Source organism: Aythya fuligula, chromosome 2, assembly GCF_009819795.1.
Source record: "Aythya fuligula isolate bAytFul2 chromosome 2, bAytFul2.pri, whole genome shotgun sequence".
Lineage (NCBI taxonomy): Eukaryota > Metazoa > Chordata > Aves > Anseriformes > Anatidae > Aythya > Aythya fuligula.
The window spans coordinates 122,962,015-123,250,372 of NC_045560.1; the positions used below are offsets into that span (position 1 = coordinate 122,962,015).

General features: G+C 39.5%; 2 protein-coding genes across 3 annotated transcripts; one reads left to right on the forward strand and one right to left on the reverse strand.

The window, feature by feature from the left end:
- Window positions 1–30,320: 30,320 nt before the first annotated feature.
- Window positions 30,321–31,274, forward strand: BHLHE22 (basic helix-loop-helix family member e22). The gene has a single exon (XM_032183325.1). The coding sequence runs from the start codon at window positions 30,321–30,323 to the stop codon at window positions 31,272–31,274; it is 954 nt and encodes a 317-aa protein (XP_032039216.1).
- Window positions 31,275–40,941: 9,667 nt separating this feature from the next.
- Window positions 40,942–161,189, reverse strand: LOC116486476 (cytochrome P450 7B1). 2 transcript variants are annotated; one of them, XM_032182744.1, is made up of 6 exons: window positions 161,048–161,189; window positions 61,260–61,396; window positions 54,287–54,883; window positions 53,630–53,836; window positions 47,401–47,579; window positions 40,942–43,046 (listed from the first exon to the last, which is right to left on the reverse strand). In XM_032182744.1, the coding sequence occupies exons 1-6, from the start codon at window positions 161,143–161,145 to the stop codon at window positions 42,750–42,752; spliced, it is 1,515 nt and encodes a 504-aa protein (XP_032038635.1). In that variant the 5' UTR covers window positions 161,146–161,189; the 3' UTR covers window positions 40,942–42,749. The 2 variants fall into 2 exon arrangements, with proteins under 2 accessions (XP_032038635.1, XP_032038636.1); XM_032182745.1 differs by lacking the exon at window positions 161,048–161,189 and having other exon boundaries at window positions 54,287–54,879; window positions 61,260–61,316.
- Between the last annotated feature and the right edge of the window lie 127,169 nt (window positions 161,190–288,358).

Here is a 288,358-nt window from a genome sequence, read left to right on the forward strand (position 1 = left end):
GTGACTTGTATCAGGAAGAGGAATTTATCAGGAATGAAAGAAGAGAACATTTGGGTGACAACCAAAGCAGGGTGTTGTTGTAGCTGGAGTTTTGCAGGGGAGCAGTCATGGAAAAAACAAGGGAAGATTTACATTAAATGAAGATGGAAAACAAAAATGAAGAAAAAAGGGTCAGCATCTTAAATGCTGAAACCAAGGTAAAAGAGTGATATTCCAGACTGGGCTTTAAAAAGTATTCATTTTGAGCATAGGAAGCCATATCCCAGAAACCTCCCACAGAGCAGAGCACAAGCCTGCAGCTGCTATGAGGATGATAAGGCAGACCAGTTCAAACAGGATGTTTTACCTATTTTCCAGGATCTCTTTTTCAAAAGAACAGTGTGGGGGATGATTTTTTGTTTGTTTGTTTGTTTGTTTGCTTATCCTGAATTATAGTCTCTGCAGCAGATACTGCTGTCCACTCCTCTTCACTCTCTTTGGGAAGTTCATAATGTCTCCAAACAGATAAACCTTACAGAGTGACAAATGATAAACAAATCCAAAGAACAGGTACAGTTTGGCAACAACAAGCTTTCCCTTCACGTCTTAACCCAGTTTTAGGAAAGAAAAGTGTCGTGGCAGCCAAGAGGTCAAACTGCATTTTTAGGTGCATTAAATACAGCACAGCCAGCTGCTCAAAAGAGGTGATTCTCCTGCTATATCTAACATTGGTGTGGTCTCACCTTGAGTATTGCACACAGTTCTGGTTTCCCAAGTATTAAAAGGATATCAACATACTTGACAGCATCCAGAGTAGGACAACAAAGCTGGTGAAAGGGCTGGGAGGCATGTCCTGTGAGGAGGGGCTGAGGACACTTGGGTTGTCAGGGCTGGAGAAAAAGAGGAAGAGGTGACCTCGCTGCTCCCTGCTCCTTCCTGAGGAGGGGAGGTGGGCAGGGAGGTGCCAGCCTCTGCTCCCTGGTAGGCAGTGACAGGATACATGGGAACTACACAAAGCTGCATTAGAAGTGGTTCAGATTGGACCACTGACATCAAAAGCTTGTTTTTTTCTATGAAATGCCTCGTGGAGTTGGAATTTTCCAACAAAATCTTGTTCTAGCTGGAAATCTGCAGCCAGCTCTGCAATGGAGCTGTACAAAAGAGTAGGGCTTGTGCAATACACACATGCTGATCTCACTAGAAGTTTGTCACAGTCAAAACAATGCATATGCAAAGAGGTAAATTGTATTACCCTTACTCCTAGTGGTTACAGCTCAGCTTTTGTGAAGAGTTCACATATTAGTCTCATGCACCTCCAAAGTCCCACTTAGGACACTTTGTCAGACATAAGCGACATGTGAGTCCTCTGCTGGCAGCACTCTGCGCAAAGGTCAGTTCATCTCATGTAATGCTGATGAAGTGTGGTCCTTTATCCCTAACTTTAACCTAGAACTGCAGATCCAGCTATCTCAGCAGATTCCTGAGATGCTGCCTCTGCAGCATGTTAAGAGTTTCCCACCAGTATTAAAACCATTGACCCAGCCCAGCTTGTTTTATTTCCTCATTTACCCAGGGAGAAAGACTCTGATTTTTTTTTTATTATTTTTTTGTGAAGGACAATGTATGACAATTTTGTGAAGGACAATGTATTACAGGGTCTTCTTCGAGGTAAACAGACAGAAATTCTTAAGGTCAAACAAGAACAGATTCTCAGGAATGAATAATTAATATGGATATACAAAATGTCAGAACTCAAGTTTCTAGGATTTGCTAAAACACAGACAAATTGGAATCTGACAAAAGCAAATTGTGTTTAATAACCCTTAAAGATGTGATCCCTGAAGCATCCTGCAGTACCCAAGTCTCTCCTTGTCCAACTTCTTTCATCTTCATTTGTGCCAGACAAAGACTAGTGAAAATAATGTTTGAACTTTAAGTAATAAAATCAGTTATAAAATCACTTACTTTATCACACATTAAATTTTTTTTTTTTTTTTTTTTTTTTTTTTTTTTCCCACTATTGCTTTTTTTAACCTTCCCGACTATTTTTAGTGACTGCAGTATTCAGCTGCACGGAACCACAGCTCCTGAAGCAGCCCAGTGCCACGGGGAGGGGTGCCTGACAGGCACAAAAAGCTGCATTGCCTTTTGCAGTCCAAAGTGATGCCAAACCTTGGGACTGCAGATGTTGCAACACTGAGACCCAGCTACCAAGACAGAAACACGAGATAATATATGGGCTTTAGCTAGGGGCTTTTTAGTCAGGTGGATTATAACTGACATGGAACAAGGGCAGGATAGGGTCACATGTAGGTAGAACTTATGTTGGAAATCACAACATAGCATGTAACTGTTCATTTATGCCTCCTATGGAAGTCTTTAAACCTGTGATGTGTTTCTGATATTGGCATCAGTTCAACTTTATCATCAATCCGTGCAACTGAGCTACTTCTGATTTATGCCAATGCCAAATTAGTTTCACTCAAAGTGCAGAATCAGGCTATCTAGCAATAATGAAAAAAAAAGGAGAATATTAAGTTGTAGCTATGTATTCCACACTGGCCCTCTGGACCCTTCTTGGTCAGATTCATAGATTAACCCTTCAACTAAGCGCTCTGAAACCAGGAGATCCCATTGAGTTATGCAGTTGCAAGCAGTGGGCAGTGAGTCTGGATATGTCAAAAGTGAAACTGAGAAACGAGAGGCGGAACTGTTCAGAAGAGGAACCATACCAGTGAAGTTGTCTGCTGTCAGAAGAAAAGTTTCAAACCACAAAGCTGTTAAGTGCTGAAAGGAAATTTATGAGCTTTGATTTACTTCTCAATGTGTAGAATTTACCCTGGCATTTGGGCACCTCTTTTGTCCATACTGCATTCAAGGAAAAGACCTTTTTTCCATGAATATCATTTAGCATGGGAAATATTTGCAATACACATCAGTGTTAACAAAAAGCATTAATAATTGCCTGAAATAACCCAGAATCACTGTGAATATATAAAAATGCAGAATATTGAGAATAACTGAATCTAAGATGTTTCTCAGCATACAACACTGTTAATGGACTGGCTGGACAAATCCTACAGAATTTATCCAAATTATTGAAGTGGCATGAGTGGGAGAAACAACTCAAGCAGCACTCTGGACACCACATCTCCTCTTGTTGTGAGCAGACACAGTTGACCAGCCAGCCAGCCAGTCACATATATAACCTAGAGAGAGAGAGGGAGACAGGAGCAGCCTCACATATTGAACTGCAAAATTGGAGGCTCACAGGCAGAAAGATCAATGAAATCCTTGAAGACTGAACAAGGGATAGAGCACTAGTGGTTGGTACTCTCTGTCCACTGCCACAATACTGCAATGCAAACTGTAATTACTCACAAAAATGATACCTCTGGCACAATTTATTTCAGTTCAAAGTCTAGCTAAAAGTTGGGGAGAAACGTAAAGAAGACATGAGTGGTGAGCTCAGTGGGCAGAGAGCATCAACATCAGAGAGCACACTCAAAAGGCACAGTCCTTCTCAGTCATGCTCTCTCAGACCTCTCTCAGAGGTCTGTGAGTCACCACTGCCAGAAAACTGTCCTGGGCTATTTTAATTCAGCAGCATACATGTAGCAGCATCGCTTAGCTGGGCTGCCACCAAAAGATACATTCTTTTCCACATCCTTCTGTTCACCTTTGCATGTCAAATTGGCATGAGCTCTCATGCTCTGCAGTGACTGTCCATGCACTGAAGTCAGCTGTACTCCTCAAAGATCTCTCCGTACCTAATGTGGAGTCCTGGTACAATGTTTATCCTTAGTTTGCAATAGACAGTTCTAGCAGTTTCTCATTATCTCCTCTCAGAAAGGTGAGATTGAGACTCATATACCATGTCTGTTCTCTTTACATTTCTGAAGCAAGAAACGATTCTTTTCTTGGTAAAGTGTGGTTTCATAACTACTACGCTCCTTCTGACAGAAACAATGAATGCAGGACTACTTCTTTTTCTGGTCATTCAAATTTGTACAGAAATTTGTGCTCCAAAATGTAAAGTATCCAAATTTGACATAAGCCAGACTTTGTATCATACTTTACATTATTTTATTTTTTTTTACTTAAATCAGGTAACCTTTATGTTGCATACCCAATTCACTGTCTTGGCATCCTGATAAAGAAAACAAGTAGGTTGGAATAACACAACAACAAGCTTTTTCCATGCTGAGTCCAGTCAATGTTCTTTGATGCAATTACACTGCTCAGAGATCTTGCAAGGCTGCTAAATTTCAGATATAGATAAAACTTTGTTTCCAGATGGGTATGCAATATAAAGAAACAGACTAAGTATAACTTTACTGAGTGACAAAAAGTCTCAAGAAAAATAATTGTCTCTTTCCATTTCATATATTTAACTATTTATAAGTCTGGATATTTTTACCTCTATAAGCATCAAGTCCTATTTAGGTTCCTAGTCTCAACAACATCCCATTACAAGGAATTCTGCCATCTGTTACCTTTTATTATTACTGAACATTTCACCTCTCAAATCCACAGAATGGACCCTGATTTCTAAATCCATCTTTACCTTTCTAAATTGATTGTCACCACATTTATCACAGAAACTGTCAAAACCAAGGTTAGCGGCAGTCACATTATCACCCCAAAGACAGTTGTGTTTTATGTGCACTCTCTCAAACTATGTAGGCTTTTAAAGAATGCTTAGCGATGCAGAATATGAACCTTGCTCAACCCCAGCCATGGGCTAACAATCTGTTTAGGGATTAGCCAATTTCCAGTTGGACTAGCCCTAATCACCTCCAGTCATGCCCAGGGGACATTAGCATTTCCAAAGCAAAGGCAGCCCTGGCCTTCTGGGAGGAAGCTCAGCACTCCTCCCTAGTAGAGCTAAGGATTAGGAAACCCCAGAGAAGAGAGAGGGGGAAGATTTGAATCTGAATGGACCCCATGGAAGCCCCAAGGAGGGGTTAGCATCTGAAAGCAGGTTTCCTTTCCCAAGTCAGGGCTATTCTCTATGCTACCTGGAGGCAGAGGTATGCACTGTACCACAGGGCTGAGGAAGGCATCCACAACCTGAATGTTTAATAAAGAGATGGAGAAAGATCTTTTGTATATGACCCTGCAGACTAAACATGGCTTGTTTTGCTTCCTCTTGATTGTGACTTTATAATGCTCTGTAACATCATTTTATTTCAGTTTTTGCAAACCTTTTACGCTCACTTGATTTTCAGCATAGCTAGTAAAGCACCAAGGCCTAGAAATCCTCCAGGAGTAGCAAACCTTAAAAACAAACTAAAATCCTAAATACAGTTTATTTAGATTAACTCATTGTTATAACAGAACACACCTCTGTTTAGTTGTGTAAAGTCCTCTGAGAGCTGGAAATGCCTAGGTCTTTATGGAAGAATTGTCTTCTGATCACCAGCAGCAGCCTGGAAAGCTTCCAGACAATAGCAAGAATTAGTGAGGAGGAAACATGTTAATAAGAATGGGCCACAGATGTGAGCGCTCACTCCCCCAGTTCAGTGTGCTCATGAATTAAGGGTAGTTAGCAGCTTCTTGACTGGTGTTGTCTTGAACATCTGCAGACCACAAACGTAGCTGCTTCCCATCTTCTTCCCTTAGAATCTCCGAGCTGCTGCTCCTGTCTCACACAAAAATCAGTCATCAAAACGGGTGTAGCATCATCTTATTCGGAACTGAGTTTTTAAGAATCTATAACCTGCGTGTTGGAAAGATAAATGCCAATAAGCAGCTTTTACAATTAATGTTTTAACATTTACTTTCTATATTGAAGTCACTCCTGCACCGTTGATACACTAAAGCAGAAGGTACAGCATCACCTGTAATGGCACAGGCAGACAGGTGACCCAGGAGCACTTTGCTTTTGGGAAGCTGATGAACTGCCTTTTAAGACACTACCAGAACTAAATTATCAGTAAGTAGAAAAGCATCTGAATCATGCAGACAGTTTCACAGTTGCTGGAAGGCATTATTATTACTGCCACTTGTCTTTGTAGTAATGTCAGCTCTAAGTGTAAAGAGGGTAGCGAGAGATCTGTTCTCTGGCTCAAAGCGCATACAGTGCAGTACCATATGCTCCCATCAGAAGGAACTGTGGGTGCTCACAACCAGTCAGGATCAATCTCTCAATTAGGCAGATCAGAGGGTTCAAACACAAAGGAGAGGTGGTAACTCTCCGTGATGTGCTTATTCTCTTAGCCATGATATTTGGGTGTTGGGTCATTGCTGGAAGGCTTTGGTGGGATAAAAATGTGTTTTAAGGAGGAGGTGTCACCTTATGTCATTTATAAACAGTGAATGATATTGCATCATACACATTTATAATACATCCACGTGGACAGGTGCAGATACATGCAGGCTGCTTGGTCGGTGCTCTCAGATGGCTGGATATGAGCCAGCTCTAGTCTAGAAGCTGTTTAGACACAAACCGGTAATATACACAGCCTGTCATCAGGCCTTATTGACTTGAGCACAGTGCAATGTTAACACAGTTCTATAGACCAGAAATGGCTTATGGTTGGCCAGCTCGGAGGGTGGGGAGACAAATCTCTCAGCTATGTCCACCCTCAGGAGGATGCACCCAAAGATCCCCTTGAATTCCCTAGACTTGCTAAGGAAGATGCCAGCATCCGAGATGGAGCCAGTGAGAGGGGGCATTTTCAAGCTCAGTCAGAATCTAAAACAAAGTCTTTGCTATGGAAATAAATATCTGTATGGGTCTTATCTCCCTTTGAGATTTGTCTTCTATTTTTACAATGTTCATAGATATGCTGATAGAAAAAAAAAAATATCAGTGTTGCATGTCTTTCAAGCATATGGCTCTCCTTAGAGCCAACAAGGCTTTTGTATGAAAAATGAATATGAAATCAGGGCAAGATTTGAGTATAATCAACTAAATTTCCTCTAACACTATGCACAACAAACACAAAGAGGGAAGAAAAGGTGGGAAACCTTTTCTTAGGTGGGTTAGGTGATTGAGCTACCTGTAAGCTTAACTCAGGTCTGCAGGCTACCTCAAAGAAAAGATACAAAACAAGCAGACAAACAAAAATCCTCCTTAGAGATCACACCAGTCAGCTGGCCAGAAAAAAATGCCAAAGCAACAGTGTATTGGTGCCATCTGGCTACTTTTCCTCCCTCAGATGGCTCCCTGCCATATTCCTGACCAGGATATTGGAAGAACCAGATACATACAGGCCACATCCAAAAAATCCTCACAGGTTTTATACTGGGCCCAGTGGATGCTGGAACAGGTTTCTGGGAGTCAATGTTATATAAATGTCATGCAGCATGAACATGCCTGAAAAGACTAATAGCTGAATACCAAATCTTTCTATGTTAGAGGCACATCGGGACTTTAGCAGCCGTAAAAGCAGCCCCATGTTCAAAACACTTCAGGTTAACAGGGAGCAGCACATAGAAATACGCTGGCTTTTCCTCGGAGGCTACTTTTCATTTCAAACTTTGCTTTCAGATCTAAAACGGGAGTTTTGCATTACAGAAGACAAGATCTGGGGTCACTTTGCCAGAAACTGATCCCTACCTAAGTTGAAGAAAGCCAGGTTGTGATTATCAGACAGTTGTATTTATTTTGCTTGATATAAATGTAATCTAGGGATCGAAAGCAAAACACTACATATTCAAAAGATAATTCACAGTTTTAGATATCAACTGAAAATCAAAATATGCACCATTTGCAGTCAGCAACATTCGCGAACCACATGTATGGGGTATGTACAGCTGGTGTAGAATTTAATTTGAATGCTATTTATGTGCTATGCATGCTGCATATAAAGCAGACTGTCAACTGTTCACTTCCAAAAAAGGAAATAAAAGATACAAAAATTAAACAGACAAACCCTAGGAACCTTAAGTTTTCAAAATAAGAACAATGGTCAGAATAACGTTTATATCTGCTTGCAATTTCACACACTTCAGCAGCCTAACAGAACCTTCCATTCATTTTCTGTATTTCTTTAAAACATAGTGCAGTTTGTAATTGTTTATGTGAGGCTATAAAATTCATCTCTCCCTGAGGCACAGGAATGACCCCTGCCTAGTGAATATATATTCCTTAAATTTTTTCAGCTTCTAATATTTTAATACAAATAATTTATATCTGAAACGATTTTACTGCTTTTAAAAAGTGTAAGATTGACAGATTTTTAAGAGAGTGTTGTTTATCCATATAACATATACATGTACAGTACAGGCCTTTGCAGTTCAAGTTTCCTGATGCTGTCCTAATAAATAAGCAAAACACGGGACTTCTGATTGGAGACTTGCAGACTTTACTTCATGTTCATTTGATCTTGATTAACATCACAGACAGCTGCACCCCTCTAATTTGTTATTTTACAAGCTAGATCAGAATCACCTATGAATGACTCATGTAATTCACTTTGACTTTCAAAAAAAAAAAAAAGATAAAAAATAAAACCCAACCCATTTCTTCCTCTAATTTCTTTCCCTTTTATCTTCTCCACAACTGTGAATAAAATTTAGGCCTGTGCAAAGCCAGCACACTGGGGTTGCCACTACTGAAAGCAGTGATAACGATAGTTAAAAAAAAAAAAAAAAAAAAAAAAAAAAAGCATACAGGACTCTTATCAATGACAGCTTTAATAACACAGTCAGATCCAGTTGTGGATGTGAAAGTCAGAGGCACCCTTAGCTGCAGTAATAATAAAATGGTGGAGTCTAGGAACATAAGAAGAAGGAGTAAGGTAAAAGCAGGACCACACCACAAGCCTGGAATTCAGAAGAGTGGAATTCAACCTCTTCAGACATCTTATTGGAAGAATCCCATGCAATACAGCCCTGGAGGGAAAAGGGGTCCAGAAGAGCTGGTTAAAATTCAAAGATCACCTCCTTCAGGATCAAGGAATGTCCATCCTGACAAGTGGAAAATCAAGCAAAGGCAGCAGAAGGCCTGCATGGATAAGCAAGGAGATCCTAACTGAACGTAGACATAAAAAGATATGAGAAGTTAGAAGCAGGGGCAGGTGACACAGAAGAAATATAGAGTTCATGTTTGATCTAGCAGGAACAGGGTTAGGAAAGTCAAGGTCAACCTGGAGTTGAATCTGGTGAGAAATGTGAAGAGCAACAAGAAATGTTTCTACAGGTACTTCAGCAGCAATGGGAAGACTAAGGAAAGAAAGTACAAGAAAGACTAGCCAGTCAACTACAAGCCAGTCAACCTCATCTCAGTCCCTGGGAAGATGATAAAAATCCTTGTGGAAACATTTCCAAATACAAGAAGGACGAAAAAAATTATTGAGAATAGTTAGCATGGATTTGTGAAGGGGAAATCATGCTTAACCAGCCTGATGGCATTCTCACATGAGATGAATAGCTCAGTGAATGAGGGGAAAGCAGTTGATATTGTTTACCTTGGCTGTAGTAAGGCTTTTAACACTGTCTCTCATAACATCATCAGAGACAAGTTAGATAAGTGAACAGTGAGATGGAAAGAAAACTAGCTGAACAACTGGGCCCAGAGAGTTGTGATAAGCAGGACAATGTTCATCTGGAGTTAAAACACCAGTGGTGTACCATAGGGTTCAATACTGGAAACAACACCATTTAACCTCTTTATTAATGACCTGGATGCTGGGAGAGAGTGCACCCTAAGCAAGTTCTCAGATTATGCAAAGCTGGGAGGAGTGTCATATGGTTATGACACCATTCAGAAGGACCTGGGCAGGCTGGAGGATGAGGCAGAGAGAAATCTCACAAAGTTCAACAAGGGGGATTGGAGGAAGAATAACCTCAGGCATCAGTATATGCCGGAGGCTGACCAACAAGAAATCAGATCTGCAGAGAAGGACCTTCAGGTTCTTGTGGAAAACAAACTTATCATGAGACAACAATGCAAGCTTGCTGCAGAAATAAATAGATAGATAGATAGATAGATAGATAGATAGATAGATAGATAAAAGCCAACCCAGGGCTGCACTGGGATAAGTGTTGCCAGCAGTTCAAGGGAGATGATCTTGCCTCTCTGTTCAGTATTGGTGAGGATAATGTGTCCAGTTCTGGGCTTCTAAGTACAAAAGAAAGGTGAACTTATGGCAGAGCCACTGAGATGATTAAATGACTGGAGAATCTTTCATATGAGAGGCTGAAAGGGCGGTGACTGTTTAGCCTAAAGAGAAGGCTCAGAATGAAATCTTGGTAGCTTATTATTTTTAAAATTCTGTGGTATATACTTTTTAAGTAAGGGTTAGCTATACATCATGAAGGAGCAGTTAAAGGTTTATTAATGCTTTATTTTATATGAAGATTGATCGCTGGTGATTTACAATACCTCTAAAAAAGAATCTGCATTCCCCTTAAATGCATAGCTGTAATTGTTGACTGTGTTTTCCTTTTGACTTACTTAAAAATACTCTTCAGGGAACTACTATTACCCAAACAGAATGTTATGATTTGTAATTACTTATCATATATGAAATCAATTAAAACTTCGTCTTTTCCTGTGGTGTTGTTTGGGGTGTCTTTTTGGTTTTATAGAAAACTACACAGAAAATTTGCTACTTTGTAAATCCACCATGCAATTTGCATAAGCCTACTATATTTTGTGTTTGTCAGTATCTATATAGGCTGATGTATTTTCTGTCAATCATTAAATTGTGTAGGTTTATTTAAAACGGGTTACATCATTTATTCATGCTCTGGATCTCTCACATGATTGAAATATTTAATCAGAAAGCATAGCAGGTAATGTGTTCTCCAGTCAAATTTCACTGTAATTGCTTTCCAGGATAGTTTCAGGGCAAAGTATATCGTGCAACGTTGTCTTCTTATTGTGCTTAATAAATTCTGAGCTGAAGAGAGAACACAGTTGTCTTGAACAGGCAGAAGGACTGCTTTGTTCTTTCTGTCAACAGTGTAAAGCACCTCAGGAAGAGTGCAAAATGAACAAGACATGTCTGTAATCCTCTGTGCTGCACTATTTATGTCTGCTCAGCTTCTTAGAGTTCCCCCCTCCATGTTTCAGAAGGTGGGCTCTGGGATGGCTGGTCTCTACAGAAGGCAGATGTTTAACTGCTGTTTTTATTGCAGCCAGCAAAGGGAAACTCTTTTATAGCTTTTTTTATGATAGTCACAACCACTGTCTTCTACCTGTGTATTGTATAGAGAAGCACAAAGTTGATATTAAAAGTTGGAGTTAAGTAAAAAAAGATAAAATTCTGCAGAAACTCCATCTCTGGACTCTGTCACCAAGGTTCATACTCTGCTTCATAACAAGTGGTGGCCTTTCCATTTTAATCACTGAATTGACTAAAGAAAACACTCACTTTGACTCCTTATTGCAGTGGCACAAGGAGACATGCTGAGAGGCTGGGATAGACTGTGCATAGCACAGGTACAAACATAAAGAATCCCAGGAAATCTATGCACCCTTGTTACCAAATATATTGTTTAGGGACCTCATTGCTAATCATTTGGCAAGTTCCATTCATGCTTACCGGAAATCCAGGTTGGTACTTGGGGCTGATGTAGATTCTGCCAGTCATCCCAGGTAATGCTGGCTCTAGGAAGACTGTCCTTCAGAAATCCCAGGCCCCAGAGGCCAAGGGGAAAGAAACTCTAAAACAAAGAAGACAGACCTCTAGTGACAGAGGATCAGGTTAGATCAGGTGAGACAGGATCAGATATGAATACTTCAGCAAACTAGACATCCATAAATTCATGGGCCCTGATGGGATACACCCACAAGTGCTGAGGGAGCTGGCAGATGTCATTGCAAGCCTGGGCCTGGGGTGTTGGTGCTGGACACATCCACGTCTATGCCAAGGACAGGCATATTGTATAGGGGAGCAGTGGGGTAGCAGCAGCCAGCATGTGCCCCAGGACAGGGCTGGAGTTCATGGCTGCCATCCGTGGCTGGACCTCTATTGCTGGGGAGAAGGAGGGGAACAGCAAGGGCAGTGCTTCCCTCATCCTTGCCTTGCCCACTGGCTCCTGTGTGGCCACTTTCTGGTGGGTCTGGGTGCCACATCCCCCCAAGCTGGGGTGGTGCAGTTCAGAGCCTGGAGATGTTTCTCCTTTCTGGCTGAGTGGTGAAGGATCTGTAATGAATGCAATCCTTGAGTCATCCCTGCCTGGGAGCTTAGCCAGAGGGGCCAGAGCTGGTCTCAGTGGTGCAGTGGGTTCACGTGGCAAGGTTTTGTTAGCAGGGGGCTGCAGGGGTAGCTTCTGTGAGAAGAGTCCAGCAGTTGCCACATATTAGCTAAGGGCCAGTTTCAGCTGGCTCCAAAGGTACTCGCCGCTGCCCAGAGCCAAGCCAATCAGTGATGTTGTCTGTGCCTCTGTGAGAGCAGATTTAAGAAAGGGGGAAAAAAATGCTGCACAACAGCATCTGGGAGATTGAAGAGTGAGAATCAGCTCTTCAGACCCCCAGGTCAGTGCAACAGGAGGGCAGGAGGTGCTCCAGGCAGGCAGCAGCAGTTCCCCTGTGGCCTGTGGAGAGACCCCTGGAGGAGCAGGCTGTCCCCCTGCAGCCCATGGGTCCCACATGGAGCAGATCTCCACGCTGCAGCCCGTGGAGGAGCACCTGGTGGAGCAGGTGGAGGTGGCCTGGAGGAGGCTGTGGCCCATGGAGAGCCCCTGCAGGAGCAGACCCCAGGCCGGAGCTGCAGCCCGTGGAGAGGAGCCCATGCAGGAGCAGGGGTCTGGGGGGGAGATGCCGCCCACCCATGGGGGATCTGTGCTGGAGCAGTTTGCTCCTGGGGGATGGACAGCAAAGGGGCTGTGAAGAAAAAGCAAGTATGGAAGGAGAAGTAGATATGGACCATCAGGCAGAAGCACTTCTGGATGCACCATCCATGAAGCAGACTCATATGCTTTGAACAACTGACATGCTTGTCAGAGGAAAAAGTGTGTGATGAACAATCCTGCAGACATGAATGTCAGAGAAGAAGGGGGGAGGGAGAGGAAATGTTTCGTGCACAAAAGCAGAGATTGCCCTGTAGTCTACATGTTGGAGTAGCTTGTGAAGGACTGCAACCCATGGGAGGGGGAAAAGACTGAGGACGACAGAGCAGCAGAAGCAAACTGTTAACAAGTGACCACAGCCCCCATTCCCTATCCCACCTGCAAGGGAGGTAGAGGAGTTGGGAATGAAGGAGTGAAGTTGAGCCTGGAAAGAAGGGGAGAAGGGTTGACGGTGTTTTAGCTTTTGTCTTTTTTCTCACCATCAAACTCTGTAATTGTCAATAAATTAAATTAATTTTCCCCACATTGTGTGGTTTTCTGACAGTAATTGTAAAGTGATCTCTCTGTCTTTGTCTTGACCTAAGAGCTCTTCCCCTGCCCTGGTGAGGAGGGGAAGTGAGAGAGCAAGTGGGTGGGTGTCCAGAAGCTAAGTTCATCCCAAAATTATGAAGTGCATTGCCAACACTTTGAGAGAAGTGATCCTTCCTGTCTACACAGTGTTGGTAAGGCCATATCTAGAGTTCTGTGTCCAGTTGTGGGCTCGCCATAACAAGAGAATTGAGAATGTGTAGGACCACGGGAATCAAGACTAGACTAGACTAGACTAGAACACAACACAACACAACAGAAAAGAAAATAGTTCAGTGGGAAGGGACCTGCAAAGCCCATTGAGTCCAACTACCTGTCCACTTCAAGGATAACCAAAAGCTAAAGCATGTTTTTAAAGGCTGTGTCCAAATGCCTCTTGAACACTGACAGACATGGGGCATAAAACACCTCTCTAGGAAGCTTGTTAAGTGTTCAGCCACCCTCATGGTAAAGAATTTTTTCCTATCAACATGTATAAATACCTGATGGGAAAGAAATGAAGAAGAGTGAGTCAGAACTTTCTCAATAATGTCCACAGAAAAAGCTAGAGACGATGGGCATAAATTAAAAACAAGAAATTCCACTTGAACACAAGAAAACACATCTTACTGTGAGGCTGGTGAACATAGGGATAGAATGCCCGGACAGGTTTTGAAGTCTCTATCTGTGGAAGTATTCGAAAGATAACTGGACATGGTCTTGGGCAACATGCTCTAGATGACCCTGTCTGAGCAGGGGGCTTGGACCAGATGACCTTCAGAGATATCTTCCAACCTCAACCATTCTGTGATTCTGTGGCTGACAGTGTATAAGATTTAGAACTCATAAAAAATGTTAACAGTTAATTAGACTTTGATGAAATTCTTCTGTCATCATAATCATTTCTCATCAGCTGAAGCCTCTGAAAAGGCTTCAAGAGAAAATGTCTGCTTGAGATGGCTGCTCCAGCTCACCCAGAAAGTAGAAGCTATTTCTAACAAGCACATTATTATTATTATTATTATTATTATTATTATTATTATTATTATTATTATTATTATTATTATTATTATTATTATTATTATTATTATATTGATTATTATATTGATTATTATATTGATTATTAAAATAATAATTAATAATAATAATAATAATAATAATAATAATAATAATAATAATAATAATAATAATATATGCAGTCTAAGAGTCAGGCAAATCTTAGATCAAAATATACAACTTCATTTATCAATGTCAGGCTGTTCCTCTTTGCTTCTTGCACTGAACCTGCTCCAGAGTCCTCATAGACAGACCTAGATTAAATTATTATAATAGTGGTTTCTGATTTTAAAATCAGTGAGTAGCAGAACACCATTTCCCTGGTCTTCAATGCATATTTAAACATAAGTTTTAGCATATTTGAAGTGTATATGCAAATTCTGTTAGTTATAGCAGGTGCATTTAAATGAATGTGAGTTCCCTTTCAAAACGTAGATGAGGATTACATTGTAGGAAAATTTGTAGACAAGAACTTCAGAAGAGTTGGCAAAGAAACTTACAATTTTATATAATCTGTGAAGTGCTGGAGGAGTTCAAGAGGACTAAAAGTAAGGTAATATAATGCCTACATCATAAAAAAAAAAATAAAAAAATGACTTGATTGCAACTGTCAGTGTGACAAAGAATTACAGCTGATTTTAGTGGTGGAAAAAAATGACCAATGACCTAAGCACCAGTTCCAAGTGCAATTCTGAGGCTACTGAAATCTTCAGATATATAAACAGGCAATATCAAGTAAGGGACAGCTGGATATTCAGTGTTGATGTTCAAGTGGCAATTCAGCCATTGACCCCATGAACCAGTGCAGTGGGAGCACAGTGTCGTTTTGCTGCCCACCTATCTGGAAGGCAGGTAGCAATATGGAAAGGGTTCAGAAATAAAACAGAAAGAATCATTGAGGGGAGTTTTAGCATGATAAACTCAAGGAACCCAAAACACTGACTTCAACAAGTGTGAAATAAATGCTTCAGTTACATGAGTATACATGATCTTCAGCCTAGCTGGGAAAGGTATAATATCACAATGCCAAGGAGCTGAAAGTAGTCAAATTCAAACCAAGAGAAAACTGCATGTTTTAAACCGTGGGAATAGGTGTCATTGGAACACTTTCTCTTAAGGTTATGGTGCATTAACACAGGAAACTGAAACGTTAAGATTCTCTTTTCTAAAGACTTTAGTTTATACTGTTTTTCATTGCAGTCTTCTGCATTGCGCAGGAGGTCAGATCAGATGCTCACAGTGGTTCTTTTGGGCCTTTTAACCGTAATCTGTACTTCATGACTCTTCCTCTCTCCTCTAGAGTGTCACGTGCATGCAGATGCTGCTCATGCAAGTACAATATGCCTGCAGTTACAGGAGGATGAATTACACACTCCCTCCATGGCACTGTAACCTACATGTTTTATGCTGCAGCATTTGACTTTGGCCCAAAGAAAGAGAGAACAGCTGTTGTTTAGACTCATTAAGAGCCAAGGAGCCTGACAGAGATCTGCTCCATGGATTGCTTGTGTGCAAATGGATCGGTACATCGCTGCAGGAGCACAACGCAACAGTAGCTTCCAAAGGGCAAGTGCCAGCACCGCCTCACAACACACTTCCCCACACCTTTCCTTAGCAGGAACACACCATCAACATCTTCATTGCCTCTCTAAAGTAAACACAGCAAAGACCTCCAAGCACTTGTAAATGAGTTATTAACTTAAATAATTGAATTGATGCTGAATTGTATTTGCATATTTGTCATTTGGACCTCCGGGTCTGCCTTGATGCATCCTTTTCCTGACTGTGCCATATTTTGGGACTCAGTCAGCTCTACCTGCTGGTTGTTGCCTGAAAATGTCTTGTGCAAAACAATTGACTTAATACCTCTTGTCTGCTCGCCTCTTGGCAGAGCATGTGTCCATCTGGAGTTACAACCTCCTATGACCACCAGGCTACCTCTCATGACACAACCGATATCCTTACAGATATGCATATTGTTTTTATCAAATGGTAGCAGGTCTTAGGGCATGCTGGTCTTGCCTTATCTCTCTCTTTTATTTTTTTCAAGTACTTAATTTCTTTTTATTTATAACAGATTTTTTTGTATTGTTCTCTCAAGAACTGTTTCATTGGCACTAGTCAGTAATAGCAGTACTAAGCGTAGTCAGAAGCTGACTCCATAGCCCTTTTTTTATCTTCCATTAGGCATTATCTTTTTCTCAGTGACAGTTTCCAACAGGCTGAAGAAAATGGGAACTAAAGGGTGTTTACCTAAGCCTGCACTTTACTGTGAACTGCTAAACTGATGTCCACTTAGCTGAGACTGTGTGACTCTAAACGGTGCCTGCTGTTTCAGCAGATCAGCAAAAATTATCTGAAATACAAAAATGTCCCATTTAGTCACAGCAAGGCTGTCTCAGGGAAGCAAGAACAGAGAGGACAGGGAGGTTTCTCAAACACCTCAGTGAATAATCTGTGTCAAATTTGACCTAAAGGAATAAATCTTCCCTATACCAGCTGTGTCACCTATGGCCATAGCTAGTCTTTATGTCCTTTTGCTTTAATTTATCTGTATGTTTTACATAAATGATAACCCTTAACAGTGTTTGAATACTCACAATTTCTTTCCAGCCACTACAATATTCCTCTAGCATTCCTCTTGCATTTTCTAGTTCCTAGATGATTTCTTTGTGGACTTGTTTATTTTTTTAATTGGTGAAGGGTTTTGTTTTGTTTTGTTTTGTTTTGTTTTGTTTTGTTTCCTGTAACTGCTTAAGAATCACAATACAGGCTGATATAAAGTCCTTTAAAATAAAATATTGTGAGATAAAAACCTTTAAATCTCATCCTTTCCTTAAACTGCCAATAATTTTTGTAAGTAAGCTGTTTTGGCTACCCTATTGTAATATCCTTACATTCTTCTTCCAGGGTTTTATTCCAGCAGTAGGCAGCTGTTGTCCAACTTTCATTTGAAATTGGATGCATTTCTGTTTTCCTCACAACATAGCATAAACATGGTCTAGCACTAGATGTTGTTCCACTGCATTTCTATCAACTACCAAACCTCAGTCAGGTTTGTATTCAAACTGTAGAAACACTGTTTTGGAACTGAAAAAAAGAAAGGAAAAAAAAAAAATCTATAAGCTTGAGGTAGAAGCTGCCACACCTTGCTTAGTGATGGCAATTAATAATGTATGGTCAGTCTCTGAGCATAGACGTCTTTACTACTGATTGTTAAGGTTAAAAAACAAAAGTTTTAATTCAAGGACTGGAACCAGTCATGTTGAGTTTCTGTTGGTTCCTAAAACTTGCTGACCCTCTGTACTGATTAGTTCAACCAGTTCAGTAAGGCAAATTTCCCTTCATCATTTGGCATCCTGGGGAAACTGCATCCTGCACTTGTCAGCTGGAACAGTCCTAGTGGTGAAGGTCCTAGCTTTGAGGCTATCTCTGCACACCTAAGTAAAGAAGGTGAGGAGCAGACCCTAGCTGCCACAGCAGAGCGGCACAGGCTAATGGATACCTACATCACTAGGGCCAGACCCCTCTTCAAGCAGAATGGCTTCACCCATCACCCAGTGCATTTAGCCTGTGTGTCCTCAAGCCCCTGGATATCACTATATAAGCCCCAAGATACCACTGTTGGTTTATGTGTCTTTTATTAATTTGATAGATCTAAAATAAGACAAACAGGTCTTGCTGAGAGTTCAGGCTTCTGGAAGCACAAAGCCTTCCAGGATGGTTTGAGAGGGCTACATAGCATGTAGGTAGCTAAACCTGGTGAAGTCCATATTGCCTTTTGGGAGAAACCACTGGCATGACCTTTTTGCAGACTATTCCCAAACTCTATTTTGGAAGTAGTCAGCTGAAAAGGTTGAAAGCAGAGGCAGGGTGTGTACTAGCAACTAAACAATGTGCACGGCCTGTGTTCATGCTCATTCTCCGCCTTTTATCTTCCTTTACCTGGAATTGTGATCTACCTTCTGGATCTACAGTGAATACATCTTTAACGTCTTACTAGATTAACATCTTTCCCTTACACAAAAAAAAAAAAAAAAAAAGAAGTATTTAACTTTACAGTAGCATTAGATCTGTTATTTGAAAGGTCTTCAGGTCCTGTGATATATCATTTGCAAAATATCTTTGAGCACGATGCAGTAGGTGCCCTCCAGGCTGACTGCAGCCACTAGGACGTTCCCATCTGGCCTACCATCTTGTCCGTAGCAGACGGAGACCAGATGTTCAAGGAATTAATTCACTGGGACAGCTGAACTTCTTCCCATGCCTTCACAGCCCGGCACAGAGAGAAGCACCCCACTACTGTGCCCATCACAGCCAGGGTGAGGACAAGAGGACTAATAACTGTTTCTGCCCATGCCTTGATTTGTTCATTAGCATCCAATTTAAAATCTTTGTCTCCTTCCTTTCTGATTGAGCATCTGGAGACACAAGCAAGATATCACGAGGCAGAGCACAAAGCACAACAACCCCTTGTGTGCCCTCTTGCCCCAGGTTAAAAGTCCTGATCCCACAGTAACTAGGGAGTAATGTAAACCTGCATTTAGCACAGGATGAGAGTGTGTAGCCACAACATGTAAACAGAAAGCTTACAGGATCCAAATCTCTGCATGGTCTTTCCTTACAATTTATTCTTATGTTGCTACTTTTCAAATCCACTTGTCTTCTACTAAGGAGTTGCTCGTTTCCCCTAGGGATTTCCACAGCTGCTACAGCTGTTACCTTTCTCCTTGTTCTTGCCCCAGCTCTTCTCCACTTACAAATGCTGGAAAAGTCATACAAATCTTTTACTTTCTTCTACCACTTGAAGCTTCTAGACATTGTGCTGATCTGCAGAGTTTATCATGTACATAAAGGTCACTCCACTCGTTGTGTATGTCAGCTGTGCTTTTTGTATTTTTTTTTCTGCCTCTGGTCTCTTCTGTCATAGCATTTCAGCTTCTCAGACAGGTCCAGGTGTCAGCCATGTCCAAGTGTCACCCTCCCTCTCCGTGTCCCATTTCAGATCTGGCACTTGTCTTGGCTTGGCAGTTTTCAGTCGCTCCTGTAAGAGTTGGTCCTGGGCACATTCGAGCCGAAGGACCCAACCACCCTGCCAAGGCTATGCCAGGGGGGCATGGTGCTGTGGCCAGGGATGAAGAGGCCAAGCCCATGAGCAGGACACAGTTGTCCCACAGGCTAGAGGCAGCCTCTGAGCCCTTCTGCGGTGTCTGACTGATCTTTTTTCTGAAGCCCCAGCCACGGTTTCAGCTCCCATCAGACTCATGGCTGAGCACCCCAGGCTCAAAGGCTTCAGGAACAAAGGCTGAGGCAGGCTCTGGGGGTGCCTTATAGCCATTTCTATACATGCCCTAATTGGGGTGAGTCTCTTGATGAGTAAATCCAGCAAATGGATTGGAGATAGCAAATAGCTGATTCAGTCCAGCAAATAGCTTGGAGAGCTGTTTCTGATCCACAGGCCCTACAAGCAGGGCAAACTGCAGCCAACCCTCCTTGCTGAAGGCACTCAGAGGAGGAGTGTGAGTGTAGGTACCCACAGGAAAAATATTCCCATGGTCCATCACAGAATCAGTATGATAAAGGACCAGTTGAAAAAGTAAAATAAAATAAAATAAAATAAAATAAAATAAAATAAAATAAAATAAAATAAAATAAAATAAAATAAAATAAAATAAAATAAAATAAAATAAAATAAAATAAAATAAAATAAAATAAAATAAAAATACTTCTTTTTTTTTTCCAAAATAAATGTTGCCAGAATATTAAGTGAGTGACACTGAGACCAGAACAGCTTATTAGAAAGGTTGAAGGAATGTACTACCATAAGGGTTAAAAATGAAGTGGTTTCAGGGAGGACTCCCCCCCATCCCACAGTCTTGTGCTGTGGTTTCACCAGTGCCACCCAGATCAGCCTCTGGCACCAACAGAGCCACCACCATTTGTTCCAGTTTCCTGGTGGGAGTGATTGATTAGAGCTGGTTGAGCCTGCTCTGTCCAGAGCAGGTGTGGAGCAAATTTGCCCTGACTCAGTCAATTAACTTTATCAGAGAATCAGAATCAACAGCATGAATATGATAACAACATGTTACAGGCTCTGTGCTTCTCACTGTGCCTGGTCTCATGCTACCAGTATAATCCTGGAGTTAGCACTAAAAATGGTGCCCAAATCTTCTAATGTGTGGGCACTTAGGTCCAGATTCATCCCATGCATGAGCAGAAGTTTAGTGAGCTTTCTGCAGCTATACTCCTCTGCACCATGGGCTTCATCTGATATGCAGGAGTAATTACCAAAGCCTAAAGCTTTGTGTTTGAATCTGTGTTATCTTTCAGGGGGTTGTGGTTTTTTTTTTTTTTTTTTTTGCTTGTTTGTTTTATTTCAGAAGAACAACACACTGAAACTACCCTAACAAGTGAGAGAATCCTGAATGAAATCATTTGGTATAGTACAAAGAAGGGAGGCCAAATTTAGAAAAAGCAAAACTTGGACCAAGAGACTAGATAACCAGAATCCCAAAGGGCAAACCTGATGTGTGTCCTGTGATGAAGAACATGGGTCCCCAGGATGACTTGAGTTTACCAAAGCTGAGGGTCAGTGCTGCAGCCTCCATCTCCCACACCCCTGCCATTATGCTGAGAAATTCCGGCATAGTTTCCTATGGCCACGATTAGCAACAGGGAAAATCCCATGTCTAAAAAATGTGCCTTAGGGGGCCTCTGGCAGCTCAAATAAGCATTCCTCCAAGTCTGATGGGCAGCCAGACTGGTATAAAGCTGAATTCAGTGAAGTCACCTTGCAGGCCATAACACAATGCGGTTTGTTTGGTTCCTGATCCAGCTACTGATGAAGTCAAAACACATATTGACCAGTACATTAAAGAAGGCTTCTTTCCTGTTTTAACCTAGTCTGACGCTATATGTAGAAGCAAGTATAGAGCCAGCAATGTGAAAAGGCTGCCTATGCCCTTTTCCTGACAACGCCTCCCTAGCTCACAAGTCCCCAGCTGCAATCCTACACATTCTGTAAATCAGGCGCACCTCGCCTTGCCTCAAGCCACATCATTTGTTTTCATGCCCATTTGAACTCAGCTAAATCAAGCTGTTGTCCAAACGGATGGTCAACCAGAGAAGTTGGACCGTAATGAAGTAAATCAGTCTGAAATATGTTCTGATCCTCCTGCAAAGTTGCCTCTTCAAAGATGACTGTCACCTTGGTGGATTCAGCCTGCAGGTCCATGGAGCCCCTTGCCTCCAGCAGTCCTCTCCTGGAATAATCAAATAACTCTGCAAAGGAAACATCGGTAAGTCTCTGTGACAGCCTAAGCAGGGGCTAAGGATGCTAAATGCTTTTGTCAGCCCTCAAGCATTGGCTGGTCACTCGTTCTTACTCTCAGAAAGGAAGCTGTGTGTAAACTTTGTACTACCTGAGCTCTTCTTGGTAGCTGAGGCTGTGTTACAAAATACTCTGAAAGACAAAGTTCCTCAAAATGCTGAACTGTGGTGGGTTTTTATGTGTATGTTGTTGTTTGTTTGTTTGTTTTTCTCTCTTCTCCCCCCCCCCCCCTTTTTTTTTTCCAACCTATAGATATCATTTGGCCTCTGTCCTTACCCCATTAAGGTTTCTGGCTGAGCTGTGGCAGCTGGTGTGCCAGCACTGGGTCTGAACAAAGGACTCACTGAGCTACCAGCACAACGTGGAGCAACACTAAGGCAGATGTAAGTCACCCCCGGCTGCCAGAGCTCAGCAGTTGGTCATCTCAGAAGCATGGCAGGGTCCCTGCCTCACCTGCTCATGCCTCCCTGTTTTTCTTTCCCTTGCTGTTGTGGTTGCAGTGAGGTTGGGTCCTCTAGTTTGCATCAGAAGCCCTCTGCCCACACAGAATCCATGACAGGAGTGGGACTGTAGCTGGCAGCATCCTTATCTCTGGATTGAATTGCAAGTTCAAATCCCATTGCAATGGTTTGGCTCAAAAATATCGTGAGCTTGTGTCACAGTGCTAATCAGAACTAGGCACTGTTACAAGGAGTTTTCCTCCTGGTCATGATCTCTGCTGTTATTAAAGGATCTTGTCACTTTTAAAACAGTGCTGTTCCATCTCATAATGAAGCAAGGCCATATGGTATATGAAGCAAGAACACAAGGAAGCAAGACAGCAAGAAAGCAAAAGCAAGCAAAAAAGAGAAAGAGGGAAAGAGACATGGAAAGAAAATGAGAGGCAGAAAGACAGAGGGAGAGAGAACAGTCAAATACCAATGAGATATGCTGCTTCCTCTTTTTTGTTATGTGCCATTTCCCCAGATCCACCCTGTAGCCATAATCGCTGCATTGTACTACAGTGAAGGCAAATAAAAAGAGTACCTGAGAGAAAAAATGTGATCTAAAAAAGGGAAAAGTTCCCCTGCCTTGTAATATGTGCAATTCTGGGCAGTGTAGGCATGAAACATGAGCTGAGATATCTCTGTTTCAGTGAACATGCTATGTTTTAGATGATGTTACTCTTATAACTTCTAAACTTCATGATATAAACAGCAAACCTAATTCTGGAAAAAGCACCTACCACACCTGATTACCATAACCAGGAGCACACACCTTTAAATCAAAAGTCAGTTGAGTTGGAAAAGGTTTAAGTTTTTTCAATAAATTACTTTTTATAATGACTATAAAAGTTATATAGTACACAGAGACTTGCTAGAGGTAGATACTTTACTGTACCTGAATTGCTGGGAATACTTCCTGAGACATAAAGCTGACAATCAGACAGCTGAGTGTGTTTGAAAAACATCGTCTACCAAGAGATTAAAGTATGAATTTAGTAAAGTAATCCAGGAAGGAAATCCTTTGTTCTCCCTTGTTACTTATCTTGGCAACTGAAGTGGTGTAATGGGAAATGAGCTTACAATTTAATTTAAAAGCAGTTGAAATATAGGAAGTCTGAAAACAAAATAATTTTTCTCTGTTAAATATATGGATTTTTACTCGTACTAAACTATATTTCAACACATTTTTGTATTTTATGCCCCTGATAAGTTATTAAACATATAAAATTGCCTTATTTATAGAGTATAACAAAGTTGCTAGCAATAGTGCCTGTATTTTTCAATATAGCAACTACTTAGATGTGCATAGATTCTAGATGAACTTTTAATTACAAGGGAATGAAGAGAATTGCTAGGAATAAAACAGGTTTGTTAATCTCTGAAGAAGGGAACAAAAGGAATGATGATTCTAAATCAGAAAATGTATCAAACTGTATTTTTTTAAAGAAAAATAAAGCACAGTTGTTAGAAAATAAATCCTTGTACTTAGAGTTGTTGAGAGAAGGTCATAAGGAAGGTTAAGGGGGAGAAAACTAAGTATGTGAAACTGAGCATATCTCTGTGATGTGCAGCATGGGGAGTAAAGGGAATTCACTAATGAACTTATCCAAACTACTAACAATTATTTTAAAGTGTTTCTGGAGAATTAGTGAGCTCTCAGAGGTCTGAAAAGAAAAGGGAACACGTTACTGGTCTTTAAAAGTGGCAGGGGAAGAGGAAGAGAAAGAGTGAACCTGTCATCTACCATCTGCTAAGCCTAACTTCAGACTGCAGTAATATAGTGGAAAAAATATTAAAAGGTAAAAATCCTAAGCACTTAGGGGAGAATGGATCCACAACCAATAAACAGCATGGATTTATAAAGAAGGGAAGAAAGGCACACGCAAGCATTTTTTTTCTTCCTATAATTGCAAAGTGGTGACTGAAGGGAATACAGTAGGTGTAATATACGTGCCTACCAACGTATAGATTTGGATGTATGGGCCTCAGTAAATTAAATAAGATCTAGCACTGTGGAAAAAAAAAAAAAAATAAAAAAAAATCCAATGTAATTTCTGGGCTTCCAGCACAGAGGCATCGTGTCATGTACCTGGGAAGTGATAGATGTCTCTCTCAGTATACAATACTGATGAGATAGCACTCGACTACTGCTTTCAGATTTAAGTACTTTCAGTACCAATAAAGGTGAACTGGAAGGAGTTCAAGAAGCATGGAAGGAAAAGGAAATGCCTATTGGCAATGAAATATTAACTGAAAATAAACATCTATAGCTTGGCCAAATAGTAGTGGGAAGAGTAAGCTCAGTGCCACATTCATTACAGTGGAAAGTTTCTAATATAAAGAAAGTAGAGTTGAGTGTAAGCATGAAAGATAGACAGGGAGTAAATACTAACTGTACATGGCCAGCACTCTGGCCTCTGTTCCTGCTGAGACCCATCCAGACATTTCTTGTGGGTGTTTCAAAGGGACAGAGAGAATAAGGACTTTCTCTGAGAGCTAGAAACAAGAGTGGTGTGATTGGATGGAGCTGTGTAAGGCATAATTCAGGCTGAAGGAGATAAATAAGCATTGTAGGTAGCTCCATTAGTCCAGGGAATTGTTTGCTGAGCAGTGCAGGTAAATCTACTTTGGCCAAAGCATGAGAATTTATAGGAGTTAGGAAGGGAATGCCTTAGAGGTGGTTGTCTGGAGAACAAAAGGAAAGAGAAAAATAGGGTGAGGAAGGAAAGAGAAAGGAAGGAAGGAAGGAAGGAAGGAAGGAAGGAAGGAAGGAAGGAAGGAAGGAAGGAAGGAAGGAAGGAAGGAAGGAAGGAAGGAAGGAAGGAAGGAAGAGAGAGAGAAAGAAAGAGAGAAAGAGAGAAAGAGAGAAGGAGAGAAAGAGAGAAAGAGAGAAAGAGAGAAAGGAAGAGAGAAAGGAAGAGAGAAAGGAAGAGAGAAAGGAAGAGAGATAGAGAGATAGATAGAAAGAGAGAGAGAGAGAGAGAGATAGAGAGATAGAGAGAGAGAGAGAAAGAGAGATAGATAGAAAGAAAGAGAGAAAGAAAGAAAGAGAGAAAGAGAGAAAGAGAGAAAGAGAGAAAGAGAGAAAGAGAGAAAGAGAGAGAGAAAGAGAGAAAGAGAGAAAGAGAGAAAGAGAGAAAGAGAGAAAGAGAGAAAGAGAGAAAGAGAGAAAGAGAAAGAGAGAAAGAGAGAAAGAGAGAAAGAGAGAAAGAGAGAAAGAGAGAAAGAAAGAGAGAAAGAAAGAGAGAAAGAAAGAGAGAAAGAAAGAGAGAAAGAGAGAAAGAGAGAAAGAGAGAAAGAAAGAGAGAAAGAAAGAGAGAAAGAAAGAGAGAAAGAAAGAAAGAAAGAAAAGAAAGAAAGAAAGAAAGAAAGAAAGAAAGAAAGAAAGAAAGAAAGAAAGAAAGAAAGAAAGAAAGAAAGAAAGAAAGAAAGAAAGAAAGAAAGAAAGAAAGAAAGAAAGAAAGAAAGAAAGAAAGAAAGAAAGAAAGAAAGAAAGAAAGAAAGAAAGAAAGAAAGAAAGAAAGAAAGAAATATTGGGGATGGCCAGAGTCTCAAAGTTCCCAAAACCAAAGCAAAACGAGCTGAATAGTGGTCTCTTCTAGTCGTTCTTAAACCTCAGGTAACGCTTCAGTCAGTGCTCATGCACCCTGAGCTGTCCCTGACCCTGGAATGCCATCAGGCTCTTCCAGCCAAAGTCCATTTCAAGTGCATATACTTCCCAAAGTGTGACTATGTAAATGCGTTAATAAAAACCTGTTGAGAGCCTCTCGACTCTTACCCAGGCTCATCCCTTAGTCCCTCGGCTTCAGCTTCAAAAGTAGACCAGTGATCATTCCCTTCCCCATGCTTCTTGCGTGCATTTTCGGCCGGATTCCCCCACCTCCACATTTCCAGGTCACTTTCGGCGTCTCCAGCACCTTCCTTCCCGGATCGAGACGAGCCGTGCCGGGGCTCAGTGCACTTCTCCTGCTGCCCAGGAGATGGTGCTGTGGATTTTGGATCGGGAGAGCCGCGGCGGGGGCCGGGGGCTGGCGGCCAGCAGCCCCGCTCCGTGCGGGGAAGGGGGCGGTGGGAGGCTGTAGGGCTTGCCGGGGACCCCGGGGTGCCACCGGTGCCCCTGCAGCCCTGCAGACTTTTCCCTCTTCCCGCAAGGGACACGGGAGCAGCGTTTCGCAGCCCCTCGCCACCCAAATTTCTCTGCCGGGCCCCCTCTCTGTAGACCGGAAAAAAAGCTGGGACACCGGAGGCAGGTTTGTACGGAGAGCTTCGGCCCCTTCTCCTCCTCCCCTACACGCAGCACCTGTGGGCTGCGTGGTCCCTGGGAATAAACAAGAAATAAAAATAGAAGAAAATAACAATAATAATAAAAACTTCCCAACCTGGGAATTCACCGGGGAGAGATACCTCTGAGGAGGTTTGTACTAGGAGACGATGTGATGGAGGTGGCTTTATTTTTCTATTTTAACCTTTCTCCTCTCCACCCTGAACTTAACTAAAGTTTGCCAACGGGTGGAGAAAACACTCAGGCAGCCGCGGCGAGGGCAGGCTCTCCCCGACCGCCGGCTCGCCTGTGCCCTGCTGTAGAGGGCTCGGCGTGCCGGGGGCAGGACAGGCTGCAGGAAGGAGCTGTCAGACTAAAATCCGTATCCAGGACCCCCCGGACCCTCCGGCCTTCCCCGAGACGGGGTCTCCTGGTGCTAGAGCCACGTTCAAGTTTGCAGCTGCCTGCGGCCACCCCCCGGCCGCCTTTGCCGGGCGCTGGGGGCTGCTCCTTTCCCCAAATAACGCCCGAAGAGGAGCTCAAGGGGCTGCGGTACAATTAAAGCAGGTAACGAGACGCCGGGCAGATGTGTTTTCATTGCGCTGTAAGATAAACGCGGTGTTAAATGCCTGACAACTTCCCAGAAGCAATCAGCAAAAGTTTACGAGTGCATAAACCTCAAAGACCATTCCTCGGTATTTTTATAAGCCCCGCATTTAAAGCTTCTATAAATTCTTCTGCCTGCTTCCAAACTAAAGTTCCCGGAGACTACAAAACAGCCACTTCTCACGGGAGGGTGCCCGGGGGAGCGGGGAGAAGCAGATCGCAGCCAGCGGGGCTCCCATTTTGTCTCCTTTTTCCCCCCTCCAAAGCTAAAGTTTGCCAGAAAGTTGGGATATTAAAGCACGGCAGGGCACAGGCGAGATGACTGGGGTGCAGCAAAGTTTCAAGAGCAGGGGGCAGACCCAGAAAGAAGGGGAGAAGAAAGGCTGAGAATAAATAAAAGGCGAGGCAGACGAGCGGCCGGGCAGAGATCCACGCACAGCTGATGAGTGGACAAGGATGAGCTTAGAGACGAAGAAGGAGAAAAATTGCAGGAGTACAGAGCAAATGTTGGTGAACACAACCGAGGACAAGGGGAGGTGGCCGAGACCCCGGGGAGGTGGCTGAGCCGCCCCTGTCCCCCCGCTCCGACGGCGCGGCCCCCTCGGTGCTTGCGGAGGGGGAGCACTCGAGGTCCCCAAAGTTTAAGGCAAAAGGAGGGAGGGAGGCAGCATTAGTGAAGGAGGGATGGAGCTGGAGACCTCTGTCTCCAAAGGAATAAGCTGCGAGAACCTTCCCCCTAGGCATCATATCAGAATAATGCTATCCGTCATCCTCAAGTGACCACAGGAGTTTCACAAGTTGGACGTTAAACAGATTTTTAAAACTAAAATAAAAATAAAATAAAAGTATTGCGGTTATAAAGCCCTTTGTTTATGATCCCAGGGAAAAATGAAGTCGCTAATTGGCAGACAATAAAGGTAAAATGCCTTCGGATTAATAATGATGGAGGTTAACGGTGTGGCATCCCCCGGAAAGGGGGAGGGGAGCGAGGCGCTTGGACGGCGACCAGGGACAAGTGCGGCAGCCAAAGGGGGCTGGGGGGGGCTGGGGAGGGGGGGACACAGCCCCTCTTCGCAGGGCTCGGCTTGTGTGTTCGTGTCTGATCCCGAGGCACGAGGTGACGGAGGGCCGTATTGTAGTTGTGTCCTTGCTGGATGAAATCTCAGTCAATTACTTTGAAATCCGCAGCTTGGCTTCTTTTCATTCTTTCCAGGTGAAAATTCAAACGTTTGCTGTTGTCGCCTGGTCCTTTCTTTCCCGAAACAAGGCACCCAACTGTTCTGATATTACCATTCAAAAACAGGTTCTGTGGCAAACCTCATTTGTGAATCTATTACAGAGATTAATAGATTATTTCTCCTTTTTCAACTAATTCTCAGTGGGGAAATTTAACCATATGGTAAGGAGAGAATTAGAATTTCATCACATTAGAGCAAAATGTAATGAAAAGAGTCCAACACCTGGGGCCAACTCTGAAAGACACAATTAAAAGGTTTTTAATGAAACCGGAGAAACCCCAAATTTCATAGCCTTCAGTAATTCTGCCACATAAGAATGATTTGCCGCAAGTGTTGGGAAATATTGTTTTTACTGATGTCAGGAGGCTGAAAACCCCGCCGCGAAATGCTAGGTGCTTTCAGAGCGCTGACAATGAAGCGGGGAGGGAGCTGCTGGCGTCTGGCGGTGGAGGAGCAGCGGGACAAAATTCACGCAAGCCCTTTGGGCTGCCGATTAGGAGGGGAGAGCCGGGAGGCTCGGCACAGCCCCGGGGAGCCGGAGCCCCGGGACTCGAGGGGAACCGGACCGGGGCCGCCCCTCGCCCTGGCACCCGCAGCCCCGGGGCTGCCCCGGGGAGGGATGTAGGGATGGATGTAGGGATGGATGTAGGGATGTAGGGATGGATGGAGGGATGGAGGGATGGATGAAGGGATGAGGGATGCTGCCAAGAGTTGGTCCACGGCACCAAAAAGTTGCGCCGGTTTTGCCCTTTTCTCACCCCTCCCTTCCTCCCCAGCTCGGTTCATTTTCAAGGTAACTGATGGGGCTTTATATTTTTATAGGGACACGGGGGATAATCAGTCTAAAGCGGCAATCTGCTACTCGAAAGCGGCTGAGGGGAGGAGGAGGGGAACCTCCTCGCAGTTTGGTCTCCATTTGCTGGGAGGGGGGGGGAGTTGGGGGAAGAGGGCTGGGGACCATTCGCCTCCCACGGAAGCAAGGTGGACTCTGGCGGTGGGCAGGAGCGGGCACCTCGTCTCGGGTTGGTCCGGAGACTTTAAATCCTTTTTTTTTTTTTTTTTTTTTTTTTTTTTAAAGTATTTTTCCCAGGCGATCCTTTTCGAGAAGAGGGGAAGGGGTGGGAGGGGGCTAGAAGTGAATGTAAATGCAGGGGTGGGTGGGCTGGGGTGGGGGGAAAGGGTGTCACTCCTGACTCGGCGGCTAAGTTAGCAGAAGTCTGCTGGCAGCACTCGGGAGGGGAAGTGTTCAAGCGGGCTTTTTTTCTGCAGTGCAGGGCTGTAATTTGCTGAAGGAGGCAAAGAACATCCTTCGATCTAAGTAGGGCTTTTAGTGTGCTCATTGATGAGTGAAAGTCGCCACACATGTCAAGCTAAAGGCAGTTGTTGGGTTACTAACAGGACACAACGTCTTGCAAACATATGCGTTAAGCTGTGTATACAGATGGCAGGGAGAATAATGGAGCAGGCGCCTCTTATAAAGCTCTAGCTGCTGCCTGTCTTCAGACCTGGGAAATGAAACTATTCAGACTCAGGGCCAGATAGCGCCTGGGATTGTTTGTTACCGTTTTAATCCTATTAATTAAAACGTTAACCTGATTGGGTAGAAAGCTCTGTCCCAACAGGCGAGTCTTCTTCATAATAACCTACTCTCAGAGATAATGATGTAAAAGACTCCCCCGTCTGCGGCGGCTGCTGGTTGATGGCTCCGGAAATCTCTTGAAGGTGAATCCAAGCAAGATAAACGGTGGAAGCGGCTCCGCTGGCAGCGCACAATGCCCCAGCGCGGCGCCTGCTGAGGGCGAGCCGGAGCCGGGGACGAAGCCGGGGACGAAGCCGGAGCCGGGGACGAAGCCGGAGCCGGAGCCGGAGCAGCAGCAGCAGCAGCAGCAGCAGCGGCGGCGGCAGCGCCGGGCAGGGCGCAGCCCCGGCGGGAGCCGGGAGCCCGGCAGCGGCAGCAGGACGCCCGCTCGCCGCCCGCCGCGGCGCGGAGGAGCCTTGGAGGAGCGGGCCGGGAGCTGAGGGGGGCGGCGGCGGCGGCGGCGGCGCCGATGGAGCGGGCGCTGGGGCTGCCCGCCGAAGAGGACCTCTTCCACAAGAGCCTGGCCGCCTCGGCCAAGCGCATGGAGTCCGCCTTCCGCTCGCCCCCGGGGCTCGACCTGTCGCACCCCCGCGACCGCCAGCCCTCGCCGCTCGCCTGCTACGAGGCGGCCGAGCCCGAGGCGCTGCTGCAGCCCGGCGGAGGAGGAGGCGGCGGCGGCGGAGGCGGCGGCGGCGGGGGGGACCCGCTGGGGCTGCCGCCGGGCTCCGTGTGCGTCAAGTACGGCGAGAGCGCCAGCCGCAGCTCGGTGGCCGAGAGCAGCGGCGGCGAGCAGAGCCCCGACGACGACAGCGACGGCCGCTGCGAGCTGCTGCTGCGCGGCCCCGGGGGGGACCCCCGCGACGCCTCGCCGGCGGTCGGCGGCGGCGGGGGCAGCGGCGGCGGCGGCGGCGGCGGCGGCGTGGGGCCGAAGGCGGCCGAGGGGGGCTGCTCCAACAGCCACGGGCACGGCGGCAGCAAGAAGTCCAAGGAGCAGAAGGCGCTGCGCCTCAACATCAACGCGCGGGAGCGGCGGCGGATGCACGACCTGAACGACGCGCTGGACGAGCTGCGGGCCGTCATCCCCTACGCGCACAGCCCCTCGGTGCGGAAGCTGTCCAAGATCGCCACGCTGCTCCTGGCCAAGAACTACATCCTCATGCAGGCGCAGGCCCTGGAGGAGATGCGGCGCCTCGTGGCTTATCTCAACCAGGGCCAGGCCATCTCCGCCGCCTCCCTGCCCAGCTCCGCCGCGGCGGCGGCGGCGGCGGCGGCCGCGCTGCACCCCGCCCTCGGCGCCTACGAGCAGGCGGCCGGCTACCCCTTCAGCGCCGGGCTGCCCCCCGCCACCTCCTGCCCGGAGAAATGTGCCATTTTCAACAGCGTCTCCTCCAGCCTCTGCAAACAGTGCACGGAGAAGCCTTAAGCCTCGCCGCCGCCGCCGCCTCCCCGCCTCCGGTAGCCGGGCACCGGCGGTGGCAAGCGGGGGTCTGCGGCCGGGCCGGGGGGCGAGGGGGCAGAGGAGGGACTGCGAGCCGCCAGGGCTCCCCCGTATCCCCGCTGGGAAGGCGGCTTTTTGGGGACGGAGACGGGCCCCGGTGGGAAAGGGGCGCGGGGCCAGGGCGGGCGGAGGGGCGGCGGGGAGGGGGCTTCAGCCTCGGGGGTGCCGGGGGGGTTTCCCTGGAGGTGCGACCCGCACAAAGGAGAGGCTGAGAGGCGGCAGGCCGGGAGGGCTGGAGCCGCGGAGAGGGATGGAGAGAACCCCCCCACACCCCCACCCGGGACCCCGGCCCCGCCGCCCCTCTGCCCGCCCGGGGCGCCGAGGTCCCGGGGCCGGTCCCGGGGCAGGAGCCGGCGGCGGAGGTGGATGGATGGGACAAATCAGAGAGGGCACTCGAGCATAGATTTTTTTTTTTTTTAATTATTATTAGCAGTATTATGATTATTCTGAGCCAGGAAACGAACAAACTTGAAATGTAAACTTATTATTTAAGCGACTCGCAGAAACAAAGAGACTGGACCACTGCTATGGAAGACTTTGTATTTTTTATCGTCTCTAAACTTTGATCCTGTGAAAATGCGCAAAGTTTTGGTGAGAGTGATTTAAAAAAAAAAATTGAGAGAGTTAAAAGAAAAAAAAAACGGCAAAAAAATAACCGATCCGAACCCCTCCTCCGTGTGGCCGAAAGTATCGCATTTTTCAAAGAAATATTTACGTGCACCTTGTTTCTTTCCACTTCGCAATGATGTATAAACAAGACATGATATTTATTTGTTATTCTTTAACTGACCCTCCCACGCCAACAGTATTTCTCATGTGTTAAGGTCACGGGTCTTCTGTGCGGTTACTTTAAAATGCTTCTAAAATTCTGTTTATGGATTAACTTAAACTGTGTGCCAAGTGTTTTAAAACGTTTATTTGCCAACGCCGTATAGCCAGAAATGTTGATGTATCCGAGCTGCTTAGGTTTATGAAAGGTCATCTGGATTTTAAGTTGCATCATCCCTGTATTTCAATTGAGCTTTAATAAATTGCTTCAGTCCAAAAATTACAGGAAAGGTGTATTCTTAATTGCTCAACCCACTGATTTTTGAGAGGGTATCCTTTGCATTATAACAGGCATTATAACAGGTAATAGCTATTTACTTTTACATGGCATCAGAGCAATAGCTGCTACAAGAACATTTGCCAAGCCAATGTTTTCCCAGGCGCTGGGTGGTTTTCAAAGGTATAATTTAAACCGCTTTTAACGTGGATGTAAATTATTCTGACTGTGGATGATTATTTAAGTTGAAATACTTTAAAGTACTTTAGGCTTATTTACAGAACGCGTGGAATTCTTACCTTTTCTTTTTCTTGGGGGCGGGGTGGGAGGGTGGGGTAATTTTTTTCTTTTTTTTTTTTTTTTAATCTTTTTTTTTTTTTTGAAGATAAATGAGAGATGAAGAGCAAGAAGTAGCTATTTACCCAAAGTGAGCCTTCAGTTTGAGTTTGCATGGCTGGGTGGCTGTCTCTCTGCCATTTGTAAATCAAGATTTTTGTTTGCTTTGGTTCGTTTTTTTTTATTCCAAAACGAGTCCTGCTATTTTCCACTACTTGCAGATAATACAAATTCGGACTGTCAGGTTGGATGGCGAAATAGGAGCCATGATGGATCTGTTGGCAGGTCACGGATGTGTAAAGAGTGATATATATTAAATAGGTCAATCAGATTATGACAGCAATGTACGATCGTTTGTATGTGTATTTATGTCGGAAAGAATCTTTATTAAAATATTTTGAACAAACGCTTGTATTATGCTGTGCTCTGTTAAGGATACACCTCCAGATTTAAGGGGGGGGCGGTGGTGTCGCTCCTTTCCTTTGCCTTGCCCCCCCCCATTTTCCCCCCTCCCCTCTCCCAGCCCTTGGGATGGGGCCGAGGAGCTCCCTCTTCTCCCTCACCGGGCCCCTACAGGGGGGTCGGGGGGTGACAGCGCCTTAGTCCCCCCTGATACCCCGAGGTGAGCCGTCCCCCTATCCCTTTCCACCTCCTCCTTGCCCCCCCCCCCCCCCAAATTTTGGGGCCGGCACAGCCGCCTCTCCGTCGGGCCCCCTCCTTCCTTCCCTTCCGGCCGGCGCCCGGTGTCCGCGGTGCCTCCGCTCCCATCGGCAGCCCTGCACGCGGGGGAAGGGGATAAATATTTTCCGCTCCACTTGCCATCAAAAAAGATTAATCAGAACCTGTAACTTTTCAGGAAACATAACTGTAAAGTGCCACGGAGCTGTGGGAAGGCAGCCCAGAGAGGGTGGGCAGATCAGCCCCCAGGCGCAAGGAGAAGCGTCTCTCAGCATTTACTAGACAAAGGCTGGGTGCGTCTAATTATGATTATTAAAACAATTTCCATGACGATGTCTAATATTATGTTAATTTGAAAACAACTGTGTATGAAAACTGTCGACTATAATACCTAAATTCATTTAATGAAACACATCGTTAAGGCAATTAAACCTCCTGGATGTGATTAAGGAACATAATTACGACACTGTTCTGCGCCATAATTGGGTGTCTTTAATCAAGGGGTAAAGTGATCAGCAACACAGCCATTAGTTTGTATTGTTCTGTCTCTGCTGTCCATCATTCTGATTAGGAATTAACCACCGCCACCAGCTTGGCGTGGTGCGTGCCTCTGTGTGTGCGGGTGCGTGTGTGTGTGTGTGTTCGTGCATTTAACATCGCAGGACGCATTTGCTGCAAGATTTACTGCTTAATACCTCTCCTTTCCGAGCAGCCTTCCCGGAGCCGTCCCCTCGAAGGCTCTGGCTCTTGGCTGCCCATGGGACAGGGGTGACACCGGGGGAGGCGAGACAGAGGCCAGCCCTCGCTGAAACTCTTGCAGATGCCGGCACCGGGCTGGGGGGCTCCCGGGGGGGCTGCAGGGACCGTCCCCTTCCTCCCGGCTCTGTCTGGCTTAACCTCGTTGCTCCTTCTTCTCCGGGGCGATGTCGCCCAGGTGTCTTTCTCCCTGTGCCTCCCGTGCGAAGGATGCTCAGGGAGGAAGGAAGCGCCCCGCACTCGCTCTGCACTCCCTGCCATCCCGGCTGCTACTTTAAAGCTCTCGCTTTGCCTCCTGCTCGCTTTCCTGGGAGAGAGCAGGGGGCTCCGTGCGGGCTGGGGGCGCTGCCACTGCCGGCACCTCGCTGCTGTCACCCCTGGGGAGCGAGGAGAGGGCGCGGGGCCAGTCCCGGGGCAGGTCCCGTCGGGCAGGGGGAGGAGAGAGGCTCCCCCGCCCCTCTTCTCCCCCGATCTATCAGTAAGCCTAAGAGGGACGTGTCCCCCCTGGAAAGGGAAGCTTCCTCACCTGCAGCAGCCCCGGCCCTGCTCCAAACGCCCCCTCGGACCCGCTCCCTTCCCCCGGCCCCGAGCCTGAAATCGTCCCAGCATGAGTGACATTGGCTTTCCTAATGTAATGACTTATGAAAGATATAATCATGTGTTAAATTGAATCCTCCGCTTAACTGTTAATGGTGTGCTCTGGGCACATTTACGTATTAGATGCTATGGTAACTAATTACCACTAGAAGAAGGGATAATACACTTTCCAGACTTTGACAAATAATTATGAGTGTTCACATCCCTGCTAGCAGCAGTTGCAGCGGATCTGCTGGAATGAGTAAGTGAATAAATGAATGGGTAAGTGAACTTGTGTGCATGGAGGGGACTAGATAATGAATAGTGGTCAAGTGAGTTTTCTTATTAAAACCTTTAATGAAAATGTGATTTAGGGTAGAAGGGGGGGAAAAAAAGCGCGACGCTGCCTCTAAACGTAATTAAATCGCGTAATATAAACATCAGAAACATAAATAAGTTTGCTTTTAATTAAAACGCAGCAGTCAAAGTAAATTATCCACGTGCTCGGAAACTTTACAGCAATTAACACTCGGGTTTTGGTGGCAGAGGGGGGACGTCGGAGGGGTTTGTGGGGGTGTAAAATAAACGAGCCCGGGCTCGGCGGCTCCCTGCAGCATCCTTTGTCACTTGGGTGCCAACAGGCCGAGGGGAGAGAGAACTTGCCGTCGGACAGGACAAAACTTTGGGCAAGTGACACTCCGGCCCCCCAGGATGTCCCAGCCGTCGGAAGGACCAGCAGCTGTCTGAGCAAAGAGCTACAGCCGGCCCCTGTCCCCTAGGTCCCCCGGCAGCTCCGTGTCACCGAGCCTCCCCCAGCGGGGTTTGCTCCCTTCCCCTGGGCTCTGGAAGGGTTAAATCCTCCCCCCCCCCCCCTCGAGTCCCGAGTCACCCTTCTCCTCTCAAGCCGGTTCCGAGACGTGTAATAAAACACGAAGCGAATTTATGGGCTGTTTCAAGCACTTCAGTGCTGTGTTTTTAAATTCATATATGCGCGTGTAAGAACTATGAGCTGTGAATAATTTGAAATGCTATAGGAAAATGATGCGTTTTAGATCAAACGTAACCGTTTGCTTCCATAATTGTCTCGGATGAAAATAAAGAGAAAGATGCATCTCGAACAGAGACAAAGCTGAAAACCTAATGACAGCCATAAACTGCTAGACAGCCATAAATTAACGTCTTCATCAAACGCTGAAGGGATCAGCGCTTATCTAAATCAACAATTATTTCTTCCGAGAAGTTGCAGAACAGATTGCCCCTCTAATACTAGTTTGAAATCCCTCTAATTGAGGATTAGGGGCAAACAATCGCCTTACCGGAGTAAACCCCCTCTCTCCACCGGCTGAAGCCCTCCAAACTCACCTAACCCCCGGCAGGGCTCACTCCCGGGGGTGGGGGTCCTGTCCCCTCACCCCCTTCCTCGGAGCTTTGGGTTTGCTCCTAGGAGGAGCCCCCCGGCTTCCCACCTGCAGCGATGCTCAGCCGAGGTTCCCCTCGCCGCCGACTTGGGAAAGCGCCGCCGGGGAGATGTCTTTCCTCCTCGGGAGGCGGCTGGAAGAGACGGCGAGGAGCCAGACGAGTCATTGGCTCGCAAGGCGAGGAAAAGGCTTGCTGCCTGCGGGAGGTTGGCGACTTTGGAGGAGAGGGGTGGCTGCTGCAGGAGTTCGCCGGCAAAAGTCATAGCAAAGAGTTCACTTTCTGCCGTTTGCAGCCGCCGTAGCCAGACCCTAGACTTGTGTTCAACTTTGCTGTGCTCAGAGGTGCTGTTTTTTTTTGGGGAAAAATACAAACCAGCACATACATCCGCGTCGAAATCAGTTTAACTGAACATCCTGCAAGGCTCCGAGCAGGAACAGCTGAAGCTTAGACTTCTTTTGACTCCTTATTTTGGTGTAAATAGTTTTGGAGACAAGAGTATTTCTGCAATTACAAATGAGGTATTCAGGCAACCTCATACTTGAGATCCCAGGGAAGCCTGCTGCATAGCAAGGGTTACACAGACACAGTGATGCTTTATACGAGGGTAAAGATCCCACTACATTTTAATCCTTTGCTTTCAAATGAAATGGGTATTTTAGGTATTTTTTACATGGTTCTTTGCATGCAGCAACAATTTCTTCATACTCATTAGCATTTATAAACACAGAATTTAACTTAAAGATCACCATACTTTCACAGGTGTAGTTTGAAACGGTGTTTTTATAATTATATCAGTTTTCTGATATGCTGTGTCTATCAGGACATGACTGGCCATGACACACAGGCACGTTTAAGTAATGGGCAGGAATATAGTTCACTTTCTATGGTCTGACAGTTAAAATAACTTTATTCATATGCATTAAGCATGTGTCTTGCATAAACTGATGTCTCAATTTTAAAATATAATGCAATATAAGTAACATCAAAAAGTATTAAGTGTCAAAACAAAGATTGAATAAAAAACAATATTTGAAGCTATTGTTACTCCTCCACAAAGCTCCCTTTCAGACCATGAAGGAAAGCTCACTCTGAAGGATGCCCTTCAAGAAACCTCAAACAATGCCACTTTTTCTTTACAAATGTCAGTAACTTTTAAAATAATATGGAGTTAATGCAATCACAAAGTTATAAGCACATTTATCAAATACAAAAAAATGCTGCAGGTCTATCTTCTCTACAACGTTTCTTCAACAATCCTCACAGACATTCCCGACTAACATTTCTGCATGAAGGACTGAAGAAAAGTGATCTCTTTAGGATACAAGCTTCATATTAAACAGCTACTGGCAGAATTCGGTAGCTACAGTGATGCTTAGAAAAGCTAAGTTGTACTTTGCTCATGCAGTGCTGGGTTTTGAAGCAATTTTCCATCATTTCCCCTTTTAAAATGAATGATCTAAATTTACACAAGGTAGTACATCTGGTGCTACCCAGAGGTTTGCAAAAGGAAAAACCTAGGAACTGTATTTGGGTACCAATCTTTATACTGGGAATGCAAATCTTTATATTAATTCTGAATAATATCTAAGAATGTCAGAAGTACCACCTTTCTTCCTCACCTGGTAATAACTGGCTTCAGTTTCATGAGGGTAAAGCAGACTTGATCATTTCCTAATCATTTCCTAAATTCCAAGGAGTTGCTCCATGCCAGTGCTGAAGTTCTTTTTTTTTTTTTTTTTCCCTTTTCCTAAAGAAACATATATATTTTTTTCAAGATCAAGCAACAGAAAAATGCTGTATGCTGACTGAATCATTTAAAAAGGAAACCAATAGTTGTGAATCTGTGAGAAAAGTGTAAATGTAAGGTGGAAAAAATTACCACAGACAGTCATTCAATACTAAAATAGATATATTCATTTTTATTGTATCCTTGAAATACAAAATTCACTTAAGGTGTTAGATTACTAAAATAATGAAGTTTCAATTTTCTCGCTCAGAAATTCACAATATTCACCTTATTCGATCTGAGAGCCTTAATGATGGATATTAACTATTAAAATAGAACCTAACCATTGTTCATCTATATACAAAATGTCAGTTTGCACAATTAAGAGCAATTCACAATCTTTTGAATGTCAGAAAGTTCAATAATGATGAAATAAAAGATCATTTATAATTCTACAAGTGAAATTCACAGACCAGCAATTACTCATAAAAATAGCAATGCCAAAACCAGTCACATGCAACGGGCTTAAAACCGTAAGCTGAAGAACAACTCTTAAATGGTTTCATATTAGTACATTAGGACATATTGACAGAGATGTGGAAGTCAAATTTGCAAACAGGTACACATGGACCAGTGTGGCCTTTGGAGAAATATAGCAGTTTAGTAAGTTTATGACAGGTTACAGCAATATTCAGTGGCAACATGAAAATGGCAACAAACTGTAAATTAAAATGACAATAGTAAAAAAAAAATCACATTTTAGTATTCACATTAGGTCATGATAAATTCACTTTTCTTCTCACACACTACACAGGGCCACGCTGACTTAGAAAACCTATTTTATATCAGAAAAAATATATATATCTTTTCTTAACAGCAGAAGATAGTATCAGTATAGCCATAGGAGGTGACAGCTTACAGTAGAGGCCAGTACAGACCAGCTCTATGACTTTTAAAACTGAGCAGTAGGCACACCATTTCACTCCAGGATGAACAGAGGGAAGCCAGGGCCCCCAGTAGCCCTCCCGACTGGTCCTGTGCCTGTGGGGTTACCTGGGGAAGGCGAGCAGGTGCTGCTGGGGCTGTTGGGCAGCCCCCTTCTGCAGTGGAAAGGAGGGATAAGGCAACAAAAGGTCCCACCATCTCCCTCCACCCCCCCCTAACTGAACACTTGCCAACAGCACTATGGTGTCCAAGTGACCAACACTAAGAGCTCCTGGGTCTGTGGCAAAGGACATGATCAAAAACCATTTTGCTCCTCATGTCGTGAAGAAAACGTGCAAAGCTGGCCCTCTACCACAGGCATAATGTTGCGGCCAGCTTGGCTCCAGCTGCGGCCTTGAGGCATGCTGCAGGCTCACCCAGGAATACCATGGGTTTTCACTCCCTGCTCTGTGGAGACCAGGCTGTTCTTGGTCAGACCAGCTGCTGACTCAGTGTCACTAAGTCACCTGCTTAGTTGCAGAGTATTTGGGAGAGAACCAACCAGGCCTAACATTCCTCTTTCCTGCTTTAACACTCATGACTTTGAAGAGGGCGTGAAGCTTACCTCAACTGCAGATGGAGTACACAAATGTATGCAGGCCTTAAAGATGCAGAAGTCACCTACCAGGAGCATGGGTCTACCAGGGACACAGTTCCAGGGCAAGCTGGGCAGGCTTTGCTTTGTCTTAAGGTTGATCCTTTTGGTTCCTGAGCTAAAAGAGCAACTGACCTTATCTCAGCAAAATAGAGGCCTCCTGTGTGGTGCGAGGTGTGGTCTCCAACCCCCATGCAAAGCCTCTGAGCACCTTCATGGAGCCTTCCTTTGGCTCCTGGGAAAGGCTCTTTTTTATTTTTTTGAAGAAGGAAGTAAGGCCTACAGATTTAATTTTCTAGTTTGGAGACAATCTAGATCTTCTTTTAATTTCATAACTGATACTGTACAAACTGATCAGCAATTAATCTGAAATTACTAATGATTTGCATGTACTTTTGGCACAGCGCTATTATGTCCTACTAAATTATGCAGCAGCCTGTGATATTCTCATTCAAAATCCTAAAAATAGAACACAATTATAAAAAAAAATCTTATGTTTAAAACAAATACCTACTGTTATTTTCGCAGTTGCTTCAGGTTTGTTTCAAAGTTGGATGCCAAAGAAAGATTTATCATAACTGTGGCATGAGACATTTTACAGCTTACACTTAAGCAATAATGTAATATAGTCAACAGTATAATGATATCAGCATTTCCTCTCTCAATAAAACAGGCTCTAATGTCCAAACTGGATTGTGAGCTATGGCTGAGTACAGAATAGCTCCTACCAAGTAAGTACAGCAGTAAGTAACTCGAGTACAGGAATCTCTCCATAAAATCAAATTTTATTCTGTGGCACAAAGTAATAATCAGGTTTTGCTGTTGATTAAATGTTGAAGCAAAGTTAAGGCATTTAATCAACCGCAAAGCCCAGTTAATATAAGTGTACTCTAACACTGTAGATGCTATTGATATTATATGTGAAGAGAAAATGTTCATCCAATATATCTCACAAAAACACAATTTTCTCCTCAGAGGATTTGGAATGTGGCTGTGCCAGTTTTTGAAAGACTTTCTCCTAATGCTTATTTAGGGTATGTGCTTTACATGAGTAACTAAACAGTCTCCTACACAAATAACAATAAATAATTCTAAACCTTAGTATGTATGTAGCAGTTTCCATCCATAGGCTATCAAGTGCTTAGGAGACAAGTAAAATTTCTGATTTTGGAAGACACGGAAGATTGAGGAACAGCAGATTGCAGCTTAGTATTCCCAAAATGACCTAGTGGCTCTGATGCTCCACTGGGAAAAGACAAGAGACAAGTCAAGCTGAAGTTTTCAGAGCAATGTGTCTTTTGCACAAAGTAGAGTGTCAGGTGCTTTTTTTTTCAGCATCAAACCTCTGACAGCACCAGAGGAGGACACCCCAAAAACACAGAAATGCAGGCAATGAAATACTGGAAAAAAAAAAAACAAAAAAAAAACAAACAAAAAAAAACATTTTTAGTGATTTGCTTAGCAATCACTGAGAAATTTCTATAATGCTGCTGGGTACTCCAGTTCCAGGTGAGACAGCAGTTCATTCATCATCTGTAGGGCAAATTCGAACTCATGTCCAGACAGGGGTCACACCTCTGTGGTTGGTTAGCTATTTAGAGAAATGCAGATCCTGGCACAGAATAGATTAAGGGTTGGCTGCCCAAAATAACCTCTTGCGGTGATTACTCATCTTTCTTCCACTCTAAGTTCTATGAATGATGACGGGACACTTGAGCGTATCAGGGGAAGTCTTTTTCATGTATAACGTTATTTGTCAGCTGGCAGTGTGGGCAGAACTTATGCTGGCACATCGCAAACTGAGATTTTTTGGGGAACACAAAGCAAGGCCCACAGACATGGCTATTCTCCCATCACAATTACTATCTCGTCAAACTGAGACAGCCATGAGAATCCTCCTCCGTCTCCAAAGTGGTGGCTAGGAAGAGAGACAGGGTCTACAAATCTTAGATCCTGTGCACCATGCACCAGGAATCATGTCACCCAGTGAAGCCCATATGCAGCCAACCTCTGTGGCTGTCTGAGGTCTTCACTTACTCAAGTTTTGGGCCCAAAGAGCCTGTTTTCCATCTTGTAGAGAAGCAGTTCTGTTTCCAAACAGGGGTTGCACTACTCTGCCTGTGTATTTCTTAGGCACATTAAAACACTATTAAAAAGTAGTTTTAGATACCATTCTTCTCCTTGAAGTCCTCTCACTATTTTGCCTTTCTGGAGCAACTAATAAACACAAGAAATGGTGAAAATAAACACAGATACATGCCACTAGTAAAACAGTAAGACAAACAGAAGATAATTTTTGAGATGATAGAATCATTTCAAACAAGCTCATATATTTTCTACCTGAAGAGTATACTGTTTTTGTTTGTTTGTTTGCTTTTGGCTCAAAGGCAAAATAGATAATGTAGGCTTGATCCAAGGCCTACTAAAATCAACAGAACCTCTACTATGATATTAATCATCTGCAGAAAAAATCATAGACTTTAATTTCTTTGTATTGCACAAAAACAGAGCGTTCACCCTTGCTTCGTACCACTCATACCACTCACATTCATACCACTCAAGTCAGAGATGTGTTTCCTATAAGGCATTCTTGTGAATTCTTTCCCCCTACCCCCCATCCAACTCATATAGCTTTCATTACATCTCCCAAGTAAGGACTAAGACACTCAGGATCACAAAGGGAAGAGAGTAAATAAAAAGAACAAATAGAACAATTATCTCTAAACAACCTTTCACCTTCTAGAATTAACTTCCCCATTTGTTGCTACTGTTCTACAAGCAGATGTAGTGATGCCTCCAGATGGTGGGTATGTGGGACCTCCCCATCTAACAAGGGGGAACCTCATGACACAGCTATGGTAGGAGGCCTTTTGGTTCTACCAGCATGCTTGCAGTGTATCTGGATTGCCAGGTTTCCGAGGAGTCTGAGGAATTCCCAATGTATGTCTGTTGAGCCCATTTCCCAAATAATGGCCTGGATTCAACTTGATGTCATCCTCCCTCTAAAACCTACTTGACTTATGGCCAAGAGTATAGGGATCCTTCTCATAGGGACTATTTACCCAGCCAAATGCTTGTCATCTCACCTCACTACTCACAACTTGGGCAGGGTTGCTTGTTCCCATGTCCGACATCTACCTCTAGCCTAAGGGCTTTGCTCCTCAGAAAAAAAAGTAAGGAGGAGGTGAAAGCAGATAGGGTAAAAGCAAACATTCCCAAGAATACAAAGTTGAGTGAGGAAACAGAGCTAACACTGAGATTAGTAGAAGACATATAGGCAGCCGCTCACTTTTTTAGGGACCTTAGCTTGTAACGGAAGGCAATATCAACGTCTGGCAGAAGGATACCAAGGCCCATACGACTGTTATCAAGTCTGACAGCTTTGCTTTCCACTAGTTCTACATCGAAATGAGCCAAAAGTAAGAAAAGAAACATCTTCATCTCATTCATCGCAAGGAACCTCCCTGGACACATGCTGATCCCAGAGCCAAAAGGCATTAGGAAATACTTCAGTTTTCTTCCTGCCTTGAAGAACGTGGTTTTCTTCTTGCCATTCTCTATGTAACGATCAAACTTATACTCCTGAAAATAAAAGAGAAAGAGAGTGAGATATCTAATGAAACAGTTATATGAGGTGCTTTGTTTGCATGTCAGTGGTACTTCTTAAACTCAGAAACCAGGATCAAGAGGAAGACAAGGAGTAGACAGCTTCTCCTTTTTAGTTGGTTGCCCCAAGTTTCATTAGCTCACGTTACCGCCCCTGTAAAGAATACTGATGAAATCCACTTATTTAGCTGCGTTACATCAAGTTCCTTCAACTTCCATGTCTCATCCACTGAGTGTCTGGCCTGTATTGATTGTAATTAGATTTTGACCGCTTTGTAGCAGAGACAATGAACCTTAGTGGAAGGACAATTTTCTTGTAAAGCATCATATGTGCTTGGTGTGGTACATACATCACGAATAAGGATAATCTGTCAAATTGTGCAAATGCCTATGAATAAATCAATGCATTGCACTGATCTTGTTCTTGCAAGATCAGAGCAAAATCCATCCTTCTTTTGCACCCAGTGGTGCAGATTATTCGAAAAGCAGACCTGATACTTTGCAGTCAATTTTCCCTTCAGCTGGAGATGGTTGCTGCTTAATTTCCCACATCTGACCTTCACATGGTTTGCTCCAGAAGCTATGTGCAAAGCAGGACAACTGCCAATGACTGACCATTGTAACGAGTGTACTTTCAGGTAAGGCTTGAGGCTGGGCTTGTAACTTACATTCCATAAACTGAACATCTTTCTGACTACTTCCCAGCAGCAGGATCACTGCTTAGAGATAATTCATGTTTTTGAATGAAGGAGATCTGGCATCCTCACTCAGTCAACGGCAAATTAACCACTTACAAAATCCTCCTGCATGCTTTGAATAAAAATGACAGACACTTCTTGCTTATGGTCACTCATTAGCATTTGTCCTGCTTTGCATACATCTGCTATAGCAGCAGCCATTTGGAGCTGGCTGGGAACAAGTCAGTCAGACAGAAACCACCTCAACTGATTAAAAAAAAAACAACACCACACCACAAAACAACATAATGATAAAACGCACTGATACTGATCTACCCATTAGGTTAAAGGCTCTGGAAACAACACACTGTATGTCTGGTTGTTGAGAAAAACAGTGGCAGGGGATTTGGGGTATGAGAAAGGGGAGAAGGAGAATGTGCACTGGAGGGGATATAACTTGGGGTGCTGAAGACCTGTTTCTCTACATGGCAAGAATGTTAAAAACCATTATATGTTCTTTTTTTTTTTTTTTTTTTTTTTCACTGAGAAATAATTATTTTCAGTCTCATTGAATACCCCAACCAAAAGGAAGTGTTTTGAAGAACAGTAACAAATCAGTCTACAACTTCCTCGTAAGGGGGTGTCAAGAGGCAGGAGACCTTTTCTCCATTAACACCAGTGACAGGACCCGTGGGAACGGGGTTAAGCTGAGGCAAGGGAAATTTAGGCTTGACATCAGGAGGGGGTTCTTCACAGAGAGGGTGGTTGCACACTGGAACAGGCTCCCCAGGGAAGTGGTCACTGCACCGAGCCTGTCTGAATTTAAGAAGAGATTGGACTGTGCACTTAGTCACATGGTCTGAACTTTTGGGTAGACCTGTGCGGTGTCAAGAGTTGGACTTGATGATCCTTAAGGGTCCCTTCCAACTCAGGATATTCTATGATTCTATGAAATGAAAGACCAGAATACCCTCCTCTTCCTTAAAACAGATTCACTTCCTGAAATGTAAAACCTGTTGATCAAAAAAAAGCACTGCCAAATATGAACTGTGACAGTTTAAAAAGCAAAACAAAAGAAAACAAAACAAAAAAACCACTAAACCAAATCACTTAATTGGAATATATCTACAAGGTGAACTCCTCGTGTCTGGAGATGTGAGGAACTATGGTGTTGCATACATATATACATACTGGAACAAACCAAATGCCAAGAGCCATCTGAAAGCTGTAGTTCATTTTACCAAAAATAAATAAATAAATAAATAAATAATTGTTGTCTAGGGAATTGGAAAAATCAGAAAACACATGTGAGACAGCAAACTCATGCTTGTGTTGTTGAATCCCCTAGGTTCGGATAGATTTTTTGAGCCAGCAAACTAGCTTTTAAGGGAAGACTTATTTTTGACAGCGCAGGAGCTTTCAGCCATGCATGAGGCTTGCTTGGATGGGAGAGGCTGGATCATGGTGAGGAAAGGGTGAAGAAACTGGAGATGAAGTTTTGTGTGGATGGCCTGTTCAGAGTATTATGAAAACTGAGGAATCTCCTGTGACTGGTGTAAGTCTCTCTCTGTCACATCTTGTATTTAGCTCTTGTATTTAGCTTTGTTTGGGAAGCCACCATCCATGTTGGGTTTCCTGCAGGATTTCCTCATATTTCATTCTATGGGATTTGCAGAGTTCAATTACTGAGCTCTGTAACTTAGCTGTGTTATGATTCAGAGGTTCACTTACCCACTTCATAAAAATTGACTCATTTATTTAGGCTCTAAGTGAAGAAGGAGGTCAACAATATATGCTCACACTTATACAATATGGTGCCAAAGCAGAAGATAGCTTGAACTTAAATTTATGTATCCAGGAGAAAAGCATTGCTACAAAATTATCTCGTCAAGCTGCCTGTTTTCCCAGGAAAGTTTTCCCTAAATACATGACAAGCTCAAGACTGCACCTTTCAAAAAATTCATTCTCCATCTCTATCTGATCTTCAGTAGTTATTGTTGAAAGCACACTGCATATTTTAAGAACCAAACAGAACAGTGATTTCCCCACTTTTCGAGAGGGCCCATGTGCTGAAATCAATGTACTGCAAAGTGTGGATTGCTCATTCACTATCAAAAAGATGAAATATATGAACTAAAGCTGTACTGTGAAAGCTGAGCAGAGCTGATACCAAGCAGATATATTCAAGCAATAGAAATATGGTAATGTATTCTGACAATTATTGAATAAGGGAGGGGCTCAGCTACCGCTCTGATGCTTTGGTCTAGGACCTAAACAAACAGATGGACTTTTGACAAATCAATAATGTTCTCCAAAATAAAGTGTTAAGAATAAAATGAGAAAAAAGCTTATTTGCTAGTTGTGGCTTATAAGGATAAAAATATTAATTAACTATTTGCCAGTATATGATTTTTTTAAAACACTGATTTTCTTAGCAGCCTTTGTCTTTATTTTTGGGTGGGTACAGACTGCTGGGCTCTACTGGATGTCACTTCCATTTTCGTGGCCTTTGTATTCATACCTGTAACTATACCCTACTTCTGCTAACTCCAACACACTCCACACCTCCTCTCACTGCCTCTGGCGGAGCTCCTGCACAGCGAAAAGCTGTCCTGCACAAACAAGGCACCTGAACATCACCCTTCTTCTGCAACCCCACATGCACATCTTTATCCCCAAGTTCCCAAAAGGAAAAGCTTCAAGGAGCACTGTCTCCAACATGGGGTTTCTACAAACATTTAAAGACATCCTATGTCTCCCAAAGCTGAACTGCGGTCTGAAACGCATCTTTGGCTCAAATATCAAGGCTGGAAATGAGCATGACACGGAGAGAGCTGTTTGCCTAGGAAAAGGGGGATGAGGAATGATTCAGGTGTAACTCCTACCTCTCTGGATAAGGAGGCATTTAATGGCCTCAGCGTATATACAGCTTCACCTCCTATGTGGTACCCTGGACAACAACCTGGTGGAATAACCTACTGGAGACTAGGACTATTCAATTTGCATGCAGGTGGTGAACTTCTGAAGCCGTATTAAGGCTGAGGCAGGGTGGATTAATTTCGAGTCTTTGATATTCATTAACTCGAGCGTCAGAGAAAAATACAAGGAGATGACACAATTACCCTCGGAGCTTCATTGTGGAGCAACAGCTTTGCAGTTTCAAGTTCACAACACTATACTAATTGATCAAGAAGGGGTGAATCCCTATGAAGAGAGGTGAAAAAGCATAAGGCTCAAGTAAGACTGCTATTATAGGGCTTCAGAGAGTCAATGATGCTTTGGGGGCACTTAGCTAAATGGCCCACATTATTTGCTATTTAAACCACCTTCTATTATTCAGCCCTCCTTGGGTATCAAATGATCCACTGCCAAACAAAACCCACATTTAGCCTAAAGTTTATGGTAGTCAATGTGCAATTGTCAATTCCTTTGAAAGCAGTAGCAGTCAGTCTCATCACCATATTTCTCTCTTCAGGCCATGAATCCTTTGACCTATAGGGCCCTCGAAAATACATCTGAAAGTCGGAAGATTTGTTCCACAAGAAGGAACAGCAGGAAAAAAAAGAAAAAGAAAAAGAAAAAAACCTATCACAAAAGGCCAGGCTGCTGCAATGTGCCTGAAGTAGGAAGAGTAACACCAGCGGAGTGTTTACCTTAGGATCTTCATAGACCTCGGGGTCCATGTGCAAAATCTGAGGGTAAAGGGCTATCCAGTCTCCTTTCCTCAGACTGACTTCCTGATCCCCTTCAAGCTTGAGGACAAAATCCTCCTGGCTGATGCGAATGTTCATGGAAGACGAGCACATCCGTAAACTCTCGTTTAAGGCGCTTTCTGCGATTAAACAAAAACAGAGGGGGGGAAGCGTCAGAAATATGGGAGATGACTGCAAGTTATACATGGCTGCAGCTGCTGCATCTCGACAGGTTTAGTAGGGCAGGCTGAAGGAAAAAAAAAGGAAAAAGAAAAAAAAACAACAAACCACAAAGAAAACAAAACATAAACCAGACACCACGAGGAGGTACTAAACAGTCCCGCAGGGCGGGGGGCCGCTGCTCTGAGCACTGCGATGTGATTCTCGCTGATAGTTCTGGGAAATCGTGTCGGCTGGAGGCAGCCCTGGATTTTGGGTGGAAAGTCATTATTCAGGCATCACGTTGAAAACAACGCAATCAGAAAACATGAATGCTTTATGCATTTACATATATTTCGGAGGTTGCAAGTAAATACCAGTGAAAGCATCCACGGAGCTATTCGGCTTGCCTTTCAAAAGCTGGTGGATGTAGCGTCAGGGCTACACGTTAGAAAAAACATTTCACTTGTTAATTCCGCAGTCAGGCTGAGGATTTTTAAATTTATTTTGTTTTCAATGAGCTACGTTGCCAAACGATAATGTCTATTATGGTCCAAGTGAATGAAAACAATTCATTATTTGCCTGGTAGATTTAAGAGAGAAAGACACTTTTAATTGCAAAGAGAAAACAAAATGTAGTCCTTTCAGTACTAGGGGAAGCATGATTTTTTCTCCACCATCACGTCCTGGAAGGCTCCAGAAGCTGAATGTCCTTGCTTTCCCAGTGGCCTTCACCTTTTGCTCCTAGCACGACAGATTTTATGGCTAATTTCCGGCAATTTATCCTGGCAGTTTGAGGAGGAATTCCTTTGGGAATAATATGCATAATTTGCATAAATCATTCTGATAGCATGTATATCAGCATGTAGCTCCTGTCTAGGGCTGCATCTCTCACTTTGTAATCAAAACTGACTATTTTTCCACCAGCGTGTATGGGTGCTGTTATATGTGGCCTGATTCCTTCTAATCGCCAGTGTGAAAAACAGCCTAAAATCAGGTTTCATTTTCACATAATAATCCATTTGTGCCTGTATTTATGTTTTGTGATACCAAATAAGCCTGCTCTAAGTGTTCACCGAAGCACTGTAACTGCTGCACCCAAAAGGTTGGTTTATTAGAGACAGTAGCTACCCAGTGTAGATGCATCTGAAAAAAATAATAACAACCGCTCTTTCACAAAAAATTAAATCTGGTGCAGCATGCATAGCAAATAAAGTGGCCCTGGATGCTTTCTTGCAGGAGGTTTTTCCTTAAGCATGCATTTGTCTAAAGAAATGAGGCTGCGGTCAGCTCTGTGTGGCCAGTGCCGTGATTCAATGTGACGTACAGTGAGTCTGTGCATATTCTTTTGGACTGCCTTCGTTACTATAATCAGGCAGAGTCAAATCGGCTTGTTGGTGACGAAGCCAGAGAAGAACCCCGGTTCCAGAATATGGCCTCTACTGCGGATAGCCACAAGGCACCTGACACGATAGATTTCAACTGGCAGCGCTCTGGCAACAAAACTTTGCGCGGTACAAAGGGAGGGTCCAGCCTCTGCTCCCAGACTGCCCCCAGCCTCCAAAAAAACAAAGCCCCTAACTCCGGCTTGGGAACGGTGGCGATGTACATGCAGCACCGTTCACCCAAGAAATCAAATCGGGTGCGGGCTGGGGAGAGCAAGAAAGGAAAAATAATTACTAAAACGCCGCTGCACAGTAGCGGGTGTGCGTTTAGCTGGACGAGTGACGCGGTCACATCCTATTGGGGGCCATCCTCCCGGGGAGCGCGGCATTCGGTGCCCGCTGCCGGATCGCAGCTGACAATTGGGCAGCGTATCTTATGCAGAAGTTAATCACAATAATGGAGCACAAAGTGTGGCTTAGCGGTCAGATCGTAAATGACAAATCTGCTTTACCTTCCAGTACCAGCTATGTGTGGAAGGCAAGCTTGGCTCTAGCTCTGAGCGATCATGCCGATAATCATTAGATGACAAAAGTAATGAGTCACATTATGATCAACAAAGGAGGATGGAGCTTATATGGGTTTGCAGGCTAACATTAAAAAAATAGACAGTCAGCCTTCCCCAAATGCCCAGGCTATACGTTGGGAGGAATGACAACTGCACAATAACGCCGCAGCCTTTGCTTGCAGTTGTCATAGTTCAGCAGACACCAGCCATTGCTGCTGACAGACCAGCTGGGTAGCTTGGGAGGCCTTCCATTCTGCACCATGAGGTACAGTAAATTATCCAGCACGGTAGAGCAACATCTGTTTCTGTGCTTGTGCCGAACAAACAAGGCAATTTAAAGCATACCAAGGGATAACCAAGCAGCAAATGAACATGACCCTCATTTTTTCCCCCTTCTTACACACACGAGATGCTAAACTTCGCTGTACAAGCGCCACATAAAGAAGCCAGGCTGTTGTTTGATAAGGTGTTGTCAGAGAGATTTTACATATTTTCTAGAGAGAGAGAGAGAGAGAAATATCTCATAGTATTGTTATTCTTAGAATCCTCCCACTTCTCTCTTCATTTCTCTTATACTAAAGCTAGCACTCAGCCTCCAATTCATTCTAGATTTTTTTAAAAAAACTGTTTCAATATACTTATAAATATTCAGTCTTTAAACCCTAATTTGCTATACTTAGTTCACATGCCTTCAAGCATTTGTCTTCCAATTTCCACTGAATAAATGCGTACTAATGAGAAATAGAGCAAGCTGCTGAGGCAAAGCTGGGTGACTTGAGCCTGGCCTGCCACCAGCTTGTGATAGGCAGGCAAATTGAGTTAAAATGAAAAGTCTTGTCAGCTGAAATACAACATGGTAGCCAAACAGCAAGCTGTCAATCATCCAGCCAAAACAAGGGACTGCAGGTAATAAAAGGTCATTGTGAATCATAAGTGCATTTGGCTTTCATAAGCAAGTTAATTTTAATTAAACATGATCTCGATCTGTAAATGTTTTATAAAACTTATTGTGCATAATGGATTGTTAATTTTGCACTAGCAGATAGCAGGTAATAGGGTACCACCATTATTAGAGTGTATTGTAGGAAAATAGCTATCGGTATGCAAATATTTGGAGGGGTCACTTACATGCACCGAGGTGTGCCAACAGAAATGACAATTGGAAACAAGTACATTTGCAACTTAGGAAGAACTACATGGTACTGCCCAGCCCATTCCAGGAAAATATATTCATGTATCTCAATCCAACCAGCAATTTTAACACTTAATGCTTGTGTTACGATTACATACTCTGCATTATCTGTTTTTGGATTCATAACCCTTTCGTATAGACGAAACAAATTTTCAAGCTGTGCTCTTTTTGCAGGAAATATCTGGGATTCAGCAATGACCTGGGGCAAGAATACTTCACCAGATAAATGAATGGACTAATATTAAACAAACGAACTGACTAAACATGCCTAGCATTACACATGCACCAAGTGTATTTCTGCGCTACCCTTTGCATTTCCAGTATAACCATAAAAGCTGACAGACCGTTCTCATGTATCGTTTACCGTATTAGAGCTCCATTGTGACTCATAATGACTAATAATGTATGTTACTCTGTAAGCGCACACAAGTATGCGTGTTTTGGTTGCTGGAAAAGTCTTAACTAAACGATACAAAGTGTGCTGCCCCAGAAATGCCATAAGAAAAAATAATCAGGGCCACAATTTGTGACAAGAGCTGGTTTTGCTGTGGGTTGAAAGACTTTTTTTTTTTTTTTTTTTTTTAATTCACATACCTGTATTTTGAATTTAGAAGTAAATCAGGACATGTCATTCCCTAGACCCAAGGAATATGGCCAGAACAACAACATTGCCTCTGAGACAGGCTTTTTAGCAATTCCTGCTTGCTCTCCATAGCATGATGAATCCAAAAAAAGGCTCTTGTTACAGCAGGCCAAAAAGAGGACGGGGAATCAGAGCACTTAAAACAGGAGAAGGAGATGACAAGGTGATAAATACACAAGAATCCCACCTGTCTGCCTTACTCGGGAGCAGGGACAGGAATTCCTGGCTTTCTGTGCTCTGCGTTGGTATGGGGGAGAAGGAGGAAGGAAGAAAAGCTCCTTCTCAGATGCCGTGGTCAGAAAGCTGTAAGTGCAAAGGCAGGGCTGGCCCACAGCGTGCTTTTCCCCACACAGCTGCCAGAGCAGACAGGGAATTTTTGGTGCACAAGCCATGAAAATTTGGACCTTTGTCCTTCCTATACATTTACTAAGAAAACATCTCCTTTCATTCTCCACTGAAGCATGAATTTAATTCTCTTATAGTACAGTTTTTTTCTTTCTATATTATTATTTTATGGGACAGTATCCAGCCCTTTATGACTTAAGTGCCAGAAGAATTGAAATCCAGCTTCTGTTCATACCACATTACTTTTAACGCGATTATAAAATTTAACAGAAGTGTTACAAGACTACTACAAAGTAGGATGTGGCACTTTCCTCTCAACATGTAAATCAAATGTTACCAAGGTGCTTGACAATTTGTAGGAGCCGTGGGGGGATGACACAGTTGATGTTGTAAAGTGTTCACTCCATTTTGCACCAGCTGGTTTTAGTGAGGTACATGCTTTATTTTCCTTATTCTTGCACTTCTGGGGTGCTTGTATTTTTCCCTTGCCATTCCCATCTCTGTCTCCAAATAGAAAATAAATTCTCTCTTGATCTTGATGCTTGGCAACTTTCCTTTTCTATTATTTGTTGGTGGATGCTAACTCTGATGTGAAGCAATTTTACTTGTGTTCTTTAAAGTATATAAATTGCTTAGAATGTCATGTTATCTTGACATCAAAAGCCTGCTCCATCACTTGGAGATAAATCTGCACCAAAACAGCTGTGCCTCCAGATGAAACCGACTTACTAGACCCATGGTATATATGGTTAACACTAATGCTTTAATACAAAGTAGCTGAATCAAACTCAATTTTATATTTGTGCTGTGAGAGACAACTCAAATTGGACCACAGGTTCTTGAAGCATGCCATACGAGATGGTCCTGGAGAATGGCAGCCCTCACTTAGATGCACCCCAGGAACAGTGACTCTGCTCTGATACAGCTTCCTTTTAGAGCAGACCATCAGGTCAGGCCACCAGCTATCAAACCCCAGAGACATGAGCTCAGCTTTAACAGGGGATTGGAATCAATATCTAAAGTGAAAGTAATATCGATCCTTTATGCTTTTTTTTACAGCTGTTGTCTATTCTGATACTACTATCTACAGAGATTTTCAGATGCTTCAAGGCTAGGTTCCTCCTTGCTCTATGTACCTATGAATGTTTCCCTCTCTCCTCCCTTGGGCTAATTTCAGCAATAATCTTGAAGTGCCTGTGCACTTGCTGTGCTTGTGCACTGGCAAGTGAAATGAAGCCATCAGCTGATGCCCTGAAGGCCCATCCAGCTCCGGAATACAACTTCTAATGGTGGCCTCCCTCTGAACCACTGGTCTCGAACTGGAAGACCTGGATCTCCCTTACAACACTCTGTTTTGAATCAAGGTACTTCTTTCAATATTGGAAACGCCATTTCTCATCTGTAAAGCTCTTATGTTTAGTTCGGAGGCACAGCTATGCTGAAGCCTGCTTCAGAAGTCTTTTTGTTGTGTTAAAAAGAGAAAAAGAAAGAAACCGCTTGTGAAAAAAATTACATTTGCAGTTTAAATACATTATCCTACTTTAATTTCAGGAAAGGGTCTTTCTTGGCAGTACCATACCAAAGTATTTGAAATGCATTAACACTTCGGCAGATGCTCAGAATCAAACAACTTAATAGGCATCAACTTTTTTCAAATAATTGCAAAGCTTCGATTTAGCCTTTTGCATACCTTGCATAGCTAATTACCTAGGCTTTAATGTTTACATGCAATGAGAGTATCTACAGCTATAAACTACATAATTTATAATTGATGTAAATGGGTGTTATTATGTCAATTAGGCAGCTGTGTCCTCCACCTTCTCAGTAAACAGAAATGAGTGATAAACCGAGTTTGCAGGGAGAGACCCTCTTCCGTTTCTAACAGATAAAAATAAATTACCCAGGTAGACCAGGTTGTCCAATTGTTCTCTGGTGAGGTGGATGTTATACGTGGGCCCTCTCTTCTGACCTGTTGACTGCAGCAAATGGTCAATCTCGTCACGCACCGCTGCAAGAGCTTCTGGGTGCCGCAGCAGATAATACATGGCCCAGAATGTAGCTGGAATCGTGTTTCCCACAGAGGCCCACAGGAAGGCAAAATGATGTGCTGGGAGAAAATAAGTGAAAAGGAAGATTAATAGCGTTTATTACACTGATTAGATTTGCAGTGTGCTAATTAAAAGATGTTAGGACACAGACCCAGCCAAGGATCAGTGAATGCTAATGAGGACCAATAGGCTTCTGAAGTCTAATTTTCTGCTTAATGAGAATAGTTTGAAATGTAATGTCGGGGGGGTGGGGGGAATAAGGGGAGTAAATGCAGCTCAGTTATAATCTTTCTCATTATCACCATTAAGTATCTTGTTTTACCACCTCAGCACAAAAAAAAAAAAAAAAATCAATTATCATAGAGGGTTGTTTCAGAGTAAAACATTTTATCATTAGCCAATTAGAAAGAACATAAAAAAATTTCAAGGTCGCCATTTTGCCTTTTTATTTCAAAGGTCTATAGTAAATTATTTTATTTTAGACAAGCAATCATTCATAAGTTTCCTACCTGCTTTGTCATAATCTCCAAGCAGCTCATATTTCTCAAATATATCTTGTCTGGCTTGGACCACTTTTGACCCTCCCAGCCATTTTGTCATGTTCTGAAGTAAAAAATGATGTATAAGCTCCTTTCGAACCTTCTTGGTAGCTCCTAGCAACTCAATTGGTATGTTTGCAGCTAAATAGGGAAAGCTGGCATCAAACTTGATAAATTTGTCTCTGATTTCACTAATAACTTTGTGGCCATCTGCAGCAGGAACTCTTCCATATAGTGTTACAAAACTGGCTTCAAACATTACAGAGCAGCAGAATTTGTACATTTTTTCTGTTTCCCAATCTGTTGCTTGCGAGCATTTCCATTCAAATATATCCTGGAGATTTTTCATCATGTGGTCAGAAATTATGTCCAAAGGCTTGCCTTGTAGATACTGGTAGATTCTGTGCAGGTTTTCCTTGAGATCGGGGAATTTTGCTTTCGACAATGCTGGGTAGTCAAAAGTCTTGGAAGCCATCTTATTAGCAAATTCATGGAACTCAAGTTGCTTGCTATTTCGGATGACGTAAACATATTGAAATGGGTCCATGATAAAGGTAATATATCTGCCTGAATAGAAGAGAAAAAAAAATAGAGACACATGGGGTTTTATAATCTTGTGACGCTTTCAGAAGTAGTAAACGAAAATAAGCACCACCAATGTCTGGAAAAAGAGCACAAAGAAAATTCCCAAACCAAAATCCTGTGAAGAGATCTGCAAAGCAAAAAAGGAAGATAAATTGTATTTTGCTTCAGAAAAAAAAGAATACTTTTTTTTTTTTTTGTCAGGATGAAGATTTCACAAGTGTATACTCTCACAGCACTTCTAAAATCAGCATGAAGCCTTCAATGTAGACTGATGTACTGGTTTTGGCAACAGTAGGGTGTGACCTGTAACTGTGGCACTCTGGAATAAGTAATTTACTACACTGTTATAATTCATGAAATACAAGGAATCATAGCAACATTTTAAAAATGCTTTTTTTTTTTTTTTTTTTAATAGCAGAAAGGGAGAAACACATTTCACCTGAATGGAAGAAGTGGATGAGGGGGGCTGGAGTAGAAAATGTGTTACCTAGGCAGCTTTTCTTCAAGGAGATGACACCAAGACTCAAAATCTGCTGGTTACAGCTTTAATTGCACACTGCCAAACCCCAATATTTAAAGCCCCACCTGTTTCATATTTATTTATTTATTTTCCTCTGAAGTTTTGTCTAATTTTTTGTTAAGAATTTGTTTAGTACCAGTAAAATGACCACAACAGGATCTGATTTTGAAGCCCTAGCTTACAATGAAGGAGGCTCTCATTCTTAAAATGGTTGCCATTTTGGGGCACAAACTGTCCTGGCATTATAAGACATTGTATCAGAGTGCACAGACAACTTTCCATCTTACTGAGGTACTAAGGAGAGACTACAGCTGGACCTCCAGTTGTACTAAGGTACAGAATTGTAGCTTTTGACATCTTTTTGAAGTTGTCTATGCCAGAAAAAAAAATTGGAAAATTTCCCCCAAGCATAAAGTCAACTAATAAAGAAGAATATTTTGGTGAACTGTCATGAATCAAAATGCTAATACTCCCAAAGCCCAATTAAATCTTAACTCTTTATGGATGATTCCCTTGTTAAGTCTAAAGTTAGAGCTCCTGATTCTTAGCTTGTAGGACAGGTGCATTAGGGAAAAAAGTACCCATTAAAATGTACACATTCTCTGTGAAATAGAGATAAACCTCCTAGCCATAAACCCAGAAAATATCAAAGCTTACCACACTTATAGTCTAATTCTGTCTCACTAAAGGGACAGATCTCCTTTGATTTTAATGGGAACACTACATGCTTAACTGAGGACCAAATTTGGCTCGGTGACAGATGTCCTGAGATAAAGTAGTCACTACCACTAAAAATGTCAACAAGTATCCATGGTTACCATATAGTGATATTTGAATTATCATAGTTATTCCGCATCCTGACTTGTATATACACACACGGCTCTGTGGTAAGGACGGGTGTGTTCTGGACTTTCTTTGCATGTAATTTTCATCCTGTTTATGTCCACTGCAATCCCAGTGAAAACAGCAAGGAAAGACAAGGATAAATTGAGAATTTGACCCCCATTTTTGTCAACAGTGTGAGGGTTTTTGAGGCACTTGTAGAGTTTGCCGGCTTGACAAAAGGATCTTAAATTCTCAGTCCTCTTCCCTGATCATTTCTCCCTTCCCAAACTGCACAGGAATTTTTAGCCCCAACCTCTGCGGGATCTCCCCATGTCTTTGTTCAGCTTTAGAGCTGCTCTCTTTGCACTCCTCTTGCTCCAGCTTTCACGCACTTGCATGCTCTTATTGAGGCCACCATCTTTGTGATCAAAGCTTGGAAAGAATGCCCATTGGAGTGATTTTTAATAAATAAACTTGGAGTGTTATTAACCCTAAAGATGAAAGCTGGCTTCCTAACTTTGCATTTACAGGGTAAACAATTTAAGTTAAGATTTTTAATTAATATTAATTTAAACCATCTGTCCACCATCTGCTTATTTCTGATGCAAAATATGAGTTTCTTTGTGATCTTTAATCAGACACTTAGCAAACGCACATCAATTCTTATCATTTTTAAGTAAGAAAAGATTTTCAGCAAATGGGTTTTCAGACAAACAAACTATTTTAGCAGTAATTTTAAATCAAAACTCTCTCAAAAGCAGCACACTTTGGATGAGAAAATCTCTAACAAACAGAACATCACGAATCCTGATTTTTATTATTCTCATCAGGTTCCTGGTAGAAAAAAAAGTAAGTATGTACCAAAATACTCATTTTGTAGAATTCAGTTCAGGCTCCAGACCATTCCCTTGCAAGTCAACAATATGTATAAATACATGAAAAAAAATACTTTTGTTACTGTATTTATTAAATGTCTCTAGCCAGGAAAGTGGAGCCCCTGAATAACAAAGGCAGCTTGTCTATGTACCTCAGAGAGGATCTAATTTTAGATCTCTTCATTAGAAAATGATTAAAATCTAAAGACTAAAATCTGCAGTTAGAAAGTTATTGCTGTAAGATTGGTTACAGGAGCCTTAGCAATTACAGTCATTCTTGCACACGGTTGCAGCCACACAGGTTAACACAGTGCTTGCCTTCCATCCAGCAACAGACTCAAAATTAGAAAGTCATGCCCCAACATCTCCCTTACCCTAAGCACCCTTCAAGATCTGAAGAGCAAACATCCAAACCCTAACAAATGTTCTGACCTCAAGGTATGACTTTAAAGTTTTGAGTGTCAATATTGCAATTCATTTTTCTTTTCAAATAATTTCATTGTCGCTGTTGAAGTCTCTTCCCACTTATTGTCCCTGGTGGTGTTTGATACCAACAAATGGAAACCTTTCCTCAAGTTTCCACTTACTATACAGTATTTTAAAATGCATTCCCTCTCACCCCTCCCATGCCTTTCCATTGCAGCTAATGCCAAGAATTACCTCTTGTAGTAGTCTTTTCTAAAACGGTACCAAAATATTGATTCTTGTGAGTTTCCATCAGAGTATTGGCAAAGGTAAATGTCAGATCAACCAAAAGTGGAGGAATGCCACATGCTTTCCAAATCAGGAAGCTTTAACTATTTGATGCATTTATACAGAAACCACTGAAAGCACAACGCCTTTCCTTGTTAGAATGCAAAAAAATACCTTTAACACACACACACATAAAAACAAAACAAAACAAAAAACCCAGGTCATACAGAAATGTCACACTCCAAATCTCAGTAGTTTGGCTTTTTTATTTAGTACAATAGAAACAAGTCAAAATAATAAACGTATACTTGTTTCTCTAAAAAGCCCTCTAAGCTTTTTTTTTTTTTTAATATGGATTCAGAGAATTTATATTCCTTGTCCAATCCTTCAGTTTGCATTACAACCGTGCTGCAAATAGCTTGGTTATCTCCTTGTAGTTTACACAGTCTCCTAGAAAAATAAGATTGATGTGGAAAATATGAAAATTGTCAACTTTGGTAAATCTAAGCACAGAAGCCAGTATTTGTATGATAGTTAAGAAATTACTCTAATAATGCATTCTGGAGCTTTTTAATGCTAATGATGAAAGACAAGCATTTCATATGACATATAATGATGGATGTTATTTCAGTAATGCTTGCAGCATACTTCAGCTTTGTAAGGGGTTCATGGAAATTACCTTTTGCCTAAGACAGAAAAATGTGGTATTTTACTGTAGGTGTGTCATGATTTAAAAGAAAAGAATGACTTATTAGCAGAATTATAAAAGGCCAAATGTGCTTAGCAAAAACACTGGAAGACAGATTACTTTATCAAAATCTGAATTAGTCTCATTGACAGTGTTGCAATGCTCAGTATCATTCCTAATAATGTATCATCAAACGGAGACAAAGTTTAATCCCAAGAAACTGTGAGAAAACTGCTTCAAGTTCTTTATGTTCTTACCTAGCTGTCTGCCTACCCGGCTGATCCTTAGCAAGCAGAAAGCTTGGGCTGGGACATATTGTCATCTAAAAACAACAGACTCAGTATCTCTCTCTTTCTCTCTTCCCTTCCTTCTTCTTTTCTTTTCTCTCTCTCTCTCTTTCTTTTCTGAAGACTATCGCATTTACGTAATCGTCCTCTTATTAGGAAGATTCTGCTGAACTGCTGACAATGATGTACAGTAGTGCTTCGCCGGTATGACGTTTGGGGAAAACGATTCTGCTGCACCACCACACAAAACCAATTAGAGAACTATTTTCTGCGACAGGTCAGGAATTTACATTGTTTCTCATAGAAAGATGTGCTTTTTAATTTCTTTATTAAGATGACATCCATGTCCCTTGCGACTTTTAGGGATGACAATCATTTGCTCATCACATGGGAAAGTACAATCAGCGAAATCGCATTACCGGTACGGGGCAATGACAGAAACTCCAAGCATCGTTCCACATTTTCCAAATGAACTAGTTTGAGAACCAATAATTAGAACAATACATATTGATAGGATTTGTTGACAGAACCTGTAGTCACTCACCAGGGGGCTAAAGTAATGATAGTACATACACAGCCGGCTACGTTATGTTTGCTGAACATACAAACATCATCTTTGTCAAATCACTGAGACACACAGAAAGCCTGCATGTCTCGGAATCAGGACAGGACATGAGCTACCAACTAGCTTCATCTTCTTTTTCAAGTTGTGGTTGACAAGCTGTTTCTCAGTGAAAACTTGATGGTCAGTATGTTTACACTGAAAAAAGAGAACTTGAGGTAGTATCTCCAACACAACAAATTCACAAAACCAAAGATTTCCTTGTATAAGGCTGAAACAATATCCGTAACTCAGTCTATTTACCTGTACATATGAAAGCTTTTGCAAAATACCCAAAAATAGGGAGATGAATTGAAATGGAATTCTGCTTATTATGCAAACAGAAATTCATTAAACTAAATTACACTCACAGATTGCTTAAAGACACAAATCTCTAAATACAGTCTTATATAAAACAATAAAAAGGGGAAAGAGAAATAACTATTTGGTTAAACAAATTAAGGATTCTGAAGTATGACTGTATCTGCTTTCATGAATGCACTATGGTAAGTCTTTGAATTATTATTAATTTTACTCACAAGAAGCCATTATTGTACTCACTCATTATCATGTGAGTATACATTAACAATAAAAAAGACTATTTCAAATAAAATTAGAGTTGAAGATGTGTTAAACTCACTTGAAGATGAAACACACCAATTTCCAAAGGAATAATAATAAAAAAAGAATGAATAATAGTAAAAAATGCATTTAACAGCAGTAAAATGCTCTTCCAAAGGACAATAGAATATATTTGGTAACAGGAAGAAAAAAAAAAGTTAATTAAACATTCTGCTTGTAATTTAATTAATAGACTTTTGAAGAAAATAAATATTTGTATTGCAAAACATTGTTTATATGGAAAAATAAAGCTAGAATCACTGCCACAAAATTAACAAGCAAACTTTACATTTTACATTTTTTTGAAACTCTCTAAAAATACCGGAATAGCTAAAAATGAGGTAGACTTAACTGTAAAGTAATAATTGATGCAACTATAAAATTCATCATTTGAACAAGGATATCAGCATGTAGAGGGCCCAAAGATCCATAACATCTACCTACTAATAGGAGTTTGCCTTTTTCTGAACAAAGGAAAATACTTGATCTTAAAATGATTTTAGTGAAATGTGTATATATATATATATATATATATATATATGTAAATTTATATATTTGTGTTTCATTCAAGATTCCAGTTTCATTCTGTGCTTTTCTGGTACATTTCAGTGTATATGTGAAATCACTCAAATGTTTGTATTTGAGCTAGCGTAGTAAAACAGCTATAAATACAGAAAGCAGCAAGGTTATATCATACTTTATTATATTGTTATTTTCAGCAAGCATGATCAGAGTAAGAGACTGGCAACAGGAAGTTTCTGTGTTCCAGTCCTGATTGTATCACTGAGTCAATGTGTCATTCATTCCCTTGTGTTCCTGTCAACCAGTTGTAAAATGTGTGAGAACATATTCTGCACTTTTTTTCTTAAGTGTTTTCTAAATTTAATCTGATATTTTTCTGTGCAGTGTCAAGATGATGTTAGTTCTCCTTTCCTTAGGAAAAAAAAAAAAAAAAACCACAAAAAAAACAATACACGTTTATATGTGTTGGGAACATCTATGTTCAGACATTACTTGTCTAAAAATTCTGTCGATATGCATATATACCTATAGCTGTATATAAATACACATAACCATAACTAAATATTGTGGATACTTTTTATGTATATAAAACATTTGAATTTAATGTATTGTATCCTATGGTATGCTGAAATGTTTTTGGTTAAGTAAGATTCTAAATTAAACATCTGAATTAATATTTAACATCACTGATGGAAAAATCAAGAGAAGTACAAAAATACTGCTCACCAGCAATATGTACAGTGAAAATATCTCCAAGTTTCTTTTGCTGATCCAGTAAGAATTTGTAAGCATCTTTTCTAAAAATCAAAGCTTTTCCAAGGTAAGGAATCCAGCCATTTATTAGTGGGGGCTCTCCAGTCTTCCTGTTAAAAACATAAAAAAAAAAAATCAGGAACTAGCTTTGGCATGAGAGCAACTCATCTTTATATCTATTTATATATTACACTTAGACCTACTATCTATGCATATAATTCTTACAATGTATAATATGTTGTACAGAAAGTTCTTCAGATATGACGGCAGGTTAAATCTAATCACACCTCTGAGCACAGAAGGCTCTGTGTGGTGATTATGAAAAATAAGAGGGAGAAATTGAGATGCATTTAACTACAGGTCGTCCAGTTATTACCATAAAGTTATGAACACAGAAAAATTACATTCCACAGAAAATCTCACAGCGAAGAGTCCTCTTGTTTTCAATATTTTGCATGTCAAAGGAAGATGTATCAGAAGGCAATTATGACAGATTTAGGTAAATAGGACGCTGACATACCACACTAAACGATTAGCTTTACAGATAAGGTTTTAAGAATTTCCATTTACCAGCACACAAAAAAGCTACCATTCTAACTAAATAACTTTAACATAAAGAATAATAATAGAGGCCAAACATTAACAGTAATAAATCTTAGACTTTGTATGTTTATAGTCTGCTAAGCCAGAAATAGGTATGAACAGATTAAGATGAAATTCTAGATAACTATATTTGTAACCCAGCCTGAAAAAGCAGCCATGGTGTGTTAGTTATGTTTGTGGAATAGTATAAAATACCTTTCAAAATTCTAGCAAGTTATATTTTTCTTTACAAAGGAAAAAAGGTCCTATTCCTGTCCTTTTCACGCTGTCCTATTCCTAACTGCAAGTAAACGTCTTTCCTTCGTGCTGGTCTTTAGTTGCTTGAATCTGATTTACAACAAAGAAACATAAAGCATGCTTGCTCTGGAAAGGATTAAAACAAATATTCATGAACAACTCTGATGCTACATCCCATCTGTGAAGGTGACTTATACTACATGCAGAACAACTCATTCTGATTAAACACAAGATATTTACTAGCTCGGATCTAATCAAAGATCAAGGGATCACAAGCTTTACTACTATCATACACAGCATGGATTTTTATGTAGCTGGATTAACCCTATCATAGGCACATTCCTCCTTGAACTGCTCAAATAGAAATTAAAAAAAAATAATAAAAAGGTAAACATGTATGCTGAATTTATTTTTTTAATTTTTTTTCTAATTAAAACTTTCTGTGGAGGAAATTATAAGTCAGTGATTTGCTCTCTTACCACAAAAAAAAGTTGGAATAAATTTAGTTTAAAGATGAACAGATGTGGCCAAACCAAGTTGCACATCTTGAGCTCTTTCTGTTTAACTGGCCACTAATTACAAATGTTGGTTTTCAAGAAAATCATTTTGTTAACTGGAAAATAAACATTGCAAACATTCTAGTACAAAGTAGAAAATTTCACAGCTTATGTGTTTGCACTGGCTTTTTTGGTTCTTTGGGTTTTGAGGGTTTGGGGTTTTTGTTTGTTTGTTTTCTGGTGATTTCTTGATTGTGGGGAAGGTGCACATCGCGTAAGCCAACATGCTATATGTCCTCTCACAGGCAAGTAACACCATTATTTACTTGTGTGGTGCAGTGAACTTTGTACTGGTTAATTCTGTGTTAGGTGAAGACAAGACAAGAACTAATCTGAGATTACATCAGAGGGATCACCAGCCCTGGAAGTGTAACAGCCGACTCAATACCCTTAATTATCCCCTCAAAGCTTGTAATGAATCTGGATGATTTACCAATTTCCCCCCCCAGACTACACAGTCCCACCAGCGGCCTCCTTTCACTTCCTGGACTGGACGCGACACCCCGTACGTAGCCCTGTGACAAATATTTAGATAGGCTTTTTGTCATATTCTAATTTAATGCATCTAATTTCACTCTCCGTGTTCTGTCAGTCGGTCAAAAGCTGTATTCTTCACCAGCTTTCCGCCGGGTAAAGAGGACGCAGCTCAGAGATCCAGGGGAAAATTAACTTAATGCTCCGAGTCCGTGGGATCACATCAGGGAGACGTTTTGCTATCGCGAAGACGTGAGGGTCACCATTCGCTGCAGCCGTGTTCAGCTCAGCAGCAATAAGCTTAGTACCGCTGAGCACCGTGGCATGGCTCTGAGCCTTCCAGGGGGAAACGCAGCACCCGTTCGACTTGCGACCCACAGCGGGCTGATAACAGAGACCTGTCTTCATCTCCATCTTTGCTTCTCTTTCGAAGATGGAGGTTGTAATGACTCATAGACGTCTGCCAACACACAGCGAAGAAAAGAGCGCAGATGAGGCTTTCTTGCCCCCTGAAATGTAATGCTTCACTGCACAAAGCTTTAGGCAGTACTGCTCACCTCAGCTGGGCTTCCTGAAAACCTCAACTTCTCACCTGCAGTCTGACGGCACTCCAAAGTTTGTGCTGCTTTTACTACCTGCACCGTGCTGCTTTTACAGCTGTTGGTATGACCTACCAGTGAAGCCCATGCAAACTTTCCCCTTTCAATTAATTTCTTACAATTTTTACCTCAGGGCTCACACTTCAGATAAATGATCGGATAAAATCTGATCATTAGACAAGATAAGACAAATGTTAAACTTAGTGTTTTCTTGTGGTATTGATTTTTGTATCAAATGTAACACTTGCATCAAATGTAAATATCTAAGAAATATTTTTTTTTTTTAAAGCAGTATGAAGTGTTCTGATGGCTATTTAAGTTTGCAACTTTTTATATTCAAGCACTGAGAGCTTCCTACCTGATTATCCCATGTATAATGGTACTCAGTTCTAGTTTAACTGCTTAAAACCTAATTCACTTAACACACTGAGCATCTCGTATTTGCTGCATGTTCCTTAATTTTGTTGTTGTTGTCATTTTTTTCACATATTGGGCTATTTTTACATATATACAGGAATATCTACACTTAACCGAGAAATCTCTTTAAAATGAGTAAGACTTAATATGAGCAAATTTTACAAATAAAGCACCAGCAACATATCCAATGCAATCTATTAGTAGGCAGATCAATTAAAAAGTGGAGGAAACCAATGAATTTGTATCATCCATCCACCACGGGTAAATTGATAATTTCAAATAACATTGTGCAAAAAGTCTTATGGCTACAAAATACAATGAATAGATTATTGATAACTGTAATTTTTCTTTCCCTTTCATGCTGAAAAGATGCTTCCTTGTTAGCATGTAATGAAAAAGAAGCAAAGTTTTGGAGTTTGTTTACAGTTTCTTTAACAGGAATTTCTGAGCTCACCTAAAATATTTTAAGTTACTGACTCAGGTGTGACTATTTAGTTACTAAGGTAAGGCAGTATTAAAAAAATGTGATTGTTGTATCATTTATGCCTCATTTATGGTAAGCAGCAGTGATGTAGTAAACCAAATGAAAAATGTGCTGCAACATAAATTACGTGAAAAAAATAGATTATATATATATATATTAATTTTTATTTTATTTCAAAGTTTTCTAAAGGTTGTTTTCCATTAGTAAAAGGGAATTATTTGGGAAACCCAAATTAGGTCAACATTTGTGAGGCTCTGTGAATGTCAATGTAGATATTTTTTTTTTATTATTGTAAAGTAAAAACCCTAAAGATCCACAAACAAACAGACTTTGCCAACATTTATCTGTAATAGAAATATTATTGCTTTATAAAAGCACACAAGCCTATCCTTTTGCTGGTTACACCACTCCTCTGCAGTACAGGGCATTGGATCAGTGTAAACGAGAGGAGAATCTTCCCCATTTCACTCGTTATTTGTATTCCAAAGGAGCAGATGCCTTCCAAATTATGCAAAAATCCACAGCACATCTAGTACTATAGCAGATGAACAGGTTAATTTTTCTCTTTGCACATAATAAATCATAAGTGCTTTAACACCCATAGTCACATTTCATGAACATAAACCTTCTGTTTAATAATGTCTGTTTACAACTAGAATCAGACATACAGTAATCTCTTGCCTGGGATAAACATTAATCCAGATCTGTCTAGAAAAATTATACAATTCATTACCATAAGTAATCTCTATTGTGCCCTGTGCTTAACCTTCATCTTTTTTCCTGTCCTATAATCTTGCAAATCCACTGGTGGTGTATGATTGGCATCTGGTGTGAGCACAGCCTCCGCTGCACAAAGAACGACCGAAAAAGCCACACAAGAAAATGTCACTCTGCAGGGCACTGCTGGCTCCGCCAGCCGCTTCTGAGCAACTCGCACCAATGGGTGAAAGAAACCCCAAGCTGGGGAGAAAAAGAGCCCAGCAAAGTCTAACTGTGCCACTTGCCACAAAGGAGCCATTTGCACTTTCTAAACCATCATTACCACCCACAAAAATTAAAGGCTTTGGTCTCATTTCTCCATATCACTTTTGGTCAAACTACCACATCCTACGTCGACGTTGGAGCAAACCATGCTGGGGGACTTCAAGGAATGGAAATGTGTGGGCACAGGAGTAGAACAAAAGCTATTATGAACATGTCAGAGCAGTCTGAGATTATTCACAGGCTCGATCACAATATTTAAGCAACAAGACATGACAGACAGTGTCTTTCCAGGGGCTTATAAGCACTCTAACTGTGAGGAAAAGAATGAGGCCAAAGGCTTCAACCCCAACAAAGGTAATCCCCAGAAATGTGGTGTCTGGAGTGTCTCGTTGTATTATGAAAGAGAGACACAGGAAACTTAGGACAGGAGAAAGCCAGCAAGTCCTTCTTTCTTTCTTTTTCTCTTTCTTTCCTTTCTCTCTCTCTCTCTTTTTTTTTTTTTTGTTTTAATTTTGCAGTTAGTTTCTCCCAAACCTTTTCATAGCATTAGGCGCTTGAATCCACGAGGACGAAACAAAACAAAAAATCAGAACTTTCTTTCAGACATTTGTCCACAACAAAAATTTTTGATACTTATAAAATTAAGCAGGCTTTAAACACCCCATTGAAATTATTTGCCTCAGCGATCCCCTGGCACTCAGAGTTTTCCAGGTTGAACACATGTGATATTTAAAAGTATTCCCTGCAGGATTAGACAGAAAAGAGCTTTAGTAATATAGTCTTCTACCTTTGAATTCCCAGCTTGAACACTTCCTGCAGAGGTGAGGACCAGCTGTTGCTCCTATCTGATCACTACCTGGGGGCGTACGTAGAGCAAATGGATTCACCAGCCCATGTCTTGGCAGAGAGATGCACATGAGGACTGACTCAGTGAAGAAGCTAGCTCTTCACACACAGAAAGGAAAACTCACTGCCGCTGCCTATACCTTCATCGAGGTAAACCGACTGCAGCGCTCAATGGTGTGCTCAAAATTTTGGGAAAAAAGAGTTAAAAAGCAATGACTAGACACAGGATATACACCTTTGAGCACACCAAAAAAAAAGAAAAGTGTATTTGTTCTTTCAAAAAGAGCATATGGCAAGAACTGACTACCATGGTGGTGTGAGACAAACTAGTAGAAATGCTGATGAGAACAAACCAACCAACCAGTGAATATTAAGGCTTCCCTCTCCCTCCTGAAAAATGCAATACTTATATTGAAAGTATTTTTGTCAAAAACTTCTGGGATTTTCAATAAAAATTCATTTCTTCTGTAAGAGCATACAAACTTTTTGTTGTTAAGAACTCTAACTTCTGTAGTAAACCGTTCATTACAAGAACCTATTCACCTATTATTTTTTCCCCTCTTCTATTAATTCCATTTGGGTCATCCCTGGATATCCAAAAAATACCGATACTCAAGAACTCATGCAGCAGCTCTGATATATTGCTGTCTAGGATCTTTTTTTTTTTTTTTTTTTTTTTTTTTCAGCTACATTATCTTAGCAGCTGTAGGTTCACACTGCACTTATCACCTCTTCAAACTTGTGTGTTGAAGGGCACATCCAAAAATTCAACCATTACTTGTAGTGACTGGCTGGGGCATTGCCTAAAAAAACAAAAAGCAGGAAAATATCATTTTGAGAAAGCACTCTGAACAGTTTAAAAATGGAAACCCACTGAAAAAGCCCTTTTAGCTTAGGTATACCAGAGGCTTAAAATTCCCAGAAGGTTTCTACACAAAAGGTAATTTGAAGTTTCATAACAGCCAGAATCCGAGTCATGGAAAAGACTCAGTAAATGCAACAATAGTTCAGTGATATTAGAAGTTAATACAAATTCAGTGCTTATGGCCCCTTCTCTGAAATGCTATGTTGTCTTTGCTCTGGGTGAAGTCAATAAAAGCAGCTCATGGTTATTTTACCATATCTTACATTTGGAATCACTTGGCTGGTCTGGGTATTTTCCTTTCTTAGTTCAACTGTGATCAAATAAAAATGGTCTAGGAAGGGATGCTGAGAGGTTACTTATTTTGTGGTTCACATTCCAGGTAGGCTACTTCATGGCTACTTCATGCCAACACCTTCTCTCTTACTCCCCTATGCTGCTCTTGAAGATAGTAATGGAGTCTCCAGTCTCCCCAAGCAATCTGTCCTTATCAGAAAATTTCTCCTCATGTCTAACCTTTATCTTCATGCTGCACTTCAAGCCCTCTACTTCTCATTCTGTCTACAAAGGATAAGAGAATAAATGAACCCCTTTACTTCTGCAGGGGAACTTCAGGTACTTTAGGTATTCAAAGGTACTTATGTTCTCCTTTAGTATTCTTTGGGTTAAACAACCCCAGGTTCTTCTGGTACTTCCTCACAACTGTTTTCTAGAGCTCTGTGTACTCACACCACTCCTTTCTCGACTTCTTGAAGTTAGCCCACATCCCCCCTGGAAGCGCAGCACTGTGCACTGAGCACCACACAGTGATTACCTGGTGCATCTTGTGGGCGATGCGCCCGGCTCTGCACCCCAGCACAACCTCAGCTTTCTGAGCAGTATCACAACAGCGATGAGAAAAAAAAAAAAACAAAAAACAAAAAACAAAAACAAAACAACAACAACAACAAAAAAAACAGCTTCAGAACCATTACAGACCTCAGCCTTTTCCCAGAGAAAAGATCCGTTCAGACGCTGCTGGTTAGTCCTCAATTTTTTCCAGTTTGCCATTGGAGCACTAATCCCTCCTTTGCAGCCCCTTTCTCTTTTAATATTATCCAGAAACAAACATAAAATGCTTTTTTTTCCCCCTATATTCATGTGAGAAGGACTGGACCAGAATATGAACTCCACCAGCATTTCCCTTTACCACTGTCAGGAACATATTTACACTGCACAATGATTGACTTCACCAACAACCCAACAACTCTCGTCTGATATCCATCTCTTCCATAATCCATTTCTGCACTTTAATACATTGCCTTACTGCAACACATGTTAAAACTGTACACAGAAAGTAGCTCATAGTAGGAAATCATATTAACCGTCTGGCCTAGAAATGACAAGTGAAGTGTGGATAAGAATGTCAGCACTCCACACAGAAATATATTCAAACATGCAGAAATCATTCCTTACGTAATAAAGAGCAAACAAATAAATTCAGGCAATCTCAGAAACAGTGGTGGGACATCATCACGTTTAAAAAGCCATGTTAACAAGGAAAGTGAGGAGAATATTATACATCGATGTTGCATCTTCTGTGTGTATCAACTGTATTTTCTTTGAGTAGAGAGTATAGAATTTCAGAAGTAAAAAAAATAAATAATAAAATTCAACTATTATTTTCTCTGAAACTGTAGGAATGTTAAATAATGAAGGATGTTCATTAGAACAAAGCAGGTAATGAAAATATAGACTTTATTTCCTGTAAATGAAAGTGTAAGTCCAAAAGTCTGGTTTCTTGGTTAAGCCAGACATCTTGAAGTTCTCTATAACCAATAGAGAGAAAAGGTGTGAAAAGGCTTTTTTCAAAATATTGCTCTTTACTAACAACAGATAGGTTAGAGATGCTCACTTAGGTGGTAGAGGGAGTGCATCCGTCCTTTTGAACGGAGTACATTATATACCACTCCAGGTCACCAGAGGAACACTGCGGAACGTTGGTCTCTCACTTGCTCTATCTGCCACATACATGATTTGCAAATACCAGCAGCCAACTCCTGATTTATCTACTTAATTACGCAGAGAAACAGGGCCACTTACTCTGTCTTAAAATCTGCATGTGCATAGCTTTATATGAATAAAAAAAAATCATTTAATGTTTAAAAAAGATGCAATTAACAATTTCATGACTTCCACAATTACGATCATGCATTCCCCAACTGGAAGTACACGAGCAATCTAAAAGCAATTTTCTACCACTCCTCCTAGTGTTTCAGATGTCAGACATTTCATGAACCTTATTAAAAAATTAACAGTCAGGACACACACATTTTGCTCAAAAAATGTACTGAAAAATTCCAAAGTCTGAAGAGTTGAATAAATACAAAAATGTCCCAGATACCTTGCTTAGTCTACTTATTTGTAAATACAACTCTAATTTGGGATGAAGCACTGAGAGAAGGTGACTACTGTCACTAATGCATACATCAGATGAGAACAGCAATTGAATACAGTACTCAGTGAATGTTTCAAAAACCTTACTGTTTTTAAGATGAACACAATATCAGAAGCTTATGTCTTCTTCCCTGTTATAGGATTATATATACTTGCTTTCCAGATTGCTGTTTTCGATCTTTTCCTTCTTTTAAAAATCTATTGCATGTTAGGAGAAACAGTCTTGAAACCTAACTCTCCATTACAAATTCATTCTCTCCCGCTTCGTCTCCTTCTGCCACCAGCCTAGATTAACATCTCCATTTCTCCATCTGAACTGATGCTATGCTTGAAATCCCCCCTTTTTTTTTCTCTCCCTGCCCTCCACAACTTTAGCTTTTACTTCTTTCAGCACAGAATGTAGGCAATTTATTTCAGCAGAGAGCATATTGTAATCTGCACTCTTCTTTTGCTCCTCACTAGTTGTAATGTCTCTTTCCCTATTCATAGACATACTTCAATGCTCTTTCCTCGAACCCCTCTTCTGAAAATTCCTTACTCCATTTTCCATTTCCCTTGAATCCTTTCTTTCCATCTTCTCTTTCTCTATACTCTGCTATGGCTCTGCCCCTGCCTACATTAGTCTTTTGCAAGCCACACTTTCTCATAGTTCATAGCCTGATAAAACCCAATCCTGCCTTAACAAGCTGCCACAATTAGGGGGCAACAAACCTGATTATTTCCAAATTTATTTTCCTTGGGTTGGGTAGTGACACCTTTCACACCGCTGTGCATATGAGAAGCACCCTTCTATTATTCATGCTGCACACTCTGTAACAGCAGCCTCATTCAGCATCTAGTCTGATCTGAGTGGATATGAAGCGCAGTCTTTCACTAAATATTCCCGTGTAGGACCAGCCTGAAACTAGACATCTCATCATGGGGGAGATTCTAAAATATCTAAAAACATTTTTATTTTTAAACATTAAAAAAAAAAGAAAAGACTTTAAATATATTTCCCATCAAACAGCTGCTCCTCGATTTTACTTAGCAAGTACCAGAAAGAAGGCAGCTGCAGCCTGCTCAGTGTGCCCACAGACTTTCCCTGCTCCTGGAAGAACTGACGAGAAGGATACTTGTGCCCTCTTCTCCTTGCAGGGATATTCAGGGCAGCCTGTGGACAGCAGCAGCCCGTGCAGACACCCTGCAAGCTGGGCAATGGATTGTGCTGCTCACAGACAGCCTCCCCCCGACCTTCCCCTGGGGTGTCCTCATCTGCTTCTCCCTCTCCTGAGCCTCAAACTCTGCTGAGCCTGTAACAGATTTAATGTGTATTAATTTAGGAGCTTCGGTGTATTGCCTGAAAACAATGGTTTGATGCTTGGGAAATATATTCCTTTAATTGGTCTACGTCTGCCCTTCTTAAATATTTATGTAAACTCTATTGTGTTCAAGGGCATAAGGGTTAAATCTAAATGAAGTTATTGGCTTTGTGTTTGTTAGCGTTCTCTGGAATGTACGACATCTTCGTCAGTTTTAGGTAACCGAGCTAATTCCAATTTTAGGTAAATCAGGAATGCATTTTCATTCTGCAGTCACAGAAAGCTAAAATATTATTAATTGGAGATTGTAAGATGCAACGATAACTGAGACATCATAGGTCTGGACATGTTTTAAATCCCTCTGCTGTGAAACAGGGAGTAGAAAATACAAACACAATTCTCAATTTTTTAAATTAAAATGAGCAAATGTCAACTTGGGTTGGGGACTAAGCAGAGGCATTATAATTGCAAATTAATACTTGTTTCATTATTTTCCTAAGTTCTTTCCTCCAGAAAATAATATTCATTTTACAAAAGCATCATCTTTTTGAGGAGTCCAAGATTTTACTGTCCTTGATTTACTGAAAAATGACTTTTTTTTTTTTTTTTTAAAAAAAAAAAAAATCTACTCAATTGCATCATTTCCTACTCTGGTTCAAGAGTATAGGATAGATCTTCATTTCATTCAGATTTAGATTTGAAATACAAAGAGCCTAATTTTGCAGTCATCTGTACTTGAAGAGATGGAACCAAAACACCACATCTAAACACACTTCTGCACTTTCTAGTCCACTTACCATGAAAATGATTTAAAAGAGCACCATCAAACAACTTCCAACATTGTAAAATTTTCAACTGAAATCTAGTTTTTAATTCAAACACTGCGACTTCAGTTAATTTCTAGTTAAGTTCACCCCCCCCCGCCTCTAAATTCAGTGGCACACCTGGCAGGTAACAGTAATTTCCATTTTCCATCGAGTAAAAGCCTGAATTTGAAAATTACAAATTTCATTTAAGAAACATTCAATGTTTTGTAAACAGCTCTTCCAACTGAACACCATCACACCTGTTTTTAAGCCCCACATTATCCAACTGCTGAATGCCAAGCAGTAGGTGAGGCAGTCTACACACAGAACACAAAATTCTTTAGTCTCAAAGCTTCACGAGTCTTTGGAAATTTAAAACATTTCCACTGGGGAGATGATAGGAGTTTGAGGTTCTAATGAAAAGAAAATGAATGCAGTCAGAGAAAGCAAAAGAGATTCAGGATGTTTTGTCCATGTTTACATAATTGTGCAAAAACAGACGTAAACCTGGGACTCTGACCAGGTTGCTCACCCATTCGTCTTCTCCTTGCTGAACCACCCCCATGACTCGCCCCTCAGCTAGTGCAGAAGGCCATGGCTGTGGGCAATGGCTCAGAGTACACCGAAGGGTCCTCTCCTGTGTAGCCTGCTACTTGACCTGGCAGGTAGCCCATGTGCACCTTGAATTTTGCCGTATGACTGTTGCTGGGTGGACCAAACAGCTCGGATTTCTCCCCAGAAGACAGCTGGGATCTACAGGCAGTCTGAAACTCCACCAGCTCAGGTTGCCAGTAAGGTTTGTATGAGGTGCTGGGTCTTGTGAATGCCCCAGACATCAGACTCTGCTGGGATCAGCACCTCAGATGCAGCATAGATGCTGCTTGCAATCTTATTTCCATCTGCATGCCTATGTCCTGAAGCATGCCCTTCTCACTGTCCCAGGACTTGCATATTTGAAGTCTGGTCAGGTTCTACAATGTTGAATTTCTCCAATTGAAAGCTGTCATGTCTTACAAGTCCAATAGACTTCCACTGTATCATAGGTTGGATATAAACAGCATTGTAAACCGATGGAGAAACGTGCAAAATGTGAACTCACTGAAGTCAGTACTAGCTTCGCTATTCAGACTAACTGGGAAGATTTCATGTCGTGTGTTGCACTGTGAAGTCAGGTATGCAGTCAGTCCCAAATTTTCTATTAAAATGTACACGCTGTCCTGTTGCCCATAAAAAATGGTGACATTAAAGGGATGCTGAAGAGTGCATCCTAAGGCATGGCAAATCCTGAGTAACAGGTTTCCCTAGCTACAGGAAAAAAAAAGTTTAAATACTTTGGTTATAAACTTGAGTCTTTATAGAAGGAACTGATGTTTTTCTTTACCAATAACTATTCCATTTATATGCTGTATCATGCACCTTTGCCTTTATTATTTTTCAATTAGAAAAAAAAATAAGAAAATGAAAATTAGAAATGAAAGGTTATCAGTAACAATTTTTAACATTTCAATTCCAAGCATTTGCACCATTCTGATCCAATGTAGCCTTCTGTTAATGATACATCTGTCATTTCATTGACACCCCTAAACAGCTTTATTCTCTTTTCTAATTAAGAGACAAAGCTGATTATGTCAATCTATGAACTGACATCTGAGTGCTTTTGTTACAATGTAAGAAGCAATGAATATGACTATTGTTATGCTAAAACAAAAAACTTGGGAATTTTAACTGAAAAACCCAAGATGGCAAAATATGTACTGGCTAAATTAAAACAGATTCTTCCTATTCATGCAAAAGGCACATGTGATTGTATTATTTAATTAAATGAAGATACTGTGTGAAAAATGAATTCCCAGCCATAGAAAACATAAAGCAACAATGATACATAATATGCCTGAGTAAAATATGTGAGAAGAAGCCATCAGATCATAAACTATCTCAAACAAATAAATGACAGGCTGAACCATCAATCCTCAAGGAAAAAAACATAAGATGTATAACAATCCAAACTGCTTGTATACAAAGACATGGTTTCAGCCCCATCCTGTTAAATCAGATACCTGCTCAGTGGGGTCTCCTGCACAAAGGAATACTTTCTGGAAGTATTCTTCTGCAGTGACATATGCATTAGCAGGGAACACAGAAAATAAGCAGCTTTCACCACATCCTCCAAGCTACCATAAATGTTCCTCTGTTTTGTGAACCAGAACTAGCTGCAGTGACTGCTCATCGTGGTGAACCAACAGGTGTTTTTGTGACAACACTGTGGATGGGATGAAATGCTTGCTATTGTAGGGATGCCTTTGTGTTTGGATGGAGATGTACTGGACTTGAACAATCTCCCACATGCCCGCACTAATTGCTGTAATCTGTGTCACCTAAAAAGGCCACAGAGCAAACAGAAGCAGGCAAGCTCCACAGATGATCTTCAGTATTTTGGGATACTCGCAGTTTTCAGTCTTGAAGATACCATGAAACAGTTTTCCCCTCAGTTGTGATTAAAGGCAGCGGAGGTTACATGTCTCATCTAACAGCACCAGAGCTTTGGTACCAGTGTCTGTGCTGACGAACTCACAGCTGCAGCTGTTGGCAGGAGAGCACAAAGCCCTTTCCAAGGAGCTCCACTGCCTCTGCGAGGGATTCCCACAGACGGTGCCGGTGTCCTCAGGACAGAGGCTGACACAGCTCTCCTGGCATCCACTAAGAGCTAGTCTTCAGCTGTTGACCATGTCAACTAGTGTTAAACACAGATTTTTCTTTATTCCTTTGAAAACGTTTGTGTTTCTTTTTTTTTTTTTTTTTTTTTTTTCCCCTAACTTGCACACTGCACCAATGGTTACAAATTACCACTCTTTTACCATTTTCTGGTGAAGGAGTCGCATCCTTTTCCCTCAATAATTAGAGACAGTGACTGGTTGAATGTCTGGGACCTCAGACTGGGAAAAAACCCACTGTCTTTGCCTTCACTGAGCCTTAGTCAGCAAGGAATGTACCTCCTTGCACTTTTACTAATATACATCTGAAATTATAAGCTATATCCTTTGCACTAGATATGGAGGCTAGACATATTTCTCTGCATAACTGCAGGATAGGTGGTGTTTACTACTTATAAAATGAAGTGGTCTTGCCTGGTACAAAAAATCACTCGTGTTGTACACCATGGAATACCTAGCTGACTGAAAGCAAAATTTTGGGAAGTGCTTTAAAGGAATTCTTAAAGGGGGTAATAATTTTTCCTCAGCCTCAGGATCTCCTCTAACAGCGTGCTCCATTGCCTACTGTTACTAAAAGCAGTTTGATAGCACCTAGTTCTGATAGCTACCTGCTGATAAGGCTGGGCTGCTCCCTGTTTAGTGGGAGAAAGGGAAGATCTCAGAATGTATGATCTTTTGTTTGGAAAGCTGCAGCATCTTCTTCTCAGCCAGAACCATTTCACTCACATAGAACAGAAATTACAAGAGTGGAAAATTTACAGAAGAATTTGGAAACACATCATGCTCTTAACTGAAGCTTCCATCAGACGTCAGGTCACCTCAGAGGTGACTGAGAACAGTAACACACCATCCTAATCCAAATGTAAATATCTGGAGTTAGGATAACTGAACAAAAAATATTGCTGATATTTGGCATTGCCTTGGGTTTTTCTGTTGATCCGGGTTGCACATCTGGTTTATAAGAGCAGGAAAATAAATAAATAAATAAGCAAATGTGCAGACACAGTGGTATGAATCCACATAGCAGCATTAATTTATACCTTGCTATTGCTAGGCCAAGTAATACTGGTAAGTAGAAGTATCAGATTAGCATTGGTACGCTAACAAAGCAGACTGTGCTGTTTGCAGAATACATGTCCGAGTGCTCGCCAACATGCACAGGAGCAGGACCTATACCACAGTCAGTATCACGATGACATTCCCAGGGAAAGGGGACTGTATGTTGACTGAAGAACTCTCCTCCATAAATTGCCTTTGAACAGCAGATTTGTAAATCTTTGTAACAAAAAACTGCAACCACACCTGGCCTTTGCACAGCCTCAGAGCTGCTCCTGCCCGTGCTGGGATCAGCCCCCTCCGGGACATCAGCTGCCACCACCGTGCACTGGACATCTGCCAGTCACAGCATAAGCAGCATCTTCCAGCAGAAGAGGCATTACAGTCCCTTCTCTTACTCCTCCTACCCCCCCTGGACACGGCCGAGGGCAGAGAAGTGCAGCCAAGACTTTGCTGTGCCCCAGCAGCTCCTTGCTGCTGTGAGAGGGTCACTGGCAGCCAGAATGATTTAGAGCAGCCTTCAGGCTATTCTAAGTTACAGCGAGGGACTTGACTGACTCATTGCCGCTCCAGGACTGTGGGAACATAAAGCTACCTTAAAGCCATTTTCAGACATCCCTGCTTCTGAGCCGTGCTATTTTATCCTTGTCTGCAACTGAAAATAAATGAGACCGCAGCTTGTTGGCGAGTCCTGTGGCTGCAGCAATGGGGTGGCTTCCTTTGCCTTTCTCCTGCCTTTGTCCTTCTGTCTGTTTGGGTTTTGCAGCTAGCTCTGGGAGTGCTTGCAGTCCCATGCTTGAGCAGAAATGGTGATCCATGTCAGCCTGTGCTCTATTGATCAGTCTTACAAAGCTGAGGCTCCCGTTGGCTGTGGGGCTCCGCGAAGTCAAACCGCACACAAATTTGTTGTTCGCAAACAAGGCGTGCAGCATTCTGCTGGTCCACATGTGTGCCCTGCCCACCAGGAATAGTTTGGTAATTTAGCATCTTAATTGAAAAAAAAAAAAAAAAAAGCTGCTTGTGACAGGCTAAACTGAAGGGAGATCAACTGTTTCGTTTCAGTGCTTATCAGCTTGCTTATATTTTTACTCCACAGGGACTTTGATTTCCGTTTCTGCATTAATAATCTATGTTGTTGGCACACAGAAAATACAAAACTACATTTATTCCCCCAATTTCTGTAGTATCCATGCACTTACTATGTACTTTCCGTTTTCTCTTCTTTTTTAGATTTGCCATTTTTAATGTTCTCTCGTGTATTTTTCACACTTACCCTCTTTGTCCTTTTCCTCAGTAATACCTTTATTAAATTCAATCTTTTTAGTAAAAAGTACTTCCATTTTTTAATATTATTGCTTCTTCTCCATAATTATCCGGATTTTACATTTCATTAAGCAGACAGCTTTAATTTTACTTTTTTTTCTGACTGTTCCTTTGATTAGCCTGTTTCTTGTCTTGACCCTTTCATTTTATTTTCTCTTCTGTAATTTGCTTTTACTCTGCCTAACCAACGTGTGTCTCGTTTCAAGTGTGCTTCTATTCCGTATTGCTCTCCTTATCTTTGTTATCAGTGCTTATGTGTGTTGCTCAGTGCTGACAGAGTTCTTCCCCTAACCCTGTGAATGACAATGACAGCGTCTGAGTGGTAGCTGGCAGATTTAGGCACAGGAAGTATCTGTCTGAAAAGATTTTATTTGGTTTTATTTTTGTTTTGTCTGTAAAATCAGACCTCTTGAATCCTAGAGCACCAGGGGGCATTGTTTCATTTAGAAAATAAAAATTGCCATGATAGCTATTAACTCCACAACAAGTCCACTGCAACACCAATCAGATCGAAAAGGGAAAAAAAATGGTGCTACTACGTCAATCGCAGTGACCAAGGTGGGCTACGGGTCAGATGCTTTGATGCTTGAAGATGGGTATTGTTCTAGAAAGCTGTTCTGTGGTAAATAAGAAGAGTCACACCTCTGACCTCCATTCCTGTACACCTCAATGTTCAACTATTGCATCGAAGGGGAAATCAGAGGCCAGACATTACAATGACAGCTCCTGAACAGAAACCAGGATTTAGTCAATGGTGGAAAATATTGAGTGAAGTATCTAGAAGGAACAGGCAGCGATGGTCAAGGGAAATTACACATAAAAGTAAAGAAACAGCCTGAACTGCCATTAAAATGAATGGAAATGTAAAGCAGCAGGGAAAAGTGGATTATCTCCCAGGATTGGGCCAAGTGGCGATATTTTTGTGGTGTCATTAATAGGCTGCATTTTACATAACCAAGTGCACGGTAATAACAAACCTAAGTGCAACTTCACAGCTGACTAAACTTGTAATAGCAACAGGCAACTCTATTAACACTAGTGAAACAATGCTGTTTGCCAAAGAAAAAGAGAAAAACAAGGCAGCAAAACTGTCTACAATTATGAGGGAAATCATCTATGTAACAACTTAACTAATGCCCAGAAGCCGAATGACTCACAGCATTAAGGAAATTGGAAAGGGTGCTCAGTAGTATTATATAATTCGGGACACGTACATTAGAATATTGCAGTCTTACCATGCCAGCAACAAATTTAAGTATTGTGCAATATATGGCTCCAAACCCTGCAGAACATAAGTGAATGCTTAATTTAAACTGCACTGCAGAATTAAGCATGTAGCTATTGACAGATTTTGGATCTAAATGCTCAAATGTGGATTTGTTGTTGTTAAGGGAGATGCTTTTATTTTTGTATGATTCGATGTTTGGGTAGCTTGAAGAGTTTTTGCTCTATGACTTGGGCTCTAAGTGCCTATGTAAGGAAACAAGTGAAATGCAGCTACATCTGGAGTGTTTGATGCTGCTGCTGAACTTCTGATGGAACTGACCACCACTGCGTAATGCATGAAACATTCACTGTTCTCACAATGATGTGCATTGCTACAGCTCTGCTAGTTCAAGTGATAATGACCCACGCCCAGGGCCAGCCCACATACAGATCATAATAAGAAAATTAGAGCAAGCTTTATGTCATACTCCTGATCCATGAATCTGGGGTGGCTTCCATCTAAGTGTAAAAAATGACCTTTTTTGGCTTGAACCCATAACAAGACGGCTCTTGACCTGCTGAAACCCACACGAGCTCCTGTCTGACCTGCAAACTCAGATTTCCTCTAGGTGGAAGTCAGAGCCCCGGAGGTGGTGGTGCATGCCCCACTGGAAAGTCATCTGGAAGGTAGTGGGAATCAGATATCAAGATCAAAACCCATATAGCAAAGTTGTTACAGAAGAACTATTCCATAAATCCTCCATTTCTTTATGTTGCCTTCAGATGCTGAGCCCTGGTCACTCTGCATCCCAACAACTGGGCACTGCTTAGCATATCATATTCTTCCTCTGAACGGCATATTGATTTTCCATAAGAAAGTGAATCATAGAGCAGACACTTCATCGTTTGTTACAAAGACCACTTAAGACCTGAGAAATATATGTCTATGCATATGCACATACAAATAAATCAACAACCAAAATATCAAAGACAAAACCTTCCTTTTACCCCTCCATATTTTTTGCAAACCTTTCCCTATTACTTGCAATAGTTTCTTCAGTTTTATTAATAAAGCTCATATTGATGTTTCTCCTTTATAATGCACAAAAAAGCATACATTCACACTATATATAAAATCATATGCATTATTACACACACCTATGCAGAGCTGAAACAACACCTGCAATTTGCCTTACTGTGTTGTGTTTTACCTCCTTGTATATTTTCAGTTCACCATTACAACTGAAATGATTTCAAATGCTCATCTTCTTGTTATATTATAAGCAACCTGTTGAAGTCTAATTGAATACCAGATAAGTAATTTAATCTTGAGCTTCTACTGCCATCTGTAATATTAGCAAAATGCTGTAGGTAAATTATATCCATATACCCAATTGGTTAAAAGAGTTTACAGTTCTTCAAGAAAATGTTCAGCACAACAGCTTGCAGTAACTCTGTGTATTAATTTCCATTCTATTATCAACCATATCTTTTATTTATTTTCCTGTAAATTTGCATTTTAGAAATTAAGTATTTATGTTTATTGTTTCCTCCATTAAGATTTGTTTTGGAAATAATAAGGCTAAACTTAAAATTTATTGTTTACAATTAAAGAAAATCTGTGATCAATGAATGCTTATTTGTGGAGTAAATAATTTGAAAACATAGGTTGAAGTTTGAAAAGGGGTGGATACAGTGTCATTAACCTATCATCTAGATAAAATTCACCTAGGGAATTTGAAAGCATTGTTGCAATGCAAAGTCTATAAATACACTTCAGGGTAAGTCTTAATATCTTTAGCTGAAATGTCCTTTTAGAAAATATAGAGACATGTCTTCTATTAATATCTAATGATGAATACACGTCCGCATCTTCAAGAGCAGTGCTGAAAGCTAAACCTAAGCAGCTCTGTAGAGCTGCAGCTATATTATATCTGTCATTTCCTAGACTATAATGCTAAAGAGAATGTTATTGTTAATTTCAATTTAATGTGTGGATAATACTGTCCCTAGGCACCAACTTTCTACCAAGAAGGTTAGATTATTGCAATAGCCACATAATTAACGGCATTATCAATTTTCTTACTTTTTAAACATTTGCTTTTTGTGAGAGAAGGTTGTTGCATTTTTTCTAAAAATGACTTTACAACTAATTATCTTTCAGTGCAGCAAGGAAATAGGAAATGGATATTAATTGTACAGGACTCCTTAATATTGCTGGGATTATCTCATTTTTAATTACAGGTGACACAAATGGTTACAAGCCTGGTTGTTTGTGTAAGGAATGTGACAAAATACTTATAGCTGCTGTAGTATACCATCTTGTACGGCGTTTGGCCCAGTTAGGAGCTTACATAAAATACTCCAGTCTGCCTTGGAAAGGCTCTTCAGCCTGCAATATCAGCTATTGAAAGTTCCAACACAGAAAATGAACTGCAGTCATCAGTTCAAGTCTGCCTTGCAGCCAGTGAGTCAGGGACTTCTTCCTTGGTTTAAAGGAGTTGTGCTCACAGACAATATGCAGCAATGTTTTAATGCATCTTGTTTTAAAGAGATCACTGCCATAATAAAGGCCCACATTCTTACTAAATTAGAAGCCCTTTATGACTCAAAACTTGAGCTGATAATCCCACTAAAATGTCAATTTCCTAACAGCCTGATGTGTACAGTCCTGTGCTCATAGGATCCCCATCCTCACTGCCCTTCCTGGCACAGCAAGTGAGCAGAGGAACGTTTGGTTGCAATGTGCCCACAGCATTCAGTCCTCAGCTAGTGGGTCCTGTCTCTAAATTTAGCAGACACCTTTCCAAAGACCCATGCTCAGAAGAGCTGCCCGAGATACATGTAAGTTCCTGGAGAGCGAAGAAAAAAAGGAAGGCAAGAGAGAAAGAACAGGGTCAGGAGCAAAACAATGAAGAACATCGAGATGAAAAAGAAAGAAATAGGTCTAGGAAGGCAGAAAACAGAAGAAAAACGCTGAACTCCAGGGAACAAACTTCTAGTTTCTACAGTATGGTTTCCACAGATACCCTGCCAGGCTGATCTGATGCCCTCTAGTCCTTATGCTAGAAAGGACAGCCCTTTAAAATCTATAGGATCTGGACCATGTTGATTAAGATATTGTCTTTTTGTTCCCTGGAGGTCAACATTTTTCCTTCTTCCAGGTCTTTGTATTCCTTAATAATTTCTGTGTGAAAATTTTCTTGTTTATCTAAAGCTTAAAATTAAGCAACTTGTGGGTTATATTGTTATCCATAGGTACAAGAACATAAGGATCTCCACAACTCACCTGAGAGGGTACAGCAGGTTTTCTGATGTGCAAATCTGCTTTATTTTTCTCAGAAAGCACCTACATTTTTCTGATGCTAGTACCAGCAACAGGATGAAACCTTCTGATTCCTGCAGGTGATATCAACTGCTGTTGTTCTACAAAAATGTGGACAAACTTTCTGCCTCAATATCTCTGCTTCCTTATGCAATGCCCTTCAGCTGAGACATTTCCTGAGTCATGAATTACTATCTGTAAATGAATAAATGGGAATATGGCTTATTCTCACTGATTTGTCCCTTCAGGAGTCAGATTTTCTTAAAGTAGAAGAAGAGAATAGATACTGCTCTGAAGGCCAGGAGACCAAATGGAAGGCAGAAGAGAAGACAGGGGATTAAGCAATGTGCATTTCAAGCACCAAGACACAGGGAAAGAAGTACAGATCATACCTCCATGAGTACTTGAAAGATCACCTAGAAAGAGAAACTCCAAACAAAACATTTTAACACCAGGCAAGAAATGGGAGAAGAGAGATGCAGAATATCAGTGAAGCTGTACTGTGCCATCAATCCCTTTTCACAATGCATTGTTCTATTAAAAAGAAAGACTGGGCAGAATTACCCTGAAGTTATCTATCATAAACAGTTCATACGCTATTAAATGTGCTAGCTGGAATTTAAATTCAAAGCCTACATCTCTTTCACAGTTACTATGGAAGCGCCTACCCTCTGTATATTTCAGATCTACAATCTTAGACTTGGCCTTCTTTGCATACTAGATTATAACAAAATGTTGCCACTTCTTCCTGAAAATATCTCTGAACACTGACCTTTCTCCTCTTCCATACAATGAGAAATCTCATCAAGTGTCCAGATGGGCCCTTCAAAGCTACTGGAAATGGTTCAGTAAGGGCTCTGCTCCTTCTTCTTCATTCTGACCATGTAATAGTTGGGGTGTTTTGGTGGGGGACCAGGAAAAGAGGCTGCCCTGTCCTGTTGCTTCCTTTATTCCTCTTCATCAGGTTCAAACTGTTCTCTGTTGCTAAGACTCTTCATGGCTTCCCTTTGCTCTTGGGGAAAATGGAGTTTCCAACTAAAGTGCCATGCTGCCACCAGTACAACCTCTCAGTGTTCACTTTCCTGTTACACACCAGTGGCTGGGAAGAGCCCAAACACAATGTTCCACATACACAATGCCAAGGATGATGGCATCTGAAACAACAGTGGGGATGTAACCCCCTCATTTCAACTACTTGATATACACATTCCCTTATCATTTTATATGGCTGCACAGTGCTCAGCTAAGATCGGTCTGCTCCTGATTTTCACATATGGCTATTTTCTCACACTCAGCCAATGACAGTCCAAAGCTTTAGCTATCTGTTGGCTGTCAATACGCTGGGTGAGGTGGGTTCACAGCTTGTTTCAATCTAACAGACATATACCTATAAAAACACCCCATTACAGAATTGAGGTGACTGACCTTGGCATATGCACAGGACTAAGGCCTTCGTGTGCACGTTTAATTAAGTTCTCATGCAGACACCTCTCTGTTGAAGGTCGAGAAGCCCAAATGACTGATATCATGACCATACTGTACCAATTCCATGGAGTAACAAAGGACTCTAGAGCTACCTACAGCATTTGCCACAAACTGGAAGTGCATGAACAAAAATTAACTCCACATATAAATATTTTTTTGCATTCATATTACAGGCCGTGTCTATTGCTGGGTTATACATCTTCAAACAAAGTGCCCTCGCTGATGGTGGGACCATAATACTCTATAAGATGAGTCACCTGAGAGCTGTTCCATCATGATACAAGCTACTCGTCATGATTTTTAATACATAAATACAACTACTCTAACACTGTCAAAGACTATGAAATGGTTTTGAAAGCAGAAGACCACTGTGAAGAGAGACTACTCACTCTTGTATAGAATAAAGCAAGAAGTTCCTCATTGTTTTGAAACAATACATCCAAAAGTTAACCATAAGTTACTAAATGGAAAGAGGGAAGTAGCTATCATACTTGCATTTATTTTTTCATGATTACTACAAAAAGAGGTATCTAGACACATAGAAGCAGATACAAACCCTCAAGGAATAGGTACCTCTTTGTAGGACTACATAGGGCAGACATACCAGACACAGATAGCTAAGGTTACTCAAAATAGACAAGAGCTAAATATGCAGGCTCTGCTCACTTTCCAAACTTTTTTTTTTTTTTTTTTTAAATGCTGACCAAGCTCAGCTGGGCAAGACCTGCTTAGTGTAGTCATTTTCACATTCCCACTGAACATATCAGCTCTGACAATATATATTTTTTTAAATCTCAACAGCAGAGCGTACAACATAATTCCCTCTAATGCAGCCAAGGGAAAAATATTTAAACTTGAAAAACCAAAGGTGCGGATCCAGTATGAAATGAAATTGCACCAAATTTTACAATGGTCTGAGGTTCCTGATATTTTTATCTTAACACATCAAGGGTGATAGAAGCTTCTTTTTGCTGTCAAAGTGATCAAAGAGAGGTTGAGAAAGAATCTATAAACAGATGCTGCCCAGTGACAAACCTTAAAGAACAAGACTGTGGGGCCAGATGTTTGAGTGACCTTCGGACTACAGAACATGTTGGCATGGTGTTGATTTAGATAGCTGTTGGCAGGGGCTTTCGATCCAGCAGCTGAAAAAAATCCAAATTATGGAAATATTTTTTCTCATCTTTCCCCTAACTACAAAAACTGAAACTACTGGTCAGTGGGGCTGATGGCTGTCAAAGAAGTTGAATTCACCACACAACCCTGCCAGTAGGTATCACATCAAAAAGGAGTTAGCTGAATGAACAAGAACATCTTCAGGCTGTGCCATTTTGCATCCCCTCAACTTTCAACAGCTGTTTCTTGAGTGAATACAGATGCAAAATAATTATATGAAATGTTTTACATGTTCAATATACTACATAATGTAAATATAGAATCTATGGGTACCTATTGGGCATATAATATAAACCATCATCAGGAAAGGAACATAGAAGTGGCACAGGAAACAGAATGACTAATCAGTATTGGTGACTTTCCTAAATTATATTCCTTATACACTCTATTCATAGAATTAAATGGCATAAAAAAAAAAAAAAAGGAAAAAAAAAAGATATTTGATCATATGCATATTGTTCATGTCAAACACTAGAAAGACACTGGAAATTATTATTGCAAGAAACATTAGCTGTGCTGCACTTTTCTGGATCTCAGACTCAGCACGCCCTTTCATTTTTTATCACAGCGTGTATTAGGAAATACAAAAACAAACAAAAAAAAAGAGTTCTCAATCCAAAATTCCAGCAGATACTCAAGTATGAACCACGACGCATTACTAGAACAAATGGAGAAAGCAGAAAAAGTCTTGCTTTGTAACATTAAATGTGATTGAAGACTGTACAGTTCTTCTTACGCTTTTAGACATTTTGTCACTTTACCTGGAGAAATATACACTGCTTATTCTGAATTGCTGCTGATGTCCAGCACTTGTCAAAACCGCTATCTGTCAAGCACTTCACAAAGTGTTGCAAAATGACAGATCAGGATGTCTGAATAGATGGAGCCCCAGGAAAAACAGAACAGATAGAAAATTCATGACTCTAAACTACATCAAAGCGACTTCTGTCAACATCATGTCAAAAGAAGGAAAAAAAGAACTGTTCATTTCAGAGGGTTTTTTTCATTATATAAACACTTTTTCACGTATGAGCTAAGTGTAAGGAAAAATTAACTTGGTGTACAGTATGATCATTCAAATGTGCCAAAAATACTCTTTAAATAATCCAGGAATAAGGAAAGTTCTAACAGTAGATACTGTCTGGCAGTTAAAACCAATGACATCCAAAAGAAATGCATGAAGATTCTATCAGCTTAAAATAGGACAAACCATCTGGCTACAAAGAAATAAAAGTACTCCTTTCTGCATGTTTGTTGGGTTTGCAGAATCCTACAACTGGATTAATTTTGTATTTCCTCTCCAATCGGTTTTGATCATCTCTGCTTAGTCTGTCAATTGCACAATACTAATTCAATGGTATATTCCAGGCAGCAGATTTAGTAATATCATGCCATTCCTTTAATATATATTAAAAAAAAAAAAAAAGAATCAACATCAATATCCTTGGACCTTCCAACACAGATAAATCTTTTAAATAGTTCTTTCAAAGGAGACAGGAAATAAGTGGGTTATGATACATGACTGTATACATTTAAATTCTAAATAATCAAATTTCAAGCAAGGATCACATTCTCTGAATGCTATGACTGGCACAGATCTAGAAATGCTGGCTGTCTAAGATACTGTAGGCAATTGCCATCAGGACTAAATTCAAAGTTTACTAACACCATGTAGACCTCTAGAAATAAACAGGCTATGTGACCACATACAATGGTTTCCTTGGCTTTTATGACATTGGGAAATACAAAATGCACACAAACTTGGAGAAGGGAAAGCAGTGCTTCATACATAGTCAAGTAAGCATTAGCGAAATATGGTATTTGCATCGAGTTTGGAACTCCAGATTTTGTGCATTTACTGTCTCTTGTGTCGTCTTTGCTTGCTGCTGTTTGGTTCCTGACACTCTTCCACCCACTTTTTAAAAGGGGCTATAAAGCTGCTGCTGCTGTGGGCTGCAGGATGCTGACGGCAGTGACCACTGATCCAGAAACCGGCCCTTGCTCAACTGTGCAAATATGCTCTAATTTTCCTCCAAGAAGCTGCCCGATAACTGCTGGCCAGAAAAGTTTTCTTTAGCTCCAAAACATTTGCAAGACAGAAACAAGCACGAAAAGGAATAATACCTTCTGGTTCAGAGATTAGAAACATGCTTTAGGATGTCCTGTTGAATGTGCAAACATGGCTGGGAATTGCAATCTATTAATGCTGGAGTACAGCGGAAGGCATGCCTGCTTCTTATTGCATGCAGAACTCAATATATCTTGCTTCCTACTTACAAAAAGATGTTTATTACCTGTAACTGTACAGAGGTGTGTGCTTCACAGCAGCCGTGATTGGTAATAAGCCTCCTTTTCTCATTTACATTGATAGCAAGCATTAGTGAAGATATATGCATTTCATTTCATGGTTCAGAAAGAACAAAGTATATGTATATGTGATAGCAGTGGGTGGTTAATGAAATGGTCTGACAAACATAAGCTAATACATAATCATACCAGAATGTGGACTGGAACACCTGTTCCTGCTTCACAGGCTTACAATTCTTAAAGAAAAGTTACTATTTGCAAGAACTGAAATCACTACTATTTAGACATCAATATGCTCCAAGGAAATTTTAGTCATTTTTTGCAAACACTGAAGGGGGGGGGGATTTTAATGATATCAAATCTCTTTTGCTCGTGTCCTAAGAGTAATGAAAACTTCACACATGCATGAAGCTCCAGTAATTATTTTAAACTGCCTTCTGTTGTCCCCCTGAGGAACACGGTGGTATTTGTTTGATGCAGTTTAATTAGTGTCAGGGTAATTAATGCTATGCTATCTACATGAGATCAAAACCCTTTCTTTGTAACACTCTGGTAACTAAGAACTAAGAAAAGGAAGTGGTATGAAAACGTGGAAGCTTGGCAGGCTAGGTTCAGAAACGAACCGAATTGCTCAAATCTGCATTTATGCATCAGAAATATTAAACGCATCCAGCAAAGTCAGCACCTTCAAGTGTGAGATTGGGATCATAATGCATTAGAACTGCACCGTAAGATAGGAGACCCACTGCCTCCCATGTAAGTGAAATTCTTTTTCTATGGATGTAATCAAATTAAGTGAGACATTCATGGACACCATGCACTTTGTAAGGAGTTTAAATCCTTTAATAATGAAATTATATACTTTTGCACAACCAGATCACCACAGTTATTTATAAGCAGCATGTGGTGCTACCATGTGCTGATATATTTTTCTAAATAAAAGCATCATTTGAGTTTAATGAATGAATGTGATTCTGCTTTAATGTCTGAATAAAATTTGCATTTAATTGAATGTTCAGTCTCCACTTCAAAATAGTGCCCTCTGCTAACAGGACCAAGGAGATACCAGAGTACAGAAGTTAGGAATATGTACAAAAATTCCAGACACACACGCTGTATGCACTACATAAATCCTTTTTAACTGTTTCTTTGGTAATAAGTAACTGCCGTATAAATCTCACAACACACAAACTCAGGCTGATTACAGGCTTAAGGAAATAGCTACAGTTATCTTGACTGGATAAATTATTATATCCTAGAGGTTATTCTTTTTTTTTTTTTTTTTCCTAATAAAGCTTGAGTAGCAAAAAAAAAGAAGAAGAGAAGAGAAGAGAAGAGAAGAGAAGAGAAGAGAAGAGAAGAGAAGAGAAGAGAAGAGAAGAGAAGAGAAGAGAAGAGAAGAGAAGAGAAGAGAAGAGAAGAGAAGAGAAGAGAAGAGAAGAGAAGAGAAGAGAAGAGAAGAGAAGAGAAGAGAAGAGAAGAGAAGAGAAGAGAAGGAAAGGAAAGGAAAGGAAAGGAAAGGAAAGGAAAGGAAAGGAAAGGAAAGGAAAGGAAAGGAAAGGAAAGGAAAGGAAAGGAAAGGAAAGGAAAGGAAAGGAAAGGAAAGGAAAGGAAAGGAAAGGAAAGGAAAGGAAAGGAAAGGAAAGGAAAGGAAAGGAAAGGAAAGGAGAGTTGATATTTTTTTTTGCTTTGTAACCGATGAAATTATGGGCTTGCCATAATGCCTTTGACACTATCTGAAGAACAGAAATATTCTCTTTGAAGAACAGAAATATTTTTACAGACACACACATATAGCCTGGAAAACATATTTCATGCAGTACTATAGAATTTCTGTGAGATTTCTTGCAGAAAAGGAAATGCTGATTTGAAGGCAAAGAAAGTAGATTTGTCTATCACATGCATATCCCAAGGGTATGCGCACTAAGAGCCCTGTTCAGGAATGGCAAATATTCTGCCCAAAAGCACTAGCAGCAGCCCTACAGCAGTCTGCAAATTGCACTGGTATTCATCCCCATCAAATTAATGTTTTTCTTTACAACAAGTAATTTCACCAGCTTCTGCTGGTGGCACACCACGGTCCAAGGGTCTCCGCTAAATGCTGCTTTCTAAGGTCATTCATGACCACACACCTCCCGCAATCAGGTGACTAGCAAAATATGCTTTTTGGTATCTCCAGTTCTGCTTCTTGCGACTTGGTTGTTTATCAATTAAAGTGATAAATACAAATGACTTTGATAACGCACGTGGCACGTTATGCAGTAAAGTAAAGCCCCAGAAAGCCCACTGTAAGAACTGCACGCAAAGTTCAACAACTGTGAAAGAACTATTAAAAAGGACACACAAACAAGTGACCTTGACTGACAAGCGCACTTCATTCCAGCAATAAACAGCGGCGGTGCTGATAAGTGTTCATTGGCGCAGAGAGTAATTACCTATCTGTCAGCGTTGCTGGTGTGTGCGAAATAGTATAAATGAAACATACATAATGTACAGCAATAATATCGGGCATGCAGAACCTAATGTATTATCATCATTCTCAGGGCTCAGGTTTATGTGGCTGCCACCACTGAGTAAATGCCTTCTAGCCATGATAATTTCATTCTAATCTCTGTTCCATATTATAATTTTCATAGCTAAAAGATACTGAGGAGCAATACGTTTCAATCAAGGGCTAAATAGAACACAACCTGTAACCGGGTATTTTATACACCTATATATATTTTTTTCTTTCAAAAAAAATTTAGTCAATTTATGAATAGACTGAAATAAGCTGTAAATTTATGGATGACAAACTCTGTCTGTAGCAATGTCACAATGTCTGGAGACAGGCTTTACATATCTTGTAAAAGGGATGCCAGCTTTGTCTATCATATCTCACAAAAGAATTCAACCCTCTGGAAGAATAAAGGTTTCTGTGCCCCTTCCTAGTATATCATCAAACGAGGTTAACTTTTAAATGAACAAAAGAAGGGTCCTACTGGGTTAAAAATAAAACAAGCTTGTAGACAATGTGTGTTCCTATTTTAAGTGCTGTTTAAAATTCTGTTTTATTGCATAACCTTCACAGCTAGACCACCACCGCAGCAAACAAATCTGCATGCTTCTTCATTAATACACACTATAAAATAAAATCCTTGTACATTTTGAAATTATTTTGGAAATCTTTATGAGGAAGAACCACGGTGATTTGCAAGCATGCTATGCCTCCCCTCCCCCCATGCCATGAAAAGGAAGAGGGAACAGCAAGAGTTGCTTTTACCCAAACACCTTTGACTGTGCTTTAGTATTGGTGAAAAGTGAAGTAAAATGTGCGTTGGAGCCTACATGAGACCAGCAGAGGATGCCATGTGGATGACAAACTGTTGCACTGCTGGCACCCACCCAGAAATCATACTGGGATGCAGGCCTCCCTCACCTCTGCTCACGGAGCCTCCCAACGGGGCCTCCAGATCACCCAACATAGAAGGTGCAAGTGCTCCACCTGGCCATGTCCCAGCTGGCAAAATGGTGCCACTGGAAGTCCCTTGGGCTAAGGACTATGGATGGTGTGTGGGGAGCAGCCCCTTGTTTGGGGGAAGGAATGGGCAGGCAGGCGGTGGGAGGCCAGCCTCAGCTGAGGCCGGCCTTTTCTGCCCCCATCATCCCCAGCAGTCCCCACCTGAGCAGGCTCCAACCCTACCTTCCACCTACCTTCTCTCGCCTCAGCCAGCCCCTGCTAGCACTGGGATTCATCACATCAATACTGTCACTTGTTAGACAAGCAATGCACATCCGGAAAGACAGGCAAATTCAAAATCTCGGTGATTGCAATGAACAGGGGTGGGAGGTGTATGCAAACCTTCCTTTCAATTCCCACCAGCAGCCCCTCTTGCAATTTGCTTTCTTGACCTCCCACCTGGCAGAAGCTGAATTCTGCTCCTCCTGGGCCCACCTGGGGGGCACCCTCCCCAAAATCTCCACAGCCACCTGCTTAGCACCATGCCAGGCCTCCTCCTCGGGACGGCAGATTTCACGAACCACCTCTTCAACAAACCCAGATTGAGCTTCAACTGGTACAGAAACCTGAAAGCCAGCATGTTTTGCCTGGCTGGGAGTTTCACTAGAGGAATTTCACATGGCTCCTAAATATAACTCAACAGCAATATTTATTTTATTTAAATGTTTCAGAACATTGCATTTGACAGAAGACAACAGACTGGAAAATTGCTTATACAAAATGCAGGAGGTGGTCGCAGTATTTCCTGGCATGTGGCATTCCTCCACACTCGGCTGACACTCGTGTCACCTGCCAGGCAGCACGGCAGCCTCCCTGTGCCCATCCCCAGCACCCGGCTGCTGGGTGACGGAGCCCAGCACACGGGGACGCGCTGCTCCGCATGCCACCCCTGCTCACTGCGTCCTGACATCGCTCCTCAGGCGATGCTCTTTCAAACATTTGCTGAGAAGTCGGTGTATCAGCAGGCATTTACAATATTTTGATGCTGAAAGTTGGGTTTTGGCAGTATTCTGATGGCTGAAAGTCAGAAAGGTGAAACTTTCGGGCAGTTGGACTAGATGATCTCTGAAGGTCCCCTCCAACTGAACCATCCTACTCTACTCTGCTCTGCTCTGCTCTGCTCTGCTCCGCTCTAATCTGCTCTGCTCTGCTCTATCCTATCCTAATTTTCTACTAAAGTTTTATCCAAAGACAGGCATATCCAAAATAGAAAGTGAATTCAGACCGCAAATGCCATACTAATAATCTGCCTTTTACATTTAAAGACAGATTTCATTTCAGGGAACAAAATGTTACCGATACTGAAATATTCTACATTCTTGTGAGGTGAAAAAGGGAACAACAAAAAAAAATGCACCAGGCAGGTTTCTGTGTCCACCATAAACAATTAAAAGCATAGCCCAAAACACATTAAAACATTTCCTAATTTAGAGCTAAAAAGAGTTTTCAGATGAACAAGAGTTTAGAAACAAACTGCGTTTTGTGTTTGTTTACAACAAAATGAAACAGGCTGTCAGAGAGGGTAGGGGAATTGAATGGCATCCTTTTTACCTGAGAAATTAAGGGAAAATGAAAATGTTTTTTAGCCTGGTTCAAAGCACTGTCATGAGCAAAGTAAACAGAGAGCTCCTCCATAGCTCTGACATCAGTTTGCTAACCCAAACTGGAATTCTAACTAGAACACAAAAAAACTCTTTGAAAGGCTCACTGACATCCAGACGGTATACAAAATTTAGTGCCTTGCTCCAGAGTAACACTTGCAGGTGCAATAAAAAGGAAATACAGCATGCTCCAACACAGCAAGAGGCACATTCCCCATTAACAACAGCCTCAGCAGCCCTCCTCTTTGTAGCATGCGCGTCAGCCCTGTGAACAGCAAAACAATTAAGAAAGCAGAAACTACTGAGGCTCAAGATACCCTGCAGTACAGCTCCAGCTTTCAGTCCATGGCTGTGTCCCCAACTGTCCTCCATTCCTTCTTTGTTTCTTTTTAAATCATGCTAGATAGGGCACCGCTCAAACGTGATGTGCATACCCCCTGCAATAGCTGGTGCCTAAAGGATAAAAGGCTTATTACGCTTTCAGCTAAAGTTGTTAATCCCCTAACAAGCTGAAACAGCATGTGCTGTAGTCTTAGAGGCCCAGGGTTCAATGAGTGATCATCACGTATGTAGGAAGTTGTTGCTACAATGGCAAGTAACATCATTCTTTCTGGCTCTCAAAAAACACAAAGGAAACAAACAACCTCAAGGAATTACATTCTAAATCTCAGTTAAAGGTACATAGCTTTATCAAGCATGAAGTTAGGAAGCACCAGCATTAAAGCTCCCCCATGTTACTGCATTTCATTCCCTTTCTTTTTTATACGTTATGACCCACTCATCAGCTACAGGCCTGTGTATACTCTCTTCTTCCATGGCCTCAGCATATCATAAGGATCGTTTTCAAAGAGCAAATTAAGACTCTGCAGTAAATGAGGCTGTTTTCAGCAAGACTCCTGCCTCTAAATGGCTCTCAGGGTCAGAGATTGTCGAGCAAGAGGTACAGAAATGAAAGTGTTATAGAACTGGAGAAAAACATCAGTATGGTCAAGGAAGATGAATGCCACCAGAACGAATCCTGTGCCTGATGCTCTCACAGATTTGTCATGCTTGGCAAGGCCTTTAAATCACACATTTGACAGATATCTTTTGTATATATCCCATTCTTCAGATGCAGTAAGCAGCGCTGAAGCACTTAAAGCTGGCACAGGTATGTAGGGCCTTGGAGAAGCATGATACAGTTTGAAGAAGAGGCAGAGGGCTGGGAGGCAGGAAGTGTTCCTGCCTCCATCTTTGCTCCACCAGTGCTTCACCATGTAGAAATGAGCCGCCTGAAACTATCTCAGTTTCCCCATCTGCAAAATAGGCCTAACAGCAACCTTTTATGTCCCAAAGGAGCCCTAAGGATGAATTAAACTCACATTTACTGGTCTCTAAAGTACTATACTGAAAAGCATGGAAAAAAAAAAAAAAAAAAAAAAGAAAACAAACGAAAAGAAAAGAAACGAAAAGAAAAGAAAAGAAAAGAAAAGAAAAAAGAACCAACTCTGGGCTGGTTTCAGTTGCTGATGCTGTGAGGCACATTTCCAAGAAGTTCTTACACCATCCTCTCCCACTCTACCAAAAAACAACTTATTACCTGAAGAATCAGAAACCAAGCAGTGATCAGGTGGCAATTAAGAGCTCATTGTTGCTTATCGCATCTGACATAACCTTCAGGCCTACCTGGTTTAGGCTGAGGAGAGCCATGAGGGCCCCCAGCAGCCTAAGGGCTGCCTACCCAGCACATCCTTGGTATGAGGTCACGGGAGGCCCCACGTGCAAGCTGATATCATCTTTTAGAGAGGACAACTTGAAAGCTGAAAAGGTGTTCTGCCCTGTATCCCTCCTGAGAAGGGGCACCAGGAGTTAGGCTATTCTGGTTCTTTATATTGAAGACAGAATATTCAAATTTTTTTTTTTTTTTCTGGTAAAAATAAATATTCTTAGCTGTTTCCCTCCCTTCCCACCTACATGTGAAAATAAAAAAAAAAAAAAAAAAAAAAAAAAAAGAAAATGCAACAGAAAAGGAGTCTGCTGTCCTTTGCTGTTCCTCTTTCCAAAATCAGGCACTTTCCAGCACATGGCCCAAGCAGAAAATATGACTCTTTGTTAAAAGCACTGTGGTATATTATTAGCTCCCCCCAAGCCCAGTCAGCCAGAAGGATTCTACTGTTTTTATTTAATTATTAATAAATTCTCCAACTGTTTGTATGGCAGCAGCAAATAAAAGCCCAATTAAAATTTGGAATCCCTTGTAGTAGGTGCTTCCACACCTACCTCCAGTGTCCTTTCGCATTACTGTCAAACGCAGAATTTCCCCCAGTATAAATTTTCCTGTTGGAAACCACTGGCATCTTCCCTTCTAAACAGCCTTGTCAGAGAGTGGACTAAGGCAAATTACATTGAAGCCAAGAATATGCCTATTCTGGCTATATACTTATTTAAAGTCAAGGACATTTTAAAGAGCAGCTCCGAGCTACTGTAGAGATGCCAGCCTATGATATTTTGTGAAGTATGTCTATGAAGTAAATAACAATAATAATGAAAATCCCAACACATAAATAATCTTTAATCAGAGACATAATGCATTACACAATAACCCCAAAAACCGCTGTACACCCTAGCTGTTGCTCTGCAAGTAAAATACAATCAACTATAATTAAAATGCTCTAATATGCATTATCCATCCCCAGAGATGAATTATTTAAGAAATTACAAATTGGTACTTTTTCACTAGGTGCCTCATACTGACACATGAGTAGTCCTTTTTGCTGAAGTAAACTGAATTACTCAAATGAACAAGAGTGGAACATTTGGGCTTTTATTAACGAACACCTATGCCCCTCTAATTCTCTGAAAGGTCTTTTTCATGTCTAAAAAGGCTGTCTTATGCAGCTTCCAGAACTGTAAGGATTCCCGACTGACTACTGAGATGTTATTTTTCTTCCAGGAAAGAACGATTAATAAAATATTGCCTCAGCAATGAGAGATGATAATACATTTCTAAAATAAAATAAATACATAAAATAATATTTATTTCATGCAGTTAGAGATACCTACTGAAAGTTGTATCTCATCTTGTCTAGGATATAGGTATTCTGTCACCTATACCACGTACCAGATCGTAATCTCAACAATGAAAAATACCAGAGCTTTTCTCCCAATTTTTATGTAACATTATTCAGATCTTTGTAACTTTCTGATAGAAGAAGACCGTATGCCACAACACAACATATACACAAAATGTCTGAGTTATGGAGTGTTAAAGAAACATAAACATGGAGCTGTTTCACTTTTATGAATTTATGACTTGGTATCATTTGAATGTATGTTTTACGGTCTGATTTTTGAAAAAGGCCTCACATGATCTCTCATTTCGCATCCACAGCTTAACAGTGTTAAATTCAAATCTGCACCCATAGTATGCACAGAAGTAGGGTTATCTTATCAATATAGCTGGCTGTGCTTTCATAGCATATGTTGTACTGAACATCCAAATGACATTAGCTACATCCAAGTCTAGCTATTATAAAAAGGAAAGATTAAGGGCTTAAGGTTTTTAAAAACAGACAATTCGCTTTTTTAGTGTTTTTATTATATATAAACAGTATGTGTACACACATATATATGCAAACTCTTCTTAAAGAAGTAAGAGAATAAAGAACTCCCATGCTCCTGTAATGATGCCCATACTAAAACAATTGTAATAGCTCTGTTCTGAAACATTTTAATAAAATTAGGACAAAGTTTGTCTTATAAATATCTAAATAACTTTGAAAAGGTATCAAAAATAATCAAAAAAATGTAAATTTTGTAAATTTACAATGCTATAATCCCACATTCTGGACTAGAATATAATGGAAATCTGCAATCTCTTTCCTACTGAAGAGAGTCACACACAAGAAAACATGGCCATGCCCTAGTAAGGATATAGTTTAAATCACTCAGTTTTTATCAGCCTGCAGCTTTGCATGAGTTTGAACCCAGTGGCTGGAGGTGAAAGATCTGCACTAATTTACTGCACCACTGAAATGATTCCTAATCACAGGAGGGATAACTGTGACTCCAAATGAATTGAAATCTTTGTATAATTTTTCTGTTGTATCCTAATACATTCAACAACTTCTATGAACACTGAAGATTTCTCTTCTCCTCCATAAGCAATGAATGTGAATAGATGTCAAAACCAGTAGCATTCCCTGGCCAGCAACAGATTTAATCCTCTAGACCTGAATCCAGTGCAGCAACCTGCACTCACAGTCACACAGGTTACCAGGAGCACGCTGCCCTTCAAGCCTTTATATAGTTTGCATTTAGCCCCTGTTTTCAAAACCTTTGAGAGGCTTGCACAGCATTCACAGAAGACAGCCTCCTCTTCTTTAAATGTCAACCACTCATGACAGCTTTGCCCCTCAGGAACTATGAATCCTGAAGGATGAATCTGGTGCTCTCACAACAGGGCTCTCTCAGCACCCAGCTTCCTCAAAAACAAGCTGAACATACAACCTGTGAGCATGCACACTAAGGGGAAAAAATAAAGCAGAGACTACGGCTTTAGGGAGAACTACCAGGATCATTTTATTTTATAGATGAAAATCAACTGATATTTTATTTTCTTAAAAAAAGGCACGTATATTCCTATTTACATATATACATATGCAATGAGCTATATATTATACTACATATAATATATATAGTATTATACATATATGTATATTATACTATCATATTATATACTATATAACTATATATATAATTATAACTATATATTATAATATATAACTACATCATACTATAATATAGTTATATATAAAGTATTAATTATAGCATATTTATAATATATATTATATATATTTACATAATATATTTATAATATATACAAAGAGTTTTAATACCGTAGTCTTTGAAATTGCCTGGAAATTTGGAGAAATACTTTGATTTCTGTTTCTACCTGAATTTTATTATAATTTCTGATGACAACCTGCCTTGTGCTCAGTTCTAATAAATAATTTTTGCAGTCAAAAAATTTCCATACTTGATAATTAGAAGCAGTAAAAGAAACATATTGCAGACTGCCATGGATTTGGGACAAATGCTTCATCCAGTCTGCCTTCAGCATACGATTTTCCCTAAATCTCTAACTGTGGTCTGTTTTGATACCCCATTTCACCTTGTTGTGGGGGAAGATGACTGAATTCAACTGGAGATATGTCCATGATGAAGCCAAAAGGAATGCCTTGAAAACATATGCAATTTCTTGACTTCTGACCAATCACTAGAGAAGGTATCACTGGAAACCACCTAAGACATGCTATTGCACAAAGGCCAGAGGCGCCTGAGAGAGTCTGCTGTGTGTTTAATTCAGTGCAGTCGCTACTCTAAGCAAGCAAACTGCTGCAGTGCTAGAGAAGGATAAGTTCACTTCAGAGGGCTGATGTTAAACAGCTGGACTGAGGCAGAAGCTGGTACTCATAGATGCTGCTTGGCACCAACCCCTTCCTGCAAGGGCTACCCTGCAGGTGGCCTTCCTGATCAGCACATGGGGGTGTAGGTGGCTGTATTTGGATTTTTCTAATGGCTTTAGACTGATAACCTGAAGTAAGCACTGAAAGGCAGAGAGAAACCTATGCTTACCTCAGAAGCAATAAAGGCCCAGAAAAATAAAATGTTAGCAGAAATGAAAAGAGCAATATTTGTGAGTTAAGGCAGGATGGGCTGGGTCTCCAGTGATGCTCTGCTGATTTATACTGCCCGAGGTTAAAGGAGCTCTGCTAACTTTCAGCACCAGAGCCCCTGTCCTATTTATCTAAAAGCATTCTGCATCTGACTTTTCTGCACACTTATTTCAACTGCACATCCACAAGACTATGTAAGGGAGTCTAAGGCAGTCTGTTTACAGGTACATCTATCTATTCAATGTGCATGCCTTACACAAAGCACACACACCAGCAGAGGGGTGATAGACATGTTAAAAGCTTCTCCTCTTATTTCATCTCCACAAAAGTAATCAAGCCCTTAATGGCTTCAAAAATGTAGCATGTTAGTCAGATATAGGAAATTTTAAAGCTTTGCAGATAATATGCATCTTCTCTTTTTGCTTACTGTGTCCTGAAACACCCCCAACCCCAATTTCATTATTTTCAGCACAAAGTTATGATGACACAGTGAAGATTTAGGTGAAAAACATAAAAAACGTGTTTTATCGTATCCAACAGCACATTGCTGAGGTCCTTCTGATAAAGAAGGAAATTAGACATCAACATAAGGAATAAAGTGCCTGTTTAATCCTTCTTCCTCCATGGCTGTGTCACAAGGCAGACCTTTCCATCATACAGATCTTCATTGCACTCAAAGCTATTGCAGAAAGCTTTAAAATGAGATATATGGGCCATTCTGCTTAGCTCCTCTGAAGTCTTTAGGGCCCTGTGTGTCTGTCAGATTACAATTTGCCTCTGGCAAAGAGGCCACTATTTTTTTTTGCAGAAAATAAGAGTCAAAACTAAAATCTGTTTTTAAGAAACTAAAAACTCATTCTCTGTGTAACTATTCTGGCTATGCCTACCCAGTCAAGCAAAGTTTGGAGCATCAGTTAGAAGGAAAATTAGGAAAAAAATCAGCTGACTGTTAATGAATTTGGGAATTCTCTCTGGTATCCATGTGAGGTTGTTTAAAGAGAAGTCAACTTTAAATTCAGTCAATTAAGAACGTGATTTAAAAGCAGCTTCAGAGCTTGCCCCCAAGCCAGTTTACCAATTTTGTCATTTTGCAATCAGATTTGTGTATCTTATGTTAAAAAAAAATAAAGAGAAAAAAAGAAAAAAAAAAAAAGAAAAAAAGAAAAAAGCCACCCACACCACACACACACACACAAAACAAACAAACAAACAAACAAAAAAGAACAACCTTCTTTCTGTATCAAAGGAACAAACAAACAAATGGCAAATCTGACTAATGCGCCTTTGGCTTCAACAGGCTTTGGATTCATTCTCACCATTTCCTTCAGTGTAACAGTCTATAAACAAAGTACAATAAAGCATAAGCAATTGGAGAAAATATATTTTCCTTTTTTATTCTTTTTTATCCTTTTTTTTTTTTCAGGACAGTAAACTGACTTGGAATAGTAACAGAAACGCAGTTTAAGTTGCTGGTGGCCTTTATTTTTCTGTTCGATTGTCCTGAATTATGATGGAAGGTTTTAGCTAGCAATACACTTACATTATAGTCTCAAGAATTACTTGTTTTGGCTTTGAAATTCACAGGAAGTTAAAAGTTACTGTTTGCAGGTGAAAAAAAATATAAAAAAGATGAGGCATAACCAATGCTATTATAGCTAATGACAGGAAGAAACTATTTGTACTTTGTTATTTTTGGAACTATGTCTATAATCTAAAGCATGGCTCAGAAACCCATTTTATTAGGCTCTGCACAAAGCCACAGCAAACAAAGAAGGCATTTTCTTCCTCAAAGATCTTACTTTAAACAATAGACAGCTACTGTTTATAGACAGAAGAAAATAGCAAAATGCATAGGAATAACATTCAGTTAGCACTGATTGGTAGTAATCTTGGCAGACAAGAAGATAGGTGATTAATGGCTGCAAGTTTTTGGAAAAGATAAATTCTTTAATGTCAAAAATACACGGGTTGTTCTTTGTAAGAACAATAATAAACACTGAAGCACTAAGTACTTACATAGCATGTAAATTTGCAGCAAAGTTATAAAATTAAATATAAGCTTTCCTCATCAAGGATAGGAACTACCACTCAGAGACAGCAATACTCTCCAGAAGTCAGTGTTATCTAGGAAATAAAAGCAGTACTATTTGAAATGTTCACACAGACAGGCCTGGACTACAAAGGTAAGTGACTTGTGCTCAGGTATTAGCAATAGTTCGCTCCAGATCTGGGGACAAATTCTTATAAACATAGATATAAAACACAGACAAGTTTCTTTCATCCTTTTCAGAGACATGTTCAAGCTGTAACTAAACACCAATGAACATGAGTCGTTCACTCCCAGTCCAAAGAAGAACTCCAAGTTATAACAATTAAAAAAGGTGAAACAGATACTACATTGCTCAAGGGTCAAAAATCTGTGTCCAAGCAGACTGAGCATATGCATGTCTTGACTTCATTAATTTCATGGAAAAAATGTACAAGTCAGTCCACAATGAAAACTCAGCCTTGGGGTATTAACCACTTCATCAGCTGCTCCATCACTTCCTTGCTTACCTTGAGTTATGAGCAACTGCCCAATACCTTGCATGTTTCTAGCTCTTAGTAGATGTAAAAACTCTTTTCCAAGACCTTTTTGACAAACATTAACAGCTTTGCACACAAAATATATACAAGTGATAGCTCTCAAATTTCTGCAAGATGCTCCCTAATGTACATTAATGCCGCATCCATGCTTTTGTCCGAGCGACACTTACGAGTTGCCTCATCCGAGGCAACAGAATTTATCTTAGCAGAGGCTGGCACATCCAGTTTTTGTAATGCCCTTTCTTTACTATCAATAAGTCATGTCAGGGAGTAGAAAAGTCAATACACATCCAACGGGATGCAATGACCGTGTGGGGTGTGTTCTGATTTAGGCTAGGATGGAATATATCAGATAACGATAAATTGTTACTATTATAGCAGCAAAACCAAGATATTCTGAGTAACAGCTTATTTTAATTCTGCTTTCAGTTCTTCCCATTATCATTTTCTTTCTTAAATTTCCCGATCTTGCTTTCTGTCTGAACATACTTTTCTAAGCGAAGTTTGAACATCAGATCAGCCATCCACAAGAAGTGAAATAAAGTCTTGCCATAACGAAAGACATCATTGCATCCTTGCTTTAAATAGCTTTCTAGTCAAGATGGCCACAGTTGGAGAGCCAGCATTTGGCAAGAAACTTCCTCTCAGTGGGAAGATATCTTGGCTTCTTTGAACGAAAACTTGCTTTCATTTGGTACCTTCTTTTCAGTACATTCTTAAAGTTCACAATATAAGGTCTGCTGGAGTGAAATCTTGTCGCTGAATTGTTTGATTTTGTACCAAGCCCCAGCAACTATGGGAGCTATTTGGTACATGAGCCTACTTGGGTACCCTCAAATGTACACTGAAAAACGTAGGGAACCTAGTGCTGTGAAACTGAATGAATACCAAAGCCTGGAGAAAGAGCTCTTACAGATCTCACAAGCTCTTCAGTAGTATTACTGTCACCTTGATTTGAAGGAGCTGTTACAAGCAAAAACAATGGCTCCACAGAACTGCAGTTACTTTGAGTACTTGTATTTTAAGTATCACCTTGAATACAACAAAATAGATTTACTTCAGTATCTCAGGAAACGTCTGCCCAATAATGAATGAAAACCTACCAATCCCCTCCTCCCCCCCCCCCCTTTTTTTTTAGAGGAATGTGTTTGTTGCTGTTGAAACAGAATATCATGTAAGCAATTTCAGCTGAGTTGTGTATCATACTCTAAATTTTGGAAACCAACCACCTTTCAAGTTATAACACCTTGAAAGCCAAGATTTCAAGAGAAAAGCTGATCCATCTTAATAATAGTAGCACTATCACACTTGGAACACGTTGGTACTGTCTTGAGAGTCTGCTAAGCTTCAAACTTCTCTGTTTTTGGGCCTTGTCTTCTTGCAGTGAGGCAACGCTCGCATCTTAATTTATTAGAAATGAAGAATTTATTAGAAATGCAGAATACTTCTACTTACAGATAGACCTTTGTTTAAAACCTCTGACCTCTGTCCATGTGCCTGCAATTCTGCTGTAAAAAACAAACAAACAAACAAAAGCCTTGCACAGTAACTGCAGCTCTGCTGCCTTGTGTCAGGGCACGATTCACAGAGCTGCATCCATGTCAGGAGCCTGCAAACCCTTGCCTTCCTGATGCCAGTCACTCTACCCGTCAGTCTCTGAAATGAGCCACTGCTTGGATGAAAGTAAGGCTTAAAAGGCTGCTAACACTCTTTGTTTCTGGAAGACAAACAAATCAACATTCCTTCTGATGTTGCTTTTTTATTTCTCATCAATGCAGCTCACATAATTTTATAGCAGGTCTACTTTCCAGAAAATTAGAGAAATAAATTTTCCATTTTCATAGAAAAGTAAAACCCTTTCTTTGAGTGAAATATTCTCCCTAAAAAATAAAACATGAGATAAATTGGACTTGCCTTGAACTTTGGGGAATAACTCCATTTTATCACTGGACCACTGGATACTTCTACCTATCACAATCTCATACTCTTTTTCTGTCTTTAGTTTCCTTATAAGCATGTAATATCTCTTCCTGCCGGACTGCCAAAGAATTGCTTTGAGACAAAAATGCATCAAGCTTGTCTTTCATGGAAGTATCTTTCTATTTTTTTTCCCAGTACTTTCATAGAACCAACTTCATTTATCACACATTAACAAGCACACCACATAGAAGGTGCACTTACAAATATTTTATTAGCATAAAAACATTTGGATTCAATGGGGGACAAATCAGCAAGTTTTTGCAATCTGGATCTTAGTACAGAAAGCAAGCTGCTGTGCCCAGGAGCAGTTTCCTTACAATTAACTTAATGCTGGAATGGTGCTGCCATGCTATAACAGCATGATGAATGTAGGGTAATGGTTTTTAAATGTTACAGCATATTAGTATTTGTTTCTGCAATTGCTTGCAATGAGTCCAGACCACAGTAGAAATTATTATTAAAAAAAAAAAAAGAACAGAAAAAAAATCCACCCACCCCCCCAACATTATAAGTGTGTGGAAAGGAGCAGAGGAGAGTACACTGCTTGTCTGTCATCAATATACTAACCCCAGCAATAGTCAGACGCTCCAGTTAAGGAACACCTTAACAGGCTATCCATCAAGCCAGTATCAGTACTTTTAATGGAATACACAAATGCGAGTTTGGGACATTAATACACGTTGGTGTCATAACAGGCACTATACAAATTCAACATAATCATACAAATTAGTAATCACCACTATAAAATGTAAATTTAAACTTACACCATAGACTCCATAGTAGTAAGATGCTCTGAAACAAAGCTGAAAAATGTCACCAGAGAGTAAGACCTACAGCCATCCCATAAAATTCTGGCTGTTTCCTACACAAACTAGCATCTACCTAGGCACAAATGCACCTACATTTTTACACTGAAGAACTCCAAACTGTTGGTGTTGTCTCATGTGTACCTGAGGTTGGCTGTTTCCCTGTTTGTGTTTGCTCTGATGACATCTGACCCATGCAACTGTGCTCAGAATCAAAGGACTCCAAAAGCAAAACTGGAAGGGAAAGGTTATACAAAAAAAGGCAACTATAGGAACAAGTTTTTGAAGAGTCAAAAATGAACAGAGTTGGTTTTCTCCAGGGTAGAAACTTCCCAAGATCAAGCCTGAGATCGATGGCAACCTGAAATCTTCAAAGCCTTGAGAAGAGAGAGGGATTTTTCTGGCCATGCTGCAAAAAGTCAGAGGGTTTGTTAGAGAAATAGTCAACAATTTAGAAAATCTGAAAAACAGAAAGCTGGAGTATGCTGTGGGCTGAAAAGGCTCCTTCTTCCAACTCAAACATGAGGATTACACTTGATGTGTCCAAATTACACTAAATAGATTACAGGTAAAGGATATATTTAGGACTTTTTTTTTTTTTTTTTTTTTTTTTTTTTTTTTTCTGTTGTGAATTTTTTGTCCAGTGTGCCTCATAGTTTTGGAAATAAATGTCTTTTGTTCTGAAGCAGTAGTTTTGAGTAACTTTAACCAGCTGCTTCCAAAGGAAATGCTTGGAGGGTCCCATTGCTCTGGGTCTGCTGATTATGCCTGGTGTCAGCACTAAGAGGAATGCTATATAGGTCCTAATTTCAGAAATGGCATTGCAGCTAGCAATTGCCCCTAACAAATATAAACTACAGAATGCCCTTGCAGAAGAAGAGGCTAAGATACTGACACAGATTTACTTTCATAGATTGAAGTCAAACACACATCATTAATATACATCAAAGCTATTTTGATGGGTAATTCGGGAATCTGTGAAGAATATAACCTGTTAGAGTATGCCACAGATTAAACTACTAAAAGGCTGATGTTTGCTCAAGTAATTTTCTAAGTGGCCAGTTACTCCAGACTGCACTAGGAGAAAGCTACACATTTAAAAGAATGGGTTTCAAATTTTCTGTGACTCCTGCCTGAACAAAATTTTGATTGAAATCAAAGTGGCAGCACTGATAACACAGGGTTGACATAACAAATGCCATAGCCAATTTGAACAATTATGAGCCCAAATCTGCCATCATTTACATATATATGTGATTCCAGCTGGTGAGCACAAATTATGTATGCACAACTAACAGAGAATACTTTTTTATGTAACTCCAAGTTTTGCCACAAAAAATACAATGGAAATTCAAGTCAATAACATTTAGGCAAAACAAGAAATGCTTTAAGAAACATTTTGCAAATTACCTTGATTCAGCTGTGTGTCCTAAACACTGCAAGAATCTGATAATGATGTGTGGTTTTGCATATAAACATAAACCTAAGAGTCTGTTCTTCTCAGAGGCCACCCCTGTAGCCCCCAGCTACCAAAGCCTTGCCAAATAAACACAATACAACTGTACATTCAAAAAGAATGCAAAAGGATAGACTAAGCATGTCAGATACACCAATGAGCCAACATTTTTTTGTATCTCAGCTGATATATTGCTCTCCCCTGTGGGATAGTGAAGATCACCATAGCTCTCTACAGCCACAAAAACATCAACCACACACTGTAGTGGTCACCATGATCAGTTGATAACTTGTCCTCCAAATGCCAGTGGTTTTCACAGTGTAAGCTGCGAATCTCTAAGAATCAATGAATTGCCTCTCAAATGTCTGCAACAGTCAACTGCAAAAAGCAAGTCTTTTGCAAACAAGAGAGGTCTGCATCACCATTGGATAAAAAAAAAAAAAAAAAAAAGAAAAAAAAAAAAGGTGCCCATAGATCAACAACTTTGCAAACATCTCACTGCTTACATTGCACAGAGCCCAGTGATTGGGGTGAAGGTGATGAAATCAAGCAGTGTCTTTCAATGTACATGACAATAAGGTGGGAAAGTTCGTGGCTTTATTTCATACAGCATTTCTTTCACACATTCCCCTTTCTGTTAGGATTTGATAATGCCATCTATGGTTCATCTACAAGTGCATTTCACTAGCTAAACCGAGACATCACAACCTTTTCCAAATGAAATTAAAGACAACATTCATATAACTTGTGGTTTAACATTCAGATATGACTTTAAGATTCCACAATATTTTCCGTATTTATGTCATTTGATTTCTATGCTTCTTCAATACTATGGATATTACTGGTCTTTAAGAAGCCCTGTTCTTAATTAAAACCAACCGACCACAACAAGAACAAAAAAACTTGGGGAAAGGGGAGCTTTCTTTTACTAAGAAAAGCATACAGTTTGAAGCTATACCTATCTGTTTGTTAAAATAATAAATGGTGATTTCAGTATTCCACTTTAAATAGATCAATGCATTTCTATTTTTACTTATGAAAAAGTAAAAATAAACCAAATTACTGTAACACATGTTTATCCGCAAAAGCAAGAGCAAGGTTATCTGATCCTTTCTGAGGTCAGTGTGCAACTTTAGCTAGATAAACCAGGTGCAATACTGTGTTCTTCCATTTATGTTACATCCTTCTTTTATTACTTTTATTGAATGCTGAGTGTTTCAGCAGAGTACCTGTAATACAACTCGCATGTATTTAATAATCTGCTGTTTCTCAAGAAATGGACAAAAGAAGACATGGCCACAAATTACCAATCATCTCGCAGGGAAAGGCTGCAGCAAAATATAGCATGTAAAACTGAAACAAAATGCAACTCTGACTTGCTATGCTACAGCACAACACTTGCTCTTTTGCTAGTATACCTAGAAACATATATTGAGAACAAATGGTGCATTTGACCTTACTGACAGTAGCACCGGAGGGAATCCTGTGTTGTTTCAGAGCTGATAAACCTGCGTATATCATCACTGAAGTGCAATTTGTTCTTATTTTTCTTTAAAAAAGCAACCACTCCCAAAACAGAAAAACCCTCCTTACAACGTTAAAATAAATAAATAAATAAAATATAAATATATAATAAATGTATATATTATTTATATATTTTATATATATATATGATATATATATATATATATATTATTTTTTTTCACCAAGCACTGGTATTTTAAAACACTTTGTGTAAGTAGATATACAATGACACTTTCTGGAAAGGAAGTGAAGACTTGGTTGACAACATGAGGGTAAATTAAGTTTATGTATGTGTAAATACAAACCACAAAATTCTACGTTTATGGTGTGATATGATAAATGAAATCAACCTTGCATGATTCATGTTGAATAAATTTACTGAACTGTATTTCTTACCTCATGGGCACACACATTAACCCATGAAAAGAAATAATTCCTTGGCAGTATGCTTCTTTTAACAGAAAACTCATAAGGACCCACTACAGTAACCAAATAATGTATAAAGCTTGCACACTGAGGCAATGGTGGGGAGGTTACACAACAGTGAGGGGCAGATAGAGGCAAGACTGCAAGATTTTCACCCCTTCGAGTCAACAAGGGAGTGTTCCAGCTGACATATGCAGCCTCTGCTTGCCCTTTGTCATGTATGTGTTTCACCTCAAAAACTGTCAGTGACTTGTCAGAATCAATCAGAAAATCTAATGCAATTCCACAATGATGTACAAGTTTGGACAGCATGACATCAAATTTCTGGTAGTGTGTGTCAAGTACCATATGAAAACAGATGTCCTCATTACTCCACTGCTTTGGTACAAAAGAGTACATCTTACCTTTTTGACCCATATCTGGCAATTGGGAGATTATAATAAAGGACAGCAAGCAATTCAGCCTCTAGCTAGTACTTTTATCATATAAATCGAATTCTAACGCTCCTCATCTTCTGGCAAAAGAAGTTTGCTTTATCAACCACAGTTTTCCTGCTGGATATTGCTTTATGTATGTTCCACAGACTTAAAAGTCACAGTGTCAGTACTTCATGGCCCTGAGATAACCCACAGCCTTGCTTAACACAACAGAGGCTTCCAGAGGTCAAGAAGTTAACTGCTGCAATATGAACAGCAAAGCCAAAGCCTGTTACTGAGTGGTTGTGCAGGTCCTGGATGCAGCCCGTGCCCTGCAATGTAGCCTCACCAGGGCGTTACACACATCCCAGCCCTTTCCTACAGCCAGAACACTCACTCCCAATAAAGTCTAGGGTCTTTGTGTGCCATAGTGCAGGTAATACATGGAAAAGGACCTATGGCTGCAAATTTATCCAAAATAAAAATAAATATATAATATATTTTAACTGCATATTTTATTTCATTTTCTTAAATAACACTATACCAACAACTTTCTGTTTCATTATTAAACCACGGTGTGTATAAAAAAAAAAATAGAGCTTTCTCGAGCAATACTTCCCCTCTTTGATACCATCACCAAAGCTCTGTTGATGTTATGCAACAGAAGAGAGAACATTTTTTTAAAAGGTAGTAAGTTAGGATGCCAGTAGACTCTAGCTGCCCCGGACTCTTTTGCCCAGCCTGTATGGAACTCCTGAAACTGGTGAAATCCCCAGATGACCTAGTCTATCCAAGACATGCATGGATAACCATCCTTCAGGACATCCTTGGGGAAACAGGCAGATTCCCTAATTCCGCTGGTACAGAACCTAAGGGAACCCTATAAGCTGTTATATATTAGCAGGTAGAAGAAGCTTGATACAAAACAGATTTAACTGTAAAAAGAATAAATTCCTACCACATGAAGTAATTAGAAGGAGAGGAATAATTTTATCTCTTGAGGAAAATGCAAGCACGCCTCCCCGTGCCAGATAATACCCAGGAATAGACTCATAATTAGGTGCCTCAAGGAAAGAACACTGCTCTCCCTATTTGGAGAGAAATCTGAAATCTGAATCTTCTTAGAGAATTCTCTTTGTGCTAATGGTGAATGTCTAAGTGAATCTTTGTCTGCTGTTTGTGCCTCCCCCGTGCTCACTGAGCACTCTGGGGAGTGCAACCTGCTGCTGTTGAGGATGTCTGCAAAACCACAAGCCCTCTCTGGGAAACAGCTGGAAATGAAGCTTTTCTGCAAGGATGGGCATCAGCAAGGGAACAAATCTCATATGCAAGAGCTCACATTACCTGTTTTCCAGTGAGAAGGTTTGTTTGCGTGATGCCACTCAGTGTAATATAATACAAAAATATAAAACAGTAATATCCAGACGTCTGTATAGCTATTCCTGTGCAATTTTCTAAGCATGTTACAAACAAGAGGCAGGAACCAGTACCAAGACCTGGTTCATGGAAATGAACTCTGATCTTGGTACTCATGATCATAAGTAGCATGACCTTTAATAACAGGTCATGCTACTGCCATTTCCTACAACACAGTATGGACAGATGACTATAATAAGGACAGAATTACCATCACTTAGAGTAAGATGGAATCAACCTCTGAATCCTTTCAGTTAGTGGCTTATCTACTGACAGAGCCAGAAGAGAACCCACACAGTACAAAAGAGGGTAAAGGTTTGTGATTTGGTTTGAGGCTGCAGTTAGCATGTTCACTCTCACAAGCATCTGAGCAGCTTATCTTAGGTACTTACCAGCTTTGGTCAACACTAAATTAGCCTGACCTTCAATTTTCTGTGGAATTAGCTCCTTCTGTGTCCACTCTTCACAGAGATTTTAGTAACTGGCTTTCCTCCAAGAGTTTCTTGCAGTATTTCAAAGCTTCTTACTCTATGTTCAGCCTTTCCAGCCACCCACATCCAAACAGAGTAGTATATTACTACTAGCTACATTTTAGTCCATTACCACATCCAACATACTTTGAGTTAAAGCATGGTTTACAAGACTATGGAAATATCTGCATATTTAGCACATGAAAGATTTACAAATTATATGAAGACCAAGGTTGACATATTGTATTGCAGGAGAAGCTGTATTGCTATAAATGGCTTGTATACTTCATTTAAAGTCAGTATTAAACATATCCTGGTTCATAGTTTGGAGGCACAACGGCTGCAGCCCAGGATCCTTTGGCACACCCTACATGTACCTACCTGACCTCCCACACCTTGTACGTTATGGCTACTCCTCATATAGAGGCACTTATTGGATGAGGTCTACCTAGACCTTAGTAGAGCTTTTGACACTATTTCCCACAGCATTCTTCAGAAGAAACTGGCTGCTCATGGCTTGGATGGATGCAGGTTTTGCTGGGTAAAAAGATGACTGGGTGGGCCCAAAGAGTTGTGGTGAATGAAGTTAAATCCAGCTGGAGGCTACTCAAAAGTGGTGTCCCCCCAGGGCTCAGTATCGGGGCCAGTTTTCTTCAATATCTTCATCAATGAGCTGAATGAGGGGATCAAGTGCACCCTCATTAAGTTTGCAGATGACACCAAGTTGGGAGGGAGTGTTGATCTGCTCACGGGTAGGAGGGCTCTGCAGAGGGAGCTGGATAGGCTGAAGGGTGGGCTGAGGCCGACTGTATGAAGTTCAATGAGGCCAAATGTCAGGTCCTACACTTGGGGCACAACAACCCCATGTGATGGGAGAAGAGAGATGGGAGAAGGGTGGGAGAAGAGTGCCTGGAAAGCTGCCCAGCAGAAAGGGACCCAGGGGTATTGGTCGATAAAGGCCAAACATGAGCCAGCAGTGTGCTCAGTTGGCCAAGAAAGCCAACAGCATCCTGGCTTGTATCAGAATAGTGCCGCCAGCAGGACCGGGGAAGTGATTGTCCCTTTGTACTCAGCTCTGGTGAGGCCACACCTTGAGTACTGTGTTCAACTTCAGGCCCCTCACTACAAGAAGGACATTGATGTGCTAGAGCATTTCCAGAGAAGGGCAACAAAGCTGATGAAAGGTCTAGAGAACAAGTCTTATGAGGGGTGGCTGAGGGAGCTGGAGTTGTTTAGGCTGGAAGGGGCCTTTTAAGATCATACAGACCAACATCCTTGCTCAAGCAGGCTCATTGACAGCAGGTTGTCCAAAACCGTATGTCAACAGATGGAATACTTCATAACCTGTCTGAGGAACTTGTTCCAGTGATGACCTTCACGTTCAAAAAAAAAAGTGAATGAATGAACCACACGTGAGAAATACCACTTCATGAGCCACCGGAAGATGTTCTGATACGGAGAAGATGAGGAAAAGTAAGAACCTCAGAGAATTAGAAGGGCCAGATCTTAAGTGACCTTCATGCAAGTAGGCAATAGACATTCCCAGAGAAATATCTCTTCTGTTTCCCCACAACCTTACCCTCTCCTCTTTGCCATCCCTCCCAAGGGCTCCCACACCTATACTCCCTGTATTTCTCCAGCTGGTCAGAGTTCTTTACCCACTTCTCATGCCAGGAATCAGGAAACTCCAGGACACACAAGGCATCCCTACAGCCAAGTATCTTCCACTGTATCTGTGTGACACCTCCAAAGTGAGGCAGCTACTAGCTGCCACAGTCTGGGTATTGCCACTCAGAGAAAACCAGTTAATGCAAATATTTAACAGACCTTCTCCTTAAAATTGAAATGACTGACATTTCTTCAGTAAATATATAGAATATTTTAATTTAATTTGTATTTGCTCTTCTGTTCTCTCAGATCTCCTTGGCCCAAGTGACACATAAATCAGCCTATCTTTAGGACTGCTCTATCTGCAAATTAAATTCTATTTGTCATTGAAAAAAATCAAAATCCTATGTTAATATTCTGATTTCTTGCTATGCTGCGCATGATTTTCTATGGTTCTTTTGCACTTGTGACTCATGGTGCTGCCATAAAAATATTTTACTAATTTCCTCAAACATTAGAACAGGCAAACAGTTCTTTCTGATATTTACTTTGCTAAAACATGATCAAGGACAATACTTCTGCAAACATCATATTTTTATGATAAATCAACAGGGCAGCAGATACATGTATTATGAAGTTAATGGTCTGTCAAGATATTAACAATGTTGATTCCTGAAGAGAAGTCTGGAATTTAAAAGACAAAACTGGGTTTATCAGATAGGACAGATTGCTGCTTGTCTGACTGACTTAGTTTGTGTGACAGAGCTATGAGCTGCCTTTGGGTTCACAAGTCCTTCAAAACCGAAGATTCATGGTAATAGAAAGCGTTTCAGCATAAAGCACCCAACAATCAGAGTTAAAGTTTTATTTATTGGCTCTGACCATCTACTTCTGTTATCAACCATAAGGGCCCATACACTTCATCAACTCCCAACAATAGCCGCAAGCTTGGACAATCTGTCTTGTGTCTTCATTGGGTAAAACTTCAATGGAGCAGCATCGATTAAAGAACAGCCCACGCATAAAATGGAAACTCATTAAAATAAACTTTTTCAAAGGGGGAAGAAACTTCAGTTCCAATTGAATTGAACTGTTTTTATTTCAGAGATGAAAGCTCCATTACCCAGCTATACATTCATGTGGTCTTGGCTTAAGTGCTTTTTATTTGACTTAAACTTTTGGTTCCTTCCCATGTCTTTTTGGAGGCTTGAGAAACATAATAGGAATTCAGACCTTATTGAGCTTGATTGGAACACAGTATCTGTGAACTTCATAATAATACCTCCTGGACCTTTATGTTTATCGTCTCACTGTGGCCTCTTTTGTGTGTTTTCCTGGCCTTTCCTCTAAGAACAATTGTGTCCTTTCACACGTATTTGCAGAGACGTTTTTAATGCTTTAAACATTTTTAAATGAGTGGCTACAAAAGAATGAAGAAATAAAAATAACGCAGGTGTAGTCATTTACATTATAGATGGAAGACTGCATAAGCTGCTGATGTCAAGATAGCTTTTCTGAAGTGTTTATATGAAAACTGACTTGCAGCTTACTGCCTGAAAACCTCACCTTGAACTTATTATGAGGGCAATAATAATATGAAAAAATACAGATGGTAACCTGTGCTATATGGAAACTTCAGTTTAAACAGAGCAGGCTTAATACATGGTAGATTACTCATTATATCAAAGCTAAGTAATAATATTCCAAATGCTTTGATTTTAGATGACTGAACACTAAATGAAATGAACTATACTCTCAGTTACTTACATATACTGAATGTCAACATAAATTTGTTTAATGCTGTGAAGCTATACAGAAATATTCACCAACTGCGGCACCAAACACCCTGCACTGTAGAAAATGAATCCACGAATGCTTTAAATTTCATTACGCTATGTGATTTTGTCTTCATATATTTTTATGAAACAAAGTAATCCAAGTCCATCAAAAATATATGTAAATGTTTCTTAAAGCTTTCTTCTTAAATAATAACACACAAATTTACATAAAATTTATCATACAGAAGATGAATATATGTTTGAGCTTCAAGATCACCACAAATATTTTTGTCATCTGAATTCTAAATAAATAAATAATGATGAAAGAATCTAATCACTTTGATTTCAGTTAGACACAGATGCACGCAGGCACAACTCAGTTCCTAAAGTTTACATATGGCCACACAAAAGATGAGAAAACACAAAGGTCTATTAACAATCATCTCCCTAGAACACAAAAAATGTACTTCATGCAGCACATTATTTAAAAACAAACAATGTGTGGGAATCCGACAGATTTAAGACCTGCATTATTCTAAATTTTTGCATAAAGACTCAGTGTTGATTATAAATTAGTTTTTCTTATCAATGTGTTCATTCTCACACATTTAATTCTTCAGGCTGATAGACATTAGTCTAACACTTAGACAAGACAAGGAGAGTCTGAATTTTCAAGAGAGAGCCATGCAAATCTGGGAGTCTGGGACTTCCAAATCTAATCATAATCTTGCAATTTCTAAATTGGGCATGTCCTTAGGATATGTCTACGTACTGAAGGAAGGGACAGTACACAGTCTAGCTAGGAAAATGACAATTAGCTTTCATCTCAGTCCTATAGACAATAATACATGTATTAGTGAAGATACACTGAGGTTGCTCAGCTGTGCTACCACCGCTTCATAACCATTGATTACTCTTTTTCTTGCTGGATGAAAACTGGCACGGTTAGGGCAGCCAGCACTTCATTTGCTGATCCCTTAAGACATGGTATGGGAAAAACTCTAGAGGAAATCCTCAGCACACCAGAAGGTCCATTTGTTCATTCTCTGCCTCAGTTTCACCAGCTGTAAATGCAGCCTACTTCACAGAGATACTGTGCTAAACAGTTAGTACCTGCACCAACCAGTTCCTATCCCAGTCACAGTATTACATGAAGGTCAGTTTTCAAAAACATTTATTTTAATGTATTTTACAGCTTTTTTTTTTTTTTTTTTTCCCCACTCCAAAAGCATTTCCTTAACCCCTGTAGAAAGTCTCAGCATTAGCAAAACTTATTTTCTGTATTTCTTATCTCAATGCAAAAAGTCATTTGAGGTAACAACTTCATGTTGCCCAGTTCAACAGTGTCTGCACATGGCGCTTTTCTGCATAGAAAGTAATCCCAGAGTAGAGTGAGAGTTTGGATACACAAGAAATATGGAATCAAGTATAGATTTGCTAGTTTGCTTTGCTACTTAGCATTTTTCATGCAAAATGTAAAAAGCAATTTAGAAAGAACATAAATGGTTTATGTTAAATAAAGAAATACCTAATTGGTATTAGCAATAATAAAATAGGCAAATGAAACATATGTGAAAAACATACCATTGTTCCTAGTGCGATGAATATTTTCACAACATTTCTTGATGCACTTTGCAGTTCAAACACACTTATGCCCAGAGTTAAACATACAAACCAAGGAAAAGTCTACAAAACTGAGCCATGTTACTACATCTTTCTGTTGCTAGAGTTTATGTTCAGTATGACTCCTGGAGACTGCTACTCCCCACCACTCTCAAGCTAACCAGAGAGCCTTTAAGAAGAAAGTAGAATAAGAAGGAAGCAGAATACAGAATCCTTGATAGCGCTGTCTTCACAGGCCATTTCATTATTTTACAAGTGGTTGCAATCTGCTTAGATTTTAAGAGGACAATGCTATATTCATGTTCAAAATGGTCGTATTCATGTTCAAAATTGTCATTTATAGCCTAATACTCAATTCTGGAGTTTAAAAAAATAAAATGTATACATTCAGTTATTACAAAATCTGCCAGTTTAACTCACGACTATTCTTTTTCTCCTGTTCTTACAAAATATGAACTTGCACTACACAAACACACGCACACACACACACACACACACACACACACAAAAAAGGAAAAAGAGAGAAAAGAAAGAGAAAAGTTTGCTTATAATACTATTGTAACTGCTGGCATGGAGATCTATCCCAGTTAGACCTTAAAGAAATGTAGTGTCCTATTATCTGAGTGCGTTTTTGGAAATGGCAATCAAAGAAATATTCTAACATGAACAAGTGTTTCTAAGTGCTAATTATTCATGGTATCACTTGCTGATTGGTGCCTGCGGCCATGAAAATTTATTTCTAGGCTGTATTTACAGTAAAACCAAAAGTGCTTAGTGGCAAGTAGCTTAATCAAATTTAAGAACAGCAGACAGATAACATAGGAGATTTTTTTTTTTGTTGCTTTAATCCTCTCATTTGGTTTTGAAACATAAGGCCCTGTTCACTTCATTTAAGTCTCACAATGACTGGAAGCCTGATCAATCTGTCTTGTGTCTTCTTAGGGTGAAACTGCAATTGAGTGGAAGCAACAGATGAACAAAGCCCACATTCAAATCTGTAGCTCATTAAAATAACGTTAAAATAGGGTAAAATCGCAATTGTAAGTGAATTGTAGTTGGCTTCTTTCAGCTACATACATTTGATTAATAAACCATACATTCATTAGCCATGAACCGCTGGTCTTTAAAGTAAATTTAAATAAATGACCCTGCTTTTTTGATCTTCAGATAGTTTTGAAAACATTTATGAAATAAAGCTTAAAAAATAGGTCAAGGGCTGTTTCCTACAGGCCAAAGAGCTAATGGGATACGATCTGTCAAATCCCATAATCAATTCACATTCTGATACAGAAACTTAGAAAGCTGCAAGTTTACAAGAGACATATTGTAAAACAGCTTTTACAGAGGGGAAAAAAAAGAAGCATTGTTAATTTGCTTTAAACTCACAAGCAGTCAAACATTTCCAAGAACATAGTCAAAAAATACCGTAATAAGTCAACCTCAATCAAGGTGACAGCAATTCAAAAAAAAAAAAAAAATCACACCAAAAAAAAACACCAACAACCAAAAAACAATGAGAAGAACCTCTCAAACCATGAAGTTTAATAGCTTTCAGGTATTCATAGGCCACCCTGCTCAGAAACTTAAACAAGGATGTAAAAACTGTCCAACTTAGGTGTTTTTACACTGACTTTCCGTCGGGACCCTAACTGGTGTTGGCCAGAAGTACTGAGATTTCCCATTCCACCAGACATGAGGTTGCAGCCTCCTTGCCATCATCCCCAAGGGCTCAGGCCCTGCAGTGACCTCCCATGGGCAGAGGCATGGTAGTACAGGTGGCAGCACCTTGTATTTGAACAATTGACACCCCCCCTATCTTTCAGCTTTGATTCTTACCCTTGTAAAACATTCAGCACTGTTGCAATTACACATGTAGCTCATCATCCCAGGGTTAGAAATACAATGGAAGAAGCTGTCTACAGTCTCAAGCTGACCCTGTGTGAGAGGAAGCACATCCCTGCAGCAGTCAGTCTTTCTAGCGTGCAATGGGACCGTTGGGCTTCTCTCTTTTCAGCCTTGCTGTTTTTCCTACAAGAGCTCTTCTTTGTGCTTTCCAGAGAGAAGATAAGAAAATGAAGAACAGAGCTTTGTCTCACAAACAGAATAATTAGTGGTTTCACCTTCCTTTCCACTGAAATTATTCCCTGTCTGTCATTATTCTTTCACAAATTCACCACAGAAAAGACACAGGCTGGAGGTCCTGGTGGCACTTGGGATAAGTCATCATCAGCCCCTTTCCTGACACAAAATCAGCAGGCTGTGCTTTTAGAGATCTGCAAGAAAGGAATTCCTAGTCCAAATCTGACACTTGGCCCAACACCTGAGTCTGCTGAACACCAAATCTATGCGCTCTTTGTCTGATTCCCCTACAGCCCTACATCCCCCTGCTGGGAATATCACTCCATACTCCTCATGGGCTCTGCTAGTTATACTTGTACATTCTGGGGGCACTCCCTGAAGCTGTAGTGTAAAACTATTCAGGTCCACATTAATGTCCCTTAAATTAAAGCCATCGGTAAGGATCCTAACAGCCCACCTACCCTATACAGCTAGTAGAAAGTATCGTTCTTGGTGCCAATTCAGGTGCTTCAGATCTGAATTCCCCCCTACAGACACCTCCCTTATCTCCCGAGGGTGCAGAGGGACATTTCCACTTAAACAGGCCAGGTGCATGAATTTAGGAAGGGTGAGTATGCATCTTCACATTAGATTTAAAGATGAGTATGCACCACAATGGCTTTAATTTGGTAGAGAATAGCATCCCACATACCAAAAAGAAACTAAGTATTCTGCTTTTGGCTGTGTGCTGGGGATTTGGTTTCAGATTAAACGGACGTACTTTAATGTAGGTACCTAAAAATGTTCTATCTACACCCCCCACACTCCATAACAGCTACCAGTAGAGCCAATGGAGCTTAGACTGATTTATTTCACCCACAACAGACAAACAGGGCTCGGTTCAGCTGTCTCAAGGCAGGGGTCTGTGTAGTGCCATGAGATGCTCTGCAGTATCCCACATTCACGCAGAGCTGGCAGGTCTGACACTGCCACGAAGGGAGAATTACATCCTTCTGGACCCACAGCAGGAGGCCATGCAGGGCAGACACCTCAGTTTAGGAGAACGAATGGTGCCCTTTATGTCTTCATTACAGCACCAGTTTAAACGATTTACACAAAACCATTAGTGGCACCTCAGGATAGCCTCCTTCCAGAGATAGAACACAAACAGAGTACAAAATCATGCTGGAGCAGCTCTGAGGGACCATTTGCACACACCCAAGGCTCAAAGGGGTAAACCCACCAAATTACAAATCCCACCACACTCAGGGAAGGGGTCTGCCTGTGCATTACACTGAAGCTATGGACAATGCTCAATTAAGCATGACTGTACTTTGAAAAGGAGTAATTCTCTGTCTAATCTTCTTAAATACTGGGGTATGGAAGAAAAAAAAAGTAGGAACTAGAAAAGGAACAAGAAAGTAATATAAGCAAAACTCCTGTGCAGCAGGATTTTTGGGAGGCTGAGGTCAATTATCAAACTGCCAATGAAACCAAACCACAGGGAATCATGCTGAAAATCAGACATCACATATAGACTGTCCAAAGCAGAAGAGCATTCCTAGTTCCCCATGGGACAGCAATGAATTTATCCTTTAATAAAAACTAAGCTTTGATTTGTTTTCTGATAATATGTGAATGATGTTAACACCCGTTTTAGCAAAAGTTACTGCCACTGTGACAACCATTTACAACTCTTCCTTAATATCTGCTACAACATGGTGATTTCCCTACAGGTAAATTACCCTGTCTGATCTCATTTCAGCTGGTTATGGGGAGGCTTAAGTTATACTATTCCAACTTTTTTTTCCTGTAGCAGCAAAAGGAGACATAGAAATAGATCAACTAGATTAACCCTTAACAAAATTTCTCATAAACTCAAGAAAAAACAAATGTTACTGCTAAGCATTTTTGAAAACATCTAAACAAAACAGTTTATTTTAAATTATGACAACTATTTCCCTATGTATGCTATTGGTTCCTCATAATGAAACACGAGAAAGCTACTTGAGAGCCACTCTCACTTGAGCAAAACACAACTTCCACTCTGCTGCTGACCAGGTCTGTTTTAAGGGTTGACCCCACTCAGTTTCATGAGAGCTGCTGCAGTGCAGCAACTCAGTAGGTGTTTTCACCATTGGGGGATTAAACTATGCACTGTTTAGGATGTGAAATAAAGACAAACAATATTAAAGGAAAGGTATTTTCCAAAATGACTGAAATATGTGACTTGGTGAGCATCTAAAGCAGAATTTGATGAAAATCTTATGGGATACCTATGGGGTCTCTAATAACCATAAACAGTCTCCTTTTTTTCAAATTCATTTGCAGGACAGTGGGATAATTTTTTTCTCAGTGTGAATGGGTCTATATCTGTTGGCTTATACTTGAAAAGAAGACAGAAAGAAACCTGATGGGGCTAACAAGTTTCTGATTAAAAATAATTCAGAAATGAAAATCCTACATGCTAAATTGCTGTATAAAACTCAATCTTGTGACATACAACATCCACAAAGTGCAACTGAACTTCATTTTCAAAACCCGAGAAAGATTACAACTCAAGAATAGCCTGCTTTGAAAAGATCACTGAGCTAATTTTGCTTGAAATAAATTAAGTCTTCAAACAAGTCAGAAGTTGCACTTTATGATTATGCACATTTCTTTCTAATGGCAATACTGAAGAAGACCAATCCTAGGTTACTAAGATACCTTTAGAGCTACACAAGTTTTGATCCAATTTTTGAAAGAAGACAGACGGAGGTTAAATTAAACCTTTCTGTTATCTTTCTTTCCCTGGAGAATCACTGCTTTAGACTAAAAATAACAAAACAAAACAAAACAACAACAATAGTAATTTTTATCTGTCTGGAATTCAGAATAGCATTCAACAGTCACAGTTCAAATGGAGGACTGAAATTGGCTAGAGTAGACAGTGGTATACATGGAAAAATTAATGATTCATATGGGATGGAGGTTACTGGTAAAGTACTTAAGGGACTGGTTTTAAGACTAGTTGAGCTTAGTACTTTCACCAGCAAAGTATTAAAAAAAAAAAAAAAAAAAAAAAAAAAAAAAAAAAAAAGAAAAAGGATCCTGATGAGAAAATGAAGTTGTTACTACCAGAAATCACAAAGACATCTGGGATGACAGAAATGAAAATGGAAGATCTGTCAGCCCCTACAGAGGACAATGCACTCAGGATCAAAACAAGAATTTCTGCTGGGTGCCTGGGTTCCACCACTGAAAATACAGAGGAGGTGAAGGATCTCCCTATATTCATTTCTTCTATTACAATAATAATATTAATAATAATATTGTATTATGTATCATATAGTGTAATAATACTTATTGTGCAAAAGCACTATCAATCAGAAGGATTTCCAGAAAAATATTTGCATCACCTCCAAAGAGTTTCTAATGAAACCTCATCTTGAACTTCAAGGTAGAACTAGTGGACAATTCTGGATATTGGGTTCAAAAAAAAAAAAAAAAAAAAAAGAGATGAATTTGTATGGTACAGGAGCAAGAGCAGTAAGCAGTACTTTGGGCATCATAATTAAGGAGGCATATTTATTTAGCATAGTAAAATTAAGGCTTCCTAAAAATACACTGGAAGGAAGTAGAAGGTGCAAACAGCAGATTTATTCAAGCTAGAACAAAAATGTTGGCACAGAAGTGTGTTTGCAAATTACCAATGCACTCATTCAGAGTTGAGATGAGAAGTCTAATTTTTTAAAGCTTTTTCCCTCAATCTCTTATTCCTACACAAATAGGAGAATGATGGACCACAAGTCAAGGAACTTGTTTGTGTTCTTAAACAGAAGATGAAATTCCTATTCTCAAGCACTTAACTCCACAAGTTGAATCATTAAAAATAAAAAAAAAAAGACATAAAACAAGATTATCTTCCCCATGTTCTGAGACTCACAATAAAATGACAGGTTGCCACAGTAAGAATGAAAATCAACTCTCTGCAAGAGAAGTCCTTCCACGTCACAAATTAGGGTTGATAAATTAGATGCCTTGTCATAAAAGTTTCGAATTTATGTGCCAAATTGGGGGTAGCAGGCAGGCCTGACTTCCCACAGTGGTGAAAACCTGTCTCTGACTGAAATCCATGGGTGATGTGAGGATTCTTAACAATCTGACAGTTAAAAACGTGACCCACCTTCAAAAAACAAGCATATGGCTTTCAGCACCCAATTCTGACAACATTTTGTCCTTATTCCAATTTTGTGCCAAATTCTCTAACTGCACTACATTTTTGCCTAACATATTATTCACCTTGTGAAAGGATGTTAAATAGTATCATTGTCAAAAGGCTTCTTTGGGAAAAACATTTTTTCCAGGAAAAAGAGATTGCTTTAAAAATCTCTTTAGGGGATTGTAACAACATACATTAAAACAAAATAAATTTCCTTCACTGGGAAGAAAGAAAATAGGCTTATTCAGATGCATACATTTTTATATTGGGAAGTTTAAAATCCTAAAAGAAAGGAGGCAAAACAGGCTCTATTTCCGTGTTTACACTCCAAACAAACATTACTTATATTAGACTATCATAGTCATATAGTCATATTAGACGATCCTTTCTCCATTAGGATTTAAAAATCTGTATCATCCTTCACTCTAAAAAAGGAACTCCCACTTTTTTCCTAATAAAAAGCAGCAAGATAAACATAACAGACACTCAGAGAGTGTCTGGAACTAATAGTTCCAGATCATGGTTTGCATCTACCTTTTTCACAACCCATGCCCAGGCCAAGATATACACAACACTGGACCCAACTGGAGACTAATTCAGTCCAAGTCCATAGGCAAATGATTCCCTCCACATAACTGCAGCTTGGACCAGTAACCCTACATCTGCATCCCATACAGCCCATCTCCAGAATTTTTCTGATGAAACTTGGTAATGGGAAAAGGTTACATTGAAATACAATAGTGATGTAATGTATTTCCAAGGCCCTGTTTTCTGCTTAATATGTATTTATACTGCTCTTCATCAGAAGCACTACAACCAAGCACCGATCTTCAGCAACTCCTGTTTGTGTAATTGTATTTGAAGCAAAGTGGATCTAGGAACTGCACTCAGTAAAATCTCTGGATTTAACTAAATACTCATGTCATGTAGCCAATATTTGATGAAACTCAACAGCTTTGGATGTGGTCACTGGAATCAATCACTGTTGTATTAAAAAAAAAAAAAAAAAAAAAAGGAGCATAATAAAAGACTATGCCCAGGTATGCTCAGGAAGCTGCAGAAGAGCAAACAAAAGATTAAAAGAAGACAGAAGCTGCTAGTGCTTCCAGAATGGGATGGTGCCTTATCAGTACATTGTGCAGTGCACTGCACACAGCGGAAAGCATCCTTCAGCAGTTGACTTCAGCCTCCATCACAAAATGAGATGAGATAGAGTCTGTTGCCAACAAGGGAACTTGGAGCAGATTTTCACAGAGGCTACAGAGAAGTACCAGGTAGTGAACAAAGATTTCCACGACTCCCTCACCCCACCCTTTCCGGGAAGTGAAGACAGCAGGTGCCTTGGCTTCTCATCATCCCTGAACCTCACTGGTGATGAAGTTTCTCCCTCTGTCTCTCTCCTGCTCAGAGGTTTGGTCCTCTGGCAACCAGTGAGTAGGTGTCTGATACATTTTTTTCAAACTTTATGGCAAGGATTTCACTTTGTTAATACTGCCAGACATACATGATAGCTGTCAAGCTGGTGAGTTATTTTAACACTTAGAGAACTGGCTCCAAAACAGTCAGGTAGCAAAGTGCTAATGAAAATGATAAGCAAATGAGACAAATCAAGCATGCTACACTGTCTGTCTTAGCATCACTTGGTGCGTCTGGAAAGAAAAACAAGTATTCCTACTGGTTGCACTTCTCCAAATTCATGTTTATACTGTCCTTGCCTCTTAGTTCCCAAGTGCTCTCCTGCAATTCATCAACTGCTCGGACAGACATCTCCCATGCATGCCTCACTTTCTTCCCCAGCTGCCCCCCAGCAAACCCAGGCTGGGGTAGAATTGTACATACAGTATTTTGGTAGTACTTGGGCTTTTATTCTTCCTATCAACCTCCAGTTTTTCTCTGTGGAGTTTTTCTGCCAGCTTTCTGGAGTTTTTCATATATATGGACCTACATGCACTCAGAATGGTAGAAGTTTCTGAGTAACATTATTATTTATCATTTAGTGGAAAGAAATGATTAAAAGTGCTCTATACACTGCATGTTTTCAAAGACTGCAACCATTTCTTTATGCAGAATTTGCTGTTCACTCAGGGAAGTGACCATTATGTGAACCTAGGTGCTCATCTGCTTTACCACATCTCTAAAACAACTGCAGGATCCAAATGAAAGGATGAAATGAAAATGAAATGAATTTTCATTTCTAAAAATTTTATAAATGAAAGCCAAATCAAAGAGTAACTATTGCCTGAGCACCACCTCATTCAAAGAAATAAAGTAGCATATATTTTACACATGAAAGTGTCATTAGTCAATTTATAATTCATTATTATGTACTGACTAGGCATTTATACATTAAATGGAGAATTTTGAAGACTAAAATAATTCAGACAAGAATGACGCCAAGAAAGGAAGCACTCATATATACTAATAAGAAAATGACCCACAAACAAGTAATAATGGTGGAAGGGCAAAAGGGCTATATCACTATTTTTACTTACATTCTTCACTTTTTACATGGAGGCCATACAGAACTGACACTGGTTAAGTATTAGGTTAATGTAGGGTGGGATGTCCCTTCATAAAATTATGCAAGCAGCCTGGGAAGAGAATAGATTTGAAAAGCTACTCTAAGGCTGTGAAAGGAAACATGTTGCAGCTGGTGCAGGTGATCATGTTTTAATACAGGCTGCCATCCTATTCTTGCTTCCTTCCCTCCTACATGCACGCACACATCATTGTTAATTATAAAAAGACATATCCTTGAGTTTATTCCCTTCTTTACTACCTCATAATTTCCACCTGTGAATCATGAAGAGAGAGAAAAAAGATTCTTACACAAAGAAATAAATATTAAGCTTTATTGGACTATGATGATTTTAAAAGTAGTCCCCTAACCACAGTTGTTGACAATTGTTATATATTTACTAAAGCATAATTACAACTTGATTTTATAATATCAAAAATAAACAAGAAGATGTACCTATGTATTGTAATTGGCTGATCATACAAATACTTATTAAATATAAACACATATGCTTTTGTAGATTTGTTAGAAAGATTCGTTAATTGCTTAATGAAAGATGTCTTTCAGATACTAATTCCTTCATTTAGTTCGACAGATTAAATTTTATATGAGGAGATATTAGCATGCATGCAATGAAGTGACAAGGACAACTAAAAAGCTTAAAATGTTAATGGATGAAGTGTAGCTTTCTCAGTTACTCTAAACTAAAAGCTCTAATCTTCATTACATGCACTAAAGATCATCTTTTCCCCTGCTTTCTGCAGAGATAAGACAGCTATATTTAACGTAGAAACGAACACCACAATATGTTTTGATTCAGCTGCTATATTTTCAACATCATAAATAAATTATGAAAACTTTAAACAGTGCATGAATGATTCTGCATAAGAAAAAAAAAAAAAACAAACAAAAAAAAACAAACAACAACAACAACAAAAATGCAATTAATTTTTATAGAAGAGAAAATTGATAGTTGACAACCAAGCAAATCGTTCCTATATTTCACTGCGGTAGCTTTAGGTAATTATCTTGTTGATAAACTCTCTTCACAATGTGCTTGCAGGAAAAAAAAAAAATTGACTTTAATTACTAAGGCACTAGAGGGTTAATGTCAACAATTGCTGTAAAAAGCAAATTACTAGCAATACCAACAGTCCAGAGCCTTCATTTTTGCTGTAAACTAGAGTTCAATCTGGCAGCATCTTTTCTTTTTCCCCAGTAGGGTGCAGGGAGCCCTCTAGCTTCCATGTGGGTTTCCTACTGTGGTACATATTGGCCAGCATACAGCTGCTCTAAACAACTATTTGCATCTACAATGCGGTCATCCCACCACCTCCTTTTCAGATCAATATGATTGGTACAAACAATAGTTTGATTTTGATTGCTCTATAGTACGCTTGGGTAGAGCCTCTGAATGCGAGCGAATCGCTCAGAAACAATGGGCTGGTTCATCATCCAAAGCGTCCCTTTTCAAACAGCTGCCTCTGCCACACTCACCCTGACAAACGTCCAGAAAAACAGATGGTTTCAGCATTCATGGGCAGTTTAGTGAAAGCCCCAGAGTCAACTATTCAAGACATTTTATCATCTATCTGATAATGGAGCATTGCTGGAAGATAAAAATTAAAAATACGTTTAAAAATTCTATTAATTCACACCCACACACAGCTCCCCTCACACGCACACAAAACAACTTTTTTGTGTCCTATAGCATTTTGAAGTGCAGATGCTAAAAGAAGCTTCGTTCTTAATTCCTGCTATGGGGTATCCACATTACTGTGAGAAATGACAGTCAGCGGGTAATCTCACACACCCCATATACCGCAATACCCACAAACAAAAGCAATAAATTAGTAATTCAATGGCAAGTTTAACTTTGAGCCGCCTGGGTTTTGCTACAGATTAAACCAGGCCCTGCTATTGTGTGTGTGTGTGTGTTTATCTGAGAGAAAGAGATTTTTGTGCTTGCTTCTTCCACAGACGAGCACAAATGTTTTGCGGCAGTGCATTAGGAAAGGCACAGGATGTGCAGTAATACAGATCCTGTAGTACCTATGGACAGATCCTGTAGTACCTATAGACAGTCACACCATTTCCACTCCAGTCACAGACATTAGCACCCCAAAAGCTGCAGTTCTCCACACAACAGGTCAAGGGTCTTCTTGAGTGACTGTCCTGCCCCTCCAAATGCCACTGCTCAGCACCATGGTCTGGATCGGCACCAAGGACAGGATGAAACATAGCCATGACCATGGCTCCTCAGCTCCACAGGCTACACAGCCTGACCCAGGGATTGTTCTGTACCATCTTGGCCCCCTGTTATCATTCACAGGATGCAAGACTGTTTTCACTTGCTCCACAAATCCCTACAACTTTGGGGAAGCTTAACTCCCTCAAGCCACCTTGGAAGGTCTAACTCTTCCTGAGGCAGGATAGGAAGATTTGGCTTCTAGGAAAAAAAAGGAGTTATATTTATCATTCCTTGCTTAGCAGCTTAGGAAGATTCATTACCTACTGATCTATTAATATTTTGTCAGCTGACATATGAACTTTCCACAGCAAAGACAAATGCTCTAAATGGCACTGCATTAGTCCACTGAGCTGAGCCACTCTGCAGTTACAATAGTACTGTAGTATTATTATAGTACTGTAATTCTGCCTTTCAGGGCCAAACCTGGGGCTGCTTCCTGTAAATACCTAATTTTTTTGTGATAGGTATATGTACATATATGCCATACAGTTCAAAGGAAAAGCAGAAAAATAGAGAGCAAGAGCCAGAAACTATTTTTGCCAATGCCTTAATATCTAAGAGCTACAATTCAGAAGATCTATTCGTGGAATTGAAAATAAACATGAAAAGGAAAAAAAGAAAAATATGACCAAATACTATACATGTGGAGTATTTTCCTTCTAAATTTTGTTTTTTACTTTCTCGCTCTACTGCATTTCAGCTCATTAAAATAATATTCTGGGTCAAATCAGAAATCTGCATTGATGAAAACTTTACAGAAGGAGACCTGAGACTGCTGAATGATGGTACCAACCTGTCGAAATGATGATACTAAAATCCATGTTGCCAAACAAAAATCATCATCATATATCGTGTTTTTCCTCCACACTAATGATGTCAGTTTTGAACACTGTTTTCTTTATTTGCCCTATAAAATCACTTTCCTTATTGCAATACTGACACACAGAGATCCTTTTAAGTCACTCTAAGTATCTGCTTGCTCTTTCAAATCTTTTCTGATGCCTCTGCTATGACATCTCTAAAGATGTCTCTGCTATGACATCAACAAATTGTGACTTAGATGAATATAAGCTAGTCAGATAGCCGGTATTACAGGTTGAGCTATGAAAGCACAAGACTAGGAGAGACCTCAGGAGACTGTCTAGGCCCTTCTGCCACACAGAACGGGTAAGGGGAATAAATATTCTAGGCAAATCTAACTCCTTCAACCTTTCCTTTTAAATCATGCTTTTAAAAATCTTCATTTCCTCATGATTTCTTTTGGAAACTCTCCAATTTATCTACATCTTTCTTTCTATGCAGTCCCCAAAACTGGATTCAATACTCCAGCTGAGGCCTCACCAGCACCATATGGTGCAAAATAATTACTTCCCATGTCTTACACATGACACTCCTGTTAAAGAATCCCGAAAAAAGAGGTGCTTTATTTGCAATAGCATGTCCTTTGTGAGTTATATTTCACTTGTGAGCTCCTAAAACCCCAGACACTTTTCTGCTTCCCAATTACTTCTGCATTTTGCCTTTGTGCATTATCATATTTTTTTACATGGGCAGTATTTTGCACTTCTTTACCAAATTTCACCTTCTTGACTTTTATTGTGGCTTCTTAATTTATATAGATCTTTCTGAACTGGTTCTTTCCTCCAAAGTGCTGCAAACCTCCTCTCCCCCTGCAGTTGTCTCTGTAAAAAGAAATAACGTGTATTTTCTCATTAACATTTGAATGATGGCCTAGAGAACAGAACTTCCCCTGGAAAAGACGGATGAGTGTTGCCACATGGGCTGCCCCTGCAGTTGGAAAGAGAACCACTGATAACTTCTCTTGGAGAACATTTTTTTCAGCTGTTTTGCAGCCACTTATGGCGATTTCATCTAGGCCATATTTTTCAAGCTTGCTTATAAGAATGTCATGTTGGACAGTGTCAAAAGCCTCAGTTAAGTCAAGATACATCACATCTCCTACTTCTGTGTTATCCACTAGGCCAGTTACCCTGTCAAAGAAGGAAATGAGATTGGTTTGACACAATTTGTTCATGATAAATTCATTCTGGCTGTTTTTTATCACCTTATTATTGTCTAGGTGCTTATGTGTTATTCTAACATCTCTCTGGAGGATCAAACGAGGGCCAAACTGGATTTGGCAACTGGAAAAAGGAACACCCAGAGAACTGATGACAAGCCCCATGTCTGGCCTTCTTCAGCCCTGCCAGGCTTCTTCTGTTTACATTAAACATACTTTATGCTTTAAGCCCAACAAACAAACCCAGACACTTTCTATGTTAGGACCATTTTGCAGAAAACCACTGTAGCTGCACCACATTGTTACAATGCAGGAACCATTTAGACACACCTGGACCAATTCCTGTTCCTGAAGCTGCAGGGGTAAAACTCTACCCTCATCTTCTACAATGAGTCTGGGACTTCAGTCTTGTGTCCTGCAATGAAGTACTTCAGACTTCTGCTGTTCAGATGTTCAGAGCTGGCTTTGACACGTTACTGCAGTATACGCACATACACTTAGTTTTCTAGTACATTTAAAATGTTATCTACTCATTTACAATAAAAAGAGTCCTCACACTGGTTGTATAATGGGCATTGCATGAGACTTCAGGACACAAAAATTATCATCTTTGTTGTTTTCACAGCCTCTCTCCCAGAAAGGTCTTGAATTTGTTTGAAACTTTGGGTGGTATTGCAACAACAAAAATAAATACTATGGGAAAGTTATAAGTCACACCTCTGTGTGCAGAATGAGAAGCTGGGAAATTGGGAGATTCTTAGAAACAAACAAACAAACAAAACAAAACACCAACAATCTGGGAGCATTCTGTTTTCAAAGAAGAAGACGAAAGAAAATAAAAAGAAGAAGAAAAGGAAGAGAAAGGAAAAGAAAGCTCTTTCCCTCTCTTTCCTTCCAGTTTAATTTTTCCCTGGTCAGCCTTCCTGGTTCTTTTTACTTTGGCACTGTTCAAATGAGCCCTGCCTCAGGCAGCAGTGTTTATGCAAGAGACTTGATTATCAAGAGTGTTTTTGTTTTTTTTTTCTTTTTCTTTTTTTTCTTCCTTCCTTGTATCCCTTTTCTCAGGCTTCCTTTTACTTCTCTTTAATCATCTTGATCTCCAGCAGATTCATCCTCTCCACAGATTCATCTCTCATCCTGTCATGCAATTTTGGGGGGACTTACTACATCTTTCCTATTTCTTAGTTCACTTCCAAATCTTCTTAACCGTAGAGACATTTACACAGGTATTCAACCAGGTGTTGAACATCATCCTGTGGTCACATCTGGGTCACCTCCATTCAGCTTCCCATGATGCAGATTCCATCCAGCACAAACCATCCTTTGCCTCATGGAGGTTTCAAAGAGAAACAGCACAAGAAAAGCCATGGAAGTAGCCATTTCAGCACTTCTAGAGACAAACTTACTTACTAGGGAAAGACATCTCATGCTTGACTGTCGCCAGCTCTTCCTCAGCTTAAGGTAGATGAGATGAGACCCTAGGTGATCCATACACGGTTTCTACAGAGGCTGTGATAGGTGGCTAATGTATGCTGCACTGCAGCCTACCTGCATCAAGGTCTTAAGTCTTACACAAATGGATAAGCTAAAACAGCAGTTCTGATATTTTAGGTGGCATTGAAGACATTCAGGAATATCTTGTTAGAAAACGACCAGACAAAAATCTTTATCATACTACTGCGCATGCCATTCCGGTGCATCTCTGTTTTCTCTATAGCTGTCTGTCTTGTTTTGAAGACTCATGTTCTCAAAGGAGAAATTATTACCAGCTTTTATCATGCTAAGCACAAATATAACAATAAATAGGCCTGCTCCGACAAACAATACTAATACTAATAATGCAGTGAGATTCTCTAATTTCTGTTTGCTTCATGAAAATAGAATTTGTGTAAATAACTCACAAAATAATTTGTGTAAAAAATATTATTTTGTTTAAAGTCTGTTTCATTGTTACTCTGCATAAATGTATTTTCCCCTTCTTTTGTGAGTACCTCGCAGTCCAACACAGGAGAGAGATAGATGTCATTAAAGAGGAAAATATAACTGTGGAATAACAGAAACTGGCAAGATAACATAGAAATAGGAATATTTCCTGAAACCACTAGCTCTTTTTTATGAAATGACTAGGTTTCAAGTTGATGTTGTCAGTGCAAGTAATCTTAAAATTTACACTACAGCAGTTTGACTATCTCAAGTCAAAAGCAGAGATTTTAAATGAGAAAGTCCTTTCTGAATGCTTATGCATTAAAACTTTCAAAGGTATTTTCTGGCTTGATGAGGGTATTAACTACAGAAATATTTTTTACATATTTTTTTCTTAAGATCCTTAAGGCTAAAAACACTTTGCTGCAGTGGCATCATCACAACAGAACAATATAACGTTTTTGATTTTCTATCCGTGTAAGTCCTATGAAATCAAGTCACCTAATTTCCCATTTTTTTTTGCACTGAACACTTCAAAGAAAACTTAACACTAAATCATTCAGGGGTTAAGCACAAAATTAGAATAAGTGTATCCTGTAAATTTTGCCTATGATATAGGCCGCATATGGACAGTTTTTCCATCTGCCTAGATGACTACAACAAAGATACAAGTAGATAAAATTGCAGTTAATTTAGTAACATGTACCCGCATGATAGCAAGTCCAATTTTGATTGAAATCATTTGAAGGTTCTAACATTTGCGTCTCTTCAATCAGCTTTCATTTCTTATAGAGATTCATCCTCTAAGTATCTATCTGGATTGCAGGAAAATATGGACCTCCATTAATTTCTAGAACAAAAACTTGAAACTAATCCCAGAGACCATCTGGAAGGTATGGGTAGCATAAAAATTCATCTCCTTGCTTGCAAGGCCACATCAATTTAAAAAGAATTAAAGTAATCATACAAACTAGTTTTATGTTCACCCACAAGTACCATTCGAGGCCCTCTATACCTCACTCACCTCTAAACCATGAGAGTAATGAAGGGAATGGGGTTCCCAAATCAAGAAGTCTATGATGTTGGAGTTGAGGGCCAACAATTTTCAGAGCATTCACTTCCTCCACTAGCTGAAATTATTGTGAAATGCAACAAAAACATTCTCTTTATACATAAAGTGAAGACGAAGTGAACAAGAACTGCATATTTTCGGAAAAAAACTTCAAAACATTTTTGATCCTAATTAGAGGTGTCTATGTGAACATCTTGCCAGAAAAAAATGAAACTGTCAAGTCACAGAAAGAAACGGTAGCTGACATAACCCTTTCCTCACGTTACTATGATTTACATGTGTAGCTTCACTGTAGTAATTTTGAGCACACATGCAGAGCTTGTATATGTGTACATGCACACAGAAGTTAATCTAAACAAAAATGTCCAGTTTTTATAGGATCAGCATATATGTTTTCATTGCTCATTCTCTTCAAGAACAAATCCCATTACAAGAGTTTAAAAGTTGTGTACCATAACAGTGTTAGAAATGTGTTTATATTGATTGGTTTCTTGCAAAGACACCATCTACATTTTGTTTCAGTACTAAAACACATTTGGGCTCATTCAGAATAAATGCTTCTTTAAATCCACTTTATTTTCTCCTGTTGAGTTAATCAGATATGACACTGATTTTATCCTGTATTCAGAATCTGTTAGGTATTCTGTCTGGCTGAAATACAAACACTGTTTCAATTACAGAGGAAGGCAGGTAGAAATTAAAAGAGGCATTGCTCCTTTAGGTTTAAAGTCGCTTGGATAGTCAGATCTTCAAGAAGAATCTCTGTTACTGAGCTTAAGATTTAAACAATCATGACTTTCAAGAGTGTGTTTCCACCCCATTAGTGATATAGTAGTTCACATCAGAAAGAACTACTGCATTTTACAGAATTCAGCAGAGAAATGATTCTTCTCTAGTACTCAGTACCAGCAATATTTCAGGTTTTTTATGCCATGGTTTTTACAATCCAAACACAGAAATTAAATGCCTGTAGTCATAACTCATATCCTCCAATTGCTTTAAAATGGACATTTAGCTCCTCAAAGGGGTTGACAATGTCTTTTTAAATTATAACCACTGATTTATATCACTGTAATATGACAAAGTAGACTTACACTCCTCAAATCTGAAGATAGAACAAATATTCTTTGCACACAGTAGCGGGCAAAGGTTCTTCAGAAATAAAATATGCCTGCCCTCTACTGACCATCTAAGAAACTCTTTTTTTCTCCAATATTTGCACCAGATTTTTTTTAATCAAATTTTAAATTTAATTATTTTCCTCATTAACTGTCTCACAACTTCATGTCTCCCAAACAGATTTCTAGTCTTCATGTACTTGTTGCATCCCCCCAGAAAGTGTAAAGTTTGTTGGTTTGCATAATGTGTCATATGTATCCAAATCTTTTTTCTTCTTCTTTTTTTATTTGATTTACTGTCTCCTGAGAAAATCAGGGAGAGAAAATGGAGTAGCTCAGAGTTGAAAATATGTCTGCCCACCCACAATTCTTAATATGAAAGATTCCTTTGTGGCAGCTGTTACAAATCAAGAAGTAATTGTACTTTGGATATAAACAGAATAAGTTTAATCCCCAGAAGAGTTTAGAAAAATAAAAAATTGCATTAAAAAATTCCAGAATATTTTTAATCTAGTGTGAAACACTGTGCACGTATGATATCAGAACGACGAGTTTTGAAGAGTGAGAACAGGTTCCTCTTTCATTCCTCTTGTCTTATGGGGTGCTGGTCTCTGGTTTGACATCTGGACTAGCCATCCCCCGATAAGCTCCAATTTGTCTAATCTGTTTTAGATTTACACAAAATGAGATGAATTGTGCTTTAGAATTGCTCCCTGCTCCCAAACGTACATGCAGTCAGATGAACCTGAAGGAATGTGCTCTGCCACTTAGGTGTTAATATTTATGCTAACCACAAGCAAATGTAACCTACATCAAGGAATGACAGGAACAAAGAAACTGTCCCTCTCCTGGCAGATCCAAGGACACATGCTGCTTCAAAGCACAAGCAGGAAGAGTTCAGACCAAGGATGATTTTACCCGTGGACTCTGGGGATGAGTGGCATTCCACATAATGACCTTACCACCATTCCTTTTGGATCAGGTAGGATCAGTACTGCCTCCAGCACAAGCTAGTAGTACTGACTGCTGCTGTTTTCAACAGCTTTCAAAACCGGGCTGGGCACAGTCAATATGAGTAAGTTACACTATAAATTGTGAACAGAACAGTTATTCCCAGTCAGTTTTCCATGTGGGCACTCAAGAATAAGGATTAGGAATATGGAAGGAATAGATTTAGGAATAAGGAACAGATTTAGGAACAATGAACCCAGGGCTTGCTCTGGAACTCCACACAGCACAGGCAGAAATGCCACCAGCACTTGGTCCCTGGAATCCAGTCCCTGTAGAGAGGAAGGTGGAAAGGAGAAGATATACCAACCACACTTACATCACCTGTTTAAAGATGAACTTCCAGTATATAAAAAGATACTGTAATGACAGCAGTGATTTGGTGGAATTATTACATAGGGACAATTCATATTCATTGCCTCCAGTTACTGTAGTGGGACTGACTGAACAGAAGTTTCAAATATCATAAAAGGTTATTTTGACCAAATACTGATCATTAGTAGAGCCCACACAATCCTTCTCACACATAACCAAAGAATTACTTATCCATGTGGAGACAACAGGCAGTAATTAATCCCAGTATTTACAGATAAATTGCTTAGGGAAATTTTCATCATTCTTCCATTACAAATTAGTCACGGGCAAAAAGGGTTACCCTGTTATCTTCCACTAAAGTTAATCACAGCCTTTTGGAAAACCTAACTACAGCAACACTGAAAATCAGAGTCCAGAGACATCTTTGCTATCTCTTTCTTTTCTATAAACTTTGCTATAGATACCATCACAACAGAGACAGATGCACAGTATCAAGAAAAGCAGTTCTAAATGCTGCCTCTGCCAGACTATTGAGCCTCACAATATACATAAAAAAGTGTTACCCCTGAGGCAAATAAACATAGCAAAACACAGTCCTCCAAGAAATACGACACAGTATTGGAAGTGTTATGGTATATTTAAATTCTGTCCTCTCATTTTAATAATGAAATATTGGTACTGCAAGAGGAAATTACTCTTCCTGCTAATTTAAAGCAGGCTGTTGATTTTTGCAGTAGGACAGTTACGCGTCCTTTAGGGTTCCCCTAATCCACAGGCCCTTGGTCAGACAGGATGTATCTTTGGAGGCAGTGGCTGAACAGAATGGGACACAGCTCTCCTGCTGATGCTGGAGAAGTGAACGTTCCCTTGCTTAGCAGATGATGCCTTCTTGAACCTCAGTACTGAGACGAGAGCTCCTTGGGGTCATGCAGAGTGAGGAAGCGTGGGTTTTTACAAGCAGAGAGGAGCGTGGTCTCAGGGAATAGTTAGGTATTGACAACATACACTGTCTCCTAAACAGACAGATATGATTAGAGAAGGAGTGCTAATCTGTGCTCTGCAATTTGTTGTTGAGCACTATCCAGATAAAAAACAAAGTTATCGTTTCAAAAATATCTCGTGCGCTTTTCTTTTTCCTGCATGGCAGGACACAAGGCTAATTGTTGTAATACCCCATCTTTAAAAAGAAAAATCGATCATGGTAACTTTCACTTAATGTTACACGTTTTAGTTCTAATCTTGAATTTCTTCCTTCTCCTTCTTCATTTCAGCTTTCTGAAACCATCTGCTTTCTGTTAAGATGAATTCTTAAAACCCTGTGAGCTGCTCATACGAAGTGAGTAGAGGTTGGATATTCTAAAAGAGGCAGAGATTTGCAATGTAAACAACCTATATGCAGCTTATATCTTCATTCAGGTTTATAGCAAGTGGGTGGATACATTGCATAACTACACTTCAGAAGGGGTAATTAGGTGCTGAAATGTGCTTTTGCTGGTGTAGTGAGCCAACTGCTCTAATCCATACAAGCAGCATATATTTGTGCTTCTAAGTGTTTCTTTACCTTTTGAAAATGTGATCTCCTATCAGAATGAATAATTAAGGTTATAAGAGCCTACAAATTCAGCCTACCCTTTCAACGTTGCTTATAACTTCTAAGCTTTGGCTCCTCTAGTTGTTTGTCATGCTTAGTAGAGTTTACTGAAAACATTTACAATGTGGTCAGATAAGGTTAATACAGTCTATGGACTGCTTAATAAATATTAAAAAATAATAATACAATAACAAACTGTCTGATTTGCTTTCTTTAGATAGGCAACATTTCAAACAAGCAAGCTCCAGCACAAAAGCAGCCTAGCTGAGACTACAGAGCGTTGTGTGTGCTGTAATTCACCTGCTGTGAAGCTTTACATGCAGGTTACTGCCACATAGCTGTGCAGAGCATCACACGGCCTCGTTAGCTCCTCGTTGTTTAGATAGCATTTCTGTTCCCACTGAGTTGTTTCTTCTTGATTGCAAATTAATTGAGATGGTCTGCAGGTTACAATATTAAGACAGCAAATTAATAAATGTTCAGCTGAGGTGTCCAGTGCCCATTATATGATACAATGTACGGGATATGCCCTTGACACAGGATCACAGCTCCTGTGGCATCCAACTCTGGCTGCACAGCCCAGTCCAATGTCAGTGCAGAACCCATGAACTCTGTTCAATGGCATCTTTAAAACCTGTATCCATGCCTCAATTCCCTTATCAGTAAGTTATGGACAGTAACGCTCCAAATTACTGTCATGACAAGATCCTCAGAAAGAGGGTGAAAGATACTGTATAACATTACTAAGTACTGCTCTATTCTTTCTTGAAGTAGATGAGGTACAGGTCTTATCCACAGAGGTCATTTCAGCCTTTAATCACATCCAGGTCTTTTGCACTGACACATTAGCCTAGTTCAGCCTACAGTTAGTGATAAAGAATATCTGTAGGTACCAGAACCTCATTAAGAAATCACTTTGAGGCCTTTTGTGTTGAAATATAGACAGCTACTTTTGCCTTCCTGAAAGGTCTTTGCAACACAATTTTGCAACGATTTTGTCTCTGACCTCTTCACAGCCCTTTGATCACCTTGGCTTAAAACATCTCAGCAATGATACTCAGAAGGTTCAAGTGAAGGACAAGCCCCTAATCCATACTTGAACCATAAGGATAGACAGGACCTGTGGATCTGATCGCTGGGGCTTAGAATCTCAGACAAGATTCAGTGGAAGGAACTCACTACTAAACAGCGTGTGCTACTGGCAGGGCATGGAATCCATCACAAGAGCCTCCAGCACTTCAACAAGAGAAGAAAAAACAGACTATCTATCAATTACATGGTTTTTGGTCTTCCTTTTAGCCTTACTCAGCCATTGCTGACTAAACCTAACACACCAATGGACCAGCCAGAACCAATGTATTTTCTTTAAGCAAAATGCCCTCATCTTCCATTTTTATTATAATTCTCAATTTGTAGGGCAGGTGTCTATAGGTGACAACAGAATCATTTTCAAAATCTGAATCAATATTATATTATCAAACATCTGCATAGAAAAGCACATCCAGTTTCACAAATGACGAGCACAAGCAAGGCTCATTGAGGAGAGATCAGCAGTGACTGACAGTTAAGGGGATAATGCAAGCATGGTGAATACAACACTCCAGAAGAGAACCCAAAATCCTAAAAAGTGATATAACCTAATGGGTTCTTAACCCCATTTAGTGCTGCATTAAACATACAAAACTCAAACAAACATACAGTGCAAGAGTTCTTAAGATGTCTATGGTGCGATGTTCCTCTGGAGACACTCAAGTGGTTAAGAGTTTAATCACTGAGCAAAGCACTTCTCTCCAAACCAGTCACCATAAAAGCAGTAAATGATACACACAGTTGAGTTTCAAAGGAAAAATCAGAGGGGTATGATAACAAATCTGCCCTCTGATGAGGATATTGTATTGCAAAAACATTTGTAAGTGTATTACCTGTAGAAACAAAATACTGATGGGTTCATGGGTTGAAAAAGAGTGTTATGGAGGACCATTAAATATGAAAGAGAATTCTCACAAGTAAAGGGTAAAAAGTATAAATTAGAAGCTAGGACTATTTTTTTTCCATTACATCAACAGCATCCATGCTGGAGTACAGACACCAATATATGACAATATTTACACTTTCTTCACTGTTTTATAATTTTCACTTTGCATCCCTTTTTTCCTCTTCCCACTGTACAAAAACAAACAAACAAAAAAAGATTTTTCATGTTTTTAGTTATAACAACACATCATATCAATTTGGGAACCTAAAGCATGACTGGAGAACTAGCAGGACTGTAACTTCAAAGATTTCAGCCCAAGCAATATGCAAAAATGATTTTTAACTTGCAGTGTTTTTACTCAGCTGGGCAGCTGAACTCCACCACAACCCGTCCTCAAAGGGAAAGGGTGAGAAAATATTGATACAAAGGGATCAAAGTTTGAGATAAGGACGAGGAGATCACTCACCAGTTATCATCACAGGTAAAACAGACTCAGTGTAGGGAAGTTAATCCAATTTATTGCCTATTACTAACAAGCTAGAGAAATGAGAAACTAAAAACAAACCAAAACCACCTCCACCACCCCCATCCACCCTGTTCTACATCCTCCCCCCAAGAGGCACAGGGAATGGTGGCTGCGGTCAGTCCCTGATGCTTCATCTCCACTGCTCCCTCACGGTCACACTCTCTGCCCCTGTTCCACGTGGGGTCCCTCCCACAGGATGCCGTCCTTCCTGAACTGAGCCTGTGGGGGCTGCCCACAGGCAGCAGCTCCTCAAGAACTGCTCCAAATCTGGGTCTGTACTACGGGGTCCATCTTTCAGAAATGGACACAACGGGTCCCTCAAGAGCAGAAGCTCCCACCACATCCACCTGCTCCATCAGGGGCTCCTCCACGGGCTGCAGTGTGGAGATCTGCTCTATGTGGGACCCATGGGCTGCAGGGGGACAGCCTGCTCCACCAGGGGCCTTTCCACAGGCTGCAGGGGAACTGCTGCTGCCTGCCTGGAGCACCTCCTGCCCTCCTTCTGCACTGACTTGGGGGGCTGCAGGGCTGCTTCTCACTCCTCCTTCTCCCAGCTGCTGTTGTGCAGCAGTTTTTTCTCCTTTCTTAAATCTGCCCTCCCAGAGGTGTAAACAACATCACTTACTAGCTCGGTTCTGGCCAGCAGCAGGTCCCTCTGAAGCCAGCTGAAACTGGCCCTTATCTGACATGGGGCAGCTTCTGGATGCTTCTGCAGTCCCCTGCTAACCAAAACCTTGCCATGTAAATCCAATACACAACCACACTTCCAAATGCCACTTTTCATTCAGGCCCACTTAATAAATTTATTCCAATAATCAGTTTATAACAATCAGACTACACACTACCTTTTAAACCATGCTTTATATAACTGAGGTCTCTCTGATGCGCTATTCAAGAATTCCTACAAGGCACTTTTTAAATACAAACAAATAGATCAGATCCCTAATAGTATTTGATAGGAGGGGAAGTGATAATGACTAGGAACTCAAAATCTGTCAACAATAGCTACAGAATGAAAATGCTGCCATATACACTTAAACTTTTAATGAGTGCCTAAAAAAAACATCAGCTCAGGAATGCCAGACCTGATGCTATTGAGGTTATCAGCTAAAAACACAGACATTGTAAGGAAATACACTAAGCAGGAATAGAGTCCAGTGCCATGGAGCTGATCCTGGTAACTTAACTAGCACAATTTTTAGGTCCCAACTCATAGACGGAGTTTTTTTATTTATCCTTAATATGTTTCCTATGACAAAGATAAACGTGAACAAAGAACTAAAATGGCACAGCTAAGGCACTTGCAACATTCAAGTTTGTTATTGCAATGCATATTGCTAACACCCTGCAAAGGCCACTTTTCTTGCAGCATTGCCCCTACAGCTTTTAATGCCTCTCTTCTAGTTGCTTTGTAACATCCTTGTGTTATTTCCAAAAGAAGCACCCCAGTTTGTCCAGTGCAGGCTTCTCAACCACTACTCACTCTGCCAATTACAAAACACGCCAGGATTTTTTGGTGTTTCGTGCAAACAGACTGAAACAAGAAAAAAGCTCGAAATAAAGTACAAAAAAACCAGCATTAACACCACAGATTAATGAAAACTCTGATGGAAATCATAATACTTATTACTGTCATTTTTTTTCTTGAGGTAGAGAGTGAGAGAGAGCGCACACAGTCTTTTCCCCATCATGCACAGATAGCTGTCTGCACTAAATATGAACATCCTCTGACCAAGCATTATATTCCGTCTTCTCCACAAGTGGAAAAGAGAGATGGAGAAATGCCATTCCTCATGGCATAGATCCAACATCAGAGCTGCTATCAGCAATATCTATTGAAAGGAAGAAGGTGAATCATTTTTTTTTTTTTTTTTTTTTTTTTTGCTATGAAAAGAACATGCTACTTTGCCATGAATTCCTTTGTTAAAATTTCTTTCCTTTCAACCTTATTAACAAACAAAATACTCTAAGCATGTATTTTAGAATTTGCATAAAGAGGAGACCTCTTGGACATACTTCATCATTTCAAAATATACAGTTTACACCTATGAAAATGTATCAAAGCCACAAATGCTTTGGTCAAGAAGTTTCACCCCTCTTGAATTGACTGATGATATCATATGTTCTAGGAATATTTTTATCATCTGGCATGTTGCTCGGCACCATATGGCACAGCACACTGACAAGAGAGAAAGGACTAGTTTTAAATATTATATATATAGGTAGATAAAAATAAATGTTACACTTCTATAGAAGTATAAAGACACTATTGCACATTTCTGTAATTTGTATTACAGTATGGGATCATTGTGGAAGGTATGTTTTTTGTCTTCATGCTAGAAAACAGAAGCAAAAACTACGAAAGTAAAGTGTAGAATAGTTTCAAAAAAATAAATGCAACCCCTCAAAGAGAGCTTGAACTGAATACAACACTTATTTTCTCACTTAGTAATGCTTCTTTTTCCAAGACTTGTAATTATTGTAATAATGACATATTAACCCTTTCTCTTGGAATTAATTCCTTGCAGTTATTTCAGATATATAGACATATTCCACAGTCACTTATAATTTTTATATAGAGTAATAGCTCCATTTCTTTCTGTACCAGAGGGGATGAAGGCTGCTGTTTTTTTCCAAGAAAACTTTTTAAAGGGAAGCTTATGTAATTTGGCATTAATATACAAATATATCGTCTCTGTTTTCCATCATTATTTAAGGTAAAATGACATTATGAATTACACGAATACTGTACTGAATATTTGTATATACCTATGTAGAGGTCATAACTGTTTTCTATTTGGCAAAGGAAATGTGATTTTGATTTTGAGGTGAGCTCGCTAACTAGGAAGAAGGAATATTTAGCCCAGGAAAGCCTTCAACATTTTATTGGAAATCTTATTATTTTTTTTCCCCTCTGAAACCTTCTTGATAGTTCTTGGTGAAACCTCAAATACAGCAAGATCTACATGAGCTCTTATTTCCTGACATGATGATAAACCAGAACGTGAAAACGAGTCTAGGGAAACAGAAAGTTTAAATATATTCTATATGAATACAAAAGCAACAAAACCTGCATGACCCCTCTTAGTCATCTGCTACTGCACTTTTTCCCTTCATAATTCACCATTTTATGAACAGGATACTAAACTGAGCACAAATCTTCCGAAGCCCTCGACAACATCTTCCTGTCCATTCTCTATGCCTTCACCACACAAACATTTGTCTGTTTTGTGGCTTTTTCCAATGTAATTTCAGATAACCCCAAGCCTGTAGGAAGCCTGACCCTAAAAACCGAAGCGTCCACTTTTCTCCTACCTGCAGGTCCTCTTCCTTCTCACAGGTTGAGACACAGAAGTCTACTTCACCTCCATGAGATGCTTGTGCATATGACACAGTATTTTTCAACTTTGCTACTGTTCAAATCCTTATTAACCTGTCCATGGCCAAAAGTAATTGGTACTAGCCCACTTCATAGGCTACACTGCTCTCTCCTCCTGCTTGTCCTGGCACTGGCTTTTTCCTCACCCTTCCTTATGGTCTCACCACTCTTGGTGGCAAAACATCAACCAGTTCTGGAGCTCAGGAATAGTCTTTCACTCTCCTCTGCAGCAAATCTCTACATCATTTAAGATCTGAAATTGCCAAGTATGCTTCTGCTTATGGTATTATTCACATTGCAGTGTATCTGGCATTAGTACAGTACAAAGGCAGCAGGGAAAAATAAGCTGTTAGTGATCTGAGTATTCTCACATTACAGTTTAAAGTTCATGAGAACTTGAAATAGATGGTTAAATGACACATCAAAATAAAGCAGGATCCATAGTAAAACTCATTTGAATGAACTGCTGACGCACTTACTCCAGCTGTTTCAGATGAATGAGGCTGCAGGGTAGTGCAAACTAAAGGTATGTGGTGCTCAGAACAGGCTCTGGCAATCAGCCGGGCAGATGTCGAATTATCGGAGATCTCCTGAAGGTTGTGTCTGTGCTTGCTTTGTGCTCGGCAGGGCTCCCCAAGCCTCAGCTCTTTGTGCTGCATTCTGCTTCAGAAGCATGGAGGGGTGAGTGCTTATGGTTTGCAGACCCCATGTTCCAACAAAGCTATACGACTTCTCAGTGTCTCTGTCTTTTCATAACCATAGCTACAATTCTGTACTTGAGGAGTTTGGGGAAAAAGGGGTAATAAGAAGAAAATTGTACTTCATTAATAAAGCTTTTCTCATACTTTAGGGATACACTCATCTTCTTGCATCTATTCAGTATGTGAAATAACATTATTTTGCGATGAGGGGCTTGTCTTTGGGTTTCAGGCAGACAGCCACACAACAGCACTAGAGTTTCCAGCCTTCATGAGCACTGGAGATACCCTGCTGAAGACAGAGTAACTATGCTGAACTCTGGAACACATAGGTGAAATAAAGCTGAAGGCTGAAAAACTAGCAATTATAAATGGGGAGGAAAAAATTACAAAGATAAAATGTGAAATAGATTTAAAACTCTTCAAGAAAACTGATGTGGTCTTGAAGCTGAAGTATCAAAGCTTGGAAAACTATGCAACTTGGGTCAGTAAAGAACCCAAGGCAACATTAACTAATAAAAACTAAGAACAGAAAGGGATAACCTATGGACACAAGAGAAAATACACAGTCTTGCTGTAAAGATGGTATTTCCTACCCTTTACTTCTAACAGCTATTCTATTTTTCATTTGAGAGTATTCTGTAACAAACTCTCTCGTCCCATGAATTTGTAGGCATTTTTTTTTATTGCAAATGCATAAGGACAATTTGAGCCCTCACAAGGAAAAATTCAACACATGGTAATGTGGTTGGTAGGACTCAGGATAATGGCAAAGAACAAGCGTATGAGAAATAGTGGAAAATATGAAAAGAAGGAAGACAGTGAACTTGTAAGAAAGCATATTAGCTTCTAAATACAGATATTAGTAATACATGTAAGTCTTGGCGGGGGGGGGGGGGGGGGGGGCTTGAAGTCCAGCTGTTAGACATCGATATGACTTTAGCTCAGAAGTCTCTTACAAAGGCTAGAGGCAAAGGGTTATTACAGCAAGACGACTGCCAGGTCTGTAAAGTAGAAAAGGTGTTTTCTTCCTGTTGTTCATTGTACAAATTCACCTTATCGCTTTTTTGTGTTTGAAATAAAGTCTCTTTAAGGCAATGCTTTTAAGAGGAAACTACACACTTACAAGTAGTGTGTAGGGCAGGGCCCTTGCACTTTGTCTTCCCTCTTATGCAAGTGTTGGCATGCCAGGAGCACTCTTTTCGCTGCTAACCTTCTGGCAAGTCCTGGCACAGCCCAGAGAACCTGTCCAAGAGATATTATGGATGAGGCCACCATGCTTAGTACATAAGGTTTAGCTGTGTGGTAGCAAATGATAATCTGGAGCAGTCTCTACACACACTACGTACTTCCAAGGCAACACAGCCCGGGCTCTCTTTCTTGCAGACGCAACGTGGGATCCTCACAGCAGCAGCTGCAGCAGTATCCTGGGCAGCCAAAGAGGCAGCGTCTGGGACTGATTAGGAGAGGAAATGTTTTCCAGTCCAGCAATAACAAAACAAGACTCCTGAACAGAATTAACTACCTTGCAGTTTGATGAAAAAGCTTGTAAAAACTCAGTTAAGTCTTAAGTGTTAAAATTGAGCCTTAACACATAGCAGGAACACATAGCAACCACCAAAGACTAGGAAACGATAAACCCAGGTTACAAACATGGTATTTTAAAGGATGAGGAACAAAAAGAGCTGGCTCCCAGGAAAGACAGCGTCCTGGTTTGGAACATGTGTGTTCAAAGACACATTGGTGTGAGCACCACTTTGTGAAATGCTAAAGCTCACCTCAAACAGCAGGACAGTGAATGTGCCCTCACACACCCTTGGATTTATAATGATTTGTCCTGAGACCCTCTCCCAGCTGCTGAGCCCACCATTTGTTCAGTTCCCTCACTGTGACTAGTAAATTCCACTAACTTTCAAGTCTTTGCTCCCTATCACCTTTTAACCATCTCCAAGAACCTTCCAGGCCTAGGCATTTTCATGTGTAGTTAAAACACTGAAGTCTCTGACTTATTAAAGGAATAAAGGATTCTGTATCTAGCAATCACATCTCATCAGGCTTAGGAGGCTTGAAAATCTGGCCTCTAAGGATTATCTTTTCCATATGGGGCATGTAAAAATAAAAATTGGACATCTCTACTGACTGCCTGTTCTTAAATACTTTTATGTAAGTATTAACACCCAGAAATAATACCCAGAATCAAACCTCACCTCCATTACTAGCTTACTTGTAAAGCTATCAATATAATTTTACTATCAATGGGCAATTTTATTCATCTTTGCTTTTTTCAACCTTGGGAAGGCCTCAGTCTAGTAAAGTTTTCAAGGCAGTTAGTGAGTGAAAAGCCTGTTCTCTAATTTTTATAACTTACTTTAGCACAGTTAAGTAATGCTGGCATGCAAACAGCTATATCTTCTAACAGTTTCTGAAATGGTGGGTGAAGGCTAATGAATTGCAGAGTTACATAGAAAAATAAAACGAGATTTACTTATTTCAGTATTATGGGTGCTCAAACTTCAGCTTTGGCTCAGACAAGAAACTTTTGTGCATTCAACATAGACAAATGTCAGTAATACCCAAACTAAATGGGCAGAACCTAGCCTATCAGAAAACCCAGTCCCTTGGGAGGTGGAGTCCCAGCAGCTTCCAGCAGCAACTAGAGACTGTAGACAGTCAGGATTGCAATGACAACATCAGGATTTCTTCTGTCAAAGTCCTTGGTAATAATTCATTTTAACATATAATGGGAAATCCAACAGGCTCAATGAACTTTATTTATAAACACTATTAAAAAATAAATTATGAAAACTATAATACAATTTTTCAGTGGATCTAAGCACTTGTTCTAGTGAGTGGAAAACCCAGACATTCACTGAAGTGAAGGACAGATGCATGATAGCTAAAACTCCACAGAATAATCTGCAAATCTATGGGTATATATTAGCAAGAGAATAAACACTCCCCTCCAACTTCTGACAAAACTGAAAACATGGAAACAAAGATGTTAGTTAAACAACCCCCTTCTGGAAGAATGCTAATTAACTTTTATAGGTTACATTTTCTTGATATACCGAAATCAAAATGACACAGCCATTTGTTTTCCCTGGCAAAGTCATGCACATCACTGATTATTCAGGTTTTGAAAACTGTGTATAATACATACTACCACCTACACAACAGCACAACGCTGACATTTCAGCACAGAACATGTTGAAGCAGTATTTCTGTACTGGAAAAAAGAACAACTAACAAAGACGTTTCCTAGAAGGTATCCATCGAAGAGAAGAGAATAATGTATAAAACATGTGCCTTTTCTTGAGAGCCTGAGGTTACAGATGCCTTTTACACCACATCATGTTCCCAACATAACAAATCTGGCAGAAGTGCCAGGTTGAAAAAAGGGAAAGCAATTTCATTTTGATTTTGTGGAAGAAAAAAGGCTTACCAACATTTTGCAGTATTTTTCACATGGCAGAGTACATTTAGGGGAATTATAAAAAAAAAGTTTATTGAATGCCTTTGTTTCATATTCTTTCTTACTTTAAAAATGTATTAATTATGGCAGTCACCACTTTAAACAAGCCAAGACAAAATGACTGTATTCTTTATACTACATCAACTACCTTCAGTTACTCCTGCTTATGGAGGGCCTTTACTTTTCATATATGAGACAGTCCAAGTGATCTTACCCAATGAGGTCTACTCAGACAGCTCTATAATTACTCAGAAAAAAAAAAAAAAAAATCACAAAGAGTTTCCTTATTTACTAAGAGCAAGGGAGGTGTTTCTTCCTCTACAGGAAACAGACACACTGGTCATCACTCAAATCCCTGCTGTACGTGGGTGACTTGAATGAAGTCAGTGAAGTTCATGAGTCCAGAACTGGTGCAAAGGACATGAAAAGCAGGCAGTACTCTCACAGCACTCCTGGCACTAGCACAAGGGTGGAGGACCAGCTATACTTCCAAGGGAGTGGTGTGTGCCAGCTGATCTCACACACAAAGCAGGGAAACAAGGTAGATGCCTCAGCACAGGAACCCCAAGTCCAGACTAACTCCTCACTGAACTCCTGACTTGCAATGAGAGGTTAAAATTTCTGGTAAAGCTGTATGGCTCTCTCTGGAGCTTAAGTTTTCAATGATTTTTAGCTGTGAACACTCAGCATTTATGTTTCAGTGAGACCTTGTCTAAATAACAGTGATTTGAGCCCAATGTGGCCACATCACTGCAAGCACACAGAGAAAACAACCTACTGGTATAGAGCCCCAGCGTGCTCAACCACAGATTACAGGGTTTAGAAGTACCAATACAGCATACATATAACAACAGGCATCCAATACTGCCATAGCTACAGCAGCCCGGACACACTGGGGCTTCAAATCACAAATTTAAAGAAAGACAAAGACTGATTGCAATTTGATTCCACTAACACTTTTTTATTAAGAGAAAAAATAGGAAAAGGAAAAGAAGCAACCTCAGAAGAAGATTGGACATGAATTCAGTAAGAAGCATACTTTCAACACATCAGTATGAAAAAAAACAGACTTTAAAGAGTTGGGTTTTGCTTCCAGCTTCAGCTTCCAGGTTCAGCCAAAGATCTCCAGGTACCTGAATTGATGACAAATGGTAATTGACACTAAAGGAAACAGCAACCAATATAAATCAGTCTAAAGAAAAACAGAGATCCTTTTCTTTTAAAAGCTAGGGAGGCTGTAGGCTGCTGACAAGAGCTAAGATATTATTTAAAAGATACATATCAAGAAACTTTCATCAAATTAGCTAAGTTTAAATTTTGACATCAAACAGTACACACAGTGAAGTGAATATAAAGTTAACTTGAAAATAAGTGCCTAAAATAGTATCTTCAGTAGAATGAAAGGAAAATTACTTAGCTACGAGCATCCATAACCACTGAACAACTGAGGTTGGAAGGGGCCTTTGGAGGACACCTGCTCTGACCCCCAAAATGCATCACTTGTGGTTAATTTGTATGGTAAGATTGTAGTAATATAACGATTTATTATTGTTATGATAAGATTTGAATCTGGTAGTAATCAAAAGATTCTTGAGGTTTCTACTCCACCTTTCTCTTCTAATGAAGAGAAAAAAAAGCCATCTTTGTTTTTAAAAGTTTTATCAGTTATTATACCCAAATTTAAACTACCTTCCTTACATTTTTACTTTTCCATCATATACAGGCAATTATCTTCCAATTTGGTTATACCCCTCATTAATTTAGAAAAACTGCCTATCCAAAAAATGAATGATTTTAAAGTTGAAGTAGAAGCTAGCAATTCAGAACTGACCCCAGGATTAGGAAAAATGATACTCTGGATGCTACAGAAAATAACAGAGAAGAAGGACTTAGCCTCTTCGTGATCATAACTGAATAAATATGATAGTTGATGAGGCAAATGCCCTAAAACAATTAATTAATTAAATAAATGAGCTCAGTATGGCTACATCTGAGGGGTGGGACAAGGATTGCTTCCTAGGTACTTGGTCCTGTCATACTCAGTATATGGTGGGATTTCCTCTAGCCTCCCTTCCTTCTCCCCTCATATCTGGCTTCTGTAGGAAGGAACTCACACACATTTCACAACAGAAAAAGACCATTATTTTTACTAAACATGATACTTTTTTTATTTTTTTTCATACTAGAAGGAACTATCTTGTACAAAAGCAGCAGGAATAAAATCTTGAAATTTCATTGATAACAAACCGCAGTCAGGTCTCTGCAGCTGAAGGCTACCAAGAAAGCTTTATAAGTAACAACTTCCTCAGAAACTTGGAATGGATTTTGTTAAAGTATTATTACCTCAGCTTCCAGACACACAAAATAAACAAACAAAAATATTAATAATGTTACAAAATCTCTGAGGCTCAAAATTGACTACATCAATTTTAGTGACTATGTGATGAGTTTTATCACCCCAACTGCAGAAAATTCACGTACTATGTGGTCCACTGCCAGAAGACAGACATCCTTGACTGTGTTCTGGATCTTACTGCTTACTAATGAAAAAAGGCTCTGAAGGCTTAAGCTCTTCAGCACTGAAACAGAATACTGTTGCTTTGTATAGATCAATAGAATTATGAAAGGAGATTAAGATTCAGATTGCTTTTAAAACATTAGTATCCCATTGGATAACATTGTATTGGACTTTTCAGCAGATACGGTTAAGCAGAAGCTTGCCAGTTTATGGAAAGAAAAATAAATGGATGGGTTTTGCAGTTGCAAGCGCAAAAGACGAGCATGCAAACTCCAGCTAGCCACACACAACTCCTGGCATTACAGACCCAGCAAGATTTACGAGAGACAAATAGCTCGAGCGTTAGGAATGTGATGAAAAGTTCGCCTCATAATCAGGGCCACGTGGCCAGTCTGGATTCATGGCATCCACACAATTCAAATACATGTAGTATTTTATATGAAAATAAAACTAGAATCAGTCCAAGCCTTTGGAACAGCCAGCCATCACGGACATTCACATGGAAGTGAAAGTTCTATTTTTAAATAACCTCAGTTACCAACCAAAAAGTGGTCTCATTATCCACAGACTTTTGGGAAACTAAATTTGCATTCCAGATTCTGAAATTTAAACCCTTCAGGAACTGATGAATAAAGGCTTTTTTACTGTATCAAAATTGAGCTTTGATATTCTATTTAGAGCATAAAATTCATACCATTTTTTTCCCTGTGAACACTAAGGTGACAAAATACTATCATATATTCTATATTGTACTATCAAACCAGAAATTCCCATTTGTCTTAGTAAGAATGTGCTAATCTGCCAAAAAAAAACAAGCAAACAAACAAACAAACAAAAAAAAAAACAAAAAACAAACAAACAACAACAACAACAACAACAACAAAACACAAACCTTGAGCTTCTGCTCAACTTAGCAGCACAAATCCCACTAAAATCAGAAGCTATTCAAAGGCTTAAAATCAAGCCCTTGCTTCAGCAATTGACTGAATCACATCTTAAGGGAATTCTTAAGAAACCCAACTAAACTTGCAAGCATTATCCCTAACATCTTAGAGATGGTGAAGATGAGCTCCAGCAGAAGCAAAGAGCTTGTGCATGGTCAGGCTGCAAGTCGTTAGCATCAAGCTTTACAATCCTTCTCTATAGTGTGGCCTGCCCTACTCATCAGTAAATACCACATGAGTAAACATGTCTAGAGCAGACCCACTGAAGTGGTTCCTCAAATAGCATCAGCTACCACAGCAATCCCTCCGCCTCCAGGTATTACTGCAACTGGCACAGGGTTTCTGCAAGCCCAGCTGGGTTGGTAAGAAATGGGAGATAAGGGATGAATCACACTCCTTTCTAATACAACCAGGCTGGCAAAACTTGGTGCTTAAAATGGAACTGAGAAATTCAGTGTCTGGCTCTTCCAAAAGGATCCATGTCTATTTTCTTCTTGCAAAACAAAAATGCAAACCTTGTGTTACAAAATCCAAAGCCCTTTCTTGATGGAAACGGGATCGCAGATGAGACCTCTGTTCCCTTTTCAACAGCTAAAAGCATTAGGATCTGCTGTGATTTTGAACAGGCAGATTTTTGCAAAATTACTTCAGTTGATACTGATGTGCTGTGAAGCACAAAAATGGTAGATTTACAAGCATAACCTACAGAAGAGATTACTTCATTTGGCTACATGATAAAGCTGTGGTTATTGTAGAAACTGAATGATGTAAACCCAAATCTAAGTTAAAATCCTGGACTTGCCAAAATTAACAGAAATCCTCAAATGTCTCAAGTAAAGACGAAAAGTCATGTTGAACACTGTCTACAATAACATAAAGTCCTATAACATTTTCACTTGTTAACTGCTTTAAATGAAAAATGAAATTAACACAATTACAGACCTAAAGGTTAGAAAATGTCATGTATAGTAGATACTTCATCGGGTGGAAGATAAGCGCAGGAAAAAAGAAAAACAAACAAAACAAACAAACAAACAAAACAAAACAAAAAACGGAACAAACCAAAAAAAAAAAGAAGAAATAAATTGAACTAAACAAAGAAAATGCTAGATTGAATGACAGAAAAGCTGCCATAAAAATGAAGGAAGACTTAAACACACTAATTTTTACTCTGTCTGAAACTGTTTAAAATCGGTTTGATCAGCCAGTCAAGAAGATTAGGCTGGTGTCATGGCGATGACAGAATTATATAAATGAAGTGAACAGTGACTGCTCTAATCCCTTCCCTGGATGAAAGAAGGAGTCCTACAGAAGACAGGTCTTCTAGAAAAGGCAAGAAGTTTTCAAGCTACTCTTGACGAAGTCAAAGCTAAGAAGGGACTACAGCATAGCTTCAAGGAAAAGTTTCAAGCTAGACAAAAATATATATATATATGTGTATCTTTATTCAGTATAAATGTTAAGAAATTCATAAATATATATAATTAAAAATTCAGTATCTCAATAAACTCCATCAGGATGGAACATCAATTTCTTCAAAAGATGGAACACAGGTCTCTCTGGGACTCAGTGAGGCAGTCCAATCCAGGTATGTTCATGTAACAGCTGCCATCTCATGCTTGGGGATCGAAATTCATTCAATCCTATTTTCTTAGAACATTCATAAAACCTAATACCATCCTCTTGCTGAAAATATCAGTATGGTCCTGGGTGAATGCTTAGGTTGCTAAGTATGTTGAGCAAGGCTTGGGGAAGAAGACAGATACCAATGGATAACTGTGGAGCTAGGACAAAATGTTGAAGTCTCTTCCTCTTAGATCTGCAGAAGCTGCAGGCTCCCGGTAATGAGCTGAGCTACAGGGAAGTGATGACACAAGGATGAAGTAGGATGGAGAGAGTGGCCACAGACATACAACAGGACAGGAAGCAAGTTGAAACTTCACTTCCTGCTTTTCCTTCTCTCTACTTCTGACTGGAGATGCATCATGGCCCTGCTTGTGGGTTTCATCTGGTCAACTGAGAAATAAATCCTAGACAAGAAGATCAGAGGGCAAATAAAGGGCAATTAGAGGCAGTGGACACTAAGGAATACAGCTATGTTGAGGATCCAGGTGGAATTGCCAGGTGACTTACCAACAAAAGGGCTTAATTTTTTTATTGTCATTTTGTCTACGGAAAATCCCCTTACAGGTTCCAGTGTGATAAATGCAATTAGCAAAACCCACTCAAATGAAACAAAGAAGGGTCTCATTAGCCTAGCTTACCCCCTGAGCTGAGCAATGGGAATTGATGAGGACAGTTCCTATTCACTGAAGTGCATTTTGTGAACAGTAAAAAGGAAAAACTGAGAAATCAGGGAAAAAAAATCAACCTAATACCTAGTGGCAAAAGGGATGATATAAAATACAAAGCTTGCTGAAGAAGCACAAAGTGATAAATACAGACATCATCCTTTCCTGACATAAATCCAGCATTACCCACAAGCCAACCTCTGCTGTCAGGTTACAGTGATTATCAGCTGAATTGCAGTAGGGCCCAAGGACCTCATTTATATTACAGAATCCAACTGTACTGGTTGCTTTCTATATACAAAGATGTTTTGAGAAATTTAGCATGCAAAGTCATGTTTATTGTGGCTGCCCTGACCAGTCCAACCTTAGGAAATGCAATAGATGGCCATTTTCTGCACGGGCTTGCAGTACAACTCGTACTTCAGCAGAAAATTAACTGGTCTGACCCTTCAACAGTCCTGAGAAATGAACTGACTGCCAGGAACAGGACAGACTTTCCTTGTTGCCTTTAAGGTGAAAAAAATCCATATTTGCTACAAATAGTAAAAAGAAGTATTCAGCAGGGCTGAATCTCTAGCTATATCTGGTTGGAGTGGCTGGGCCTAAATAGGATACCAGAGGTACACGTGGTTAACAGTGGCAAGAGCAGGGATTTTCTCATCCAGAACCTTTGTTCCTGTCTCCTGAGAAAAGCTCCGGGAGATGGCCTTGTCCTGCACAGGTGGGAATCTCAGGGAAGCCTTTACTTCAAAGTCACCATCATCATAGTGCTTGTGGGGACTTCCATCTTCCTGCTATCTCTAACATAACAGTCCTGCTCTGAAAGCAGAGCCAGTTGTGAAGTCTTTAATTCAATTACTACTGAAGGACCTGTACCTCTACAGGATTTTCTTAATATTGCCAATTCTCGGAAAATATACAGCTATAAGCATACTTTTTTTTTTTTTTTTCACTTGGTCTGATGATAGAAACAATCAGACATTTCAAATCAGCACATTATATTTATGCTGAAAACAGTTAAAGCATGAAAAATCTTCTGGGGCTTTTACTTTGATAAAATGAACCTTACTGGTACAGTTTGAGTTGCATTATCCCTCACATTTCTATTGTATACAGTGCACTGTATACAGTGCATTTCAGTCTCTGGAAATGTTAAAATAGATTTTGAAGGTATGATATTCCACATATTCTTGGCTCCTAAACGATAGTCTCAGAGGCATCATTAATAACAAAATACACTGAAACAGTGCACAAAACAAACAAAATTTTTAATGCTTAAGCAAAAAAATGAAGCATTAGTTCATCTGGTCCCGTCTGAACTGTTTTTTATAGCCCCAGTTAAGAAAACTGACCGTTCTTCTCCCTTTCTCCAAAACAAACAAGCAAGCGCTCAATGCAGAAACCACAGAGCAGCAGCAGGCAGTGTGGGTGCCTTGGTTCATACACATGTTTTGTGGGGTGAGGAGAAAGAATAGCCAGAAATCTTTAATAAGCTGATAATGTGTTGGAGTAGCTTGCCAGCACCTTTAAACAAGAATCACAGTAAAATACCGAATAACTATTTGCAACAACAGTATACAGTACTTTGAACAGGAGATGGCCTTATTAGTTTTGGGTGCCATCTTAGGCTATCTTTCATCATTTTAATTTAAATCCTTTCAGCCTTTTAAAGGACACACCATCCCCTCACGAGACTGAGTTCACCCACTTTTCTTCAAGCAAAGACAGATTAACCAGCAAAGCAAACTACAAGGTTGAGCACTGGCCTGTTGATCGCTCAGAGGTCTTTCAGGAGGATATCTCCGCCTGATATGCAGGACATCTTTCCACGGTTCAGTTTAGCTGTTGCAAGAGACATGGCAGTGGCCTAGGTTATGTAGGGAATGATGCTGGATGGATCCTAATAACTGCGTTTTACTTGAAGTCTCTTTCTGAGGGCAAAACACGAAAGTATGTCCTGCTTCTCCAAGTGAGATCACAAACCCAAACTTTTGTTTGAGCCGAACAGATTCTCAGCATTGTCAGCTTTAAATTCTCAGCAGGGGAGAGACATTCACAGCTTTATTTTGAAGTCTTCATAACAACAGGTTTTTAAGGCTCTAAATGTATTATGTCTGATGTGGTTCTATCCAAGGAAGTCCACAGGTTAAGAAATCATCCTCTCATACGGTGGCAACATCAAGTGGGATCCAGCAGCATTTTCACTACACTGGATACAAGAAACTAAACAGCTTACAGGAAAAAAAAAATTGACTCATTCACATATGCAAGATTTCTTTTCTTGAAGCTTAATTACCATTTTTTCTATCTTGAAGCAGCAATGCCAGAAATTCAGCTGTCTGTTCAACCACAACCCAGACATTGTGGAAGCAGCTGTTTCCCAAGCCACTGAGCACTGACACAGGCAAGCTCTCCAGTCCTGCTGTGAACAACTCTGTGTCGCTCCTTAGTAGTGACAGATAATTTAACCTGGCTTCAAAGAATATTTTGTGCAAGCTGCTAGGAAACAAAATCCAAATCTCCCTCACCCAGTCCTCAGAAGGAGCCCCCGTTCTGAACCCTCCTTGCTGCACCTCAGGGCCTGTAAATTGATCCCCACCAGTCACACACTCCACTGGCAACTGTTACTGAAAAGCCCCAACATCTCCCCATGCAATCGTTTTTCCTCCCTGTTTTACCCAAATATCAGTTCTGCAGGTTCATCATATTTTACAGTTGGTTCTTGGATGACTCCTGAACTGAGAGACACTTTCACTTCTTGTACAGCTAACACAGCTGCTCCTTTTTAAAAGGGGAATGCATACAAGGATTGGAGTGCAGGGCCTGGCAGCGTGCCTCACCCTCCTCAGCTGTACGGCTTGGAAATTTGCTATTTAAGCAAATGCTTATCATGCTGAAAACTAACCTAGATATTTGGAAATATTTACAAAAATTGAAAAAATCCCATCAAAAACAAAACAAAAAACACACACACATGAAGTTTTCAAAAGGGATAAGTAAGAAACACATAGTCCACTGGAGACATTTTACAGATAGTAGTACCTACCAAAACAAAAGAAAACCTTCCAGGCACTTTGCTTGTCTTAATAAAAGTATAAGTCTGAGATAAGTAAGTATCACAGATCAATTCCGGAACAACTGTAGGAAAAAAATTATATCTTGTCATCAGCTCCACTGCTTGAGCTAGCTTCAGAGAAGCTTCCCAAATGCGAATCCCAAAGCTTCTAATTCTGAAAAACCAGCTGGAGAGAATTAGCATGGCTACGATCTACCATACAGTGAAGATGAGCTATTGTAACCTAAGAAACCATGCCAACACTGTAGAAAAAAAAAAAAAGCAGTACTTTCCAGCTACTGAAGCAATGACCAAATGCTACTGTAGCATCAGCTGAGCAGACCAGCAATGGAAGTGGCACAAAATCCCTTGGATGAGATACAAGAGGTTGCCCTTCCTTTGGTAAGCACCTTTCTTTGGTTAACCAGAATAAATAGATATGAGAAAACTGAAAATACTAGCATTTTCCTTGGGGCCCAGTTACAAAGTTAAACACCATCTCATTAAAGTCTTCAGAGAGTACAGTGTTACACCATGACAAAGAGGCAAAACCACCCCTCTTCTGGCACTCACGCAAAGGAAAAAAAAAAAAAAAAAAAAAAGTACAAAAAGACTGAAATACTGACTTCTCAGGAACTTCATTTTAATCACAAGTTCCCTGTAATTTCTGTCTCCTTTGCTTCAACAGCAATAGTTTCTCATGTTAAGGAATATGCAGACTTTTTTTTTTTTAAGCTAATTAATTGCAGAGCTAATAATTGCAGAATTTCTGCATTCTCACACAAAATTGAAATGAGAGCATTTTTCTTAAGCACTTCATTACTTTAAAAAGTGATCAAAATATGGCAATTTTCTATGATCATTTTTTTTTCTATGTATCATTCAAAAATGTCCCCATTTTGTTCAGTCTTGCTAGGTAAGTGATGCAAGAATTTGTAATGACCACTCAGGAAGTATCTGGGGACAGGCCTTTTGAGAAGCAAAGAGATGGGATGAGGAAAGAGCAGGCCGTTAATGAGTTTGCTGGTTTTCTGGGGAGCCACAGGAAACTAGATAGGCAACCACACTCAGCAGTGCTCCCCTCTGTCTTAGCCATCAGTAGCAGATTGACTTGTTCTTCTTAGAACTACATGGGTGCAGAGGGAAGCTGTCACCAAGGAACATAAATAGTTACAATAAGCATGCATTCACTCCCTGGCAGGCCCCTGGGATGCCATGGACCAGGAAGGAGATGCTTTTTCAGCCTCCTGCTATGGCCATGACCCTGCAGAGTGCAGCACTGCAATCCAGGATTTCACCACAGGGCCAGGAAGGGACATTTGTGTTACTGACAGGACACTCTGCTAACATCCCATTTTAACTTTATTGTGCTCATCTGTTCTTCCTTCACCTGTCTGTGAAGGGATAGAGCAGGCCACCCTGCCAGGACCCCACGCAATATTCCCCCAGATCAACAGAGACACGTCCATTGCATTCAGCGAGAACCTCCAACTGCCAGGACTGTAGTATGAGAGAGAATATTCTTTCAGCACATTAGAATATTGCTTAGGAAACTACAAGATTAAATCACTAGAAGCACAACCATAGGGTTTTTTTGCTGATTTGAATTACGAATAGAAAGTACGAGCAGTTAAGAGGAAACAAGATATGTTCTATACGAGAGCCAAGATTTTTTTTCCTGACATGTGCCAAACAAGGAGAAGAAACAGAAGAATCTGGCACCATTAAAAACAGTTTGTGGAGAAAGGAACTGAATATCTACAGCCAAGCTCCATGTGGTTTGTAAAGAGGAAACTTTTGTTTTATGGGACTCTCAGTCAGCCAAAATTCTCCCAGACGGCGTGCAAATGGATATTAGCCTAAAATCCTACACGCATCTTGTAGAAGAATCAGTAAATGGTGGGGAAAGAAAAGGAACACTACTAAAGTTTTAAATCGGAATTCAAAATCTGCCTCATGGTTTAAAAAGTTAGTTTACCAGACAGCTATAATGTCATATATGGTAAGTTTGTTGGAAGGGAAACACAGTAAGTTAAAGCATGAAACTGTAAGTCGGGAAAATGAGTTCCAACTCTGGCTTCACTACCAAGTAGCTCTATAAAACTTGGATAAAAGAGAAAAAGGCTGCCAACTTAAATGTGAGATTTTCTTTAACTTCATATAGTATATTAACATTGCACTTATGCTGTTTCTTTTAGCTTCTATATTTCCCCCACTCCCTGGCATTACTACACACCAAGTTAAGTGACTAGATAGAGCACTGAGAACAGCTAAATTACTTGACCAAAACAAACCCTACCTAGTTTCTTAATCAAAGTACTGACTGGAGTAAAAAGAAAAAAGAAAAATTAATATGGGACGGTAATTCTCATAACTGAGCAAAACACTAAAGCAGCTGAAATGATCCAACAGCTTAGCTGAATATTGTGACAGAATGTGGCATTTTTGGCTTGAAGCAGTAACTAGAAGTTGTATTTCAGCATATAGGAGAACAGAAATGGGCAGGCAACAGCTCTTCGATACATGTTGAGTGCTTATACCCTGGAAGAATGTTTTTCATCAAGAGATTCTTCTCTGGCAACCATCGGAGTCCCGTGTCAAGCATTTGGCTACGTTATCCGTAAATCAAGAGGAAAGCACATTGACCTCCAGCTTACAGCTGGGGAACTAAGGCAGCTCCAGCAGGCAAGACTTCAAGCTCTGGAAGCATCCAAGTCCCTGCAGCCCACTGAAGGCACTTCTCACTGGGGCAGGTAGAGGCCCAGGTAGCTCTGTGGGTCTGGGCTCCAGCCTGTCCTGCAGTAGCCAGAGAATGGGGCTTTCTAGGTGATATTACCAGGGATTATAACACATAAAGTGGAAACTTACGCTATCATGCTTGAGGGAGAATTAGTTAGTATCTCCTGTAAGAGGCCCTCGGCAACCTGCTCTGGGTGGCCCTGGTTCAGTAGGGGAGTTGGACCAGATGACCTCCAGAGGTCCCTGTCAACCTCAACCATTCAGTAACTCAGTGATATGAGGATTAAGATTTGCCCCTTTCTGTCTTCCTTTTAGCTAAGATTTGCGAACTAGTGTGTTTTCCTCCTCTAAATATAGTAGTGAGCCTGAATCAAATTTTTGAAGCAATCCATTCTGCACTCTGTATTTGCTTGGGTGCTCCTTGTATACCTTTAGGACTATCAGCTTGAAGGAGAAGCCCAAAGGTTATTTATTCAGTACTGTCTGTACGCTATGTGCATTTGTGTACAGTGCTCTAGATGGATGCTCCGTGCTTCATGTTGCACTGCAGTAATAAAAGAACTAAAAGCAACTTCTTTTAATTCTCGCACAGTAATATTATTTTCTCCAAACAATAATGAACAGAAGAAAGCAAAACCAAGCACTCAAAATAAATAAATAAATAAATAAATAAATAAATAGAGAGAGACAGAGAAATAAAGATAGTAGGAAAAGATTACTGGCATTTTTCACAAACACTGGAAGGAAAAACCACTGTAAATGTAAAAAAAAAAAATAATAAAAAAAATAAAAATTGTATTTTAAGGAGAAACCTGAAGCTAGCAGTTCTTATAACCACTGAAAATATTTCCACACCAGTCCCTTACAGGATGGCATCTACTGATGAGTTCTGGATGCTAATCAAAACCAGACCAGGTACAAACTAAAGCAAAGAACCCCCCGACAAAGTAGGTCAAGAAAACTGGGAGGGAAGGGAAACTGTTGCTAGGTGGCAGTGTACCTTAAGCAAAGAACACTGTAAATCATAGATTATTGAAAAGTTCATGATCTGCTAAAGGAGGTGTCATCTTCAGTGTCATCTTCAAAGCCCTGGTTGGGAACAGAACCCAAAATGTACACAATATACAGACAATGTTTCAGAAGGCTGAGAAGTAGCACTGAACAAAAATAAGAAAACCTGTCTTGAGACATGCTATTATGCACTGTCTACACTATAATGGCTCTCCAGGTCTATTACTGCTGCAAGAGAGCTCAAAAGCCAGTGAACTGAGCCTTGTACATCTTGAGAAGACTATGGTTTTGCTTACGTCATTTTATTCAGCCTTCACTAAACTCTTAACTGGAGACAAAAGCAGAGAAATAAGCTTGTACTGCAACTTGGCACAACAGTGAGGAGTAGACAGAAAACCTAAGTGTGCTGGTGAGAAATAAAGGTTTTTCAAGGTTATTTAAGAAACAGAACTCTTACTTTTCTGCCTTAAACAGTTTAACTCATCAGTTCTAATCTTTTCAAAATGGAAACAGGTAAAAAATGGTCAATAAAATTTAACAAATGGAGGTCGTAAAAGTGCATTCAGTCTGCATGACACCAACAAAGAGGATGGGGAAAAAGGCCAATCGTAGAAGGCCAAGGTAAGAAAGGAGAGGCTACATTTTTCTGGTATCCTTCTATCTGTCCTTCCTGATGTTCCCTCCAACAGAAAACTACCTTAACATATTGCCTAAATTAGCAGAAGTGGTAAAAAAGACAGGCTGATGACATCTTGTGAACTACAATTCGCTTGGTAAGAGAGCTGTTAGCAAGCTCACAGCTTGTCACAGAAAAGGATAAGATGTTCTTGAAGGCAAAGATAAAATCTATATTCTTTTCAACAATATCTATCTGGGTTCAAGAGAGCAATTTTTTGGAAAAAAAATTTAGGTGACTTACTGTATGGATTTGAGGTAATTTAGAAGATAGAATAAAAGAAATGAAAGGCACTTATCTCTAACAAGGCTTTAAATCCATGACTAAGACCATAACAAAATTATTTCTGAGAAATTTATCAAGTAATTCTTCTTATGTTAACTCCAATCTACTATACTTTTAAAGGTTTTTGTACGCCGTATTCTGATGCATTAAAAACTGGTCAGAAGTAATATAATCGGAAAGCACGTGCCCTGTCTAATACAACATGGTGATTCCTGTATTGCTGTGTCTAATTCCTGTATTGCTGTGTCTGAACTGTTCATAATAATTAAAACACCAACCTTACTAACCTAAAGAGTTGCAGAGGGAATATATTTTACAAAACATTTCCTCAGGGTAGCTCACACGAGACGTGTTAACTTGCAAGCATAAGCCTCACACTACTATTTCCAGGTTGGATCTGTATCTTTTTTATCTGGAAAACCTTGGGATGCAAACCTCACAACTACAGGAACCAATTTCAAAGGATAAATGGGGGTGCAACAGTCTTTGTTCTGCTTTTCTCCACTGTCCCTTTCCCCAAACCTAACGTGGTTTTTGTGGTCAGCCTGAGCTTCTTTTTCCTCCTAGTAATTTGAGGCCTCTGTAATGCAACGAGGGAGTCACAGAGCATCACAGCCTTGTCCCCAAACTGTTGGTTTTCAGTCACGGACATGCAATAAACTCTAGCAGCCAAAAATAAGCATCAACTTGAGCAATAAAAAGTTGAATCCCTATATATGTCAGTAGGAGCCAACCCCTGTTGATCTCATGCACGCTTCCCTGACTTCTACAGCGTTACTGCTGTAAGACGAGCAGGAGTTGGCTTCACCTGCTGTTTCACCTCCCACTCCATGAGACGGTGCACAGCTAGTGGAAAAACAGTTTGAAAACAACAAAAAAAGCAACATAAAGCTGGAGCTTAGTCATTTTATGAAGACAAAAGAGAATAATCTGTAGGCTAGGAAGTCATCAGGTTTTGCCATAGCAGAAATACTTTGGTGGGGGGTACACAGAAAGGAGTCTCTCTCTGGAGAAAGCACATTCCCCAGCAAACAGCCGAAATACGCTTCTTTTCATTAACCAGTAAGAGGGAGATCTTTTTGTAGCGTGCAGAAGGCACTGAGCCTCATTTGACATTGAAGTTTAACTCAAAATAAAATTTTCTGTGATTAAGGAAACTTTTGTTCTACTTCTGTTTCTTCACCATCTGTGATATGAAACCTGGCAAAGACTCCAATTAGTTTCCTTTGTGTTATTACTGCCACTAGCACTCAAACGATAAACATTTATGCAAAAGGAAATTCCTCTGCCTTTCTTTGCTGTCTCTAAATGGTGGATGTAAATACTTTAATAAGAAAACCTGTACTGAACTCACCCTGAAATCTGGTAATGCCAGATTATGCCAACTGCACTACAGAAAAACGCAATAGCAGGTTAAGTCAATACAATACTTCTTCTGACAACATCTTCTGTACGGCAATGAGTGCTCATAGCCTGAGTAAATGAAGCAGAAACATCCTGTGCCAAGAAAGGAGAAATCCTGCAACATCTGCTTAAGGAACATCAGGGGCTGATTTGGGGAGTTTTCTTCATTGGGACATACAAACCCCTGTTCTGCTCCTGGAAGGACAGCTTTAAGAGCTACACAAGTGGTTCTATTTCTCCTGAATTGTGACAGACAGAGACATCGTCCAGCAAAACAAACTTAACCCAACACTTAAGGACAAGGTGACACTTAGCTGTGTATATTTACTTCCTTAACCTCTTCATTTATGTATACATCTATACACACATTTGACTACTGTAGCTATCCTAGCTGAAACCCATGCAATTGTTGTAGTACAGATGTTAAATCTGATTATTCTGCTAAAGTTTATCTTGGCACCTTAAACACAAGACACAATCCAACATACAGTTTGTATGCTGGTACAAGCACACCAGCATTAGGACAAGATATTCATCTTTATAAGAACAGGTGAAGTAGCACCATTTTTTTTTTCTAGTGTAGGCAAGCCCTGCAAAGCCAGAATTGTTCATCTTCTCTGTTCAAATGGGTTTGATCCATGTTCAATCAGGACTATAATCTATGACTTTGGCCCTTATTCATGCAGTAATTTGCCAAGTCTCCTTTCCATATGTCAACAGGTTTCCAATTGTTTTTTTGGATTCCCGAGTGGGAGGGCAGTAGCCCAACCTGCTGCTGAATTTATTAGATTCAAATAGGAGAAAGGGAAAGAAAACTGCCACATGGAGGAAACATGAGGATAGAGAAGCAGGTGTGAGCCAGACAAGCAACAGGAGACCTTAAACTTGCACTAATCTGAGAAGCATGAACTAAAACTTATTCCCATTTTTAATATACTGCACGCTTTAGCATGGCTGCTCTTACTGCAGATCAGAAGCAGACAGGCTGCTGCCAAGCATCTCTCAAGACCATGCACAATTTCTTTTCTTTCCACATGCTTAAACAATAAATAAATAAATAAATAAATAAAACCACCTTCCTGGAGCAGGATGGCACTTTTACATCAGCAGCTTATGCTGAGGCCTGTACTACACAGAGGTCAATGGGTTTTTCCATTTTTTATTTCCAGTTGCTTGCACACTGGTGGTTTGTATACTTGTTAGACAAACAGTTTGGGTTTTGGACAAATACTTTATTAATCAAACGACAGTTTGGTTTTCTGGGCAAAACAGCATGCCTTCTTGCTGTGGCCTCCCATATAATTTCTTTGTGGTGTGGAACAAATGTCCTAACAATTTTGCTATAGGCTCCACAGGGATGACTTCAAAAACTCTGCAGCCACAAGAGTGAAGAAAATATGAAAATAGGCTCCTCAACCCTTTTTGCCCACCATCTACATCTGCCTGAAAACTCCACAGTAAAGGCTCTGCCTACTTCCATTTCCAAAAATGCAACCTATTACAACCCGACTAGAATTTCTACTAATAACAGGCACAGTTTTATAATGCAGCTGAGTCAGTATACCAGCTTCTAACCCCAAAATTACACCTCTTGCAGATTGCCCTGACCACGTCTCACTCCTCCTCTGCTGACCTTGTTTAAGGACCGAAACTTAAAGAAAACTCAAAGTTGTTAAAAAAGATGAAGATTAAATAGCTTGTGTTGGTTTAACTTGCAGAATGAGGTCTCGGGGGCTAAGAGGAGCGGCAGGGAGGAATGACACGGCCCGCAGCAGCCGCCTATGTGGTCAGCTGGGCTGAGACACGGAGCTGCATCCTAAGCAAACCTACCAAGTAGCTTGTGTTACAAGATGACCCCACTCAGCCACTTGCATAGATGTCTTCTCTGCACACTTATGAGATGGATCGGTCCCTCTACCTCAAATTGTTTTAATAAGGGCTCCAAAGCAGATGTCATGGACATAATCCATACCTGTTACATTCAGTGGCCTTCTGAGCCCAAAGCGAGAAATTTCACTCATTGCTACACACAGTCCCAAAGTTACACTTGTTGGTCTAAAAGCTGTCAGACTGACTTTGTGACTGCTTTTAAGGGATTAATAGAGCAATTTCTTTCTTGTACTTGCATGCCTACTACACCCATGCCTTCCAAAACTTTCAGTGATCAGAAAAAACAGCTGTATATAACCTAAGAATTCATTTGTGATGCATTCTATTACGGGATTAAAATAGAGAAGCATAGTGGTCCCTCCCCTTCTCCACTCCTCCTCCACCGAGCCTTTACACCCATTTACACCCCAGCTGCTGGAGATGCTGAGGAGCGTCAACCTGGGGAAAGCTCACAGCGTACAAGGAAAGAGGCACTGCACGGAAAGGGGCATTGTTCAGAAACAGGCAGGCCCGTTTCAAGCACTGCTTCGTCCCCCCCCCCCAAAAAAAAAACAAACAAACATCTTTAGCCTGCCTAGGCTTAAACTTAAAGCCGAAGCCAGCCGCTACCAGCTCTCCGCCCCCCGCCCACCGAGCCGGGCGCCGCCAGCACGGCGCACCTTGGACCCGGGTGCGGAGGTCGGGGAGCGCCGCGCACAGCCCCTCCGCCCGCCCCGCGCCTCCGCTCCCCGCGGGGGGCACGGCAGCGGCCGCCGGCCCCTCCGCCCCCTCCCCGGTACCTTTTCCTCCTGCAGAGCACGCAGACGGCCCAGAGGAGCAGGGCGGCGGCGGCGGCCGCCCCGCCGCAGGCGCCGAGCGGCAGCGCGTCGGGGCCCATCGCCTCCGCTGGGGCCGCGGAGGGAAAGTTTCGCCCGTCCTCCTGCTCCGTGCCGGAGCGGAGCGCGGCCGGCCGGCCCTCCCCGCCCACCAGCGAGCCCGGGGGGCCGGGTTTGGCTGCTCCGAGCTGAACTTGGCGAGCGGGGCCCGCGGCGAGCCGGCCGGCTCCTCCCCGGGGAGCGCCCCGCGGCGGGGGGGGTCGCGCCCGCCCGCCCCGGGCCTCGGGGCTGCCGCCGGCACCGGGCAGCAGCCGGCACGGGGCGACCCCGGAGGGACCCCGGAGGGACCCCGGAGGGGGCTCGGGACCTCCCGAAGCCCGGCCTCGGGTGTCTGTGGCGGGGGCTCAGCGCCCGTCGGGCCCCGTGGGCTCGCAGTGCTGGGCTGGTGCAGGGAGCGGGGCTGGTAGGTGTTTAACTTCTGCTTGTTTTGGGGTAGAAACAACTGATTTGTGTGTAAAAGAACAAAACAACCCGCCTCGCAGGTTCGTGAAACCTAACCCGAGGTGGGATAACCAAAGTGACTCTGATGCTGTGCTGTGTGAGCAGCCACAGCTGATCCCCAGAGTAGCACGGCCAGTTCTCCCAGTCCTTCCAGTCCCACGCTGCCAGCATCTTGTGGAAAGAGACCAGAGGACAGGCCCCAAATGTGAGGCAACTGAGAGATCCCCAGCTTGAGGAAGCATAATGGGGCGAGGTGGAGTGGGGCAGAAGGCCAGAGCGCTGGGTGCTACAGGGCAGGTGAGGAGATGAGCAAAATGGCAGGGTCAGAGCAGCCTGGCAGCCTTCCTGCAGTCTGTCAGAAGGTACGTTCAGAAGCACAGATAGGATATGAGATAGTATTTGCAGTTTGGTCTCCTTTGGAGATACTCAAAACCCGCCCTGATGTGATCCTGTGATCATGCTCCAGGTGAGCGCGCTTGAGCAGTGGGGCCGGACTAGATGATCTCTGGAGGTTCCTCCCAGCCTCAACCATCCTCTGATTCTGTGACTGCTGACAAGACAGAAGTTAGCATACCTTACTCATTCTCAGTTTCACAGAGTATTGCAAATTACAAAGTGTTTCACAATATTTGGTGATTTATTTATTCATCGCTTCTTGGAAGCATCACATACAACTCAGCTTTCTGAATTGCTCTGTTGTAAGTTTTCTGCCAATTGCAGAGACCCAAGTGTATCTCAGTAAATAAAGTGATTTGGCCAAAGAAAGCTTCCTTGACTTTAGCATAGGTCATCAGTTTTGGAGGCCTGGTTCATATGTGACATCTTGTATTGGGAAAACTTTGTGTCTTACTCCTCAAACAATCCTGTTAATTCCAGTGAAATAGTCAAAAATAGTCATTCTGTATTCAGGGCAACTATGATTAATATGCCTTGCATTTGAAGTGTCATAGGGTCTGGACACCGCTGCTTAAAACAATCAACTGTTCTTCCTGTGATCAAAGAACAGACACCCCTGTTGTGCAATACAATGCAGTCAGAGAAACCATAAGAGAAAATAACGTTTTACTACTAGCTTCTTAGGGCTTTTTGCAGGAACTCTGAAATCCCCAGCTTGGGAATCCCAATGGGTTTCTTAGCTACTTATCCTGTTAATTCTTGTGAAACTAGTAATTCAGAACTGAAAGGCCTTGCACAGTGAGAAATTACAGAGTCAGGTTATGCAGGGTGAACTAGTACTCACTTCGCAAGTGACTTATGCTGTGAAAATTCAGTGTTTTACTTCAATATAGTGAGAAATGTGTTCACTTACAAGTAAATAGCTAGGGCAGCTAGAATAATCCTTTATCCAGATTCAAAACAACAAAAAGATTGCTGGGGTTCTGGCTGAGGGCATGAAGAGGTTTGCAACAGCATTTTTTTTTTTTAATTTGCACTATTTATATTTGCCAAAAGTTACTATCTCAGATCAATTGCAGATGAAAAACAAACAAGAAAAAACATGCCACCAGCAAAGCACCACGAGCAAGATTATTTTATTTTAAAATACAGGGAATACAACCTGAAAGCTTTAAAGCACCCTTAAGTGCTGTGTACTCTTCTGTATCAACCTCTTGAAAAACCCAAGAGGACAGATTAATTTCTCCTCTACTAGTACAGGAATCTCAAAGCATTAGAAGCCCAAAACTGTCAGAAGTTTGGTGTCTTACAGTAATGGACTATCTCAACGCAGATCCAGCTGGATGACATTTGCATACAAAATGCACAATTAAAATTGTGATAGACGTGTCTGTACATACTGTCATCTCAGCTAACTGCATAAGGAAGGTTAGGCTGAACAGTCCCCTTTAACGTAGCTATAGCAGAAAAGAGGAAATGTGTTTCATGTTCAAGAGGTACAAGCTCAGTCTTACAGTGATACAGCCTTGGACTGAAAAATTACTCTTAAGAACCAGAAGGATTTTCAGTTTCAGGCGATCGTGAGATCTTTATGGAGCTCTAACTGCAGCATGGTCATAAACAGGGAGAAAGAATGTAAATGCTCTTATATTTGGGGAAGAGTAATGCTACTGTCCATCTGGATACAGCTGTGTCCAGTTGTTATCCTTACTCCTTGAGTGTAATTGCTGTTCCATGACAGTGATATTGGCTCCTTGGCAAGCAGCAAAATTTCTTCAAGAGCAGTCCCCAGGCTTATAAAGCTGCTAGAAACAACTGCAGTCTAGAGAGAGGGGAAGCCATCTGCAAATGTATACTGGGGCGGGGGGAATGGGGGTGGAAGAGGTGGAGAATTCATAAAATAATCCTTGAGGTCTGTTCACTTCAAAGACACCTAAGATTTCAGTAGGTTCTTAATACTCTGGTAGTAAGCCTAGATGGATCATGGATAGATGCTCAGTTACATTTCTCCTGTTTAAATTGTGAACATTCTGTACATATGCTACAGTTCAAAATGCATACTGTGTGTATGTTTCATACTGCCAATGTTGTAAGATGATATAGATCATATTTTTTTGTCTTATGAAAATGCAGAAGACTCAAAATAAACTTAGAACAGTATATACTGCAATCTGTACTGTATGTTACACATCACAGTGTGATTTTGCTATATGCAGCACATGGACAAATGCCTGTTCTACTGGGTAGCTTTTGTGTGCACAGGGATTTAAACTACCAGGCTCAGACAAGAGCAGATTTTGCATCATTGAAGCACCACTGAGATATGTGTTATAAGCAATGGCAGGAACAAGGCTTATTTTTCTGGTTGTTCAGTGCTACTCATTCTGAGGCTATTTTCACCACCTTACAGCTTTGTTCTGCTGTAAGCGTGGCAGTTGCAATATTGCAAGTCCATTCTTGTCTTCAGTATAAATGCATATGAGGTATTTCAGCCAAAACAATCTATGTATTTCTTTGGAAAATGCTAAGGAAAAATGCCTGCGTTAACATTGTTAGTGATTTTGAGAAAATGCAATGGCATCAGACTTTGAAACAGGGTCAACAAATTAACCTCTGTGTCAGAGATAAGCTATCCAAATTTATTTAGGTTGTAAGCCACACAAGAAGAGAGGTTTTGTGTACTCTTCAGCAGCTTGCTGGACTTTTGGTGCATAATTCCGTGAAGATGCCACTGGAACTGGGTCTGCTTCCTGCTCTCAGCTCAGCAGCTGTTTTCTCTGAAAGTGAAGCCCTGAGCTAATAGAGATCAGGCTGAATTCAGGGCAGCAGAACTCAAAGCCTTTTTGTTCACTGCTCTCCGTGTCCCTTCCTGCTGGAAGGCAGGCAAAGGGAAGTGCAGTAATTTAAACGTGGGATAAAAAGGCTACAGACCTGTCAAATCTCACGCACTACATTTAAGACTCATACCTTTGATTCTTGCCTCGTGCTCTCCCTCTAGCCTTGTATTCTCTCCTTAGTGAACAGATCAATCTGCATTTAAAGCTTTTGTAGTGCAGCACCACAGCCTCTCTCCTGTGATCTCCTGTGTCAATCACGGCTGCTTGGCCTAATCTGTGAGCAAGACCCCACACCGAGAGGGATGAGGAGTCTCACTCATCTTCCCCCATGTGCACTTCATATGTTGTAGGTCCACTTCCCTCAGTCATGCAGACTGATATGCCAGACACATGTGGGCTCTCTTACCATCTCAAGGAAAGTACAGAATAACACAGTTACATGTTATTATCTACAAAGATCACCAAGTCCAACTGCCTGAACACTCAGGGCTACCCAAAATTTAAAGCTTATTATTGAGTGCAATACCCAAAAATGCCTCTTGAACACTGGCAGGCCTGGGGCATCAATCACCTCTCTAGGAAGCCTGTTCTGGTGTCTGACCACCCTCACAGTTAAGAAATTGTCTCTAATGTCCGGTCTGAACCTGCCCTGGTGCAGCTTTGTGCTGTTCCCACATGTCCTGTCACTGCCTACCAGGGAGCAGAGGCCAGCACCTCCCTGCCCACCTCGCCTCCTCAGGAAGAAGCAGGGAGCAGCGAGGTCGCCTCTACCTCCTTTTCTCCAGCCCTGACAACCCAAGTGTCCTCAGCCCCTCCTCACAGGACATGCCTCCCAGCCCTTTCACCAGCTTTGTTGCCCTTGGGACACCTTGAAGTACCTTAACATCCTTTTTATACCCTGGAGCCCTGAACTGCACACAGGTGGGATAGGCTGATATAGACGGGAAACTGACTAGGCAAAGAGATTATGAATGGGAGTCAGGGAGGGAAATAGAAGAAAGGATAAGGAACAGATGAGGATGAATGAGCAAGAAGATGGAATCTGGGAATCAAAGTAGAGAAGAAGAGAGTAAGAATAGGAAAGATTTGGAGGAGTGTGAGAGAATTGACACTTCCTCCATATAGAAATTAAGATGTGGAATTGTGATATGACCCAAAGGTCAAATCAAAGAGACGTGAAACTGGGCATGAGTGGGAGTGACAGGGTGGGCATCCTGGCTGCAGTTCCATGGTACCTGAGATGCTACAACTGCACAGAGCCTCCCAAGACACGGTCATATTCCTCCTGCCACCCATGCCACAAATCACGCAATCCTTATAGCTAACAACTATGTGGTCACAGTAAGGACCAGTTGCTTCCCAATCTGGCAGAAAACTCAGTGAGAGAAAGGAATTGGATATGCCAGGCAAGCCATTGACTCAGCTCATCCTGAAGCCATACTGTCATCAGCTCATGCAAGGAAAAGGGGTAGCAGTCCAAGATGTGGACTATGGGAAAAAGAAACATCCTACTATGAGATTTAAACAAAAGGGAGCTGTGCTGCACTGCAGGGGTTTTCACCCTCAGAGAAATGCTAGTATGATGCTACTTGGGGGTATTTTCACATTTTCACCCTGACTTTTTAATGAGGAAATTTTGATATAAATTCTTACCTGTACATAAATCTAGATAATATGGAAAAGGAAGCTATAGAGTTCTACTTTTTTTTTTTTTTTTTTTTCTCTTGTGGTAGCTGGAAACTTAGCGAGGCAAGGAGGGGACTTCAAGAGTGTTGGCTGTCCTGACCAAGTTAACTGAAGTCTCTCCTTGAGAGTAATAGTCCGTTCCTTCCTGTGGTATTTCAAATACCGTCATGCTTTTCATAGGCTAATTATGTGATCTGCATTTCCTGCAGGCTCAGCTTGAGTACTTGGCTCTGATTTGCTATAAATAGATAGATGTAAAAAACAAACAAACAAATAAACAAACAAACAAAAAACAGTCATGTATTCAGAACTTGCCATTTGAACACATAAAGTACTTTGGATACAAAAAAGAACCAGTATTTAACATCCCTACTGATGAGTATCTATGAAAATATTAATGCCGGTGTACCCTAAGCAAAATTTATATTTGCAATATAGTAAGGTATGCAGAGTAATATCACAAAGTTTTGAAGAAAGCCTCATTCCCTGTGTGGGTTTATGTGGACAGAATTTGGCAGAACTCTGTGGAAAAATGCATAGCTACATCATATTTACCTTAATGAAAAGCCTACAGTTCTGGAATCTCCTAACTTTCCTATCGCTGACTTCATGACCTTCAAAATGTACTTATTTTCATTTCTATGATTCAGTTTATTTGCCTTGAGAATAGTGCAGTCTTTGCTAGCAACAAATATTTGGGGCAACTAAACAGTGTTTGTACTACGATAAAAATAAATATCATGTATTAACTCATTAACTGGCAGGTGTATGTATATAAACAACATCTGGACAGTTTCATTTCTCTGGAGTACTGAGCATAGCTATAGCACAAATTGAAGAGAGAGGAGAGGAGAGGAGAGGAGAGGAGAGGAGAGGAGAGGAGAGGAGAGGAGAGGAGAGGAGAGGAGAGGAGAGGAGAGGAGAGGAGAGGAGAGGAGAGGAGAGGAGAGGAGAGGAGAGGAGAGGAGAGGAGAGGAGAGGAGAATATTCCTGCTGGATTCAATACATTTAGGAATCCACCCACAGATATTTCTGAAGCCCTGTGTGTGGCAATGAAGGAAATATATGAGCAGAAGGAAATGACTGGATGGTCTCTCTTCCTAAAAAGATTAGTTGCATGTCAGGAAAGCTAACTGTTGTAAAACAGGACAAATGCACAATGGCAGATACATTTTAAAGAAAAAATAATAATAAAGGAAAAAAAGTGTTTAAAAAAGAGACTCATCAGTAATACACTCAACAACTAGAGAGCTGTCTTGGCAAGAGAAGACAAGATGAAGCAGTGATGAACAGATCTAAAAGCAGAATGCTTTCACAGAGCAATGCTTAGAGTTACTGCATATGTGAAAGTTAAATAGCAACAAAGCACGGGGTAATTATCAACTAGTTAACTGTTATACAGGTGAGGTTTAACTGTTACACAAATGAGGTTTCAAGGGGAGAATGCTCATACAGACCTGCCAATGGGACTTAAACGGACTTAACGTGCCTCAGTCACAGGATTTCTAAGTCCTGATGTCTTAAACTAGGCCTGGCAGTGATTCCCAAGGTGGTAACTATATTCTTGCACAATCAGTTTTTCTATCTTATTAGCCACTTCTGGACCAGTTCTCACAGCTTATCATTATGGATTATGCTACAGATTTTTAAACCATGCCTTTAAATGCAATAAATTTATGTTCTTCAGCTTTTATTAAGTTACTGCATCATTTATTCATCTGATATTACTGATATTAGTGGCCTTGCTGGTCTGTCATGTCATTATTAAAATATTATTTAAAGGATTTGGGTTTATATTTTATTGTTCTTAATTGTTTGTATTAAGCCTAACTGTGAAAAACAACAAGCAAACATCTCAGCACATTAAATTATAACAGCGTGATGCAGAGTCCAAGTATCGGCTTAGCAGCCAGTCATTCAGAGTTAATGTGCAATCAGTTACGTCAAAGGTACTCGAGATCGGTCAGCACTTTATATGATTGACTCTTTAAAAAGATAAATTATTTGTACCTCCAGATGCTTTGCATGCTGCTTCTTTCTTTTCCATTAGCTTCTGGGTTTATTATTGTTGCTGATTCTTCTCTTTGTGAGTCTTTCAATCTGAAGCCAATGCAGAAGTGTTTTGAACCTAAACAAGCAGGGTTTTGACAGCAGCCTACTAGCAGATTAAAATCTGAAGCTGCTCCGTACCACTTACCTGTGAACCACTCAAAATGCAGCTCCCACTCTTAAGACAAAGACATTTGATTTGCCTGTGAATCAGCTTCTGCTCCATCAGTTTTCAATACCCTATATTAAGGTGAACCAAATCTGATTTAGTGGTTTGCCATTTATTGAGCTGACAACTGTAAGTGATGCATCTGTGAATGCACGTCTGTTCTTGCCCCGGTGACACTGCGGTAAGGCTGGGGCAGACACCCACAGCCCTTCATTATTTCAGTCAGCTGCTTTTAATCTTGTGCTGCAAATCTGCCAAAGTCCAACGTTGCCCTGCAAAGCTGCTGTGTTTGCTAAATATGGGCCTGCCTGTACATGGGGCACACCTATGGAGAGTTTTGATTAAAGGAATTGGGCAGAGTGTGGAGGTTGAGTCTGTACTTTGGACTCCATCCTAAATAGGTACGTTTTTCCCATTAAATCTCCTGATAAGGCCTAAGGTCAGTCAGGTCTAACATAACATCAGACTTCAGAGACTGATTTACTTTAATTTCCCCCTAAAGTAAGGAGTGGAGCAAAAACAGATCCTTTGAAAAGGAAACTGAGAAAGATGCATGGGGCCAGCCTATGGCCATCCTTTGCTTCCAGGCTTATCACAGGCTAAATTGAAACTGATGCTGTGTGCACTTTATTATGATATTAGACAGCACTGAAGCTCCCTTCTAAACATGTACTCACACTGGCGTCCAAAGTCCAAAGTGTGTGAGAAGGGAAGTGCTACTTTGCTAGGTACCATTGCAATGGGCAAAACTGATGCTGCTAAGATGTTGGAACTACAGAGCTCTTCCAAACCTTTAGTTTAGATGCAGCCCTACAAATCCAAACACAGAGCTTTCAAAATAGGAAAGAACATGGATTTCAGAAGCAGAAATACTCTGAAAGTTAGAACAGTTGGGATTTGTTCCTTAGCATATGCACACTTGTAGTAGTAAGTGAGATGGTTAAAACAGTATGGCATTTTGTTCACCTACAGGCTGACTACATAAGCTCTTAAAAATAAAACAACCCCACACCAGCATGTAATACAGTCAATGGATCATCAGTAGGTAGCTGATGAAGGAGGCAGTAGCAGGTGGAGGCATTTACACCCTCATGGATATCTAGAGCCAGTCAGAAACACCCTTCAGTTGTTCATTTGTGTATGGGCATCCATGCCATAATGGAAATTAAGCAGTGGATCTTGAGCTGATTATAGTGCTGAAGTGATGGAAGGAACACTTGGAAGTTATTCTGCTTTGTGACTATAGCACAGCCATGGGAATGCTTGATTACTAGGGAAAAAGAGTGTGAAAAATGAAGGAAGGGAATAACTTGAATCCATTCAGTTGTTATTAAGGCTGTGAGCTGTGGCTGTGTGCAGTTCACTGTTTATCACTATGCATCTTTTTCACTGATAGCACAGACTTTCTAAAATCACTTAAAAATGGCTACACTTAGAAAACTTAGCCTTTAAAAAGTGCTTTGGTTTTAAAGATATTCTCTAAAAATACTTCCTGGCCTAATACTCAAGGCCTGGTTAAAAACTCTGAAAAATGTAGTGTTGGGACCATGGGGAATGTATTTAAATTTGTGGACTTGTCCACATTTTAATTCAAATTAAAATGATTGCTTCATAGTTTGAGTTCTACTCTGCAAGTGCTGGAGGAACTAAAATAATGTATTAACAGATAGAGGTGTTAGAGTCCCACCAAAGCAACAGTCTCCTGAGTATATCACACACAAAGTGGGCCAAGGCAGTTCAAAAACACCAATCAAAAATATGGCTACTGCACATGTAAGCATGTGAGAACATATCAAGAAACCCCTAAACCAGAAAGGTAATATAAAAAAAAAAAAAAAGTTTGCCTGGAAATATATATATATATATATATATATTTTTTTTTTTTTTTTTTCAGCCCAAAAAATCAGTGGTTGGTGGAATCAGGCATGTCCTTTATCTACAGAGTGCAAAGGCTGGTTTCCAGGTTGGAATAAATGGGGTGTTTCATTTGGTTGCATTTCCAAGCCTTCTTCTACTCATTACTTTTTTCTTGTCAGGTCCACTGCTCCCTGCTTTTGCTCTCCGTTTGACGTTTCTATCTGTTTCCCTTTGGCAGATCACGAGTGGCTTCTGCTTCCAGAAATGCAAAGATAGTTCCATCTAACTGTACCCTGCCACCCAGCTTCAGTTTCTTGGTGCTCTGTGTTTTGGGCTGTGATTTCATTTCTTTCACCTTACTCCAGACAGAAGCATAACTGCTCCTATGTTTGTAGAAGAACCTGTGAAAGTCAATAACCAGTTGCATGAGCTTCAAAGAAGTTTCATCCCAACATCCATTATTGTTCTGTATTATATTCACAAGCATTAAATGGTGATATATGTATTTAACAGGCCCCTCTAAATTTCAAACTTTTATATACTCAGAATTTATATTATCATATTTCCCTAACTTATTTTGGAATAAGTTCCATTTAATTGAAAAATAAGTCTTTCCTATTGCTTTTTGTGATATCTTATAGAATCCTCTATCTCTCACAATTTTACATTAGGTGGAATAAGCTGGTTGAAATCATAAACATAGCATCATCATTTTTTTAATTCTGTATTCATTTCTGTTAATTTAACTTCTGTAATACTCTAGAGTTATTTTGTGGAAGTCCACGCATTTTTTTTTTTCTAGATAAATTAACATTTTAAAAAGTAAATTAAATACCTAGTTAGTGTTACCAGATTCTTGATACATTTTGTGCTTTTTGAACTTCTTTCAAAATTAAGGTTTACTTCTATTTGCATTTAGATTTCTACCCTGAATGACCCCATGTTTGGACTTTAAAGAAGAATAAAAATTAGTTTGCTTAAAGAAGTTGTTTATATAGGATCGTTTTATTTTGTGCCTAAATATCCCTACCAATCATTTAATTCTATAAAACTTAGGTATGTTTTTCATTATATATATTTCAGAAAAAAAAATGTCTTCATCAATACTAGCCTTAAAATCCTGAATGGTTTCATTGAACTCAAACAGAGACTACTTAAGAAGTTCAATGGCATAGAGAGGAGCATACACTGAAAATGTTGCCCTTACACCAAATACTATATCAGCTTGGAAAACAACACCAAGGACTTTATCTTATAAGTCTTTCACATTTAGAACTCCTGCAAAAGTCAGGGGAAATCTTCATGAAGCAGAAAAGTGTAATAGTGCAATTATTCATCTGCTGGAAAATAGCAAATTATTCTCTCACCTATTACAATAAAATTGATACCTTTACAAGTTTCTATCTCAACAACTTTGAAAGCAGTAAAGTATGTGCAGTAATTGTTAAGTATTTTTTTTTTTCTTTTCTGAATCTTAAAATTTTGTCCTTAGAAGATTACAGAAAGTCAAATATTAGAAGACTATTTTCCCTACTATATTGGTATCCATATTTCCAGAGTATTTTTATAAGCAAAAAATCAGGGAATGACACTAATTACCAATTACTAAATAAATTTGAGTGTCTCAATTCACTTCTGTTTTGAAAGTAATTTGTGAGCTGTCTGTCTTTTTTCATGATTGGAGCAAAATGGCACTGTTAATCCATAGGCCTTGGTTTAGGGCTAACAAGAAGCATTTTCAGGCTGGAAATTAGGAGAAATTTCTTCTCAGAAAGAGTAGTTAGTCATTGGAACAGGTTGCCCAGGGAGGTGGTGGAGTCACCGTTCCTGGGGAATTTTAAGGAAAGGTTGGACGTAGCACTCAGGGACATGATTTAATGGGTGACATTGATTGTTGGGGGATGTTTGGACCAGATGATCTTGGAGGTCTTTTCCAACCTTAATGATTCTATGATCAACAACTTTTTCCTTGTTTCTTTTTGACTAAGATGGCATTCACCTACTTATCATGTAACTGACTCAACAACAGGAAGAACACTCATTTTACTCATTGTCCTACTGCATGGTCCAAAGAGTAGAGAGCCTCAGTTCTTTGTCTTAGACTGAGCAGTCTACTAATTTATTTGACATTATACTGCCCTAGAGCTGCCTAGCCCAGAAAGCACATATTTTGACTAAAAGCAAATACGGGTCCAACAAAACATGGCAGCAGATTCCAGATTGCCTAAACAGTCAAATGGAGTCAAGTTTCTTTCCAAAATGCAGCCCCTACTGCACTTCTCCCTTGCTGAAAGGCTCTTAGTGTTGGAACTTGGCAGCCAGTAGGTTATTTCACTGAGAATCTCAAATTTAAAGACCATCCTGATCTTAAAATGTCAAGAAAACACCTGCTCTTCCATTGTCAGGAGGCCATTGATGAACCACAAATGCCATTTTTAATTAGGTACAGATTACTATATGGGAACTTTAAATCATCTCTGTCAAATTTTTGGTGTAAGCTTAATAAAACAGTGAGTGCTTAGTCTGCCAAAGCATGCAGGAACCCTGCCTATTAAAACACAGTGCTGATGCTATTCAGCAGTAATAGACTCAGCAGTTCCTTGCCATCCTTCCTGTGACGAGTAGGATATTGTTCCCAAACATCTTTTTTGTCTCCATCAGTCTCTCTTTTTCATGTATGGCATTGTGAAAAGTAATAACTAACACCAGCAGATAGTTGGTTGCCACTGATGATTGCTTCTGATATTGCTTATAAGATGGAAATGCTTGTAGACACAAAATTATTAATAAAATGCTACATTCAGAGGGCTTAGTCTTTAGTGCCAATGTACACTCAGAACCTGTGTCTCTTTGGTCCTACCTGATTTCTGCTGATCAAGTTTATGTGATATTTGAATGATTCTTACAGACTTTGTTGCCCTTTGGCATTATATTCCTTTATTAAAAGCAAATGGTAAACACAAGTTGTGGCTTGGGAGGATCAGGCTGGTCATTAGAAAATAACTCTTCATCAGGAGAGCAATGCAGCACTGGAAGAAGTTACCCAGAAAAGGCAGGGTTTAGACCACTGTTGGAGATTTTCAGAAGGTGGCTGGAAAAAGTAACACCTGACTTGAACACACATTGATGATAATCCTTTTTCAAGTGAGAGACTGCACTAGAAAATTTCTGTAATTTCCTTCCAACCAACATGAAATATTTGCCCTTTTTGCTGCATTCTTAGGATTACTGACAATATCATTCTATTTTGAAAAAGTAATTGTTAAACCTGGATCTTTAAGCTAACAAAAACAAAAGCTTTTTTAAAAAGTATGACTAGGGAAAAAAAAAAAAAAAAAAAAAAAAAAAAAAAAAAAAAAAGAGAGAATGAATGTAGATTTTGATATTGGTATATTAAAATGAAAATATACATGGCCTCAGAGAACTACAATGAGAACATCTCCTGCCCCACCACTCCACAAAGGTTTGCACATATGGTAGCCCACTTTGCATTGCTCTGAAACTTTACCACACCATTTGCAAAAAGTGATTTGTGTTTTGGGACAGTAATTCATTTTTCAGAAACTTTCTTTTTATTGACTGCTAGAGATGGGCTGAAGCCAGTTGTATCTGAAATGAAACCAAAAGCCTCATGAGCAGATGGCCTAGCATGTTCAGCAAAAGTGCTATCTGGAAATGTGATGTATTCTTTACTAATGAAGAACCTCGAGGACTATCCTCCCTGTTTATCATCAACCTTTGAATGTGTACCATTCCCTTATTCTCACAGGCACTACTGCAAATGAGAAATAGCAAGTAGGAATAGCAGTAAATTTGAAAGTCACATCATATTTGTATTTTTGTTCCACATTAATAACATTACCCTCTTTTTTTTTTTTTTTCTTTCTTTATTTTTTTTTTTTTTTTTTTTTTTCTCCTGATACAAGTACAAATACTTGGAAGGGTTAACTTACCCATATTTATATAAGAACTGGAATGTATCTGTATCTGTAAATTGAAACCACAATAGAACTATAGATTAGCATTTGATATCACTTTCATTTTCCTTCACTTGGATACCTCATCTGATCCCCCTCCCCCCCCCGCCCCTTATTCATTGCCTTCCCACTTTGGGGGCGGATAGGTAAGGAGGCACATTTTCTACATACTTTCATCCAGTTTGAAGATAATAGCCTTCTTTTCCATCCACCACCTTACTCTACTTAATAAGTTATCATGTTTGCCTGGCTCCAACTGCCAAGAACTAAACTCTCAGCTTGCCTTCTATCACATCATTAACTGTCCTTTCAATGTAGCATATTGTGTTCCAGAGCAGTTGTGTTTTAATGTGCAGATATGAAGATTTAGGCATCTACATATGAGGTAGGCACTTAATGTGAGGTAGGCACTCCATTACAGTCAGTGGAGACCATTACCCTCAAACGGACAGCATTAATAGTATTGCTTTCTCCTCCTGACAGCATGTTTGATATAAATCATCTCATCTCTGTTCCATATTTAACATACAAACATGTTTTGTTTTGTTTTGTTTTACTTTGTTTTGTTTTCTGGGGGAGGAACATTCATCATCAAATTTGGTTTTGTTAGAGAAAAGGGAATTTGTCCTGAGGGAATACAATTTTAGCTATCCATTTCTAAATACTGCCTACAGTCTCATTAACATACCTGTTAACATCTTGGTAACATACTCGGGCATGCTAATTTTTGAAAGCCTTTAAAATCAATGGGAACTATGAAAGCTTAATACATCTCATGATCTCTCTGAAAGTTCTTCTCCACGGTGTTTTGTGACCGTGTCCATATAAACAGCACAGCAACAATAACACAACCAAAGAGTAGAACACATGGGTAATGCACAAATTATGACAATGACATTGAAGAGCCCTCAAATTCTCAAAAATATATGAGCAAATATGAGAAGACTAGCCTGCATGCAACAAGCTATTGGGCTGTATTTTGACCTTTTTAACACTGGTTTAAATGTGGAGTGATTTAATTTACTTTACTCCAGCACAGCTGACATCAGGAACTGTCCGTATAATCAATACAGTAGGCGTATTGACCTAAACCTTCTGGAAATAAATAAATACTGTCATGAACAGTCCTCTCTCAGGGAAACAGAAACACCTGACTTTAAACAGACTTTTAGAAAACACATCTCTTATGAAATCTCTTGGGAGAAGGAGTTCTTTTATCCTCCCAGGGCATAGCAAGCAAAGCAAGGTAAGTTATCTTGACACCAAGTCCTCGAGCAGCAGATCTTTGGGGGAATGAACAAAGTGCTCTGTAGAGTCAGCCTGGTTTATCATCAGAGTCATCTATATCCTTGAAAAGTACAGCTGGGTTTAGGGAAGGTACAGGGAATACTCCTGTTACATTTACATGCTTCTCCAAGCAAAGGAATCTTCATGACTTCAGCTTCTGAATAAATATTTTTAGTGTTTCTTCCTCCTGAGGGAGTTTCTTATTGGGTAAATAATGGGTGAATTCTCATTATTCACCCATTGATTTGCATGAAGCTTATCATGAAACGTATTTTTATTATTATTGTTTTTCTTAAAAAAAATAGTCTTGAAAATAATCCATGCTTCTCAATAATTTCCCTAATACAGAAAGACTCCATGAGTTATTTCCATCAATTCTGAACTTTGTAGTTGGAATCCCTATCATATTAAGTAGTTACTATGTTATACAAATAAATATACACATATGTATGCACTCAAATCTCAGAAATTCTTTATTTCCTCTTTTTTTGAGAATCTCAAGTAATTTGACACTTTGGGAGTCATAATACTCAATGAGAACAATACCCAGTTGACCATTCTGCCAGGAGAAATAAGCCAGTATTGCAAAAGAGGACATATATATGTGTATATATATGTGTATATATATGTGTATATATATATATAGTATTTATTTTTCTTGGAATTCCGGTTCCTCATTAAATAGTAAGATACTTTTGACAGATGTGCTGTAGTTATATTCATTTTTAATCTGGGCCATATGGAGGCATAGTGGAATGATGTTCCAGACATTTTACCAATCCATGGTTACTAAAGATGAGGGCAGAATATGTCAAAACACAGCAATACAGCAATAGATTTTTCCTTTAATATTTTTCCACCAGAGAGGGTCAAAACCAAAAACCAAAAAAAGAAAGAAACAAACACAAACCAAACAAAAACAAACCAAAACAAACAAAAACCAAAAACAAACAAAACAAAACACAACACAACAAACAAACAAACAAAAAACAAACAACAAAAAAAAAGGAATTTCTCGAATATATCAGATGCAGTTCCCAGAAGCCCTAAAGTGACTGTTCTCAGTGGTTGGAAGCAAGAAAAATTTGCAGTCCTGTGATGAGTCAGTAGGATTTAGAGGTGAGTGTTCTTGGTTCAAATGAGGATACTATTACTTGTACTTCCTACCATAATCCATGTTTGAAAGCAGGAATTTTGCACCAAAGCTCCCCAGATTTGACTATTTATTTATGTATTTATTAAATTGAACTTGTATAAGCTAAACCAATGGTGTACAGGCTGGAGATAGCTTATGCTTTTCAAGCACATGCTGGCAACAAGAGAGTTTCTGTGTTTTCCAGAAGAGGAATGTGAATTGCTAAGGACATGGATAGTTGTGTTCCAGCCAGTGTTCTCAGGCTAGTATTTCTGGAAGAAGCAATTCTAAATCTTACATTTCATCTGTTTATTTACTATGTGCAGGAGTCTGGTTTTCTCAGTTGGTTGTTAAATAAAACAGCTGTCTACTACACATCTGTTTACAAAAAATATTAGCAGATTGTGCACTGAAAGATTAGGGAAGCTTATTTTAATTTGAAATGAGATAATGGGACAATCTTAAACACAGGAACTGATCCTGAATTTTTGTTTTACCACAGAAAGCAAAGATGAGCAAGTAACATTTGGTATCTTCCTGTTGTCCTGCCTATCAATCTGGACCACACAGCAGCAGCTTTTGGTCACTTCTATTTGAAACCTGGGAAAACAGTTGTCAGAAGAGTCGTCAAAGGATGCTTTCTCGAGTCAAAGGATGCTTTCTCCCAATTTAGAAAATGATGGACCACGAAAAAATATATTAACACAAATATTATAATTCTATTTATGAATTTTTCAAATTGTGTTAGAGACAATCTGAAGGCCAGGGACAAGAGGAATGTTACTCTGCATGAACTAAGTCACCTTTTCCATGGAGTCAGGATGGTTATCAGTCTTCAGCTGATGTGAGATAAGTAACAAACCTGTAAGGATTTGACTGAATGTTTGCACTCCAAGTTCTAACTCGTGTCTGGCTTATATCTGTGTAGCTTCTCATGTGTTCTTCCAGTTCTTTCAAAGGTTTTCATGAGTGGGAAATAATTTCTTCACTTGTGAAGGATGTTTGAGCTAAAAAATATTTGCAAGGTGTTGTGAACAGGTAATTCATTGTGGCATAAGCTAATGACCCTGACCTAACCCGGTGCTTTCTTTTGGCTGGTTAAGTTACAATAGCTTAAAAAATTATGGTCATGAGAAAGCTCCCAGCAGCTGTTCTCTGAAAATCAGACTCACGTAAGGCAGTTGAAACACCAGTTCTGTTCAAACAGAACAGAATGGGTGTCAAAGCAGATCTGCCAGAGCTTATGCAAGGCAATGAGATGCAGCAACATCCCACCCCACCCCCCGCCAAAAAAAAAAAAAAAGAGAAATCGACATGTTAAACAAAGATTGGTAGATACCTAATCTTCTGTAGGCAAGCATCTCTCTGCCTGCAAGATGAGTTCTGTGAGGTTGCCTAAGATCTGGATTTCTTGCCACATGCAAGGATATGTAAAATCAAACAGGAATGACTCTTGCTGTTACGAAGTTTCCTGTCTCCTGCGGTGTGGAATTTCTGTATGCTAACAATTATTTTTTAAGTACAAGATTCACTCATTTTTTTGTCTTAGAAAATTCCCACAGCTTCTTATTTCTCAGGGGGAATTCCAGGCACACCAAGTGAAGATTGTTTAAAAGAACATCTGTTTTCACTCATAAATTATACGACAACATCTTAATAGAAACACAGCCCGCCTGTATATACTTCTGTGCTTTCACCCATTAATTACAGAGAACATTAAGGTTCCATTTTGCTGTGCTTTAAACATCTGGTGCCAAAAGAAGCATCAAGGAGAATGGAAGCATGATTATGTCATTAGACTCAGCAGTCCCAAAATACTGATCAGCATTCATTATTGTCTGTTGCTTCCATATGAAACTAGTCTTTTATGTGAAAGTAACTGGCTATACCTATATATAGCTTGTCAGATACACTTTTATAATAAACGTACAGTCATAGATACTGTTTTTCCTATTTTACAGTGTTTTTAATAATGTAAATTTATACCAGTTAACAAAAGCATCATGTAATCTAAACTCAGCCAACTCTTATAATCAACTTGGTTTCGCAACCAAATTCAAATCTGGTGTCCCTGAAATACATCAGTGTTAGAATCCAATACAACACCAGGAAGAGATTTGTAGTCAAGCTTCCAGTTCAGCCCTGTGGTTATCATATGCTAAATAAGCAGTGGAAGCAGTACAACCAGCCCTAGCACCGTGGGAATGATCCTTACTTCCCACTTGCAATGCCTATAGCCACAGCATAGTACTGAACACCACGTCACAGCAAGACTTTGAAATGATTTCCTGGTCAAAGCTGGCCACAGCAATGCCAGACAAGTCTACATCCAGGGGAAAAAAAAAAAAAAAAAAGACAGGGCTACCTACAGATTTCTAAGAGAAAGCTTTTTTTTTTTTTTTTTTTTTTTTTTTTTGAATTAAACCAGCTTCAGGTTCCAGCATCTGCTTTTATGTTTTAAATTACCCTGAGTAGTTTCTTCATTTTCCAAAATTGCACTTCCTTAAAATGCTTCCTATTACACTATCACATTTTACTGTGCATTAAACATCTGGTATCAACAGCCTAAACAACAAAAAAGCATGATTATGCTGTCAGACTTAATAATTCAGAAATATTAACCAGCTCCTATACTATCAGGAGTTTTTCATGTGAAATTGGCCCTTGATGTGTATTTTGCACTTATGAGACTCTCCGCATACCGGCATAAGATAACAGTGTTCAATCTTTCATGTAACTAACAGAGTTAATTTGCCTAAATGAAATCACTTTATCAGCAATACACTTGCCCTGAAAAAACAAAAAACACACCATCACCAAAAAAAAAAAAAAAAGAGGGGGAGGGGGGAACAATCACAGTTTATTAAAACATACCAAACTGCTATCTGGAAAATAGTGGTGGGAGGGACATCTCTGCAATAATAGATTAGGAAAACTATTTAGCCTTAAGCAAACTTGAGAGCTATGGAGGCTGAACCATGTGGAAGGAGACCATAAAGCTCCTTGCCTGTTCAGTAACCAAATGACTGCTGCTTAGTTAGCTGTAAGCTTCAGTTTGAGACCTTTTGCTCCCATATTTAATTAAAACATCATTGTCATCTTCTGTGAGTACTGAGCTGTAATACTGCAGGCCTATTCAAGATCTGTTTCTTAATTGGTCTTAAATAGGTTAATTGCAATTCAAAGAACAAGTCATTACCAGTGGGATGCAAGTGTATGATACAATGGGACAGAGCATGAGCTATTGGCTAGAATGACTGATGAACAGCATAGTTATTATTTTAAAGTTATGGTTGGAAACACTTTTACTACATAGATTTCTGGAGTTTCTTTCAGCAGCCACCTCTTCCTTCCTACCTGTGCTCTGTGGGATCTGCCCCCTCAGCTGTTCCAAGCGCCACATAACTGCAGGTGCATCTCTGCACTAAGAAAAAAAGGGTCAGGAACCTTTGGTGAACGGGACAACACCAGTAATGTGTTTTAGAGACTTTTTTTCTTCTCCATAACAAGTTGAACTCTCAAGACAATAAAAATGCTCTAATTGTGACTACCTGTGAAGTCTCACAGTGTACAGCAAACAGCTCTTGAACTCCCACAGTGTTCCCAAGATGTCTGCGTTTTATGACCATGTACCCCAGATTTAACAGCACTGTCATTACATTATAAACATTTTTATAATCAAAGCATTTCAAAACAACACTGCAAGCAGCTTCTAACTTTCCCAGTATCACTGGATTGAATAACTCACTATAGCTTTGTTTCCCGGTTATACAAAGAATGTTATTAATGTATTAATGCTTCTTTGTGGGGTGTCTGGTTAGCCAGCCTTTTCAGCTAATCTCCTTAAAATAGTGTTGTATATGGAAAATGTATAGTTATATAATCTTCAGAAAGTCAAAGTAATTTAGGCATTCAACTAGGTAGATACAGATTTTGCATGAATGTTTTAAAGAAAGCTGCATTTTTAATCATTTTACTGGCTTCTAGTCCTGCCAGGCACACAGTAACATCCCCTGGAAATTGAACAGAGGATAATGTAAATCTCTTCAACAGGCAGTGGGACTTCTGTCTTCCCCAAATAACCTAAAGCACCAGGAGCAGGCATGATCCTTGGCTTGAAGAAGGAAAATAGCTGACCAACTTGCCTACATCTTGCCCCATCTTTGCTTACCCCTAAAGCATAGGCTGCTCCACTTGCACACTCTAGACCTGAGAAGCACAACTATAATTCTTCTGTATATCTCTGGCTTTTATGCTGCTGCCAGGAGTCCTGGCACTATACTAAGGCATTTGCAATAGCAAAGTGCAGAGGGGTATTCAGGGAATCTCCAGTGCATTTAAGGCCAAAACTCTGTTGGGGTATGGCTTTCTCAGATAAGAATTTGAGATGAAGAGAGAAAAAGGTGTTCAATTTTTTTTTTTTTTTTTCTGGGGCTGAAAGGCTTTCTCGTGGCTTTTGCAAAATTTCCTAAAGCTGTTTTTCTCTGGACTGTTGTTCCTTAGCCAGATGCCCTGAACAGAGCGTGCTGTGTCCCCAGCCTTGCTCTCAGCTTTGTGGTCAGAGCAGTCTCCAAAGAGCATAGCTGTCAGCAGGATTCATAGATGCAAATTTGAGGCAACTGGGGGTTAAACCACGAATTATTTTGAAAATAAGGACAAAGGTTTTAGCCGTCATTGAAAAATGGTATCAAGGCAGTAAAGGACTCAACTGCAGATCTGTATGTAAAAAGTCTCTGTCTCCCAAAATGTTGGTTGGTACTTTGCTGGTTGGTACTACCTCTAGACAATAGTTTGCTGTCAAAATCAGGTAAATCTCTATTCCTCCCCTTATTCTTGTGTTTGGCATAACAATTACCAAATGACTTTGTTTTCAAGGAGGCACAAACCAGCACCTTTAACATGCCTGAAGAAACACCCCAAGTGTTCAGGCAGTGGCAACAGAGCAGGTGGATGGCAAAAAGAGGTTTCTTTTTAGGACTTCACAAAATAAGATCTGAAGACTCAAAGCATGCCACATAGGTCACTAAACAGCTGTCAGACCATGAGCACTCCTAGGCTGCATTCAAATCAGTAAACTAGAGGTAAAAGAACAGATTTTCTAGTACGGTATGTTCTCCTTCAACTATTTTTGTTAATAAAATTTTACAGCTAAGAAGAAGTGACAGCACTCTGGGTGGGTTTCATCTGAACAAATAAAGATATCTACAGAGAAAACTGCACATATGAGTTATTTGCCTTGACCACTATGTTAACAGCAGAGATATACGCTTACAGTTCTGATTTATTCCATCATAAAGCAGATATCCAAAACAGGTCAGATACATTCTCCTTCTCTCTGCTGACCACCACAGAAACCTAGGAAGGCAATCTCAGAGGCAGCCATCAGTCACTGCAGACATCCAAAATTTGTGAGATCACATAACCCTTATACATGCACTGAGAAACTCAGAATAAGAGCCCAATTATGAATCCTTATTCAGGGAAACTGGATACAGGGAAACACTAAGCAAGAAAACCCAAAGGGAAAGTTTTCTCCAACTAAATGGTGTCTGTACAAGTCTGTTTAACTGATGCCAGTTACTCCTCTGTGCAGTATCAAGACTGAAGGGAAGACTCAGTCTCAAAGTTTCCAGAGAAGATGTATACAAACAAATGATCATCAGTCTTGAGTTTTTCTGCAGTGGGAGGATCAATAGCCTCTGAAGCTGTCATCAAAACCAGTGAAAGAATTACTGCTAGTGCCTACTCACATTTGTTTAAGGACATGCACAAGTCATGGTTTGCAGACAGAGATAATATCAGTCACTAGAACAGTTGAAATCATTGAGAAAGCTACAAGTTTTAGGCATACAATCCTTTCTCAGCTATAAAAAATCTGGTTTTGTTTGTTTTGTTGTTTTTTATTTTTCAAACAGAGACAACCAACATTAAAGCTAAATACAAATGGAGAACACTTGCCTGGCTGCACATTACCCACTAATAAATGGCCACATTTTAATGTACTTTTAATGGTACCCTCCTCTGTAAATAACCTATCTCGTGTCAGTTGATTATTTGTGGAATATGGTCCTATTAGTCAAGTGTGTGTGCCTATTAGTCTCTTGCTGATAAATAATAACACTGTTTATTCATAAATGAAACTTGAGTCAGATGAAAATAACAAAAGCTTCACATGTGAGAATAGGAGCAAACAAAAATATCATAGTAAGTCAGCTGTTGGACCAAACTGAAGAGCCAAGTAACTTGGACACATCAGTGTGTATATGAAGGTCTTCTCTATATTTTTCCCACACTTCTGTTCATATTTCATCAATTTCCACTATCCTCCACTGACAGAGATGAATGAAACCTATATAGCAGTTTTGAAAAATACCTTGATAAATACCTTCTCTTAAAAGATCCCAAGACAGATGTAGCATGATGGAAAGCAAATCCTTACACTCTTCTTGTCCAATTCTTTAAACTGTCGTGAGCTAACAAAAGAAGGATGAATTTGGGATTTGAAATATTTTCTATTAAGCATGGTATTTCACACTTTCTAGACCAACAAATTATTCCCCCATGATAATATATGAAGTATAGTAAATATTTGAAGAAACAAACAAACAAACAAAGCTTTCCCTGCAGAAATCCAAGGTTTCCTGACCTCATTACTGTTCCTGATATAGCAGGTGTGGACTGTCTGTGTTGTCTGAAAGTAAATACATGACATTTTTATAATTTCATTTGCCCTTTTCAATCCATAGTAATTACTCCAGATGTTGGTAACACTTAAAGGCAAGTTGCCTATTGCAGTAACTTTTTATTCTGTCTTATATTATTTACAGCTATAATTTTGTAATTTTACAAAAAAGCAATTGTTTTCCTATTGCTCTACAGATTCCCTGAATCTCATTATTACTGTATATGTAATTATGACTGTTCATTTAGGATCAAATATATGTGGTCCAAGACATAGATTGTCTTAAAGGACTGGAAAAGAATCAGAGGTGAAGATTCAACAGAACAGGAAAGACAATTAGGACTGAAAGATGTTCTTCAGGTTGCAGGAAAAATATCTTCTGGTCAAGCATCCAAAGAATGAAAATAAAGGAAAACATGAATTCCAGCACTGTAAATGTAAACATTAATAAGGAAAAAAAAAATGAAGATAACTAAAGATAACTTGTTAAAAGAATAACAGTATTAAAAAGCAATAACAAGAATGTTTTACACTGCAAGAAGAAAGCCTGTGAATAAACTTTTAAGGGATAAGAAATTACTTGAGTGTGAAAAGAGCAGATGAGGATCACAAAGCCATAGCAGATGAATTCTTTGTGCTGATAGTTGCTCTAGAGGACAACCTGTGCTGTCCAAACTATAAATAATCTGACAAGAAGAGTGGCAAACTTGCAGATGATTCAAAACCATAATTAGTAGTAAAATGTCTACAAAGACTTACAAAAGGATCTCACAGAACTGAATGATTAAGACCAATATAACAAATTCAATATCCATAGGTGTAAATAATGTACATAGGGGAAAATGTATATCATAAACTATACAAACACAGTGATGAGTTTGAATAGATAAATCAGCTATTACCACCCAGAAAAGAGATCTTGACTCACTGTGGGTATGAAAATCTCAGCTCAACACTTAGAGGCAATTTAAAAATATACATATATATATATATAGGGAAAGAAATTGAAAGCAAAACAGAAATATCATTATGCCATTGTGAATCCCTGGGGAGTCCCATGAGAACTGCATGTTTCTGGTCCTCTCCATATCCAAAGGCTGCAGCAGCAGAAGAGTGTGAAAAGAGCAATTGGAAGAACATATAAAGGCTTCCTTTATGAACAGGGATTAGAGTAAAATTCCTTTCATTTAGAAAAGGAATGATTGAGGACAAGTCTGTAAAGTCATAGATGTCATGAAAATGTCACACTGGGAACAACTGGTAAGTGTTTCTCTAATGCAAAAATTAAGAGGAACCCAAACACGTCACGCAGCAAAGCAAAAGGCATTATTTCATTCACATGGTAATTAGATTGTAGAGCTTGTATCCAAAGAATATCATAGAATGTATATACAGTTGAAAAAAAAAAAAAAAAAGAAAAGATATTTAAATGGAAAAGATGTGGTTGGTATGTCTCCGGCTCATACAGTCCAAAAGACTAAACAAAATGGGAGAACATATTTGAGGCAGTGTTGTGCTTGTACATGCTCTAGTACAGTAGTGTTTATTACTGTAGTTCAAATACTGGATTCAAAGGGACTTGATCCAGTATGAGTATGGCAAACTACATCTCAGAAGCATTTCAGGCTTTCATCAGATAATATCCCTTTATGTCTCTCTGATATAAGTGCTTAGCTCTAATAAGGGATTTCTCTGTTTAAGCAACAACTTATTGTTCACTGCCTTTATGCACCAAATAATGTCACTTTGTAAGAATAGGAGGCCTAAAGAAGAGAAAGAGACTCAGTATGTGTGTTTCTCGCTCATTTTTGGAAAACCTCTGAAATTTCAGAAAATAGTCTTTTCTTTGCTTTCTTCATACATATCCAAATTCTGTGAGACAGAATATATCCCTGCTGTAAGTTGCCTATCTTACCTATCTCTGACAAGAGGCACTAACATCTCTCTTTATGGTTTCTCTTAACGATGACCATTCTTCATCGCAGACAAATATTTTGCTCGTTTCTGTTTGTAGCAACATTTTAAATCTTACTTCATGTCTAGTGCTGTAAAATTGCTTACAACAGGAGTGGTGAAACAGTGGTTACAGAAAACATTATGCTTCAAGAAATTAAACTAATATAGTTCTGAAGCCTTCTGTAACCATAATTTTGTTGTGTCCCAATATTTGGGGTCTTTGTGCCATGTTATATCTCACATCTGGGCCTTGGCAGGTGGAGAGGTGCACTTAACTTCCTTCAGCTCTGTGCCATTACACTGTATTTGTTTTCACTGTTTGCACAGATGTAACTGTAAAAACTTTACTCTAATGAGAGCTGTGAGAGCCTGGGAAAACCCACCTGGAAAACCAGCTTGTTTTTTTATTTATTTTGTTCAGAAAACTCACCAAACTTGTAGGCTTAGGGAGTGCTTAAATAAAGCCAGTGGAGAGCTTTAAATAGGGGAGAGGGGAAAAGGGCCTGAAGCAGACGCACGACATCATAATAGAAAGACTAAATGAGCCGTCAAATAGTTAAAGGGGTGTCAGAAGTGCCAATCATTGATCTGGTGGATGAAATGCATGAAGAATTAAATATATCACAGTGAAACCACCAAAAGGTTGAACAGGCTTCATCTGACTCCCCATTCAGCAAAGGGCACCCATCTGCTGACCTGATGAGGCTGTGGGACACCATGCAGAAGTATGCTTGACTCTGAAAAATGACAGTCTGAGACTTAGTGTTCAGTGCAATTCACAGGTTCACCACTGGCATTTTGTCTGAGAAATGATGAGTGTCTCTTTTTAGCTGATAGCTAAGAAACACAGAAGCTTTGCAGCAGCAGCGTAGACTCTGCAGGCTGAACACAGGATCTCTAAGTACCTTTGTGATTGCACTCAAGTGTATCAAGGTGCATGGTAGAAGTGAAGGGGCTGAAAAGGGATACCAAGAGGTCCTTTGTTCCAGGAAGCAATTCTCAAAGGAGAAAAAACAGAGCTTCAATGTCCAGAATCATTCCAGTGTACTTGCTAACTTCCCTATCTAATCAATGGGAGCAGAAATATGTGTATAGAAGTCCTCTTGCAAGATTAACATGCTTGGTAAGAAATATTGTAAAACATTTTGTTATAAGGCAGTGGGTTGAGGAGGGAACATTTTTGGCATTGTTTGATTTGGAACAACAAGAATTCCCAGTCCCCTTGCCATCTCAATGTTATTTTCATTCCCCCGAACCCTTGTGTTTCCCAAATGAAGCAAGGGCTAACGCTTCAGAAGTGAGCTGGATGCCAAACAACAATGAACAGAAGGTAAGATTTTCCATCAACTTATCATTTTTTTCTGAGGACTGAAAAATAGAAACACTCCTATTACAACCTCCTTTGGAAATAAGGTATATTCAAGGATGAAAGCTATAAGGTGATGGTGTTTTTTCATTTTTTCAACGAGTTATGTGTTTTTAAAATTAAGCTTATTTCAGTTTGTGGAGGGTATGACTATGCAGACAATTGTTGGTGACAAAAATAGGAACCCCAAGCCTTCAGTAATTTTAGCCCTTTCAGGAAGAATAAGCTACACTGATGTTATTTGTTGTACAGAATTAGCCAAACCTAGGGCACAATAAATACATACAGAAAGCCATCGATGTTCTAAGAACTTTATGTCGAGGAAGATAGGAAAAATATTCAAAATATCAGGAGAGCATGTTTCTCTCTCCCCCCCTTCCTCCCCCCGCCCCCTCCCCCCAATTTTTAGATAGAACTGGTAATTTCAAGGATTTATTGTGTTTCGCAATGCATAAAGTGTGCCATACTTTGAGATCTACCCTTTAGGTAGATCATTCCTGGCTGGAGAGTTTCTTAAAGGATTGAAAACAGAAGAAAGTCTTCAAGTGATTTGAGTAAAGCAGAATATTTATTTATTTATTTATTTTGAGGTGGTCAGAGATTTGCCAAATCCCAATCCTAAAAGGCCATCTAATGCTTGGTGTGATTGGTGGATAAACCCTGAAAAATGGGGAAAAAAATACCTTTTCTCCATTTCCACCGAGATCTCCATCTGTGGTTTGAGTAAATGTCGTTACAAGTGTAGCTCATCTGCATATATGAGTAGAGTGAGCACAATCAAACCAAAGAACAGTAAAGTCAGAAGTTACAGGTCAGTAACTTCTGACTTTACTGTTTTAGACCTAGCTATCTGGAAAGATTTTCTATCCATCAAATACCTAACCTGAATTTAAAAACTAAGCAATCCTATTTCTTTTCCATTCTTATTTATCTGAAGCTTCTGCAAAAGGTTACATAAACTAAATCATAAGGTTACATAATCCTTTTTTCAGAAATTAGACACCTCTGGTGGTCTGATCTGCCCCAGAATCCTAGTTCATGTTCATGTGAGCAAGAGGCATGGCCATAGTGCAATTCAAAAAGTGAGTAAAGCCAAAGCCAAAGTCAGATACTAATTGTAATATGCATATACATATGCATATGTGATGCTCACGGAGGAATTACAAAGAATCAAGTGAATTTACTGCTTCCCTGGAATTTTGCAGGACTGAGTCCATACAGTGATATGAACATGTTACTTGGTTATGTCCTGGCTAGGAAATAGATGTAAAGTATTATGTAGTTCAGCTTGACTCATTTAGTTCTTCAGTTTTACAAATTAAAGATGGGGTTTAGGGCAAACTGGTCTATAGTATGATTACTGGCTCTTTTCATTACTTCAACAAAGAATAATTGCAATGCAGCCAGTTAAATTATATATAAATAAAATTTGTTTGTGTTAACTGAATCTAACTTACTCATTCACTTCATTGGTATAATCCACATTTTCAGAGCTACAACTTGGTAGGATCAAGTATAATCAAGTATAGCTTTTCTGTGGTATATACCAAAATTAATCAATTTGCTACTAAAAATATCTTACTTGGCATTAAGGAATGAATTTTGCAACAAAACATTTATGATAAAAATGAATAATTGGCAAAACAACAACAACAGCAACAAAACCAAAAGAAAACTGCAAAACTGTTTTACTGCATCACTAAATACAATATAATACTGTGCAATGTTACATGCAACAACTGCCCTCACATTATTTGTATGAGCAGAATTTTTTTTTATATTCTTCTTAGAGGGGGATTCAGCCATCACAGGCATTTTGTTTGTTCTATTTTATCTGTTGCTGTCAATGATACATATTTTTAAAACTTTATTTCTAGAGACCCATTAACTGATTAAAATCAAATGAGAGGATAGAAGACAGTTGGTAGAACAACATAAATCATAATCGAAAACATCCTGGTAATATAACACCGCCAGACATTTTGAATGTTTTGTGAGACTCTGAAGAGTACCATGATAGTATGGCTTTTTAGCATACTGCTCAGTAGTTAAAGGGTATTCAACCTGATCTGGTTTTGTTGATAGCTGATATTATTTGACATTTTAACAAGGTTCTGTATTTGCAGAAGCATCTTATGGCACCACTTTCAACATCAGAGTCTATCACAAAAAACATTTTAACTGTTTTGCAAACAAACTTTCTTCCAGTTAATAATTAAACAGAGGAACAGCTTGTGGTATATGCTTGGAACTAATTTTACTATATATAGTTGGAAATGACAAGAGCACATGAAGATGTGACTGAAGCCTGGTAGCATTTAAATACTCAGTACTTCCTCTGTTACCTTGACTAGTGTAAAGTTGGTTCCCAAGGTAAAAACTAAGTGGTCTGCTGGCATATGGTATAACCTCCATTTGAGCGCTAAAAGCTGGATACTGTTTTTGTGAAACAGATGTTGTTGAGTGCAGCAATGCACAACTGACTCTATCTAACAGCTGGGAATCCTCCGTGACCCATATAGCTAGAAATAAACATGGTCCTATGCTTGGCAAAAGTGTAAGGAAGCAAATTTTCATTTGTTAAGGGCTTATCAAAATGAAGAATAAATGTTTTTAGCCATAAACTGATTTTATTCACAAGAGTAATCTTTCCAGCAGCTTATGCGATGGCCTCATAATATTACAGGCACCCTTTGCCAGATGAAGGCTGCAGTTGCACTGACATATAGTGCAGATGGAAAATAAACATCTGCCTCAATCAAGAGAGAAGACCAAAGACAAGGTTGACGAATATTATCTGGCATGACTATCTTTGCAGGAAAGCATATAAATGCTACAGGACCAAAACCACTGGCATCGTCTGGTGTTGTCCTTATGTGGTTACTGACCATGAAGAGAGATGATTAGTATGCACTCTCCAAGGAGGAGTAGTGCAGATGCTCAGAATGATATGATTCCAACTCACTAGTATGTGTTTTGCTATAGCAATGCTCTGCTAGTAGCAGAGCAGTTCAATATTTTTTTTTCTCTGAGGTTCAATGACACTTTGTATCCTAATTTTTTTTATTTTTATTTATTTTTTTTTGGTTAGGGGAAGAGGAGGTTTAACAGCAATTACACTGTTAAACATAATTTAAAAAATGGAAATAGTGGCAATTTTCAACTATTTTTTCTTAAACCTCTTTGGGAAAAATATATATGTCAGTCTGTATATATATATACACATATATATATATAGTCAGTCTGTAGTGGAGTTAAGTGTGAAGACCTCTCAATTGATAGCAAACTATTAGATAGATTCCCATTTTACCTTTAGGAGAGAGAGAGTAACATACAATTAAATCTGTTGAAGTAACTCCACACACATGCATGTATGTACATATATCTACTCTGAATTGATGGAGTTCCTTTGATTCTTCCACAAAGGATTGTGTGATGCAGGATGGCTGTAGCTTCACAGATGCTGTTTTTCTTGGAAGATTTTTGTAATCAGGTTAAAATCAGAATCTTACCAGTTTCTGGTAATTTTGATGATGCTTTATTTTGTATTTAATTTTTGATTGCACAAGTTCAAACTGCTTCTCTTTACTCTGGAAGAGTTAGGAGGGGCATAGTAACTATTGCTCAGTAATAATTATTCTCTGGCTTTGATGTGGTGAGAATTAAATTCATGCTATATATTAGCAAAATTAATGGTATAATTATTATAGTTAGAAAACAAAATCAGCATTGGGATGAAAGTATAAACTTGAAAGTGGAAGATCTCAGATTTAAGCAAAACCTGGAGAACTGAATACAATGTTCCCAGCAGAGATAGAAATTAAAAAAAAAAAAAAAAGAAAGAAAAGAAAAGAAAAAAAAAGGTAGGTGGGTGGCTGGGTGGGTGGGTGGGCGATCCTTTAAGATAGATCCTTTTAGCTGCATGCAAGTCCAAAAATCAGAGCTCATGATAGCCTGTTGGACCCAGTTTTGGGGATATGTACATACAAATCTCTTCAGTGTGACCATTCCTATTTGTCCCTAATATTACATTAGGATTCAGACTATGGCTTCTTGGGTGCCTCAGGAGCCAGGTAAGAATATGGAAACATCCACAAAAAAAAACATGAGGAACTGGAATGGGCATCAAATATTGTTTGATGCTCAGTCAATTGCTTCAGACAGATATTTCTATTGAAAGGACCTTGTTCTGAAATATCCCATGCTACTTGCTCTGCTTGTGCCTGGCTAATATGAGGGAGCTCCTCAAAGGAACTTGGGATTTGAGTATAGTCAGAGCTACAGGTTCTGGACAGACTTTTAGACTCAGTTTTGCCATTTGAAGCACATTCAGTTGAAGCACAAGCCTCGTGGTATTAGGTGATATTTCTTTTAAGCTCCAGCTCTTGGAAACAGAGAAGAATCTCATTTTTCTTTAAGAAATAATATTTTGTTTTGGAGAAGTTAATTAAAATTGAGCATTCAAAGTCCAGAAATCAGAAGGACAAGGAGAAAAAAAAAAAAAAACACACACACACACAAAAAAAAATCAAAACATCTTATACAATCTCAGAATACTTATGAAAATCTCTTGATTGCCACACATTTTGTTATACTTTTCTGTCCTACGGATAAAGCTTTTTTATTTCAGAAAATAATTAAATAATTTGGGAATTTTCTGGAAACTCAGAATGTGACAGCAAAGCTTGATAGGTGCACAGATATGCATACAAAATGCCATTTCACTGCCATGTGCCATGGCAGATGTATCATAGAGCGGAGGCAACTACAAAGAGACAACTACAGCATCCTTTGACCCTGTTGATGTATATCTGCCATTGGTCAGTCTCCAAACCATTTGCAGTTGTTTTTGTTTTTTGTTTTTTATCCAGTAATTCTCAAAAATCAGCCTCTGTGCTAAGGAAAATGTGTAGGAAAGGTTAAGGATTGCAAAGCCTCAGTTTGAGTTTGGATATTACAGAAGATATGTACCTGTTTCCCAGTTTTGATTTTTTTTTTTTTTAACAAGGATTATTTCAGCTGGTTGCTTTCTACCTCTCGCCTGCTATTCAAACAGCAGTATGTTCCCTTTAGGCAGTTTTCTTCCCTTATGTGCTGTTTTTATTCCATAGTCTAGCCTGCAGACTTGTCTTTCCAACTGCAGCCCCAGCAGACACGCTCTCTAATGCTCTAGCCTTAAAAAATTAATTTGAAGTAATAGACTAAAACAAGCTTGTCAAGGATGCTGTTAGCTAATCGCTAAAAGCTTTAGTTTTCAAAATCATATACATGTCTATATTTATATGCTCATATATATTTATGGCACAGGAATGATAGGAAAATTACTTCCTCTGACCATTCACAGGCTATGACAGACTTCAAAATAGACAACCATATCACGACAGTGGAATGAATACAATGAAGATTACCTGAAATACCTGCTCAACAAGTTGGCATTTTTTTATGACAGCCATTTCCAGCAATAAAAGTGAGTTCACTGCATATGTACATAAGACAAAGGAAAGCTTGGATCATACTGTAAAGGAAGTTAAACATTGTGGGTGATGTTCTCCTCCTAGTGACATCATTAGTAAGGCAGATTAGCTTCACTGAATTCTCTGTATAAGGAATGACTTCTATCAATCACTATTCAAAATAGTCTTAAACTTGCTCAAAGAACATGAGTCATGTTCTTTGACTATTTTTGTGACGTTGCCATTTGGCAATTTCTCACTGCAGTTAAGGCACATATCACAATATTTGTCTTTTACCTTTTCCAAACTTCTTGAATTTGTTTTGGATTTCAACGGTTTTATCATTTCAGTACCTGCTCACAGACTAGTTTCCCTTTCTGAAAAATGTCTAAGAATCAACAAGCTGAAATGGCAAAGCAAATATACCATATCAATAAGTAAAAATTGTCCCACAACAGGTAACACCAACACATGATCTTTTCTGCTAAACTAGATAAAACTTCGATCAATTTGAATGTTGAGTATGTACTACAGGATTCAATTCATAGTACAGTTAATTTGTGGAAGAATAAGACTCACAATATTTTCATATCTTTTCAGTTCTGTATTGTTTTTTGTTCTTTCTTTTTAGTAGCTCTATCACAACCTGAAAAAACAAGGGGGAATTTCATTGTAACTTTGTCCTGTCCTGATATTTTCTGAATCATTTGTTCTTTCAAGAAGTTAAAAGTTTTCATCCATTTTACTCCTCTGCATTCCATAGGTTTTCAGTTTGATACTAATTAGCAACATTGAAAAACCATGGTGATAGAGGCTGATAAAGCGAGATGACAGGTTTTTGTCATCCCTAGCATGTTAGTCATTTGTTTGGCCTAGTATTTCTGCACAGGATTCCAGACTGTGCAATAATAATGTGTTTCTCACATGATATACCACCAGCCAGACATCTATATGGTTCATGCCCTCACCAATCCTGTCTGCACCTTCTGCTAAGAAACAGGTATTCAAAATGATCCTTAGATATTTCATAACGTTAATTACCTCATTTTTTTGGGCTGAAAATTTTGAATATATTTAAAACCATTTGGCATGTTTACGGTTCTTACATCCTTTTTACTTTTTTAACATTTTATGCAACCTAAAAGTCAGTCTCACTTTACTTGATGTTACTCTAATTTACTCCTTAATTTTAGACTAAGATGGTCATCTGGTCCTCTGTATCAGTGGAAAGAAAAGTGCTTCCAAAGGACAATACACTACATCTTCTTTAAATACTTATTTTCAGACCTGAAGAAGTGCTGTGTTCTGTTTCAGCTGGTTTAAACCAAAAAACTAAGGTTTAGGCAGTCTAAGTTAGCACAGACAGATAAGTCTCTACCTATGTGTAGTTAATTTGTGTAGCTCTACACAGCATAACACAATAAGATAGGTGAAAAACACATTTCTGTGTCTTCATACCCTCAATAATAACACAGCAGGTATTGAGTTTTCTCTAGTCTTTACTTTTAAATATGGAAAGAATATTTTCTTTGTTAGGTATTTCATATTGCTATATGTATACATACATACATATATATATATATATATATATATATATAAAAGTATCCATGCAAGATATTTGTAAAACAAAACAAAACAAAACAAAAACACCCCAGGTTGTTGATTGCTGTCTTCCTAAAACTACATTTTCATTACAGATTGCTTAAACCCATCTTGAGCACAAAGCTGTGCATAGGAGAAACATTGAGCCATTGCAACTGTAAGATGGAGTGTTCCCATGTTGTTCATGCTAGGTGCTGCATTCCCACGGGAAAGTAGAAACTGTCTGTTGTCTAAGCATACTTGTTGAGGCCATTTTCACAAATTTCAAATGAAGAGGATGTAACCTTTGTGTTGGGAATGATACAGACAATGCACTGTAACACTGATCTTAGTTGAACTTTTTCATACAGCTTTTTCAAGCAGCAGAAAAACACTATCTACTCTCAAGCATGAGGTACGAAAAGTATTGTTGCCTTCATTTTGCAGACCCTGAAGCAGCAGTGTGAAAAGCTGCTTAAAACAATGCAACAATCTAGTGTCAAGGCCATATTTAGAAGGCCAGTCCTTCAGTGTCTCAGTCCTGTTTGCATTCATCAGGACTATGTCTCCTCAGAAAACCATGACTTTCCTGGTTCCTATACAGTTAATATGTTATTTTTGCCAAATATTATTTATGGAAGATAAAGTATCTCCAAGTTACTATGATCATCAGAAATATGTAAAAAACTAAAACCAAGGGAGCAAGTTCTACAAGCTACTTTGATTTCAGTGAAATAAAGAAATTGATAAAAGAATTGCAGAACTGTATAAGAAATGCCTTTTATAAGACAAAAAAGGAGAAGCCCAGTAGTAACACATAGAAACATAGTCTTTTATTTTTAGAATGGTAATATTTCTCCACAAGTAACACCTGATTAAGCAAACTTATTGAATAAGGTCCATTATGTCTGCTTGAAAAAGCTATAAGTTGAGACATTTTAAGATAATCAGATTGTAAAAGTGCACTAAATTCTCACCATTAAGCTACTTCACCTTCATTGAATCCTGAATTCTCATTACAACTAATCATATTCCATGCAAAGGAAAAATAATTCAGGTACTTGAAATTGGGGTGTGTTCTGCCCACAGTACCTACATACATCTCCTGCTAGCAGTAATGGCAGTTAGACACAAAGTGGGAAACGTATACATAAATATATCCAAAGGTATTTGCAGGGTGACAGATCCAGCAGCTATTTTGGTGAGCAGAAAAAATCAGGAATGAAGCCCGAGTATTTCAAACACTGCTTTATCTTCACAACTGAGATTTTAGAGCATCTTAGATCCAGTTGCTATCTCAGCTTCATCAAGGATGGGATTCATCTCTTTTAATGTAAGTCACCAAAAGTTACATGCATGAATCTAAACTGGTTATTTCTAAATGCCTCTTTCTTTACACCATCAGTGGAGCAGAGACAGTGATTTTAGAAGGGGCTGAGTGTGTCTGTCCCTTCAAAATAGCTGAAAGTTGAAATCAAAATTAGATGAGATACCAACTGGCCTATGTTCCTTGGAAGAAAATCAGACCATTCTTCTGTTGCTGCATCTTCATGTAAAGCAATGGAAGTAAGAATGGTATCTGTTTCTAATTTCCAAATAAAAATTAAAAGTCTTCATTTTATTCCCATTTCTGAAGACTGACACAAGACCAATCCATTATTTGTCAAAGTCAAAAGAGGATGTGTGTAGAAGTTACACACATTTACAGCTGGGCAACGTCTTTCCCTAGGTCTCCCCTCATCTGGAGACAAACAATTACTTGTAAATATTTTTTATCAATAATCTCCTTTTTGTGATTTCAGTCACCTTTATCTAAAGAAAACCAGATAAAATATTCTCAGCTACCTATGGCTCTTTGATTTCTCTCTTTGTGTCATTTAATTGGTCAGTGGAACTTTTCATAAAGGTCAGATTCTTGAGACTAACCCCAAAATTTGCTGAACTTAAATAAATAATCTCTGCTTAAAAAATAATTCACTTTTCTACTTCATTTAAGATATTTCTATTATTTTTTCCACTGTTTTCCCCATGGAAACTTGAAGCTTAGTTTTTATACAAGATACATAATTTATCTGCTGAACGAATCTCAACATCTGCTTAAGACTTCCCAATGTTTTTATTTGTTTATTTTGAGTGATGAATTCTTGAGTTATATTTTAGTGTAACATTTAGTTGAGCTGTTTATTACAGTTGTCTCTGAAGATTTGATTTTCAAGTGATGTACATGGGTCACTTATGTTTATTGCTTCTGGGAGACTTAGACTTTGTAAATGGAGCTTGAGCACTTTCAAAAAGCATAACACAATAAAAACCACCATGGTCTTACAAGATGATTTCACTGGTGGAACTCAAAAGTGAAGTTGTGGTGATGACTGACTCTCAGTGCTTTGGTTTTAGAGTTCATCCTACTGTAAATAGAGCTACACCGTATGTCCTTTTGACTTCGTGGTGGAGCCAACATGTTCTTTTTTTGGCTAAAAAGAAGCATTTTTACCACTGAAATAGAGCCTTCCTGTCCTCCAGCATGGTTGAAAAGAAAGCCAAGCTGGTTAAAACCAAAACAAAACAATGAAACAAAACAGCGTGCAGCTGCCTCCTCAGGAATATCCCTGCAAGGCAGACAAATGGATATGTTTATTTTCCCAGATTTATTTGCTAATGTAAAGATCCCAGTGCAAGCATTAGCACTTCAAATCATTATATAGTTCTGTGGCAATCTTGGGAGGAGTTGAATTTCATTAAAACAAATTAGTAATTTGAGATTGCAGTAACTCTAGATATAATCTTGCTCCCATGTATTTCATGGTATTCAGTGCAAAAGAAACCATTCCTCAGACAGACACTCAAAGCTAAGCAGCACCTTGCTACATGAATAAACTGAGCAAAATACTCAAAAAATGATCTTTCCTTCCTTTTAATTTTGTACCTCTGTTGACCAAATAAACTAGGTAGCACTTTCATGTTTTCAAATGATTTTGAATTAGTAGATGAAATAATTGCATGCTATTTAGCAGGGGAAAGCACTGTATTTATCAATTCAAAAATAGGAAACATTTTTTTTTTCCATGTTATAAAAAATATCTACCTTGTGTTTATATATCCAGCTGGTGGAAGGTGTTGCATCCCTGATGGAGGCAAAGCACAGGCCCGTATTGCTCAGCAGAGTATAGACCAGGGCACAGCACCCTACCCACTGCCCTGTACCCACGTCCAAGTTGTACCCCTTCCACCCTTACTGTATGAGGTGTTGGCTCTTGCAATACCCCTGGCATGACTTTGCTGCATGAATTCAGCAGGGTGTGATGGCTCTAAGGCATTGTGGGCTGGTGGCTAGGATAACTATGCACAGCCATTTCACACTGCAGGCAGAAGAGGCATGGCTTTGCTGTAGGGGGGAAGGTGGGATCAGAATTTATCTCCTCAAACTCTGGAACTCACTGAATGTCCACGACATAGCCTGGGCTTGTGTCCATATGCTCTGGGCTTAAACACAGACTCATTATAAAATAGCTATAGCCAACGAAACCCAAGTCCCACCAGAAAACATGTTTGAGAGACTCAGGAATCTGCATATAAAACCACCACAGATTTTCAGTTGCACTTTTTTAATGGAGCATCCTTAAGCAACAGGAGGCTGATGGGCAGAACAGTGCTGTCACTGCTGTGTGAGTGGGAAGGACATTTAGGACCTCCAGTGAAATATGGACAGCCCATAACATCCTTCCCAGCAAGGCAGAGGACTTTGGCCAATGTTTCTAAATAGGTTCTGGTGCTTCAGTATGGACAGCCTGTATGGGTAAATAACTCCCACCCTGGGATATCTCTTACTCTAGATTGTATGCTGCACATGAGTTAGACATTGCCTAAGCTATACTTTTTTTTTTTCCTTTTTTTTTTTTTTTTTTTCACATTGCTGTATGACCCTTGATATGGTAACTTCTGAGGTATTGCATGGTACAACCTATACCCCTGCCTTATGTCTTCTATGCTGAAATTTCAAACATACCTCTAAAGAGAGGGCACCATACCCTTTACCTAGAATATAAAACAGGAATCAGGTTCTCATTCCCATTTCCATAGCCATAATATATGCAGAAAATCAGTTACATGTATCTATTATTCTATGATTTTATCTACATAGTGAGAGACAACCCAAATATGTGCAACATTGTTCAGTTTTCTAATCCTGAAGAACTAAAATCATGTTTTCTTGCACAGAGAAATCTCAATAGATGAGAGTCCTCTTTAAAACTAAATGCAACTTTGTTTTGCAGATATTTATCTGTACAGCTTTTTAGCTTTGATTAGAAAACTATCCAGTGAATACCGTAGCCAGGAACCAACAAAGGAACAAGCTGGTTTCACTTTTTGATAGTCTGGGGAAGGCATCATAAACAAATAGCAGGAACACAAATCTAGCCCCATCCACAGACTAATCTGCATTAAATGAAAAATCTGCTTTAAGCTACTTCAAGCATGCAGATAGACAGTCAAGAGAAACAGATTTCTCTGACATAGGAACAAGTAATTTAAACATAAACTATATAGTTCAAAAAAAATACAGCTTCTTTTACAACTTCTTTTCATGAATTAGGCTGTTCCTGTTTTATATTTGTAAAATTGTACAAGGATTTAATAACTTCTGTCAATATGGATAAACCCTTCGACTCAAACCAGGAGTGTCACAGCTCGATCTTCATTCAAGTGTGTTTTGACAACTCTACTATGCAATTTTTGCCCTTAATTTCAAAATCTTGCAGAATGTTTTACTCCACCTAGACTAATAACGCATAAACAGTGTTTAAATAGAAGGGCAAAAATGTGAGTCTGTGACTAAACACCAGGCTCCAGCAGAAGGGTGAGGGAGTACAGCATTTTAACCAGCTGTTTCCATGAAATCTGGGAAGAAGGCAGAATGCCACTCAACAATTTTTAATTCTTCTGGAAGAAACAGTTGGATATCATATGCTTGTTAACAGTTAGAACACTGAAATAAGTACTCCTTTTGCCAACAGCAGTAGAAAAACATTTTTTTTTTTTGTCCCTTCTGTATTTTGTATCATGTTTCCTAAAATCACACACTGATATCAAAGACATGTTCGATGTCTGAGATTTCAACAGTACATATACCCAAAACTTGATGGTTTTGCTGTCTCTTGGGACACAGACTCCTTGCTTTGTTTAAAAAAAAAAAAAAAACAAAAAAATAAAAAACCAAACAAAAACAAACAAACAAACAAACAAACAAACAAAAAAAAAACACAAAAAACAAGCTAACCTCTTTTTGTACATCTGATATTGTTAGGAGAAAACAGTTCTTTGGAAGTTCTTTTATGAGTCCTGAGAGTTAGTCACATCTGACAAGGACAGGGAAGCCAAAGGCAGTGTTTCCATCAATAAAAGGGGAAAAAGACGAGCTCAGGCTCTGGGAAGTTCCCAAGCATTCTCCCGGAAGATGACTGAGCTAGAGAGCCACAGACATCCTCAGTGTGTGCCACTAGAGCTGGAATGCTAGAAAATCTATCACAGCTTCTTCTGTTATACATTAGTCACATAAGAAAAATTACACAGTGGTGGGGATGTACTATTTCTCAGTTGCCCTTCACAAGCTCTCACTTGTGATTAGGACAGAAAACCTAGTCTGGAGAAGTGCTTTTTGGATTATTTTCAGAGACAGTCAACAAGAGTGCTGGGGACCAAATCACTGCCTTGATTCTCTGGAGCCACATGGAAAATCCAGATACTTTTTCATTACTGGCTCCTGGATCTGTGTTATTTCTGTAAACAGGGGCTTGCCATATGAATATGTTCTCAAATTCCTCTACTTTTTCAGACCCGCCTCGTTCTGTTTTGATGAAGACAGTAATCACAGCCTACGTAAAGGAAAAACAAGTGAAATCATATACTCTCTGACTATGGGAACACAAAAATAAGTACATGTTTTTTGACAGAAATAATAAGAGGACTTTGACATCACTTTTTGTTCGCTCAGTGGCTGACTTCACCCTCTGACTCATGCTTTGATTGTTGCTGGTAATTGTTGAAGCCCATTTAACAAGCTATGCATGAACTAAGGTACAGCTCACCACCTGGTGAGCATCATTTCACACCATGCCAAGTAAAGTTTGTCAATAAGGAGGATTTTCTTTCAAAAGAAGCCTGCTACCACATAATGTTTTCTTTAAGCTTCCAAACAGTTGTTTCATCTTGACATTCCTCTTGAGTTACTATGTAAGAGTTAACAATAAAGAACATCTTCTAACTTTAAACATGTCTGGAAATGAGCGCAGCCTGCAAATGCTACATGCTACAGATAGCCAGTTTGCACCACAGAGCTTAAGTAAAAGTTATGGGAAGCCACTTATTTTAGGGACAGATCCATGTTACACATTGTTTTAATTCACTGTCCGGCTAAATTATGCTGTTATTATTATCAAGCAAATATGGCCTATTTGCTATTAGAATGCTTAACTGCAAAGATGGTTCAAAAGTGATTTTTTCTCATTTTGCAATCCATACTCTGTTTCTAGCATTGTAGAAATAGTGAATTAAAGAAAAAGAGCTCCTTTAATGCACTAACCCTCCATCTCTCACATTTGTCCCATTCCTGTCCCTACCTTTTCTTCATTTTCATGCTATAATCCTCAGCCAACTAGCTCAAATGACCACATTATTTCCTTGACTAAGTCTCTCTTTATTAAGTTTTTTTCCAGAAGCTTTTGACAGAATGAAAAAATGCAATATGAAGAATGTCACTGTAACAGTCTAAATTGTATGCCTGCATTTTTTATTAATAAGGCAAGGCTCTCCAAGGGACTAAGTTACATTGTTTTATGAGATTAAATTATTAGACCTGGAACTGAGAAGGGCCTTGTCCTATTGTTGAAGAGGCTGCTGGGGAGCATGGAACTGCAGGGAGCATTGGCGAGTCATGGTGATATCTTATTTCTCCATAGAGAACTAATATCCCAGCTGCTCCAAATGCACCTGAATGGGTACTAGAGAGACGAGGAAGCTAACTTGTGGCAGATGGGACCAGACCAAATGGTCAGTGAAATGAACACATTCAACTAATGCACTAACCATCTCTAAACTGTTCTCCATCAATAATTTAAGGCCTTATGTCATAGTCTGTTAAAAATTATCTTTGATTAGTTATGTTATTAATACAATATGCATATTACAATAGTGTCACATTTTCTATCCATCAAAGTCAGAATAAGTCAATATGAGTACATCAATAATTTATATTGGGTGTGCTAGTCAATTTTCTGCATGCAATAACGTTGACTGCTGGCAATTACTGGATGCAACTGGTGCTTGTACCTCTACATTCACATTTTTAATTGGGTCATATTTATTTTCCAAAATACATGTAGTACTGGATTATTCAGGTTTTGCTGTTGATTTTTAAAAGTTGAACTTTTTTACTTTTTTTTTTTTTTTTTTTTCTTTTTAAACATAAGGTTCCAAGCAGACAGACGGTACCTTTGATATTTCAGAAACAAAAATGGAGTACACATGACTTACTGCATATTGCTCCCATAAGATCTAACAATGAGCAAACCCCTCGGTTTTGTGTTGTTTGTTTTTTTGTTTGTTTGTTTTTGTTTGTTTGTTTTTTTTTCTGGTGTCAATGTAAATAGGAATTTTTATCCTTAATTTAAATGCATTTCCATTATCATAGAAGAGACTCTGAAACATTGATTTGCAATTTGTATACATTTAGCTTCACATAAAATAGTACCCCACTGAAAACTTTATTTGCCTGACAGCTTCGGGGAAAATAAACAAATAAATAAATAGTACATTAGTTACAGCTTCAGTAGAGCTTCTAAATATATATATATATATATATATATATATATATATATATATATATATATATTTTTTTTCTTCAAGGAATTAGGCCCTTAATTTGAAAAGAAAGGCAAGGTCATCAGATGGTCTATATACACAAAGCAAAGCCGTTTATTCTGGTGCAGCCAGAGCTGAGTGTATTAGTGTCCGTGTCAACACCAAGAGAATCTATAAACTACCTGTTTTTTTTGTTTGTTCATTTGTTTGCTTGTTTATTTAAAAGTCTTTTTTTACATTTCAGTGAGCTGTGGGAACTTAGTTTCTGATGGCAAATTGTATGCTTTGATAGCATTTTGTTTTCATGATACTTTCTCCCTAGTTTGAGGTTCTTCTGTAAGACTTGTAATGTAAGACTGCATTATTCCATCCAGTCAGACCTAGACTTTGTGAAACTTGGAGCTTTTTTATGAATTATGATTGGAAGATATGTATGTGGTGTCTTATATTATATAATAATAATTGTTCTCTTCACTAAAATAAAAACCGGTCAGAACCAAATTCTTTTCTCTGCTATTCCTTTTACAACAAAAGGCAAAGGACTGATTTTAGAGGCAAAAGGCATGAGGTGCAGGAGAACATGAAACAGGCTGCTGCAAATCAGCAGATTTTCCAGGTGGCATTGCTTAAGATTTACCTCCTCTTAAGCAATGAAAGAGACTTCAGAAGCAAGCCTATTAGAGATACACAACAGAAACCAGTAATACTAGTATCATCTGATCTAGCTTTATTTTTAAAATAGAAATATAGATTCTGATATGGATGGGTTTTGTTTTTTTTCATTAAAAAATAGATACAGATGAAGAAAAAAATGAACGAACAATATTCTGTTAGATGAGATAAGATGCCTTTACTGAATAACTCTGGAAAGTTAGACACAGAAAGTAGCTTCTGGACCTTTTGGTCTCAATATACCTCTATAGCATGCATTAGAATTTCTGTTTTTTTATATCAGCCCACTCCCTACCCAGTTTGATATTATAGGCAAAATAGAAGAAATAATTTAATCTATTTATTGAAGGAAGAAGAATTTTAAAATGTAACAGAAATGCTCTGGCAACTCCTGCCTCTACCCCAGTGGCAGGGATCTCCATGTCACTGCAGCAGCTCTGAGCTGCATTGGGATTCACTTGGGTTACAGCTGCCTTCTGCTGCTGGAGCAGTAGGCGTGCTTGAAGTGGGGTTAAGGTGCTTGGGCCCTGTTGCTTCCCACCTGCTCCCTGAACAATTTGTTTTCATACCATCAGCTCTACACTTGGTGCTCTTGTCATGCTCTTTTCAGTCTGAATGTTCTTCATGCTTGCAGCCACAAAACATGACAGAGTTCAGGATACCAGCTGACACTTGTACACCATGGAGCCTCAAGAACTCAACTTAAGGAGCTTGTTCTCACTCTCTCTTTTACTGCTGGGATATGCAGCTTCCCAGAAGTCATCTCCTTTGTCTTTCCTTGTGTCAGGTGTGACCTGAATTTTATGCAAGCTTCGGTAACCTGGTTTACTTGCTAAATTCCCCATTTTAGGATGATCACATCAATAGCATATGCTATCATCATCTTGTTCCTCAAGGGCATATATTTCCATACAAAGGTAGACAGGTGTTGTGCAGTAGAGATGTGCTAGCACCTCCCTGAGGGCCAGAGGTCCTTAGTCCCATGCCAATGGCTCTGACTTCTTTTTGCTTTTAACAGAGACAGCCTGTAAGTCAGTTAGAGGCTTTGTAGCTTAAACACCAAGAAAGGAAAAGGAGTCACGACTGTCTATACCAGACTATTAATGCAACCATACCGAACTTTCACTTTTTTCCAGATGTATATATTGCTTAAAAATATCTAAACAGTTTTCCAAATATTTATGATAGTTGATTTTCATTTCAGTGGATTGTGAAAGAAAAAGTGTAAACAAACAAAAATCACTTCTAGAGTAAGTGCTGAAGTTCTTAGGATTTTTACTCTTGATTATAATAAAGTTTATCATTTGGTAAACAAAAAGTGAATTATTTAATATAGCATTACAGATCTAATTTCTGTAGTAAAGTGCTGTAGAAATAGAGATTAATATCTTGTGCTAGTTACCACCATGGAGAGCCACTTAATTTACAGAGAAGTCTCCATGCTAGCGCAAATTTTGGCCAAAAAGCATTGTTGCTGTTCTTCTATTAACATCTCTAGATCATCAACTAGCCTGAAATCATTCTTTCCAAAATACCATGGGAAATTTTGAACTCAGTGCAAATCACCTAAGTCACAAATTCAGCATAGTTGCATCTGCTCTGAAGCCTGCTCTGAAACTTACAGCACAGGAAAGAGACCTATGAGGAAGGCAGACAGATGTAGGGCAGACCTTTGTCCCTCTCCAGCTCTGTATAAAAACAAAAGGCTTTGTTATTTGAAGTAGGTGTCAGCTGAACTAATAATCTCAAAATTAACCAAGTTAATAAATAATTACTGAATCAAGAGTTCTCACAGCAAAGGGTAATTAAGTCTTCACTCAGAAGCAACCATTTTTGTTCTTACTGTTTGCTTGTATCAAGAGCATATAGAGCCAGCTTTATCTTAGACAGCAACTATCAAACACACTGTGATTTCATCAGGACTGTAAATTTAATGGGTTGTACAAAGTTGGACAATTGCAGAGGTAACTGTAATGGAAAATCATTCTTAAATAACTCCTCTGCTTACAAAGAGTATGGAAGATCATAGGGAGTTTCTGAATATTTAAAAATATTTGGTTAATTTATCTCAATTCGTAAGTGTTCTCTTCCACCCTTCCACAAAGGCTTTTCCACTAAACAGCTGCCGGTATGAACCACACTATAAAGAGGAGCTATTAACAGAAGGGAATTTTAATAAACACTGTTCTTTGTTCCTTGTATTTTAATGACTGATATAATTAGAATGAAGGTTAAGGGAATATTTGTTTTCCTTCCCCTCAGGGCTACTTTGAAACAGTTTGACTTGCAAACAGGATTTCAAACTCTTGCAGCTATAATGCTTAAGCATTCTGATGCTGCACAAGGGAAAAATAAAAAAAAAAAAAAAAAAAAAAAGAGAGAGAAAAAAGAGAGAGAGAGAGAAAAAGAAAGAAATGGTTAACTAGAGCAGGAACACCACCCTAAACCTTTTTTTTTTTTTTTTCTTTTTTTTTCTTTTTTTCCTTTTTCTTTTTTTTTTGGCCTAGTGGTTACAGTGAAGGACTACAGGGAAGTTAGCAGTCCCAGGCTCTCCAGCTGATGTAACTTTGTAAATCCCCTTTCCAGAATCCAGAAAATGATGATACACATTTCAGAAACGTCATGATACTTGACAGCTCAGGTTTCTCAGGAATTTCCTAAGGTCTAGATAAAGACAGTCTATCTATCTGTCAATATTGATATTCAGTTATTTGCAACTAAAAGCTGTTTGTTCAGTTAACAGCTGAAACCACAGGTCATCAGAGAATCATAGAAATATAGAATGGCTCCAGTTGGAAGGGACCTTAAAGATCATCAAGTTCAAACCCCTCTGCCATGGGCATGGATGCCACCCACTAGATCAGTTTTGCCAGTGCCTCGTCCAACCTGGCCTTGAACATCTCCAGGGATGGGGCATCCACAGCTTCATTGGGCAGCCTGTTCCAGTGCCTCACCACACTTTGAGTGAAGAATTTCCTTGTATCTTCTAATCTAAATCTCCCCTCTCTTAATTTAAAACAATTCCCCATTGCCCTGTCATTATCTTATGTGGTGGTTTTAGTCAGTTGGGCAGCTGAGCTCCACCACAACCACTCTCTCCCCCTCCTCAAAGGGAAAGGGGGAGAAAATATGATGCTAAGGGCTCAAGGGTTGAGATAAGGACACGGAGATCACTCAACAACTATTGTCACAGGCAAAACAGACTCAGTGTAGGGAGTTTTTTAGAATTTATTGCATATTGTTAACAAGCTAGAGAAGTGAGAAACAAAGGAAAGAAACTAAAGAACATCTTGATCCCATCCACTCTCTTCTACCTCCTCCCCCCGAGCAGCACAGAAAATGGGGGCTGCGGTCAGTCCCTGACGCTTGGTCTCTGCCTCTCCTTCACAGCCACTCTCTGCCCCTGCTCCATGTGGGGTCCCTCCCACGGGATGCCGTCCTTCCCCAACTTCCCTGCTGCCTGCGGGGGCTGCTCCTCAAGAACTGCTCCCACATGGCTCCATCCCACGGGGTCCATCCCCCAGGAGCAAACTGCTCCAGCACGGGTCCCCCACGGGTGGGCGGCAGCTCCCCCCAGACCCCTGCTCCTGCGTGGGCTCTTCTCCACGGGCTGCAGCTCTGGCCCAGGGCCTGCTCCTGCGGGGGCTCTCCATGGGCTGCAGCCTCCTCCAGGCCACATCCCCCTGCTCCACTGGGGGCTGCTCCACGGGCTGCAGCATGGAGATCTGCTCTGTGTGGGACCCATGGGCTGCAGGGGGACAGCCTGCTCCACCAGGGGCCTCTCCACAGGCCACAGGGGAACTGCTGCTGCCTGCCTGGAGCACCTCCTGCCCTCGTGCTGCACTGACCTGGGGTCTGCAGGGCTGCTTCTCACTCCTCTCTCCCAGCTGCTGTTGCACAGCAATTTTTTGTTTCTTTGTTTGTTTTTGTTTTTGCCTTTCTTAAATCTGCTCTCCCAGAGGTACAAACACCATCACTTATTGGCTTGGCTACAGACAGAGGCAGGACCCTATGGAGCTGGCTGAAACTGGCTCTTACCTAACATGGGGCAACTGCTGGGCTTTGTTCACAGAAACCACCCCTGCAGCCCCCCCACTAACCAAAACCTTGCCACGTAAACTCACTACATTTTATTCAGCAAAAAGTTGTTCTCTGTCGTCCTTCACTAATTCAGCAGAAAAAGACAAAATTCCTTTTCTAAACTTGACACAAAAAATCAGACTGTTGCACAATGCATCATATCAGCTCTCTTAATCAGAGAATCAACCACTAATATGCTTGATCCTTATGAGGTGTGGTTTCTCAGTTTTCTGTCAAATTAGTTAGAATGCATATTCATTCTACCCATATATATTTATATAGCTCTGTGTCGGTAGTGGTAGGAGGGGTGATGCCCAAGTAAGCAAGTCATTACAGCTGCATGCATAGACAGTACCTGGTCTGTCATAAAATCCACTGCACAAAGACAACTCTTTAAAAATTTTTTAAAGAATTTGAATGGGTTGAATGAGCTCATGCTGGGTCAGCACTTAAAAAATGACCCCGCCACATGATGCAGTTTACCAATGGGAGCCCTGAGACTGAACTAAAGTCAAACCTCGGCCACAGACTTCAGAGAAAAATTGTCATAGAGTTCCAGGAAGTGGTGGGGAACCAAAAAAATTGGGTTCAGTCAAGAGCCAAGTCCTTAGTCACTCCAAAATTTGTGAAGTATTAGTAATCCATATAAGATCTTGTATTAGGTCCTGCGTCATATATAACTATATCACTCCTAGTTTTTGGTCATCATAATATTCAGTCAATACTATAGTTTATCTACTACCTTAATGACACACAAAAAGAAACAGATTCTGTTGACTTTTTTTTTTTTTTTTTTTCTAAGCAGAAATTCTCTCCTCGGATTTCAGTCTCAAATTCCTGGACTATTGCAAAAGAAAATATATCCTCCAACTTTTGCATGCAACAATCTGATACACATCTCTAAGCCAGATTTTCACTATATAACAAGGAACAAATTGAATCAGATCCTGCCTGTATAGAAATTAGTCTTTTCTTCTAAGGCAGTACTCAGTGTGTTAATGTGTTTGTTTTAATTCTATTTGATACAAAAATGTAGTTTATAAAAAGTCTTGGCATAAACACTCCTAATATGAAGTCATGCCCTTTAGATATAATAAAAAATATATTTGAGATTTGAGGGTACAGCAATGTTTATTACTTTGAAATTTAAAACAGCATATACAAACTGCTTCACAGAGGAGCTCTGAAAGCTGGCTGACATCAAAACCATCGTTACTAGCAGTACAAATCTGTTGGGGTTTTCCTGTTTGTTTTCAATGGAACTACTTCAGTTTCTCACCTCACTACACACTTTTATTTCTTTTTTCTTCCTCTGACTTTAAGTAATCAATAGATTTTGCTTCATGTTTTTAATCAGGTAAAATATATTAGCATAAACAAACAAGCAAAACAAAACAACAACAACAAACAATTGTAAGCTGCTTCCTGACACCAAAAATTAAGTGCATCTAAAGTTAGCAAAATCAGCCCCAAAACATCTTAAGGAAATTGCAACTTTTGTGAACCTTTCACTGCAGCCAAACCTGCCAGAGAGCCCATGAATCTTAGCTTGATGCCACCAACACCCCACCTCTGGTTGCAATCCCTCAGCAAAGCTTCTCTGGTGCACAGCACAGAGCAGTGCTTGCTCGGGGAAAATGGATCGAAAAAATAAAAATGGTAGTGCCAGGAAGAGATGGAAAGAAACAGCATCCTCACGCTCAGCTGCTGGTTGCACAAGGCTCCAGAGCTGTGTGCTTGAGATTCGGTGACAAGAGGGCTTTCCCTCTTAGCAGATGGCTGCTGACCGGGTCGCACCCTGTCACGGTGTCTGTGCTGCAAAAAGTCCCTTCAAATTTACAGCAAATTTAGTAGACCAGACATAAGCGTAAGAGAATTAAATGACTGAGTTTAACTTCATGGTTATAGGCAGTATTAGCCTTACTGGTGGCAGATTTCATTGTCTGCTCTGGGAGCAGAGGCTGCATTTTGCAGGACATTTTCTCATCCTGTCTGCTTGAGCCCTTTGCAGAGACAATACTTCAGAAACACAAAGCTTTCTCTAGCTTTGCCCCTCTCCTGCAGCTCATCACACTTTCATTTATCACGCAAAAATCTGGCTAAAATGCTATGACTGGAATAAGAAAATATACTTTTATTCGCCATTCTATGATACTGAGCATTAACCATTCCTAACTTTTAGGGATTACATTAGATCAGTGAATCCCAACTGAAATATTTATGGTAGTGGTAATTTGCAAATAAATGCTATTAAAAGCATGTGAAGACTGGAAATGCCTTCCAGCAAGATCCAATCAATAACACCAACTGATTATTGCTAACCCCATTGCTTGTACAGACTGTTGGATTTATTGATGTATAATGCTGCCATTCAAATTTAGATTAATATTTTTGCACTTCCATTTTATGGGACACCTTAAATTGGGTGAATGACAGATGTGATTAAAGTTAGAAAGAGCTCAAAGCATGTCTGAGGTAAGGGCAAATGCTAGCCATGGTCTTTAAAAAGGAATTTCAGGAATTTATCCAACATCTGAATTCTGTTACCAAATAAATAAATAAATAAATACAATTTTGCTCCAGGCCAGTCATAGTTTGACCCTACTTGTTAATAATTTTAGACTCTTATCTCACAGTTGTAACAAGAAAAGGTCATTTTGCAAGAACATGAGGATCTGCCTGCTTATCTTCTGAAAAGCGTCTGGTAAACACAGCTGCCTACTTCAGGATTTTTTTCCTCCTCCTACAGAGTATCCTGGAAGGGAAATTCCCAAAGTTACACAAGAAAAATAATCCCTCCCCCCTTTTTTTTTCTTTTTCTTTTTTTTTTTTTTTTTAAATTGGAAGACCCTAATGGGAATGTCCAGATCTCTCATCACTCTCCTAGGATTGATTCAGTGTTCCTGGTTCATAGTGGCTCATGTTTTTTTCCCAGTTTTCCTGTCCTGACTCTCCAAAGCGATATGCAGAGCTGCTCTCTCTGAGGAGCCCAGTGATTCAGGTTGCCCTCTTGTAAGTGCTGCATGGGCGGTGTCCAGCTCAAAGGTTTTCCTCACACTTCCCTGTAAAGCAGCTCCGTTTCTGCTATTATTTACACTGTAACATCTTCCCTGATATACCTCAGGCTACTGGCATGAAGAAGCATCACTTAAAAAGTAATTTAGCAAATAAGTATACTTTCCCTAGGGTGCAAATAAGAAGAAAAGTTGTAGTCAATAGCTAATGTAAGCAAAAGGTGCCTTGGGGGAACCCTAAGAATCACGTCTTTGAAACCAGCAATAACTTCTGGTGCTATTGGTCCTGAGGCAGCAGCAGTCAACATTGTTTAAAAAAGCTCCCTTATGGTGTACTCATTAATTAACTGCACTGTTTGTTGATTCTAGATTGATTCAGTTTGTTCTCTGGAGAGTGTTTTTGGAAACTCAGTAATGCCTTGATGCAGAATTTCATCTTCAGGCCCTAAATTCCCAGGATGCTGCTTTACTGGGACATATAGAAGATAAAGCAAAAAAGGAGAATTTGTTAGACAAAAATGATAATCAAAATATTTTAAATTCAGATGTAATTTTTGAAGATTTTCCCCACAGAGCTAAAAAATTACCTGCAGCAAAGTCTGACTGACAGGCGGGCTTTATCAAACAGAGAACAAGACAAATGGCATGCAAAACAGATAGGAAAGTATTTGCTCCTAATTACTCGAAAAAGCATTTTAATTAAGTTGTTTGCCAATTAATGCCTCTTTTTTTTAGCATTCCATAAATATTTAAACATATTTCATAAACTTTTCTTGAGAAACACTTACAAATATTGTTAAAGAGATTGGTGGGGATCTGGATCTCTTAACAGAACACACTTTAAAGTTTTATTTGCTATCCTTGTGAATAAATAAACGCAGAAATAAGTAATTTCTATTGCAGAAAAGCTAGAATCCAAAGCTTGTACAGAGCCCAAACCTCAAACATTGCAGAAGAGCTAGAATTAGTGCAAGGACACTGTATAGGTGAGAAACTTGGAAATTATTTTGAACATGAACAAGAAATAGATCAGTGCAACACAAAAGCAAATAAGTGCAGAACCTTCTCCTTTTTCATATTCCTTCAGACTGATCACTCAGAGTTTATAACCCACTACTAGCAAGTATTTCAGTTCAAAAAAGCTCACTAAGAAAAAAGTAAGAAGCAAGTGGCAAGAAGGGGAATTAAAATGATCTCAGCAGCACTACGGCTTGATCCTGGCTGCATTCTAGCCCAGGTACAGCTGCAGCCTTCATCCATCAGGGCTTACTGAGCACAGGAGCTCGAGCCCTCTCTCCCCAGGTCCTGTCAAAGCAGAAACCTTCTCCTATGCTGACCTGTGCTGTGAGTGGAAATGAAAAGTACTTGGCCTAAGCACACATCTCTCACCATCTCAGCAAGCCTCTGGTTTTCCAAACACAGAAAACAAATGCCTCTTTCTCCACATATTTTAAAGACTTCCTGTTTTTATGGTGCAGCTGACTCTTTATTTAAAACTCCACACAGGCACTTTATCTGTTTATTTATTCATTCATTTGTTCTCCCCAGAACTTTCCTCTCGAACCCGAGGTCTGTTTGCTCAAATGACCACAACTTCCCCTTATCTCAGCACTTTGCTTTAGATTTTGAAACCCAGATCCTGCCCAACACTCCCTTCACTATCGCTAGTCATTTATGACTGAAAACAGGCTCTGTGTGACAATCCAGGATGTCCTAAAACACTGCTGGACTGGATCAGAGGGGACACAGGTAGAGGGGTATGTGCAGGGGGAGATCAGAGAGAAGAGGATAATGCAGCTGGGACACCCAGCTTGGTGAAGCCTCAGAATCTCAAGGGTTTTCCCAGCCCCCTGTCACTCACTGGATCCCAGACAACACTTGTTGCAGAGTCTGAGTCCCCACTGGACCTTTACCATCCATGGCTGCTGCAAGCCCTATTAGTTTAACTCATAAAATGGCAGCTAGCTCCTCGTGCAGGAGAGGGCTCTTACTGTGGGTTCACTCCCTCAGTGGAGCATCTGCAGCTCCCCAGCTTTCTAATAGACACCACTGATTGTCAGGTATTTCTTCAGTACTACTGATCTTAAAAGTTTCCTTCATAAAGGCCTGTCAGCATATAGCTATCATTGCATTACAGAGCGGTGGAGTTGACCAATTCCTTCACACCCAGGTTTTCCTCAGTCTGTGCATCTGTAACATGGAGGGAAAGCCCAGAAATGAACTGCTTGGATGTCTCAGCCAAGTTTATAACTGTCCCCCTCCTATTCTCTTGCCCATTTCTGTTTCCCCAAGTTCCTCACTTAGACTGAGGGTGATATATGGAGCAGTCCTAGATCCTGAGAGTGATCTATGGAGACAGCTGAGCTGCAAGGTCAGAATGAAGATTTGTTTACGAAACAGAGCAATGAGTTATTAGTTAGGTTAAACAGTAACTTTTGCAATCAGTACTTCCAAAGTTATCTGGGGAACAAGCAAAAAAAATAAAAATCCAACTAAAATTATTTATTCAGAAAATGCCTTTAAAAGGAAACATTAAATGCTGTCTGCTCAAACTGATCCTATTACAGGAAAGAAAGATGCCAAAGGAAATTTTCCCTAGCAGGGGGTTTTCTTTGTAACTTAGTCACAAGATAAAACCTTGATAGCCCACTAAACTAAATACTTTTTCTGCTCTCTCTGCTGGTTTTTAGAAATGAGACAAAGAAGGTGATAAGCCCCCAAGAAAAAAAAAAAAGGGGGGGGGGGGAGGGAAGCAAACAAAGTTTCAAGAAGCTAAAAAGCAGAGAGAAGCTCTATTAGCAGGTAAATAGGATAAAGGACAAAAAACATTTGGATGAAAGTTAGCACATGAGGGAGTCCTGAGTCTGACTGAGGCTCCTGGGTCTTGCCATATTATGAATATTAAGCAAGGGTATGGCTTCTCCTCTGTCTTGCAATGCACAGCTCCTCGCAGAGTTTTGGCTTGTGGAAATGCTAAGACAAGGGTTCTGATTGTGCCAAAAAAGGCACATGTCAAAATAGTATTTCCTTTCCCCTATCCACAGGTGTTGTGGGGTATTACTCCCTTCTCCCCCAGAATCTTCCATCTTCTTTCCAGATTTCCTTCAGAAAGGGGCACAGATGATCTCCAAAAAGGTCTTCAAGCCATGTCAGATAGGATACCCCAGAGCAGCAAAACCTCCATGGCCAGGAACATTCTGCTTCCTAAAGCACTGAAATCAAGAGTTGCAAGACTTCACCTACATTCACTAGCAGGAGCTCACAATACCCCATAAGCTCAGTAACAATTTCTGCAGGCCCAAGTCTGTGCTGGTCATTGGGGATGCTGTTCACCAGCGTGCTAACACCATGCATCTCAGAGAAGCAGCTGTGCCTGAGCCCAAAGCATGCCTCCACTTTGAGGGCAAACACCAGAAATACATAATGGTAACACATTCACCATTTTTCTATTACCAGTGTCACGTGAGGCAGCCAATGGTAAGGGTGTACTGCAGGAGGGGACTGGAGCCCAGTGTTGCTTACGTTTCTTATGTTTGGAACAACCAAGCTCGAGTTTCAGTTACAAGCTACGGGGTAATCTTAAATGAATGGCAAACACGAGGCATCAGTGTCTGTGTATCAAGCACAGATCTTCCACTAGGCAGACAAGCAGGTTTTAATGTCAGGCAATGCCTGTCTGAAGTCTTTCCTTCTTCTGCAGTAGTTGTGTGAAAGAGACAAGTCCTTTGCTTAGGGACTTATTTTCTGAGTCTGGATTTTTCTGATGGCAATAAGCCAAGACTTCAGGTTTTGGAGGAATGACTTTGTATTGTCCTTCCAGCAAAATGAAGACAGTCATACACAGCACAACCAGTTTGCAAGGTTTTGGTTAGACATGTAGGAAGAGAGAAATGCTCTCTTCCATCACATGCTGTGCTCATGGATGTTTTTTTAAAACTTTATTATATTGCTTCCTCAAATTCAACAGATTTGTCAGGATTTAAGGGGAGAAAATAGCTGTGTGTCCATAGCAAAAGTCAGTCTGATGGCTAAAGCAAAAGATGGGGAAAAACAAAGGAAGAAAAAAAAAGATCTTTGGCCCCTCTTACTGAATTTGTTACCTTTGTCTGCCATAAGAAAGTCATCTATGAGAATCTGGAGGAAGTCCAAACATTTGCCAGCTGGTTTTGAATGTTCTCAGCTGTGTGTGCTGTTGGATAATCTTATACTTATTTTGTGCTGTTTGTTACTGCCAGATAGTGTTACTGCTTAATGGCAGTGTTAGAGGAGGCAAAAGTAGGTCCAGCTTCTGAGCTAGAAATAAGCCTGCATAACTCCAGCTGAAAGTCAATCCAGTCTATCCCCTAGTGCATTCATTTGGCTGTTCCTCCTAATACTTGTGGGAAAATAAACAATTTTAAAACCTTTGGTTTTGTTTTTCTTCCCTTCCATTAGTAAGGCCAGTATTTTTATATGAAGACAATAAAAGTACAGACTGAAAACCTGTGAAGAACTTATGTCAGCTCTGTCTGATCACCATAAAATCTTCTCTCTGTTCTCTCCCTTAATCATGCAAGATTTTTTTGTATTATTTTAATGATTTCCTATTCAGGATCATAGGTGTCTTTTTTTTTTTTTTTTTTTTTTTTTTTTTGTTTTTTTTTTTTTTTTCTCTCCTCTCTCCTCTATGATCTACTTCTAGATTGAAACGGAAATTTCATAGGTAGTCAAATACTCCTGTTTTCTAAACATTTACTCAGCAGTTCAATGACACAGTATTATTTTTGTGTTAGAAAAGAAGATGCACTCATAATGCATGTCAAGAAAAGTAAAATAAATAAGATGTTCCATCTTGACCCTTGAAGTCACTGTCAGCTTCTTCCCAGCACAAGGTCTAATTAAAGACACAAGTGATCTGTTAGAAATTTTGCCAAGCTCTGTGAAAACTGTTTTCTAAACAGAATTTGTTTAGAAAAGGCAAAGCTTTCATTCAGTGAATTAATTCAAAACAGTAGAAATTCTTAATAAAAAATAATGTCTGATCAATAACATATCCTTTGTTTTTGATCTACTTTTATCATAAAAAATACTCCTCTCTAAGGTTTTTTATTTCTCCTTCAAATCTCCTCATACTTTTAGCTATTATTTTCCTCCTCCTTTTAGAAATGTTCCTCTCTCATTCTAACTATGAAAACAAATCAATAGGTGCTACACTATTCACCTGTTCACATCTCCTCAGTCACTCTGATACGAGACATTCATGCCACCAAAATCCATAGTTAGCTCTGAATTTGCTTGCATTTCTAGAAATATGACAGAAAGCAGCTGTGTTTTCGCTCTCAGAACCCAGAATTAAAAGTCTGCTGAGAACCCTGTTCTTGCATACTCAGTCCTTCTGAGTTTAGAGCTTTTGGACATCTCTCAACACATAGATTATATTAGAAAACAAAAATGCATCATGCGTAAGTTCTCTTCCCAGCAAATAACTATTTTGTCACAAATCTCAGCTTGTTTTGTATGGCTGGAAATCTTCATTTTGTCTCTTGGGAACAACAACAACAACCAAAAAACAATAACAAAAACAAATAAGTATATACCTACTTCAAAATACTTTTTGATTACAAACTTGAAATAAATAAAGTTCAGACAAATGTTCTAACATTTTGTTCCCCAAATGTTCACTGGGGTGGCTTTTGAATCTACTGCTAACCATTCTCACTGAATCAAAATCCCACTGATTTGTTGGGTTTGGACTGGCTCTATTTGTTGGGTTTGGATTGGGCAATGTAGGCAGAACCCCTGACCTGGTCTGCAATCAGCAAGGCTCTGCTTACACTGTGGTACTTGGGCAGGTTCCAGGAGTGCACTGACTTTCCATAGGTGAGATTGAGGGTTTTTACCTTGCCATCTCAGAATTTACCTGTCCCCTGGTGTGTTTCCAAGTCCCTCCCCTCGTCAGAGACCTGGACCTTGCTGTGGGCATACATCCACATTTCAGTTTAGATGCAGCCTAAGCAGAACTATGCTCATGGCCACATAATTGAGACAGCCACAAGAAGGTCTATAAGCACCCTTACAACTAGCATTTTACCTCCAAGACACTTCCTAAGCAGCAGCTAAGTGTTGCCATAAAGGAGCACAGGGTTTTGCAAGAAGTTGTTTCCCCCAAGACCAGAAGGACTTGAAATTTCACTTCTGTGCTGTCCTCATCTACCTGGTTGTAGGCATAAAAAATGAATAGAAGCCTCATTCAAGTAGGGTAAGAAAACAAAAGCTCCTGTGTACATCTGGTGCTCCAGAGATGTGCAGGTCATGCAGGGGGTAGGATGAGCAGCCAACAGCTGCTCTCTGAGGTACGTTCCCCTTGGGTCTGAGCATATCACCAGCCAGGAATACGTCAGGGAGTTAGCACTAGCTGCACCACACGTTCCACCCAGCTGAAGCAGTCTGGGTGGTCAGTCCCACTAGGGAATCAAGTAAAACCATCCACAGCTGTGGGGGGAAAGAGACGACAGTGAGCAGTGTGGGATGCCTCTGTGCAATACAGCTGTGTGCTTCAGATCTCAGAGCTCAGCCCACGTAGGTGGTGGTCGAACCCCTTTTCACCCTGGCTTTCCCCACTGCCCTGCTGCTGTTTTGAGGAACAAGGGAGCTTCATGCTTTGCAGCTCAGACCACTCAGCACAACCTTCTCCTTTGAAACGCTGCTCTCACCTGCTAAGAAAGAGCCCATGCATCCACAGAGGCCCATGCATCCACAGAGAGAGTTGGAGTCCACAACCAAAAACTTTTGGATTTAGGGACCTGCCAAACAAAGGAGGTGTGGTGAACCTGAGTCCCACATGCCATCTTCAGGTGCTATCATTTAACAAACGTATGCTCTGCTCAGCTGCTTGAAGGGAGACCAAATCCCTGCTTTCATGCAAATTTTCTGTAACCTGATACTTGTTATTCCCAACAATGACATTCAATTATTTCTCTGCTTTTAAACTGTTGCACAATGGCCCTACTGACTTTCAGCAACTTCATCCAGTGTTCTTTTAAAAGCCCCACTCAGGTCACTAACTCACTCCACTTTGTGTATTTGGAGTCCTGTGACTTCTCAGTCTGAAAGCCTGCCACTAAGTTTTAGCCACAATTATTTTAGCTGCAATATTGGGCTTAGCCTGCAGGCCAAAAATATAAACTTGACATAAATTGGCAGCCTGTCCATCTGGATCTCCAATGGAACCAATACATACTTTGGCAATTTTAATTTCTCTTTTAAAGCTACTTACGTTAGTGTAGTAAAAGGTGTTATGACTTAGTAGTACAAAGAAAAAAAAAAAATCCATGTCTAGATTTGCTGTAGCTTGTAGTTTTCAGTCACTAACTCACAGAATTGCAATAAGGTTCCCACATCTTGTGGATTCAGGAGATTCATTAGAAGCAGTCTGCAGTGGTCCCACACATAGTATTGATTAACTTCCCACTTCTTTCTTGATGGACTCTGGTAGACAAGACTATTTAAGGTTGTCCATTTTGAAGAGATATAAAAGACTAAGAAGAAGCAGTGCATATCCTCCATGTCTCTCTGGTCCTTGTTTTAAATTGCCTCACCTGCATCCATTGATATATAGGCAAACGAGTGTCAAGATAAATCCCTCACCTTGTACTCCACAGAGGCATTAGAAAGATAACAGCTTCCACTAGATCTCGTTTAATCTTTTCAGAAGATCTACTAACCTACCCCAACCCAAATCTCATATTGCTGAGTCTAATTTGGTCCCCATCCAGACAGCAAAAATATCTGTGTTTCGGTGAAATGTGTCTAACATGAATTAAGAATTGAGAGTTTTCAGGTTGATTTTTAAGAACTAGGCATTAAAAAAAAAAAAAAAAAAAAAAAAAAAAAGGAAAAAAATAAAGAAAAAGATACTCAAACATCTACAAGTGCAAAGAGATTTACCATCTGCGTCAGGGTCTTTTAAAACCTGTCCCCAAGTCTCCCAGGGGTCTCTAGAAAGAAAATAGCTTATTCCATGTTTGAATACATTCCATCATTGTCTGAATTTTGTTAGTGAATACAGTTTTCAGATAGCAAATGATATTTAAGCTCAGTTGCAAAGACAGACACACAAATCCATTTTTATATATGTCATACACTTCTGCAGGGATAAAGATCAAAATCCTTAATATCCTCCTTCTAGCCCTCTTTAAACAGAGATTTACACACAGATTTATTTCAATTCCAGTTGATAATGACTTATAAGAGTCTTGATGTCTTTGGAAAAATCAGCCTTGGCAGTTCTCCATTGACCCCCATAGTCAAGAGCACCACATCAGCTTGAAAATGGCTTATTTGTGTGGCTGAAAAGAAAATCCAATCTATTTACATATTAGGTCAATTATTTAAACTAAATATTATCATAAGTCTTCCTTTTAAGTGTGCTTGGCGTGATTTCAGTTTGTTACTCTCACAAGATATCAGCTAAATATTTATCATATCAACATTTATATTTAACATAACATGCTTTCAGCACTGGGGGCTAATAGATTTACCTTTTGCACTAGGGGGAATCAGCATTTGGGTTGTATTTTGGTCACAGGAAGTGCTAGTATATTTGTGAAATATCAAAAACTTTTGTGCAGTATCAGTTATTTAGAGGAGAAAAAAAATCAATACAGTGCAGGAAATGACAAGAGTAAACATGGAAATTAACTTTTGTTCTGGGCTGTAATGCTCATATTAAGATTGCCCCTTTTTAATAGCTTTCGAAAGAATTTCTTGCATAATGGCATTTTAGTCATCATGTTAATGTCAACAAACAAGGCAGATTAATGCTTATAATCCTGAGCTGTCTCACACTCTGCTTATTAGAACTGTAGGCAGATCTTCATTAGGATGAATGACATCTGAATCTATAAGCTAGTCACAACAGAGGCACCTTCTTGCTGTGGTGTCACCCTGCAGATGACAATGTCGGCCATTATGAATGACACTCCACAATTCGTTACTTCCTGCCTCAAATTGCAGTTAATCTTTCATCCAAACTGTACACATGTGCAGCTTTAAGTGGGCTATCACAGCAAGTACCCAGTAATGCTGCAAGCACATGGAGAATGACAGAAGGTAAATTGCTTGTCAGGAGGTCTGTATTTCAATTCACAGCATATTCCAAACACGTTGTGGTGAAAGCTCTCCACAACAGCTGCTTTCATTGCTAACTATTTTTGATGTAAATGTCAATAAAGCTCCAGGCCCTTTCATATTTTTGGCCAAGACTGTCCATCTTTCCCTATGCAGGCTGGCAGGTTGAGCTCCATTTATCTACTCTTAGGAACATGTCCTATAATAATGATTGTCTCTGGAGACCGTTTAGAGTGATTGAAAGCAGTGATTGGGACAATAGGCTGCTGAATTTCATTGCTGGATTGGGTTGACAGGTGACTGCTTTTATATCCTCTAATCTGGAAGAGGCAGAAATAAAAACACAGTTATATCTAATCAACAGACAGGCATCTACAGATTGCAAACCTATACCTGCAGTTTACCCTTCTCACCGGAATGCCTCAACCACAAATTATTACAGAACCCTCGTATTTCTCAAGTGGTCAGAGGGTTTTCAAAAGACGGGAAGATGGAGTAGATGTGTTGCCTCACTAGAAATGAGAAGTAGGGAAAGAACTAGTTACAGGTCTTATAGCTCTACCAATAGAAACACCAGCTGCTGTTTTTAGGAGCTGTAGTTAAAATCTTCATTTTGCTTAATGAAAATCCCTGGGTGTTACAGAAAGAAGGAACTTCATTTTTAATCAAAGAGACCATGAATGTTATATGTCGTCTATGAATTTTAACATACTGAATGTAACAATGTACTCTCTTTTATTGTTATAATTATTATTTTTTTTCTGACTGGTATGTTTTGTTTTGCATCTTAGTAAAAGTTCTGTAAACTCATTAAGCTTACTGTGGACTTTCTACTTTTTTTTTTTAATGAAGTTGGTAATTAACGCACCACTGGGTTTTCCAAAGAAGATGGGAAGATGATCAGGTAGAATTCTGAAAACAGTGTGGCAAACAGTCTAAAATATTCACTCAGCACCAGCATCTGGCTCCTTGGCAGACCCCAAAGACAGTTGTGCTGGCACCTTTGAAATTCCCTGTGAGTCTGCGTAGTTGCCCATGGTAACACGGCAGCTGGGTTCTGGCTTCCCAGTCCTCCCCACTACCGTGTCCCCTCACCCTCCATTCACCGTCACTTCTGTAAATCACACACACTTTTGCCTATTTGTGATGCCCATGTTCCCACTCTTGATTTGCAGATTAGAGGGCAGAGGGTAAGAGATTTTATCCTTGCCCGTCTCCCTGTGTATAAATCCACATTTGTTTAGATTTTAAACTTACTTCTGTTTATTTGAGTATTAATTTCCACAATACGGAGCAGCTTTCTGTGGCTCTAGGCAATGCTGACAAAAGTCATGAGAATAGTATGATTAAAAGCAGTTAACTGGCCAGCCCCTAGCTGTCAGAGTCATGTCTCTGACAAAAAGTTAATTCAAAAAACTCCTCACCCTATTGTCTGAATTCTAGCTTTCATTAAAAAACAACCCACCCCCAACCCAACAACAACAACAAAATCTGAATGTATTACTTCAGCAAGCCTGTATTAATAGCAGTTTTGTTCAGGAATTTTGAGGGGAAAACAGTTGTTTTGTGAGAAAAATTCATAGGAATTATATTTCTCCAAGGAAGTAAAATTTGCTCGTTTGAATAACATTCATACTAGATATTTAATGCAAAAGTTACTCAGAAAAGAAAGCAATTCTTTCCAGTTCTTGCATAACAGCTTTGTATATATCCTGTATATACTCTGTATATATATATACTGTAAGTATGGCTGACAGACCACCAAAGCAATCCTTTATGGTATAAGACCCTAGAGTTGGTGTGGAACAGAAGTATGTATCACAGAAATGGTCTTCTATTTCTGTTGGTTTTGTTGTTGTTATTTGTTTCTTTGTTTTTAAGACATTTATTTTTATTAAAAATGTCCAGGTTCCCAGGTTCCCAGCAAGGTAACAGAACCAGCTCCATGAGACAAACACAATTCCCACCAACTTGTCACTTGTACTTCATACAATGAGGTAGTTTCTAATAAAGAAAAAAATACTTGAATTCTTGTTAAATTGTGCAAAGAGACTATTACAAATCTCTTTTAAAGTATTGGTTAAACTAAAAGACTTTCCTTTTGTTCATTACACAAAAGGAAATCAAAAAATAAACAACAACAACAAAGTCAACAACAAAGAAATACGGAGGGTCCACAAAGAAAAGACACATGGGTTAAAAAAAAAAAAAAAAAAAAAAAGCTTTGTTTGCATACAAACAGTCAATTTCCATACTATGGGAGGTTAAGACTAAGGGTGGCTATTAAAGAGTTGAATTGGAAGGGTCTAGCAAAAATATTGCACTCCCCAGTTCTAATGACACAGATGTCACTGACTCTATGTACTTCCACAACCTTACATCAAAGAAAATGGTGCTTGAATCCACACTTTAAATCAGCTTTTTTAGATTCTTTTTTCTTTTTCTTTAAACTGGCTCCATTTCTTACCTAAAAGAAAACTGGATGAAAAATTGTTTTTCTTGTGAAGAAATGCACAAAAAAGCCATCAAGTGCATAATATTTGGTAGTTAGAAAGTTTGTTGCATGCAAGAATATCCATGGAGGCATAAATCCAGAAAGTAACTGAATTTCACTACAGAGCCAGCAATACTATAATAAAAATGAAGAATCCTGTTCTCAATTTACATAATATCAGAAAAAGACATATATTTTTCATTATTCAGTTTATTCACAGAAGTACTAAAATACATTAGCTTTCCATCAGTAGAGCAGGGAATGCCATGGGACAATGTTCAGGAGGAAGAAAAATAAGGAAATGGATTGTTTAAACAGATTGTTGTCAGATGTGTTTTGCTTTCACCTTCCTTCTGCTTATCCAGAGATAATATTTGACATAGAGTCTCATGTGCATTGGTCAACTTATGTTTGCAAAGATTTTTTGTGAAAATGTAAGATAAAGCTTGATGTTGTGCTCTGAAGTGACACTGGAAAAGGCAGGTAATGGTCTTTATTGTCCATATTTGGATCTTTATGATGGTAGAGTAAATGTTTTTTGCCAGTCTAAAAACTCAGTGACTGAATCAGCCATAAATTATATACAGTTCCTCAAAATGGACATCCATATCCTGTATTTCACTCTGGCTTACACATGAGCAAATAAAAGCATAGAATCACAGAATATTCTAAGTTGGAAGGTACCCACAAGGATTATTGAGTCCATCTCCTGGCTTCACACAGGACCACCCAAAAATCAGACCACTTCACTAAGAGTGTTGTTCAAATACTTCTTGAACTGCAGTAGGCAAAGTACTTTGAGTTTTGTGGGTTTGCCCCCAGAGTGTTTTACAGGTACAACTCATTGCTTCAGAAGGAATCCTGCAGAAAATAAGAACACAAAATACTTTTTCTCACTAACAGTGTCATTCTAGGTTACTTTTGTCCTGGCTCTGTCAGACTCTGGAAGTCCTTGCTGGAAGGTCTAGGTGTAAAAAGGTCCTAGATGTGTAGATATAAAGTGGAGATTAAAGCCTGCTGTGCAAAGGCTCTAAACTGGAGAGACATGTTGGCTAGATGCTTTCCTCTTTGATGAGGAATATCCTCATTTCATACATTTTCAGCTTCTGAGGGTGCCCAGGACTGCCTCACCAGCTGGTGCCCGCTGAAGCCCATTTAGGCAGTGCTGAGCAAAAGCCCTTGTAGGGCCAGGTCCAGAAGCTGTGTTTAGAGCGATTCAGACATGCCAACCCAATCATGCATGACAAAATGGTCAAACAAACAAAAAAATAATCCAGTAGCTTTGAATGAATTCTGTGCAATGGGCAACTTGAGTTCCCCAAACTGATGGGAATCAAGCGTCATCAACCTGATGGTGCTATAACAACAATTTGCAGCAAAGTTTGTTAAGACAAGGTATATTGCACTGGTTATTTTACATGTGGAGTACAAGGGGAAGCCCCAGAGACAGAAATGGGATGTGGCTTGACCACCTTGCCTCCTAAGCACAAGTGTACCATTGATGGATGTGTTCCCAGAACCTCCTCTGTGCCCTACATATCTATTAGGGTTGCTGTGCACGTCCACAGCAGACACACCGTGTATTTCTGAATGTCCAATGTCCCAGGCAGAGCTGTTGCCCCAGCCTGGCTGCCAAACATCTGGAATTTCTAGGCAGATTTTCAATATCCTTAAACTCTATCTGGACAACATTTCTGGCAGCAAAAGGGAATGTATCAAAGGAAAAGTTCAATATATGGTAGCCTTTCATACAGTTCCAGTTAAGAACGGCATGACTTTCTGTGTGGAGATTTAGATCACATGGGCCGCAGCTAAACTGCATGCTAAGTGCATACAAAGTATAACTGGACAGAAGGGAAACATATTGCACAGCTGGAAACTTTGCAGTGGAAGGGAAAATAAACTCAATTGGAATCCATATCCTGAATACAATTTGCAATATTGTTTTTTGGGGTAAATTTTGCCTTTTCTGTCATTAAATTAGTTTTTCTATAAAAGAAGGAAGAAACCTTTATATGCATCCTCTTCTGTGACCTGAAGTTGTTTCCATCATCTTCATCTCTTCCTTAATTGGATGTTATGTTATGTAGGTTGATTTTCTTTTCTTCAGCATTTTCTTAGCTTAGACAAACCCTCTCTTGAACAAACTTTATGCAGAACCCATTCAGTAAAGATTTACACTAAAATCGTAATCACAGAACAAATATATCCAACAACTACATATATCATATCCTTGATTTTCATTGAGGTATCAGCAGGGTAGAATATGTTAGGAAATATGTACATGCACCCCTCTCCTCTGTTAAAAAGAACATGGTATCTATTGAAGGTTTGAAATAACAACACTAGTTAAAGTCTAGTCAACTGTCCTCAACAGAGGAGATAAGATCTGATATTTTAGCTATATAGAATATATTTTGATATATAGCTATATAGAGTATATTCTGATATGTTGTTAACAGAGATTCCCCTTTAAAGGTTGTGGGTCTTACAATTCTTTAAAATGTCATTCAATTTTACTTTAATTTAACTCATAATGCTTTTCACACCTCGCTGAGGCTAACTAGGCTCAGTGGAAAGAGAGAGACAGCTGAGGAGGTTGAATCTTAATGTACCAGCATAAAACAACATAAATTGTAGGGCACCTAGATTGCTAATGTAGTCACTTCAGTTACATGTTTCAAGTTAAATGGAATGAATGTCTCTCAGTTAGGTAAAAGCCAATGTAGATATAAACCCAATTCACCATTCTGGCATACTGGGGAGTCATGCACGAAGCTGATGTGAAATGTTATCAGCCATGCAGATTAGGTGGTTTAGAGATATTCCTTGCTCAGTGAAACTTTTGTGAAAGAGCAGTCTGTTGCAGCATGCCAGATCTACAGCCAAAGTGCAGATTGAAACGGTTTCCTGATGAAGGCCAACACTCAAGCCTTATCTGAGCCTTGAAATGCACTCAAATAACAACAACCTGATTATTAAAACATTGTTTTTAAATTGCTTCTGTTTAATTTTGTTCTTCAGTAGAGTCCACAATGAAGACCTTCAGTAAGATATTCCTTCTGTTAAAATGAACTCTGTCTTCTTCAAATATTTGGTAATCTACATTTAGTAAACAATGCTCTAGAAGACTGATTTGAATGTCTGACAATAGTCTGCATCACATCAGCAATGCTGTATCAGTACTTTGATATGGGAAAAGCATGGAACTTTCAATAAGCATATTTAGCATGCAATATTAGATGAATAATTGATCTAAACCTCTCTTAAAGAGAGGTGCAAGGCATAGCCTGAAAAATGTCACAAGCAGTAAAGCAAATCTTTGATATATGAGGATATGAAAAAGTCTGTTAGGCAAAGTGTGTAATAAGGTTCTTTTATTTACAGTAAAGTGACTTTTTATTGTCTATAATTTTCCCCTTTAATTGCTCACAATGGAGGAGTTAATGTTCAAGAGAGGAGTTCCAATTAGCTCACATCAAAAAGTCAGAAAGAGAGCTTGTCTCCAGAAAGGTGTATCAGTATCCTGTAGTTCTTGCAATTCGGTGTACTGTCAGACATGTGTCTCTGGAAATCTTGAATCAGCTTACTGAAAACACATCTACCACCGTCTTACAACAAATCATTGAGGAAGAAAATTTATGCGATAGTGATTGACTGTTACACAATTAAATGTGATGGCATGAGGTATCAGAGTAACATGGAAAAATTGTCCATTGCTATATGTTATGTAAGGGATGATTCATCCCTGAAAATATCTCAGAGAAGAGGTGCAACTCAATCATCTTCATGCCAACTGCACCTCTGACATGATTATTGCTCCTTTGAAAGCAGCTGAGTTCTTTTCTAGTGGCATCATTAATTTGTGCTATTATAAGGCCAGTATGAAATTTATGAAGACGAGTTGGCATATAAATACATGTCCAGAAGGATTGTGAAAGGGAAATACATTGAAATATGCATGATTTCAGGCATCTATTTCATTGAGTAGGGCACGTCTCAAAAAGAACATTTATGAAAATGTTCCAAATGGTGATTCTTGGGGCAATGGAACTTGTTTTGTTGTTGTTGTTGTTGTTTCTGTGGTTGTTTTTTTTTTTTTTCTTTTCAGTTTTTACATGTTTTATTGGTTGCTGTCACTGGCATGGTGACAAAGAAGAAAAAGAAGAAATATGAAGAGAAGCACAAAACTTGCAACAGATCTTTTCTAACATTGATAAATATATTTACTACTTTAATGTTCTGTAATATATTGCTACAAGGGGAATTTCAATTGGTTCATCCTTTCATATATGTGGAGAAGGTGAATTTGAAGAGTACAGAACTAGTACAGAACTGTGCAAGGACCCAAAATGTAGTCTGTTTTCATGACCAGGTAGAGATTTGACCTTGTAAGAGCTGTAAATTGACTAGTTTTTGTCCCCTGCACAGGTCTGTTATGTGCTGGAAAATCCAAACAACTATTTTGCTGGTTTGTTTGACAGCAACATCCTTAAGAAATATTCATGCTGTGCTAGTTAGTCACTTCAGGTTATCCAGTCAGAGACTGCAAATAGGAGAAACATTGCCAGATAACATTTAAGGAAGGAACACTGAAAGAAGGAACCTTGTCAGATAACTTTTAAGTTGCTAATACTGACTCAGTCACTTATAAACTCTGAGATAAGGAAAAGTCACCCTGCGTGAAATGACCAGAAAAAAAAAATTTCAAACCCATGGAAATTCCAGTTAGAGTCCAAAGCTCACAATATCGTGCCTGTGTCTCAGACTAGTACTCCATATAAGGCTGAATCATAGCCTGACAAAAGAACGCTACTGGATGAATACCACAATAATTGCTATTATGTGCTTATCAGTGATTGCAAGGGCTTTAATATTCAATAAATGTTCTCATAAGAATGTGTGCCAGAAATAGGGAAGAGTAGGCATCAATGTTTCAGGCACACCCCCCTTTTTAAGGATATAAGACAGGGTAAGAAGTATTTTCACAAAGTTTTTGCATACTGATGAGGTATTGCTTAACCTTTTGCACATTGAGTGTTGTGGGCATCAGCAACAATAAATTTCAGTTATTTTAGACTAACAGAGCTTCTTGCACAGGTCAGAAAGTCCAGGCAGCAGATGCTACACAGATAACTTGGAACATGTTCCCTACAAAACACTGAAAAAGTTTAAGAGTCATGAAGGAAAAGTGGCAAGGAGATAGCTACCTTACTGCTTACTGTATGGGCGTGGATGAGTCAAACAAGCACACAGCAGGAAGCTGGCTCCTAATTTTCACAGAGCACATGCCTGCGTTTATTAGCAATTCCTCCTCACTTCTGTGGAGGCACCACGTCCATGCCGTGTAGCTGGTCACAGGCAGGATGATAGTTTTGGATGGAGAGCCTGGAAGGCAAGGGCCGAACAGGGGAGCACAGGAGCCCTTGCTCCAGGCCAGTGGTGTAGTGGCATCAGAAGTGAGCAGCAGGCTCTGCAGACAATTGAGGGCAGGGGTGAGAACACACGCTTCTCTCATGGCTCCTTTTGATGCCTGGATCACATCCTCTCTTGGACCAGCAAACTCTAACACCTCTTCTGAAATCGGCTCCAACTGGTGATGAGCTACATCTGGCCTGTGAAATGAAAATAGCAAAACCTTTGATTGAGTCCAAGTTAAGTGGATCTTCATCATCTGCTCAGTCAACTTTTGCCAAGATGAATGATACTATGACAGTATTCTAATAATTTCTGAGGTGGATTCCCTCCTTTTTTCATCCATCTGAAAAGAACAAACTGCAAACACTTGGAAAATTTACTGCTCTGTAAGGGAGGAATTTTGCTCTTCATTTCAAATACATCTGTGACATTTCACTGAGAGAAACAAAATGTTAAATATATGCTTGATTCAAACAAAAAAATACAGATTTCAGTGTTAAAAGAGAGATCAGGTTTTTCTATTATGTCACAATGCCTAAGTTTTTTACATTGTTTATGTTTTAGTGTTTTTCCTATAAGCAGTTGTCACATTTGACAAAACTTGGATATTTTCTTTTCAAAGAGCTTTATCTACAGATAAAGTAGCCTTACTCACAGGCAAAGTGAATTGTCCCTTTGCCACTTCTACCAAAGGACAAATAAAAATATATCTTTATTAATACATTAACAAGCAAGGTTATCAAAAAAATTAGAAACTGGTATTCAGAGGGCAGCTGTAAAATGATCATTTGTGCTATTCTGCAAATTTGCTGTTCCTGTTATTAGCTTTTAGCATATTAACTCTCAGAATGGTGAAGATAACTCTTAAATGACTCTAGCATTATTTTCCATGTGTTTGTCATTCAGTACATGAGAAGACATTCAGCAGCCATGCAAAGTAGACACCTGAGGCTTCCTTGCCACAGTGTCTGTCTATAGGAGGTACTCCGCTTGGCAGGTACTCTGCTTCCCTCCTGGCCTTTCGGTTTTACTGTAGGTCCCAGCATTTTTCCAAATGAGATAACCATGTAATATGGGAAATCTCTGCTACCTCCTAGACACAGGAGGGTCAAACCACCTAAAACCCAAACTTGTCTCTTCTTGTGGACTTCAGTGGACTTACCTTCTACAGAGCACAAAGAGAGCACTTGCTTCATAACAGGCAATTCACCAAGTTACAGCAAGACTGAAGCCATAGAGGCCAAGCAAAGTGGTCTGGTTGGCTTTTCTCCATTGGAACCATGGCGAGAACCAGTTTATCTTAGCTCTTTAACTCCTTCTGCCCCAAAGAGGGACTGCATTCAGTTTTCAGGGTTGTGGTATTTGCTTTTAAAGAAGCCTTGCTGCAGCCATGTGTCAGTGCATGCCCTGGATCATAGTGCCTTCTGATTCCATGAGCCTAGATGCTGCCTCCCCAGAGGGTGTACTGTTATTTAGGGTTGTTAGAATGACATTACAAGCCAGACTTTTTGTTTTGAAGATGTGGGTAAATGTTCTCTTTGTCTCCAGCAATCTCCAGCAATGACTTTCTGTTCTTTTGTGCCAATCTTTCTTTTCCTGATTCTCAGGTTATCAGAAAACTGACTTTCACATTGAATGAAGCTCAGACAAAATATTCTTTTATTTTCTCAAGTCTGGCTTTCAGGAAGTCAGAAACAGTGGCATAGATGGATAAATAGATAGTTATATATGATATTTGTTTATGGAAAAGGGAAAAAACACAACAGAGTATTTAATCAATGGGATCATTTGGAGCCAGATTTTAGAGCGAAAAACTAGAGATTAGTCTCAGTTTAATCACTACTAAGAGATAGCTCACATTACCAAATGATTTGATGTTTTTGCACAAATGACAAACTGCGTTCAGAGAGGTCCAAGATTCTGCCAGCATGGCTGGAGGCTAAATCACCTTTCCTCTTTATAGTAGATTGAGTTGTCCTTCCAAATCAGGGTTAAGGTCATTGGCAGGGCAGTCTGAGAATGAGAGCATCTGTCTGAAATATACCTGGGCTGTGGATGTATTCAGAAATTCAATTTCTGACACTGCCAATCCCTTGACCTTCACAAGCACACATGCTTACCAAAACATAATAAAAGAAGAAAAAGAAATGGTTATTTTTATCTCATTTCAGTTTCAGATTCCTCAAATGGATCTAGAAGAGGTGTTAGGTAGCATACTTTGCAGAGCCACGAATAATGTGCCTTGAAGAAAAAAAAAAAATGCATTTTATCTTAATTTTGGCATAGATGCACAGTTTTCTTTCTTCATATGTACACAATACTATGTCTGCAAATTGACTGCCTCACATGTTCCACTGATGACCGCTAAATATTTTCTGAAGTCCTTGAGCAATCATGCCTTGGAGTAGATGTACTTAAATCCCTGTACCAAAAAGACAAGCACAGGAGCCCTAAATCCACGTCTGAGTATTTTCCCCACAGGTTGCTGCTCTGAGGGATTCTTTGCATATGCTGACAGAGTACCAGCTTCCAACCGTCTGGGGAGCGGGCATCCCTTGCAGCCGACCGATGTTGTCCTGTCCCGGGGGGCTGCAGAGCTCCAGAGGGTGGACGGGGGCTACCTGCTTCACTCTGCACAGCAGCGACAAGAGCCATATGTGGAGCTGCAGGAAAACAGATGCTGTTTTTCCATTTGTGAAATCAAGTTGTTGGAAAGTAGTCAGCTTTGCCATGTACAAGAGCTCGTCAAATCAACCTGCAGAGAGAGAGGGAGCTTTTATTTTTTTAAGAAATATTTTACAATATTTCCTTATAATTGGTGTCTGGAACAGTGTAAGGAATAATGGTATGGAAATAACTAGCAGATAAATGACTTTGATAATAGGCAATTTTTTGATGGCTGGAAATGGAGCCTGTGATTTTCATGAACAAAGGGGGTGTGCAACCTGGATTTTGACTGCCAGATCTGCTTCCAGGCATACATCTCTGGATTTACAGTAGGTTTACTGCAACATCTGGATTTATTACATAACAGACATAACCACCCAGTTACATATCTTATCAACAAAACAATAACATTATCTCCCTAGAACAAAATGACAACAGTGTCTTGTTGTCACATCAGCATCAAACTTCTTTGTATTAAGCCCACAATAATTAGATTTTACTTGCTTATTACCAACTAACAATAAATGTACTATAATGCCAAAATGACTATGTCTTAAAAAAATCAGTTAATAATCCAAAGTGATTTCATAAAACATTATGACATAATGAAACAATTTTTATGCATTTTTTCATTTAAGTTTATAATTTATTTTATTAGAAATTTTATTAGTTAAAGTACTGTCTAGCCCCAGTGGCTCCAGAATGATAGCAAGCATCTTTTCCATTACTCTGACTAACAGGGCAGTTTAAGATACTAGAAACAAATAATAATAATGATAATAATAAAAGATTTACCTGGAAAATAATGGAGACTAGTGTTGTTTTACCTGGAGCATGCAGTATAATTGTCTGTGCCAAGATCTCTAAAACGTTTCATCAGCATGTTGGAATCCTTCACACTGCTTTGCAGCATTTCTATTTTCCACTGTTTCAGAGTTAAAGCTATTGGAGTCTGTTCTATCTTTAGTATCAAATCCACCTATTTCTAGCTATATACCTTCTCTATTCATTGCATAAGAAATTTAGGATATTAGTTGCTCTGAATTACATCTTGGATGCCTAAAATAAGTGGGTTAGGAAGTATGTAATCAGAAGTAATATTCCAGCCTGAATTTGTGTCTGAAAACAAAAATTATGCTGAGACCAACTCCAGAAGTTTTAGCTTCATGCAAACTTCATCTTCATAATTTCTTTAGTTAAATAAACTGTATCTCACTTTTGCAACGCACTCATTGTTCAAGGGGAGCATTGTGGCCACAGCAGTGCAGATGCATTCAGATATGGGTTCTTGTACAAATCATAACATTTTAACTCACTATGTCTTGAGTCCTAACCAACAATATTCCACAAAATATATAATTTAGATTAATTACATGGCAGTGGCTGGCACCTATAGGCTTCCAGCACAATCACAATTTCTATAGAAAGCACAAAGGTCATCTTTGTGGAGAAGAGAGGCCTTTCTCTGAAGCTGGTTCAAGATCAGCAATAAGCTCTCCAGAGATTTAAGGAGCACAAAAACCAGCTCCTTGCATCCAGAGAGCAAGGCACTTCTTGCTGACTTTGCTTCCTCTGACCAGCAAGAAGAATACTTTGTGGAGGCCTATATGATATTGTATGTGAATTTATCCATTTCTCTCTTGAATATATGTATACATGCAAATATGCTTAGAATTAAACAAGACACTGTGTGAATGCACAGAGGTAGAGAGCATAATACATATGTTACTATTCTTACCTCAAAAAAAAAATAACAAAGAAATAAACAAACGAAAAATTTTAGGCATAGGCTATAAGCCTTATTCTACAGACACATACACACACCCCCTTCCATTGAAATTTCTAGCCTTGTTACCAAATGGTAACAACACCATTGCAATCAATGCAAATGAGTAGCCAAATTTCAAAAATTTTACAAACTTTTTTTTTTTTTTTTTTTTTTTTTAATCCAAATTTCCTACTTCTCAGAAAGTGGAGACAGAGATATAGACAATTCATAACAAAATGTGAACCCTTCAAAATCATAACCTCAGTTACATAGCTAGAGGTTGATCTATACGAAGAACCTACAGAAAATTGGTAGAGTGTGGATTTGACAAGCAATTGCAATTTCACCTCATGTCTCCAGTCAGATGGCTTATTTCTGGTCTTCCTTTTCTACAGATGTTTAAGCCACCTTTAAAATTGTGTACTGAAACTCCATGTTTGCATAAGTCCTTGTGTATTTGTTCAATCACAGTTCATAAAAGCATCCAGACTTTTGTTATCCACTCAAACTCAAGGAAAAGCTAAATAAATGGAGGTTCACCCATCAGTATTTTTCATATCTATAATTCATGCTCAGTGAAATACAAAATGCTCAGCCAAGATGGTTGCAAATCCAGTCCTCAGTTTGGTTACACAGAGGTCAGGTGAAATGTGAACCAGTCACTCACAGAGTAAAATGCAGTTTTCCCTTGACAGCACGTTCAGCGCTAGCTTAAAGGACAACCCATCTGTCACAGTGCAATGCAGTGGTGGAGCCATTCGTGTCAGTCCCTTTCCATACCCCAAGCCATTGAATTATGTTGAGTCAGTACAGGGTTTACTTAATCCAACGTCCAGTTCCACCTGACTGACTGAATGTGCAAACTCAGCTGCAACCTGATGTGAGTCACACCAAATAGTGCATGCAATGCACTGTCCTGCTCTTGTCTGCGTTGCTTTAAAAAAGGGCTTTATTTTCTAGGCAGCAATTTTGTTTTACATAATAAGGTATCTGTGGAAATTTTCGAGAGGTGGAGAAAGGGGCTCATGAGTATGATTCACAAGCTTCAAAACATTTTGTTACAGAAAAGTAGTCATTTTTGTCAGAATATGCCCCTAATTCTGACTCCACATCCTTCCTCCTTTTCAGCAGTTTTTGTAGCCAATTACAAGTTACTTTTAAATACAATTGTGTTGATCGTGTTTTTATCTTATTAAATAAATATATTTTATTATATTAAAAATAAATTTATATTATTTATATTATGTTTATATTAAAAAAAATATATTAAACTACCCCATGAATAATTATCTACCCTTGAGTTAGACATGGTAGAAGTGCTAAACTCTCAGCCAGAGTGCAGCTCTGAGAGCTGTCAGTGCCAAGTTACTCCTGGTGATTAATTCTCATTTATAGAAAAATTCTTGACCTTTACTGCAACACTTAGATTTTGTATTTTATTGTTGCATGTGCATGGGTTGGTGTTGATTTCTTTCTTTTTTTCCTTTTTTTTTTTTTTTCTGTTTTAACTCTACATCTTTTTTTTTTTTTTTTTTTTTTTTAATCTAATAAGGAATAAAGCAAAAACAGTTTGAATCATGTGTCCTGTTGTGGGGACCAAGTTAATTAAAATCCTGATGTATATATACAGCTGATACTCCTCACCCTAATGAAGAACATTAATTCTAGAACATGTGTGGCTGTAGTCACATTGCTACAAATTACTGGACTCTTTCCTTTATCTGTTTCCAAGAAAGTCTCCCCCGGTTAGTTAGGAAAAAAGAAAAATATGACGCCTTAGTTCTAAGCAGCATAAATTACATGCATCAATCAGAGGAAACTTAAATTAAAATACACATTTGGCAAACAAATATGAATATGTTGATCTCATCTGTGAATCAAAATGATTTAATGCCAGTACTGACCCCCCACTGATCAACATGAAGGTCACTGCAAACTGCTTGATTCTCATTGAGAAATGTTGTCGTGTCTGTTAAAGATGCAGTTTTATACATTCCATAATGCTCAATCTAGTCGGTAATTCCGATGTAGCAGAATTGATTTATTTTAAAAAGAAAATATTGAATTCATTTCTTTTTATTTATGTAATCCAAAACAGATAGCTAAATTAAAATCTTAAAAAAATTCATGTGGTTTATGGATCTGGGTTGAAGGTTTTCCAATGTGTTTACGATGTTTTCCAATCTAAAGGAATACTATTTGTTAAATAGAATGCTACACCTTTCAGATACCAAGTGATCATAAATCAGTCTTCCCTTATCATTCTGTTCATGCTTTCTGGCTATAGGAATAACTAGTTGTTTAACTCAATTGTGAGACAAAATGTGGCCGTAAATGGATAATCCAAGGCCAGTTGTGTTGTCATTGCTTTCAAAGGTCTCAAGTGAACAGATTAGTAAAACAATGGTTTTACTGAAGCTTGAACCAGTCTTTGCCTTTTATGTCTTTGCCTGTAGTTTAAACACCTTTGAAGTAGTGCTGGAGAAAGTCAGCATGGCCCCAAGGTAAACAGCACTTGTAAAGGAGAAAGACCACACTGTGGTGCGATGGTATACAGGCTCAGCAGCTCCTGCCCCAGCAGGGGCAGAAGCAATGGCAAACATCAGATTAAACCCCACAGGGTGAAGTCTCCAGTGAAACACAGGGGAAGAGGTCAGCCTAGGAAACACTGCATCAGACTCAGTGGATATGATCCAGGAATTATATATATATGTGTGTGTGTCTGTTTCCATACATATTTATGGAAATGAATTTGGGGGTTTCATAGGTATTAATGTTTTTACGTTGTCATTTGTGAAGAATTTCACTTCCTAAGTAAACATTTCTCACCTCTGTAATGGTAGTACAGCAGTGGTGAAAGCTAGCTTCTCAGTTCTGTTAAAAAAAGTCCTTTGTGGTTACAGTGTGACACAATGGCTTTCAATATCCAAGACAACATTTTTCTTTCTTTCTTCCTTAGGTAATTCTTGCCAGAGTCTCTACTTCAGCTTTTTTTTTTTTTTTTTTTTTTCTTCCATCAGAGCATTTTTGCTTTTTGTTTTCATCTTCTTCTCTGTGTGGAGATGCCACATTCTCCATGGACATTCAGTAATCTGGTTTTACTTCTAAAGCTCCCAATAGCCCACCTGCAGTGTGAAAATCTTTTAGGGCATGCTCCAACCTACTGGGAAAAAGCAGGAAGAGACAGTTTAAAAATGCATTTTGACAGGAACTGATCAGATGTTCACTGAGGAGAAAAATCCTTTTCAAATTATTATACACCTTGAACAAAGCTTAATTTGTGAATCTTTGGCTTTTGGTTGAGAAGAAAGAAAAACTCTTTCATCTTTTTGCTTATTAAAATAAAAACATCAAAAGCTCATGTTACTTAAACCTTCCAGTGCAAGCCATGAATGAGTTTTTGATATACTAGAGTTTCTTTAGGTCCTACTGGCCTTTCAATAGTTCTTAAACAAAATACCGTAGGAAAGTCCTTTACTGAGTGAGGATAGTTACTTTTCTGCTCTGCTTAGTGCATAAACACACATTACATGATGTAATAAACCACAAAATTAGGAAAACTGCAGTTTATCACACATCTTTAATTTCCTTCTCTACTTCTCTTTACTATCTTAAGTAGTTTTCTTTCTTGGTCTAGCAGTCAAAAATTCCTCAAGCAGCCCCAGATAGCTTCTACTAATCAATTTTGAGCAACTGGATATAGAAATATTTTGCCTATCTCCATACTCAGACAATTTTGTCATTTGTTAGCTCTGTACACCCGTACATACATGTAGAAGTTAGGTTGGATGGCCTCCATTCAAGCAAGACATCTCTCAATTCTAGAGACTAAAAATGTTTGATTTTATATTGGATAACAGGTAGCTGTGGCTCTCAGGCACTTGCTTTAAGACCAAGGCATATTGAAATAGCAGGCCACTGCCACAGTGGCCTAGATCACTACAGAAAGGCCACAGTATATATGCCTTAGCAAGGAGAGGAAGTAGATACGTATGAAATACAAGTCTGTTCTGCTCTTAGCAGCAGAAAGACTTTTTCAACAAGATATCAAAAAAGAGAATCTACCTGTTATGGTAAAGGAAAAAAAAAAAAAAAGACATTATTAAACATTCCCCACCCACCTCACCTCAGATTGCTTCATATCAAATTTTCGTAAGGCAGAGCAAATGTCACCTTTTGTCAAATGTCAATGCCTCAGAAAATTTCAATATATGTAAATTTTGACTTTTGAGAAAAAGGAAAGTCATTAAGTTTAAGTATAGGTATAGTACATAGTACATTATATAGTACATTATACAGACATTATATAGTACATTATACAATACAGTTTATTAAGGATAGGTATAAGTGTATAGTACAATCTCCTAATTTCAGTTTTGACAGAAAACACATATCATAAATATGTATAATTCTCTTTCCAGCTCCATATCTTCAAACCCAAAGCCATTAGAAGTTATGCACTATTCTCTGTATGGAGTCTCTTTGGTTCAAACTAATCTTATCTTTAATGCTGAGGTGTGATCAGGTCTCATGTTTCTTTAGCATAAACCAGAATGATTGACTTCAAATGAAGTGTAAAGACACCCAACTCCAATAGGCCAAGGCTTAGAGTACTCTTTGAACATGGCAATATCTACAGAGCCAAGCAGAGAAGCAAAGCTAATTTAAACTTTTTTTTTTTTTTTTTTTTTTTTTTTTTTTTTTGAGAGAGAGAGAGAGAAAGCTGTATTTCCCATCTCTGAAGAAGACCGTGGACCTGAAAGAGCACCCTGATATGATGATATTGGATCAGAAACTGACAGTCCTTCTGCCATTGATGTTGGAGTTTGGTGAAGTCACACTTACAACTAGACAATTCACAAAATCTATCTACAGAATGTGAAATAACCACTTGAATGATGCTATATCAAGTGCACCTGTAGAAAAATACAGACTTTGCCACTTCTTTCACTTTAACCTATAGCAATACATGATCCACATGAGAGTTCTATTGCTGCTGAAGCTTAAGATGAAAGTGCCAGCAGCCAGAGATATCATTTCAGTGTAAAAGCTAAAAGAGAAGAGAGAAAAGACAATGGCATGTCAATACTAGCTTGCAAATAGGGAATGATGTTGTTAGAGATTTTGCTTCATGAAATTCCATATCCTTTTCAAAAGTAAAATAATTGTAATGTCAAATATCTCTACATTTTATCTGTTACAATATGTAAAAGTCAATGAGCCTTTCCCCAATACCATTTTAGTTTCTTTCAAAAGGTTCTGTTTTATCTATTTCAATTTTAGCCATTTTTAGCTTTATTTGTGAGAGGAAAAATAAAGGCAGATTTTATCTCCTATGACATGTTAGTCATTTCTTGCTGAACAAGTGCATCAAAACATCATACTGAAATCTTTTTACTCAACAAGGTAAATTCACTTTTGGATGAGTTTTGAACTGCTTTCTTTGCTATCATTCTTATACTTAGTCAAGAATAAATAATTCCTCACAAAATAAACAACACTTGCAATATTGATAGATATTTATCAGTACAGAGAAACATTGCTCTTTTGATATATGCAGATTAGCTCCTAGCTGATCAAAAATTTCCCAGTTACGCATTTAGAACTGATTGATCAGAAATAGATATGTTTGAGTGAGTTGACCTTTATGTATTGATCTAACGTAGTTGGCACGTTCTTAAGTAATAGCATTCTTGGCTTCACATATCACTTTCATATTGATCGTGCGGAATTGTTTCTGAGTCCAATACATATCTGCTGGTGAAATACGGGAACATATGAGTCTAGTCAGTCACACCCAAAATATTGTGGAAACTAGAAGCAACATATGTAGTTCCTTGAATTTCTCCCACTGGTATGGAGCATTTGGAAATACAGTGACTCTTTGGATAGGCACTTGCTTGGTATCTAGCTAGCGTGTGGCATCCCTTGTTACAATCTGGAAATAGCTTAAACCGTTGGGAAAAATCAGCTGGTTCAGTGACAACATAAAACAAAATGAGTCTCCCAGCTAAAATTTAATCCCCAAGTCTTTAAAAATGTTTCTGTTAAAACCACAAAGTCAAGATGAACTCATCTTCCAGAATCAATTTAAAAGAAGGAATTAAGACCATCCTTCCTTTGGGATCTGATGTATCTTGCTAACAAGGGATAATCAGCTGCTGTTATGTTCCTCTTCAAATGAGCCTTCAGCATCCCACCTGGCATCCACACTCTGTGGTGGAAGAAGAGTTGTTTGGTGTACAATCAACTTCTTACCCCTTCCTGTCTTTTAGCAAAAGGACATCACCCTCATTCTTTAAAATATACAGAAAATATTTTTGCTTTGTATCAATCTCTCACTGAATATAAAGCAGGAAAAATAACTGCAGTGGCTCTCCAGCTAAGAAAGGCTATCCACATGTTTTGATCCATTTTAACAACTGTGGTCTGCAAACCACAATTTCCCTTTCTGCAATACTACTACTGCAATACAACTTAGGAAAACAAACCCTGAGGCTTAGTAAGCATTCTTTAATTAAATAAAATTGTTGGTATGAGTCTACCTATTAGCATAGTGTTAGCATAGTTAGTGTTACCTTATCAAAAATGTTTGATAGTAGATTTTGGCACTTTGAAACCTAAAACTGCAATATACTTCAATTTTTGTAGGATAAACCTAAAACATCAGCAATGTTTTCTGTTTCTTTTTCCTTTTTCCTTTTTTTTTTTTTTTTAATATCCTCTTTCTTCATTTGTCTGTTTTACCGAGTTTTCTCGTCCTTCTCTGTGCAACCCTCACCATTTTAATTATCTGTCTGTTTTATAAAATCATGTCTAATTAGAAGATTTTAAATTCCTCATTATAGCATATTCTCATGCAGAACTTGAAACGGGAGTGATTATGAACTGTTATAATAAGCACCAGATTTGCGCTCTTTAAAAGATTGGAATTGTTGTTTATATCTGTATGCACATTAGTTTACCTCAAGATGTGTTAGATTACATTAATTATCTTTGCATCTGCAACAGACAACATTAACTGTGGATATGAACATCATTCCTCTGAATTTTTGCAAAGCTCTTTTTTTTTTTTTTTTTCTTGACAATATGTATTGCCCATAAAGGGAGGTTTAAGAGAAAATGAGCAAAGCCTACTGCTAAAACCTGTAAAACCACTATTTTTCATTGTGCTGCAGACTAATGTAAGTGTGACATCTTGTCTCAAGGATCTTTGAGACACCATATTGTCAATCCATGCAACTTACCTGTACAGTCTGGAAATGCTAAGTACAGAGCAGAAGGGAGAAAGCCTATAGGGATGAATTGATACCCCAAAGCAAGAGGGTTAGCTTATACATATACTAGTCAAAATAACAGTAGATACGTACCATTGTTATGTACTTACACAGACACAAATATTTATGGACCTATGGCACTGATTGTGCTGTACATGAAGATCAGATAATGTATACGAATCTTTACACGATCTATTCCCCTTCCATTTTAGGTAAAATTTTAAGGCTCACAAATTTAAACCATCATACAAAACATTTGTAGGTATCTATAGGAGAAGAGTCTAGATAAGAATCTATTATCTGCTGCTGTTTCATTTGGGTCCAATAATGCAGCCAGGAGCATCCTGAGGAGTACCAAGGGGGATTACAGAACCCTGGGAGCAACAGTAAGGGACTCTGGAGCACAGGTAGGTTTTCTTTTATCAGTCTTCCCAGTCAAAGGGAAGGCATTTAAAAGGGCCAGTTGAATCTGGTGAGTCAACAAATGTTTACAGGGCTGGTGCCACAGGCAGGGAGTTCAGCTACTTAGACCATGGGACTCGCTTTGAGAATCCTGGTCTGCTGGGGGCTGGTGGGGTCCATCTGGCAGAGAAGAAGAGCATCTTTGGTCAGAGGCTTGTGTTGTGTTTCTACCCTTGACTTACAAGCAAGTGGCTGGCACATACAGAAAGAGGCTTTGCCAGAGAGAGCTCTTTTACACAGGAGGAAAGACTCCACTAACTACCATTTAATTGCCAGTCAGCCCTTAGTAGCATAGGTGATACAGCAGATATTTAGGCAGGTAAGAACATTGGTGCTCTAAAGGGCTGAGGAACACTTCTCATGCAACATTTTTGGAAATGAGATCTTATGTTTAGTCTACAAAATAACAGTACAGAGCTTGTTTATATGAACAATTTGACTATAGACCACTTCTACACCTCTTAAAGAACTCCATGAAAAATTCTGATTTTGCAGCTAGTCGTGTTATTATTTAACTACAATTCCCATCTGTCTCAAAGGCAGGCACATTTATTGCAGCACTGTCCATGTGTGGACTTCTACCAAAACAAATGTGACCAGATGAATTTTCTGATGCACGCCAATACTTACTAGGCAAAACAGAAATAGTTTTAACCAAACTGAAGAAGGAATTGAAAGGAAATAACTTTTATCCAGTATCTGGAAATACCCTTCAAGATTCTCTCCTTAGTCACTGACTACTCAGTTCAGGCTGTGCAACTCACAGTACCCAGAGCACACAATCTTGTTGTTGGCCAAACCTAGAGAGGAATAATGAGAAAGACCTGCAATATTCAGTCCTTAATATTTGGTGCAAGCTTGAAAACAGGTTCTGAGAGACAAGCCAAGAAATTTGCTTTCTGGCTCAAGGAAATAAGTACATTCTTCAGATCCTTCTAGTTTATGGCCAGAAACAAATATACTGGGTCAAGTTATCAGATTGCTTTTCTTTTCTATTACTTGGATGTTTCCATGGCAAAATCTTTATATTGTAAATAATCCCAGTATCAGATCATCTCACCAAAATCAATGGGGCAGCTATGAAGTAATTTGCTGTTCAGAGGATCCAAGAGTATAGTAGTCTAAACCCTAATTAGAACTGAAGAATTTACTTAATTCATTTTACCGTATTTGCCTCTTTGTGAACTGTCTGCTTTTCAGACCATAGTTCCACAGCACGCATTTGTTATTCAAAGCAATTTGATGAATAATTCTGTAATAATTTGTTTCAGTTTATTGTGAATATTCAGGATCTGAAACATGAACTGTTATTGCTCTCCTAAACCAAATGGTGTTTTACTATTCCTTCAGTCTTAGACTCAAGTGAATGAGTGGCAGCGGGGGGAGGGGAAGGAGAGAGAAAAAGAAAAAAATAATTAAATTAGAATATTTCCCAGAACTTGCATAAAAATAACTCTTATTGTGGGCAGTCCTGCCATGACAAAAAGCAAGCTCATTTTGAGAAGTAAATGGCATGCACCTTGTTAAACACAGTTGTTAAAACATAATTTGTTCAGCAATAGTGTGTGCAACCTGGAATTATACTTTTTACTTATTAGATGTGCTATAGCCTATTATTTGATGGGAAACAAAAAGGAAAAACAAAACAAATAATAGGAGACATTTTTGCTAAGGAATTTTCTGTACAGTGAAAATCAATTCAGATTTTCCCTTTAGGCTCTGGAAAACAGACATTATAACTTTGCATACAGGAATTTAGTTGTTTTAAGTGAACACAAACATATAAAAGATCCAAATGCAGTGTCCTGGGAGGCAGTGGCAGTGGCTCATTTTAGTAAGCTAATTCTAACTTTTTGTTTGTTCAGGTTCTGAACCCTGCATGTGGCAAGCTCTCTACTACTTTCTGTATTACTCAAAACCATAGCTTTGCTTGGTTCTTTGAGTTTTTCCTGGTAAAGGTGACAGTGCTTGCTGACACTGCCACAGCTCCAGTGGCAGAGGTGCTTCTGTGGGGTGATCTTCAGGCTGTGCAGTGAGCCCTCACCCTACCCATTGCCCTGAGGAGGGAGAAAGTTTGCCATGAAATATTGCAGCTGTTCATTCTTGAGCATCTGCTCTGAGGGGAACTCCTGTGCTGTTGCTTCAGTCTGTTGCTCAGACTGGGGAATGGGCTGCTCATTGCAAGTGTCAAGATCTGCTTTTTAAATGTAGGTCTTGTAGGGATTGTCACTTCATTGCTAGTGGTAATATCTCATGCTACGAACACTGTTTGCTCTCAAAGCATTTGTCCAAGCTCAGTATTGTTACCTCTACTTTCAGACTCAGTATATTGTCCATAGTGGCACAGCAGGCAGCAGGTGGACTGTGAGTGGTGCTGGGTGGGTCTTCTCTCCTGGGCACTCATGGGCTCTAGCTCATCACAGCCTCTAGCTCATCACAGCCCTGCACCTACTTTTTCTGCTTGCTTTCAGAAGGGCAAAAGCTAAATCAGGCTGGAAACATGGTTTATAACTGGCAACAGGATTTCAAAGTCAGAAACCTAAATTTAGGGTCTTGGATACATATAGGTGTATTTAGAGGAGATCCTGGGTGTCAGCTCTTCCTAGCAAAGCCAGTGTATTGCCAGAGATCTGGAAGATCTGCTGCAGACCGGATGTGGCCCACGACTGTTTGCACACAAAGCTTCATACGCTTTCAGAGTGCATTAAGGAAAACAGCCTTCTCACAATTTAGATGTGATTTACGGTCAAAATGATGTGAGCTGCAGAAAAGGTATGACCAGGTAGCAGGTCCCTGCAGCAAGCCAGTGACTGGTACTGCTGAGGACACAGGGACTGAAGAAGTATCTCTGACAGCCTTTAAAATGTGTTACATGATGGTGCTCGTGACCCTGCCTTTGCCCCAGGCAATGCTATAGCTGCTAGAATTTCACATCTCCTTCAGTGAGGGCCCAGTGGTATCTGGGCAAAAAAGAAGAAATAAATAGGTTTGGACATTCCACATTTTCCATTTGGGGAAAACTTAACATTCCCCAAATTTTTTTCCTTTAGTTTATTTTAATCCTTTTCCTTTTTAAGATTTGAAAGCTTTCTTTTTCTCATTTAAAAGTGTAGAGATATCTGGCATCTCAGGTGAGAGAATCACAGTGACTTTAGACAGCTTCTTCTGCAAAGGGTGGAAACCACCACCTCTTCGTCAAGGCCCGGTAATACTCTGACATTTCAAGTTTTCACTCAAAAAATATGGGGACATCCACATCTTCTACGCATACTTTAAGACAAAGACAATGATTTCATAGCTGAATGCCAGTTTTTGTGTCAAAATCCAGAAAAATCATGGCACAACCAGCATAATGGCAACACATAGAATATCTTCTTTGATATACATACATATATATATATATATATGTATATATATATATATATATTTTCCCCCCACACATACATGTTTGCTTTTTATTACATGTTCTTTTTGGGATGTGTGTGGAGAGCGTTAGAAGGCTGGAGAGGGTGTTTGTTTGTTTATTTATTTATTTATTTATTTTATTTTATTTTTTCTTTTAACAATAATATCCTACTTCCATAAAAGATATGAAGCAGAAGACTGAACAAAAAATCTAGCTATTTTATTGCCCCAAGGCATTATTCATTTTCCTGACACATTATGTTTTTAATTAAAATTGCACATGAGTTAATTAAAATGTTCATCCCATCTTTTTTTTTTTTTTTTTTTCTTTTTGCATGGGTGCCTTGTTACTCTCCTAGCATTTTAGCAGAACACCGTTACATTTCAACAAACTGCTGGCTTTATCAGCTCAGACTTCTACTGACAGACTGTCATGTTCTCTACACCTTTTTATCTCAGATGTTCTAATTTTTTTAAATACCTCCTGCACTGTGTGGATTTTTGTGTGCATGTGTTTCTATATATATATTTTTTTTAATCTTCAGTATTATTATTCTGCCACCACCACCTTCCACTATTTGTTTGAGCTCAGGTTTATTGTTGTCAGGAATAGGCAGACAGGTTTCACAAATAGGGGTCATGGAAGTGTTATCCCACAAGAACCAGTGAACGTTGTCAAGACTTGCTCTTATTGAAGCTATTCAGGTTAATCAGTGATACAAGTACACAGTACCTTGGAAATCAAGGCTAAAGAAATGGAGCATTCAAAAAAGGTGAACACCAAATCCAGCAGGCACTTTGCTTAAATTGAAATACAGGGAAACCTTTGCATTTATAGGTTACAAGTACTGAATATTTGATAACTGGTTTGGAAATCAGATATAGTAGAAGATAGTATTTTATCCATATTGCCAAGCTAAACTCTATTTTTAGAAGGTGTAGAAGGGTTTTGAACAGTTTGAGAAAGTTTCTTTTTATCTGAATTAATGTTGGTGGCATCTTAGGAAATGCAGGAGAGATTTCTTAGGCTGACAACTAGTAAAGGCTGCTTTCATGCTTATTTGTACTCTTAAACTTTTAAAGGCATGAGTGGAAGTATGTCCTCCTTCCTTTAAGCTAGCTTCATGATGTGTTGAAATATAGTTATTTTCCACAAGTACTACCAGAGACAGTTTTGGGAACAGAGCAATCCTAGGAAGTGTTGTCTATCCTCATGCAGTTATAGGCATGAGCCAGTTCCTAACGGGGAACAAACTTCAGCACAGGTCTGTGAGTTACATCTGTGAGTTTCCATAGGTTTTAAACAAATATTTCACTTTCTAAGTTCTGTCTTTATTGAGCATTGCAAATTAGAAATACATAAAAGGGCAATAAACTATAGTGGGGGTCGAAGATAGAATGCAGGTAAAAACAAATGTGTTCTGAATATGTGTACATTGAACTGTTGCCCATTTGACTAAACCTCAGAAGCCCAAGGAAAGAACTAAATATTTGTAACTCACCTCTCATGTTCTGGTTGTTGCATCAGAGTGTGCCTGAACAAAATGGAGCTGTTGGAGCAATGATTTATTTTGCGTGCAGCTGACACACACATTTTCTAACCACAACAGTGAGGCCAAGTTTGAAGATCAGACCTGAAAGGAACAGCTACCATAACTCCAACAGAGAAGGAAGGATGGGCTGAGAGGTTCAGATTTCAAACTCAGCTGACATGCATTAGTGCCATTTGCTTTTTTCACACAGCATGCATTAAGGACAGTCTGTCAGCCATAACTTCTAGCTTCCGGGATTCTGACAGCTCATTTCACAACCTTTGTATTATCAGAGTTTTTTAACGTTTTTTTTTTCTTTGAATTCTTGTTGTGTCTTTGTAAGGTAAATGTGATATCAGGAGAAGTGTTGAAAGGTTTGAATGTGGTAACTAAACATTTACAAAAGATCTTTAGCCTGAATTATGTAAATATATTTTTGTCAATGGTTCGGTGTTTAATTTTTCAGAAAAAATGCAAAAGTTTTTTTATAATAAATTTTTGTTCTGATAAAAAACACTTCAGGAACTGGATGATTTTTTATTTATTTAATTAATTATCTTAATATGACATTTTAGATATCTTGCAAAGGGTGTGAAAGTTAAGGTTGTCAGTCAGAAATAACATTATATAATGTCATTATGCTGCTAACACCCTAAGAAGCTCTATTTGCATATCATTAGGTATATTATATATCCATATATTAATCAAATAATATCTTCTTCTCTTATGCAAATGTTCCCAAGTGATATTTACTTAGACATCAAGACCAACTTTACTGAAACTCAGCTAAGAAACCCTGTTGTTTTCCAAAAGATCAAGATTTGACTCTTACTTTAAAATATACCTTTATCCTTCATTCATTATAAAACTATACTTAGTTTACAGATTATTAAGAATTTGCTTCTTTATTACTTTTTGTATTCTCTACCCATTGAGTAAAAGAAAAGGCAAAGTAATTCTTTGCAACTTTTCTTGAAATTTCATTTTAGTGGGAATTTTCTTCCAGAATGCATAAATAGGAGAGGAGAAGAACATATCTTATATCTATTATATAGATATACATAAACACAATAAAAATGGCTGGTAGCTGATATAAACATTACAACATTTATTACCATTTCCAGCCAGTCACAGACAAGAGAATTCATTAATGCAGAAGTTGTTCACCCAACTGGTTTCTGAGCAAGAGGTTTCTATACCCCTAGTCCAATTTTTCAAGTTGATTTTCAGACTTCATTTTCTTCTTAATTTTTAAACATCTTTCTGCACTTAAAATGAGACAAACACTGTTTGTGGAACCAAAAGCAGCAAATCCTGGCTCTAGTGAAGTCAATGGCAAAACTCCCATGGTTTGTGACTAAGCCAGGATTTCACCCCGAGAGAATAAATGAATATGTGTTATTGTGGAACTTGTATGGGCAGTTGGCTTCTACAGACATTTTCAGCTGCCATTTCATATCCTCTACAATGTATTTCTCTTCTTTCACTATGTCTCATGTCTTCCACTCTTTTGGATCCTTTTTCTGATCTCTCACCAGTGCCCCATTGTGGTCTTTTCTTCTGCTTTTGTTTTTTTGATATTTTTCTCATAAAGCCTTTTAATGCTTCTCTCGCTATGTCAAGGCAATGCACTGGCTTTCCATCTATAGTTCATATTCTCAATAGTTTCTCCATCTCAGTTGTTGAGTCATGTTATCAACTTTTTTTATGTCTCTGATTTATGCAGTAGCTTCTTGACTTCCCTGAGTGCCCACTGTATTTATTCCTTTTTTTTTTTCATTTCAGTCTTCTGGTACTAGTAAACTGCTGGTCCTTCAAAGACCAAGTACCTGTCCCAAAATATTTCTTCCTTACTCCTACCACAGATGGTGAAATGTTGATGAGTTAGTGTCAGAAAAAATGAAACATTTTTTAAAGCTGTATTACTTTATTCCAAAGTATTCACTTAGGAAATTTTAAAGGCTTTAAAGATATTGAGGTTTTTGCCGCATCATTTTTAAGAGCAAATTTGAATTTGTGGGTTTAGAATAATTAGTGCATATTGGTTTACAGTTTTCTTTAACACCAGTGAAAGCCATTTAAAAAAACAAGGTTTCATTCCATTGACTTTTTATAGCTTTTCATGTTACCAATGCTTCAAAAGCACTGGCTTTGAAAAGGCCTGAAATATTTTTCCAACTTTTTAAAAGGATACAAAAATGGAAAAAAAAAAAAAAATCCTTTTCCTCCGTGTTTTTACACCCTGTAATCTGCCTTGAACTTCCCACACACCATCAACCTTCTATGCTTTCATGTAGAAAAAGTCAATGCCTGATCATAAAAATGAGCCACAGGTTTGAGGGTCTATATTAAGAATACGATCTAACTTGTTAGCTTCTGTTTGAGATCCTGCACACTGAATTTCATACAGTAGAAATTAAAATCTGGTATCATCTCCCGACCTGCATCACCTTCTTTCTCACAGATTCCAACTGTGTGAAGTTATTTCCATAAAGAAATGTGGAGAAATTGTAGGAAGCAAACTGGATTTACCAACAGTTCAAAGCTGTGGTGAATATTACATTTAAAGCCAAGTCCTCTTATTATAGATATTTTTTAACACTTCCTGAAAATTCCCTTCAAAAAACTAACAGTAATTTTTATCAGCTCCAGGAAAAGAGTCATCAAGTATCTCCAGGTGCAATGTATTTTTAGTAAAAGCACCAAAACTGTTAGCCGCAGTTGTGAACTCTGCTGAGGAAGTCTCTCGGCACCGCAGCAGCAAGCTATCTGCCCACTGGCGGTTTGAGTGCTCTAGATAAAGGTGCAAGACCTTGAAAAAAATCTAAAGCCATGCCATAAACAGGGGGCATTTAAAAATAATAAATCATCTTAAAAAATAAATCATTTTTTCCCACCTTGGAAATCAATGGAGCAACAGAAAGAGAAGCAAAATGCTCTGAGAAGCTTGTCTTTGCTGCAGGGTCATCAATCCTCCCCTGGCCCACCTCTCATTTGCTCGCACAGGTGATTACCTCCTTCTGGCCCTGCAGAAACCCCTTGGCTTTTTTCTGCTCACGCTCTGTCTCCCTCACTCCCTTTATGCTTTCCTGAAAGGAACTTTTTTTTTTATTATTTATTCTGTGTTGAGGAATCTAACAATTCCCAAGAAGTTTATTTCCAATAATCACCTAATTTCCTGCATGAAACAGCACAGGACGCCCCAAGACTCTCATCATCTCGCATGGCCACTTTTAGCGCACTCAGACTTGTAAAGTCCTGCTGCTTCCTGCCCTTGTAGGCACAAAGGTTAACTGAGATTAGGCAACTTTTCTTACTTGTCAAACTCTAGCCATTTAATCCCTGAGACAGGAAAAAGAGGATTTCTAGGAAGCAGGACATTAGCAGCCCTCTTACATTTCCCCCCCATTAAGGGGCAGAATTGAGACAAGAAGTCCAGACTGGTTCCAAAAGCTGAGGCTGCACGCTCGCAGATCACCCTCCCTGGGCACAGTAGTTCTGACGTCCCCTGGCCAGGCCACAGCAAAGCCATCCAGACCTGCTGGAAACGCAGCAGGTGGTAACCCCTGCAAGGAGATACAGACTTGGAAATGGCAGTGATTTTTACCCTATGGAGACAGAGTGAAGTCACTGCTAAGGATGTTCATTTATTTATTTATTTTTCTTTTTCCTGTTTGTTCTATCAGCTTGAGTAAAACCGTAGGGTTTTTTGTTCGTTTAGGTTTTCTTGTTTGATTTTTTTTTTTTTTTTACTGTATAACTTTCATTATTCTACCTCATGAAAGAATAAATCTGTGCTGCAAAGGTGAATATGGAGCTGAAAGCCTTTTTTTCTATGCAAAGAGCCAGGGATCAACCATGCATCTTTCTCCACCCATTCGAAGATGAAGCAGGACCAAAGGACAACTGTCATACCTCAAACTCTCCAGTCAACATTACAAAATTAGGCTTGCTTTTGCACTCAGTGTATTTGGGGTTTCTTTGTATGTATTTGTAGTTTATCATTGCTCAATAAATTTAGATTATCTCAGACAAAGAGAAAAATATGCAGTAAAATATCTGTTTTGCTGTCCTAAATTTCATCTGTCTACACTGTTAAGGGCTTAGCTGTATTTCTTATGCCTATTTATTCCCCCAGTCTCATCAATAGGTGTGGAGAGCAGGTTTACTTACGGACTTGCCAGTTGTATTTGTACAACAGCTCTAACCCAATGACATCATTTATTAGGGAGATAAATGAGAGCAATTAAGCATCATGGCCATAACTGGTGAAACTTTCTGGAATGAGAGTGTTATTAAAATGACAGAGTGCTTGGCTGTGCCTGCCCAAGGTGCATTATTCAGCCTCTCTCCTCTGCCTGGTGGAGTGACCCCCGGCGGCACACCTCAAATGTGCATTGTTTCCATAGGGCTATATATAACGTCTTGTGTGAAATGGCAACACATATTGATTGATGGCCATTTCATCTTTAAGAGCCATCTTCTGCTATATTATTTAGAGTTAAACAGGACAGCTGATAAACATTACACTTTAGTTCGTGTTTGTTAATCTATTCACTTGAATAACCTCTTCAGATGCTGATAAATGGCACCCTCACAATGAATAGTGGTTACTTTTTCACATAATATACTGGTATTTGAGGCTTTTTATAGTATATCGAATATAGAGCCTCACTCTGTCATTCAAAACCGGAATGACATTTTAGTAACACTGGGTTTCTTTTTAATCCAGTTTGGCCTACATTTCAAGTTTTTTTTTTTTTTTTTGTTTTTTTTTTTTTTTTTGTGTGTGTGTGTGTGTGTGTTTTTGTTTTTGTTTTTGTTTAATTGGATTTGGGAAAAGGGAAGGACATTATCAGGAGGAGAGGAAAGTGTTCTGCCAAGATGAGAACCTGTGTTTCAAAACAGGGCTTGTTTCTCTTAAGATATTAGGTTCTCTGTTTTGGCCAGAAAAAACAGTTGTAAAAATGCAAAAAGGAACAAGCTGCAACAATCAAGACATTACAGAAAAATCAAAGAAAGAAGAAAAAGCAGATAGTCAAATATGACCAGAGGAAGACCAAAACAAGAGAACATACACTGACAAGGAAATGAGACTATGTACTACCTAGGGTGCTCCAGACTTCCCCTAGCAGCACCAGGATCCTAGACTCAGCTGTAGGACAGCAGCCATACCCTGCCTGCACCTAGCCTCCTGCAGCAGGGGTGGGACCTGCATCCCTCATGGCAGGAAAGCCCACTGTCACCCAGGGGAGCTGCTGCCAACACAGGAACCCTGTAAGAGTTTCTTGAGAGTCCCAGACTGGCCACAGGCACACTACATGTGTAGGGAACACATGCAAAACTGCAAAACTCATATAGATGAAGCAGCTGTGATGCCACATCCTCGCCTTGTTTAAGTGTCATAAAGTAAATGTACTGCACAGGCTGCGACATGGTTGGCAAGAAATGGAGATGACATCCCTCTAATCTTGGATCAAAATGCTTCATTTTGTAGAGGACATGATTTACCTGTGGTTTGTATCCTAGCAGGCACTGCCTGGAACACAGTGCCCAGAATCATGTTTCCAGCACAGTCCCATTGCCAGGAACATGAGGGAGGGTGAGACGGGAGCCAGGACTGGCAGGGTGGGATGAGCCAGGGCCAGCTGCATCCGGTGTGCTTCCTGAGAGAGGAGATCTGCAGCAAAACACCTCTCCTAAGGCCCCTCTTCCAGGTGTGTGGGGAGAAGGCAACCCAGGAGTCTCAAAACCAGAGACGAAAAAGAGGCAAATTGAGGCTGCATTTGAAAATCATGTACCTTGGAAAGATTTTGTGGATGCATTAAGCATAATTCAGAGGAATACTCATTTTTCTCTGAAATGCTGCTCTTTTTTCCTAGAAGTCAGGACATGTTAAATGTGTTTACCATCATCCTTCCCATCCCTTCCAAGCCTGCTGCAGCAGCAAGCCTGTGGAAAGAAGTAATGGACTTAGTAGTGAAGGCTATTGAAGAATAGCAAGGGAGTGGGAAGAGGATGGTGGAAAGATACCTAGGGGTAAATACCAACAGATGTGGAGATAATGCCCCAAAATATGCTAATGGGGTAAAGGGGGAAAGCAATTATTTTCTGAAAATCAAGAACAGGGAAATTTTCCATTGAGGAATGTTCTGCTGCATGTAAGAGGGCAGAGTGCTGCCAAAGATGGGAAAGGAGATGAGACCTTGGTCATTGGGAAGCAGAAATTTAGTCTTTAAGGGGATTTTTGTCTTGTTCCCATAGAGTTGAAAGGTGTCAGGGGATGAGTAGAAACTCTTAGGGAAACTCTGGGAAGAGACAGCATATCCAGACTGTCAGAGTTGGAGTTGAGGGCAATGGGATATGGATAGCCAAGGAAATAACATATTCTTACACAAAGATATGCCTAAGTGATAAGAATGATGATGCTAAGACAGACACAAAGATAGATATACAGCATCAGAAGCAATAGAAGAAAAACATTCCAGGTCAGATCAATAGTCCATCTAATTTGCCTCTGAACTGTCAGAGCAAGGTTTAAAAAAACATATGAAGTCGTCTGCCTGCACTGGAAATAATGCCCTAGCCAGGATGAGCAGACAGTCAGAATATTTAATTCCTTAAGATATATCCTTAAGTCATAATGCTAGGAAGTAATTTTCTCTAATTTAGTGTGAATGAATGCTCTCAATATCAATATCCACAGAAAGGTTTTATACTTTGCTGAATCCTGCTGATTTTTGGCTCAGTAATATCTGTGAAATGAGTTACACCAGTTAATAAGGAGCTACATAAAGACAATATTTAACTTCAGTCAGTGTTAACCTGTCCACCAGTCAGTTTTGTTTATTGCTCTCAGCTTATGCTTTTAAGGAAGGATAAACAAAGAAATCTAAAAGTGTCGGGAAATGTGTGGGGAAATGTTGCTGCCCTAATCTTTTTGTCTTACCTCTACTTTTGCTTACTCACCTAAAAGTAGCTTTTTTCTTCAAGGAACCAAACCCTCTCTGCTGTCTGTGGTCAACAATTTTCTTTACTGTTGGCTTCAACCAAATAAAGAGAACTCAAGCCTTATATTCCCTAACAAGAGGAAAACAGGGTGTTTTTTTTTGTTGTTGTATTTGTGGTCTGTATTTCCCTCAGTATTTTTGTGTTGTAAGTGGGGGAGTCTCTAGCATATCAGGATATCATTGCACAGACAAACAGAGCAGCAAAGAAAATATCTTCCTTCTAGGGAGAAGTAGAATATAGACTCTAATTCTAAGTTTGGAAGAAAGTTTTCACCTAGCTACTTTCATCACCCCCTTACACGCTTTAGGCTTGGATGGTGAATTTCACATCTCACTTGGTCAGCATAACAGATGAGGCACTAGCCCCCAAAGATGGGGGTATATTTCAAACTCTCACACGTGAGAGAGATGCATATAAATAGGTAGATTCTGAAGGACAGAAACTGCACGTAGGTTAACTAAGTGCTCAGATTTATAATGGGACAGCCTGTCTTGGTCATTTCACTTACAGATCCTTCAGCTGAAGTTCCTATGAAGGAAAAAAACAAAAACAAAACCAAACCAAACCAAAACAAACAAACAAACAAAAAAAAAACCACACACACAAAAACCCAAAACTCTGCATGATTCTTTTTCAAAATCAAGATAGTATGGGCCCAGAATAGGATAGATTTTCTCATAGCAAATTATACCAGAAGTTATTTGGTACAGAGTTTATTTAATAACAAAATGTGATATGTTATAAGGCCACACATTTCTCACATTATCCCACACATTTCTTTATGCAGTTAGAATTTATCCTGGACAGTTAACAGATTTTCATTGAAAGATTTCAAATAAATCATTTCTTTTCTCAGTAGCACTGAAGAGGGGTGGATATCACATTTTGTATTTCACCTCCATGTCACCTTTGTGTATTTTGATGTAATGCAGCAGAATGACTGCTACTATTTAATTAAACAGGAATCTGGATTAACTCCAGCTGTGGGCTGTGTAATCAGGGCTTGTGAATGTGTTCAAAAAGGGGTGTTTTCCCTTGCTCATATTTCATTCCTGCATGGAAATCTGCTCTCACTCAAACCTGTCTACATGCTGCAGTAAATGATTTTCCCTGCCTTCTGAATCACGCACTGAAGTATCCCCCTGCACACTATACTTCTATGGGAACACAAAGTCACAAACAGCTTGGCTTGTCTGTTTACATTAAATACTATTTAATGAGGGGATTTGCTTGTTGGTGTATAAATATACTATTTAATCAAGTTTATATTGTAATTATTATAATAGCTGTTATATTGTTTTGTGCAGATTTATGTCATTCTCTCCGGATGACAACAGTTTGATTATTTGGTGCCCATTGTATAAATACAGCTCAATGCTCAGAAGTGGTATTACCTTTTCTTAAAAAGGCATATCACCATCATGAATCACAGTCATATTTTCAGTTCTCTCTTACTACTTCTCAAGGTATATATGTATATATGATAAACACAGTAAGAAAATGTGGCTGTAGTGGCAAATCTATATTTTTTCCTAATAAAGAAAAAGGATTGCAGACTTATGTGTATGTTTTGGAGAGAGTCTAGACCACTCGTAAATGTTGGTGAGTTCTCCAAGTTGAATGTTAGTGTGTAAGAGTTTAAATGTGTGTGCAAATTCCTGAACTGACACAGTCATGAGAATTTGTGTTCATATTAGATTTTGAATAATCTTTCTGAGTATGCGTTTTGCCCCTTAGATGTCATATTAGAGTATCTCTTGGCCAACAGAAAAGACAATTATCAAGTAGATGTTATTCGTTGTTCATTCCCAGAGACTGGACATCTTTTTGCAGTAATATGATATAAAAAGTTTTCTTAATCTGTCAACAGAGATTCAGACTACAGATGATAATGAAAACTAAATCAGAGTTTGTCATACATGAAAGACTGAAACCTTTTTTTTTTTTTTTTTTTTAAATTCCATACCTTGCTTGAAGGTTACAGGTGGTAAATTCAAAGCAGTTTGGCCTCTGAGCAAAATTAGATTTGCTAGCCAAATAACACCTGCCAAAGCAAACTAAAAATAAATTGTACTCAATTTTCATCATAACAGAGCCATTTTCCTTCCTTTTATATTTCTATTATTCTCTTTCTTCCAATCCATGACAGTGAAAGAACTTTTAAATGAAATTCTGGAAAATATATCCAAATATCTGGGGCTTTTCAGTAAATTTCTTTAGGGACATTGTAAATTGCAATTTTGATCACTACAGACTCCCTGAGTTAGAGAGTTATATAGTTGCATGTGGCAGGATGTTTCTTTGTATTGCTCTTTCTTATACTTTGCCTCTAGCAGAAAAATAAATAAATAAATAAATCAAATCTCACTTTCTCAGTTTCTATTTTAAAATAAAAACAAAATAAAAATGAACAAGCAATTTTTTTTATTATCCTATTTTTTTAATTTATTTTTTTTTTTTACTTCTGGAAAAATTTTAACTCATTTCCTGCAGGTGTTTGTCACTAGTCTTCCGTTTACCCTTCTTGCTGGTCTTTACAAAGCACCTAGTCATAATAGGACCATCTCCATCATGTTTCTGGTCAGGACAGTGGGTTTATGAGAAAGTTTGATCTTCAGTTCTAGAATCTGCCCTAGTGACATCCTAATTAAGTTGCCAGTAAAGAGAAAATTAGAAAATCACAGCAGTTTAAAGCTTAACCTTCAAGGAAGCTTGAATGGATATGAATAATGTTATTTCTGAAAGACTGTGTGAGTGCAGTTGCTAATGCTAATATGAAGTGATGCATGTTCATTAGAACATCTTTCCAGACTGTTAAGTGGAACAAGTCATGGTGTAAGTGTGCGATTAAGTGCTTCAGAATCAGAGAGATACTCTTATTCTTGAAGGAAATAATGGTGATGAAGGCAGTTTAACTGAAATACTATGGTCAGAAGTACTCTCTACACTTTATTTCTCTCAGCAATCCAGGTCGTGGTCAGGCCATACCCACATCATTTCACTGTTATTGACTCTCACACAGCCATAAACAGCCAGACAAGTTTCTATGCCATCTGATTTTTTTTTTTGAAGCAAACTCAGATTTATGATAACACTTCTATCCAGTTTCTCATTCTTGGAGAGTTATTTGTCTCAGATTTTATATCATGTACATAATTCTGATATTTAACTGCATATATATGAGCTGTGGCAACTACATCTATGCCTAGATAAATCCTACTCTTTTGGAGATGAGAACATCAAAAGAGGTGGAAACCTGTCCATCCACATTTTTCTGTATTTTCTTTCTTCTAAGTGAAAATAAGAATAACATCATCCTGCTCTGTGCCAAATTACTTCAGTGCTGATTTTCACCTTTAACATCAATCCCGATTTTTGTTTCCACCCAAAACGACTCCACCTCTATCTTCAACACTGCTGTGCTTTTTCAACCACAAAGATAGAGCAAGTCAGCCAGGCAATCCCACGACAAACTCCACTAAGGACTTCACAGTTAACAAAACAATGAATGAAACATCATTCTGCCATGCAGAACAGCTTTCTGCTGTCTTCTGCCGCCTTTTCTTTTTTTTTTTTTTCCCCAAGTGGAAAAGCAACTTCAAAAACAAGGTGCTGTCATTTTAGCAAAGGAGAATTAGGACTGTGAAAGGATGAAGTGTCCTTGCACAGAAAGACTGCAGCTAAAATTGTATCAATATTCCTGTTATAAACTGATAAACACAGAGCTCAGTGAGGTCAAGTTGTACATGCTTGAGCTGACATGCCAATCTGCCAGCAGTCATATGGTTCTCATATGGCGACACGCCACAGATGCCAGGAAAATGTGAGAAGTTTCTGGCTCATTTCATTTCACTCTCCTGAATGCCATGTTTGCCTGCATGCACACACACACTCACATAGACAGAGAAAGTAGATTTTCTATTTTAAATAGAGCTGTTACAGCCCGTGTACTCCCATTTTCTTAAAGGGTTTGTAATACTTCACCCAAACTGATTCCTGAGACTTCATAGCAAGGCTTGCCTTGGAAATGAGATCAGGGTGGTTTTTTTTTTTGTTTTGTTTTGTTTTTCTGTTATTTTTTTCTTATTTTTTTTTCTTCTTTTTTCTTACAAGACTTCAAAACACTCCCCTAGACATTTTTAAATGACATCAAAAGACAGAATTAGAAAAAGAGACAGACAAGATAACAACACATCATATGTGGATGCATTCTACACTTTTATAATATATATTTAGGGAAGAGAGTCTTAAAAGTTTCAGTTGCCTCCAAATGAGACTTCTTCCAAACCTCTAGTGACATTAAAGCAGCTCTTTTATTAATGCTTGAACAGTGGCAAGTATTTATTTTTTTTGGTGCTGTTTCTTCAATGCGCATTTTTTTAACAAGAATACAGAAGTCTCTGTCGCATGGACTGACATGATACTACATTAGCAACTGTCTATATTCATATTTGGTAAACAGACCACAATTATTCATTGAGTGTATAATGCACAATTTACAAATTGTTGAAATATGTATTTCCACATTAGACCATCTTTCGAGCTTTTACAGTCTTTTGTGTCAGGTTCAATTGTCTTCAAGATGTACTGTTTTCCTTTTCCTTCTTTTTAAGTGTTACTAAAGGGAAAAAATATAACTATAATCATGCAACATTTTTAATTAAATTACTTTCTTCTGCAAATGCAGAGTACACTTCACCCTTGCCCTACCAAGTCAAGCTACTATGATTTTAAATGACCTTATTTCATTAATACAAAAACATAAATTGCAATTAGGCTTAATGTATGGAAAAGCAAAAATACATAATGTATGTATTGTCTGCATATGTACACACATACAGCTATACAAATGGTGAATTCTCCATGCAGAGCCCTGTTCATTCCAACGAATTCAGTTATGACAACTTACCTGCCTTTGACAAGAAACATATCTCTTCAAGAACTGATGGTAATCTTAACAATGACAAATTTCTGGGCAGCCACAAACACTTTTTAGTTTACATGGAAATGAGTTATTCTTTTCTAGTCTTAGGATTCACCTCCCTGGCATCATGCTTACCCTAAGTTCCTCAACAAATGAGGAAGAGGCATCAACTTTCTTGTGCATAAAAACGCTAAGTTTGGGGAGTTTTAGCCCCTAAATCTACAAGACTTACAACACAAAAAAAGCAGAGAAAATTCTCTATATTTTAAATTTTAAATCCCCAAATGTCAAGAAAGTCAGCACAGACATTAAGGCAACAGCCTATACGTGAGAAAAAACAGGCTTGGTTCCTTGCTCTGCCAAAACTTTTGTGCATGGTTCCAGTTCCTTAGGCTGTAATTATGATACTGTCCACTTCCTCAAACTCATTCGTGCTTAACATTTGAGCTCTATATATGGGGAAGCAGAATTGCTTCTAATCGTGTGTGTTGACATGCATCCTGATGCTGGGGAAATGCCCACACTGTCCTCTAAAACACCCTAAGTTTAATGGAAAGTGAGTGCAGATGCCAGAGAAAAGAGAGGGGGGCTTTGATGTGGTTCAACATCTTGTCAACAGAGATATTGGGTCCTCAGGGCATACCTCACAGAGATGCTCAGACAAAAGACAAAGAAGCCATGACATTAAGAGTCTTAACATGACCCTTATTAAATATATGAAACAAATGCTGATTGAATTAAAACTAAACCAAATAATGTCTTGACTTGGAAAGGGAGCTTTGGTGGAACACACTCCAATGATGAACAGTCAATGAGTTGAAACTGTGCCCTGACAGCCAAAAAGGCCAACTGAATCCTGCACGCACAGTATAAGAAGGACATAAAACAAATAAAGAGTGCCCAAAGGATGACTACAAAGACAGTGAAGGGTCTAGAGGGCAAAACATATGGGGAGCGCGTGAAGTCATCAGGTTTGTTCAGCCCAGAGCAGAGCATGCTGAGGGGAGGCCTCATGGCAGCCTGCAGCTCAAGCACGAGGGGAGTGGAAGGACAGGCGCTGAGCTCTGCTCTCTGGAGACAGCGACATGACCCAGGGGAATGGCATGGAGCTGGGACAGGGGAGGGTAAGGTTGGGTGTTAGGGAAAGGTTCTGCACCCAGAGGGTGGTTGGGCACTGGGACAGGCTCCCCCAGGGAAGTAGTCACAGCGCCGAGCCTGCCGGAGTTCAAGAAGCATTTGGACAATGCTCTCAGACACATGGTCTGTTTTTTGGGTGGTCCTGTGTGGAGTCAGGAGCTGGACCCAATGATTCTTGTGGGTCCCTTCTAACTCAGGATAGTTTATGAGAAATCCCTATTTTCCTTCCCTCAAATCCAGGGATTTCATAACACCTTCAAAGGTCTTTTCAGGCCTTGCTGAGCTCCTCAGACAGCAGCCAAGGTAACTGGGGCAATACAGATTTACAAAAACCTGCCTTCAATGGAAAATTGAACTACTGAACTGAAATATTTTCTCTTGCAATAAGTCATTGAAAAAAAAATATATATATATGTGAAATGGAGTCCTCAGTATACTCAGTTTCCTGCTCATCTTGTTCTTGAGTTCAATAACTGAAAAATGTCACAAACTCAGGCATTTTTTTTTTTTTTAATGAAAACATCTTTTTCTTTGTAGCAATGTCTTTTTTTTTTTCCTAACTCATTTTTACTCAAGTCATCCTCATTACTGCAACAAGAATAACAAAGAAGCTGAGGAGCAGGACTGCAGTTTGTAAGTTGCTCTCTAAAGCATATACACTTATACAAATGTCTTGGAATAAACTTTTGTAGTTTTACTTGCACAGAAGATAAAAATTTGTAAACACCATCCAAAGTACCCTGTCCACGACGCGTTGTATCCACAGCTTCTACTTGGATTTTAGAATATAAGACACAAACCCTGATGCGGTTTCATTTTCCTTTTATCATTAGCCTTCCAGTAAAGATAGATGGAGTCAGTCTGATTTAACTCAATGCACTTCCTCGTGAGATTGTATTGCTGGGATCAGAACAGCAGCACATTAAAACACTGATTTCAGTGTTGCATGCATTGTATATTGTATTTGTGCTATCAATACTATGACAACTTTGCAGCAATCAAAACTATTCCTCTGTCCCCAAACATTAGAAGCATTAGAAGATAATTCACATGACAACAGACATTATACATGTAGTTCTATCTTAATGCTCCTATCATAATTTTTTTAAACTTAATTTGTCAAGTTCATAACTATCACTTGAAACTTGCTGACAAGGAACCTGATAACACATCATATCAAATTCCATTTTACAACTGTTTCCTTGGAAACACAGGCATAAAAATGGGCCATGCACAATGAAATGAAATCAAACAAATTAAAATAAACCTTAAAGAATTCCCACTAATCACAAAACCTTTGCTTTGTTAATATTCATGTAAAAACAGGGATAATGAGTCTTTCAATGAGAGCATCATTAGCACCACAGTGCTATAGTCCCTGCTTGGTTTGGCCCTGATCCATAAAAACACTTTAGCACATATGTAACTTTAAATGTATGAGATATCCAAGTCAACAGAATGAGTCATGTGCTTAAGGTTATTCATGTACTCAAGAACTGCACAAGAGGTGGCTTTGTCTCCAGAGGCTCACTAGTTATTAGCAGGAGAACCTATATACACACTGCAGGCTATACATACATCTGTGGAAGACATGCTCAGGAATGATAGCAATATATGAAATATTCAATATGTTATACATTATGAATTCTGATTATTTAAAGTCATGAGAAGATAACTGGATAAAGGTAGGAAGACATTAATTTGGAGCGATCTGTTTATATAGGTTTATAAATATTATTTAATGTAAAAATTGCATGCCAGTTAGAAGAATAAAAATGTTTTGTTGTTGTTATTGTTGTTGTTGACCTTTGGGATTTTATTCCACTAGTTTTGAAGTGACTATATAGTCAGATTTCACATCATCTGATAAGAGAACTGTGCCAAGATTTACTGCTACCTTTTTCTGCCAGTTAAGATAAGGGTTTTTTTAATTGTCAAGCAAACTAAAATTAGTCTTCCTTTTTATTGTAATCATTATGATAAACATGGTTATGTAGATTTTTGGGCTTGGATTTGAAATCTAGTATGTCAGATTTCTATGGTATCAAAATGCAGATATTACACTGGCGAATATATTCTTTCTCCCAGTCAGTTACCACACACCAGACAACATGTTAGTTCTTCCACTAGTTGGTTTAACAAACAAACAAGCAAAACACAAACACAAAAACAAGACAACAATTTTATCATAGATTCTTTTCAGAATATTTTTTTCCCCTCCACATTTAGACAAAATATCATCACTACAGAAGGAATTTCCTTTGAGGAGTTTATTCCATTTCATCCATCACATGGTCACTTCTATCTTTCTTTAATACATCTACCAACAATGTACAAACTGATAACATAACTTGGTTACTACATACTATGTTAAATGATTTCAGATCTCAATGTATTTTGCAAAGGAGTTACATCTTTCTGTCTCTCCTCTACAGAAAGAAATGTTGATGTGCAAAGAAACTCCTTGCCAGACAGAAGTGGTTATTCCCCACAGATCTGATTTGCACTGAGGTATTTTAATTTCACAGCTTTTTCAAGGATCTCACAGAGTTCAGACTCTAATGGATGTCTTTCCTGACCTATGCATAGTAAAGAATAGACAAAGCTTAAACAAGTTTGTAAAGTGAAAGACATTTTATGTAAAGATGAAAATGGGTCTCAAATACTTTTGAAAATCAAACCACTTTAGTTTAAGTGCTTTAATCTTAGAATACAAGTTTTGAGACAAGGAGAGAAAATTCATAAATTACTTGAATGTCCGCTTCTACTTTTGTCTTTCCCTGACTAGAAAATCCATTTTAAAAGTACTTGATGAACACTTGTGCAACTTTTTTTCCAGAATTTTTGCCTCAGTAACAGAAAATGTGGAATATTTTAGTCACAGTTTTATACTCCTGAGATTTTATATACAGATATCAAATTGTTGAAATGAAACCTGATTTTTTGGTAGCATGTGCCTTGCATTCCAGAGTTCATTCCCAGTCCCAGTAGAGGTTTTTCATGTAACCAAACCAAACCTTCGGACATGTAAAATCATGATAATTAATGTTATTCTTTTGTCTCACTCATTTTTTGCATTGGCAAGTTCATCCTTGTACATCAGTAAAAAGTCCATTGGCCCTGACGGCATTTTCTTACCATAAGTTAATACATGAGAATTGCAACTAATCATTTCAACTATTTTTTTGCCTGCTATGTTTACTTTCACTACAACAGCAGCTAGCCTCAGGAAATCTGATTTGCAGAACCTTAGGATACATGATTGAAGATATATAACTTCCCAAATTCTCTTGAAACTGAGTTAGTTACATCTTATTTTCTTATTCTTGTGTAAGGTGGTATTCAATAACAATTCATACTTTCCCAAATATTTTTACTGCTGTTTTCTTCCCATGGTCTATGGCAAAGTTAGTAATTATAAATGGAACACTGCGTGGTTTTTATTAAAGTTATGCTTTAACCAGGTACATATAACATGAAGAAAATCATGAAATATGTTTGTTGTCACTGTTTGCATAAATTCTGAATGGCCAGAAGGGTTGCATAGGAAAGTTATCTTCTCCACTGCTCTTCTCCTCTGCCCACTCACTGTTAAATGCCACTTGAATGTAGTTACAGTGTTTGCTGACTAAACATTTAGAGCAGGATTTTGAAACTCTGATTTAATAAAAGTCAACAGGAATTCTTACCAACTGTAAGGAGGATCCTGAGAGCACCTGATTTTATTATTTCTTAGGACCTCTGGTGTCCTTAATTTTATATAAACTTTCATTGCCATTCTTGGAGATCTTGTATGTGCCAAAAGCATGTTACAAGCTTACATCTATAGACCAGCACTATCTACTGTCCTGTCCTTGAGACTGAGCTCTCTACAATTTGCCAGAGGAGCAGCCTGTCTTCTTTTTAGCAAAGAGTTTTTCCAAGAGTCAACTTGTACTCACAGTGAATACAGACTGTGCAGTATTTCTATTCACACATTTGAGAAATGCCTGAAGTACCTTGAATACTAGTAGGTGGAAACAGCAGGCAAACTGAAGATTTAACTCATGGTTTTAGTTTGTGCCTGCAGTTGTTAAAATAGAGATACATGTTTTAAGTGTTCACTGAAGTATTTTAATTAACCCCAGACAAATACAGGATTTGATGTAGACCTGCCATCTCCTACTGGGGACCACAGTTTCTCTCCTGGCATTGTGGCTTTCATTCTCTTTCTAGCTATTTTCAAAAGCTAGTGACTACAGACTGTAGAGTTATCCCACCCAGTTGTGCCAAATCAGACAAATGGACACTGTCAGGATACTCAAAGTGATGTTAATAACAACATGCAGTGTTCAATGTGTCTTTGTAAAACCTGCAAGGGCTTTTTGCCATGAGAGGAAAACAGACAAGGTCCTTAGAGCTCCTGTTGCAGACTAGTTTACGGAGATTTCTGTGGCCTCTCTTTTCCTTCCCTTGTTTCATCCTCTCCAGTTGAACCCATCAGATTTGGGAATCAAGAGTTTGTAACATTTGCCACCTGTGTGGTAAGTGTCTTTCACCTCCTGTTCCTGAAAAAAAACTTGTCTCCCAACTTATCTTTAAATTCTGCAGGGCGGATGTCGATGCCCAAAATTCACAGGAGAATCTACAGTGTAGGAGAAAGGAGTACAGATGATCAAAGAAGGATATGAAAGAGAGCCACAGTCCCTGACTGAGATCATCAGGAATCTCATGATGAAAAATGTAGCTTATATCAAATGAAAGCACTGGAATTATCTTTTTCTTCTTCTCCCCCTCTCCCCCCCCTTCCTTTTTTTTTTTTTTTTTTTTAATTTAAATAAATACTCTCCTTCATACCTCTTTTATTACATAATCCCTTTACCACCCAACCCCACCCTTTTTTTTCCTGTCCCAGCTTAAAGGGAATGATGCACGGTACCTGCCTAAGTCAAAATTCCCTGAATCACCAAAGAAACAAAGTATTAAAATTAAATCTCCCCAAAGACTGTTGATTTCTAATTTTATGTACAGAGAGGAGGGGTGGAGGGGAAGGTTTTGCTTTTCCCTTAATTCTGCCATATCGTCTGATTCACAGCCGGAGACAAACTGAAATGGCCATCTGGTTGATGTGCATACAAAAGGAGTGGTTTGCCAGACAAAGAAAGTACCTTTTATCATACAAAGCAATGCATCTCCTCTTATCAGACCTCCATTCTTTTGCCTCTGGTGGAGCTGCAAGTAGGTAGGAGCAGACTCTACCTACCACCCAGATATAGCAGCTGCTGTCAAAATATTAATGCAAGTACCTAATAGTCTGAGGGCTCTGGTACATTTATAACACGAAATATATCACCATTGTCATGAATATATTCAGCTCCCAGTTTCTGATTTTAGATAGACCATTCTGAGTTCACTGATTGTCTCCCACCACAGGAGCAATTACAAGATTTTATGTTCAAAGAATCGTATACAAACAATTAGAAAACAGGCTGAAGCCACTGTGAAAATGGACCTTTACAAATGGGGGTATGGTTACAATGGTTATGGCATAAAACGTGAGCATTTTGTGGCTATTTAATACCATCCACAAATCTCTCTCTCCGTCTTTTGTGATGTTAATTCTGTGCCCCCATGCACAAAATAAAAAGTGCATACAAAACATCCCCTTTTTGATTGTATGAGCTTTTGCAGTCTTAATCCAGATACCCAAATACTTTAAATTGCTACTCCATATTAGTTTGTTTTCCTGTATATCTTAGATTTTACTGCTGATCCCAGCATACCCACTGTTCAGACAATGCAAAATGTCCCCAAAATTTTAAAAGAAAAGTTCACAGTAGAATGCTATGATCATCATTCCTATTTCCTGATAATAACTGGTCAGAGTAACATGAGAAATTCATGTTAGTTTGAATGCACAAGGTATCTGTTATGTTGATGTATTTTGTTTTTCCTCTCTATGAGGTACTTTTGGTAGCTAAAAGACATTCTTATGTATGAAGCACTGGCATTGTTGTTTGAAATCCATCCTTTATTTCAATTTTCTCATCCTTTATTCTCCATCGAAACCTCCTGCTCTTGATAGTGGACTCTGTTGACCTCCTCTTAAGGGGATATTTCATTGCCTTTGCTGCAGTGATAACCATGGAAGTAGAACATCCCATTTCCCCATAAAGCTGTCCAGGGAACTGGAATGGAAATTGCCTTGAACTGCCAAAAGAAGAGACTCCACTCCTGAGAGTGGATTGCTCTAGGTTGATATCCCCTCCTCCCTATTTCCTTAAATTTTAAAAGATTTCTAAAAAAGACTCAAGCAATATGTTTTTCTTCTTATTAAATGGCCTAACTAGAATGAGGGTCAAAGAGATGAAGCAAGCAAACAAGCAAAATGAGGATAAGGAGTGATCCTGGGTTTCTAGGCATAGCTGGGAAGTTCATTTCCCTGGTATGTGGCAAGCATGGCAATATTATTAAATGTTCCCCAGGCAACATTGCTAGGTTCCAAATTCCGTATTTTTCTTCCAGAAAACAAAACATTTTCCTTTTTCAATCAACTATCCTCTCCATCAATATGTAACAAAATACCCACAGTACATAGTAAAAAAAGCTGTTTAATTTCAGACAGTGTCTGTCATTGTATTTATGCTGTCATCATGTAAGGTCATATTAAAACAAGGGACGATCAGCTTAAATGTTGATCATAGAATCTGGGAGTGTAATTGCAGTAAAAATATTCTAATAAGGTTTTACAGGTTCAATACATTATTTTGAAATAAATGTGCACAAAGGATGTCTTGAAAGATGTTACTGAATTGTAAGCGTCAGTCATGCAAGAAGTAGAGATTTAAAACCAGTCTTTGTATTCACAGGTCCATGACACAGAGTCCCTATTTGGAATAGGATAAAAGAACATTCAAGGACAAAAGCATTTCTGGCCCTAAATTTCCCTTAACTTCATTCAATTATCTAGGAACATATCCTTTTTCTGTTCGCATAATATATGACACCAAGTTTCTATGCATTAAGTGAAATTTCCTTCCATCGCAGGAAGACCTCCAGATTTCTGAGCCACATAGCAGCAAATTTCCATTGGACCTGTCTTTTTCTCAGTTGATGTAATTCACATATTTATGGAAATCCACTGTGCTGTATGTGACATATATTATGTCACACACTAAACAAAAAGTAAAACCATTCATGACATTCAAAATAGTCTCTGAAGGTGATTGCATTCATCTTCTGATACATGAACCCAGCTGGGCCTTTTCTCTAACAGAAGTCAGAGCCCCTGCAGTGGCCTTCTGAAGATCAAGGCAGGAAAAAATAAGCTGCAGAACCAGGTCTCTCCATAGTGTAGCTGTAGACTGAGGCTTGTCAACAAAATTACCTGACCTGGACTTACCTTTTGTCATGGGAGGAGCAGAGCAGACTTCCCTGCTATTCCTGTTGTGTGTTACAGGTCAGTGTGAGAAACTGACAGCAAATAAAATAGCAGTAAGGAGATAGGCCAAAGAATGAAGACTACTATGGTTCAGCTGGGAAGACCTAAGTTGTTGCCTGTGGCAAGTGTAAGAATTTTTCAAAATGCCTTAGTTTCAAAACCTTAATGTAGAAATGACTTAATGTTTGCCCACGCAAGTTGATTGCCTTAATAACGTCAGCTATTTGGATTTTTTGACAAGGTTCACACAATAATCTCAAACTTACCATACTGTTGTGTACACATGAATATTTTACACTATTATACTAACACTGTCTTGGAACCTGTACTAGAGGAAATGTCCATGCAATACTCAGATATTTCTCTGAAGATGAACAGGAGGACACTGCCAGACAGACAACTGTGAAAAGGTTCACGTCTGGGAGAAACTGTTCATCTACCTGGTCTGCTGTGTTCTCTAGTACTACATTAGAGCAAAAAGCAGTACAAGACCCAGTAATCCCAAATCAAACAGAGAGGTCAGACACCCTCAGGAGCTTAGCTCGAAAACTCCCCTCTCATTCTCCTTTTAGCAACTCTGTCAGTGAGATCAGTTTTGCCACTGTTTCTATCTAGATCACAGAGTGCTGGAGTAGCAAAATACCATTCTGCCTGGTAGAAATGATGTCTTAGTCTCTTGGTCTCCATGTACTGGTGAGAGAAGGCATGGCTCTTCTCCTGTGCATGCAAAACGTGACATTAGTAGAGAACAATAGGGGTAGCTAGTACAAAACCAAGTTATTGAGTGTGGTTGGCTTTTTGTTGTTGCTACTTTCAGGCATAAAATGTGCAACCCAGCAACTTATGGTTAGCTATGTTGACCACCAAGTAGCTGACAAAAAAAAAAAAAGGCCATTGATAATGCTTTGTTGAATACAGATATGTATATAAGTGCTAAGGACTCCTTAAAAGCCACAGAAGTTGATGAAAAAGTGCACTCCCATAACAGATCCCGAACCAGGCCAAAGGACTCTCTAGAATATTTCAGGGGCAACAAAACAAAAAACAAGTAGCTGAAAAGTCTAAGGGCAATGTGGATGTTTTAAAATGTAGTAGTAGAAAACCCAACACTCAAGCAAGCAAACTGAGAAAGACAGTGACCATCTGCCACGCAGAGCGGGGATGCAGCCCTCCATCCGCTCCTCATACCGAAGCAGCCCTGCATTGGGTGCTGGGAAGACCCTGGGGCAGGACCCTGGGATAGGAGGAAGACCACCCTTTTCTTCCTCTGTCACCTCCCAGCATGTCCTTCTCACTTCAACCCATCAATGGGGCTTCAGCCTGGAAGCCCTCATAGATAAGCTTGAAAACTGTGGCAAATAACATTACTTCAGCTTTCCTGAAAATAGTGGAACTTATCAAGTCAAGGTTACAGGAAATCCACCTGCATGAGAATGGAAATTGGGCTTGTGGCTTTTTGGGCTCCCATTGGTGTAACTGGAAGTAAGAGGGGTTGGTTTTCGGAGTGCTGGGTCTGCCCCCTGAGCCTTTCAGATGCTGAGCTACCAGGCACTCCATCAGGGGTGTTGGACACCTGGCAGGATTGGGCCCTTCATGACCCTACTTGGTAAGCAGTCATGGCAAAAAGACGCTACTAAAGTATTCTTTGAAAACAGGGAAACAAAAATCGCTATAATTAGCAGTAGATGTAGTATTTTTAGCACAAATTGGAAAACCCAGCATTTAATATGTAGCACAAAGTTCATCTGCAGTCATATAATCGTCATCAGCTAATGCCTGATAAACCCTGCCTAAATTGGAATTTTATTATATCTATTTTATTATATATCTGTATTTATTCCGACAAAAGTTGGACAAACTTGTCCAAAAGACTAGGGGTCCATTTTATGTGCTTGGGTGTCCAAGCACCTGCCAGCTGTTTGTCCCTTGAATTGAGGACATCATGTTTTCAATTTCCTTCAATAAAGCTATGAATCTGGCAATTTGCTGGCCTGCTTCAGCTAAACAGAAAGGACAATTTGAGAAAGATCATAGTTCAGGCTCAGTCAGACGGAAACGATTGAAAACAGAGAGCTGGCCGCTATGTTTCCCCAATGCAGCTTGCTGTCGCAGTTTGACTGACAAACTGACTTTTTTGAGGTGCTCATGCCCATTTCAGTCAGAGTTTATTGAAGGTGATTTTGATCTTCTCCATGAGGCCACAGCAGCGGCCATGCCATCTGTCACCTTGATTGCATCGTGGATTCTCTGGAGAGAGTGCGATGGCTCCTGATCATTTACAGATTGTGCTGCTTTCGCCTCCATAAGGACCACATGCACAGAGCCAGATGGTGAACATACACGCTTATTATAAGTCTTTATCTCTGTGCAGGAAGGAGAGGCACCATTAGATCTCCCTCAGGAGCTCCGCTCCTCTCTACCATCATGCTGCTCTTCGGCAAATACAGTCTTCTTCAGCTGTCATCAACCTACCTCTGAAAATTAAAAAAATAAACAATAATTCCATCAGCGCAGGCACGAGACGTACAGGCACTGCCACAAAGCAGCCCCCCCCTGCACAGACACACACGCAGACACACACACACACACACACACACACAGGCTCCCGTGACTGTCAGCGTTAGGTGGAAACAAGTTTCTTTGCAAAAAGACAGCCCGCATGCAATTAGGAGAGACTTCTTTGTGAAAATAAAGCAACGCCATCCCGGCCGCTCTTGGCACATTGTGAATTCAGCCCATCCCTTCGTGAAAGCACAGCCCGAGTGCGCAATTGCTATTTTCCAAAAGGCAGCTTTGTGCTTGTGGCTGTGCCGCTCCTATTGGGGATCTGGTTTGGGATGCTGGTTGCCACGGGTTGTGGGGCCGAACTGCAGCTGCTGCCACTCAGGGAAGGGAAATTCGGCCGCGTGGAGCTGCGACGCAGCCGGGACCGGGTGGGGAGAGGTAGCGGAGGCACTGCCAGAAATGCATCAGTACTGCACAAATAGCAAATAGCTTTGTCATCCTATAGATGCAGAGAGTCATCCTAAAGCTACTCTTTGCTGAGGGAGAACGGAGCACCCACAGCCCGCGCGCAGCACGCGCGCACCTCGGCTCATTGAATACGCGCACCCTGTGCACAGCCCCGGGTGCGAGCTGCCAGATTGCAGGGCTTGAGCATTTCTCCCCAAGAGTTCAGTTTCTTATTGCAGTTTCTGCATAGCAAATGCCTTATTGCTAGCAGCACGGATCTTACTTGTTAGTCGCTATGTTCCTGCTAAGCTGCATTTCCTCTTTTAAAGAACGTTAATTGTTAAATCTTAAAATCTTTGCAGAAGAGCCATTACAGACGCACATTTCTGGGCTTTGCCAAGCACAGAGCATCCTTCAGAGTGAAAAGCTGGCCTCCTTCCAACTCCAGTGTCTTTCCTGAAGCACATTGAGATTAATTTGTTTGTTTCTTTCTTAAAAGTGCTTCTTTCCTGAAGACTCAATGTCAGGGAGATATGATTCAGACAGGAGACCCACACATTCAGAAATGCTAAGGAAACTTGTTAAGGTCACTATCCCAGAAAAGGAAAAAACCATGAGGAGAAAAAAAAAAAAAAAAAAAAAAAAAGCATTAAGAAAGAAGAGAACAAGAGAACATTCTGGGGTTTTGTCAAGAAATGAATGATAGCTTTAGATAGCATCACTTATATTGATTTTTCCTTGCTTCTGTCTTTTACATGTGAAAACAGGTCTCAAACTAATGTTGCCTATGATTTTTCTGTATTCACCGCTGGTTGAAATACTGCAGTTTGTGAATAACTTTGACTACAGGAAAACCTCACTTTCACTGTGATTCTGCCCCACTTTCTATTTAATCAAATTGTGTGGAAGAGAGAAACAGGTTTTCTTTTAAAATATTAGATTTCTTCACAGGTGAAAACAGGCTTAAATTCTAGCTTTGGCAGCTCTCACAGGTGACAGTGGATCTTTTTTTTTTTTATATTGTAGAATAATTTACAGTATCAAAAACATTTCAATTTTGTCACAAAAGAGCTTATCACCATATATTACAAATTAGTTTTCAAATGTGAAATTAGGAAAAACATACATATATGTTTACCATGTACTAATATCACAAGCATATAATAGGACATTATATTAGTCACCTTGCAGTTTTGCATAGGCTACTTGCTGATGTTGGTGTCATATTTAGTGAATTAGTAATTTTCCTAGAAAATATAAGGTCTCTAAGTGGTAATTACAAGTGCAGTACAAGGAAAAGCACTGTGACATCTAGCAATTTTATCTGCCCTCTTTTGTCTTGGCCTGTCCATCCTAGTATCCCTTCCCAAATTAGGCTAGCATGTGGCTATCATGTATCCCCTCTGTGGATAGAATTATATATTGTGTTCAAAATCTCTGATTAATCTGATTAAGCTAGTGAGTGGCTAATCCTTTAATCTCCTCGAGAGCACTGTTATGTCTGCTGCATGTCAGGTTTGTAACTAGTAATCAGTTAAGTAAATGCTAAAAGTTAAGCAAAACCTATTTTGGACCCGTTTCAATGTCTGCTTTTGATTGGTGACCTTTATAGCTAAAACTGTATGGAGAGCATGAGTGAAAATTGAAAATTGCTTGTGGTGGCAATTCTGCTGCTGCACCAACTTGATACTTCTCCCCTCATCTTAAGTGATCCAATTACAAATGAGCAGGTAACTTCCCCTTTGCTTTCATTTTTTCTTTCACCCTGGAAAGCAAATACAAAATATGGTTCCAATGTACTTATAATTTAGAAAGAAAGTTCTGTTGCCAATTAATTTTCAGCTGTTTGCTTTACTCTGGCTTTTCATTAGAGTCAGAAATCACTGCAACCTTCACCTGAGCAAACACAGGCACATTTAAAAAGCTACACTGAAATAAAATAAAATTAAATTAAAATTTAAAAAGCGTTTTACTGTAATAAAAGAGACTGTGTGTGGAAGGAGAATTTGGGGCAGGGAAAGGAAAATGTGCAATCTTTGTAGAAAAAAAAATGTGTAGACCTACTGCTGGCAGATGTAAAAGCATCGAGTCAATATGGTAACAAGGATCAATATGCCCTCAGGCAAGATATGATTATGACAATGCTGAATGCATGTATAAATTTACCACTCCAACTAGCTGCTTAGGAATAAAATGAATTCAAAGCAACCATGCAGAGAAGAGTAAATCTTGAGCGTGCTATCCATCTCATAGAAGTGGCCAGGACACAAGGAGACATTCAGAGGGGCCAGAGGAACACCTCCAGGGGAGCTGACCCCTAGAGTTGCCTTTCCTATGGTCATCCATATAGCTTCTGCTTCACGTTCCCCACAGAAGTACCCATGGGGGATGCACAAGGTACATCCAGCTTGAGTTTTGTGGTGTCTAGATGACCCAAAAGCATTTTTATGTTTGCAAATGATTTTGTGTAGACCATGCTTTTCTTCCAGAGAAGCCACCCGAGCAATTAGGGGAACATTCCTGCGTTATGGAGGCAGATTAATGTTTTCCAGAAAGGCTCTGTTCAGTCACTCACTTTGGGGAAGGCAGCACTGAGGAGCAGCTGAAAATTGGCAGAGAATAAACTTTGAGGTGAAATAACCATGTTTGCCTTTTTTTTTTTTTGGGGGGGGGGAGGAAGGGGGTATCAGTGAGGCTTGTCCAAAACTCATAAGAGAGCAAAAAGTCTGTAGATTTCTGTAAATCCATCTATGTAGTGTCTTTTCCAGGAAACCTGTGATAAAGAATATCCATTAATTACTGTCACATGCACAAACAAAACATTGTAGTACTAGTATTTTGTGTTTTTTTTTTTTCACAACATCTTTAAATGTGTTTATTTTATCTTGACAAAGAAAAGAGGGAGTCAGGCAGACACAAGAAATATCCAAGTAACAAGGAACACGAGCACAATAGATTTTAGGCCAGATTCCTCCTTGGATGCACAAGCTGGTCTCCCACAGATTTCAATGACAGCCACATTGACAGCAGTGGGAATCAGGCGTACTCATCCAAGGGCATAATTTGGCCCATAATGTATGAGGTTAGTCCAGCTTGTGAAAGCAGCAAGCAGTGTATTACAAACACTGCCTCTGTGCAGCTTACTGGGGGTTTAAAATCCTCGGTGGCATTTTCTGTGCATCTAAAATGCATTTGATAAAAATAGCCAAGGCTGCTCAAATCAATACCTGTTGAAAGAACAGACCTGCTAAAAGAATTAAAGTTTGTTGCAACAAGGTTATGCATTTAACAGGTTTCTACTTGAATAACCAAACAATCCACTTTTTATAGCCTATCTAAAACCAGAGAGCATCCACTGAAGAAAGTCTGATATTTTCCATCCCTGCTTCTTAAGCCCGTCTTTGCAAATGTTTTCTACCCCTGCTTGCAGCGATGTCTTTTCACCCAGACAATGGTAATGGCTCATGTAATTATGACTTTGTACATGAGCTGAACTCCCCATGGATGTCCAGGCTCTTATTATCTTTAACCTCTGCCTGTGAACTCTCACCTCAGCAGCACGGCAAGGGGATCAGCTGGTGGCTGAGAAGAGCAAGGTGGTTACGCAGGGCCTGGCAGCTGACGGACAGGTCATTAACCCTTATGGAGTATGACCGGCAAGGGAAGGAGACGAGCAGAGGTCCTTTGCTCTGGTTCTGCCCGGCTGAGTGGTGTCACCAGAAACTGCTTGCAGCAGAGGAAGGCAGTCCTCTCAAATGTGGTTTTCTACCCTTTTTTTTATTGCCGGGATTTATTTATCATCTCCCATTGAATTAATTCCCATGCTTTTCCTTGCCCAGATGCACTGGGCAACAGATTCAAGGAGCTCTCATTAGTATAAACTGTTCGCCCAAGGGGTAAGAGTATGAACATTATTTGCCTTCCACTTCCTCCCCTTTTTTGCCTCACATATACCTTCAACCTCTATCACTGAATGTATTGGTATAAGAAAACAATGGCCCCATAAAGCAGAGGTAAGAGTTCCTCCTAGCTAAAAATATGGTTTGGGAAATTGGAGAACTCAGCACAGCCCGGTAATTGTAACAGGCAGGGGAAAGGGCTGCCACCAGGAGGGACTGATCCAGATCCCCTGGTCTGTTCTAACTGAACTGAAAAGTCAATAAGAAAATTGATTTTTGAACCCTACTGAAGCTTTTTGCTTGACAGTTTTTGTTTAATTTCATTCTGAGGTTCTTCAATCTTTTAAAAATAATTTTCTCCTTCTTATGTCTAGATCACATGTTACATGAATATACATATATATCAAAACAGAAATGTTACAGTAAAAGATTTCTATATTTCTGTGTTCTTTCAAAGCCCTGTCTGTTCCAAACAACCAGGAACCACCAAACTCCACCCAGCTCCATGAGTGATTCCAGTCTATCTGAAACAGCCCATTTTACTCATTCCTTCTCCATGAAGTGCCTGGTGCTGCCATGAACCAAGTGGAAAATGGAGAAGACCCTGCCGGGGTCACTTCCCCAGACACCAGCAGCATGTGGACCTTGCTGCTAGAGCTGTCTCTCCTGCTACTGTCTCACAACCATGACAAAAAGCAACTGAATAGTGCCTGTGGCTGCTCCCCTGGTTGAGCAAGATCTCAGTTCATTCCCTTTTGTTTTCCTGCAAAACTCTCCCTCTCACTCACCTAAGTGACTCCTGCCCATGGTGGGTCAGTCCTACATGGCATCAGCACATACCTGCAGATACCTGCATCTGCCTGAAAATCTGCAATCTCATTTGAGAAGAGAATAAGGAAAAGCACAAGGAAAAACTATGACAATCAGGGGCTCAGTAGTGGATATGAATTAGATGCGAATCCTGCAACTATTACTTACCTCCAAAATTGAACAACCACAGGGGGTATGATAAACCATCTGAAAAATTTTCTGAGAATTGATTTGAGTTTATTCCAGATATATTAAATGCAGAGCTAAGTGGAGATTTTCTTCCCCAGGAAAATATACCAACACTGAAATGTGGGAATGTAGTTAACAGTGACCCTTTCTGCTCAGAACTAACCTGTATACTGAGACCATTTATGGTCCTCTTGAACCTCTAGTATTCTTCAGTCACTGTGTGTTTGCTGATGGGTTTCAACCCTGATCAGCAGTTCTGTATTAGTGTGCCTATCCTCACATACATCCTTTCCCCTGGAATTGTGAAATATACACTGAATGCTGTTTTATAGCATTCAACATAAGTTACATACATGGTATATTAAGTGACCATTGAAGCAAAACTTGCAGTGATTTAAGGACCAGGACTTCACCAAAGTGTGCCCTCATCCATATGGGCAAGCAAGACTCAAAGTCAATAAAGATCTTGCTATTTTTTTCATTTGAACATTGCTTAATTTGGATTTCGTAAGTGTCACCAGAAAATGAAATCAACAAAAACAGTAGAGCCTGCATCATTTTTTTCACACTGTTAACTATACGAATGACTGCTCTATATGAGTACCACACACTAATGAAATTTTTGGTAACCTAAATATCTTTTTATTTCTATTTATTTTTGTATTTTCTCCAAAGCAGATTCAACTAAAACAACCACAAAATGAAGTAATCAAAATGAAACCATAATGACAATATTGACCCATTTGAGTGTCATTATCTGAATGAGGTAGATCAATTAAAACAAACTAGGTAAATAATCTCCTAGATCAATTTAAAAAACACTTTTATGCCCCGTACAAAACTAGAAAATCAGATTATGTCTAGATCCTTTAGTCTAGGTATGGATTTCTTTGAAAATTTTCATTATGTAATTTTTCACTATTTTTCTTTTCCATTTACCTCTGTGTAATTCCGACACTGCACTGCACCAGCTTTCTCTTATCCTCTGAATTGAGAATGAAATTTGTATACCAGTTTGACATGAATACATAAAGATGGCCTTACAAACTGTTTGAGGATGAACACAGATGCAATATGCATTGCATTGTTCTTTACAGTAAATTATCATGTCTTCAGATTGCTTTATGCTTGTCTTTTTCTAATGAAATTAAATATCCATCACTGGTGCAGGAAAGCTGGCTTGTTTTCCTATGGCAGAACTTCCACTTAATTGTCAGAAAATGCTTTGGTTGCATTTCTCAGAACTTCTCACCCCAAACAGCCTCTTTGCTCCCTTCTGAGTCACTCATAATTTCTACCAACCTTTCTTCTTCAAAGTTAGCAGCTGTTGCTCTGTATTGAAGAAGTTTGGTACAGGAGCAAAGAGGGGTGAGCAGTATTGGCGATAGTTTGTGTTGATATATGGTGTCCATATGGACAGTATAACTTAACATTAAGGCCTTTCTTTACTGGGTTTGATCCTGGCCCCATGAGTCAAACTCTAGCTGTCAAGGGACTTGTTGTAAGTAATGGTCATTTGTGTTTCATAATTATCTTGAATAAACACAATTAGTTCCACATTCTGCTGTTTTTTTCCTAAGGCATCTGTAAACATTCTGTACTATTCTAGCAAATAGCTTTTGGCAATCATTTAAAAAAAAAAAAAAAAAAAAAAAAAGACCTCAAAGCAAAATGGTTCTCAGTGGATCCTTTTAATTTATTCTAAGGAGCATGCCCAGAGGAACAATGAGACCTACTAGACAATAATGGCAAAGAGATACTATCTTTCACTTACTTAACCATTGTAACCCACTTTGAAGGTTACAATCACCATCCTCATGTCGTTAAATTAGAAGATATACTCAAGAGTTTTCACTTCAGGATTTCTCCCATAAGTCAGCCTAATATCTTTGGTATAGAAATAATGGAGCCATCCTACTTCTCACATTTTAAAAGATATCCAACAAAGATGGCCAAAACAATCACTAAAACAAAGAAAAAAGGAGCATAGAAATTTTTAATACCATCCACGCAAAAATCTATGATTTCTTTAAGGTTACCAATCCTCTGTAGCCTTTGGGCATTGGGCAGTTTACTTTTCCTCTCTGTGTCACATTTTCTCCATCTGTGACATAGGGACAGATAGCATTTGCCCACTTTTGTAATTCTCTTTTGATTGAAAACACTTCTAATTCATAGTATAACCTCCCTATATATAATATTGCTTAGTGGCACTGTGTTGTTCTTGTTATTTATGTATATACAAGATAATAGAATATCATTAAGATAATGGATGCTTTTTTACATTATATATTAGAAAAACAGAAAATCAGTCATTCCATCCCATTAAAAATGAAGAACTTTGTGAAAAAATCTTAGTGAATAAGGAGGAAGAAACACTGCAGTTATTGTTCTAGTAAGCAGGCAGTTAAAACTGGGAGGAAAGTGTCAATTGGTAAAATTAGCTGAAAAGTTACTCTGAGTTTTTGCCCTACATTTGGACTATCAAAACTGAGGCAAACTTTTCAAAGCAAATTGCTGAGGATTGCCAAGTTAACAAGCTGTTCTGTGCTGCAAGGGACATATTTATGGACATACTTTCAACAAGACGTACCTAGTGCTACCAAGCTGTGCTGTACTAAAGAGCAGTAAGTATCAGATAAACTGATTTTTTTTTTTTTAATAAAAGATTTCACACATGAGGATGATTAAGCACAACTCAAATATTCAGAAGTGTACAAACTAGCCCTTCCCCCCAAACCCACTCCGTATTTCTGCTACAATAGTGTCTAAACAAAGTAAGAAAAGCCAGGAAATTCAAAGATAAGGTTACTTTACATAATTTTATAATCCATGAACTTGTGAAAAAGACACTGTAAAGTTAATCGTGGATGAGTATGAGGTCTCCAATAGGAATTCTTATTGAAGTGGGATTTTGTGTAACAACTTTAATGACATTTCAAAATATGTCTTTTGAATCTATCAATTTCTTCTGCCCTAAGGGCAATGTTTTATGATCATTTCACAACCTTTTCTCAAGAAAAGCACTACAAAATAATTCTAGCCTACAAGACAAACAAAGCTAACATAGCAAAAGACATAACCTAAGCAAAGGGCTTACTAGAAATAAGAGCAGGGAATTAAGGAGTGGGGCCATTCATGGCAATTCTCTTCATAATCAACCTTAATCACTTGTATGTGAAGGGCCAAATACACGGAATTTCTTCATAAGTTCCTACCAAGGCAGATGCTTGCTCTGGAAACAAGACTGTTTTACACGCCCAGGTTCCTCTGCATGCTCCTAACCCACAGGAAGAATATGGTGACAAGTTTTACTTTGATTCCTGTTCACAGAAGTGTGAGGTACTGAATGCCTGCACCTTTTCTGTTACCTGGGGCTAGGAATGTACATGTGGAGAGTAACCATTCCTGGGAGGGCACTCAGTACCCAGCCATCATACACATAAGCCCATCAGTGGTGTTATAAAACCTGGCAGAGAACGCGCTGGTCCAGAAACAAAAATAAATAAATAAATAAACAGATTATTTGCCTTCAACCTCATTTGTACTTTCTGCTTCAAACACGAAATATTGCAGTGAATAAGCAAGGACCCGTGTCTGTGAGCTTGTGTCAAAGCTAGCTGGGCATTTTAGCTCTACTCATGTATCTAGAAATGCTATGGGCTTATGTGGCATGTGTCAGGTCACAGCCATTTTCCCAGGATATTTTCCTGTCTTAGCAGAGACCTATTTTCTTCTGTGGTGCTCCCAGAGAGTCTTGCAATATCCTCCAACAAAGTGCAGAAACTCCAACTGAAGATTTTTTTCTAACCTGAACTCACGTCACTCACTGATATTTTAAAAATGTTGTGGGTCATTTCATTTTTTCCTATTGCTCATTTCTTTCATGTAACCTTAACCATGTTTCTGAGTAGCTGCCATCTCCCATGTCATTTGTACACAGGAGGTGTCATATAGGACATGCGTGTGCATCCTCAGTTAAGTTTTAAATGAGAGCAAGTAATTCTATTTAGCCTATTTTTTAAATACTTTTGAAAGAAATATACTCATTAAATCTTTCTGTTCTCCAACAAACATAAGGTTTAGTTTTCATTATTTTAAACCACAAATCTCAGAGTAGCTTAAATGGGTGGAAAAAAAAAATAAAAAAAAATTAAAAAAAAAAGGAGTTTAAATCACAGGAGCACAAATAACCAGACTCAATCTAAATAAGTCATCTGCATGTAGCACAAAAAAAAAATAAAAATACAAAATGTTTTCTCACTTTCCTTCTGGACTCCTACTGTTCCCATACTGTTCCCAAAAAAAATGATTTAATATTTACCTTGAAGAATAACCTTAACCTTAAAGTCTTTCAAGGAGATGTGTTGATCTAGGCATATAAGACACCACAATATTCTTTCCCGAAACATCTGAAAATGCATTCAGTCCAGTGCCTGTAAGATCTTTTTAAGTGTAAACTTGAGTTTTGGAGGATTTTTCCTCTTAGTTTTGGTAAGAGATATTTAAGCAGAAAGAGCAGCTTGTTTCCTTGACAGCAGAGAACCAACTGTTTTGGTTTTCTTTGTTCCATGTCTGTTCAACATACTGTATCCATAGAAATAGCTGCTGTCCCAGAAGTTCAAGCATTTTGTATTATATATACCCAGAGACTGGGTTAATGCTACCTTAACTTTGCAGAATTTCTATCATAAAATTTCACAATTAAAAAAGAAAAAAAAAATAAAGGTTCCTAAGGCAACATTGTACTGTCTGTATGATTCTGTATGGGTTTTTGTTGTTGTTGTTTGTTTTTTGTTTGGTTTATATTTAACATTTCAGAAATATCATTATTAAGCTACACTTTTGAGAAATAAGGACAAAGGTAATGCATTACATATAAGGCACGTTAGTGACTGGTGGCTACAGTGGATCTGCTACTTTTGCTTTTGCCACTTTTGTGTCATATAAGGAGATGAACTGCTCATTGTGACAAGCGTGCTTGTTTGCAGCAGTCCTGATACTTCACCAAATATTTGCCGTTACTTCAGAAGTGAAGTAATGCAAAACCAGGCAATCTATGTTTTATGTCTGAGGAGCATGATGTCAATTTCGGAAAACATTGCAGCTGCTGAGCAATACCTGTATCGAATACCTGTGCCTCCCTCAGGCCTTCCTTGTTTTCCTCCTCATGCACAACCCAGCTTTACCCCTGCATGAGAAACACCAAATGAACTGCAGCTTTCTGTAGTCTGTGAAATGAGTACACAGGTATTTTGAAGATGGAAATTTGGAAAGTCACAGCCAAGATGAACATGAGAGCCTTTGGCTCCCCTCTTCTCCTCTAACATGGCATTTTATGAAGATGCTTCCCACCAAGTGAAATGTTCCAGGAGGAAGGACGACTTTCCAGAGAGCTATGAAACAAGGAGAAGGAATATGACAATGAGGTTATAGCTGGAATAGGTTTGTCACTTTTGCTCCAATATTCTTTGCCTGTAGTTGTTTATAAAACACTGAGTATGCATATAGAAACCCCCGGTATGGTCCCTACCTTTTAAAAGAGCAAACCACCTTCAGGTGTCAGAATTTAGAGGATCCTCTACCAGGAGCACCAGGTGCCTGGTATAGAGAAAGGGGGCAGGAAGGAGCTCTGCACTACAAAGCTTAATTAAATCACAAATCACCCAATTCCAGGACTATCTGACTCAGAACAGAATAATTTTTCACTTTTTTTTCCAGAAAAGAGGACACCTTGTAGCTCTGTGCTCTTTGTCTCAAAGGAACTCTCTGGTGACCCTCAAGTGTTTAAATAAAGAGGGGGGCTTGCTGCAGGGCTGGATGGGCTGGGGGAAGTGTGAGCCCCCGTACCACTCCTGGGCCATGGAATATAGATGAACTGTGAAAAAAAAGCAGCCAGGCTTGTTCCTGTGAGCCGCTGTGCCTGCTAGCTCTGCCTCCCTCTATATATGCATACACGTGTGCATGTGTATGCTGGTGTGGGTGTAAGTACACATTCTCAAAATATAAATAAACATAAATAACAATGCACACACATTTCTACACAAATATTTATATAGATACAAAGAACAGAAAGGGAGAGTATGATGAAGTAGCAGCATCTTTTCTTGAAGTGCTCCCTGTGCATGGGGGAGAATGTACTGGCAATGGATATTTTTTTTTCCAAACGTCAGCTCAGCAACATCACAAAGCCTGATTTCCAACATGGCCTTCACACAATTGCTTTTATCACTTTCTCTCATTGTGTCCTTATGTACAAGGGTAAAGACTATTCTGCTGCATCCAAGTACAGTGTGCTGAAGGGAGGGTGAGCAGTGGGGAGCCGTGCCTGTGCCACTGTCCTTTGCCTGTTCCTGATTCCATGGCCTGAGGCAATGGTTTGCGTTTTTAGGACAACAGCCGGCTATCTGCAAGCAGGAGACCACTCGTCAGGCTTCATTACTGCACACAAAATGACACTAGTGAGCCTGTGGTCACAACTGTGCTTATGGTGCGCTGAAAAGCCATTACATCTCATTGCAACAAAAAACTGCACAAATGTACAGGCTGACCAGCCCCATAAATTGCCAAAAACCTGACAGGTCAGCTTATTTATGCAATGCGGTACCTGCGGTACAATTTCTGCATAGAAGCTATAGTAAGGCACTGGGAACTAAGGAATCTCTCATCAAAGTTGTTATATTTTAGTAGGCAATGCTCCTGTTTTCTTTATCGGGTACTGAGAAAATAAAAAATTTAATTCTGCTGCATGCTTGCAGCATTAGACATGGTCAGCTGAAGTGTCTTCCTCTTCTCCACATTATCATACCGAAAAGCATAGTTAAAATCTAATGACAAGCATTAATGGATTTTCATGTTTGATAATGTTATTTTTCATTGTTTAAATTTTTTATACAGATCACATTGACATATCTGATATATGGTGTTTTAACTTAACCATAAGTGAACTGGCTTCTGCTGCAATTACAGGCATTATTTTTTTAAGTTGGTTAATGACTGTACATAATAGTATTGCATGTAAAAGGTAAAACTCAAAGAGACAAAGAAAATGCAGCTATTAGGATTCTGGAACATTCCCTTCCACAGGAAATTCATATCATAATGTGACCAGTATTTATTTACTTTAGAGATAATTGGCACTCATTGGCAAGTGCTGGGAACAAAAGCACTGTGGGCCAGATTCTGACCCTGTGTGCTTATGTATCTATATGTACAAAGAGAGGGAGATGAAATCATTTTATCCTGGGGAAGCAAGATCTTTAGAGAGAGGGGTTATCCTTTCAGAAGTCAGATGCTATGTTTGGGGAAGGCAGAGATGCTCCCAAGCCCACAGTGTCTTTCTCAACTAATCCTGCTTCCCTGGCATCATTTGGTGAGCTCAGGTATAGCAGTGTGAAATAAGCTGATGCTGATGGGGCTGTGTCAGTGTATTCACATTGTAAATGAGATCAGCATCAGGTTGTTTCTTTAGTAATAAAATTGTTGTAGTATCCATCCAAAATTAACACATATTTCCCTTTCCTCAAAAATGTTCCTCTTCATGTTCTACTCTACAGATGCTCAGAAAACTACATTTAACAGTAATGGTGATGGGGAGAAACTTATTCCTGTTGGCAAAAGCCTTCAGCCCTGTCCAGTTTTTTGCAAGTGAAGGGAGTTAACCATAGGTCTTTCATCCAACTTGTTAGTGGGCAGCAGAGCTCTGTAAAGCACATTGTTTCTGTTGCAATAATGCTTGGACTTCCAGCTTAGCTCTTTGCTTTCTTGAAATGTAAAGGACATTGAGTATGGTAAAGTGTGGGGGAGGGATGCTCTCTGCAGACAATACTTCAGGGGACTCAGCCATGTGGATTGAACTTTACCTGCAAGCTGCATTAAACTTTTCCAAGGCCTCTGGGGTTCAAAAAAATGTAGGATGCTGTCACATTGATTAAGTATCTGGGTCTTGACAGAAGGTCCATCAGCTGTAACTTTGAAGGCCACAGATACGATGATGGAAGTATAAAAGCAGCCCACAGACCTGTGAATGGCAATGCATTACTTTAAAAAGATTGATATATTGTCACTGTAACACCTACCAGTAAGAGGAACTAATCTACCAGAGGTTTTTCAGCATTCAGTTATTGAGTTTCTCCTATAGTGACTCTTACTACTGAAACTGAATTATGGGGCTATAGGCATCCTGCAATGTGCTTTTTCCCAGCATACAGAGCAATGTATAGGTAATTGCTTTCAGCAGCTCACATTGGTGTCTGTAAGTGGCAATTTTATTGAAAATTACAGGATTGCTGTGGTTGCGCCCAAAATTAGGGGTTGAGACTCCATGACCTGGGTGTTACGGAAGGCTTTATAGTTAATACCAGTGTCATTTTTTTCTTGATTGCTCAAGTGTGAACTCCTATAAATAAACATCATATTGTCTACAAATAAGGCTGAGGTGTGGCATAGTCCAACAGGTAGAAAAAACAGACTGATCACTTGATGGCTACATTTCTGGAACCTCAGGGATGTGAAGAGTTTTGAGGTTTTTCTCCCACTTGCAAAAGGAAGTGAATTCTATAAATGACATGTCTCTTGGCATGACCTGGTGAGCACATGCACTCCTAGTTAAAGAGGTTTCACCACCCATCTGAAGATCTTTTACCCAAATGAGAAGCAGCAGCAGAGCAGGTACCTGCTGCTAATCAGCAGAACTGTGAAGGAGACAGTAAATTATTGTTATTCTTCATGTGCCATCTGCATGGTACCTTGTTTTCTGCAGAGATGTGAACTAACCCATTTCCTTTACATTGTGCCTTGTAAGCATGAGTACTGTCCAGTTTGATATCCCCGCTGGCATGGGGGGCAATTAGCCACTGGATAGAAACATATTTCTATGCAAGGCTAACAGGAGATAGAGACCTGCCTGATCACAGCAACAGAGTGCTTTATAGTCTAACTGTTTTAATGAATTCCAGCAGTTTAAACATAGAGCAAATGCATTAAAAAGTACCTCAGAAAAGCTACAAGTGTACAGACCAGGACAATTACTGGCCTCCTCAATTCTAAAGCGAAACCTGTGCATTTATCCACCGTGTGTGTGATATCACATATATAGCTGCTGGGTATCAGGATAACAGCAACTCAGTTAACAAAAAGGATTATCAGCAATGCATACCTGCATGCAATAAAAGCACCAATATCTGGAGCATGCTGAACGTCTTTTCCAAGCATTTTCCAGATAACCTGATGCTCTAAAACCAAGCAGTGACAGCCAAGGCTCCTTGCATAGTTTTGTACCATCACAGTTACCCTGCCTTCTGGCTTATCTTCTTATATATGTTGGGATATACTTTTTAAAGAAGCTTGCTTTCACAGATTTTAAGGCAAGATTAGGCTGACCTATTCCAGAACTTGGTGATCAAACACAGGTGCACAAAGAGATACTATATCTTGCCTGTTGTGTTTCTAAAGTTGCTGAGCTACAGGGCCTCTGGAGTCACTATGGAGAGGCCAGCAGCTAAGCTCACTTTCTGCAATGGGACCAGCACACTACAACAGTCATTCATTGTCCCAGACTTCAACACTGTAAGCAATGCAAGTGGGGAAAAAGGCGGACATGCAGAGGCTTGTGTGTGGTTATTAGTGCAAATACTAACACATATAATGTAGGTATCACAGAGTGATATAGTACAGGTATCACATAGAGGGCTTGGCCAACCAGTCTCCCAGCTCAGCTATTGAACCATACCACCTCACATCGTGTCACAGTCCTTCAGAAGTAAGCTACTACATTACCCTGGTACAGCTAATTTTACAGCAGAGGAAAAATGATCAATGTCCTTCAGCTCTGCTTCACTTTGTAAACAAAGCACATCAGCAGTGCTGTGTGATGGGAAAGCTGTGACCTCCAGGTGGACTCAGGGTGTTTTCTCCATCAGAAATGCTGTGTCACTAGGGCTGCCCTTCTCCCTAATTCCATTTAATTTAGTTATTTCCCTTCTAGAGCAGACACACCTCAAGGCACCACATGCTACAAGTTACCAATGGATGTTTTACAGCACCATGGCCTCTTAGACATTTCCAGTGTCTGGCATGAGCGGAAAGAATCTGGAAAAAGAGAAATCAGATCCCAGATTTGGCACACGCCTTTCTCTTATTCGTGCATTGATCCCTGGAATGCTTTCTGAAACCAGAAGCTCTTGCTGAATATTTGGTTGTCATCAGTTCTCCACCCATCTACGTCCTCAAACTTCTTAATGCTGTAGGGATAAGAGGTTGTTACACTACCTACAGAAAATGAGAGCAAAATAGTGGTGCTGTATAAAGCTCTCAAATACATGTATATTTCAATTTATTATAAGTGTTCCATCTGGAATACCATAACACACTATTTACTGTTCTTTCTATATTTAAAACTGATAGGCCACACTTAAAGCAGCTGTTAAGATAATAACCAATGGGAGACAGATTGATATATAACTTAATATGCTAGTCTTTTAAAAGCTCTTAAAATAGTCCAATCCTATTACAGCTTCAAGGTTTACATATGTGCAGCCTTACAATTTCTAGGGCAAATTTCTTATAACTTGCTGAGCCTTTAAAACCCAAGGTATCACCTGAGACAGTCTATTCTAGGAATACTGTGTTTGCCAAATACCCAAATTGGTAAATACAAATAAGTTGTCTTTAAAAATCTAACTACAAACCACAAGTTCCACATATGTTTTTACAGCAGCTCTAAAATTACTCCTCCTTTCCCTTTTCCTTTCTACCCTTTTTAAGTCAAAACACTTAGGCTTCATTTTTGGGCTTGATTTTTCACTCACACTTGCAATGAAAACCTGCTGAAGTCAAGTCATCACAAAAATGCAGCCCAAGCCCCATGATTTCTGGCTCCAACATATAATTCTGTCATCGTTCTTTTCTCAGGGCACTCATCTCCTATCAAAAACCAAATATGGGGCAAAAATGTCATGCTGTTATGAACCAAATGACAATCATACGGGCATATATTTATAGATTTGTTGTCTGGAAGATACCTGGAGTCATCACCTCTGCTCCATGCAACTGGGACCTCACCAAATGTGCAGAGGAACAGCACTAAGGAAAACCAACACCACCACCACCTTTTTCCATGATGTTCCAACAAGAAGCATGAGGCTTCAAATGGTAGAAATGGAAACAGATTTGACCCTAGGAAATGATGGAATCAATGTTATTGTATCAGGAGGTTTTAAAGACCAAAGTAGCTAAACAGTGACTTGCTGAGAATGACTCTTGCACTCCATGGCTTTGCCATATCTGGTAATGCTCCAGGGCAGGGGACTGACTACACAGCCTTTTGAACTCTCTATCACTCTTATGTTCAGATGTGACAGGGAATTTAACCCTTGACTGCATGATAAGGTGAAATGAAAAAATGGACATGATCAGATGCTCAAAGGTAACAGTCCATATTCACTTTCTTACCCCACAGCTCCCTCCTCTACAATTGCTCGTGTCTTGTTCCCCTGCCCCCTTCCCTCACCCACAGCACCTGATTTTCAGATGCTCTGGTCACTGACTTACACCTCCAGATTGATCTAGAGCAGCCAACATCCGGCACTCAGATTTCTGATGAGATTGGCTTAAATGGAGTCACTTCTCTGGCGATGAAACTGAGAGCAGATTTTTCAGCCCTTTCTCTCTCACACCCTCTTTTTCTCACCACTCATCCCCCTCCTGCTTTAGGGTGCTTTAATGTGATAAGGTGCTATACACAGTTAGTCTAAGCTGCTGTTTTAGAACCGTTAGTGAGAGTGAGCTAACACATGTGCGCTGTGTGTACATATTTTATTATTACCTTTCTAGCACATTCAAGTCTGTCAAAGGAAGTATGGCTTTATTTTGCAGTTTTCTGTTATATTTAATGTTTTACACTTCAGGAATGTTTTATAAGTAGGGCATAAGTTGTAGGAGCAACGGGATTCATATCAGATACGTAGTCTAACTCTGAGTCCCTTATTAACTTTTTCATCTCCCTGCAGAAGTTGTTTCTGTCCATATTTTTATTTCAGCTGGGCTGAGTGGGAGAAAGAACTCTAAGGGAGGTCTTAGCAGATGGTTGTCACAAACTGCATACGGCAATTGAGAATTAGTGTGCAAGCATATGCAACCTGGTACAGTATGAAACATTCCAGCATATGAACACTGAAGTAAATCAAGCTTGGACAGGATTTTTTTTTTTTATTATGAAAATTAGAATTTAGTTTTTCTTTTCTTCTGCACATATGGATCTCAGTGTTTTTCAACATATGGGACCAAACTCTGGGCTTAAGCATGACTCCTTGGAAATTTAGGTAGTTAAACTCTGTATGAATTTGATTTACTAAGTTTAATATAAAAATAAAGCATGAACAATTACAAGCACAACCACTGTATATGATATGTGTATCTATAAAACACCTAATTTTATCTTGTTTCCCCTGCTCCACACATTCTCTAAATAATCTGTGGCAGAAACCTATTGAAGAAAAGAATAGAAAAGAAAGGTGGTTCTGAGAATAATAACTTGAATAATAACTTCTGAGAATAATAATGCTGTTGTTTTCTTTTGTTTTCCTGTACAGAAGGAACACCTCTTCTGAAAATAAATAAATAAATGACCGGAACGGGGAAATATCAAGTGGAGGAGCAAACACAGTTTTGTAGGTCATGCTTTGAACCTGCAGGAGGAAGGTTTCTGTTATTCTGCCTTGAGATGTGACAGTGTTCAAACAGGTCTCTGCCCAAGCAGTGGTTTGGGTTGCATCTGTTCCCCCGTGCCCTAGTTCCACGCTGCAGGGGTGACCCTGCTCCAGGCTGGTGTCACCCACCTCCCCTCACCTCTTTCCCTGTTGTCCTCTCTGCACTTGAGGTGCACATGGAGGGAACAGGGGAAGGATTTGGGGAGCTGGTTTTGCTGTGAGAGAGGCTCCTGGAAAATATGCCTCGGTGCTTCCTTAACCTTCCCGCTTGCCCTTCTCGCTAAGTTATGGCAGAAAAATAGAACTGAAACTGAGAGAGGGGAAAGAATGTAAATACTGGCACACAAGGAAATAGTGAATTACATATTGGTCGACCAAAACACAAATCAACTCAAAACTACAGGAGTCCACCAACATGCACATAAATCATTTATAACGATAATCCAAGGCTAGGTCCAAATCTCATTAAAGTATATGAATCCTTAATCTATTTTGGCAAAAAAGAGCCAATACACATTTTTTCTTTTTATCATAAATTACAGTTCTGTGGCACTGTGCAAATATTACCAAGCTGTAAGACAGCTGTGCTCCATTAAAATGTGTAATGGTCGCTGATTTCTTACAGCACATGGTCATCAGGCTGAATCTACAGCCAGTAATTAGGAAGATGAAATGTTTAATTGTGCCTTAATTTTGATAAAATTTATCTGTCACACATCCCGTAGTCAAGCAGTATGCTCACAAATCAATGTCATCAGGCCCAAGCAAGAACTGAAGCACCACACTCTTGTTCCTGACAGATTCATTTGAATATCAAACTGCTCTGGATAAGCCACTAGGCTAGCAAAACAAGTAAAACTTTCCTGATGAGCATGGCTTCTGTGACATATGTCTCACCACCTATGCTAAAAGACACACAGGTCAAAGCAAAAGGCAGCTACCTGCCTTTCACCTCTTGCTCAGCAAGTTCCCTGAGCGTAGTAGTAGGCTTGAAAAGAAAATAGATTAAAAAAAAAAAATACTTCTCACTAACTATTCAAAGCCCCCATAGGCCTGGGGAGCAGTCAGGTCAGGCAGTGGCTTTCATTCCTTTCATTCCCCCCTCTTATTTGTTCTCCTGCTGAAAAACCATGTGAGGCAAAGCCAGTGTCCATTGTGTAGGCGAGATGCAATCACTCACTTCCCTGCTGGCAGTACAGCAGTGCACATTACAGCAACCAGTCATGTGCAGATTATTACCACACATATGCATTATTTTTTTTTAATTTTTTTTTCCCCACACCGGAGTCCACATGGTGTATCAAAATGGTAGAGCACTGCCTGAATAGTACCCACTTCCATTTTAAAAAGTGCATGCTTTGCTTTTAGTACATCCAAATATGGGTCTCATTTTGTTCACAAATGACTTTTTTTCTTTCTTTCTCGTTGCTTTTCTATCAGTCTAACAGGAACGGTTACCCAAGACAGACTGACTACTTACCATGATGGTAGGCAGACTGGCCTCTGCTCAATAATGCTTCTTAATTGTTTTCAAAGTGCCATTGTTGATATTGTCCATCTGTCCTGTTGGAAGATGCTGTAGCACCCTAGCTACAGGGACTGAACCCAGCAGTTCTGGCTTAACAAATATAAGCCTTCCTCTGCTTGGGAAAAATCAGTGCCCATAACTTCAAATGCTGTAGCTGATCCAGACATATCAGTACATGGTCCAGACAGACGGGGGGAAGGCAGGATAACACTGGTCTTCTTATGGGTCACAATGCAACAGAAGCTACATAGGGACCTTGGTATCATCATTGAGAGCAGTAGTTATAATCACCCTAATTTGGTATAAAGCCACACCAAGACTCAAGTATTGGATGTTTTTATGTTTGGAAGGGCTTGCTCTTCCAAGAGTGTGTTCATTGGATCAAGCCTATTGGTGTTGGGAATGAGTTTTCCCTTTGCACCTACTGAAGGATCAGTCTAGCTGTGTCCCAGCAGAGAGCAAGTGCCCCATTTTTGTTCCTCTAAATTATACCCCTGTACACATAGTCATATATTCTGCACACAGCTGTAAAGAGAAGCTTAATGAAAAGGCAGCAAGAAGGCAACTTGGCAGCATCTGCAATTCTCATTTTTCTGATAGCCAACTCAGAGAAACAAAAACTTTGGATTATATTCAGTCTGCTTTTAAGCCAGAGGATTGACTATACTGGAATACTTACGTTTTGGTTATGAAACAGTCAGGTGTCCATCCTAATTCTTTTAATATGAGATCAGGTTTTGATAACCTTTTCCTTGAGGCCCTGTTAACCTACCTGCTTATTATATTATTACCTTTTCAGTTTTCCTACTGTTGCTACTCTAGATCCCAGAAGAACCTCTGGAATGATTGCAGCTGGGATTGTCCTATGAAACCTTCTCCCCATCTGTTTAACCTTCACATGACCTCGATCTTAAATAGTTCAATTAGTTGAGGGACTAGAAGCATCTATGTAACAGCAGATGTAAATCTCTGTATGCATATGCTTGTGTCTTGTTTCTAATAACCTTGCTGTTGTATTTCTTCTGTGAAAATAAAACATGTATTTCTTATCTATGAGCTATCTGAGACGGTCTCAGACTTAATCTGAAGCATGCAGTATATCTTAAAAAGAGTGACTTCTGTTCTACATTTCTCTTATTCATTTCTTGATTTTCACTTACAATCAAATGCCAGCTTTAGCAAATATTGGAGGATCACAGACCTGGAGTCTGTTTTCTTCAACAATATCTCTTGTAATATTTTGATTTAATTATGCAACAACAAAAAATAATAAAGAGATAATCAGATTTGAAATCTAAGAATCTTTGAAAATCAATTGGTTGCTGTGAACAGATCAGTTGTTGGTTTTTGAGTTTTGCATCTTTTTTCATTTAAATGCATATGTATGCAGATAGAAACTAACTCTATCTTTCAGAGACAATCAACTACCTTCCAGCCTTTCAGAATAGAAGTTTTTCAATATTACATACCCCTTTTTAGAGCATAAGTATAGTAAACTCGTTTAGAGTATGACAGAACATACTCTAAAGAAGAGTATGTTCAGAGTAACATTTAACATTACTCTAAAATGATCACAGAAACTTGAGATAGTGCAGAACTGTTGCTTGTTCTCCACTGTCGTAGTTCTAGCACAGTTACATGGCTTGCATTCATTGACCAGGGACTTGACAATTTCAACTTCACAGCACTAAAAGCCTGAAAACCCACCTCTCATATTGTATCACTTGCTGCAAAAAGCTGGAATTTATATATTCATCTGTAATTCATTCTTCCTTTTGAGTTTATTTCTTGCACAGTATTAACATAGGAGAATCTGCTCACCATCCTTTTTGTTGTTGTTTTTTTTTTTTTTTTAATTATTTTTATTATTTGTTTGTTTGTTTGTTTTATGAGGTGCTGTTTGTAATGTACATAGAATGTTGTTATGTTAAAAGAATGTCTATGTTTTAAGCTGAATCATCACAGTTTGGGTTTCTCTGGAATCTGTGCATTATAGCTGCCTGCATCAAGTA

Coding starts and splice junctions, on each gene's coding strand:
- LOC116486476 (XM_032182744.1), bottom strand. CDS start 161,145: ATGGGCCCCGACGCGCTGCCGCTCGGCGCCTGCGGCGGGGCGGCCGCC. Junction 61,397..161,047: donor GTGCTCTGCAGGAGGAAAAG/GTACCGGGGAGG, acceptor TGTTTTTAACAG/GAAGACTGGAGAGCCCCCAC. Junction 53,837..54,286: donor TGGAGATTATGACAAAGCAG/GTAGGAAACTTA, acceptor ATTTTCTCCCAG/CACATCATTTTGCCTTCCTG.
- BHLHE22 (XM_032183325.1), top strand. CDS start 30,321: ATGGAGCGGGCGCTGGGGCTGCCCGCCGAAGAGGACCTCTTCCACAAG.